Source organism: Saccostrea echinata, unplaced genomic scaffold, assembly GCF_033153115.1.
Source record: "Saccostrea echinata isolate AGI-Se365-2 ecotype Australia unplaced genomic scaffold, CSIRO_AGI_Sech_v1 ptg000047l, whole genome shotgun sequence".
NCBI classification, from domain to species: domain Eukaryota; kingdom Metazoa; phylum Mollusca; class Bivalvia; order Ostreida; family Ostreidae; genus Saccostrea; species Saccostrea echinata.
Window position 1 is genome coordinate 13,703,198 of NW_026889796.1, and position 258,242 is coordinate 13,961,439.

The 258,242-nt window shown below is 32.9% G+C and overlaps 10 protein-coding genes and 2 long non-coding RNA genes across 13 annotated transcripts; 8 read left to right on the top strand and 4 right to left on the bottom strand.

Annotated features, from left to right (window-relative positions):
• Positions 1–311: 311 nt before the first annotated feature.
• LOC133202341 (beta-arrestin-1-like) lies at positions 312–31,874 on the top strand. The gene is made up of 13 exons (XM_061338145.1): positions 312–533; positions 8,267–8,297; positions 8,448–8,508; positions 17,344–17,588; positions 18,640–18,699; positions 22,319–22,386; positions 22,865–22,985; positions 23,652–23,736; positions 27,684–27,762; positions 27,950–28,096; positions 29,703–29,789; positions 30,238–30,345; positions 30,666–31,874. The coding sequence occupies exons 1-13, from the start codon at positions 493–495 to the stop codon at positions 30,772–30,774; spliced, it is 1,242 nt and encodes a 413-aa protein (XP_061194129.1). The 5' UTR covers positions 312–492; the 3' UTR covers positions 30,775–31,874.
• A 2,632-nt stretch (positions 31,875–34,506) lies between these two features.
• On the top strand, positions 34,507–37,429 carry LOC133202761 (LITAF domain-containing protein-like). Its single transcript, XM_061338639.1, has 3 exons — positions 34,507–34,649; positions 36,653–36,818; positions 37,008–37,429. Exons 1-3 carry the CDS (start codon positions 34,589–34,591, stop codon positions 37,114–37,116), a joined length of 336 nt encoding a protein of 111 aa, XP_061194623.1. The 5' UTR covers positions 34,507–34,588; the 3' UTR covers positions 37,117–37,429.
• Positions 37,430–39,339: 1,910 nt separating this feature from the next.
• LOC133202762 (LITAF domain-containing protein-like) lies at positions 39,340–40,981 on the top strand. Its single transcript, XM_061338640.1, has 3 exons — positions 39,340–39,450; positions 40,026–40,191; positions 40,571–40,981. Exons 1-3 carry the CDS (start codon positions 39,435–39,437, stop codon positions 40,677–40,679), a joined length of 291 nt encoding a protein of 96 aa, XP_061194624.1. The 5' UTR covers positions 39,340–39,434; the 3' UTR covers positions 40,680–40,981.
• Positions 40,982–43,605: 2,624 nt separating this feature from the next.
• LOC133202763 (lipopolysaccharide-induced tumor necrosis factor-alpha factor homolog) lies at positions 43,606–48,450 on the top strand. Its single transcript, XM_061338641.1, has 3 exons — positions 43,606–43,678; positions 47,321–47,483; positions 48,070–48,450. Exons 1-3 carry the CDS (start codon positions 43,663–43,665, stop codon positions 48,176–48,178), a joined length of 288 nt encoding a protein of 95 aa, XP_061194625.1. The 5' UTR covers positions 43,606–43,662; the 3' UTR covers positions 48,179–48,450.
• Positions 48,451–55,079: 6,629 nt separating this feature from the next.
• Positions 55,080–60,743, top strand: LOC133202759 (retinol dehydrogenase 11-like). Its single transcript, XM_061338636.1, has 6 exons — positions 55,080–55,257; positions 58,702–58,935; positions 59,026–59,115; positions 59,943–60,122; positions 60,231–60,340; positions 60,446–60,743. The coding sequence occupies exons 1-6, from the start codon at positions 55,107–55,109 to the stop codon at positions 60,668–60,670; spliced, it is 990 nt and encodes a 329-aa protein (XP_061194620.1). The 5' UTR covers positions 55,080–55,106; the 3' UTR covers positions 60,671–60,743.
• Positions 60,726–120,441, bottom strand: LOC133202760 (lipopolysaccharide-induced tumor necrosis factor-alpha factor homolog). 2 transcript variants are annotated; one of them, XM_061338637.1, is made up of 4 exons: positions 120,339–120,441; positions 62,932–63,072; positions 62,380–62,548; positions 60,726–61,819 (listed from the first exon to the last, which is right to left on the bottom strand). In XM_061338637.1, the coding sequence occupies exons 2-4, from the start codon at positions 63,050–63,052 to the stop codon at positions 61,714–61,716; spliced, it is 396 nt and encodes a 131-aa protein (XP_061194621.1). In that variant the 5' UTR covers positions 63,053–63,072; positions 120,339–120,441; the 3' UTR covers positions 60,726–61,713. The 2 variants fall into 2 exon arrangements, with proteins under 2 accessions (XP_061194621.1, XP_061194622.1); XM_061338638.1 differs by having other exon boundaries at positions 62,932–63,086; positions 120,339–120,421.
• On the bottom strand, positions 68,661–90,795 carry LOC133202410 (uncharacterized). Its single transcript, XR_009723246.1, has 5 exons — positions 90,781–90,795; positions 83,286–83,441; positions 70,700–70,827; positions 70,492–70,595; positions 68,661–69,815 (listed from the first exon to the last, which is right to left on the bottom strand). It is a non-coding gene; the product is annotated as an uncharacterized LOC133202410 (long non-coding RNA).
• LOC133202422 (uncharacterized) lies at positions 99,184–112,697 on the top strand. Its single transcript, XR_009723248.1, has 4 exons — positions 99,184–99,363; positions 110,824–110,951; positions 111,058–111,161; positions 111,836–112,697. It is a non-coding gene; the product is annotated as an uncharacterized LOC133202422 (long non-coding RNA).
• Positions 120,442–172,562: 52,121 nt separating the features above from the next.
• Positions 172,563–191,207, top strand: LOC133202758 (5-hydroxytryptamine receptor 1D-like). The gene is made up of 2 exons (XM_061338635.1): positions 172,563–172,758; positions 189,405–191,207. Exon 2 carries the CDS (start codon positions 189,767–189,769, stop codon positions 191,087–191,089), a length of 1,323 nt encoding a protein of 440 aa, XP_061194619.1. The 5' UTR covers positions 172,563–172,758; positions 189,405–189,766; the 3' UTR covers positions 191,090–191,207.
• Positions 191,208–218,949: 27,742 nt separating this feature from the next.
• LOC133202382 (UDP-GalNAc:beta-1,3-N-acetylgalactosaminyltransferase 2-like) lies at positions 218,950–225,846 on the bottom strand. Its single transcript, XM_061338197.1, has 2 exons — positions 225,773–225,846; positions 218,950–220,480 (listed from the first exon to the last, which is right to left on the bottom strand). The coding sequence occupies exon 2, from the start codon at positions 220,399–220,401 to the stop codon at positions 218,974–218,976; it is 1,428 nt and encodes a 475-aa protein (XP_061194181.1). The 5' UTR covers positions 220,402–220,480; positions 225,773–225,846; the 3' UTR covers positions 218,950–218,973.
• A 334-nt stretch (positions 225,847–226,180) lies between these two features.
• LOC133202757 (DNA cross-link repair 1A protein-like) lies at positions 226,181–234,644 on the top strand. The gene is made up of 12 exons (XM_061338633.1): positions 226,181–226,275; positions 227,139–227,332; positions 227,920–228,133; positions 228,338–228,463; positions 229,297–230,994; positions 231,215–231,348; positions 231,805–231,923; positions 232,186–232,329; positions 232,570–232,715; positions 233,486–233,640; positions 233,789–233,930; positions 234,126–234,644. Exons 2-12 carry the CDS (start codon positions 227,192–227,194, stop codon positions 234,329–234,331), a joined length of 3,225 nt encoding a protein of 1,074 aa, XP_061194617.1. The 5' UTR covers positions 226,181–226,275; positions 227,139–227,191; the 3' UTR covers positions 234,332–234,644.
• A 4,502-nt stretch (positions 234,645–239,146) lies between these two features.
• Positions 239,147–247,291, bottom strand: LOC133202723 (uncharacterized). Its single transcript, XM_061338596.1, has 5 exons — positions 246,686–247,291; positions 242,492–242,638; positions 241,597–241,720; positions 240,149–240,316; positions 239,147–239,912 (listed from the first exon to the last, which is right to left on the bottom strand). The coding sequence occupies exons 1-5, from the start codon at positions 247,132–247,134 to the stop codon at positions 239,727–239,729; spliced, it is 1,074 nt and encodes a 357-aa protein (XP_061194580.1). The 5' UTR covers positions 247,135–247,291; the 3' UTR covers positions 239,147–239,726.
• Between the last annotated feature and the right edge of the window lie 10,951 nt (positions 247,292–258,242).

Consider the following 258,242-nt stretch of genomic DNA (forward strand, 5'->3'; position numbering starts at 1 on the left):
ATCATTAGTTAGAAATTATGAATATTGCTAAATCTTTTCTTACGGATACTGGCTGAGTTATTTGGTTTACTATTTTAAAAAAAAGATCATGCCCGAAGCTAGTAATTATACATATAAAATGAATTGGTAATTAATTTTCTAATTATCTAAAATATTATACTTTATAGGTAGAAAAATCTGAGCCTTCATTGATCAGTCGCTGATCTGAGGCTATTTCTTAATTGGCATTCGATCGTTCCAACTCGTATAAAGAGAAAATCCCGATATTTTTACCATCAGATGCGTGACATCGCTATATTCCAGCACACTGTCTTAAGTAATGGCATCTGAGAAATTGTGTTAATAATTAGCTCAGATGGCATTATCTTGACTTACTTGATAATCAACAACTTTTGATTTGATTGAATCTAGAATCCACTATTTATTGTGCATTTTTTGGCTTGGGCTGCTTTTTGATTCCCAGTTGGCTATTTTTTGTGAAACTATTAAGACATGCCCAAAGAAGAAAACAAGGATTCTTTAGACGTCTGTAGGTAAGTGGGTGATGATTTTTTTCTTCACTTAAAAAAAATCTTTTTATCCCTCCCTAAATCACACTTTTCATATTAAGTTAGAAATTTAAAGGAAAAAAAAGCTTTTGCGAGTGTACACTTTATACAGCTTCATTTTTGTCGCAGTTTTATTTTTCCTGCTTGAACTTTTCACCTAAACTCCGTAAAGTACTTAAAAAAATGGAGAATTAGATGCTGACAGACAATAGTTTATTCAAATGAGAGACAACAAATTTCAGAGTATACGAAAATGACCAAAATGACTATGAGCAAAATCAAGACATGCGCAGGCGCAATACAACCAGGTACGTAAGTTCTATGTAAGTTTTCACTATGTATTAAAATAACAGCAGATTATTGCTACCTTTGTTGGCAATGACTGTGGTTAATATAAGTTGCACTTTTGAAATCATTCATAAGCTGTATATTTGTTAAGCTGTCACTTGCTACAAATACCATGGCTTAATTTCCTACATGCTTGGATACATATAGTTTCCAACCTTTTATACAATTTTTTTATGCCTGAATCTTGACATTTCTCTTTATGGTGTCAGAAAGAAATGTAACTGATAATTTAGACGGTTTGTGACCTGCAGAAGAAGAGCTCTTTTTATTTCCAATTTTTCTCTTTATTATTTTTTTTTATCGGGATGAAGTGTTCACTTATATATCTTTCCTATCATTGTTGCCTCAAAAAATTGATATGAAAAATTATAACAAAAGAAGGATTTGAAAAGTTAATTTCCTAAACTTTCAAATAGTCATTAAGCACTCGATCTTCATTCAATCGTTTATTTCAAAATACACTAATGCATCCTCATTTCATCTTTTATTGCATATAATTTTCATTCCGTTTCTTAGAAGTTGTGAACGTTGTCAAATAAATATATATGCCAAGATTTATAAACAATAGTGGAAGTCAGTGACAGATGAAAGGAAATGGGTTAGGGTTTAAATGACCCAGAATTGTCAACCTGTCTTTACCATTAAATCTCTAGTGTGACTATTGCGTTAGTGTCATTGACAATATCGTATTCAAATCTAAACATGTTTGCCTTGCAAAGATTATGAAGAGTTGATGCCGCAAATCACCCAAAAAAGATGTCACTTAAAATGGACTCTTAATGTTGATCTGCATACTATAATTTTTGTCAAATAATCACTTGGAGACACAGAAGAAACATCAAACTGTAAAAGCAATACATATTAAAAAATACAATTGAACTTTTCTTGATATAATGAGGAAAAAGAAAGATTGGTGCTTTAAACAGTAAAATAAAAGCTGTATAATTCACGGTTTTGGAGTGCGACAACTCATTAAACGTTATACATGACGAAAATGAAAAGTGTTTCCATTAAGCGTGTTAAGATCAATTTGCGAAAACATTATCACTTCAAGTGAGTCTTGACCTAATACATATATTATTATTTGGAGGGAAACGAAACATTTTATTCAATGCATAGCAATTACAAAGAAGAGCTGCTTGAGGACAAATTAATTTAGTTTACTTAAAATTTGTGCAGGGTTTTCTTTGGTGTGACTTTGGCCATTATAGACAGGACTGAACTAGAAATGGCTTTGTTTTGATCGATAGTGTCTTCTTAAATTAGTATATTTTTGGTGATATGTGATGCATTATTTTTTGAAACTTTATCAAATAACAGCCATGTTGATGTTGGAGATCGTAAATGGCTAATCCAATTATCTGACATTAAATATGAATTTTTAGAGACAATATTGATTTTGCGCTTTCCAGTCGTGTTAACTTTACAATGACAATACATAATTTATCATACAGAGAAATAAATTTCATGACCCATTTATGGATTTTGGAAGCGTTCAAGATTAATCAGTATGTAAATTCCTTTTTGATATGCTCCACTGAGCACATTTCACTCGCTATATGTTTTCTTTTAAATGAAATTGTTGTGGAAGATGCTGAAACACAAAAACCGATTAATTAGAATAAAATCTGCATGTCCGTACCCATTTAAGATAATATACATGTATAGAAAAATTATTTTAATGGTGGATTTCTGTTCCTACATTACTCTCTGTTTACATTGGAAACAGTTGTATTAAAGACATTCATTTAATATATTCCATGTTGACCGATAGAGAGATGTCTAAGCATCTTGACGTTGCAGCTCCGCACATTTTGATCTGTGTGTTGACCAGTTTCACAGTCTCATGACTATTTTAAAATATTCTTGATATTTGTCAACAATGATCGGCTTCAAAATATCTTGTATGTTCTAATTCTCCGTTTTTATCTAAGAAGACTTGCTTGAAATCTCTTGCCTTGAAAAGTCTTGCAAACCCATGAATCATAGATCTTTATTTCTCACACAGTACTTTGCTGTTTGTCTCTCTCCTTTTTAAAATATTCAACTTCATACATTTCTTAAATAAGTACGTACACTTGAGTTTAGAAACATTGCTATGTGCAATACAAAGACGTGTTTTCTGAGGTGAGAGTGAAGCCGGGTTTCCATTCCTAGTTTCCCGAGAGTGACATTAACTGGAAACATTTCGGGATGTTAATTTGGTCATTACTGTGGTTGTTTCATTCTGTCTTTCTTTAAAACTAATTTGTCCATGAGTGGTTTGGCTGTTACGCAACTTCCAGACTATCTACATCTCAAAGACCGAGGAAGGGTAAACATAAAATATAATTTAATTTTCTCTCGCTATATATTAAAATATGCTTATGCTAGTATTTTCGAGCAATCGCAAGTTATTTTAATCTGGTCTTTCTGCTTGTCAATAACAACCAATATGAACAGGTATCTTGATTCCTTTTGATGATATTTTCTGTTTTGTGCAGTTGAGCGGTGTAGAGACATATTTGAGGGGAAAAAATATTCCCTTAAGGATAAAAAACACAAACACAGGTTTTTTTTTTCAGAAATCAGCAATAAGTCTGATAGATTTATGTTCATATAGATAATTTGAATAATTTTTACCAGAGCAAATTTAGAAATTTTGTAAGATTTTGTAATAATGTCATAAAATGTATGCAAGAATTTGTTTAGATTTATACAGAAAATGGCATATAGTCTCAAATATGAACACCAAAGCTAAAGAATACTTACAATTTCTTAAAATATACATGCATCGATTTTTGTTTGTGTTATTTATCCTTAACTGTTACATGTACTTATTGACTACATCATTATAGCTTTATTTTCAAAGCCTATGCTTTACGTGTCAAGCTGACCAATTTATTTGTCCAGTTTATAGTGCTCTTCGTTAGGTCATTTAAGTTTCTATAGATGTTTGTATCGATCAGTGTAAATGTGTGTGCTTCTTACAATGAGCGCTTAATAAATGTATCACATATATAACGTCGAGAATTACTAAGAAACGATATTATCGTAGGTCATCAACATTTTCATCAAAACAAAGTCTGTCACATTTTTAAACAGTAAATTCCATTTCAGTGATAACTTCTTGATACAAAATATTTTTTTCTTGAAGTTTTTAAAAAAAAAAATTTTAAAACGAATACTTTAACTGCTGTATATTAGTATGAACTTCGAATCGGGTGTTAATTAATATTTTTAGGTTTTAAGTATGGATAGAATCTAGTTTTTCTCAAAGATTTGCATATCTGAAAGATCATCGGATATTTTTTCGAAAACTTATATCTTCTAAAACTCGTAATAATGCCATTATTTATCTAAACCATTTTACCAGGTTTTATCAGTAAAGTTCACAAAGTAAATACGGAATTGTTTCTCTATTCTATTTTAACAGTTTCTAGTGTTAATTATTCTAATTAACCGACAAAAAATCGTTATAATTCTTCTTCGACTATAGTAAATAGTAGCGTAATATTTTTTTCTGTGAATTTTCAAGAAAAAAATATTACACATAGGAATTCATGCATATTAGCTGGTCTCAATCATGTCTCATCTTAAGAAAGAGAAGGCGCATTTATTGAAGAGCCTCGTTCAACATTTAGGGAGGTTTACAAAATTTATGCTTTTTAAGTATATATTGCATATAGTTTTATTTTTGTGGCAGGTTTCTGTTACTTTCGTGTACATAATTAGATAATGATTACACTATACAACGAAATTAATTTCACCAGTGAATAATGAAGATGACAAAAAAAGCAAATGACACACGAAGAGAAAATAGACGCGCATGTAATGTATTCGTAGAAAATGTGAAAGTAACCAAGACCAATATATGAAGTAAACTACTGCATATACACTATGGATAGAGTAAAAAAATACTCATGCTTAAATGCTGTATGTCATGAAACATCTTTGCTTCAAAGTTGCACGTCATACAACCTCCATGCTTCAGAATTGCGCAACATCCATTCTTCAGAACTGAATGTGAAAACGTTTGAGCTTTAAGGTCATATTCAACGTACATGTATTTTACAAGTATCTTTCCCCACTAATACTTTTCCAAAATATTCTTTCAGATTTAAAATTATAGTATCATTGGAGGTTCTTATTAAAAATAAAAATCAGCATACATTAGCAGGCGTTTTGAAAAGATATTAGAAAAATTAACAAAGATATGGTTTTTGCTGACATTTCCTCAAAATCTGATTCAAAGGAGGTATACAGCATTGTCAGACATCATAATTTCGCACAAAGGTCCACCAATTTTAGAATTGTTATTTCAGGGAATTAGAAAATAAAGTTCAAAACTGCGCTGCGTATATCTTTAAAGGATAAAAATGATAAATAAAATAAAATAAATATAAATAAATAAATCAATAAAGTTAAAAAATAAAATGTATAAAAAATTTAAAATTAGATTAAAATTTAAAGAAATCCTCAGTAATGGTGTATGATGGTATCATATTGATGGTATATAAGAATCAAGAAAGAATCATAAACCCTGAGGCAAAGAGCAATAATGAAGTTTTTTTTTGTTTAGTTTTGTTTTGTTTTGTTTTTAATTTATATTGTATTTTTTAATCCAGTATTCTTTGCTGTTCAATTCAATACACATTATGTGATTTGCAAAAAAATTGACAAGTCAAGGCAGGAATAAGAAGGTTTAGCAAACTTAAGACATTCCTATATGTATTATAGGCGTCCTTTAGCTATAATCTGAAGTTATGAAAAAGATAACGAACACTGACCGATCTTAAAAAAAAACCCAAACTACAAACAATACAAATATGTGAACAAGGCAATAAAAACACGGACCCCTGGAAATTCAGAAGGTGGATTCAGGTGCCTAGGAGGAGTAAGCATCCCCTGTTGACCTGTCACATCCGTCGAGACCTATGTGTTTATCAGGTAGACGGAATATTTCGTAGTCAAATTTAGTATAAAAGCAAAGGTCTAACAAATGGTACCTATACCTAAAAGAAGATAAAAATAATGTTTTTTTTTTATGAAAAAGAAATGATTTGCTTTCAGCATTTTTTTCTAGTATGTTAATATATAAGAAATAATCAACGTTTAACACTTTCTAGGATGCATGTTTTCTTAAGAATGAACCTTTAATTTTGAAGTATTGTTGGATGCCCCATTAGAAGAAGTATTTCATCCTACTGACGAACTTTGGGCTAGTTTCAGTAATTGAAAAAGATTTGTCTCTTCCTCACAATACTGTAGTATTGGAAATGATTTAAATCTAGCTTCTGAGAAATCATCACCAATAAATTAATAAGAAAACTGACAGATAAATAATGTTGTATGACAACTGTAATTTACATTCGAAACTTGAAATGGCAGTAGGCAAAACAATTTTTATTTCATAAATATAATATGTCCAAAATAAATAAATAAATAACTAAAACAAACAAACAAACAAACAATCAAAAAAAAAAAAAAAAAAAAAAAAAAAAAGTAAAAACAAAGGGGAAAAACCCCATACGAAACCATAGATGATAGTGAGCAGTATATTATTTTGTAAAAGAAAATATCAGCACTATAATTTAAAAATTTAAAAATTGGTGGCTACGGATAAAAGTTGAAAATATGATTTAAAACGACATAGTTAAATACACGAACACGTCGTCTTTAAACAATCATACAATACATTATAAGAATTGAGACATTATGAGCCCATTCTACGAAAATTTAAAAGGGAAGAGAAAATACTAGTAAAGAGTACTTGTAACACGTTTTCAAGTGTAAAAATTATGAAAGTAACAAGAACTTATTTGTTAACATAAAGTGTTTCTTAAACTTATTTTCATATTAAGCTTAACTGATTACGTGTTGATCAAATAAGAGAGGCATTAGATGTGTTTTCACAATCCAGGTAATTACACAATTAAATAGGCATGTTTTTGCATATCAATTAATCATTCAACTTATCCGTTAAACTGAAAATGGCTCATATCATTTTTTTTGTGAAATACATCGCAATATGTTTTTATCTTCTGTAGGTTCAGCTTTTCTGTCTTTGAGAAATTGTCTCATTTGGAGCTATAGAAAAATATTTTGTACTTTCCATGCAGTAGTCAACACCAAGAAATGATAAATATAGAAAAATACAACTTGCTTAAGTTTCAAAGTACAGCATGCGCGTCCAAAGTAGCCGAATTAATCAAGCTTTCATTTGCAGACAACTAATGTTGATTAACACGGAGAGGGAGAAAGATTGCTGCGTGAATTTATTTAATGTCTTAATATACATCAAACACTTAAAGAAATCTAGCTTTCATTTGGTTATTAGATGCTAGCATATAAAAATTTTGATGTAATTACATTTCCAGCTCATTCTGTGATGGAATGGTATTGTATCTATAGAATGATAATTTTGGGTTACACAATTTTTCAATTAAGGATTATAATCAAGTCGTGAATAATTCATGACAACTCTTGCTATCACTTTGGCCATAACCACGTATGTTTGCAAATAATTACCAAATTTTACTAAATGAAATATTTTTTCTAGATTGATATATACATTACATTTATGAGAATTCGTCTTCATAAAAACGTACTGCATGGTAGATTTGGCGCCATGATTTGGAAAATTTATTGATGTTTGTAATAAGAATGTTTAATTTCATTTTTAACGATTATTTTGTCTGTATGATATGTTTTCCTTTCACTTTATCACCCAGAATTATAGCATCCTAGCATTCAAAAGCACGATTCTCTTAATCACGAAAAGCGAGCAAGAATCAAAAGCAAATATCAAATCGCAACTCGAGTTTTTCTCGTTTGAAAATATATTTATTTTATCGTCAATAAAGGTTATATGACATGCCCTTCAAACATCATTTTTGTTGAATGGCAAAAATAAAAGCTTGTATAGTTAAATTAAAATGGAAGATCTCTTGATGATTACGAAAATAACATACCAAATTGAGAATTTATGGTTTAAATTTACATGAGATTTTAGAATTAAAATTAAAAACACTATCCCACAATACAATTTGAATCTTTTTCCATCTCCAGAACAGCACCTCATTTACCTAGATATGAAAAGACATCGGCACATTCTCAGAATTAATTTAAAAAAGGAGACTATTCTTTTTTTTTTTTTTTTTTTTTAAATATATGCACTGTATGATGTTTCTATCTATTGAGAGAATTTACTTCCGGGTTATTTTATACTGATGTTTAAATCTTATAATCAAGTCTATGTTTTAAATTTGGAATAAAGAGTTTTCTGTGTTTAATTTCGATTCTGATCCTAAATATACAAAGCGTTAAACAGTATCGTTTTTAATTCTTCAATATTTCGATTAATCAATGTCTTTTCATTTCTCTTCCAGAATTTTCAAGAAGAGTAGCTTGAATGGAAAAGTAAGTAATTTTTGCCTTACACTTGTCTTTATTATTTCTTTACACGTTAATTAAATTAAGAACTGCTGTCAATGCAATTAAAATCGGGCATCTTATATCTGCATTGTAAACTCTGTGGAAAAATGGTTCTTAATAAGATTTTCCCGACAGGTTACAGTTTTTCTTGGAAAGAGGGATTTTCTGGACTACTTGACCCACGTCGATCCCATTGGTGAGTCCATACACGTTTTATTTTAAACCAGCTTTGTTGTCGTGCAGTATCTTAATATTCATTTTCCTCGTGTGCTGAGTTCACGGTTTTCTCACCCTATCGTAATCTATTTAACAAATTCACAAGGATGTATCCTAGGATTTGTGAAAAAAATGATTGTGTGTTGTTTAACTCATATAGAGATGTCAACGTATGCTGATGAAGGGCTTCAAGTTTAGACATTTACTCGGCACTCAGGACCATTGATAAGTGAGGGTTCTTTGCCAAAGCCTACCGTGGCAGGGGTCCTCGATCTTTAGTTCTCATCCGGAAAAAACCTCACGATTTTCACTTTTAATGCCGGGCACTTGGCGAAGGAATATTCACTACCTATGTTCACGTCTTAGATTTGACGCAGCGCGGCGAACGAAAATCGATCCCTGACCTCCCCATCACGAAGCGAAAGCCCTACGACAAGACTACCGTGGTCGACTAAAACCGACTAAAACCTTCTAAGAAGAAACTGTATCTAAAATACATGTGTTTGCAGCTAATACTGATATATACATGTATTATATTTCAAAGTTACATGTACAGACTGAAATGAAATCGGGGTGAAAAGGCATCTGTTCTCCTAAAACGAATTTTCCTACTTTTTGAAGGATCGAAATGAATTAAATAAGTTCAATGGAAACCTCTGCTGGAAATCTTTATTTTTTGCAACCGACGGCATAGTTATGAACTCAGAAACCAGACTCTTCTAGAAGCAATGTATTTGTTTGTTTAGTTATAATTTTTAACAGTATTTTTAGGTCACAATAAGAAAAAAACTTATGCACTTTGATTTGAAGGAAGTCAATGGTCTCTCTATTCCTAATGGTGTTTCCATTAACTGACTAATAAGAGATTTGTTGTACATGTATGTTTTGGAAATGTAAAATCCATTTAATAATTGGTTAAAGCCCATTTATTTTCTTTGTTAGGGATAACTATAATTATTTTTATAGAAAAATTGGATTGTCTTAACATATTTGAAAGCGTGCGATAAGAAACTCAATGTGTTATTAATATTAATGGTTCCTTGTCTTTCTCATGATAAACAATTTATACGAATCTGTAAAAAGTATTTAGAAAATGAGATGGAGAGAGGAAAATCCTATTAGGAACAAAGATGTGATTGTTAAACACAAATGTCCACGCAAATCGCAGCACTGTTATGGCGTACTTCAAAGAAATCAACAGAATATAAACGTGCATAAATACATACCTTTTTAAACTGAATTTATATTTGTAAAGGTACTATATTATCTTATGACTTTAACATTCTTTGAAATAACATTGTATACCCCGCTCTGTACTGAATTTGGTTTGGTCACGTTATTTGATAGTCACGTGATAAATGCATGTAATATGTACTGTATGTAGGTCACAAACAAATTTCAATATCGCAAGGGCATACCCTAGTTAAAATTAAAGTAATAGATTGTTTCTACATAACTTGTAGTTTATGGAAAGTGCTGCTGCTTTAAATAGAATTCGCATTTTATTAGTTTAAATTTCAAGTAATCTGACTAATGTCGAAATATGTGTGACCTTTACCAAGTATTTTATGTACATGTGTATTTATTAAATTATGCTATCGATTTTAGGAAAGCAGCAGCACTTTTCAAGTTAAGGAATAAGTCCGTTATGTGTATTCAAAAAATGGTCAAGATCTATTAAGTGTCTGCCCTTGCGAAAAGGCGATTCAATGAGGCACCTCGGCGTGAACATGCACACCCTGTAGACAAAAACACGATAGAATTAATTCAATACATTCTCTCGATATTTTTTAAATAATGACACTAAACAAACGTTTCAGATTTGTATTAATGGTCTACCTAAGATTTGCAAATAATATTCTGTTTGATAATAAAAAACATTTTTCACTGTGAAAAATTACTTGATCCGCCTCTCACTGCACATAAAATGCGTCAAACTTTACCATGATGACGTCATGTCGACAAGTGCATTGCGATCAGTGACTTCTTTATATCTTGCTGTGTGGGATTTAACTAGCGACAAAAATGAATGCAGTGGTAAGTTTTGATGTAGTTCATTACTCTTATGCAGTTTAGATTCGCAAATTATTTCATTTTCTGTTATTGTGAGGAATTGCTATATTTGTGTGATGTCACAGTAAACTTTTCCCGTATAAATTAGGCCCCGCCCCCTTTATGCAGCCTTAACAGAGCTGCGATGAACAATTTGGGATATGAACAATATTTCCTAAACATTCTACTAGTATTTGCATTGTACTAGTATGTGATTATACGAGATTTTGGTTGAGAGATATGTTGTTTTTCGTTAAGATTTAAATTTACCGCTTATTGTTATAAGTCAAAGCCACCATCTTGTGACCTACATATTACATTTCTTTTTAGTTCACTAACTTTAATGACAAAATTGTAATCTAATTTTCACAATAATGACTGATGGATATTTTATTAGAAATGGTAATGGTAATTTAACAACAACGCTTTATGATAAACGTGATGACTTTAACTTTTCAATCGTCAACTTCCCTTACTTATGCAGCAATATACCCTTATCTCCTGCATACGGGGTTTATATCTCTCAGTTGATTCGATACACCAAAGCATGCTCTACGTATGAACAATTTCTAAAACCAGGTAAGTTATTGACAAACAAGTTTATAAAACAAGAATATCAGCAATCTCGTTTAAAGTCATCATTTTCTAAGTTCTATGGTCGATACAATAACCTTGTCTGCAAATACAATCTATCATTAAGTCAAATACTGACTGACTTTTTTCATACTAATTGATAGGCCATTATTTACACACTGAATTTTTCGACGGATTTTTCCATTATTTCCCGATCATGACAAGGATCACACGGCGGGTATGACCGGTCGACAGGGGATGCTCACTCCTCCATGGCACCTGATCCCACCTCTGATGTCTTAGAGGTCCGTGTTTGCTTTGCTCCTATTTTGTAATGTTTAATGGACGTTTGAGCTCAGTACTGTTCGTTATCTCCACATATTTCATAGATTAAACTTAAAATTCAATGGCAATACACTGGGATTATAGAAGTCTCGCGTGGGGTAATTATTGTTCCGTTTATGATCTATCCTGTATCGACAGTTTAGATTTTAACAAACATGATAAAAAAAATGGCTCAAGTAAGGCGGGGAAACTCGCATAAGAATGAGTGATAGTGATGGTTATATGTAGCATGTCTGTAGAAAATCTTGGAGACTTATTCATGACCTCCTTTCTACTTTCGTTTCGCGTGCACGACGTGCAATTCGAATTACTTCCCTTTGTGTCGCTAGTTTACAACGACCATAGCGACAGAAGATTTTGGTTCAATATTCATTACATGTATGACATTTGAAATAACTTATACAGTGTCTAAATATTCAAACATATTAATTTTAAAAGAAAGAAATTAATTAGGAATCTGTCCCTAACAAAATAATATTTACAGCTACGATTAGGTTTTGGAGTTGTTTAAAACATTAAACGATTTTCAAATTTGATAAATGATCAAGAGATATTATATTTCGATACTGAATAAAAAACTTAAACAGAAATGAAAATTCTGAAGAACAAATAGAGTTCAAAACAAACGGAAATAGACGATTTTTCTCAAATGACACCAATGATCAAGTATTTATTTACCATGCACTCTTTGTTTATATCTATGTAATTTTTAACTTGCTATAACGGTTCAATTTTCTCCAATCCGGATGTTGCCTAATCCGGCCAAAAATTTTGGAACCACTGGTCGCCGGATTAGACAAGTTTTACTGTATAAGCTGCATGAGAAGTGCTAACTATTGATGGTGAATTTTGACACAGTTGTTTGTTGTTGAACCATGGCTGCATTTTCCCAGATTTTACCGATTGTCTAATGCAAAATAGGTCCATATGTATTACACGGATGCTCATTTAGGAGCTATCAAAAATATTTATAAATCTATATAGCGTATTGTCGAATTCGTTTAAACGAATTCGATTTGTTAAAACAAATTTTTGAATTTATCGTTCCTTGCAGTTTTTAACTATCCACATTTGATTAACATCACTTCTTGAATATGTTATTGTGCACTAATATTACTAATGAAGTTTCTCCTTCACTGTACATGTTGTTAATATTTTCGTGAGGAAGAAAGAAGGGCTTGGAAACATTTACTAAAACCCACTACGTATCTTTGTAAGGATTTTTACGACGTTTTAGAATCCAGTATAGGTATTGTAAATAGAATTCAATTTGGTTGCTGGAAATATTTAAAATGTTTTGAACTTGTTTTTTTAAGAATTTCATCCTTAGAAAGGGAAATATGAGTTAGGTTGGATTGCAACTTGTAGAATTAAATCTGAGTTCTTCTAAAATAAAACTGTAATAATGAGCCTTATGAACAAAGGAGACTATGTTGTTACATACTTTGTCAGCTGGGATCAGTGCGCACTGAACATGCATGTCATCTATGTAATTCTTTAGTCAGTGCTGAATTACTGAAAACAGAAGGGTTGATGGTTTTCATATTGCCTCTCAGCCGTTCACCTCGAGGTTTCAAAATACACCCTTTAGTTTTAATCCATTCTGAGGTCTTCGCTTTCATATTTGATACATTTGACCCCATCGCCTGGCATCTTAGACAGACATTATAATATTTGTGAAATCTTGTCGCCAGTTGAATGATCGGGGTTCCCTAAACTTTGGCACTTTTAAAATAAGCGATTTAAGGTCCTCATTGTTATCTATATTAACGTCATCAGTATTGACGTGGCCAGCAGGACAATAAAGTTGGGAGAAGAACATGAATAGATAATCGGACCACTTTTCCTAGTACAAAGGATATAAAGTTCAAGAAGTATATTTCTTTGCTTGATTGATTGATTCTATGTTGTTTTAAGTATGTTGTTTTACTCAAATAGAGACGTTACCATATACCGGTGAAGGGCTTCACATTTAGACCTTTACTCAGCACTCAGGGCCATTGAGTAGTGAGGGTTCTTTATCGTGCCAACGCCTACCGTGATTCGGGGCTTCTGTTTTTAAGGTCTCATCCGAAGGACCCCGCAACTTTCACTTCAAAGGGCCGAGCGCTTGGCGAAGGAACAGTTGCTATCTATTTTTTATCGACTTAGGCCAGTTGCATACGACCTTCCGATCACGGAGTGAGCGCTCTATCTTTGCTATAGAAAAGGTTATTTGTGCGTAAACAATGTAAATGTTTGTAATCGTATGTAGATAAGAAGATAATCATTAAAATATCTTATGCATTGAAAGAAAATAAATCTTAATTAAATAAAGCACTATCCTATCTTTTTATTTTTACTAAAGTTTTATACAGACTTGCATTTCATATTATCAATCACTAATGAATGTTAATAAAGTTAAATTGTAATGAACTGCAACTTCTTTTTTCATATGAATACTATCGATTTGAAAATCTCTAGCACTAAAGAGGGTTTATTTAGTGCTTATGGACAACGCTAAGTGTTTTCCTAATATATATCTGTATTGACATGTTTTAATGAGTAGCAATAAACGCTAACATTAGGGCATTATCTAGGCAGTTTTATGTGTGGTATGCATTTAATATCTCTGCGAGTATCAGAATTTGTAGCCCCTTTAAGACTGATAATTCCAAGATCAGCTTGAAATTATTCCAATACAACGCTTTGCAATTACTAGCAATAGAACAGATCATAATAGCTAAAAGTATAACATTGTTTACATTAATGCTTATAGGTTTTGCCTTTATTTTATGTATGAGCAATCTTAATCAGGAATTTCCCGGTGATCGTGAGATATTCCCTTCCAGAAAAGAACTTATTTCAAAAGAGCATTTTGTTCTGAGATAAAACACATCTTAAAAATAATTTTCAAAATGATTATATGTTAAAACTGCAATTGGGTATATTATAGCGAGTAATATTAATACGAATTTTATGCTAATATCATTCATTTTAATTCGATATTTTCTGCTTTTATTGACGAAAAATGTTTAACTTGTAATATATAGAAAGTAGTACTTTATGACGGGGTTGTATCGGTTTTGCCAGGAGGTAAATGTCGTGACTCGAAAATACACATTTTGAAGCTGCTTTAAAAACATATATTTGTAACAAAAATCGTTCGCAAAATGCAATTTTTTTTTCTTCTTCTATGTAATGGGACTTGATTAAAAACGCTCCAGCGAAACATTTCTTTAAATATTATTAAACATTTCTTGATATCCTCTGAAAACTTTGTTTTAAATTGTTTCATTGTTCTGTAACACAGTCTAAGATAAGACGTGACTCCACAACGTGACAAAGGGATAAAAGAGGAAAAGCAGGACTATGCTGCGTGTTTTAACGGAATTTTGACAACATATTCCTTGTCAATACGGATTAGGCTCTTTGAGGCTCTGATAAAGTGGAGAGCCAATTATTCTTTAAAACAGAGATTGAGGGTTTTTCAATCAAATGACATTGATTTTTTTCATAAAAAAAGTTTATCACAATGGAAATAAAGATAAGTATAAGAAATTCTGAATTGACGGAAATTAAATAAATATGAAGATCAATATCTAACGTCAATGTGTATTAGGGAATACATAAATACATGCTGAAGGAATAGAATAGATTATGGAAAAGAAATATGTTTTTATACATGGAAATAAATGTCTATTTTTTTTTAATTTTAATTATAAAAACAATATAAGTAAATTGAGGTGCATTTTGAACATAGGATTAATATGAAAAAACTTTATTAACTGTACTAAATACGAAAGCAACATTTGGGACTACGCCTGAAAGTAATTAAACTGAAAACAATTATTAGTTCTTATATTAAATTTTTTTAAGGGCACTTCACTTTTAATTGATTTGGTCACCTTAAATCACATATTTTTATTCTGGTAGTTTTTGTAGGATTTATGACGGTTAGTTGGTGGTTACATTCATAAAGAGTTGATAATGGCAACGTACATGTCGGGTAGTTAATGGCAACGTTTATGACAAGCAGTTAATGGCAACGTTTATGATGGGTAGTTCATGGCAAGGTTAATTACAGGATAGTTAACAGCAAGGTTCATGATGGGTAGTTGAGGGATAGTTCAAAAGTTTAATGACAGGATAGTTAACAGCAAGGTTCATTATGGATAGTTCATGGGTAAGTAATGGCAGGGTCCATGACGGGCAGTTAATGACAAGGTTCATGACGGGCAGGTAATGAAGGTTCATGTATGTTCATTATAGGTTTCAAACGTATGTGTACTGTAAAAAAAACAACCAACCCACGTGTTGTATATTTGCCAGTAGATTTGAATAGTGTAGCTGATGTTTAATATGAAAATTTGTTCAACATATGTTTCAAAGATGTGACGGTGATATACTTGAAATATTTGATAAGCTTACGTTTTTAAAACATTTTAATATAGTTTGCCTGTTTTATATGCCATTGGTTAACACACGTTTCATTTTTATTTTTTATATAAACTAAATTCCCTTTTTAGGAAAATAAGCACGGAGAATTCCTTTTCAAACATAAACGAACACTTTTCGTACATTTAGGGTAGTCCGATCCTCAGGTTCTGAAAATCAGCTTCTAGTATTGGAAAATGCTCACAAAAAGTCTCTGATATCAAAGAGTAACGTGAATTAACTTATGGTATTTCTTCAAAGTTCATCATTATAGTTAATCATATTACATAGGGAAAAATTATCAAATTTCAAATACATTTTCAACGAGCTATGCATTTTCTAATTAAAAATTGATCAACAAATATATTTTAGGATAACAAAATATAGGTATCCAGGCATTTGGAGAGAATTGCATCTTTTTATGCTTATAGAGTATTTTAGTTCTTCTATTTATTTCAATTTTTATATGGTACATAGTGTAAAAAGTTTATGCTATCATTGCTATACATCACAGATCACGTCTAATTTCATATCACGCTAATTAGCATTGGTATCTAATGCTAGATTAAAGGAAATTCGATTTCTCTAAAAATGAATTAATTAATTTCTTTTATGGGGTACAAATGTCAACTTTTTACAAGACTGTTTCTAAGACTTCAAAGAACCTTGAATCATATTGGGATGGATAAAATGAAAATTGTTGCACGAAAAGATCTCAATTACAAGCTTCGTTTTGAGACTTTTTAAATAAAATAATAAATTTAAGAGTTATCCTTCCTGGCTGAGGATCGGATATCCTTAAACGTATATAAATAAATATAGCTTGATCTTCGTATGTACATTTCTCTACATTGAACATTATACAATTATGGACTCTTTCGGTGGTGAATATGGTTTGTTATTCACCAGAAAAATATCAATATTGACCGAGGCGAAGCCGAGGTCAATATTGATATTTTTCTGGTGAATAACAAACCATATTCACCACCGAAAGAGTCCATAATTGTTTTATTATATAGTCCGGATTTGAATAAATAAGACATTGAAGGCTGCATGATGATACCACTTCAATTTACGAACTTCTGTCGTAGAAAAATTAAAAAAATGTTCAGATTACAAATTATAACTTCCGTGTTTTCCTTTTGCTGTTTGTAAGACGTCGTAATGTTTAGAAAATAATCCTGCGATAGGCTTGGCTAATGTTTTTCCTGCTCAGATAAACAGCTGGCCCCGGCCGTTGCAACCATTGTTTACAACGTTGTTTGAGGTTTTGATTGTGACGTCACAATGCCACTGCACGTGCACCGACCCTCCGGTGAATACGGCTTCAAAACCAGTGAATATGTAGTGTTATGAACTGTTTGCATTTGTATAGATCATATAGAGACTATAAATAGACTATACAATAATATATTATAATTACATGTAGATGGCGTAGTTTTAGTGGACCCAGAATGTGTTAAAGACCAGAAGAAGGTATTTGTTCAAGTTCTCGGGGCGTTTCGATACGGCAGAGAAGACCTGGATATCATTGGTCTATCCTTTCGGAAGGATTTATTTATCGCCACCATACAGGTGTATCCGCCAGTTGTGGAACAGCAGAAGCCACTGACGCCATTGCAAGAGCGGTTACTATCCATACTAGGACCCAATGCATATCCTTTCTTCTTCGAGGTAATTAAAATAATGAAGACGTAATGCTGATATCGCATGAAACTGCTTTCTATCATTTTAATCACAATATTTTTTCATGAAATAATTTGCAAAAGACACAGCTGTTCCATACCTTAACATGCAATAAAATTAGGTCCCAATAGTTTAATTAGCCAGACAGTGAAAAGCATCACGTGTTATCTCTTATGGTGATTTGCGTGTTTGATTTATAAAGTCGAGAAATTTATAATAGTTTGTTGTTACATTTATAAGACTGGTTCAAATCATTATTTATGTAAGCTTACAAATTAATGGTGAGTTCTTGGACAAATATTTGTGTGTGCGTATTTTCTTCAGTTATTCTTGGTTCTGCCTGGCCTCAGCTTAAACCTTGCTCATAACCTTTGAAGTAAATACTAGTAGCACTACCATGGATATTGCAAACATAGTTCAAATGTTAACTTTGAGTAAGGGAATGTGTTCTCTGACTCATGGTCTTAGAAAGGTCAAGACAACATGAAATTCTTGTCCGCTCCATAATTTATCTTGTTATAGCGACACATTACCATCTTAGGAACAATGATAGAGATTGCAGTCATAGGATCTGTCATTATCCTAAACTGGAATATTTTGACAGGGCCGAAGTCAAATTTGTCCGGACCACGCTTGGGGTCATTTGAATTTCACAAACAGGTTGTTTTAACTACAACTGAATTCAAATGATATATTGACAAATACACGAAACAAGAGTTTAGTTCGTTACTCCATCTTGACAAATAATTCACCATTTAAGAATTTTTGAATTATATAAAACCAATTACTGAACATCAAAGAAATCATGATGGTTGCTGAAAGTGATTTTTATTTTATGTCCACTTCGAATTAATAGCTGAAGTGATTTTATGTCGTATAGCAATTACCCCAGTAGAACATCAAAACCAGGTAATTTTTCTCAACATGGTTTTCACTTCTAGAAATTATAACTAGGGAGTTGTGTGGTTCCAAGCATTAAAATACCAGATAATAAATTGTATCTTAATAATTGTTTTTACTGATTGTCTTCATTATATAGATTCCCCCAAACACTCCAAGTTCCGTCACGTTACAGCAAACACCTGGAGAGGATGGTAAGGTGAGAGACGTAATATATTTATCACGTGATGCATGTATATCACATGACCTGATATAGGTCTTAAAATATTCGTTTCCCACACTCCGTATTTCGATACTGAGCGTTATCTTATAAGCAAATACCTGTGAGGGCATTTTTGAGCATCTATAAACATGAAAGATCGAGGTAGATTTTCAAAAAAGTTTAAATAATAACATCATGGAAACAACAATCTTCAAATTAGATCTTTTTTAACGGTGCAACGTTGTTGACTAGCATCACTAAAGTTGATGAAAACTGAGGCTTAGGTATTATTGTATTATTCCTCACTTTATGACATAAACCTTATGATGTATATTAGTGTAAAACTATCAAGACATATTAAATTAAACATTCATACCACAAAATACTAATACACTGATAATGTGTACTACAAAATTTTTGTCTTATTCCATTTCTCTTTATTCAAATCCTTGGAGAACAAGTTTTAAAATAGGCATTTTAAATAGGAAAACATTTCATTTAGTACTGAAATTCAAAAACAGTCTTGGTGGAGTGGTTTATTTTTAAATGCATCTGAATAGAGACTCTTTATTTAAATCACACAAAGATAAACGGGAGCGAATTCAAAGTACGGAACATCATAATGAGGTGAAATGTTGCCTGCGAAATCTGGCGTGATAAACAACAATTTTCTTACTTTGATGTATACTACTAGTAATTCGGCGGTCTTTTTCTTGTTTTTCTCTAGACGTAAAATTACTCTCAAATACAGCTACAAGATATAGTTTTCTTAATGCTTGTAGACAAACGACTTGCTACTTTTTTCTGAGAATCATTGTGTAGAATTAAGGAAAAATATATTTATGTATCATCACTCTTCTTTATCTGTCTGGCAGAAATAGTTATGTGAAGGAAGAAGGTCTCTTTGCTCAGTGAATGATATTTTTCTTTTATCATGACAATTTGCTAACACAAAATGGGGTAAAATGAAGCAGTAGTCATTGTAATATATCATTCGTGGCAAATTTTCAGAAGAATAATTGAAGCTGATAATTTCACAAAGAAAAACGCAGTGATTTATTAATTATAGATTATCTCTCGTATTTATGGAGTATTTCCCCATTATACATCGTCGGAGGCCCTAAATTCGTCATTACCCTGAAGTCTTGCCCATTTTATTTTTCCCGAGTATCTGGCAAGATTGTGCCCGCTGTTGCACCAAACATCGTTAAAAAGTAGCTTCTGTTCAACGTATATAGTTTATGATTACAGTAAGAATATTTTCTAGAAAAAAAAATCTAAGATCAAAATTTATTTGGATAAGAATGCTCAAATTTGTACGTGGAGATATGGAGATTTCTTTTAGTATCAGAAAAACATTATTACTCTGAACTCATATTGATTGCTATGAGATATTCAATTCGCAAACAAAGCCATTTCTATCCTTATGATGTTGGAGATGATATCCGTTTACATGTTCAGACGTTGAAATACATTCAAAAAAATTATTTGTGCAAACTGCCATGAGCTCAAAAACGTACAATGCCTCATTCACTTTCATATCATCAAAAAAAAGTTCATTATGGTTCTCAAAACATTCTTATTCTCAAATCGTCGCAATAAATGCCGGATCCTACTTGATCAATCAATCAAATAAAAATGAAATAGCAATAAAAATAGTATAGACGTCTTCATACATGTATGAAATGAATATTGACAAAAGGTTTTATGATTTATAAGACCATTTCGTTTATGCTGTACTTTTAAAAGTCCATATGTATGCAACCTCCCCGTTCAGTCGCTAAATATTTGACTTAAACCTCAATGATATTTTTAATATTTAGATTTTTCCAACAGGTCAAAAAAAAAATCATAAAATATTTTTTTAAAAAAGCAACCACAATGTGAATAGAAAAAATGAAGAAAAAAAACTTTCATATTTTTTTTAAAATGATGGTTAAAAAAAAATTCTTTATTTAAGATGAATACAGAGTAAAACTTCTCTAATGTATGTCTCAGTTATGTATTAATGAACAAGGACTGAGCAAACCACCAGTTTCCAAGACGTTTAAAATCAGGTCGTTTTCTGACCTATTTCAGCAGATGTATATTGTTAGTAATAGAATCTTAAAGTGCTTCTCTCTCTCACTATTGTAGAGTAAACACATCATTACTTTCGCTCTTGCACTATCGATTATTGCAAATTACACTCTGAAAGTTTACAAAAAAAGAAACATCTTTGACAGAAAATTCAGCAAAACCCATTGAGTCTAGTAAATGCAAGTTTCAGATGTTTCCTCCAATAAATCTTTTCTGGTATGAAAATAACTAAAGATCTCTACAGGGATTTTTTTTAAATTAAATTTTTTAATGTTGTTTGACTTCCAATATCTCCATGGAAAATGACAAACCTGTTTCTTTGCGAGCACGAAACTATCCAAAAACAGTGAATCTGATTGCTGATTGAAGAACTTAAAGCAAGAACTCCCATGGTATCTGTTAAGCTAATTTTCAGTCACGATCCTAAACTTACAATGAACTTGACATTGTTTCAGAAAGAAGTTAACATAAAATAAAAACACGAAGCTATGTGTAACAGAGGTATAACAGATTCCAAAAAAAATATCTACTCTGACAATTTCATTTTCTATTTAGGTTCACTTGAGCCACTCAGGCGACCTATTGCTATCTGATTTTTGTCCGTCATCGTTCGTCGACAATAAACCTTTTAGAAATTTCAGCTTTTTCTCTGGATAGGCTGAACCAATTTCAACAACTTTTGGTGTATAGCATCTATAGGTGAGGGGAATTATATTTAAATTCCATGGTCTCTCTGCCTCCCTGGGGCCTGCAGGGTGGGACCAAAACAATAAAAGCTATTGTAAACTACAAACTTATCTTGCTTTACTCTTAACCAAGCCGTCAAATAGTTGACAGGATTATAAGAAGCAATAAGTCCTTAAACTTTGAAATTTATTTGCCCTGGGTTCAGAATCATGAGTAGGGCTAAGTTAGCTCAAGTTTCTTTTTTTGTTTGTTTGTTGATTTACGTCTCTCTCGAGAATTTTTCACTCATATGGAGACGCCACCACTTGCCGGTGGAGGGCTGCAAATTTTGACCTATTGTTAGTAATAGAAACTTTATTTTACCGTATTTTAATTCCTAGATATCGAGCTAAAAACTTTTTCTGTACTTCTGGACATCTAGTAGGCATACTGTTCTGGACATCTAGCTGGCATTTAGTCTGTTTGCATAATCCCTCCACCAAAAATGTAAAAGAGATAGGTCCATGGTTCAGACTTTTGGGTGTGGAGAAATTGGTTAAATATGAAATAAAACTTTTAAATATTTTTCACTCATTAACATCTAACAGGCAAACTAGACGCAAAATATTTCTATTTACATAAATACATTGAATACTTACCCTTTTACAAATATAGTAAAATCAATTGCCCCCTGAGTCCAGGGTCCAGGCCTCAGGTTGGGTTACATAAAAGACATGATCTATCCTTTCATTGTCAAATTAAAAGCATTTGAAACTATTGCACCTATATATCACATAATTTAATATAAGTAAAGATGAGGAAGGTGTTGATTTTGCTTTAAAATGCTTCATTAATGTCTCTTCTAATCTAGCCGTGTGGTGTTGACTACCAATTGAAAACACACCTTGCAGAAAGCCTGGATGACAAACCAGAAAGACTGTGAGTAATGAAATAAGATATTGTAAATTATGGTGTCTTTAGTGGAGGTACTGTAAACCAACTTTAATTCGGGAGCGAAAAAATCTGCGACTTTTTATCATGTGTATCTCTGCCAAATATTTTTTTCATTATGTATTCATGTGGAATATTTCATGAAAAGCGATCCTTGGGTGTGAATAAATTGAAAATTAATCGTCGCAGATAGATTTCAAACTGCTAAATGCGAATGAAAATTGTCGTTGATAATAGATGGTTTAAGGTATCGTAAAAACAAATTCATTAACATGATGAGTTTTCATCTTGTATTTTTGTATATACCTCCTACCAGTTAATTCACAACTCCAAAGTTAAAAATATTTCCTCTTTTCTCCCGTTAAATATTTTATAACATATTTGTCACTTGTTTTCTTATTTCAAGAGTGACCATGTACAAAATATTCCAGATTCATATGTTAATATATTGTAAAACAATTTTAAGAACGACAGTAAGGATGGCCATACGTAAACTGACCTACGCTCCTAGCGATGTAAGAGCCCCTCCACCGAAGGCTGAACTTAACAAAAATGGGATCAAGCTGGAGGCCTCGTTGTTGAAGGAAGTAAGTACTTTTTTAAATTACAAATCATATAAATTCTCTCTTTATAATGACTGAAGCAATTCTAGATATTTACAAGCACGGAATTGTGTTGGTAAACTATTTTTAGGAATTCTTATGGCTGTATACCACTAATAGTACTGAAACATATATATTTTGTTTTTGTTAAAAGCATCGAAAATGACCATTTTTTTTACAAAAAATGTACAATATTTCAGTGTAGTCAGACAAAATTTCAAAAGCACGAGAACAGTAATAGTTACTTTAAGCTAATATGAAAGATAATTAAGCTTGATACACAAGAAATATTTAACCATTTTTGCATGGTAAACAGAGTTAAGAACGACTTGAAGCCTGTCAAGGGCCCTCCAACCACTGTAATATGAAAAGAACTAGTAGTTCTGGTCCCAGGATCACGAAACAGACTTAGACTTAAGTCAATTTTTCAATCGCTTGCAAAATGTTTATTAATAACTAATTTAATCTCTAAATTTGCAGATAACAACAATTTTGTAAAGCAATATTGAAAAACATTTTGACTTTATACTACTTGACCCCTACAAAAATTTAGTGTAACATAAAGATTTTGACTTAAGCTTAAGATGTTTCATGATCCTGGGCCCTGAAGTCGTATAACTGAGGTGTATTTTTTTGGTTTATCTTTTTCAGAAATACTACCACGGAGAAAGTGTTGACGTACATATCACGATAGACAATACTTCAAATAAAACCATCAAAAAGATCAAACTGTCTGGTAATGTCTTTTTCTCCTGGAAATATGGCCCTCTGCAAAGAGCTATAAACCCTATATCTGATACATCAATAGGTTTGGTAAATTTTCCTCTTCAGAAAGATTTGTAGAAAATTTTGCCCCGAATGGTATTTTAATGTGTTGAACGTGTTTGAATTTAATTTTCATGTTTATTTTCTATCAGAAAATTTTATTCATTACCAAAAAAACAAAACAAAAACAAAAACAACAACAACAACAACAACAACAACAAAACAATATAATGAATAAAATTAAAAACAAACAAACAAAAAACCTAAATAACCCAAATAAAAAACAAAAAGCAGCAACAAGAGAGAGAGAGAGAGAGAGAGAGAGAGAGGAACAAAATAGGAAACAACAAAAAACATATGTATCCGGCTACCTTGGATATCCCTTCTTATTAGCTCACCTGAGCTGAAAGCTCAAGTGAGCTTTTCTGATCACCCGTTGTCCGTCGTCCGTCCGTCCGTCTGTCCGTCTGTCCGTCCGTCCGTCTGTAAACTTTTCACATTTTCAACTTCTTCTCAAGAACCACTGGGCCAATTTTAACCAAACTTGGTACAAAGTATCCTTGGGGGAAGGGGAGTTTAAATTGTTAAAATAAAGGGCCAAGTCCCCTTACAAGGGGAGATAATCAAGAAAAGACAAAAATAGGGTGGGGTCATTAAAAAATCTTCTTCTCAAGAACCACTGGGCCAGAAAAGCTGAAACTTATGTGGAAGCATCCTGGGATAGTGTAGATTCTAAATTGTAAAAATCATGACCCCCGGGGGTAGGGCGGGGCCACAATAGGGAATCCAAGTTTTACATTGAAATATATAGGAAAAATCTTTAAAAATCTTCTTCTCAAGAACCACTGAGCCAGAAAGGCTGAAACTTATGTGGAAGCATCCTGGGGTAGTGTAGATTCTAAATTGTAAAAATCATGACCCCCGGGGGTAGGGCGGGGCCACAAAAGGGAATCCAAGTTTTACATTGAAATATATAGGAAAAATCTTTAAAAATCTTCTTCTCAAGAACCACTGAGCCAGAAAAGCTGAAACTTATGTGGAAGCATCCTGGGGTAGTGTAGATTCTAAATTGTAAAAATCATGACCCCCGGGGGTAGGGCGGGGCCACAATAGGGAATTCAAGTTTTACATTGAAATATATAGGAAAAATCTTTAAAAATCTTCTTCTCAAGAACCACTGAGCCAAAAAACCTGAAACTTATGTGGAAGCATCCTGGGGTAGTGTAGATTCTAAATTGTTCAAATCATGACCCCCGGGGGTAGGGCGGGGCCACAATAGGAAATACAAGTTTTACATTGAAATATATAGGAAAAATCTTTAAAAAATCTTCTTCTCAAGAACCACTGAGCCAGAAAAGCTGAAACTTATGTGGAAGCATCCTGGGGTAGTGTAGATTCTAAATTGTTCAAATCATGACCCCTGGGGGTAGGGCGGGGCCACAATAGGGAATTCAAGTTTTACATTGAAATATATAGGAAAAATCTTTAAAAATCTTCTTCTCAAGAACCACTGAGCCAGAAAAGCTGAAACTTATGTGGAAGCATCCTGGGGTAGTGTAGATTCTAAATTGTAAAAATCATGACCCCCGGGGGTAGGGCGGGGCCACAATAGGAAATACAAGTTTTACATTGAAATATATAGGAAAAATCTTTAAAAATCTTCTTCTCAAGAACCACTGAGCCAGAAAAGCTGAAACTTATGTGGAAGCATCCTGGGGTAGTGTAGATTCTAAATTGTTCAAATCATGACCCCCGGGGGTAGGGCGGGGCCACAATAGGAAATACAAGTTTTACATTGAAATATATAGGGAAAATCTTTAAAAATCTTCTCAAGAACCACTGAGCCAGAAAAGCTGAAACTTATGTGGAAGCATCCTGGGGTAGTGTAGATTCTAAATTGTTCAAATCATGACCCCCGGGGGTAGGGCAGGGCCACAATAGGGAATCCAAGTTTAACATTGAAATATATATAGGAAAAATCTTCTTCTCAAGAACCACTGAGCCAGAAAAGCTGAAACTTATGTGGAAGCATCCTCAAGTAGTGTACACTCTAAATTGTTCAAATCATGACCCAGGGGATAGGGCGGGGCCACAATAGGGGGAATCCCAAGTTTTACATTGAAATATATAGGAAAAATCTTTAAAAATCTTCTCAAGAACCACTGGACCAGAAAAACTGAAACTTATGTGGAAGCATCCAGGGGTAGTGTAGATTCTAAATTGTTCAAATCATGGCCCCTGGGGGGAGGGTGGGGCCACAATAGGTATTACAAGGGGGGAAGTCTGGTAATGAACAGCATGGCCAAAGTTACTCAGGTGAGCGATGTGGCCCATGGGCCTCTTGTTTCCTATCTAAGCCTTTTGTTACTCCACTCGTCATAGTTGATTGACTACATGTTAACATGCATGATAACAAAGCAAAATACAAAGAAAGCAATGCAAGATAGCGGGAAAAAACCCCCAAAATGAATGTGGTGTTTGCATGTCTTATATTTTCTGTATCAATTGTCTTTATTTTGATCCCCATTCAATGTATGCTTTAAGAATTAAAGAATTGTTCGATAAAGCAAGTTACTTGTGCGTGCAGCTTTATTTCTCTCGCCACGAACAATTTTTTTTGTCAAACAGATAACATAAGAGCATTGATTAATGAAAGTGCCAAAAATGTTTCAAATCCTTAAAGTACAGAGATATAATAAATGTTATTTATGGCTCTGCTAGTAGTCCAAAGGTCTGAGTCACCTTCAACGTTTTGGAGAAAAATATAGTTTTATTTGAAAAGTAAAAATATACAAAAAATCCTTTCGTTCTTGGATAAAAACATGAACTAACACAAAACAAAACTACTTGAGTATTTTGAAAATGTATTCATACGATACATTATGTAGGATTGTTGTTTAAATTTTAGATAATTTGATTCAATTCCTCGCATAAGGGAAACTTTTAAAGCAAGAATTCCTTATGTGCTCAGCATTAGCATACACAAAGGATAGAGAAAATACAAGAAAGCATAGTGAATATAAAAATACGAGCAGGAATCTATCCCAAAACAGTGAATCTGATTGCTGTATGAGGAACTTAAAGCAAGAACTCCCATGGAACTAATTTCAGTCATGATTCTGATCTTGCTTGAACTTGAAATTTTTTCAGAAAGAGGTCAACATAAAACGAACGAAGCTAATATATGAAACAGAGGTGAAACAGCTAAAAATTATCAATTCTGAAATTTCCATATTGAAGGTTCACCTGAGTCACCCAGGGGCTCTATTGTTATCTGTTTTCATCGTGCGTCGGTGATAACCTTCTGAACATTTTCTAAGCTTTTTCTCTGGAATCGCTGAAGCCTTTTCTGATATTAAGCATTTATTGTGAGTGGAGTCCTTTACCAATGATGTAAAATTCATAACCTTAGTTGCTTGGTTCAGGCTCTAGGGTGGGGCTAAGTGGGCTTAGTTGTTCTTATACTAAAAATGTATTGCATCTTTAAAAATTATCTTTACACTCGTGGACATCGTAGGGGCAATATGCATGATCACAATGAACAATAAGTCTTTTACCAAAACTGTAAAATTTATGACCTCTTGGTTATAGTCTTAGGGTGGAGTAAACTTTATCATGTTTCGAAAAATGCACTATATATTTTTTAAAACACTGACTCCTAGATATGAAGCCCCCCCCCCCCCCCAAAAAAAAAACAAAAAAAACAACTGTTAGCATGAATATGGGCCCTCAGTCAAGATCAACTTTCATTTATATAACAGATGCCTTCATTTCAATCAAGTCAAGATGCATACAAACTTACTCTATATTTTTTCACGATTTATATACTGCTGCATCTTCTCTAGTGCTTCACTTTTTTCTTATTTGGTCTAAAGTTTTTTGAATTTACTTTAATAACGTCATTTATTATTCTTTCAGTTGTGCAAAAGACCATGGTAACCCTACATGTATTGTGTGAAGAAGAACAAGAACTAAAAATCCCGGACCAAAACTTTCAGTAAGTGCAGGAATTTCATCAAAACACCTCAAATCATAATTTCATTATTAAACACTTCAATTCTATGGATTATTTTTCCTTATGTTCGTCCTTTGAAATATTTGAAAAAAATCTTGTGTAGATCAAATTATTTGCAGAGCCGTTTACAAATTTTGTTGCACTTATGGTTTGTACTTTCGGTTTCCAGAGAAGGATTCCCTATCAGGGCTGGTCAGACGGGATTTTGTAGGATGTACCATCTCACACCATTAATAGAGAACAATAGAGACAAGAGAGGCCTAGCCCTGGACGGCAAACTGAAGCACGAAGATACAAACCTAGCGTGCTCAACTAAGTTAGTTTAACCACTAAATAGTGTTTTTGTCCTGTTCACAACTCGTTTTGTTTACCGGATTTATGAGGTTGATCAATGTTTGTTATCTTCACATTTACATTTTAACCACTATATACATGTAGTCTAAACGCCTAGCTCATGGACTGATTGGTTTACAATGTTTACATTGTTGGGAGCACTGAAAATTTACTTTTTAACCGATAGACATGTTTCATGCCATTTTGTAAAAAAGAGTAGAACTTAAGCAAAAAATTCTACATGTCTTCTTTTTAATAAAGGGCTTACTATGCCACAAAACTATTTAAAGGCAGAGATTTTGAGCACCGCCTTCAAAAGAAACCTGGTCTGTGAACCTCCGTCAATCAAGTGCATTAAAGTCCATCATTGGTGCTAGAATTTGATTGACATTTACTTACTAGTCCCTGTGTATACCCTGTACACCTTGTTGGCACTCGTGGTGACCTTCACATTAACTTTTGGTCCTTTGATATTTACAGCACATGGTATAAAGAAGCTGTATTACTATTAGAAATTTTTAGCTTGATATTAACCTTTAGTATTTGAAATAATTATAGTTTTCTTCATGAAAATATATCAAACTTTGGTATAATAGTTATTTTTTAAAACTAAATTTTGATTTACAGTATAATCGATTCGGTATTCAAACTTGAATTGAGAGAACATATTAATTTGGATATGCTAAACATAAAGTGGAAATGTCATGCAATTAAATCTAAAATTATTCAAAAATGTTTATAATCATGATTACATAGTTATTTTGCTTCATAATTCAGATAAGACTTTATATGCACAATTCTCTTTGAGCATGTTTAGACATGGTGACAAAAGTTAGGATATACCTATATTTAAAAAAATGCAGGTAATACAGCTCTATTTTCATATTTTATAGATGGGATCCCAGATATGAATGTATAAAGTCTGATTCAGTACCTATTTCTCCTGTACACATTTCTGAGGGATTTTTTCTTCTATGTACATACACAACAATTCACGAAATTCTCTCAACATGGGGCTTGTTACTGGAATATTGTTTTTTATTTTTTTTGAATTAACACAAATACTACATGTAGCATCTAAAACTCTTTCTTGTTTTATTATGTCTCAACTCAGGTAAAGTTTGACTTCTTGGGTATTTTATTGTGTATTAAATCACTTCCTGTGTATAGGTATTAGGAGACTAATGACCATAGGTAGACTGCTAGCTCTCATGATATTCATTCCTGTACAAAATAAGCCCCTCCCTCACCTGGAATTTACCACCCGGTAAAAATCTCTGCCTATATGAAAAAAAAAAAACAAACATCATATCCGCAAGCACTAAAATATATACGTTTAATCAACCACTAATCTTTTTACTTTTATTCTTAAATTCAATTTGTGATTTTTTTATTGTATGTGTATATTCCGAGAAATAATTTGTTAAAATATTCTGTGTCATTTACAATGAATGACTACGTGTCATTCTGTCATAGTGGTGTGGACTAATGTTTTTATTTCCAATCGTTAAAGTACAATTAAAGCGTTCGTAGAGGGGAAATTAGCCCCCCCCCTCCCCCCGTAATACCAGAATCTTGTATACTTACAGGATGTCAGAGAATCTGCAGAAGGAGAATTCTGGGATTATTGTGGCCTACAAGGTTGTCATCAAGCTTGTTCTGGGATTTGGCTCTTCGTAAGTTTTAATGGATATTACTTTGATGAGATCCATATTAGTGGAAAATTCTCAACAGGGACGTTAAACAACAACTTTGCGACAATTCGGAATTCTTAGACTATATTAACCTTCCGAAGAGAGATAACTCTGATATATCACTCTTTTCCCTGATTTTGTTTTTGATATTTTGACATTTGATTTCTTTCAGGCATTAACATCTTACAATTGATCCAGAATGCAATTTTCTTAAATTGATTTGTTTCAAATTTTCTCGTATGGTAAACTACATTTGATTGAACTTTAATTTTTATCTTGAACTTCAGTCAGAAAATTGTCAAACATTATCTTTTAAAAATATTAGAAGAGAGTAGCTGTGCTTTGAAACTAGACAAAAAAATGACATTATAGTAGTTTAGTTACATTGAAATAATCATAAAGGAAAATAACTTGTTTGTAATTGTTTCAGTGACGTAGTTTTAGAGCTGCCTTTCACATTGACCCACCCAATTCCAGATCATCCCTCTAGAACAAGTAGCTTCCGAAGTTCTGTGGCAGACGATACACTTATTCCTAGGTAGAACTGTCTATAGAATAAAGAATTTCTTATTTTTCACATTTTGGTCAAGAAATACATACATGCATTTGAATAAAATCATTTCTTTTGTCAGGATTCTGCTTCAAGATTTTATCTTACGAAAATGTCCATTTCGTAGTTTTATCGATATTTTTTCTTTAAGCTTTGTCCTTTATTATAAATTTTTACATCAATTGAAAGGTGATCCAAAGTTCAAGTTGAAATTATCAAAGATAAAGGCAATGATGTATCTTTTCTGCAATGTAGCTCACATTCAGAGAGTGATATGCTTGATGTTTTTAAATTATTTTTTATTATAGTGAAGACATGATGGAGGACGATTTAGTGTTTCAGGAGTTTAACAGGGCACCAATCGCCGAGCCTGAGAATTTTAAGGATACAGTTCCCCAAGAGAATAGCGATGAATAAAGATACAATTATCGACGACATTCACCAAGAAAAGAATGATGAATAAATATATGATTATCGACAACATTCACTGACATTCGGAATTCTCCTTGTCTGTCTGCTATATTTGTTGTATTTAACAGTAAAATTATGAACCATTGTCAAAATATTTTGCAGAATGTAGTTGTGCTCTGTTTTTTGATTTTCTGCAATCATCAATTAGAAAAATACTGTGAATAATGAGACAACATATCAACATGTTTTTCTATTTTCCTCTCCTCAGTTATTTCCAAAAACAACAGCTTCTAGCTAGGGTTTCTCCATCCTCATGGGAAAACATAGGGTTTTTAATTTTTTTTGTGTGCAAAATCTTTCATTTATATAACTTCATCCCGATAGAAATACATGAAATATGGAGATAACGAACAGTATTCAAAGTCAAAGTCTATTACAACAATACAAATCGGGAGCAGAGCAAATACGGACCTCTAAAAACATCAGAGGTGAGATCAGGTACCATCAGGAGTGAGCATCCGCCGTGTGCTCCTTGTCATGATCGGGAAATAACGGAAAAATCCGTCGACAATTCAGTGTGTAAATAATGGCCTAACAATTGATATGAAAAACGTCAGTCAGCATATGACTTAATGATAGATTGTTTTTGCTGACAAGGTCATTGTATCGACCATAGAACTTACGAAATGATGACTTTGATATTCTTGTTTCGTCAACTTGTTTGTCAATAACTTACCTCGTTTTAGAAATTGTTCATACGTAGAGCATGCTCTCTCGTATCGAATCAACCGAGAGATATACATGTCATATGCAGGTGATAAGGGTAAAAGTTAAAGTCATCACGTTTATCATAAAGTTTTGTTGTTAAATTACCATTAACGTCTTTTTTCTAGTAAAATATCCAAATATGAAACAGATGTGTCAGACTCTGTGGTATCTTTTATTTAAATCTCACTGGGATATATCGTGTCGACATATAAATGGAAATAACTATTGTTAATTGATAATGCATCTTTTGGAGGAATGTTTTTCAATTAGTGAAAAAAAAATGGTTTTGTAAAAGAAATAGATTTTTAAAAAATTCTGTACTTAATCAATTATTTTATTTTTTAAAAGTGCTGCAAAAGGTAATAACTCACTCTTTTTATTTCTTAATTAAAAAAAATTAAACCAGAGTTTCCTGATATCAATAACTTATAGATATTTTTGAAGTAAAGATTACTTGAAACTTTAAATGTTAAGATTATGCCATTTGAACAATTTTTTTTAAATTCTTCTTTTTACCAAAATTGTTTTTTTTTTATGTTTCATGTACTTCTGTTAATTTATTTCAGACATCTTTAAAAAGGTGGCAACCTTAACATTTTCTCTAATCATTATTACAATGAACTATATTAAGAGAAATTGGTACAGTTTTTCTACTTTGGATCATTAAAAATGTGAGGATGGAGGCATCGTAGTGGTTTGATTTTAGTTCTTGATGTAAAGATTGTAATTTTGCTACAATGGAGTCATATATATGTACTTACTTCATCATTGTTCTTCAAGGGTTTCCAGACTAATTTTCCAAACTTAAGCCGTCTTTTGTTCTCTAAAATCTTTGTTACTTATATACAACTATAGTAATTCATATATTTTTGACCATTAGTAATAAAAATAAAATGAACAAATAGGTCCTAAATTGTTTTGTTTATTATTTCAAACAAAGAACTGATTTTAACCAACAAAGATTAACAATTAATGTTAACAGGTGAATTGTTCCTTTGTTAGCAAACTTATGATGCAGAATTTATTCAAAAACTTCTATTTGTGTTTGGTAGAAAATGCATGATGATTTTTTTTAAATTTATTGAAAAGCTGTTCAAGGCAATGGAGATAATTTCATGGTGATCTAATTTTCGTATGACTTCACAATTTGTCAAGATTTTTCAACCTTTTAAAAAAAATGATACGACCAAAAAAACTGCAATTAATGAAACTGACACTTTGATTTCTTACAGTAACCATTAAAAAGTGTTTTTATATATTCATGATACACATAAATATTCTTTTTTGTTTGCAAGCATTAATTTGTGTTTATTAATTCTTTTTTCCTTGTTTTGTACTGTTTTTAATATGGTAGGGCTAATGTCTGTTAAAAATTATCGAAGAAATACAAATTAAACCAAGTAATGGTTATAAGACCTGATAGGTCTTTGTAAGTTAACTGTTTAGGTTGTTGTTAAAGACGACAATGCTTTTTGGGAAAAAAGGTACAGTTGTATAATCTATCGTTAGGTCGATTGTTGACGGAAGTCTTTCATTCAAATTGTTAGGCCATTATTTTCACATTGAATTGTCTACGGATTTTTTCCGTTTACCCGATCATGAAATACGGCACATGGCGTTTTGACAGGACGACAGGGAATGCTCACTCCTCCATGACACCTTATCCCACATTTATGCTCTAAATTCACCAGTTCAACCGAACATAAATTATTTATAAAATAAAACTCAAAACTCTTTTATATAGGATGAGCTCGCATGCGCGAGTGCAACAGACTTTAATGAAGTGCATACAGTATACAAGGCAGTCTTTAGTTTGACCTTTTATCCATATCATTCTACAAAAGAAAAAGACTCAAATAAAGCAACAACATCAAAACGAACAAAACATGTACGAAATATCGGTACTGGAAGGGGTGGGGTGGGGGATTAGTCTGTTGCAACGTAGCAGCGAACTTCGAATGACTTGAAACACCCGAAAATCTACCTTATACGTGACTGAATCATGCGTAGCAAGGATTCAACCTATTCACCCTTAAACAAAATGAACAACCAATCGATCTCCTTTACCGATAGACCATCTCTGCATACATAGCAAACACACGTGTTTTCCCGTAACTTTTATCAATATATCTGTTTTCAGAGGACCTTGTTTGCTATGCTTACAATCTGTATTGTTTCATAGGACTTTTGAGCCTGATTACTGTTTGGTATCTCCATATTTCATGATAACACGTTGCCAATGCTACAAGTATCCACGTGCTTATAAATCAATACTGTTCGTTAGACACCAAGGTATTTCTTTAAACACCTGAACATCAAGAAATATCTTTACAGAACTGGTAGTGCATAAGACTGGAAATAAATTTTAAACCACCTTGCTCCATTAACTTCCCGATTCATTGTCTACTGCAATTTAAACTCTCCCATTTCAAATGTTAAAATGTTATATAAAACTACCATAACGATATCTTTATTTGAATGTGATACAAGCGTTTTAGACCTGAATACACAAATACCTGTTAATATTTCCACACGTGACTATGACGTATGAAGTCCCATGATATGATATTTCCCAATGTGTATACGATATGGAGAATCTTTTGTGACATAAAATCGTATGTTAATCAATGACATGTAAGAAAAATTAACTAAATGAGAAACTAGTTAACTTAACAATATCCTCAACCACCATATAAAAGCTCCTGAATGGTGTTTAGATATCAATCAACTGTCTCAAGTTGACAGGAAATCCGTACATGTACGAGTATATTTACAATGTACGCATTATGTAACGTGTATTTGATAAATGTACACATTATAAACCTTAAAAATAGAATCTTATCTTACACATGTTTATCATGACAAGTTTATCGACGAAAACGGAACTCCGTATATAGCGCTATGTAACTAAAATCCTTTATTGCAAACTCAGCCAGCCATATGACGTGATAGTTTATTTTTGTCATTCGCTATTGCCTAACCTACCTGGGTACCAGATAGATAAAACCGTCTGAAGAACAAGCTTTTTAGTGAACATATTTGAGATAAAACGATGGAAAAAGGTGGATATTCAAATCCCAACCCACCACCTCCTCCGTATTCCTCAGTTGGGCGTAAGTTAATTTTCATTAAATATTACTGAATATAATAAGTATAATCTGATGTAGGTCACCTTGTTTTAAAGCAAATGTAAACGCTGATAATTTAAAATGTCGTTTTGCGTTCCAAAAATTCTAGATATTTTAGAGCTTCCTTCTGTCGTTATAAATAGAATACTGGTATTGTATGTTGTGTTCACCTGTGGTTGAATTACAATAAAACAGAACCGAAAATATTTTTCCTTGTTATTGTAAATTAAACACAATTTTTAAATTTAGTAAGTAACTCTAAAAAAGTTATTTTAGATATTAGATAGCCTTGCTTGACCGATTTTGCATTTATATGAAATACCCAATATCACAAAAGTAAATAATTAAATAAATTGATAGATAATAAATGCATCAGAGTTTCTTTGTGGTTGAATGCAGTTAGAGTATGCGAAGAATTACAAAAACAAACGAGGAAACAAGATATAGATCGTGATTTATGAATATGGAAGTAGAATGTAATATTCAAAAGAAAAAAAAAACCCACAAAAGTGCCGCGTATTGTTGTAACACAATGCTGTCGCAGGTGTCATGTATATTACTGTTATCTTTGCTATGAAAATCAATACAAGGTCAATATCGAGTCTCGTTGAACTCTACTAAAAATAATCTATATTAACCTACAAAATTTCAGTATGTGTTATCTTTGAGGTTAGTGTTTAACTCTTTGGCCATATGCATGTATACTTAGAGAATTTCTTATTAATATGTCTTACTTTAAAGGATGTGGTACTTTGGTTTTAGCATAGTTTATCAGTCTAGCTTTCTGTCAAAAAGTTCTGTCCAAGCCGACTGGAATTAATTAAATCCAGGTACATGTATTAGGATGACCATAGCATAGAACTGTATGATCACCTTGACTCTCAAGATGGTATCCAAAAGTCAGCATTAATTAGGGATTTAGGGAATGTACCATTTTTTAACTTAATAAAAACCGAATTACATTCAAAAAATAATTAAATTTTGTAGATTTTAGTGCATTTAAGAAGTCTGGACGCCTGTGATATACTAGTAATTAATTAGTCTGATGAAGAATTGAAAAATATCAAATTAAATTGAATATGCGAAGGATAATTTCAATCGATGAAGGAAACATAATAAATTCAATACTTTTAATACCTTTACTTTTGAATGAACATTCTAATAAATGAAATATGAAGAAAACGAACAGTAATCAAGCTCAAAAGTCCAATGAAACAATACAAATCTGGAGCAGAGCAAAAACATCAGAGGTGGGATCAGGTGCAATGGAGGAGTAAGGATCTTCTTTCAACCGGTCACAAACGCCTTGGACTCCTTGTCGTGATCGGGTATAAAACGGAAAAATCCGTAAACAATTCTGTGTGAAAATAATGGCCGAACAATATGTATAAAATCCTCAGTCAACTTTTTGAACAGGGTCATTGTATTGACCATAGAATTTGCGAAACTTTGACTTTAAATGAGACTGTTGATATCATTGTATCATCAACTTATATGACATTTGCTTGCTGCGTATCAAATCAACTGCGAGACGTAAGCTCAATATGCAAGTAATAATGGTATATTGGTACATAGATAAGGGAAGTTGACGATAGAAAAGTCGAAGTCGTAACAATTATCATAAAGTTTAATTGTTAGTTTGCCTAATGTCTTTCTCTGTAAAATATCCAAATATGAAAAATATGTGTCAGACTCTGTGGTGTCTTTTATGTTGAGTTCAAAGGGATACATCCAATCAACGTAGGAATGAAAATGAATATTGTTAATTGATAAAACGTCGCCGATATATCTGAATGTCGTGTGGAAGGCCACAGCAAGAAACTTCTTTTTCAATTTCAATGTTACCTAATAAATTTCAATGATATCTGAGAAATTTCAATAAAACCTCATAAATTTCGCTGATATCTTATAAATTTTACTAATAATTTTCAATGATACCTAATAAATTTTAATTATACCTTATGAATTTTAATGATATTTTATTACAGAAACAACAGTAGTTGTTGCACAACAACCTCTAGTGGCCGTGCAGTTGTTCCGGGAAGCTCCAGTGCGCACGCGCTGTCAATACTGTAGTAGTGAAATCCTCACAAGCACTGCATATGAAACAGGAACTGTCACTTGGTTGGCATGCGCAATTACAGCTTTTGTTGGGTAGGTTTAAAGATTAAGATTTACATTCCATGTGAATGGTTCATTTTCTATAAATTCATATAATCTATTTGTAACTTAAAATGGTAAAAACTTAATAGTTAAAACATATATTTCATGTATTCATACTAATTAATTGCAAGCATATGAAATTTTTTAGACATGTATAATAAGATATTTTTTTTCTTTAAGATGCTGGCTCGGTTGTTGCCTGATTCCATTTTGTATTGATGGATGCAAAGATGTGGTACATTCCTGTCCTAACTGTCACCAAGTGATTGCACGATACAACCGGATGTAGGCGTGATTGTGCGATACAACCATCCGTAGACATGAACGACTGGAGTTGAGAAACATAAAATCGGAAGCTAACCGTGCTATCGGAATCAAATCAAAACATTTGTACATAAATTTTGATATTGTGAACAATGTAATTGATTAATATTATCTCATTGTGATCTAAAAAACGCAGGATTTTTAATTGCACTCTGATAACGAAATACATAAGCCTGTCAATATGTTGTATAAATCATTGTACATACGTGATATATTTTTTAATTGTGGCATCATGTTTTACTGTTGTTTTTAATTAAACTGTTCTTTCTTGTTTTAATGATCATTGTTTGTTATTCTTTTTTATATAAGTAAAAAGTTGAAGTATGTAAGAATCGAGTAGGCACACGAAATCCAAAATATTCATTCGAACATTCATGCCAGAAAATCTATATATTATAAGACATGCACACTTCAGTGAGAGTTATGTTATTTGCCAAAATAATTTAATTGTGTACAGATTATTGCTATGAAATATTTATATGCAATTAAATTCTTAGAGGAGAACTTTGTTAAAAAAAAAAGATATACTTTTTCTTTTAAGACCCCAGTTAGCTACGTGTATGTCAACGGGCTTCTGATGATTATTGCCAGAAATCTGCTGGGTCAAAATAAATTGTACAACGTTCTTGATTAATTTTGTATTTACATACAATACTATTTATAAGCGAAATAGTGAAATTTACCATACTGCATGCGATTTGCATAGCAGGAGGATAAAACGTACTCCCAACTAGGACCTAACATAAAGCATATAAAATCTTTCAAATTTAAGTCGACAAAACTATCTTATGAATTGAGAAAGGACTTGCATGACAACCTGGAACTGGAATAATTTCTTGACAAACTAGAAATGAGGAGATATAATAACTTAATAAGATTTCCGTCTTAATCAATACTTCAGTCAATCTTTGGTATCCATACCATGAATTTAGGATAATGTTTGTATCATTAATTAGTTTCGTTTTAAAAAAAAATTGTCAGGAAAGCTTTATATGGGCGTGGGGGTGTCTCGGAATAAAGAAGCGCTTCATCCTAAAAATAAAGTTTGATCTCCGAAACAATAGCTTTTGAGGTTAAAGTAATATGACAAATATTTTGCTGATAATATTCATAAACACAAAATGTGATCTGCACACACACACACACACACACACACACACACACACACACACATTCTTGCATTATATGGTTTCTATTGCGAAATCAATTCCTATTTTAAAGAACTTTTTTTCCTTCAAACGTCTTCCATGGATGGGTTCTAAAAAGGGGCTAGAGAGAGAGAGAGAGAGAGAGAGAGAGAGAGCTTTTGTGGTCAATAGGTTTATTTTTCTGTTCTTAAAAGAAGATATTGTTTGTATGTGAATTCTTTGAACGGGGAAGTTTGGTGTGGTTGCATTGGGATAAAGTCGACTAAGATTCTTTTTTAGAGTTAAAGGTCAAGGGCCATGGGTTTTTTTTTGTTGCCAAAAATGAATATTTTGGCTTCCTCTCAGTAATATAAGATATTTTTGTATTGATATGGAACAGGGAGATAAGCTGTCTATCGTGTTGTTAATTTTGAATTTACTAGATGGAGGTAAAAGCAATTACAACATGATAACTAGCTAAATTAACACGTATTAATTAAAGACCTTATACCTATAAGCATGAAAGAATGTTAATCTATACTCAATTGCAAACAGGTTTGATATACCCATGGACATATCATGTTGTAGATTTTGAATTTACTAAGCTGAAGTAAATGCAAAATTTACAACATGATATGTCCATGTATCTACATGTACATTGTTTCCAACTGAGTAAAGATTAACATTCTTTCATGCTTAAGTATTAAATCTTTAATTTTCACGGATAATTCTATGATGTTTTAAATTACGCCAAATGTTCGAAATGAAGCACTTTTTTTCTTTTCTTTTTACAAATGTTGTCCTCCTGACACTAAGTGCTCTTGTTATTCAGGGTTTTTTTTTATCCTCCAAACAATAGAATTACTATTCAATTTGTTATCGAAGACATCGAGTTTAAAATTCTTACACAGCAAGATAAGCATGATATATATTCATGGGGTACCTTGAATTACGATCGATATCCGGTAAACACATACTCCTCGACAAAAGCTTAAAATATCGCGCAGCAATTATATAGTCTACCTTTAACGACTACCTGTAACATTTCAGATTTATGTCAGTGTAGCTTATTTAAACGCATATATCGGGTTAAGTGTATCTCCAAGTTTGAATTTGATACCATTTGACTGCAATGTTGGAATTGATATAAAAGATAATGAGTAATAATCAAGGTATGTGTTTTTCACTGCTTTTAAGACAATGTTTTTCAATAATGCTCCTCGGTTCATTTTGTTTAATTTGAATACATTAATTAGTTCTTTTAAGTTTTCCAAAACACAACATTTTCCACACTATTTTTTTTTTTTTTTTAAAAAAAAAAAAAAGATAATTCATACAAATATTCCAAAGTTTTTTTTCTTTTAAATTGTATTTACTTCCTTGTTCAATGGATTTGGTGAAATCTATTGACCTGTAAAAAATCGATCATTCTGTTTAAAGCACCAGCACATAATTCAATGCCAAGTGTTTATATATATAGACGTGTGTCATTTAATTTAATCTTTTGAAGCAACCGGTGTACCTCTAGAGCGAATGTATTCCAACATAAACAGGACTAATGTTTTCAGTGAAACATAATTACATTTTCATGTATAATATTTCATAATAGTAAATGCAATGTATGATTGTAGGAAAAGTTTTCTTTAATTATTTAAAAAATTTTCTCTAAGTTACAATGTCTACCCCATTAATACTAAAGAATTTATATAATTAAGTATGCCAAGGGGGTCATAATTTACATTTCAAGACAAGACCGCAATTATAATCCAACCAGAAGAAAAGGGTGACCCAATTTTCCAGGAATGGCCGGTTCACACGGAATGTCCACATTGTGGTAGCAGTATCCTGACCTCCCTGGAGTACGAGGCCGGAACGCTCACATGGATCATGTGTTTCTTCTTAATGTTTATTGGGTACGCAGACATCTTTGTTATACTTGTTTCTTGAAATGTATGGCTCCGTTTTAACGAAAGGAAATTTGACTGAGTTCATCATATTTCTATGATATTCATATAGTTGAAATATTTTATAACTAGATTGATGAAAATATTATGAAACCCTTTCATTTTTGTAAAGGAAACATTTGCTGATCTATCTTTGCTCTCGTTTGTATGACTGTATTTAAAAATTACTAAAAAAAAATCTCACATTTTTTTAAATCAATAAGCCTCTTTCTCCAAGATAATGCTTGGTTTTTCTATATTAATCAGATTTAGGGTAATTCAATAGTCTATTCTATGTATCCTCAGGAATAAAATATTTAAATGAGGAACGTTACATTTCTTTCTTTAGGCTTTTCCTCGGATGCTGTTTCATTCCATTTTGTTTGGATGGATGTAAAGACATTGCTCACATTTGTCCCAATTGTAAAAAGGAAGTTGGAAGATATTACCGGATGTGACATAGAAGATGGAAGTCATACTGTATATCAAATTCGAAACTGTGCCAAACGATCAAAGTATAATGTCGTTATGCTAAAATATTAATTCATGTGGTTGACAATCTTCATGTCTCTCCTTGCCATACTGTCTTTCCACAATTTTTTTTAAAAAATAAATTTTGTTGTTATGACTACTTTATTTGTGGAAAGACAATACAACTTGTATATTTTGACACACAAGGAAAGTGATTTCATATAATCCGTCCATACATGCAATGATACTTGGATAAACCAAGGTGCAATATATATTATGTAGAAAAATATTCTTGTTTTTTTTTCAATATAGACATGAATAATAACAAAATATGACAGGATTTCTCAGTACATGTAATTATAGTCTTAAGTCTATAATTTTTTATCATTGAATAGGGTAAAAAATCGACAATTTGCAAGATTTGGGTTAATATTTTTTCAAAGTATTTCCTTTATCAAAATTCATCTTGGATACTACAAAATGTAAAATATGGCATACAAATTTATCTACCTTTTTGCATTGTATAGCTCCCGTATATAAAAGCATTTACAAAACGATTTTCCCTGAACAGGACTACACGAGATGATATTGCAAGTATTTGCCACCCATATAATTCTGTTTTCCAAATAAATTTTATCCTTAATATGAGACTAATTTTGAAAAGACTTGTACATAGGGTGCCTAAGGTCTTTTCCATTAAGGATTTAAAAGCCTATGATATAGAGAGGGAAACTTTTTCATGTAGAATAACGAAGTTTCAAAGCATGTTCCTTCAAGTCCATATTCAATGAAATATTGTATCTCCTGTCCTTATCTTATTCTATCATACGTTAAGAAATATTTACATTTGAATTATCTGCATTTCTCTTTCCTTCTATGACAATACTCACAAAATTGGCATTCAATTTTCGATGACATGAAGTTTGTCACATGACCAGACTTTCTTGTGTATGGAAAGCAAACTGCAAGAGACACAAGTCTAGACTTTGAAAAAAATAAAATTTCTAAAAATATGGACCATATTAACGCACTTTGAAGAAAATTAAATGGGTATGGTTTGGTCTATTTTCTTGCAAAATTTAAGGTATGATAAATAATTGAATCTGGTTGGATAACTTTTCGGTGATGAAGTCACTTCAGGATCTGAGATATAGACGTTATAAATATTTTAGGATCTCGTAAATGTTATAAAAGGGAAATGGGTCTTTTAGAAATAATGGAGAAATGATCATGATTGTTTAATAGCATAATTTCGTTTCTTTTAATTTTTTTTTTCTTGTATGTAATAAGTTCGGTAGATGTGGGGGAGGGGGGGGGGGGGAGGCTATAAGTGATCGACTGAAAGCATCGCATTTTTTTTAAGAAAAAGGGCAATTTTGATTTTTCTATACTATGAAAATTCTTTCTCATACGTTTTACTGTACTTAGAATTTTCTAGTTTTCATCTGTTTTATAGCATAGGCATCGAAACCGGGGGGGGGGGGGGGGGGGGGGCTAGGGGGCTTAGCCTCCACTTTTATTGCAAAGATATACATAATACATATACATAATACAGGCATTGAAAATTGGGGCTTACCTTTTTATTTGGTTTAGCCCCCTTTCAATTACCTCCCCCCCACCACTTTCAATTTGCTATACACATATACCGACGCCTACAAGTATGTATAAGATAAAGAGTTAGGCTGAGAGACCTTCTACCCGTCTTCTGCTCGTTCTCGATGAGGGTAAATCAATACATAAGTTTTTCGAAAAGTATATATAACAAATTAATGCTATCTATTACTAAAATCTAAGTCCAGAATTTTCGTTTTATACGTATTTTTTTCAAAGTGCGTTAAGTGTCTCCATTGTAAAAAATGTTGATGTACATTCTTAACGCACTTTGAAAAAAAATTTCAAAGTGCGTTGATTTTGTCCCAATTTTAACGCACTTTGAAAAATTTTTCAATGTGCGTAATTTTTTCAAAGTGCGTTGCCACAGTGCATCTTTTATTGTAACACAATTGAGAATATAAGTATAAGAAATAAAATATATATTTTTTTAGAGTTTCATTGGGATAAGACATAAGATTTGTCAGTGATCAAATCCTCTAACACCACTCGTTATAGGATTTGATCACGTGACCAGAGTTGCAGCGTGTGCAGAGTTTAACAAATTGAAAACATCCGGTGAAACGTAAGCATTAACAATAACAGAGCTCGTGCCCTGTTTATAAAACACTTTAAGTTCCACCGAGTGTGTTCAGTTTGTTAAACTCTGCACACATCACTGAGCACGGACTGACAGTTTTGCTTTCTCAGTTTTTTTTTCATTAGTACACAGCAAAATTTCTACTTTTCTTACATGTAAGTATTGATGATTTCAGTCATTGCTATAAAAATCTTTATATCATACAAATATACGCGAAAATCTTTAAGATACGAGAACAAAATTTAGACGAGTTGACGGTCTAACGTCGTTACGCGAAAATAAAGTTCTCGCGAATTAAAAGTGATTTAAAGTTTGAGAGTAATGGCCAAAAGATCAAACTTTGAACAACATAGAAAATAGAAAGTCCATCATTTCTTAATATTTGAGGGTTTTGATATATGCCAAAACAGAGACCAAAAATATACCACTCATGCAGTGTTTTGTTTTTATCACGTATCCTTAATTTGGTTACAAAGAGTGAAAAATTATCAAATCAACTGATTTATATGTATTTGCTAAAGGAAACACTAGAGCTATTTAATCCTTCAAGAACTACTATCAGTCAACTTCAACAAATACTTTTTAATATCAAATCGTCTGCAAACATATCACCACGAAACACTTTTCTTTTTGAGGTCAGAGACCTATTTGCGGAAGCAGTCACGTGACCCATTATTTGGTGTTTTGCAATACAATTTTTACCCCGACATCCTTTGCCTTGTGTTGGTTTGTTTTATATTTCACTTGACGGTTTTTCACAGCTTCGCAGACTTGTTACAATGGCAACATATCCAAGTACGTAATTTTAATATTTTAATTATCTCTTGAACTTTGGGGACAAAAGCAAATCAATTCTGTTTGTGTAAGATTTAAGGTTTTATTTTGTTTAGTAAAAAAATGCTCTAAAAGGCAGATGGGTTAAAAAAATTAAGTTGGTACTCAACATACGAAAAATGATAGCAAAACAAAGGACATGAAATGGAGCAGGGTGATACTTTGAAGCATTTATTTGGTTATTCAATATGAAATTTAATTTATTGAAATCACTGCCTTAAAAACCCTTAAAATATTGTGGATATTTAAAAAAGCAAGAATTTTCAGGTAATATATTTTTGTCGATTTCATGTTTAAGGATACATGTCCATGTATGTGGAAAGAGTTTAGGGAAACACGCTAATCTGAGCCCGGGCTCGAGCAAATTTCAATCAAAAGCACTTAAGATTGAACTTATTAGAAAGGAAGTTTAAAATACCCTTATACAACTGGAGAAGTTTAAAAAAAATCGATTTCATATTAGTAAGGAACACGTAAAGTATTGTTAAACAGTTTTTTTAAACCAGTAAGAGAGAAATTCTCTTGAAATGCATGCATAACTATCGAATTTTATTAGTTCTACGAAGATTGAAAAAAAATTATATTCTATTAATTTATCACATATCTGTCTGTCTTTGTCTATGCCAGAAATGCCTCCGGAAGTTGTGAACTAATCGAGGTTTCAATTAAAGGAACAAAGTATGGTAAAATTGGGCTCCTCGTCTGATATGAAAATGAATGTACAGTAATTATGCTCAGAAGTCCAAATAAGTTATACTAATTATGAGAGGTGCAAACATGGACCTCTTAAACATCATAGGAGGAATCAGGTACCATGAAGGAGTAAGCATCCCCTGTCGATAGGTCACAAGTGCAGTATGAAAGACGTCAGTCAACATTTGACCTAGTAGTAGATTTTACATGTGCATTTGCAACAAAGTAATTGCATCGATCGACACATGAATTTGCAAAATGTTGGCTTTAACCATTAGATTGCTAATACCCTCACCAATTCAGTAGCCTGCCTTCTTTTAGAAATTATTTGGACATGCTCTTGCTGAACAAATCAATTCGGAGACATTAACTCCATATACAGGTGATAATGGTTTGTTTGTTTGTTTATTGTTTTAACGTCCCTCTCGAGAATTTTTCACTCATATGGAGACGCCACCTTTTGACAGCGGAGAGCTGCAAATTTTAACCTATATTCGGCACTGAGGGCCATTGAGCAGTGAGGGATCTTTTTCGTGCCAGCACCTACTGCGACACGGCACCTCGGTTTATACGGTCTCATCCGAAGAACCGGTCTCCACGTCCCACAGTGGGATTCGAACAAGCGACGTAAGGATCAACTCCTTACTCCGCGACTCTAGAGCGAACACTCTAACCACTGCGCGACGCGGGCGACTAATGATAAAGGTATTTTTCTACAAAAATTTTGGAAGTTGGTGATAGAAAAGTTATTTCATCATGTTGATCAATCAAAATCAAATACAGAGTGAAAAAGTTTAACAGTTTGAGGTGAACTCCTAAGGAAAAACAGTTTAGACCAATTAGAGAGAATCAAAATTCCTGATCATTTGATAAAACCTCTTATAACAACCTTTATCTTATGTCCACCTCTGATAAAGGATATTCCAATCTCTGTAGAGAATATCAAAGATAACATGTCCATATTTCATTTACTGATGACTTAGAAGTTTCAATCAACGAATAAGGCCTAATCGATAAATCGTTTGAAATATTACATGTAGAATTACAAGACTGTATATTTATGCCCCTGTAATCGAAGATTCGGGGGCATATAGTTTTTGCCTGTCTGTCTGTCTGTCCGCAAAAACTTTAGCCTTGCCCATAACTTTTGATTGGTTGGAGCTATGGCTTTCATATTTCACAAGTGCATTTCCTGAGAAGACCTTGCTTTGGAAACCAACATCTTTGACCCTTTGACCTTGACCTTGGAGTTTGGCCTACTTTTGAAAAAACTTCAACCTTGGCTATTACTTTTGAACAATTTGAGCTAGGTCTTTCGTACTTCGCATGTGTATTCCCTTTGACAAGACCTTTCTTTGCGTATCAACATCTTTGACCTTTTGACCTTGACCTTGGAGTTTGACCTACTTCAATTTTGAGAAATTTAACCTTGGCCATAACTTTTGAACAGTTAGTGATAGGGTTTTCATACTTCACATATGCTATCCTTGCGAGAAGACCTTCCTTTAGATACCAACAACTTTGACCCTTTGACCTTGACCTTTGAGTTTGATCTACATTTGAAAAAACTTCAACCTTGGCCATAACTTTTGAACAGTTGGAGTTAGGGCTTTCATACTTCACATATGCATTCCTTGTGACAAGACCTTCCTTTAAATACCAACAATTTTGGCAATGACCTTGACCTTGGAGTTTGACCTACCTTTAAAAAATTTTAACATTGGCCATAACACTTGAACGTTTGGTTCTAGGGCTTTCACATTTCACGATCATGTGTATCACTTGTGACAAGAACTTCCCTTGGGCACCATTAGACCTTGACCTTGCCATTTTATTTACTTTAAAAAAAAACTTAACCTTCGCCATAACGTTTCAACGGTTTGTACTAGGGTTTTCATATTTCACAAGTATATTCCTTGAGACAAGACCTTTCTTTGGGTACCAACATTTCTGACTTCTTGACCTGGAGTTTGACTTGCATTTAACAAACTTTAACCTTTGCCATAAGCTGCCATACGGGGACATCAGTGTTTCACAAACACATCTTGTTTATACATGGACTGGATAAACTTAGAAGCACAAGTGATATATCTTAATACCTAAAAGCTAGCAGTATAATTATCAATTTAAATCCTACGAGATGTAGAGCTACATTGTTAAAAATCAAAGATGGACAGTAAGCCCCCAGGCACTCTCAGGTTTTAGATAATTTTTAAGTCGGTGTTGGTATATTTATGCATAATAAGAACAATAACTTTAAAAAAAAAAAAGATTATTCATCTTTACTTAAGTTTGGATCAGTAAAGGAGGGTGAGGGTTGGTCCGGGCCCCTCTCAGTCCGCCAGTGCAATTAGTGTAAACAATATTCTTCCTTGAGGCCCTCTTTGTAAATCACAACTTAAAAAAACATACTGTGAAATCACTTATAGTCGTGGGTTATTTTTTGTTGTTTTCTAGGTATGAAGAAACCCATGGATTCATGTCCACAACGAAATGTAAAATTTCATGTAAATGTCTAGTCAACGCTACTCCAAACACGAAATCAAAATCCCTCAAACCAATATTTTTTTCTCAAACCTCGAAAAATTGATCCCACGAAAATATGTGATTTTACAGTTATATAAAATATAACAATTATTTTATAGTAGTGATAGAAATACATGATAAATACAGTATACATTAACAATATATCTAATAGCAGTCATAATCTCCACACACAGGTTTGCAGTATTTTAAAAAGGTTTAGTTGATCGTTGATTACTTTTGAGTTACCTCATATATCGTCTTGAATTTAAAATTTTTGGTGTGTCTTTTTAATCCGTCTTGGTGTGGACACGCTAGAAAGAATGAAAAAATCCTCATGGATTTAAGGTACAAAAATCATTGCATTAACATTTGTTCATCTTACAGCTACAACCGTTGTTATGCACCATCACCAGCCTAACGTACACATCTTCAGGGAGCTTCCTGTACGCATGCGCTGCCAGTACTGCAATGCAGAAATAACCACCAGCACTACGTACGAAACGGGAACGCTCACCTGGGTCATTGCTGGTATTCTGTTGCTTTTTGGGTAAGTACTTCACACTTTATTATTGCTTTAATGTTACATAGAATAACTCTCATGTATAACGTGCATTTTTCTTAGTGCATTTCCACCATTTCAAATTTCTTTGATTACGAAATAAAAGATACGTTGCAGAATTAAAGAAGGGCAAAGTCAGACTTTCCTATCACAGTTACATATAGTATTACCAAAAGTCTTATCTAATACATTTTTATTTAGGTTAAACGACATCTAAATTAATTAGACAAATTCTTGGATTTGTCCTTCATTTATTGAAAAATCAAAAGAACATACAGAGTATCATACACTGACATATCAGGCTTTCGAACATAAAGAGGATCCATATATTACGCCAAATCGGGGAGGGGGGGGGGGTAATTTGATAAATTTTGCAATCAGAAAACTTTGGAAGATTTGCGTCATGGAATTTTTGAAATTATAATTATACCGAATGTGATTTTATGCAGGTAAAGAATAGGTGTATAATTTACAATTGATTTCGGAAAAATAATTCCCATCTGGAAGGCAAACAAAAATCGCAGAAAAGGTATATGGTAGGTTGTTGTAATTATTAGGTCTGTTTTAATTCTAGGCTTTGGCTTGGATGCTGTTTGATTCCGTTCTGTGTTGACGGATGTAAAGACGTCGTCCACAGGTGTCCCAGTTGTCAACAGGTCGTTGGTAAATTCAACAGGATGTAGTGGATATCTACAGAGAGTCAAAAGTGCCATAGATTCTTCTGAAAGAACATTTTGATTTTTATTAGAAGACAAAAAAGTGTGCCATACTTAATATACCATATAGTGCAGTGTATATACTATTGATGTTTTACTTGAGGGTAGAAACTATGTGCCATACTTTCTTCTTTCCGCCTTAGGGTTAGCTGTGATAATTTTTACTGTGATATTTTTACTATTGTTCAATTAATTTATATATACAGTATTATTCTTCTTTATTAAATGGTTGTTTCTTATTTAATACTTATTACTTTATTCATATCTTCTTAATGTAAACCACACGAAAAGAAGTTGTACCATTATTAAAAAAAAAGAACGTATCAGCAGCCTTAAACATATTGTATGGTAACTTTCGTCTCTTTCTTTGTTTTTATTAAAAAAAAAGAAGAAGAGATGTATGAGCTTTTGAAACAAAAAAAACTTTTTCGTTATGTAAACATTTATTTTGCTGCCTTTTATCAAATGGCCGTTAAGAAGTGGACTAAGAGTAACATAGGATTGACTATATGAATTTATTTTGTTCATCGAGAAATGAATGTAAAAAACGAACCGTACACTTTATAAAAGCCGAAGGCTTTCATAAAAAGTGTGCGATTCATTTTTTAGAATCATTTCTCGATGAACGAAATAATTTATATAGTCAATGCTTATAATTCTATTTCAGTGAAAGTCCTGTTATTTTCATGTACAAATTCATTTTTGGGCGAACTCAAAAAATTGTGCACGAAATTTACATGCCGACAGCTGCGTAGAAATATATCGATTGGAAAATTGCACGATCTAAAAGGCTGTAGTACATAAGGCGGGTATATTTTTTTATGCCCCCATAATCGAAGATTCGGGGGCATATAGTTTTTGCCCTGTCCGTCCGTCTAGAGGTCTGTCTGTCTGTTTGTCCGCAAAAACTTTAACCTTGCCCATAACTTTTGATTGGTTGGAGCTATGGCTTTCATATTTCACATGTCTATTCTTTGTGACAAGACTTTCTTTGGGTACCATAAAATTTGACCTTTTGACCTTGACCTTGGAGTTTGACCCATTTTCGCAATATTTTTTGAGACTTTAACCTTGGCCATAACTTTTGAATAGTTGGTGCTAGGGCTTTCAAACTTCACAGGTGTATACCTTGTGACAAGAAGACCTTCCTTCAGATACCAGCAATTTTGACCCTTTGACCTTGACCTTGGATTTTGACCTACTTTTGGAAAAACATTAACCTTGGCCATACCTTTTAAACCGTTGATGCCAGGACTTTCATATTTCACATGTGTATACCTTGTGACAAGACCTTTCTTTGGATACCAAAAACTTTGACACTTTGACCTTGACCTTGGAGTTTGACCTACTTTTGCAAAACTTTAACCTTGGCCATAACTTTTGAACGGTTGGTGCTAGGGCTTTCATACTTCACATATGCAATTGTTGTGTCAAGTCCTTCCTTTGGATACAAACAACTTTGACCCTTTCACCTTGGAGTTTGACCTACTTTCGAAAGAGTTTAACTTTGGTCATAACTTTTGAACGGTTGGTTCCAGGGCTTTCATATTTCACATGTGTATTTCTTGTTAGAATGCCTTTCCTTGGGCACCATTAATTTTGACCATTTGACCTTGATGTTCGACATACTTTTGAAAAACTTTAACCTTTTCCATATCCATTCAATGGTTGCTGATAGGGTTTTCATATTTCAAAGGTATATTCCTTGAGACAAGACCTTACTTTGGGAATCAACATATTTGATTTGTATTTGAGAGAGTTTAGCCTTTGATATGAGTTGCCGTACGGGGGCATCAGTGTTTCATAAACACATCTTGTTTAAAGTTATAAAAATCAAGTTTTCCCCGTTATGTTATATATTGTCTTTATAATAATTTACTAAGTTATCGATTACGTAAGTTATGAAAATTTAAAACGATTACAACATAAAGCAGGCAGAAACTTGCTTTGTTGTCGGTAAGCAAACGGTCAACGGTGATTCGTCGAGTGGAGTTCAATGGAATATTAAAAAAGAGATATCTTCAGATTAAAAAAAATATAAAAATAAATTTGCTTGTCGATACACCTTAATACACGAACAACTTGACCGACAGTAAACACCCTGTATAAAGTTGATGTGCAGACGAAATACGTGAGAATGTGAGAAAAACACCACCATCAGGTAAACTTAGTCTAAGGTCCTTCTCATTATTTAATTTTTATAACCTACATGTACATAAATTTTTTTTTTCTGGTTTGGATTTCAATTTGTACTAAATTCAGTGTAAATGTGCTTCTTATCCCTTGCCATTCCCGGCATTACCCATTGAAAACAATTACCTCGCTTACTAATTCATTTGAATTTTTTTTTCTTTTCTTTACTCAACAAGAACTTTTATTGTATAATTTAAAATAGAAACACATGATTAAAATATTTCATTTAAAGCACACATAGAAAAACAAAAGGTTTACAGAAGCTGAATTTAAATCATGAAACGTTTGAGAGAGTATTAGTTTATAACACAGTCGTGTTCCTATAATTATTGGAAAGACTTAAACACTGATAAAAATTGTATCAAAAACGTACAGTGAAAAGTCGTTCGGTTTCTGAATTCGAAGTTGACATTACATTCATCGGAAAATGAACAGAAAAATTTCTCCGCAGAAATACATTAATTCAAAGTGATGAAAGTAAGGAAAATTGAATTATAACGTGATAAATACATGTATATAGTTTCGCGCCAAACGTGTTTCATGTTTTATTTCTCGCTTTTCACAGATTTTCGTCCATAGTTGCATCATTGCTTATTCATAGAACCACAGCAGATGTAAACAAAGCGTATAAAAAATAACCAAATTTTAGAGCACAAATATTACGTCAATTTAATGAGGGGGAGAAAAAGCTAAAATTTCAGAAATAATGATCAATCAACTATACTGTAACATCGAAGCTTTTAAAATAATTTGTAACTCCACAAAGTAAAGAAAATAACCTATGTACGAAGCGGACGACTGAAAAAAGAGTCCTCAGATTTTATATTATTAGCTCACCTGAGCCAAAGGCTCAAGTGAGCTTTTCTGATCAAAATTTGTCCGTTGTCTGTCGTCGTTGTCGTCGTTGTTGTCGTTGTCGTTGTAAACTTTTCACATTTTCATCTTCTTCTCAAGAACCACTGGGCCAATTTCAACCAAACTTGCCACAAAGTATCCTTGGGTAAAGGGGATTCAAGTTTGTTCAAATGAAGGGTCACGCCTTCTTCCAAGGGGAGATAATTAAGAATTTGTGAAAAATTAATGGCATCATTAAAAAATCTTCCTCTCAAGAACCACTGTGCTTGAAAATATGAAACTTATGTGGAAGCATCCTCAGGTAGTGTAGATTCAAGTTTGTTCAAATCATGACCCCTGGGGGTCGGGTGGGGCCACAATGGGCGATCAAAGTTTTACATAGGAATATATAGGAAAAATCTTTAAAAATCTTCTTCTCAAGAACAGCAAAGCCATGATTGGTCATATTTACATGGAAGCATCCTCAGATAGTGAACATTTGAATTTGTTCAACTCATGACCCCCTGGGGTCGGGTGGGGCCACAATGGGCGATCAAAGTTTTACATAGGAATATATAGGAAAAATCTTTAAAAATCTTCTTCTTCTCAAGAACAGCAAAGCCATGATTGGTCATATTTACAAGGAAGCATCCTCAGATAGTGTAGATTCAAATTTGTTCAAATCATGACCCCCGGGGATAGGGTGGGGCAACAATGGGCGATCAAAGTTTTACATAGGAATATATAGGAAAAATCTTTAAAAATCTTCTTCTCAAGAACAGCAAAGCCATGATTGGTCATATTTACAAGGAAGCATCTTCAGATAGTGTACATTTGAATTTGTTCAATTAATGATCCCCTGGGGTCGGGTGGGGCCACAATGGGCGATCAAAGTTTTTACATAGGAATATATAGGAAAAATCTTTAAAAATCTTCTTCTCAAGAACAGCAAAGCCATGATTGGTCATATTTACAAGGAAGCATCCTCAGATAGTGTAGATTCAATTCTATTCAAATCATGATCCCCGGGGGTCGGGTGGGGCCACAATGGGCGATCAAAGTTTTACATAGGAATATATAGGAAAAATCTTTAAAAATCTTCTTCTCAAGAACAGCAAAGCCATGATTGGTCATATTTATATGGTAGCATCCTCAGATAGTGTAGATTCAATTCTATTCAAATCATGACCCCCGGGGGTCGGGTGGGGCCACAATGGGCGATCAAAGTTTTACATAGGAATATATAGGAAAAATCTTTAAAAATCTTCTTCTCAAGAACAGCAAACCATGATTGGTCATATTTACAAGGAAGCATCCTCAGATAGTGTAGATTCAAATTTGTTCAAATCATGACCCCCGGGGATAGGGTGGGGCCACAATGGGCGATCAAAGTTTTACATAGGAACACGTAGTAAAAATCTTTAAAAAAACTATTTCTTAAGAACAGCAAAGCCATGATATGCATATTCATATTCATATGGAAGCATTCTTAGATAGTTTACATTCAATTTTGTTCAAACATGACCCCTGGGGGTCGGGTGGGGCCACAATGGATGATCAAAGTTTTACATAGGAATACATAGGTTAGATCTTTAAAAATCTTCTACTCAAGAACAGCAAAGCCATGATTGGTCATATCTAAATGGAAGCATCCTCAGATAATGTAGATTCAAATTTGTTCAATTCATGAACCCCCCCCCCCCCCACTTTTATATTTAAACTTTTCAACCTTTCAAGACTGAACTGATTACTGCTTTTTTCTAGCCATAGTGCTCAGGTGAGCGATGTGGCCCCTGGGCCTCTTGTTAGTTTATCGAGATTGCAGACAGAATTAAGGAGATCTCACAAAAAATTATAAATTCTGTGCCTTGTTCAGTTTTTAAACGAAATGTTCTGAGAAAGTTACATTTGATGAACAAAGATATAAAGTAGACGATTCAGCTGTGAACAGGGTAAAGATTAACAGTTAATTGACCGTGGAAATACTTTGATATTTTTAAGAAATACATGTTGTCCTTGAGTCTACTTAATGAGCGTACGTTTGGAGGAAAGTAGGCAGATTTTGGAAGGCCGAGTACATTCAATACATACATGTAATGACAGCACCCCATCTTGGTTTCATTTAGGGTATGCATTAAAATTTTTCCTCTTCTGGCGTAGGTAGCCTTACTCCTATTGATAATAATTTCAATATAAAGAAGTTGCTCTGTTCAACAATCTTTTGTGGAAATTTACCGCAAAACATTTTTCAATTGGTAATTCACTTTGGCTTTTTTATAGGACAAATTAATTGTCCGTTCATGTCTAGTCCGGCTAAAATTGGAAAAAGCCATCACAGGCACAAAATGTAAATGTTATAAAATGTATGGAAAATCAGAACAGCACCAGATTAATTCTAAACAAAAACATGCCGATGCTGTGTTCCGGATCTGGAGGCCCTTGACTATACACAGTACCTTTACCATACCCCACCAAGACAAATCTAATCTGACCGGAAAGCCAAAGGTCATGCTACGTAATACTGAACGTTTTAGGGCACTGACTTTACAGGTTTGACATGTTATCATACGAACCTTTACAATGTTATATTCGGCTATGCACGGGGGGGGGGGGGGGGGTCGATTTTTACAGAGATTATCCGTATTCTAGGTCATTGTGATATAGACAGCAGGTAACAAAAAATGATGGATCCCTTTCTGAAGTGGCAGCCATTTTCGAGGGATACCTTGAAAGGGAAAAATTGGAAAAAATGAACTTGTGATCGAACTAGTTAAAGGCCAAGGTATTTTGAGACTTTTATTTGTTTGTTTGTTGTTTGACGTCCCTCTCAAGAATTTTATACTCATATGGAGACGCCACCATTTGCAGGTGGAGGGCTGCAAATTTATACCTATATTCGGCACTTAGGGCCACTGAGCAGTGAGGGATCTTTTTCGTGCCAACACCTTCTGCGACATGGGTCCTCGATCGGTTTATACGGTCTAATCCGAAGCCCAGTCTCCACGTCCTGCAGTGGGATTCGAACCCACGACGTAGGGACTAGCTCCTTACTCCGCAACTCTAGAGCAGACACTCTAACAGTAACTACTGCGTCACGCGGGCGATTTTGAGATTTAATTAAAAAAGTGATGACATTTAATTTAGTACCGTGGGAAGATGTAAACATGTATTAATCGCTGGGGTTTATTTTCAAATCATTTCAAATGAATCTTCTAAAAATATACGCAAAGACCGTGTTACTCTAGCGTTTAGTACTGATCAGGGTATCCTCTATGACGTCAAAAAATATATGATTACGTCATTATTATAACTTCAAAGGTGAGTATTTTAAAATATATTTAGGGGGCCATTTATTTTTTTCAAGATCAATTGAAGATCTATCCATTCTTGTTATTAGAGTTGTGTTATTAGTAATTCATTGTCTAGATACCTGATATGATTATTTTCTGGATATCATACAAATGCAGAGATATTTTTCTGATAAACTTTATGCTATTTTCCCCCCGAAACACATGTAGAGATTTTTTCTAGATATCCTGCAGTGATTTTTCTTAGATACCCTATAGAAATTTTTTTTTGTATATCTGTATTGATTTTTTCTAAATAATACAATTTAACAGTATCGAAATGATTTTTTTAATTTCTTTCTGGGTATCCTTTATGATTTTCCCCTTGATTCCCTAACATAGCGATTTTTTCTCTCTTGTAGTTTTTATTATCTTAATACTTTTGTGATTTTTTTTTTCTTCATACCTTTAAGTGATTTTTTTTTCTGGATACCATTTATTTTATACTTTTTTAATGTTATAGACGAAAACAACAGAAAGTTGCAAAAGAAATGCTGTAGCAGAGAGGTTCTAAGTACATTATGGAATTGTACATCGGTTTGTTATTTCTTGCTTTGATGCTTCTATTGGTCGTTACATATGTTTACACTAAAGGCCGTGATCAACTTTACGTCAGACATAAGAACTTGGAAGGAAAAACAGTCATTGTAACTGGTGCAGAGAAAGGCAAGTGTCAAATTACATCAAAACACTATATATATATATTGTAAATCGGTATACTTTTTGACGAATTACATATGTGTGTGTGTGTTTTGGGGACTGATATTGGGCGTGTGCCTAATACTAGACGAACCCCATTTACATGCAGTCATGTCATATAGCAAAAAGCATAAAAAAAGCGTAAACTGCCCCAACCCACTTTATACCGTATAAATTGGGTAGCTATTAATTTCATCCCTTATAATTTAATTTTCATTCATTTATATATATTTACACTAATTTTCATTTTGTGTAAGAAAAAAAGATGATTGCCCTTAAAAATTGACTTCAAATTGCACAGAATTTAACGTAGGTCGCGGGTTTGCAGGCCATTTAAAGGTGTCCGAAAACATACCATGAAAATTAGTTATATGAATCCTCTACCTTCGTTTTATATTCTCTGAAAATTTTATAAAATTCGTCTGCATCGTTTTTGTGTAATTAAATCCTAAACATGCCATTGTTGTCGTGACATTTTCGACGTTATTCTATTGAATTATATAAGAAAAACGTCGTTTTCGGCTCGTTTTGAGGCAAGATTTTGTTTCAAAAAATATCAATAACTTTTAAATGGTCCAGACGAAATTGTTTCCCCTTTGGTATTTTAACAAGGAATTGATTTGAAATAAAACAATGTGAAAAAATTAATATGTCTTCGAGTTAGTTTTCGTGTAATTTAAATGTGGATAGTTGCTTTTATATCGCAAAATGTAACATTTTTAAGAACGACGTCATAAAATATCGCGACGTCATGCTTGACGTCGTGAATATAGATATCCGGTATTCAGTGCAAAAAAATAAGATAAAATAATTTTTATAAAAAAGTAATTCACGTCTATCTGCTTTCAAGAGGCCCGTTAATCGTATCATAATAATTCAATATCAATGAAATGATTATTAGAAATGTTTCTCTTCAGATTAGGCCTTTTGTACGTCTTATATTAGTGGAAATTCTCGCAAGGGACGTAAAACCACAATCAAATGAATCAATCCTTTAGTTTCTTCCAATTTACTTTCTTAATGTGCTGTTTTCTTACCATTTTTTTCTGTTTGTTTTGTTTTGCTTTTTTCGTAGATTAGACGTATCCTTACATTTGGCTGTGTATTTTTCTTTTCCAGCGTGCTGGCGGAAAACGGCATCCTCTAATTCAAGTAATTCAAGTATATAAAATGTTTTTATTTAGACCATTCAACAAGGCGCTCAAATCAACGAATTTCTGCCAAATATCGTCCCGGCTAAATACAATATATTTTCAGTATATATTTAAACAAAATATTTATTTTTACATACCACATTTTCAGAGGGGTAAATGGGACGAGAATTGAAAAATTAATTTTATCTGACGTAATCAACAGCCAGTTTTTTTAGAACATTAATTCTACTTGTTGGACATGGAAAGCAAAGTAGCGAATAAAATCCGTAGGTAACACTAGGAGTGGGACGATCCACCGGTGCACCGATGCATCACAGTATTCACTTTGACGATCTACAGATCGATTCATCTAATTTAGTATCACGATACCTGACCGCACTTTTTTTTAATTTCCAAAAATGTCCGGGCTTTAGAATTCGAAATTTTTAGTCCTTTAGTCTGTATCATCAAGACCTTTAAACAAACACAAATAAAGTACAAACGTCTTTCTGATACAGAATTCAAGATATAAGCGTCAAAATGGCGTCAGACACGCCGGATTATATTAAATTGACTAAAGATTTCTGATTAATTTTAATATAATTGACTGTAATTTGAGTCAAGAAACTTGAATTCACAGTTCATTTGTTGAATTAGTTTGTTTTCATACACTGTTATGTTCCAAATTAAATGTTCTAAAAAAAAATCATAGTTTTATTTGGTTTTAAATGTATCGTTATATGTATCGTATCGCACCTAAGGTATCGTGATATGTATCGGATCGGCTAAGTTCAGTATCGTCCCAGCCCTAGGTAACACCATTGCAAGCTGTTGCTTAGGGGACGATCATTTCATTCGGGGGGGGGGGGGCTTACAGATTTTGGAAATAAATTTATACTGTCTTCAACTGGGCAAGAAAATAAATAATCTGTCCTCGACTGGGCAAGAAAATAAATAATTAATCTGTCCATGACCAGTTCTAGCACCCCCCCCCCACCCCCGGGAGTTTTCAATTTTGATGTTTTCCTTTTTCTTTTTGCTTGTCAGACTTTTTTCAGTGAAGAAGAAATAAATAATCTGTCCTTGTTTTCTTCTTGGAAATAAATAATCTGTCCTTCACCGACATGAAAATAAACAATCTGTCTCGGTAAAATTTGCCACCCCTCTCCCTCAGAATCAAATAGTTGTCCCCTAACAGGAGGTCAGTGTCGCTAAAAATTTGTCTTTATGTTTCATCGTACCTTAGCAGTATTTAATTTATGATAAACTTGTAGATCTATATATTTTTAAAATATCCTTTTTAAAAATAAAGTTTAATCTTTTGATATAACAGGTGTATTTGCGATTTTTTTTAAATAATGGCTTCTTTATTAATAAATCAAACTGTTAATTCAAATACGATCAAAGGAAAAAAGGTCAGTTGAACTTTGTACAACTTCCATATCGTTTCGCGATACCAAGTGAAAACAAATCCATCGCTATTTCTCGGGCCTTTCCGACAAGCCGAAAAACAACCACGTGCACTTGTTTTTCCAAGCTTGCAGGAAAGGCCCGAGAAGATGCGATTGATAACAAATATAATTAAACGTTTTTTAATACTTCCAGTGTCGATCATTCGAATCATAATAAGCTCACTAAATTACCAACTCCAACAAAAGTAATGTCTAAGTATTGTATCGACTATACAAATCGTAAAAAGCCTTCATTATTTGTGATAAGTCGCTGCTTAAATAATACAACACTAAACTACCAGTTCCAAGAAAAGTTAAAACTAAATAATGATATACTGAAGAATTTAATAAAATCATCGCAGATCTCTTTTTCATTGTGACGTCATAATCAAATGTGCACAAGAAAGTCGCCCAAATCATATAAATTGTGTACACAGTTTTAACGACGTCAGCAAACCCGCGACCTACGTTAAATGTAACGTCAGGCGGATCGATACGTTTTTGACGCAAGTCATTGTGACGCAGGCAACCCAATTTATATGATATAAAGTAATTTTTTTATCCAATCAAATGGCGCGTTACAAACAGAATTCAATTATAATAGTTTAAAAAGGACATTCCTTCGGCACATTCAAACTACCCAATATAAAAGGAGTGCCCCTCCCATTTCAATGTTCACTGTAAAAAACAAATGTAGAGTTGTGAAACTTAGCATTCAGTAAAACAATGAAGTATTTAACGTTATTTGTAGCTTCAAGTTGGACGTAAAATAAAATAAAAATAGGTTACGTGAAATGAAATAAAATTCGAATTTTCTTCATTTGCAGGAAAAGGGTTCAATACAGTACTTGAATTAGCTAAAAGAAGAGGGCGTATAATCATGACGTGTGCAGACAAGACAGCCGGAGAATCTGCCAGGCAGCGAATTGTAAAGTTGACAGGAAACACAAATGTTGTCTACAGAGAACTTGACGTCAGTCAGATGTCATCTGTGCGAGCGTTCGTAACGTCATTTAAAATATCGGAGAAAAAGTTGGATATTCTTATCAACAACGCAGAAATGTGCAGTGAGTGATTACTTCTGACTTTTAATCATAGAACTGAAACGATAATTAGAATCCATACCTGATATTAATATTTTAAACTCATGTTTACAGCTAGGAAGAGAACAGTGACAAAAGAAGGCCTCGAATTAATCTTTGCCACCAATTTTTTTGGACCTTATTTGCTGACAACTCTATTACTAGGTATGTTTAAACTGAAAATACAGAAAAGGGGCACAACTAAAACCTCTTATAATCAATAAAACGTTCTTTAAACTAGAAATATTTCTCTTTATTTGAAATTTTGATGCTTACTTAATTAATGTTTAAGTTACATTCTATTATTTTTTATTTCGGATAAATCTTTTTCAATTGAGGAAAGATGTAGGATGCCAATGAATAAACTATGTTAGTAAGAATAATCTAACTGTGTCTCGGGACAGGACCTCAAGTCAGAATGCCCCCCATATACCGGCAATGTAGCACAAAATTGCAGAATTGCTCCGAAACGATTTTGGAGAAAAATAAATGAAGTTGCATTGAAAATAACCATCAAATTTAATCTTAACAAACCTTTTTTAGATTGTAGATATCTTTTATCGAAAAATTTGATCCATATGATGGAAGAATTCAACACTTTTTCATAACGTTTTTAATTGCTTCAAATTTACATGCCATGTTGAAATTCGGAACTCTGAATTTTTCAAAGTAAATGTACCGAGTTAGAGTTATCGCCCGTGTTTGCCTTGCTGCATTACCACAGAACGCATTTCTATCGTTAAACCGGGTCCATTGGACATTACTAATTCTAACGATGGACCATTCTATCTAAAACTATGCCTACATGTATTTCGGTTTTGGTATTCGGTATCTCTTTTACCTAATTCAATATTTTTTTTATAAGAAATCAAAATGTTCATGCTAAGAATCATTCACCCAATATAGATAAGCTTTATACATTTACATACTCTATCTTGTGATTCGCGACAAAGAAATGTCAGTGATTTACAAGTATTTCAATCTAATTCTAGATTTATTAAAGAAGTCACACGGTCGCGTTGTAAATGTAGGCTCTGTTCTTCCTGCATCCATCGAGTTGGATTGTGAAAATCTAAGAGCTGAGAAAGGTTTCCACAGTCAAAGGTTCTATCAATCTAAACTGGCGTTATTAATGTTTACCAAAGAGCTGGCAAGACGCACGGTAGATTCAGGTTTGAACAGACAAAAGAACATGTGGAATATATTTTTGAAAGAAAGTCTACAAGAACACTTTGTAATGTATGCAATACTAAATTGAACATTATTTTTTTCACTGACAGGCGTCGCTGTAACATTTGTCCACTCAGGGCTGGTACAAGCAGAACTATACACAGACATATCCTGGGTATATCTTTTTCTGCAGTCCATCATAGCAGGACAATGTGTAAAGGTACCACATATTTCTAAAAACTTTACTTGACCATTTTTCTCTTAATCCTTAATTATTTTTTTTACGTTTTATTTGGTTTACATGTCTTATCTACATTTTCAAAAGACGCCGTTAGAGGGCGCCACGTCTATCTTGTTCTGCGCTTTGGATGACTCAGTGCAGACTGGAGGTTATTACATGGACTGTCGTCTATATGACCAAAATGTGTGGGTCCCCAAGTGTGCTTATGACGAGGGACTGGCCAGGAAACTCTGGGAGATCAGCGAAAGACTCACAGCCAGTAGTGACGTCATCGGTCAGCTCAGGGAGAGGCTCTCAAAGGGGACTTAGTCCAAATCCGCTTTTCTTCAGTTATAAACTAATGAATATTTCTACAACAATAAAATTAAGTTTTCAAACTTTATATTTATATTACAATTATTATTATATATAATTATATTACACAACACATAAAATATTTCATATGGAGACAAGTAGATGTACAAGTAAAAATATTTGTCATTATTTGGACAATAAGTAATTTAAAACTTTTGACGGATAAAACATATCTGGATATTTCTGTCTTTAAAAGTGAAATGAGGAAAATGATAACAATATCCATGTTACTAAAGGAATTACATGTAACAATGCTTCCTTTAAGGCTATGAAGTATCAAATATTTTTGTCTCTAATTAAAATACAATTTATTTATTTTCAAGCCGGCTAGAACTCGCATGAATAAAAATAAATGACATATCTTTAAAGCATTTTGTTGAGAAGCTGAGATTTTTAAATGATATTTTGGGCATTAAAACGAAAAGAAGGGTCAACACAATAAATGACAGTACAGTATTATTTTGAAAAAAAGTCCAAGTGAATACACATTTGAGAACAATGTTTTTCTTGCTGCCTAAAGATTTACAAGGGACATACATGTCATTTAAATAACAAATTAAATCGGTCATGTTTACCCTAATAAGAAAATAATGAGCATATATATATTTTTCATTTGATGAATTAAAATTTCAAAATTATATTTCAGATCAGCAGTAACAAATAAGCGCACAAATTATTAACATCTATTCTGTATTTTGTTTAAATTGATATGACATTTAAACGTCAAAGAATACATTAATCATTTAAAAATAAAAGCATAAAATACATGTATATAATCGTAACAACTGTCATTAAAAATCTATAGTTGATAGATAACAAAGCACCTTACTGGTAGTATGACATACAATTATAAATCAGAAGCAATTATATAACCTGTATACCTGTAATAATAATATTATTATAAGTACATGAACTAGATTTGACAACAAGATTTACAGAAATAAATGCGTCAGGTTTACTAGCGTCAGGATCTTTTCAAAGCTTTGGATGCGCCAGGATTACATGCGTCGGTAGACGCCCACTTGGGCCTTGCAGTTAGGACAAGTATGAATGACATCTTTACACCCGTCAACGCAGAAAGGAATCAGACAGCAAGGCCAGCATCTGTAAACATATAACACTGTACGCCAGCGTCTCATTGCAAGTAATTAGCTTCAAATTTAGAACTTTTTTCTTTAGAAATGGGAGTTGGAGTATGTTGACAACAAAGTACTGTGTTGTGTGTATAAAGCTCATTATATTTTCTACTTGAGGACTGACCTCATTTCAATATATTAACTGAAAATTATCTCCTTTATTTCGTAAGAAAACCGTTGCCGTTTATCAGTCAGTAAACATCGCTATGCATATCACCTCTACAGATTTCCTGAGCATTGACTGTTCCATCAATGAAACGAACAATGACGTACACATCAACAATACACTATTTTATCTACTAAATCATACTTTAAATGATTATTTATACAGATATAAATATAAAAAATAAAATGTCTTTCTTTGTTTGTTAGTACGGAAATTAACGTTAATTGCAGCTATTGCAGAAAAAATTTACATAATATGGATTTTTTCTGCAACAGCTGCAACATTAATTCTCGTACCAACAACCAAAGAAAGCATTTTATTGTTTAAATAACACTCCAGAATAAAAGTGAACAATATTTTACCCAAGTACGCAGAGGATTCCAGCGATGAGCCACGTCATCATTCCGACCTCAAACGTTGTACCTGTCACAACGTCAGCACGACAGGAAGCACACGTGACCCTGACTGGACACTCACGCATCACCTGAACACCACATGCGACCACAGGCTGGGCCACAACAACTGTTTGGGCTATAAGGCCAAACAAATGCCGTAATGATTTTTTTTTTTATGAAATGAGGGCATTTTTAAAAGAATTATTTGATAAACAATTATGGGATATTCAAACTGAAATCTAATAAATATAGAAGATAGCTTACATTTTCAATATATTTAACGTCATTTACAGGTCAATATGCTCAAAATATACCACTAGAAAATTAAATCAATGTTAAAATATCTATTTGATAAGCGGTACGAGCTCAAAACTTTTATTTAAAACATATTTAATTTTAGCGTACATATACACATGTAATTACACCGTGGGTGAATATGATGCTAGAAAACATCTACAAACATCTATAATGTCCGAGTAAAATATACACTTGAAACTGCAGTTACCATAGTAAACATACCAGGGGGTGGTCCGTATCCCATCTGTTGGGGTGGTGGTCCAGGTGGTGGGTAACCCTGTTGGGGTGGGTACCCCTGTTGAGGGGGCGGACCCGCGGGTGGCTGGTATGACGGTTGTGACATTACAATGGCCTTATGCTAATCTGGATGTAAAAAACTGGAATTAAATAAATTTAGAAAACTAAGTTTACAAAACTTTAATGAAGTTGGATACACTTTATCATGAGTACAGCAATGGCTAGTCTTTAATCTGTGCAATAATTATCTGTGGCAAAGAGTGAATTTTCAACATATCAGCTTAGCCTCCATTCTAGGTGACATAAATTTCACAGTGCAACATTTACACAAGGGTAGAAATATTGAAATTGTCTAGAAAATATTACATCACATCATCGGATACGTCTTTTACTTATCACCCAAGGGCAAACTCGCTGAAATATCGTCTTTTTTTTTAGTGCAAATTCGTCGATTATAGACAACCAATTATAAAGTTGGAACTCTTCAATTTTGAAAATACGTTTATTAGTTTGCCTTTTATGCTATCATCGTGACGCCATTAAAACATAAACGATAAACAAGTTTGGCTTTCCAGAAAGCCTGAAATGTCATCTCTTTGGCTTCATTAATGTCACAGAATAAAGAGTGGAATGTAACATTTTTTCCTCAGCTATTACAGACAGAAGAACTTTTATTCAAAAAGGGGGTGGGGCACAGAATAAACAGTGGAATGTAACATTTTTTCCCCAGCGGCGGTTTACAAGCAGAACTTTTTTCAAAAAAAAGGGGGGGGGGGTAGTCAGAAAAAAAAAAATTACAACTTACCTGAATAATCTTTCACTAGGAAAAAAAAGGGGGTGTTCAAACTCGAAATTCTTATTTCGTGGATTGGAGGGAAGATTTAAATTTTTTGACTCTCTCGAAAACACATTGCGGGGGGGGGGAGGGGGGGTATGAATATGCCGCAACAAAAAAATGTGGGGAAGTTAGAGGCAAGCTGCCTTTCAGTAAACATTTGCAACAGTAATTTCAAATATTTTTTGTATATGTGTTTAAAAAATGTAACCACTAAGCAGTATTCGTAAAATTTGTAAACAGTTGTTATACAAGAGGATGGGTAAAACCTTAGCGTTCGTATTGAATTTACATCACAGCGGCTTGCTCGGACAACAGCCAAGAAGTTTAAAGCGCTAACTTGAATTAGTCCTGTGTCATATAGTGAGACTCCCACCCCCATAGTGAGACTTCCCCCCAGAAATATGGCTATATAAAGCGGTAAGACTCCCCGGTGGGGGGGGGGGGGGAGAATTACTATATAGTGAGTCTTCCCCCCTAAACGACCATAGTGAGGCTTCCCCCTTCCATGTTCAGTAGTATTTTATTTACATCGACGATGTATATATATTTGCGTTTTGATAATGATCTTATAAAATAGATACATGTATGAATAAATATAGAAGTGCGCATTAAAAATTTATCGTGCACAGTAAATAATTGAATTGTTCCAAAATGATTCTTATCAGAAGAAATACATTTAACATTTAATAGATCATTACTCGTGGACTCTTGGAATTTGCTTATGTTAACCTTCATGGGGAATGCAATAAATACAATATAGTGAAGAAAGATGTATACTTGTTACAATAACGTACATTTTTCATTCAGTTTTCTCACATCAATATACATGTACATGTCATCCCATAATCATTTTTGGCTAACAAACTGTTAAAAGGCTATTAAGATGTTTAATTATTAATTAACGGAGAACTTTTATTCATATACTGAAAAAATATTGTTTTACAATGAAATAAAATATTCCGGAAACTACATTTGAGGGGAAATCTCACTATGAAAGGGGGTAGAGACTGGCTATATAGTGAGACCTCCCCGGGAGAAGTCTCACTCTATTGCCAGTCGATCTTCCGGGGAGAAGTCTCACTATATAGCCAGTCTTCCCGGGGTATATCTCACTATATAGCCAGTCTTCCGAGGAAATCTCACTATGGGGAAGTCTCACTATACGACACTGACCCTCAATTGATTTCGAAAGATTTTCCACTTTTTATTTAAGTTAAACAATATTTTATTATGATTAAACATAACTGGATTGAACAGCAGGCACTGCCTATATAAGTCCTCTCCACAATACAGGTCAAGTCATACATGTTACAAGTAAATATTAATTACATAACATTGAAAAAATATATACATGTATATATTCTAAAGATATATATATATATATATATATAATCCTGATTTCTGGGTTAGGGGACCAATGCCATGAAATCTGGCTTAAGTAGACAAAATTTATCTTTTTCCCCTATGCTTTGAAATAAAAACCAAATGCATTTTTGTTGGTACTTGGGCTTATTAATTACCATTTTAACGCTAAATTTTACAGAAAACTTGTAGGTAAAAATATACAAAAAAATTGGTCTCCCTAATATTTTGTAACCCTTTCACGTGAGTTAAGGTGACCAGTGTATATTTTCGTAAGTACTAAATCTGGCTTAGGTGGACATTTTTTTTTCTTACAGTTGTAAGGTTATAGTGAACTAAAATTTAACAGAGAATAGTTAAATGATTCAATTTAAGAATAATATACCGTGGCAGCACAAAATACTTGAAATCTTTCAAGGCACGATAAACAGGAACGCCAGTTACAATATGTACAGCTTCTTGCTGAAGTTTATCAGGCCTTTCAGAGCAGCTGCGGAGATGCTGTTCCATGCGTCTAATGCATATTCCAAAAGTGGTATCGGTCTTACATGTATAAACGTAATACTAGAATACATTTAAGCTAAGAAATCACGATACGTAACCCTTTTAATTTACGAAAAACTGCAATTTCTTTGGAAGCCTTTTGTATAATACTGTCAGTGTGGTTTTTCCACTCCCCAGGGTTTGAGAATGTAAGTCTAAGATGATAGTGACCAAGAGAAGGATCGATTTGCTGATTATTCAACACTAAGTGCAATTATATATTTTATCTTCATTGCTGAAAAATATTAATAATTTCAGCTTGGTAATTGGGATTAAATTTCACAAGTCGTTTTTAGCCATTCTTCATTTATAAGTCGTGATTGCTCAGCCTTTCTAAGTTCTGCACGTTTTGAAAGGTGTTTGACACGAACATGCATCATATGACAATATCCTAGAGGTACCCAATAGACCACCTGGTAGGTCTTGTATATCAAGTAAGAAAAGTTGAAGTCCAAGAATAGAGCCCTGGGGAACTCCAGCTTCCGTCCTTCTCACTAAATATACTGAAAATTTATTTTCGATCTGTTGCGATTGATTGAAAAGATAATTAGTCAACAAGGTACCAGGGTAAGAACTTCACCCGTAAATTTATGCTGTCTCTTGTTCTTTTAAACAAACCGTATTGAATGTCTTGCTGTTATCACAAAATGCAAAACAAGTTAATTCGAATTCTTTATTGTTTAACACAAACCATTTATTATGATAAATTTCTTTTAACTGGGTGACTGTTTAATGATAGGCGCGTAGCTGCCTATACGCAAATATGCAAGTGCATACACATAATTGTAAAAAAATAAACAAATAAATATAATAGATGAATAAATAAATAAAATCTATGGGAGAGAGAGAGAGTTATTCGAAGAAAAAATCTCAGTACCATCCAACAAATATTCGGATTTCGAATTATTTTGTGTCATACTGCTGAAGAGCGCTTTGAATTTTATATAATCATGACTATATAATAAAATTTGAAGTCCTTTATTAAATCATTGCCAAATTTAAATAAAGCATTCATGAACTTGTATTCGTTCTTTGATACATTGATAATTTTTGATATTTTTTAAAGATCTTTGAGAAATAAAATTTCAGACACATCCTTGAATGTCATGATCTACTACATGTAGTATATGATTTAAAATACGATATTTTTTGTTAATAATTAACATTAAGTATACAAGTTGTTGAACGATAGAAAAGAGTATGATACCAAATATCGATTAGATATTTAGCCTAAACTACATGTACACTAAGTTTCCGTAGAAGTATTAACTTTGCGTTAAAACAATAAATATTATGTCTTCTATTTCTAAACAAAAGATAAATGACATAATTTTTATTTTGCAAGAAAATGAATGATATACATGTATTTGGTAAAACTCAGAAACTTCTGGGCCCTCACCAGCAGGCATGTAGTATGGGGGGGGGGGGGGAGGGTTCCCTGCCTATTCTTTTCAAAACCTAACTTTTGACTATTGAAAATGTTCACTGAAAGGGTGGTTGCCCCCATCCACTTTTTGTTGTAGCATAGTTAAACCATGCTAATTTGATAATATTTTTAATATAGTTTTTTGTGAAAACTGGAAATTAACCCCCACCCTACCCCCGTCGTCCTCTTCGTATACTTCACTTTTATTTGGCTACGCACCTGCCATAATGTAGTTTGTATAACAATTTACAAAGTATTTGAACATTATATTCTTTCAAAGATTTTTCCTATGCAGCATAATAAGGATACCGGTATGTAATTAACTTGATGAATTTGTTTTAAAGACAGAAATTACATGAGTATGTTTCCAAACACCAGGGAATTGTCCGATACGCAAAAATGTTTCAAATAAAATTTTTAGCAAAACTGCAATTTTATTTCTAGTTTTTAAAAACAAAATATGACTGAATATGTCGAGAAAAGGCTTTTAAGGATCTAAAATTTTAATGTCAATAGTTTGATACACACAAATTACTTTTTAAAATCGTGGAGCGATGACCTGGAGATAGCAAATGTATAGAAAAACGTGTGTAAATAAAATTTTGTAACAAATTCAAGGTAAATTTCAGTAAAACAACACACAATATCTGGAAATAAAAATTCCCTTTCCTATATCCAAAGAACCCAATTCAACAGTACGTGCTGAATCTAATTCAAAAGCGCTATTGGTCTTTATAATTTTGAAATGTATAATATATAATAATGGGTATTTTTAGAGGTACACAATTATTTAACAGTTGCAAATAGTAGTTTCACATGCGCTAGTTTACTTATGGGCCCCCATAAGTAAACTAAGTTAAAAATGGCCTAGCGGTTCCTGAGAAGTCGAATGTGAAAAGTTTACAGACAAGTGGATAGTCAGATGGGCAGACACTGGACAACAGGTGATCATAAAAGCTCACTTGAGCTTTCAGCTCATGTGAGATAAAAATCATTAAAGCTCACTTAAACTCATAAATTTTTTTTAAAAAAGAAAAATGCCACTGTCATCACAAAATTTGGGGCACAAATTTTGATTTTACTCTACAACTTTGCAATTTTTAATGTCAACTTCAGACCATATGGTCAGCTGTATAATGTACATGTATATAATTACAAAATTCTCTTGGTCCTTTCCAACATACATCTATCTATATTAGCTGATAAACCATTTGAAATTTGCATTCACATGTTGATTAAAATAGACTACTAGATGTCTCTAGCAGGCCCGTAGAATGCGGGGGGTGGGGGGTGGGGGTTATAGTATTTTGCTATAGTAAGTTTCCCTTTAGATGCTGGATGCCCCCCCCCCCCCACTTTTTGATGTTGTAAGGTCCAGCACTGGCAAATTCCAGGATTTGGACAGTAAATCACCTTTTCTTTTTTGCTTGTCAGATAATTTTGGGAAGTCCCCCCCCCCCCCTTTTGGTCAGTTTGGTTTTTTTTTTCTTTTGAAACTGTTGCTACGAGCCTGCTCTAGATAACTCACGAAAACAAAGAGTCAAATAATAGTTTTTAACCTTTATTCATTTGATCTAAAATTGACAGGTTAACGAAATAATAATATAGTACATGTACCAAAACTGAAAAAAAAAAAAATTCTTGTCTTTTGCCACCACAGTATTTTTCAGGTCATATGCAATGTACATGCACTTTACAGTGAACCTTCCAACTGATAATTTTCAGAGAAAATATAATTGAAAATCATGATACCATTAGGTGTTCTTTGACAAAAAAATCAGCATACATTACATGTATCAGGAGTTTTGAAAAAATATCAAATGATGAAAACCCTTGCATTTTTTAAAAGAAAAATCCCCCCCCCCAAAAAAATGTTTTATGTGGTATTTTCTTCAAAATTTGATTCAGATAAGGTGTGCAAGCATTACCAGGTATCATAAAATTGCACAAAGATCTTTCAATTACTGGATTTCTTAAATTATAGAGAGAATAAGAAAATAAAGTTCAAACTATACTGCGCATATCCTTAAGCCATATCATGTTAAAGACATGAAAGTCAAACACAAACTTCAGCAAACAGGAAGTCTGTGAGCCAATGCTCACTAGTAATACCCCCGCTCTGATGTGAATATACACTCTCATGAATCCCACAATATGGCATGCCTAGTCAAAGAGAGTGTCAAAATTTCAAGCATCTTTGATGAGTAGTTGCTGAGAAAACTGCGACAACAAATTGTTACAGACAGACACACAAGGGTAAATGAGTATACCCCCCTACTTCAGAGTGGGGGTATAATTATAACAACTGTCGCTTACTACTGCAAATGATCAATAAAAGATCTCTCATTACAAATTTTACCTGTTATTAATCTACAAAAATTTTCTTGATTAATATCTTTTAAAAAATAATTTTTATATAATTTCACATCTACATCCCTACTGATAAAAAAGCTTCCAGACATTGAAAGTTGCTATTCAAATTCATAATAAAGTTGTTGAATAAAATCCACATATTCCTGGTACTTGACAACAGATAGCTTGAAATGGACAAAGTCTTTTTCACATCCTCTGTTTCTCAAATGCTTTTCCAAATTAAATAAATAACTTTTACTTTATAATATTTACAGAGTACTGTGACTGAATGTCTTGAATTTAAACACTCTTTTTGAAGTGTATCTCTCAAAGGTTGGCAGCCTTGATCTGTAAAAAAAAAAAAAGAAAAGAAAAATCTCTATTAATCTCTAAAACTTAGAACAATCATAATTGAAAAATTTACTTTGCTACAAAATAATTACAAAATAACTTACGCACATGTATAAAAAACAAATCTCCCTAAATGACACATTTCTTAACCAACATAAAATCTTAAATGAATGGAATCTTTGATAATGATGTTCAACACACTCAGTTGTCAAAGCTGAATTAAGCATCTAAGTTAAAAAAAAAAAATCAAGGCTTAAATAGTACATGCAGGATCATATGATCCTGTCCACAAGTTTCGATGAACTAAAGTAGATGTTAACATTCAGTTGAAGTTACCCCAACATATGTACGTATTTTTTTAAATCAAGAACACCGTCAATGTCAGCTATTTAACATAGAGAAATAAAATTGTTTATCTAGATGCACCCCCTTTCTTCTCTTATGTAGATTTTCCTTATATACATGTATATGCATACAAGTTATTAATCCTAAATCACTTTTTTACCCGAGAACAGCTGCAAGATAATTTTCAATAGGTTGCTTCCCCTTATGTGCATGTGCTCCTTTTCATGAAGTTTTCTTTAGTTAAATTTCTCGAGATTTTTCATATTAATTTTTTGGTTAACAAATAGTACTGTGTCATACAAAACTCACAACTCCTCTCATATTTTACCTTATCTTCCTTTTGTTAACAAAATCCACTTTTCCAACATCTCTCTCTGCAGTGAGTCTATCATTAAGTCATTAACTTGTCTTGTCTCCAATACAAAAGTTTTCCTACACAACAGGTATATAAAAAATAACAACCTTCATACATGTAAGTTGATATGAAAATATTAAATGTACATACATTGTAATTTATTGAAAAAAATAATTCTAACCTGGACAACTTTTAGCTTGGTTGGCATTGTTATCATCTCTGTTGGCATAATGTAATCTGAACTTTCTAATTTACCCTTCTATCAGGTAGCTATAGTTGCTCGACACATACCAATTTTTTATCCATTTCCTGAAAAAAATGAAATTCTAATTTACTATGTGTATTAAAATGTTATTCCTTTTAAAAAGAAACTTACACTAGTGATTCAGGGGACCTAGGTTCAAATCCTGGTTTGGTCCATCCCATATTTATTTGGTGCCATTGATCACCCCTCGACTTGCAGGTAAAAGGCTTGCCAGGGGTAAAAAGAACTTGAGTTGTGTCTTCAAGGGCAAATACAATTTAAGGAGGGAGAAATTTGGCGATCAGACAGGCTTGATCCCCATCGCCAGATCACTCAGTTAATAAACATGCTAAAGCACCTGATTAGTGATACAGAGGGCTGGGTTCAAATCCTGTTCTTGCTTATGCAGCATTTTCCTGTTACACACCTAATGTCAATGGCAGAGAAATTCAACTTTCCTGTCATCAATAGACAAATATTTTGGTGACTAATTGTCTGAGTTCAGCTATATGGTACATGTTAAATTAAACTTTTTACCTCAAAGGCTAAGAACATACAAATTACAGTTTTCTTAGAGACAGTATAATAGGCAATCTGGATACATTTCCTTTGTCTGACATGGAAAAAAACTCCCATATTCATGACAGGTTTTCTTAATTTTTCACTGAAAATAACAGCTTAAAATATGATTTTTTTAAATCTTGTTTACCTAAAAGTTATGCCCAATACACCTTATTTGACCAAGTTATAGTCATTAAAGGAATCTATTTCTCAAATTAAAGAAATTGTAGGCTCCTTTCATTTACTAATTCTTGACCTTAAGAAAAAACTGCAACAAATATGTTTCAAAAATTGACAGAAGAAGTGATGTCGGCCATCCGTATGGAACAGCGTCCAATCATAAAATTATGTATTATCTAAAATATGGTTGAAACGATGTCAGAGACAAACTAATTATTCATTGACAAACATCTAAAAATTATTAGAATATATTTAGGTCATTGATTTGAAATTGGTACATATGATTTTTCAAAGGAGAGTACATTTTGAAAGACAGTACAAAAAGTGGAAAACTACTGTTACTGTTATTTGATGAAAATAAAATTATGACATGATTATATAATAGTGTTGTAATTTGCATGCACTATGCCTAAATAGTAGTCAGGGTTTGACACATGGTGCACGAGCCGGAGGCGAGTGCACTATGTGTCAAACCCTGACTACTATTTAGGCATAGTGCATGCAAAGTACAACACTATTGTTATTATTATGCTGACTGCTGTATAAAAACGACAACATCTTCTCCATTTCCAATGTTTCATCACTTCTTACATTCATGTTAGTACACCCCTATCATGACGTCACATTGTGCTACATGTACATTATCTTTTTTTCTTTAATTTTGAATGATCCATGTACAGATCCATGTAGTTTCAGAGAATTTTAGTTGAGTGAAGGGGAAAAAATTGCAAGAAACTATTTTAGAAAATTAATTTGTTTATTTTTTTTTCTTTAAGTGTAAAATATTTGAAACTAAGTTTATATATATTATAATACAGTGCTTTAGACAATGTCGTCTGTGGCGTAATCGGTAGCGAGTCAGACTGATGATGTCGGGGTCGTGAGTTCGATCCATGGCATGGGAGCTGTTTGATTTTTTTCAGAAAAAGAAGCCACGCACTAGCTATTTCGGCATAGTATGTTTACGATATATAATTCCTTAGAACACTATGCGAAAATAGTTGGGTATTGATTATATAGAGATAAACTGACAGGAAGCATAATAATGTGTAATAAATAAAACGCAACATCGGATTGGGCTCTGCAGCTATATACAGGAAGTGTGCATACTGATGATACTCTTAAATTATCGTTTATTGAATTTTAAAAATTTACTCCATTATGGTCTATATGTAAATATCACACACACACTAGCAGTGCATGTGGCTAAATCAAGAAAAAATTGTATGTGCACCACAAATACTTGATAATCATAGGTAATAAGAGATAACAGAGCTCACCTCAACGAATGTTGTCTTTAAGTAAGGCAAAGTCCCACACTAAACTAATAATCTAGTAGTCTGCATCCCTACATGTAACATTTATGCAATTTTAGTCTAATAGGGCTTGCAGTTACTTGGGAATGGACTTACCTAAAAAATTTAAACTAGTCACTCATCCAGAAAATGTAAGTCAAATCCACCATCTGAAGCAAGTTTGAGAGTGTTTATCCCATGATGCATCATCATGCAAGTTTGGTCCAGATTGCCCTTATAATTTCTTGGTAATGGACCTGTTAAAAATCTTTAAACCTGGTCACTTATCTGGAAAATGTAGGTCAGATCCAACATCTGAAGCAAGTCCAGTAATGTGCATCCTTAGATGTATCATCCATGCAAGTTTGGTTAACACCAGGCTTATAGTTACTATGAAATGAAATCTGCTCCAAAAACTTTATCCTGGTCACTCATCCGGAAGGAAAATGTAGGTCATATTCAGCATCTGAAGGAAGTCAGGTATAGTGTGCATCCTAAGATGTATCATTTGTACAAGTTTGTTCAACCTAGGGCTTATAGTTACTTGGAAATGAAACCTGCTTAATAAAAAACTTTAATCTGGTCACTCATTTGGAAAATGTAGGTCAGATCCAGCAATTGAAGCAAGTCCGGTAGTGTGCATCCTTATATGTATTATCCATGCAAGTCTGGTCAATATAGGGCTTATAGTTACTTGGAAATGCTCCTTTTAGCTGAATTTGCAGCATCTGAAATCTTGACTGGTATAATGAAACATACTTGAAGCATCCTTCATGCATCTCTGATTAATATAGGGCATAGAAGTACAGCTGACCTTCTGTTTTTTGAACACGGATATATCTCAAATACCATGGATATGTCGAAGTTATATTTTGAAGTCCCATCTGCTTATTCCTTAAGTATTTTACCCTGAATATCTTAAATCCTTGGTTATCTCAAAGTATTTTCTTTGTCCCTTTGAGTTCGAGATAACGAGGTTTGACTGTACTTGAAAAGAAATCTGCTCCAAAAACTTAAACCTGGGATGCGGACGCCTGCACCGACGGTATTACATAAGCTCCCCAACTTCGTTGAGGTGAGCTAAAAATTCAAAATCCATATTCTTGACGTTATCATGAAACTAACTTAATGTCATACTGGGCTGTGCAGCTTGTATATACAATCTATTCACACCTATAATTTTTGTGAAATAGTGTATATTGTTTAATTTTTATATATTTACTAAATCATGGTCTATATTAAAATTATGTTGTAAACATTTGGCAGAGTGGTCAATATCAAGAAAATTATGGCATTTGTCTGAGAACTTTCTGGACAACTCTCATACAAGTACTCCTTTAACTCAAAAATCTTTATTAAGGTCATGAAATACCCAATTTTCATCTAGAATGTCACAATGATCTGCAAAACTCAAAAGGAAAAAAATTGGTGGTACAATTTGGTGAATGAAAATGTATCAAACAAAAATCTAGCATAAAACCCATTATTAAGGTGACCAGAGATATATATATGATCCTTGAAATTTAAAATCTTTATTAAGGTGACCAGGTATTCAGGGTTGTCCATAAGAACTGAAATAGAAAGAGGACATTTTAAAAGTGGAAGGCTGTCTTGGATTCCTCTGCTAGTGAGGGTTGAGGGGGCAATGCAAGAATAACTGGGGGATTATGTCATTACAGGCGGCGAATTTACCTGGCCCCTGAATCTTGAGAACAACCTTGGGTATTCTACATTTAAGCAACATGATTCCTCACTATTCCTTAACATTGAAGAATAAAACATCCTTAAAAATCAAAAATCTAGCTTACATGCATTAACCCATCATTAAGGGGACCAGAGATATATGCATGATTCTTGAACTTTAAAATCTTTATTAAGGTGACCAGGTATTCAGGTTTGTCCATAAGAACTGAAATAGAAAGGGGACATTTCAAAAATGGAAGGGTGTCTTGGATTCCTCCTCTAGTGGGGTTTGAGGAAGCAATGCCAGAATGACAGGGGGATTAAGTAATTACAGATGGGGAATTTCCCTGGCCCCCACATCTTGAGCACAACCTTGGATATTCTATATTTAAGCATGTAAAACATTAATCAATTACATTTAAGCAATGATTCCTCACTTTTTCTTAAAACTGATGAATAAACTAATCCTATAAATCAAAAATCTAGCTTACATGCATGAAACTATCATTAAAGCTGACATGAATTCTTAAAAGCGCAACATTTGCATCAATGTATGACTTGTTTCATACCAACTAGCCGTATTCTGCCATATTTCTTTCAGATACCTTGTCTTATTGTAACAATATATACCCCAATGCCCTCGTTACACTTGAGTGAGTTTTTGGTTTGGCTATCTACGCGTGCACATCTCCGACAGTAAAGTATCTGGGAACACATGAATTGATGAAAACATTTCAAAACCACAGCAGATATAAAAACAGTCATAAAGATTTTTATAAGTATCGTTTTGAATAATATAAATGCAAGTTTGGAAGAAAAAAACATAGTTGTGCATGTTTTTTAAAAGCATGCCAATTTACAGATATATAGCATAATTAATTGGAATAATTCACAGTAAAAATTGTACAAACAATTTGCAATTATCTATTGTAAGAATGGAACAAACAACCAGCATATCTGATATGCATGTCCATATGCAAATATAATGGTGCATACCGAGAGAACGCGTCGAACGCTGTAAACTTATTCATACCTGGAAAATAGACCACTGTACCCGTTCGAAGATGTGCACATGCCGAGTGATTTACATCTTGTATTTCATTGAAATATGCATCGCAGAAAAGTAATAAACTCTATAAATACTCAACAGTAAAGACGTTGTCATGTCATCATACAGCCTAGCACTCAAATACACTTAGTCCGTGCTGATCAGATTTTGGTCAGCTAGGGAAAATATCAAAAGTGAGAAGGGGAATTAGTATTTACGCGACTGGATAAAAAATAAGAAATCATTAAAAAAAAGTCTGATTGCTGTTCATGAAGTGAAACTGAAAATTGTCTAGATCTAATAAACATACAAACATTCTTTGTGTGTTATATATTGCATTACAGGCTTCATATATAATTTTTTAATTATGAAACAAGTCCTACATTGATGCAAATGTTGCGCTTTTAAGAATTCATGTCAGCTTTAATGATAGCTTCATGCATGTAAGCCAGATTTTTGCAATTATCTAAAAACTAAACTGAGTAGTTTGGTGTGAGAAAATTATTTAGAATACAACATCAAAGCAGTGATTTTTTGGGGGTCAAAATGCCACCGATATTCGGCTGTTTCCCCTCACAAAAAATTACCTATTTTTTCCCAACTATTAGTGTATTTTTCCCAATTTCAAACTTACAGAAATTACGTTTTGATTTTTAACAAAAGTCGCTAAATTTGCTGACAGAGTAAATACGTTTTTATTCTTCAATTTCATTCTCCAAATCCATGCATATGCAGTCGATTTTTTAATGAATGTGTAAAACAATGCACTGCCAGATATAAGAAGATAAGTAGCTTCTAATATCCTAAATGAATATTGGTAAATAGTTCCCAGATACAAGTCTTGTTGCATGTTGGCATAATGATTTTGGTTTGACCGCCATTATTACCTAGAGGGTCAGGCTAATATCAGGAAATGGTCAACACTACAGGGTTTCACTAAAATCAGGAACAAACAAACAGTAAAGACTGTAAACTTGATTACCAATATAAGACAGTTTACTAAATTATGAGCCTAAATGCTGGTTATTTTTTTATGAAATTAGACAAAGCAATTCCAAGAAAATAGATACAAGGTGTGACTAATATTTAAGCCATGATCATTCAATAAAATATTCATGTTAATTTTTTTTTAAATGATTATTTTATGAATTTAAATAAAATTTAAAGTTAAAATCAAACAAAAACTGTTGTTGTTACTTATGTTTGATTATTTTATGTAATTTTTGGCATTCAAATTTACTATAAATGATTTTTCCCAATTTGAGGAAAATGTCGCTAATTTTTCCCAATTCAAAAGGAGGGGGTGGTGGTTAAAAAAATCACTGCAAAGCATCTAACCAAAACACAAATTAACAAATATACACACAAGTGGAGGGGGGGGGGGGGAGATACTCCCTTTTTTGAGAGTGTTTTTCAGACACGTAGCATTGTTTTTGAAAGGGGACAGCCGGAAGAAATAATTGACACTTTACTGAAAAATCTTTGACAAGCTAAAAAAATGCTCTGGAAAAATGGGAGGGGGCATCCCCAATCCCCGCGTTCTACAGGCCTGTCTTTAATGGTTAATTTTGTAAGGATTTTTTTTTTAAAGAATGGCTGGTTCTCCCCACTCTCATCCAACGATACTGTATTGAATACTCAAATATTTTTCTTCTGAAAATGATAGTATGAATGGAATCTGTCCTCCCCCTTACTACGGATTTTTTTCAATCCCTTTTTTCCTTTTTCATTTTTCCCCCAAGTATTTCGGCATTTTTCTGAACCCCTCCAAATTTTTAAGTGCCGAAAGTTTTGTTTTTGTTTTTGTTTTTTTGGCTTATCAATCATTTTACTGCCCCCTGCTCCCCATCGCATATACACATTTTGAGAAACAGTGCTACGTGCCTGTTTTAAATGTATGTATAGGAAGCCCATCCAGTTTGAAAATTTTCCCTAGGTAGTATAAAATTTGATACCTATACAATTTCTTGTATTTTAAGAGAATCTGTAAGGATTACTTGAAACCCTACCCGCAAGATTGTGGATAAATACTTTTTTGCATTTTCATACAAGTATACACACACACATTCTCTCTCTCTCCCTCTCGTGTAAGCATACATGAGTGGTTTCAAGAATCTCCTCACTTTACATTTGGGTACACGGTTAGAACTATTTCAATTACCAATGTTACTTTCATATATACTAGGGATGTCAATTTTATTCGAACAGCTTAGTCGATTAGTTGGAGGCTTTAGTCGAATGATAGTCGAATATTCGTTGAAATTTAAATTAATTTTTCATGTCATTTTCACTATTTGTCTTTTATAGACTAGTTGTACAATATTTAACCTACGCTATCACCATTATACAACGAATTTCTGATTTGTAAACATTTACATAGTACAATATATACTATACATCTACATTTATCCAATGCATTTGATTTCAAAATTAATATAATTTTTACTGCACATTTTATCTAAATGCAGGATATCAAATGCTTGCATTTGTCCTTTCTTGTCATAACGAGACTACATGTACCCGTTAATTGAAGCCATTTCTACGTGTCGTGTCAGTGACCTTTGACTGGTAAACAATTAAAGCGTGCCTCTTATAAAAACAGAGAGAACTTTTAATTATGAGATTTTGTGCAAATTATTAATACAATCTTAACAAGAGGCCCAGGGGCCACATCGCTCACCTGAGCACTATGGCTAGGAAAAAGCAGAAATCAATTCAGTCTTGAAAGGTTGAAAAGTTTAAATATAAAAGTGGTTTGGGGGGGGGGGGGGGGGAGAATTGAACAAATTTGAATGTTCATTACCTGAGGATGCTTCCAATTAAATGTGACCAATCATGGCTTTGCTGTTCTTGAGTAGAAGATTTTTACAGATTTTTCCTATGTATTCCTATGTAAAACTTTGATAACCCATTGTGGCCCCACCCTACCCCCAGGGGTCATGATTTGAACAAAATTGAACCAATATCACCTGAGGATGCTTCCAAATAAATATGACCAATCAAAAGTTTGCTGTTCTCGAGAAGAAGATTTTTGAAGATTTTTCCTATATACTCCTATGTAAAACTTTGATCGTCCATTGTGGCCCAACCCTATCCCCGGGGGTCATGATTTGAACACTACCTGATGATGCTCCATTGTAAATATGACCAATCATAGCTTTGCTGTTCTTGAGAAGAAGATTTCTGAAGATTTTCCTATATATTCCTACGTAAAACTTTGATCGTCCATTGTGGCCCCACCCTACCCCCAGGGGTCATGATTTGAACAAACTTGAATTTACACCACCTGATTATGCTTCCAAATAAATATGACCAATCAAAAGTTGGCTGTTCTCGAGAAGAAGATTTTTGAATATTTTTCCTATATACTCCTATTTAAAACTTTGATCATCCATTGTGGCCCCACCCAACCCCCGGGGGTCATGATTTGAACAAATTTGAATCTACACCACCTACAGATGCTTCCATATAAATATTACTAATCATAGCTTTGCTGTTTTTGAGAAGAAGATTTTTGAAGATTTTCCCTATATACTTTTATGTTAATTAAAACTTTAATCTTCCATTGTGGCCCCACTCTACCCCGGGGTCATGATTTGAACAAACTTGAACCAATATCACCTGAGGATGCTTCCATATAAATATGACCAATCATAGCTTTGCTGTTCTTGAGAAGAAGATTTTTGAAGATTTTTCCTATATACACCTAATAGATGTTAAACTTTGATCGTCCATTGTGACCCCACCCTACCCCTGGGGGTCATGATTTGAACAAACTTGAATCTACACCCCCTGAGGATGCTTCCATATAAATATTACCAATCACTGCTTTGCTGTTCTTGAGAAGAAGATTTTTGAAGATTTTTCCTATATACTTTTATGTTAATTAAAACTTTAATCTTCCATTGTGGCCCCACCCTACCCCGTGGTCATGATTTGAACAAACTTGAACCAATATCACCTGAGGATGCTTCCATATAAATATGACCAATCATAGCTTTGCTGTTCTTGAGAAGAAGATTTTTGAAGATTTTTCCTATATACACCTAATAGATGTTAAACTTTGATCGTCCATTGTGACCCCACCCTACCCCTGGGGGTCATGATTTGAACAAACTTGAATCTACACCCCCTGAGGATGCTTCCATATAAATATGACCAATCATAGCTTTGCTGTTCTTGAGAAGAAGATTTTTGAAGATTTTTCCTCTATATCCCTATGTAAAACTTTGATCGTCCATTGTGTCCCCACCCTACCCCCGGGGGTCATGATTTGAACAAATTTGAGTCTACACTACCTGACAATAATTCCACATGAGTTTCATCTTTCCTGGCCCATTGGTTCTTGAGAAGATTTTTCAATAATGCCATTAATTTTTTGCTATTTCGTAATTATCTCCCCTTGGAGGGGGGCGTGGCCCTTCATTTGAACAAACTTGAATCCCCTTCACCCAATGATACTTTGTGCTAAGTTTGATTGAAATTGGCCCAGTAGATCTAGAGAAGAAGATGAAAATGTGAAAAGTTTACGACAACGCCAACGACGACGACAACGACGACAGACAACGGACAAATTTCGATCAGAAAAGCTCACTTGAGCCTTCGGCTCAGGTGAGCTAAAAAGACTGCATGATATTAATATCCATTTAATTACACTCATAACTGTCCCCCAGTTTACATGTATTTACAATTTTGTAACAGCTGTTTAATATTCTTTATGAATAGTTGCATCACGTCAGATCTTATGGAATTGCAGGTTGAAGCTTTATAATTTGAGTCTACAAAACCAAACAATTCTTGAACGTCCTCTCCATTTACAACAATCAGTGGTAAACAATCCTTGATAATCATGTTTGTGATAGAAACATTTTTATTTCCGGCTCTGACATCCCTAATATATACTAATAGTGTAATACATGTTCTTACTCAACTTCAATTTAAACCAAAACATGTACTGTAGATTATTTTATATACACATAATTATGTCTGTTCTTGTCGGTAATTGTATCAATCATGCTTGTAATTTGTGATGCCTGAAAGGGCCTCGATTTGAAAATAATCTATGTACAGAAACAAATTGTTCAGTGTTGCTTAAATTTACGATATATTAGTTTTAGTTTTATATCTAAAACAGTTGAAGCCAGTTCATTGTACGTATTTAAATACATTTGATCAAGGAAAATCCGACTTTTTTCCGACGTTTGTTTAAAATATATTGAAGAATGTATTATACATATTCCAACCCCACCCCCTCCTTTTATTTTCTTTAAAAGATGTAAGATCCATAACAAGAATGTATGTTTATGTATTAAATTTGATGTAATGAAGCCACATTCATGAACTATTAATACATATATCGAAACAGTTATTTTGATTTCTGAAACGTTTTATTTGCGTGACTATTTTGTGTAATCAGGCAAAATACCAGTGTCACTTTCACCTTTGATATTTTCCCTGACCAAAAATACTGATCAACAGGGACCACATGAGTTTAAGTGCTAGTGACTATGTGTTTACCGTTGAGTTACAAATGGATTTATTTCTTCCGTGATGCATATTTCATTAAAAAGGAAGTTATTCTCTCGACATGTGCACATCCCTGTACCAATAGCAGTATTTCAGGTAGATTTTAAAGCATTCGATGCGTTTTCACGGCATGCATGCATGTACATCTGAATTTGTTATACTTGAATGCATAAGTTGCATAGTATGTGCATATACCGTGTAGCAGGCATAATGCTCAATAGTACAGTGTTATTTGAAAAATGAGGTAGCATGTGGTAGCCTTTTCTTGTTTATTGTTCAAATATATGTGTGAATCAAACATGCACGTGCTATTTTGATTTTAATGCATTGCATCTAAATTATTCAAAATTTAAATACTTCTTTATGGTTTTCAGTAAAATTCCTAGTTTTTCAGATTTATGGTATGTTCCAAAACTGCTTTATCAGAGATGTGTACAGGTCTACATGTTTTTATGTCAGTTCATGGCGTGTTCCAAGACTTTGCTATCAGAGATGTGTACATGTCGACAGCCAGGCTAGAAAATCACTCAAGTGTAACAAAGGCATCAGGGTCATCAGGGTTTATATAGCCGGTAAAATAAGAGAGCGAATCTGAAAGAAATATGGCGGAAAAAGGGAGTACGAGAATGAAATAAGTTTTACCAGGATGAAAATATCGCATATTTAAGAGTTCATGTCAGCTTTAAGGGGACCAGAGATATATGTATGATCCTTGAAATTTAAAATAATTATTGAGGTGACCAGGTATTCAGGGTTATCCATAAGAAATGAAATAGAAATGGGACATTTTAAAAGTAGAAGGGTGTCTTTGATTCCTCTAGCTATGCTAAAGGGGGCTGAGGGGGGAATGCCAGAATAACAGGGGGATTATGTCATTACAGGTATGAAAATTCTCAGATATTATAAAGTTAAGCAACACATTTCCTTACTACAGGCAACTCCAAATGGCTCAAACTTCGATCTTTCGACGTTCTTGATTGCTTGAAATATTAGCCTTGGGTCTAGTAGCCCTTTTCACAAAAAAACTTAAGTTTTTGCGTAAGATTTTAACTTAAGAATTTCTTAGGACAAGAACACATTCGTAGCAGATTGAAGTTAAGATTTTATTTACGACAGACTTCATCCCTAGCAACGACTTCAATATGCTTTATAATCCTTAAATAAGTGGGTGAAAATAAAAATAAAACTTAGTTTTTAACATTTGTCAGCATAACAAACATTATTGACAACAAATATCGAATGCAATCGTTTGTGAAGCAAGGAAGTTTAAAATCTATGTCACAATCAAAAGTCTGACGTAAAAGAAGGTCATAAGTGAAACTTACATCGTAAATATTTTGTAGTGTAATTCACTTAAATTTTTGACAATGATTGTGAAAAAAATATAAAATATTATTGCAAGTTGCTTTACAAAGTTCAATTTAACATGTATTTTGGTTTTTGCGGTTATATTTTTACAATAAAATCATTTTTAAAATACTTAAGAGAGGGTTGGGGCTCTCGTAAAGTTATGACAGATTTTGCACTTACGATTTTCTTAAGAATTTTTGTAAAAACGATTTTTATCATAAGTTTTCACTTAAGATAAAAATATGTTGTAAGATTTTTTGTGAAAAGATCCACAGATATTTTCACTATATAACTTAGCAAATTTTCTCTTGATCTCTTAACTCTCAATCTCTCAAAACCCTCAAAGTCAAAATGCAGACCCGCTGTGCATAATCTATTGTATTTTACCATTGATACCTCAAAGTGGATATGTGTACAGCGTTACATAATTAACAACTTTACCTTCACCTTTAGAATATATTTCTTTACAGTGTAACTAAAAAATCTTTAAGGTGACCAGATTCTGAAATTATATATCATTCTTTCTACATGCAGTAAAACACGCTTATAGCTAACACACTTATAATGAATTGACTCTTAGAGAAAAGTGATTTTTATTCCCTGTGACTTTAAAATATATTGTAAACTTAATGGATATATAAACGAATTACACTTATAATGAAGCAAAATTTTCCATCCCTGGCACTTTGTTATAAGCATGTTTTACTGTAATTCTTACAAAATTTTGTGATAAAATATCAGGAAAAAGATGACTTTTGGTCAAAAACTCACCTGAATGGAATTGCATGCATAATTTTATTTTAAATTTCTTCAAAACTAAATATTCTAATGGTTAAATTTCATCAAACAAACAGCCCTAGGAATCAACACTTTAAATTACCTCAATTAAACACCAAATCCTCCTTCCATTCTCATAGTTGTACAACACTTCTTCATGTAAGTCCTTTCTTGTTAGCATGTATATGAAACTGTTTTCTTTTACCAAAACTTTTAATTCGATCCACTGATTGGTTTGTTTCATTTTCATTGTTGACATCTGTAGGGAAATAAAAGCTTCATAATTACAGGTATTTTAATCAAACTCAAAAGTACTTCTCTTAACAGATTATTAATCACTCTAAAATCTAAATGTTTTCCTTAACATGTGAATAAGTCATAACAAACACATTTTTAAAATATAAATATACATTTTTTTTTAATCTGTAACCTACTGTAGTAGAAAAGGAATGTATAAAGAAAATAAAAGGTTGGAATCGAACTAAGGACACCTGTTTCACTAGTCAAATGTTCTAACCACTGAACTATCAAGGCTGATTCATATAGTCTAAACTACTATTTTGTTCACTCCCTCAACAGTCTTTCATCTCAAGGACACGTAACAAGTTCACCTATCTGGAATTAATCACAAGCCCCCACCCCCACCCCCCCCATCACACCTTTGTTTGAATTAAAGGAAGCTTTAAACACTGCTCACTGAAGAGTTCTACATTTAGTATAGGTATCTCTCAATACCTCAAAGTATGCAGGACTGCAATCATGTGTTGTGGGTTTGTGTTCAGTAAAGTGTGCAGAGTTATGCCTAGGTCACATTTAAGCTGATGGTCAGGCAAATCAAATTTTTGTCGTATCGTCAGCTTAAAAACATGATCAGCCAACAGTAGTATCGAGCGACGTGGAGCAGTCACATTAATTCCTAAGAACACTGGTAATTTTCAAAATTTAGATAATTCTAAGTTGGCCAATAGTCGCCCAATCATCGTTCACTAAGCCACAGTTTGATTTTTACCATCAGCCAACATTTACAAAACCAAATTCCAATAATGTTGACCCATCGACGACTTTAAGAACTGTCTACCAATGTTCAGATGATGATTGAAGGTTGGTCGACAGACTATTGTACGACTGCTTCAATTGAAGGAATCGACCACCGATGCAGAGAAAATTATAACATGGCCCAACAGACACAAAATTGGTAGGCTGACAAAAAAAGAGGTCAAATTCGGGCAAGACAATGGCAGATGAACAGCTGACTGTTGCCTGAAGAAGGTATTTTTGCCTCAAAAACTGTCACCCGTTGGTCTTTCTTGGAAATGTGACTGGGGTTTTTGAAAACATGTAAACATTAAAACATAGACACTTCGAGGTATTGAGAGTAAATAACAACAGATTATGCATATCAAGACTGCATTTTGACTTGGAGGGATCATGGATTTCTGAATCAAGAGACTGAGAGTTCAAGAGATCAAACGTAAATTTGCTTAGTTATATAAGTAAAAATATCTTTGTAGTCACCTTTTCATCACCTGAAAGATTGGAATTTCCCTGTTAATTAACTACCATTTTGCTTTCTTCTTTGTTTTGTTCAAAATTCATTTAATTTTCCCTTTTTTCTCACCATTTTTGCAATGAGGTCAGTCATATTTGTTAAAGGATTTTGTGTCTAATACAAGGAGTAACATAACCACAATTCAGATCATAATAGAATTTGGCATACATATTACATTTAAGGAGGCTGGGGGGTCAACAAATTCAGGGTTAGAAACTCCTTAAAACTACAACTCGCAAATAATTGCGAGTACCAAGAAAGTGAACTCGCAATTTTATAAGACTACTCGCAATTTTCATATAAAGTTAAATTCATATAAATTAAATACATGTAACTTAAGGAAAAAGTAACTACTGTACAATACACAAAACACAACTACAGTGTGACTTTTATTTAAATTACTGATTTAAATCAAAGGCATTGTGTTCTGTCATATTATATAATTTTGCTACAATTTCAATGCAAAAAAAATCAACTCGCAAGTTTTTGCGAGTTACTTAATTTTTAACTCGCAATTGGGGAATTCTAACTCGCGTTTTGCGAGTTGTATATAGTGAATTTCGAACCCTGAAATTAACCACAAATTAACCACCAGATTTAACTTAATTTTTTAGATATGGTATCTTAAGCTGTGAACTATCATTTGGCAAAGAAAAATTTCAAAAATTTTAGTTTTAAAATTTGATCATTTTCTATATCTTCATATGGAGCTCTTCTTCTAATGGAGATCAATATAGTCTAAAAATGGCCACAACCCCCCAGCCTCTTTAAATCTTCACATTTTGCTGCATGTTTATGACATCATGGTATGAAAATGAAGTCAATATGTTGATGACTTGTGTCAAAACCAGAAGTCTCTGATGAGACTGTAGCTCTGCTGGTTTGTACTTTAACAATTTTTTTTTTAAATAAATAATTTTTAATTAGACAATTTCAATATTATTGTGTGTGTTAATTAATTTCACATGTTATAATGAATATTGGACCATAATCTGTCGTTGTAAGCTGGCAACAAAGAGAAAAGTATAAATTCGAAATGCAAGTCATGTACACAAAACGAAAGTAGGGTCCTGAATAAGTCCCGTGCATCTCGTTATATCCAGAGTCCACTGTACTGGGTTTCTGGTCTTTGTTATGAACTAAATTTTTGTTTTGTAATACAGAGGAATATGAATAGCAAGTTTAGTTATTACAGATCCAACCATATTTTCATTAATTTTGGGGATAAACATGATAAATGACTATTTGGAAAATTAACACATTCAATTGGGAAGAAAGGTACCTCTTTTGAATTAGGAATGGGGCCCTTGAATGGCCCTAATTATAGACAATCGAGAGCCCTAAGGCATCCAGGTGTGGTTCCCCGACAGCTTGGCGAAACGAATTGAATAACTATCCTACTTCCCCCCCCCCCCCCCTTGGGATCCCTAATTGTAAATGTTATATGCAAAGCCAGCTGTTATAATACTGCTAATTTCTTTTCCAAAACTGGTTGTTTTACCATTACTTTCATCACCATGCCTCAAAGAAAAATCCCAAAAATTTCAGGAGTGAGAAAAATAAAAATTCTTTCCGATGGTCATGAACATACACCTGCCTACCAATACATAGCTATAAACATGTGGTAAGCACTTTTTATGGCTGTAATGTATTACCGAACATTTTCTAATGTAGTAGGTTATCATTACAGAAAAAGTTAAAACCTGCAGTTTTTAACACACTGAAATTGGATTCCACGTAAAAATACTAATTACAGTTTGTGTACACAATGTGGCATGATTATCTTGCGCAGAAAGACGATGGGATTAGTTAGTTACACTTCATTGCAAATGATACCTGTGAAATTGATTTCAAATTAATGACATTGTTACATAACTTAGCTAATAAAAAAGAAATATCACCTCTTTACTTGACTACTGACAACATATTTATTAACTATTTGGCACATTATCAGGTCTGGACAATTTCCAAAAATGGAAGTCAAGAACGATAACTGAAAGTTGCCATAAGTATACATCATATACACGTAAATATTTTTCTGCCCAATCAAAACACAGCATTTTTACACATCCCAAAACATATTTCAAAGGGGTTAAAGTTAAAACTGAATATGTATCCAATATTCCACCATCTGCGCTCACCCAACGGTGATACATGTACTGTTAACATACAGGGGTTTTTCTAGGTCTTTAAATCAAGAGCCTGGGCTTTTCTATTTGGAAAAAATAGCAAAATTTGGTTGTAATTAGCAGCAGGGACCTATATATTGTTAGTATATAGGTCCCTGTTAGCAGATTAGAGAAAATATCATATTTAACACTTTTTTTCCTAAATGAATTCGAGTTTTTCTTCATTTGCAAGGTATTAATTGATTTATTTTACATTCAGTTAATCAGTTTATGGAGCATGCCTTTTAAATTTTTTTTAGCATCATTCCTGTTACATGTATACATGTTACTGAGTTCGACGGACATTATTCTAACCATACTTGTTTGTTTCGATTGTCTTGTGTGCAGGGGTGTGCAATTACCATCGCCCGACGCCCGGGGCTACCAATTTTAGAGATCGGGCTATCATAAATCTTTACCCAACCTCTGTTGATTTTTCGATGAAATCCTGGCTTACGATTGGTTGAAGTCTGTCACGTGAAGGGGGTGTATTACTTATACCTAGTCGCTTGAAAATCAATACATGGTCGATACGGAGTTATTGATCTTTTGTAACGTTCGAACAACTCGAGTTGACGCAATTTGCCGAGTGTCTGTTGACAATGTTACAGTTAACTAATGTAAGTAACAAAGATGGAACCTTTTTCTCGGTTTACTGAAAGTCTTCAAAACTGTCAGTACGTTTTTACAGCACGAAACACTCACAAAACAACATTACGTCACACAACGTGACATCATAATAGGCATTGTATGAGTGATGAAACATATATATAGTGAGAAAAACAATTTTACAAACCACAGACAATGCATAGATATTTTATCGGTGGGGTAAATTCGTTACATAGTTTTGTAGTGACAGGGTACAGGATGATACCTGGTTAGTAAATTTCATACCTAACTCGGCTTCGCCTCGCCAGGTATAAAATTTACTAACCAGGTATTATCCCGTACCCTGTCACTAAAAAACTATGTAACTAATAATACTGCGTTAGCCCGTTGGGCTAGTAAACACTGGTAAATCTAAAACGAAAGTATACATATATTTAAGGCGACTGAATTGATGTACGAATTAACCTTGTTGTAAAATCATAATCTTTAATTCGTTTTAACCTATATGTTTTGTGTGTTGCTATCGCCAGTCGTTTCAGTGACATAATAATTATAGCAGGGACCTAGTATATAGGTCCCTGATTATCATAGTCGATAAAAATAGGGAGAAAAAAGCGCAAACCATTATTTGTTTTATTTATTTCAACTTAAATGTTTTTTTTTTTCACCTTTTTGTTATACTTATACATGTATTGTTTTCGGTAGTTAATGGGCTAGTGACTGGCAACCTCGGGCTAGTAACTTTGTTACTGCCACTAGCCCGACGGGCTAGTAACTAATTTTTGTTATTCCACACCCCTGCTGTGTGAGTTCGTACGTCCACTGTTCTTGGCAACTTAGCCCATCTTCCAGTTTCTGACCACTCCATATTGACTTCGGGACAAATTATGAGAGCAATGAATTCCTAATAACTTACCTTTTTTTTTTTTTTGGTTCTCTCCAAATCTTTGCATTTACTTAGGCGCCATATTGAGAACATTAAGAATTTCGAACCCGATCTAAATTCAACGGATTTCTCTAAAATCCATATCTTCTAAGTAATTTTTAATAAAATTTTAAGCTCCTTCAAATTTTCATTAATCATATAAATCACATTTTTCCCATTATTTTGAGTACAACTGGAAGTACATGTTTCTCATTTATTCTCATTTATTCCTTGTAAATAAAATTTCACATCAAATATTTATCTTTGTTTTACTTTGTGATGCTGGAATTCAGTTCAACCTGACTATCCCAAGAGCAGACTATTATCCCCTCTTAGGGTAGCAGTACAGTAGAATAGAGGGCCGTAGGAACAGAGAAGTGGTAATGGTGGGGAATGTTGGACGCAAGCCCCCCCCCCCCTCCCCTGAAGAAACACTCAAAAATATCATTTTTGAAACAGAGTAGATCATAATTCATTTGTTTAAAGTAACACTGCTAGACTTTCTTTATTTTATATGTGAAAAATGACTTCAAGGATGCACCAGAACCCACCAAAATGTATATTCATTTATTAATGATTTTAATTTAAGGATTGCACAGGATTGAGTCCTGGAAAAATCTTGTGGGTGGCATATGCCCCCCCCCCCCCCCAAAAGGTATAAGTAACACAGGCACTTGATTCGATAAAAAAAAAATTAACCCATAGTATAATAATATTGCGTTATTACTATATTATGTGTTAAAAAAATTATTACTGAAACAAGTGCCTGTGATAAGTAAGTAGTAATTAAAAATACTAATAAAAGTACCTCATAACACACTAATTGGTACAGTGTGCCCCAAAGAGGCATATAAGTAAGAAAAAGTACAAGTAAACCCAATTTTATTAATACACCAATTAGCAGAGTTATCATACATGTAAGTACATGTATCATACAACAAAAATATGTATGTATACTTATCTTGAAGCTTTTTTGACATTTAAATCTTCTATTTAAAATTTTATTGATTTTTCTTTTTTTAAATTGGGTAGTTGTGGTACACTACCCCCGTTTTATATCCTTTTTCTTTTGCTAATAAATACATTTTATCATTTCATATAAAGACTTCAAAATTATCTTTGGTAGACCCAGGATTTTTTAAAGGGGGGTTCAACAGGCTAATAATGGGGTCTGAGCCAGTGAGGGCCACCTTGTGGCCCCAGTGGGTAAAGGACAAAAGCCCCTTTAAGCTCCCAGGATTTGGGTCCTTTTTAAATCAGTTTTGTGAGTTGTGTTATGTATATTTTATGTATAATAAAAGCAATATCTAACCAAAAAAAATGATTATTTCACCTTTACTAAATTTTGGCACACATGAGGGGGAAGGGGTATATAGAAACTGTTTTAAGAATAGTTTTTTACGGTAATAGAAATTTCATATTCATCCAGGATTTTAAATTTAAAATATGAATAATAGATTTACCTCCTAAAATTATGTTTCTGGGGAACATAACAAATTTTATTTTAATGCTTTATAGGCAGTGAAAAGGAATTATACACTTAAAGACCTTGAAGACTCAGATTCATATTTGAATTGTTATTAATATAGTTATGATATATGCTGATAAAACAGATTATGACATAATATTAAAAAATAATATTTATACCTAAAAATTATCAAATGTAGTACCTTAGAAAATTACATGAATTAATAGCCATTGCAAATTATTGTTACTACAAAGTAACATATCTTTACTTATAATATCTAAAATTATAGACAGAAACTGTTTACATCATTGAAAACTGCAGAATAGAGTAAAAACCTCTGCAATACCTTAAATTCTTGAACATGTAATTGTAGAAGTAGTCTTTGACAATATATGACATTGTAAGTCTTGTTCAAATCTTAAACCAAATTTTACTCATTGTTCAAAACTAAAGAGTGTCATAAAAGGAAGGAAGTGGTTTTTGTTGCATTAATTTTTGTAGAATCGTTTGTTATTGTATCTCAAAACACAAATCTCAGATTCTCGTACACAAGAACACCCCCCCCCCCCCCCCGCGCGCTTACTATCAGCTTCTTTAAATAACGCGTCAATCATATCCATGTTTCGAACGTCAAACCATGAGCATCCACAAACTTAATAATTAATTAAAATAAATATTTGATGATTTTTAAAAAGATGTATCATTATGAATGAAAAGAAATTAAAAATGTGTATTCAGAATTTCCTCGACGTTCGCTGTTAGTCAATATTGACGCTATGCAAGCGCGTCGTATAAAAAAGGGGAAAATAATATACAAAAGACGTATAAAACATAAAAAAAACAGCTGCAAATGATAGTAAGTAACAGATTTATACTTACGAAAAAGGATCCAAAGCACTTCGAGGCGTCTGCCATCGTCTTCTTTTCTGGTTCTCCAGGTCGACCGGAAACCAGGCAACTTATTGCCAGACAAACATGAGTCATTTGTAGACCATGAATTTTCGAAATTTTAAATACTGAACTCACGAATGAATGAAGGGTAAGAAAATATAGGAAATGATTAAACTAAATGGGATATTAATTAAAACTATTCATATATAGCGGATTTTGATTAATATTACACATTTTCTCTGGGCGACTTAATAGATATATATATTCCTATGAAAATATATGCCGGGTTATAAATAATTTAATTATTTCTCGCTATGCGAATAAAAAATGCAGAAATTATAATTGCATTGAAAAAAATAATTACGAAAGAGTCTTATTTCAGGACATCAGTCATCTTACCACAAAGTACACTGCCTTAATGATCAGTTAAAATATTAGGGAGACCGGAAAAAGTCTGCTTAATCCATCGGGGTCCCAGACCGATATATAAATGCTTAACTGGGTTCCCTAACCAAGAAGTCCGGATTATATATATATATATATATATATATATATATATATATATAATCCGGACTTCTTGGTTAGGGAACCCAGTTAAGCATTTATATATCGGTCTGGGACCCCGATGGATTAAGCAGACTTTTTCCGGTCTCCCTAATATTTTAACTGATCATTAAGGCAGTGTACTTTGTGGTAAGATGACTGATGTCCTGAAATAAGACTCTTTCGTAATTATTTTTTTCAATGCAATTATAATTTCTTCATTTTTTATTCGCATAGCGAGAAATAATTAAATTATTTATAACCCGGCATATATTTTCATAGGAATATATATATCTATTAAGTCGCCCAGAGAAAATGTGTAATATTAATCAAAATCCGCTATATATGAATAGTTTTAATTAATATCCCATTTAGTTTAATCATTTCCTATATTTTCTTACCCTTCATTCATTCGTGAGTTCAGTATTTAAAATTTCGAAAATTCATGGTCTACAAATGACTCATGTTTGTCTGGCAATAAGTTGCCTGGTTTCCGGTCGACCTGGAGAACCAGAAAAGAAGACGATGGCAGACGCCTCGAAGTGCTTTGGATCCTTTTCGTAAGTATAAATCTGTTACTTACTATCATTTGCAGCTGTTTTTTTTATGTTTTATACGTCTTTTGTATATTATTTTCCCCTTTTTTATACGACGCGCTTGCATAGCGTCAATATTGACTAACAGCGAACGTCGAGGAAATTCTGAATACACATTTTTAATTTCTTTCCATTCATAATGATACATCTTTTTAAAAATCATCAAATATTTATTTTAATTAATTATTAAGTTTGTGGATGCTCATGGTATGACGTTCGAAACATGGATATGATTGACGCATTATTTAAAGAAGCTGATAGTAAGCGCGGGGGGGGGGGTTTCTTGTGTACGAGAATCTGAGATTTGTGTTTTGAGATACAATAACAAACGATTCTACAAAAATTAATGCAACACAAACCACTTCCTTCCTTTTATGACACTCTTTAGTTTTTGAACAATGAGTAAAATTTGGTTTAAGATTTGAACAAGACTTACAATGTCATATATTGTCAAAGACTACTTCTACAATTACATGTTCAAGAATTTAAGGTATTGCAGAGGTTTTTACTCTATTCTGAAGTTTTCAATGATGTAAACAGTTTCTGTCTATAATTTTAGATATTATAAATAAAGATATGTTATTTTGTAGTAACAATAATTTGGCTATTAATTCATGTAATTTTCTAAGGTACTACATTTGATAATTTTTAGGTATAAATATTATTTTTTAATATTATGTCATAATCTGTTTTATCAGCATATATCATAATTATATAAATAACAACTCAAATATGAATCTGAGTCTTCAAGGTCTTTAAGTGTATAATTCCTTTTCACTGCCTATAAAGCATTAAAATAAAATTTGTTATGTTCCCCAGAAACATAATTTTAGGAGGTAAATCTATTACTTAGTATTCGTATTTTAAATTTAAAATCCTGGATGAATATGAAATTTCTATTACCGTAAAAAACTGTTCTTAAAACAGTTTCTATATACCCCTTCCCCCTCATGTGTGCCAAAATTTAGTAAAGGTGAAATAATCATTTTTTTTTTGGTTAGATATTGCTTTTATTATACATAAAATATACATAACACAACTCACAAAACTGATTTAAAAAGGACCCAAATCCTGGGAGCTTAAAGGGGCTTTTGTCCTTTACCCACTGGGGCCACAAGGTGGCCCTCACTGGCTCAGACCCCATTATTAGCCTGTTGAACCCCCCTTTAAAAAATCCTGGGTCTACCAAAGATAATTTTGAAGTCTTTATATGAAATGATAAAATGTATTTATTAGCAAAAGAAAAAGGATATAAAACGGGGGTAGTGTACCACAACTACCCAATTTAAAAAAAAAAAATCAATAAAATTCTAAATAGAAGATTTAAATGTCCAAAAAGCTTCAAGATAAGTATACATACATATTTTTGTTGTATGATACATGTACTTACATGTATGATAACTCTGCTAATTGGTGTATTAATAAAATTGGGTTTACTTGTACTTACTTCTTACTTATATGCCTCTTTGGGGCACACTGTACCAATTAGTGTGTTATGAAGTACTTTTATTAGTATTTTTCATTACTACTTACTTATCACAGGCACTTGTTTCAGTAATAAATTTTTTAACCCATAGTATAGTAATAACGCAATATTATTATACTATGGGTTAATTTTTTTTTATCGAATCAAGTGCCTGTGTTACTTATACCTTTTTGGGGGGGGGGGCATATGCCACCCACAAGATTTTTCCAGGACTCAATCCTGTGCAATCCTTAAATTAAAATCATTAATAAATGAATATACATTTTGGTGGGTTCTGGTGCATCCTTGAAGCCATTTTTCACATATAAAATAAAGAAAGTCTAGCAGTGTTACTTTAAACAAATGAATTATGATCTACTCTGTTTCAAAAATGATATTTTTGAGTGTTTCTTCAGGGGGGGGGGGGGGGGGGGGGCTTGTGTCCAACATTCCCCACCATTACCACTTCTCTGTTCCTACGGCCCTCTATTCTACTGTACTGCTACCCTAAGAGGGGATAATAGTCTGCTCTTGGGATAGTCAGGTTGAACTGAATTCCAGCAACACAAAGTAAAACAAAGATAAATATTTGATGTGAAATTTTATTTACAAGGAATAAATGAGAAACATGTACTTCCAGTTGTACTCAAAATAATGGGAAAAATGTGATTTATATGATTAATGAAAATTTGAAGGAGCTTAAAATTTTATTAAAAATTACTTAGAAGATATGGATTTTAGAGAAATCCGTTGAATTTAGATCGGGTTCGAAATTCTTAATGTTCTCAATATGGCGCTTAAGTAAATGCAAAGATTTGGAGAGAACCAAAAAAAAATGGTAAGTTATTAGGAATTCATTGCTCTCATAATTTGTACCGAAGTCAATATGGAGTGGTCAGAAACGGGAAGATGGGCTAAGTTGCCAAGAACAGTGGACGTAAGAACTCACACAGCAGGGGTGTGCAATTACAAAAATTAGTTACTAGCCCGTCGGGCTAGTGGCAGTAACAAAGTTACTAGCCCGAGGTTGCCAGTCACTAGCCCATTAACTACCGAAAACAATACATGTATAAGTATAACAAAAAGGTTAAAAAAAACATTTAAGTTGAAATAAATAAAACAAATAATGGTTTGCGCTTTTTTCTCCCTATTTTTATCGACTATGATAATCAGGGACCTATATACTAGGTCCCTGCTATAATTATTATGTCACTGAAACGACTGGCGATAGCAACACACAAAACATATAGGTTAAAACGAATTAAAGATTATGATTTTACAACAAGGTTAATTCGTACATCAATTCAGTCGCCGTAAATATATGTATACTTTCGTTTTAGATTTACCAGTGTTTACTAGCCCGACGGGCTAACGCAGTATAGATTTATGATAGCCCGATCTCTAAAATTGGTAGCCCCGGGCGTCGGGCGATGGTAATTGCACACCCCTGCACACAAGACAATCGAAACAAACAAGTATGGTTAGAATAATGTCCGTCGAACTCAGTAACATGTATACATGTAACAGGAATGATGCTAAAAAAAATTTAAAAGGCATGCTCCATAAACTGATTAACTGAATGTAAAATAAATCAATTAATGCCTTGCAAATGAAGAAAAACTCGAATTCATTTAGAAAAAAAGTGTTAAATATGATATTTTCTCTAATCTGGTAACAGGGACCTATATACTAACAATATATAGGTCCCTGCTGCTAATTACAACCAAATTTTGCTATTTTTTCCAAATAGAAAAGCCCAGGCTCTTGATTTAAAGACCTAGAAAAACCCCTGTATATTAACAGTACATGTATCACCGTTGGGTGAGCGCAGATGGTGGAATATTGGATACATATTCAGTTTTAACTTTAACCCCTTTGAAATATGTTTTGGGATGTGTAAAAATGCTGTGTTCTGATTGGGCAGGAAAATATTTACGTGTATATGATGTATACTTATGGCAACTTTCAGTTATCGTTCTTGACTTCCATTTTTGGAAATCGTCCAGACCTGATAATGTGCCAAATAAATAATAAATATGTTGTCAGTAGTCAAGTAAAGAGGTGATATTTCTTTTTTATAAGCTAAATTATGTAACAATGTCATTAATTTGAAATCAATTTCACAGGTATCATATGCAATGAAGCGTAACTAACTAATCCCATCGTCTTTCTGCACGAGATAATCATGCCACATTGTGTACACAAACTGTAATTAGTATTTTTACGTGGAATCCAATTTCAGTGTGTTAAAAACTGCAGGTTTTAACTTTTTCTGTAATGATAACCTACTACATTAGAAAATGTTCGGTAATACATTACAGCCATAAAAAGTGCTTACCACATGTTTATAGCTATGTATTGGTAGGCAGGTGTATGTTCATGACCATCGGAAAGAATTTTTATTTTTCTCACTCTTGAAATTTTTTGGATTTTTCTTTGAGGCATGGTGATGAAAGTAATGGTAAAACAACCAGTTTTGGAAAAGAAATTAGCAGTATTATAACAGCTGGCTTTGCATATAACATTTAGAATTAGGGATCCCAAGGGGGGGGGGGAGTAGGATAGTTATTCAATTCGTTTCGCCAAGCTGTCGGGGAACCACACCTGGATGCCTTAGGGCTCTCGATTGTCTATAATTAGGGCCATTCAAGGGCCCCATTCCTAATTCAAAAGAGGTACCTTTCTTCCCAATTGAATGTGTTAATTTTCCCAATAGTCATTTATCCCCCAAATTAATGAAAATATGGTTGGATCTGTAATAACTACAGGGCTCGACATTAACGCTTGTCCGCTTGCCCGGTACCAGTGAAAAAAAATTACGGACAAGTTAATATTGCTGGGCACTTGTCCGATTGGACAAGTGCATTTTAATGTAAAGGAGTCTCTAAATAATAATAAGAATGACTGTGAAAGTTAATCGGTAGTTTCAAGACGGAAGCTGTACATAAAAACCGGACTTCGATCCTGATAGGGATCGCTATTAATTGAATTCACATTGTATCGGGATCGAAGTTCACTAATTGCATACTACTGAAAAGGTATGGAACTTACGAACTTAACGAAGTTTGGTTCACTTGTGGACATTTATGTTGTTATCAGGACAGAAAGCCTAGATAAAATTTCGTTTTATCTGTTTGTTGTAAATATCAATAACATGATGAATCAATAAAGCACATGTCATGTGTAATGGACTTTATTTTAGTTTTCAAGTTCACAGTATTAGATCTTTATTGAAAAATTTTCGGACAAGTGAAGTTGAAGTTCGGACAAGTAAATGTCTTGGTCACTTGTCCGAACGGACAAGTAGGAAAAAAAGTTAATGTCGAGCCCTGAACTAAACTTGCTATTCATATTCCTCTGTATTACAGAACAAAAATTTAGTTCATAACAAAGACCAGAAACCCAGTACAGTGGACTCCGGATATAACGAGATGCACGGGACTTATTCAGGACCCTACTTTCGTTTTGTGTACATGACTTGCATTTCGAATTTATACTTTTCTCTTTGTTGCCAGCTTACAACGACAGATTATGGTCCAATATTCATTATAACATGTGAAATTAATTAACACACACAATAATATTGAAATTGTCTAATTAAAAATTATTTATTTAAAAAAAAAATTGTTAAAGTACAAACCAGCAGAGCTACAGTCTCATCAGAGACTTCTGGTTTTGACACAAGTCATCAACATATTGACTTCATTTTCATACCATGATGTCATAAACATGCAGCAAAATGTGAAGATTTAAAGAGGCTGGGGGGTTGTGGCCATTTTTAGACTATATTGATCACCATTAGAAGAAGAGCTCCATATAAAGATATAGAAAATGATCAAATTTTAAAACTAAAATTTTTGAAATTTTTCTTTGCCAAATGATAGTTCACAGCTTAAGATACCATATCTAAAAAATTAAGTTAAATCTGGTGGTTATAATTTGTGGTTAATTTCAGGTTCGAAATTCACTATATACAACTCGCAAAACGTGAGTTAGAATTCCCCAATTGCGAGTTAAAAATTAAGTAACTCGCAAAAACTTGCGAGTTGATTTTTTTTGCATTGACATTGTAGCAAAATTATATAATATGACAGAACACAATGCCTTTGATTTAAATCAGTAATTTAAATAAAAGTCACACTGTAGTTGTGTTTTGTGTATTGTACAGTAGTTACTTTTTCCTTAAGTTACATGTATTTAATTTATATGAATTTAACTTTATATGAAAATTGCGAGTAGTCTTATAAAATTACGAGTTCACTTTCTTGGTACTCGCAATTATTTGCGAGTTGTAGTTTTAAGGAGTTTCTAACCCTGAATTTGTTGACCCCCAGCCTCCTTAAATGTAATATGTATGCCAAATTCTATTATGATCTGAATTGTGGTTATGTTACTCCTTGTATTAGACACAAAATCCTTTAACAAATATAACTGACCTCATTGCAAAAATGGTGAGAAAAAAGGGAAAATTAAATGAATTTTGAACGAAACAAAGAAGAAAGCAAAATGGTAGTTAATTAACAGGGAAATTCCAATCTTTCAGGTGATGAAAAGGTGACTACAAAGATATTTTTACTTATATAACTAAGCAAATATACGTTTGATCTCTTGAACTCTCAGTCTCTTGATTCAGAAATCCATGATCCCTCCAAGTCAAAATGCAGTCTTGATATGCATAATCTGTTGTTATTTACTCTCAATACCTCGAAGTGTCTATGTTTTAATGTTTACATGTTTTCAAAAACCCCAGTCACATTTCCAAGAAAGACCAATGGGTGACAGTTTTTGAGGCAAAAAAAACTTCTTCAGGCAACAGTTAGCTGTTCATCTGCCATTGTCTTGCCCGAATTTGACCTCTTTTTTTGTCAGCCTACCAATTTTGTGTCTGTTGGGCCATGTTATAATTTTCTCTGCATCGGTGGTCGATTCCTTCAATTGAAGCAGTCGTACAATAGTCTGTCGACCAACCTTCAATCATCATCCAAACGTTGGTAGACAGTTCTTAAAGTCGGTCGTCGATGGGTCAACATTATTGGAATTGGGTTTTTGTAAATGTTGGCTGATGGTGAAAATCAAACTGTGGCTTAGTGAACGATGATTGGGCGACTATTGGCCAACTTAGAATTATCTAAATTTTGAAAATTCCCAGTGTTCTTAGGAATTAATGTGACTGCTCCACGTCGCTCGATACTACTGTCGGCTGATCATGTTTTTAAGCTGATGATACGACAAAAATTTGATTTGCCTGACCATCAGCTTAAATGTGACCTAGGCATAACTCTGCACACTTACTGAACACAAACCCACAACACATGATTGCAGTCCTGCATACTTTGAGGTATTGAGAGATACCTATACTAAATGTAGAACTCTTCAGTGAGCAGTGTTTAAAGCTTCCTTTAATTCAAACAAAGGTGTGATGGGGGGGATGGGGGCTTGTGATTAATTCCAGATAGGTGAACTTGTTACGTGTCTTTGAGATCAAAGACTGTTGAAGGAGTGAACAAAATAGTAGTTTAGACTATATGAATCAGCCTTGATAGTTCAATGGTTAGAACATTTGACTAGTGAAACAGGTGTCCTTAGTTCGATTCCAACCTTTTATTTTCTTTATACATTCCTTTTCTACTACAGTAGGTTACAGATTAAAAAGAAATGTGTATTTATATTTTAAAAATGTGTTTGTTATGACTTATTTACATGTTAAGGAAAACATTTAGATTTTAGAGTGATTAATAATCTGTTAAAAGAGGTACTTTTGAGTTTGATTAAAATACCTGTAATTATGAAGCTTTTATTTCCCTACAGATGTCAACAATGAAAATGAAACAAACCAATCAGTGGATTGAATTAAAAGTTTTGGTAAAAGAAAACAGTTGCATATACATGCTAACAAGAAAGGACTTACATGAAGAAGACGTGTTGTACAACTATGAGAATGGAAGGAGGATTTGGTGTTTAATTGAGGTAATTTAAAGTGTTGATTCCTAGGGCTGTTTGTTTGATGAAATTTAACCATTAGAATATTTAGTTTTGAAGAAATTTAAAATAAAATTATGCATGCAATTCCATTCAGGTGAGTTTTGTGACCAAAAGTCATCTTTTTCCTGATATTTTATCACAAAATTTTGTAAGAATTACAGTAAAACATGCTTATAACAAAGAGCCAGGGATGGAAAATTTTGCTTCATTATAAGTGTAATTCGTTTATATATCCATTAAGTTTACAATATATTTTAAAGTCACAGGGAATAAAAATCACTTTGCTCTAAGAGTCAATTCATTATAAGTGTGTTAGCTATAAGCATGTTTTACTGCATGTAGAAAGAATGATATATAATTTCAGAATCTGGTCACCTAAAAGATTTTTTAGTTACACTGTAAAGAAATATATTCTAAAGGTGAAGGTAAAGTTGTTAATTATGTAACGCTGTACACATATCCACTTTGAGGTATCAATGGTGAAATACAATAGATTATGCACAGCGGGTCTGCATTTTAACTTTGAGGGTTTTGAGAGATTGAGAGTTAAGAGATCAAGAGAAAATTTGCTAAGTTATATAGGGAAAAAATCTGTGGATCTTTTCACAAAAAATCTTACAACATATTTTTATCTTAAGTGAAAACTTATGATAAAAATCGTTTTTACAAAAATTCTTAAGAAAGTCGTAAGTGCAAAATCTGTCATAACTTTACGAGAGCCCCAACCCTCTCTTAAGTATTTTAAAAATGATTTTATTGTAAAAATATAACCGCAAAAACCAAAATACACGTTAAATTGAACTTTGTAAAGCAACTTACAATAATATTTTATATTTTTTTCACAATCATTGTCAAAAATTTAAGTGAATTACACTACAAAATATTTACGATGTAAGTTTCGCTTATGACCTTCTTTTACGTCAGACTTTTGATTGTGACATAGATTTTAAACTTCCTTGCTTCACAAACGATTGCATTCAATATTTGTTGTCAATAATGTTTGTTATGCTGACAAATGTTAAAAACTAAGTTTTATTTTTATTTTCACCCACTTATTTAAGGATTATAAAGCATATTGAAGTTGTTGCTAGGGATGAAGTCTGTCGTAAATAAAATCTTAACTTCAATCTGCTACGAATCTGTTCTTGTCGTAAGAAATTCTTAAGTTAAAATCTTACGCAAAAACTTAAGTTTTTTTGTGAAAAGGGCTACTAGACCCAAGGCTAATATTTCAAGCAATCAAGAATGTCGAAAGATCGAAGTTTGAGCCATTTGGAGTTGCCTGTAGTAAGGAAATGTGTTGCTTAACTTTATAATATCTGAGAATTTTCATACCTGTAATGACATAATCCCCGTTATTCTGGCATTCCCCCCTCAGCCCCCTTTAGCATAGCTAGAGGAATCCAAGACACCCTTCTACTTTTAAAATGTCCCATTTCTATTTCATTTCTTATGGATAACCCTGAATACCTGGTCACCTCAATAATTATTTTAAATTTCAAGGATCATACATATATCTCTGGTCCCCTTAAAGCTGACATGAACTCTTAAATATGCGATATTTTCATCCTGGTACAACTTATTTCATTCTCGTACTCCCTTTTTCCGCCATATTTCTTTCAGATTCGCTCTCTTATTTTACCGGCTATATAAACCCTGATGACCCTGATGCCTTTGTTACACTTGAGTGATTTTCTAGCCTGGCTGTCGACATGTACACATCTCTGATAGCAAAGTCTTGGAACACGCCATGAACTGACATAAAAACATGTAGACCTGTACACATTTCTGATAAAGCAGTTTTGGAACATACCATAAATCTGAAAAACTAGGAATTTTACTGAAAACTGTAAAGAAGTATTTAAATTTTGAATAGTTTAGATGCAATGCATTAAAATCAAAATAGCACGTGCATGTTTGATTCACACATATATTTGAACAATAAACAAGAAAAGGCTACCACATGCTACCTCATTTTTCAAATAACACTGTACTATTGAGCATTATGCCTGCTACACGGTACATGTATATGCACATACTATGCAACTTATGCATTCAAGTGTAACAAATTCAGATGTACATGCATGCATGCCGAGAAAAGGCATCGAATGCTTTAAAATCTACCTGAAATACTGCTATCGGTACAGGGATGTGCACATGTCGAGAGAATAACTTCCTTTTTAATGAAATATGCATCACGGAAGAAATAAATCCATTTGTAACTCAACGGTAAACACATAGTCACTAGCACTTAAATACATGTGGTCCCTGTTGATCAGTATTTTTGGTCAGGGAAAATATCAAAGGTGAAAGTGACACTGGTATTTTGCCTGATTACACAAAATAGTCACGCAAATAAAACGTTTCAGAAATCAAAATAACTGTTTCGATATATGTATTAATAGTTCATGAATGTGGCTTCATTACATCAAATTTAATACATAAACATACATTCTTGTTACAGATCTTACATCTTTTAAAGAAAATAAAAGGAGGGGGTGGGGGTGGAATATGTATAATACATTCTTCAATATATTTTAAACAAACGTTGGAAAAAAGTCGGATTTTCCTTGATCAAATATATTTAAATACGTACAATGAACTGGCTTCAACTGTTTTAGATATAAAACTAAAACTAATATATCGTAAATTTAAGCAACACTGAACAATTTGTTTCTGTACATAGATTATTTTCAAATCGGGGCCCTTTCAGGCATCACAAATTACAAGCATGATTGATACAATTACCGACAAGAACAGACATAATTATGTGTATGTAAAATAATCTACAGTACATGTTTTGGTTTAAATTGAAGTTGAGTAAGTACATGTATTACACTATTAGTATATATTAGGGATGTCAGAGCCGGAAATAAAAATGTTGCTATCACAAACATGATTATCAAGGATTGTTTACCACTGATTGTTGTAAATGGAGAGGACGTTCAAGAATTGTTTGGTTTTGTAGATTCAAATTATAAAGCTTCAACCTGCAATTCCATAAGATCTGACGTGATGCAACTATTCATAAAGAATATTAAACAGCTGTTACAAAATTGTAAATACATGTAAACTGGGGGACAGTTATGAGTGTAATTAAATGGATATTAATATCATGCAGTCTTTTTAGCTCACCTGAGCCGAAGGCTCAAGTGAGCTTTTTCCGTTGTCTGTCGTTGTCGTAAACTTTTCACATTTTCATCTTCTTCTCTAGATCTACTGGGCCAATTTCAATCAAACTTAGCACAAAGTATCATTGGGTGAAGGGGATTCAAGTTTGTTCAAATGAAGGGCCATGCCCCCCTCCAAGGGGAGATAATTACGAAATAGCAAAAAATTAATGGCATTATTGAAAAATCTTCTTCTCAAGAACCAATGGGCCAGGAAAGATGAAACTCATGTGGAATTATTGTCAGGTAGTGTAGACTCAAATTTGTTCAAATCATGACCCCCGGGGGTAGGGTGGGGCCACAATGGACGATCAAAGTTTTACATAGGGATATAGAGGAAAAATCTTCAAAAATCTTCTTCTCAAGAACAGCAAAGCTATGATTGGTCATATTTATATGGAAGCATCCTCAGGTGGTGTAGATTCAAGTTTGTACAAATCATGACCCCCGGGGCTAGGGTGGGGCCACAATGGACGATCAAAGTTTAACGTAGGAATATATAGGAAAAATCTTCAAAAATCTTCTTCTCAAGAACAGCAAAGCAGTGATTGGTAATATTTATATGGAAGCATCCTCAGGGGGTGTAGATTCAAGTTTGTTCAAATCATGACCCCCAGGGGTAGGGTGGGGTCACAATGGACGATCAAAGTTTAACATCTATTAGGTGTATATAGGAAAAATCTTCAAAAATCTTCTTCTCAAGAACAGCAAAGCTATGATTGGTCATATTTATATGGAAGCATCCTCAGGTGATATTGGTTCAAGTTTGTTCAAATCATGACCCGGGGTAGGGTGGGGCCACAATGGAAGATTAAAGTTTTAATTAACATAAAAGTATATAGGAAAAATCTTCAAAAATCTTCTTCTCAAAAACAGCAAAGCTATGATTAGTAATATTTATTTGGAAGCATCTGTAGGTGGTGTAGATTCAAATTTGTTCAAATCATGACCCCCGGGGGTTGGGTGGGGCCACAATGGATGATCAAAGTTTTAAATAGGAGTATATAGGAAAAATATTCAAAAATCTTCTCGAGAACAGCCAACTTTTGATTGGTCATATTTATTTGGAAGCATAATCAGGTGGTGTAGATTCAAGTTTGTTCAAATCATGACCCCTGGGGGTAGGGTGGGGCCACAATGGACGATCAAAGTTTTACGTAGGAATATATAGGAAAAATCTTCAAAAATCTTCTTCTCAAGAACAGCAAAGCTATGATTGGTCATATTTACAATGGAGCATCCTCAGGTAGTGTTCAAATCATGACCCCCGGGGATAGGGTTGGGCCACAATGGACGATCAAAGTTTTACATAGGAGTATATAGGAAAAATCTTCAAAAATCTTCTTCTCGAGAACAGCAAACTTTTGATGGGTCATATTTATTTGGAAGCATCCTCAGGTGATATTGGTTCAAGTTTGTTCAAATCATGACCCCTGGGGGTAGGGTGGGGCCACAATGGGTTATCAAAGTTTTACATAGGAATACATAGGAAAAATCTGTAAAAATCTTCTACTCAAGAACAGCAAAGCCATGATTGGTCATATTTAATTGGAAGCATCCTCAGGTAATGTACATTCAAATTTGTTCAATTCATCCCCCCCCCCCCCCCAACCACTTTTATATTTAAACTTTTCAACCTTTCAAGACTGAACTGATTTCTGCTTTTTCCTAGCCATAATGCTCAGGTGAGCGATGTGGCCCCTGGGCCTCTTGTTAAGATTGTATTGATAATTTGCACAAAATCTCATAATTAAAAGTTCTCTCTGTTTTTATAAGAGGCACGCTTTAATTGTTTACCAGTCAAAGGTCACTGACACGACAGGTAGAAATGGCTTCAATTAACGGGTACAGGTAGTCTCGTTATGACAAGAAAGGACAAATGCAAGCTTTTGATATCCTGCATTTAGATAAAATGTGCAGTAAATATTATATTAATTTTGAAATCAAATGCATTGGATAAATGTAGATGTATAGTATTTATTGTACTACGTAAATGTTTACAAATCAGAAATTCGTTGTATAATGGTGATAGCGTAGGTTAAATATTGTACAACTAGTCTATAAAAGACAAATAGTGAAAATGACATGAAAAATTAATTTAAATTTCAACGAATATTCGACTATCATTCGACTAAAGCCTCCCACTATTCGACTAAGCTGTTTCGAATAAAATTGACATCCCTAGTATATATGAAAGTAACATTGGTAATTGAAATAGTTCTAACCGTGTACCCAAATGTAAAGTGAGGAGATTCTTGAAACCACTCATGTATGCTTACACGAGAGGGAGAGAGAGAGAGAGAATGTGTGTGTGTATACTTGTATGAAAATGCAAAAAAGTATTTATCCACAATCTTGCGGGTAGGGTTTCAAGTAATCCTTACAGATTCTCTTAAAATACAAGAAATTGTATAGGTATCAAATTTTATACTACCTAGGGAAAATTTTCAAACTGGATGGGCTTCCTTTACATACATATAAAACAGGCACGTAGCACTGTTTCTCAAAATGTGTATATGCGATGGGGAGCAGGGGGCAGTAAAATGATTGATAAGCCAAAAAAACAAAAACAAAACTTTCGGCACTTAAAAATTTGGAGGGGTTCAGAAAAATGCCGAAATACTTGGGGGGAAAATGAAAAAGGAAAAAAGGGATTGAAAAAAATCCGTAGTCAGGGGGAGGACAGATTCCATTCATACTATCATTTTCAGAAGAAAAATATTTGAGTATTCAATACAGTATCATTGGATGAGAGTGGGGAGAACCAGCCATTCTTTAAAAAAAAAATCCTTACAAAATTAACCATTAAAGACAGGCCTGTAGAACGCGGGGATTGGGGATGCCCCCTCCCATTTTTCCAGAGCATTTTTTTAGCTTGTCAAAGATTTTTCAGTAAAGTGTCAAATATTTCTTCCGGCTGTCCCCTTTCAAAAACAATGCTACGTGTCTGAAAGACACTCTCAAAAAAGGGAGTATCTCCCCCCCCCTCTCCCCCCCCCCCCTACTCCCCACGTGTGTGTATATTTGTTAATTGTGTTTTAGTTAGATGCTTTGATGTTGTATTCTAAATAATTTTCTCACACCAAACTACTCAGTTTAGTTTTTAGATAATTACGAAAATCTGGCTTACATGCATGAAGCTATCATTAAAGCTGACATGAATTCTTAAAAGCGCAACATTTGCATCAATGTAGGACTTGTTTCATAATAAAAAAATTATATATGAAGCCTGTAATGCAATATATAACACACAAAGAATGTTTGTATGTTTATTAGATCTAGACAATTTTCAGTTTCACTTCATGAACTGCAATCAGACTTTTTTTTAATGATTTCTTATTTTTTATCCAGTTGCGTAAATACTAATTCCCCTTCTCACTTTTGATATTTTCCCTAGCTGACCAAAATCTGATCAGCACAGACTAAGTGTATTTGAGTGCTAGGCTGTATGATGACATGACAACGTCTTTACTGTTGAGTATTTATAGAGTTTATTACTTTTCTGCGATGCATATTTCAATGAAATACAAGGTGTAAATCACTCGGCATGTGCACATCTTCGAACGGGTACATTGGTCTATTTTCCAGGTATGAATAAGTTTACAGCGTTCGACGCGTTCTCTCGGTATGCACCATTATATTTGCATATGGACATGCATATCAAATATGCTGGTTGTTTGTTCCATTCTTACAATAGATAATTGCAAATTGTTTGTACAATTTTTACTGTGAATTATTCCAAGTTAATTATGCTATATATCTGTATATTGGCATGCTTTTAAAAAACACGCACAACTATGTTTTTTTCTTCCAAACTTGCATTTATATTATTCAAAACGATACTTATAAATATCTTTATGACTGTTTTTATCTGCTGTGGTTTTGAAATGTTTTCATCAATTCATGTGTTCCCAGATACTTTACTGTCGGAGATGTGCACGCGTCGATAGCCAAACCAAAAACTCACTCAAGTGTAACGAGGGCATTGGGGTATATATTGTTACAATAAGACAAGGTATCTGAAAGAAATATGGCAGAATACGGCTAGTTGGTATGAAACAAGTCATACATTGATGCAGATGTTGCGCTTTTAAGAATTCATGTCAGCTTTAATGATAGTTTCATGCATGTAAGCTAGATTTTTGATTTACAGGATTAGTTTATTTATCAGTTTTAAGAAAAAGTGAGGAATCATTGCTTAAATGTAATTGATTAATGTTTTACATGCTTAAATATAGAATATCCAAGGTTGTACTCAAGATGTGGGGGCCAGGGAAATTCCCCATCTGTAATTACTTAATCCCCCTGTCATTCTGGCATTGCTTCCTCAAACCCCACTAGAGGAGGAATCCAAGACACCCTTCCACTTTTGAAATGTCCCCTTTCTATTTCAGTTCTTATGGACAAACCTGAATACCTGGTCACCTTAATAAAGATTTTAAAGTTCAAGAATCATGCATATATCTCTGGTCCCCTTAATGATGGGTTAATGCATGTAAGCTAGATTTTTGATTTTTAAGGATGTTTTATTCTTCAATGTTAAGGAATAGTGAGGAATCATGTTGCTTAAATGCAGAATACCCAAGGTTGTTCTCAAGATTCAGGGGCCAGGTAAATTCGCTGCCCGTAATGACATAATCCCCCAGTTATTCTTGCATTGCCTCCTCAACCCTCACTAGCAGAGGAATCCAAGACAGCCTTCCACTTTTAAAATGTCCTCTTTCTATTTCAGTTCTTATGGACAACCCTGAATACCTGGTCACCTTAATAAAGATTTTAAATTTCAAGGATCATATATATATCTCTGGTCACCTTAATAATGGGTTTTATGCTAGATTTTTGTTTGATACATTTTCATTCACCAAATTGTACCACCAATTTTTTTCCTTTTGAGTTTTGCAGATCATTGTGACATTCTAGATGAAAATTGGGTATTTCATGACCTTAATAAAGATTTTTGAGTTAAACGAGTACTTGTATGAGGGTTGTCCAGAAAGTTCTTAGACAAATGCCATAATTTTCTTGATATTGACCACTCTGCCAAATGTTTACAACATAATTTTAATATAGACCATGATTTAGTAAATATATAAAAATTAAACAATATACACTATTTCACAAAAATTATAGGTGTGAATAGATTGTATATACAAGCTGCACAGCCCAGTATGACATTAAGTTAGTTTCATGATAACGTCAAGAATATGGATTTTGAATTTTTAGCTCACCTCAACGAAGTTGGGGAGCTTATGTAATACCGTCAGTGCAGGCGTCCGCATCCCAGGTTAAAGTTTTTGGAGCAGATTTGTTTTCAAGTACAGTCAAACCTCGTTATCTCGAACTCAAAGGGACAAAGAAAATACTTTGAGATAACCAAGGATTTAAGATATTCAGGGTAAAATACTTAAGGAATAAGCAGATGGGACTTCAAAATATAACTTCGACATATCCATGGTATTTGAGATATATCCGTGTTCAAAAAACAGAAGGTCAGCTGTACTTCTATGCCCTATATTAATCAGAGATGCATGAAGGATGCTTCTAGTATGTTTCATTATACCAGTCAAGATTTCAGATGCTGCAAATTCAGCTAAAAGGAGCATTTCCAAGTAACTATAAGCCCTATATTGACCAGACTTGCATGGATAATACATATAAGGATGCACACTACCGGACTTGCTTCAATTGCTGGATCTGACCTACATTTTCCAGATGAGTGACCAGATTAAAGTTTTTTAAGCAGGTTTCATTTCCAAGTAACTATAAGCCCTAGGTTGAACAAACTTGTACAAATGATACATCTTAGGATGCACACTATACTTGACTTCCTTCAGATGCTGAATATGACCTACATTTTCCTTCCGGATGAGTGACCAGGATAAAGTTTTTGGAGCAGATTTCATTTCATAGTAACTATAAGCCTGGTGTTAACTAAACTTGCATGGATGATACATCTAAGGATGCACATTACTGGACTTGCTTCAGATGTTGGATCTGACCTACATTTTCCAGATAAGTGACCAGGTTTAAAGATTTTTAACAGGTCCATTACCAAGAAATTATAAGGGCAATCTGGACCAAACTTGCATGATGATGCATCATGGGATAAACACTCTCAAACTTGCTTCAGATGGTGGATTTGACTTACATTTTCTGGATGAGTGACTAGTTTAAATTTTTTAGGTAAGTCCATTCCCAAGTAACTGCAAGCCGTATTAGACTAAAATTGCATAAATGTTACATGTAGGGATGCAGACTACTAGATTATTAGTTTAGTGTGGGACTTTGCCTTACTTAAAGACAACATTCGTTGAGGTGAGCTCTGTTATCTCTTATTACCTATGATTATCAAGTATTTGTGGTGCACATACAATTTTTTCTTGATTTAGCCACATGCACTGCTAGTGTGTGTGTGATATTTACATATAGACCATAATGGAGTAAATTTTTAAAATTCAATAAACGATAATTTAAGAGTATCATCAGTATGCACACTTCCTGTATATAGCTGCAGAGCCCAGTCTGATGTTGCGTTTTATTTATTACACATTATTATGCTTCCTGTCAGTTTGTCTCTATATAATCAATACCCAACTATTTTCGCATAGTGTTCTAAGGAATTATATATCGTAAACATACTATGCCGAAATAGCTAGTGCGTGGCTTCTTTTTCTGAAAAAAATACAACAGCTCCCACGCCATGGATCGAACTCACGACCCCGACATCATCAGTCTGACTCGCCACCGATTACGCCACAGATGACATTGTCTAAAGCACTGTATTATAATATATATAAACTTAGTTTCAAATATTTTACACTTAAAGAAAAAAAAATAAACAAATTAATTTTCTAAAATAGTTTCGTGCAATTTTTTCCCCTTCACTCAACTAAAATTCTCTGAAACTACAAGTATCTGTACATGGATCATTCAAAATTAAAGAAAAAAGATAATGTACATGTAGCACAATGTGACGTCATGATAGGGGTGTACTAACATGAATGTAAGAGGTGATGAAACATTGGAAAGGGAGAAAATATTGTCGTTTTTATACAGCAGTCAGCATAATAATAACAATAGTGTTGTACTTTGCATGCACTATGCCTAAATAGTAGTCAGGGTTTGACACATAGTGCACTCGCCTCCGGCTCGTGCACCATGTGTCAAACCCTGACTACTATTTAGGCATAGTGCATGCAAATTACAACACTATTATATAATCATGTCATAATTTTATTTTTATCAAATAACAGTAACAGTAGTTTTCCACTTTTTGTACTGTCTTTCAAATTGTACTCTCCTTTGAAAAATCATATATACCAATTTCAAATCAATGACCTAAATATATTCTAATAATTTTTAGATGTTTGTCAATGAATAATTAGTTTGTCTCTGACATCGTTTCAACCATATTTTAGATAATACATAATTTTATGATTGGACGCTGTTCCATACGGATGGCCGACATCGCTTTTTCTGTCAATTTTTGAAACTTATTTGTTGCAGTTTTTTCTTAAGGTCAAGAATTAGTAAATGAAAGGAGCCTACAATTTCTTTAATTTGAGAAATAGATTCCTTTAATGACTATAACTTGGTCAAATAAGGTGTATTGGGGCATAACTTTTAGGTAAACAAGATTAAAAAAAAATCATATTTTAAGCTGTTATTTTCAGTGAAAAATTAAGAAAACCTGTCATGAATATGGGAGTTTTTTTCCATGTCAGACAAAGGAAATGTATCCAGATTGCCTAGTATACTGTCTCTAAGAAAACTGTAATTTGTATGTTCTTAGCCTTTGAGGTAAAAAGTTTAATTTAACATGTACCATATAGCTGAACTCAGACAATTAGTCACCAAAATATTTGTCTATTGATGACAGGAAAGTTCTTGAATTTCTCTGCCATTGACATTAGGTGTGTAACAGGAAAATGCTGCATAAGCAAGGACAGGATTTGAACCCAACCCTCTGTATCACTAATCAGGTGCTTTAGCATGTTTATTAACTGAGTGATCTGGCGATGGGGATCAAGCCTGTCTGATCGCCAAATTCCTCCCTCCTTAAATTGTATTTGCCCTTGAAGACACAACTCAAGTTCTTTTTACCCCTGGCAAGCCTTTTACCTGCAAGTCGAGGGGTGATCAATGGCACCAAATAAATATGGGATGGACCAAACCAGGATTTGAACCTAGGTCCCCTGAATCACTAGTGTAAGTTTCTTTTTAAAAGGAATAACATTTTAATACACATAGTAAATTAGAATTTCATTTTTTTCAGGAAATGGATAAAAAATTGGTATGTGTCGAGCAACTATAGCCACCTGATAGAAGGGTAAATTAGAAAGTTCAGATTACATTATGCCAACAGAGATGATAACAATGCCAACCAAGCTAAAAGTTGTCCAGGTTAGAATTATTTTTTTTCAATAAATTACAATGTATGTACATTTAATATTTTCATATCAACTTACATGTATGAAGGTTGTTATTTTTTTATATACCTGTTGTGTAGGAAAACTTTTGTATTGGAGACAAGACAAGTTAATGACTTAATGATAGACTCACTGAAGAGAGAGATGTTGGAAAAGTGGATTTTGTTAACAAAAGGAAGATAAGGTAAAATATGAGAGGAGTTGTGAGTTTTGTATGACACAGTACTATTTGTTAACCAAAAATTAATCTGAAAAATCTTGAGAAATTTAACTAAAGAAAACTTCATGAAAAGGAGCACATGCACATAAGGGGAAGCAACCTATTGAAAATTATCTTGCAGCTGTTCTCGGGTCAAAAAGTGATTTAGGATTAATAACTTGTATGCATATACATGTATATAAGGAAAATCTACATAAGAGAAGAAAGGGGGTGCATCTAGATAAACAATTTTATTTCTCTATGTTAAATAGCTGACATTGACTGTGTTCTTGATTTAAAAAAATACGTACATATGTTGGGGTAACTTCAACTGAATGTTAACATCTACTTTAGTTCATCGAAACTTGTGGACAGGATCATATGATCCTGCATGTACTATTTAAGCCTTGATTTTTTTTTTTTTAACTTAGATGCTTAATTCAGCTTTGACAACTGAGTGTGTTGAACATCATTATCAAAGATTCCATTCATTTAAGATTTTATGTTGGTTAAGAAATGTGTCATTTAGGGAGATTTGTTTTTTATACATGTGCGTAAGTTATTTTGTAATTATTTTATAGCAAAGTAAATTTTTCAATTATGATTGTTCTAAGTTTTAGAGATTAATAGAGATTTTTCTTTTCTTTTTTTTTTAACAGATCAAGGCTGCCAACCTTTGAGAGATACACTTCAAAAAGAGTGTTTAAATTCAAGACATTCAGTCACAGTACTCTGTAAATATTATAAAGTAAAAGTTATTTATTTAATTTGGAAAAGCATTTGAGAAACAGAGGATGTGAAAAAGACTTTGTCCATTTCAAGCTGTCTGTTGTCAAGTACCAGGAATATGTAGATTTTATTCAACAACTTTATTATGAATTTGAATAGCAACTTTCAATGTCTGGAAGCTTTTTTATCAGTAGGAATGTAGATGTGAAATTATATAAAAATTATTTTTTAAAAGATATTAATCAAGAAAATTTTTGTAGATTAATAACAGGTAAAATTTGTAATGAGAGATCTTTTATTGATCATTTGCAGTAGTAAGCGACAGTTGTTATAATTATACCCCCACTCTGAAGTAGGGGGGTATACTCATTTACCCTTGTGTGTCTGTCTGTAACAATTTTTTGTCGCAGTTTTCTCAGCAACTACTCATCAAAGATGCTTGAAATTTTGACACTCTCTTTGACTAGGCATGCCATATTGTGGGATTCATGAGAGTGTATATTCACATCAGAGCGGGGGTATTACTAGTGAGCATTGGCTCACATACTTCCTGTTTGCTGAAGTTTGTGTTTGACTTTCATGTCTTTAACATGATATGGCTTAAGGATATGCGCAGTATAGTTTGAACTATATTTTCTTATTCTCTCTATAATTTAAGAAATCCAGTAATTGAAAGATCTTTGTGCAATTTTATGATACCTGGTAATGCTTGCACACCTTATCTGAATCAAATTTTGAAGAAAATACCACATAAAACTTTTTTTTGGGGGGGGGGGGGATTTTTCTTTTAAAAAATGCAAGGGTTTTCATCGTTTGATATTTTTTCAAAACTCCTGATACATGTAATGTATGCTGATTTTTTTTGTCAAAGAACACCTAATGGTATCATGATTTTCAATTATATTTTCTCTGAAAATTATCAGTTGGAAGGTTCACTGTAAAGTGCATGTACATTGCATATGACCTTAAAAATACTGTGGTGGCAAAAGACAAGAATTTTTTTTTTTCAGTTTTGGTACATGTACTATATAATTATTTCGTTAACCTGTCAATTTTAGATCAAATGAATAAAGGTTAAAAACTATTATTTGACTCTTTGTTTTCGTGAGTTATCTAGAGCAGGCTCGTAGCAACAGTTTCAAGAAAAAAAAACCAAACTGACCAAAAGTGGGGGGGGGGGGACTTCCCGAAATTATCTGACAAGCAAAAAAGAAAAGGTGATTTACTGTCCAAATCCTGGAATTTGCCAGTGCTGGACCTTACAACATCAAAAAGTGGGGGGGGGGGGGGCATCCAGCATCTAAAGGGAAACTTACTATAGCAAAATACCATAACCCCCACCTCCGCATTCTACGGGCCTGCTAGAGACATCTAATAGTCTATTTTAATCAACATGTGAATGCAAATTTCAAATGGTTTGTCAACTAATATAGATAGATGTATGTTGGAAATGACCAAGAGAATTTTGTAATTATGTACATGTACATTATACAGCTGACCATATGGTCTGAAGTTGACATTAAAAATTGCAAAGTTGTAGAGTAAAATCAAAATTTGTGCCCCAAATTTTGTGATGACAGTGGCATTTTTCTTTTTAAAAAAAAATTATGAGTTTAAGTGAGCTTTAATGATTTTTATCTCACATGAGCTGAAAGCTCAAGTGAGCTTTTATGATCACCTGTTGTCCAGTGTCTGCCCATCTGACTATCCACTTGTCTGTAAACTTTTCACATTCGACTTCTCAGGAACCGCTAGGCCATTTTTAACTTAGTTTACTTATGGGGGGCCCATAAGTAAACTAGCGCATGTGAAACTACTATTTGCAACTGTTAAATAATTGTGTACCTCTAAAAATACCCATTATTATATATTATACATTTCAAAATTATAAAGACCAATAGCGCTTTTGAATTAGATTCAGCACGTACTGTTGAATTGGGTTCTTTGGATATAGGAAAGGGAATTTTTTTTTCCAGATATTGTGTGTTGTTTTACTAAAATTTACCTTGAATTTGTTACAAAATTTTATTTACACACGTTTTTCTATACATTTGCTATCTCCAGGTCATCGCTCCACGATTTTAAAAAGTTATTTGTGTGTATCAAACTATTGACATTAAAATTTTAGATCCCTAAAAGCCTTTTCTCGACATATTCAGCCATATTTTGTTTTTAAAAACTAGAAATAAAATTGCAGTTTTGCTAAAAATTTTATTTGAAACATTTTTGCGTATCGGACAATTCCCTGGTGTTTGGAAACATACTCATGTGATTTCTGTCTTTAAAACAAATTCATCAAGTTAATTACATACCGGTATCCTTATTATGCTGCATAGGAAAAATCTTTGAAAGAATATAATGTTCAAATACTTTGTAAATTGTTATACAAACTACATTATGGCAGGTGCGTAGCCATATAAAAGTGAAGTATACGAAGAGGACGACGGGGGTGGGGTGGGGGTTAATTTCCAGTTTTCACAAAAAACTATATTAAAAATATTAGCATGGTTTAACTATGCTACATGTACAACAAAAAGTGGATGGGGGCAACCACCCTTTCAGTGAACATTTTCAATAGTCAAAAGTTAGGTTTGGAAAAGAATAGGCAGGGAACCCCCCCCCCCCCCCCCCATACTACATGCCTGCTGGTGAGGGCCCAGAAGTTTCTGAGTTTTACCAAATACATGTATATCATTCATTTTCTTGCAAAATAAAAATTATGTCATTTATCTTTTGTTTAGAAATAGAAGACATAATATTTATTGTTTTAACGCAAAGTTAATACTTCTACGGAAACTTAGTGTACATGTAGTTCAGGCTAAATATCTAATCGATATTTGGTATCATACTCTTTTCTATCGTTCAACAACTTGTATACTTAATGTTAATTATTAACAAAAAATATCGTATTTTAAATCATATACTACATGTAGTAGATCATGACATTCAAGAATGTGTCTGAAATTTAATTTCTCAAAGATCTTTAAAAAATATCAAAAATTATCAATGTATCAAAGAACGAATACAAGTTCATGAATGCTTTATTTAAATTTGGCAATGATTTAATAAAGGACTTCAAATTTTATTATATAGTCATGATTATATAAAATTCAAAGCGCTCTTCAGCAGTATGACACAAAATAATTCGAAATCCGAATATTTGTTGGATGGTACTGAGATTTTTTCTTCGAATAACTCTCTCTCTCTCCCATAGATTTTATTTATTTATTCATCTATTATATTTATTTGTTTATTTTTTACAATTATGTGTATGCACTTGCATATTTGCGTATAGGCAGCTACGCGCCTATGTGGGTTTTTAAGAAATCATTAAACAGTCACCCAGTTAAAAGAAATTTATCATAATAAATGGTTTGTGTTAAACAATAAAGAATTCGAATTAACTTGTTTTGCATTTTGTGATAACAGCAAGACATTCAATACGGTTTGTTTAAAAGAACAAGAGACAGCATAGATTTGCGGGTGAAGTTCTTACCCTGGTACCTTGTTGACTAATTATCTTTTCAATCAATCGCAACAGATCGAAAATAAATTTTCAGTATATTTAGTGAGAAGGACGGAAGCTGGAGTTCCCCAGGGCTCTATTCTTGGACTTCAACTTTTCTTACTTGATATACAAGACCTACCAGGTGGTCTATTGGGTACCTCTAGGATATTGTCATATGATGCATGTTCGTGTCAAACACCTTTCAAAACGTGCAGAACTTAGAAAGGCTGAGCAATCACGACTTATAAATGAAGAATGGCTAAAAACGACTTGTGAAATTTAATCCCAATTACCAAGCTAAAATTATTAATATTTTTCAGCAATGAAGATAAAATAAATAATTGTACTTAGTGTTGAATAATCAGCAAATCGATCCTTCTCTTGGTCACTATCATCTTGGACTTACATTCTCAAACCCTGGGGAGTGGAAAAACCACACTGACAGTATTATACAAAAGGCTTCCAAAGAAATTGCAGTTTTTCGTAAATTAAAAGGGTTACGTATCGTGACTTCTTAGCTTAAATGTATTCTAGTATTACGTTTATACATGTAAGAGCGATACCACTTTTGGAATATGCTTTGGAAGCATGGAACAGCATCTCCGCAGCTGCTCTGAAAGGCCTGATAAACTTCAGCAAGAAGCTGTACATATTGTAACTGGCGTTCCTGTTTATCGTGCCTTGCAAGATTTCAAGTATTTTGTGCTGCCAAGGTATATTATTTTTAAATTGAATCATCTAACTATTCTCTGTTAAATTTTAGTTCACTATAACCTTACAACTGTAAGAAAAAAAAATGTCCACCTAAGCCAGATTTAGTACTTACGAAAATATACACTGGTCACCTTAACTCACGTGAAAGGGTTACAAAATATTAGGGAGACCAATTTTTTTGTATATTTTTACCTACAAGTTTTCTGTAAAATTTAGCGTTAAAATGGTAATTAATAAGCCCAAGTACCAACAAAAATGCATTTGGTTTTTATTTCAAAGCATAGGGGAAAAAGATAAATTTTGTCTACTTAAGCCAGATTTCATGGCATTGGTCCCCTAACCCAGAAATCAGGATTATATATATATATATATATATATATATATATATATATATATATATATATATATATATATATATATATATATATATATATATATATATAAGAAGACAAAATAAGTAGGAAAAAAAAAATATAAATGAGCTGATGATACTATATAAGTTTGCATTTAACATATATGACTGATAATTATAATAATACAAGTATAAATGTGAAAGTTAATAAGAACACATAAATAGATGTTGGTTCTGTGGTTTGACAAAATTAAAAAAAAAAAAAAAAAAAAAAGAAGAAACAATATCATGCAAATCTCTTTGTAGATGCAATAAATTCTTGAACAATTTTAAATACGGCAATATTTTGGTTGTAAGTAAGATTATTGTCTCCATTCAAAATAAGTTGTAAGGATATAGGCATTGGTAATTGCAAAGTATCAAAGTTTTGCATAAAGTTTTGTCTTTGTACACAATATTTTGGACATTTCATAAAAAAGTGAAATGATGTTTCAGAGCTATATCCGCACATGTCACAATTTTGATCTTCCCTTAAAAAATGATTAAATAAATCAGCATTTAAATTACTAGCATTATTTCGCAATTGACAATGTAATATATTCATTTTACGACTTCCATAGTTGTAATATTTCTTAGGTTTTAAGCAGTATATATTCTTTATGGCAGTCTTGAATGATGAAAGTGTAGAAAGGTTTCGAATATTAAAGGGTAAATCATTCCAAAGTCTTATTGTTGAAGGAAGGAAACTTTTCATAAATGAAGTCTTTTTGGCTTGAGGAATATGAAATGTAAGATTGTCCTGATTCCTTTAAGGATAAGAATTATTTGGTAAAATGCATTGTTGTAATAAATCTTGCAAATACTGGGGAGCTAATCCATACACTATTTTATAAAATAACACTAGTTTATGTATTTTTTCTTCTTATTTCAAGTGTATCCCAGCCAAGATCTTCATAAAGTTTTGATCTTGATGAATTAGTCCTTAAGCCTGTTATTATTCGTGCAGCTGCAACTTGAACATCTTCTAGTAATTTTGCATCTCTATCAGTACAATTATCCCATACAATGTCTGAGTATTCAAGTACAGGACGAATAAAAGCAAAATATATTTTTATCAAAGCATCCCGCTTAAGGGTGTGCTTCAACATTCTTAAGATATTTAATCGAATACAGGCTTTGGAATGAATATCAAGTATGTGGAATCTCCAATTACCATCCTGCTGAAATCTTATCCCTAAGTGAGTATGTGTTTCAACATTTTGAATAGTAGGCCCACTTTTAAATATATGGTTTATCCAAAGAAATAACCCTCACATGCATTTAAATATAGGTCAGTACTAAAATTTACACGGTATAAGCTAAAATTAGGCATTTACAAATTATCTGAAAGAGTACCAATTTACCAACCCTGATATTTAGGCTGTTCAAGGAAACAATCATGTTATATAATAATATTTCAAGAATAAGAGAAGTGATTTGATAGCTTTTTTGCCACTAACCAATAATGCAATTTAAAATTACACAAAGAAAATGATTGCAGGTGCTTTAATTATAAATTCTCAAAATACGAGTCGGGTAAAGAAATTGCGTCTTTTATACAAAGGTAACAATATTGTATTTCTGATATTTATTTTTTATAGAACAAAAAACAGAGAATAGTGCAGACATGCGTAAAAATTCACAATGATTATATAATCTTTCTTCCAATGCCTGTAGTTTTAACATTAACTAATTGTTTAAAAAAAAAAATTAAAAATGGCATCAGGTTATTGAATGACTAAGATACACATAAAGGTGAAATTTTCGACATCAATTCACATCAGTCGTATTTAAAATTTTAATGCGAGTATTTACTTTGATTTTGTTTTTCTGTAAATTCTTAGATCCACGTCTTGGCTGATCTAATCGATGCCATGTAAAGTGTACTTTGATACACACGCACTGGCCATCATTTACGTAACAGTCTAGATAGAAGACCTGCCACTTTGTTTTTCTGTAAATACTTTGATCCACGCCTTGGCCGTTCTAATCGATGCCATGTTTAGTGCATTCTGATACACACGCGCTGACCATGATTAGATAACTGCATGTATTTTGAAGACCCACCACTACCCAAGCGATATTGTCTCTGTGACTCTCTATGATTTATGTGTAGTTTTTTCTTTTTTAAGATGGCCTGTTTGACAGATCGCCCATTCTTTGTCATTGAGCAGTTTTGTTTACATATCTATATTAAGATATCGTGTCATTTGCCAGACCACCAGCTTATCAATGGCAGCTTACACTGGGGCTTCATATCCGGGGTTACAAATTTAATGTGTCATCTCTTTCAAAGACAATTAAGTTGTACATGTCACTGGCATCAAAAATCAGTCAGCAATAATTTACGAGTACCTTTCTCAAACCGCTAAACAGCTGCTAAATGCACCGGTAAGTGGATGTTTTGACTATCGGTGTGTTAACTACGGAAAAACGTTTGTCATCGCCGCGAGCATACATACGTAACGTAAACTGTGATTCGTTGTTTTGCCACGCGATTCTGTGCAGCAGCCATTCACATGACCCGCGCATATCAATTAACATACGACGATATTACGGTGACTTTGCCCAAAACATCAATGATTTCATTTAAAAATGCATCTTTTTTATATTAAATTGATTGATTGTACGTTGTTTTACGTCCCATTCGAGAATTTTTCACTCATATAGAGACGTCACCATATACCGGTGAAGGGCTCCAAATTCAGACCTTTACTCGGGACTCAGGGCCATTGAGCAGTGATGAATTTTTATCGTGCCAACGCCTGCCGTGACACGAGGCCTCGGTTTTTAAGGTCTCATCCGAAGGACCCGCTACTTTCACTTCAAAGTGGAGAGCGCTTGGCGAAGGAACGGTTGCTACCTATTTTTTTTTTTATCGACTTCGGTCAGTCGCGGCCGAATTTCGAACTCACGGCCTTCCGATCACGGAGCGAGCTTTTATATTAGAAACTTTAAGAATAGTAATCATCTTTTTGTATTTTTACTATTTACTATTTTTTATTATTTAAATCCAATAATTATTTGAAATCGCATTTAAACCAGAAATGGCAATATTCTATTTTGAGCACGGGAGGAATACTGAAGTGATGAACAATAGAAAGCGAAAACAAGTATTCACAAAATACTTTGAAATTGCAAACTTCATGCTGATTTACAAACAGTTTGAGAGTGCATGTGAATGCATCACAAAAACCAAGAGTGAAAAAATTGCATACACGTTGCATGTACACGTAAAATTTACACCTGTGAGCGCATGAGTGAGGCTTAAGTGTACGTTGTACATAAAATGTACTTGTTTGTACGAAGAAATTTTTATAGAGAATGTGTGTGACATTTCGATGTGACTTCCAGGTTTATTTACAAATATTGTACATGTACATTATACCCCTTCTTGAACCCCGCAGCCGACGGGCAGTGGGTCAACAGTTCATACAAAATACCGTCTGCTTAGGTAAGTTCCGATCACGTTAATTCATTGACCTCTCTGTAATGGACAGGCATATTAAACAGCTGTTAGAAAAAATTATTTAAAAAATATTTATTTGCTATCATCTGTTGTTTATCAATGACGATTCTCAGCGTATTTTCTGTACGGTGGAAATATTTTGTTGCATTAAGATGGCTTTGCTGCACTTGATTCCTAACACTCCGTAAGGTCAGACAGGGGGTGTGGCGACAGAAACACTTGGCATAAATTAATAATTACACAACTCGTCCCATGACAAAAAACTTTCACAATCTGTTGATATTTAAAATGAAAAACATAACGCATGCACAAGAAACTGGGAGTGATGAGAGGAAACGGTTTTTGTCTTACCTAGAGCTTCTCTTTGTTGCAGATGATAAACCGTCGAAGCATCGATTGTGAGTTATGGATTCCCATTCCAGCAATCGCTCGCCCAGATTCAAGTAGCGAAAATATTAATAAATTGGCCCATCACTGCCGCTAAAGAGATGACATAATTTGTCAAGTGTTGACATATCTAGGAGGACTATAGTATGCGTAACCAGAGATAAACATAAGGAAATGAGCTACTGCTATGAACAAAAAATAATTTGCTTTAATAAATTTCAGCTAGGAACATATCCCCTCCCCTTCCCCTTAAGTCTTTGTTTTCAATTGATACCATCTGCCAAAAATTATACATGTTTAGTAAGAATATATAGGAAAAATTCTACTAAAATGCAACCTGTAAAAGTATACAGTGGAGATAGATAAAAGATATTGGAAACTTACATTAATCCGTCTCCTCATTATTTGTTGTTGTTGTAAATAACAGATATTTATTGCGTAGAAAAGAATAAACACGTCTGAAACGATTTATGTTACAACAAAATAGAATTTGAAATTTTACATTCATGTTGCATTTAGAAAACATATCTATAATTGTAATGTTATTTTACTAAATTTACGGATGAAATCTAAATATTTGAATGTCAGAAAGAAAATAAAAGATCCAAAGAAAATTAGTTGACTTAACAAAAAGTATTAATGATATTGAAATTAAAAAAAAACATGCTTGTTACATTCAATTTTAAAAATATACATACAACACATGGAGGAAGGGGATAGTGTATAAATGTTAAGGGGAAAACTGGTTATGCAAATATGTGTAACTTGGAAGCTATAATATCTATTTCTGCACTGATTCAAAATCGCAATATTTTCTGCTGTAGAAGAAGGTTTAGATCACTGAATGATAATAATTATTTAGTGTCAATATAATGAAGAAAAGTGAAAACAAATCAATCTTTGGCTCTCAAATTAAGCACAATAATGCAGAAGACTGAGGTTTTAACCTCGCCACATTTAAGGCTATTTACAATATTTCGGGAAAATACATGATTGTTAGAGCACCATAGCTGAGTCGTAATATTGTGTGGAATATCTGTTCACTACATTTTCCAGCATTAAAAAAAATAAAGGGGGGGGGGTGGTTGATTTGCATTTTTAACAAACAAATAACGTTTTAGATTTGTTAGTGATGGATTTTGTTTGATAACGTCAGGTAATTTGTTCCAAAGTTTGATAGGTGATGAGATGAAGGAGTTACGGTAATGTTCTGTATATGACTTGTTCAATGTGGCACCTTTGTCTAGAGAAATGACTTATAGGTCTTGGATTTGTGGTGGTGCCTGATTCGAAAACGATTTTTGAGTTTGTAAACTATTGTGTGATTTTGTATTATTTTAGGTTTATTTCTCCGTTCCTCTAAAGTCTCCCAACCTGTTTCTAGATAGAGACTCTGTAGACATGTTCGTAGAACCAGATACTATACGAGCAGCTTCGATATACATGTATATTTCATTGACAAGATCGCTGGATACATGTACATGTATATTATCCCATATAACGTCACCGTATACATAATAAAAATAGGTTTTCAAGGGATTTCCTATCGATGAAAAAAAAAACCCTGAGGTTTCTTAATATATGAAGACGTTAAGATGACTTCAGAAGAACTGATGGCATATGAAAATCCCAGTGGCAATTTTTTGAAAAAAATTATTCTAAAATGATTATGAATTTCCACGTTAACGATACGTATTGTGTGAGTGACTGAGATGGGTTTATTACTGAAGAGCTACACGTGTAGTAAACATTCGGTTTTTGAAAGGTTGAAATCTACCGACCACTGATTTGCACACACTTTTTTTTTTATTAAGAACATCTTTTAAATATCTGACTGCTTGTGAAAGCATTTTCAATAACTATATAAAGGGTTGTGTTGTCTACAAACAGTAAAATAGTATAGCTGATTCCAAAAACAATATCGATTATATAAATGAGAATAGCAAGGGACCAAGAATGAATCCCTGGGGTACACCGGCTTTCATAATACGTTATATTGATGACGTTGAGCATTACTCTTTGCCCTCTTTTTATAAGATAGCTCTTAAACCAATAAATAAATAAATAAATAAATAAATGAATAGGTAAATTTCCATCTTATACTAACTGCATTTCTGAGACACATACAATACCATGGTCCTTTTCATAACTAAAATTCTTCCTTCAGACTTAGAATTGAATGCTTATATTTCAAGTGTTTACGATTCACAAACTTTATATCTCTATAATGTTAGATAGCTTATGGAGGGCGCCTATGCGCGATAGGGGCAACCTTGTAACAATTTTTAAGCCCACAATTTGCATGGCTCTCTTTTTTGATTGAATGGCTCTATTGCTTAAGGATGCGATTGCAAGGCGTCACGTGATCGACCCATGTGATGTTTAAAAAAAGAAAGTTTACGGTAACCATTTTTGGAATAAGGAGAGTCATATGATTGCGCCCATGGCAAAAGGTCCTCGTGGCAATATTTCTAGAACAGAGAAAGAAAAAGATAAAGATTTGACATTGCAGAGACATTTTACATTTTGACACGTCTAGCTTCTGTCATAGTTCTGAAAATTGAAATTTATTTCATTAATAAATTTAATTTACATCTGATTCTTTATGTCCTCTAGTTTTAATTAAAATATTAGAATTTTATTCGAGATCGGTTTCTTAACTATAGGATCTACATCTATGTATAGACATTCATTTCTTAGAAGCTTCAGACCGGCGGCGTGAATATGGATGAACAGAGATGAACGAATGCGATTTTGATACATACGTGTATAGACCTGTTTGAGGTTGCATGCTGGACATGAATATATATTTTTTTAAAAATATTGCATAGGAAATTGTTTTCCTCTGTAAGATCTTCTCTAGCATTTTCAACACTTAATCGACCATGTAAACATTGAATCTTCGGTGCATATATTGTTATAAAATGTTTTATGTGTCGTATTTGGTAAAAAATTGAAACTTAACACACTTCTGACAGAAAAGAAAAGTTTCTTTTTGCAAGTTTTCACAGATCTTACAAAAAATACACGTGTTACAAAAAATACACGTGTGAGATCTATATATTAATTTTCTCTAAAGAGAGGTAACTCTGTCAATCGAGGTACTATGTACAGAGGTATCGCTATACCAGAGAGGGAAAATCATTTTGAGCATATGCATTTCAACTTATCATGCTCACGGGAATATATTTGAAAAATGAATTTTAAGGAAGAGATTGCAAGGGTCCGTGAAAAAATTAATTTTGCCAGAAGCATTGTTAGAGCCTGTAATAAGGTGAACATTCACTCAAATTACACTGATGACCCAACGCTTAGTCATTTAACACTATCCATTCAAAAATTCATGGTTAGTAGAGTAGAACCATGCAACAAAAAAAAAGTTACATGTAGGTTTATTAACAGTACGCATTTAAATAAAACGGAAATCTCAAACGAACATTTATATCCAGTGTGAAAATATGACATACCGGTGGGGCCACTGTGGCAATCAACATTTTACATAGGACTACATAAAAAATCTCAAAAAATATCAAAAATTCTTCTTCTCAAGAACAACAAGGTCATGATTAGTCATATTTAGAAGGAAGCATCCTCAAGGAGTATAGATTCAAGTTTGTCCAAAGTTTGTCCAAATCATGACCCCGAATTAGGGTCCACTATGTACGATCAAAGTTCTTCATAGTAAGACATGTACAAAGAGAAATACTTTAAAATTCTTCTCAAGAACAGCGGAGCAATCGTTAGTTATATTTATATTGAAGCATTTTCAGGTAGTGTAGATTCTAATTTGTTCAAATCATGACCCCAAGGGGTAGGATTGGGTCTCAATGGCCAATCTAAGTTTTACAGAAGAATATATAGGAAATACCTTTTAAAGTCTTCTTTTTTCAGAACAGCAAAGCCATGATTAATCATATATTTATAAAAGTATCTTCAGATTCAAGTTTGTTCAAATAAAGACGCCTGGAGGTAGGGCGGGGTCACAATATATTATCTATATTTTACATAGGAATATATTAGGAAAAAATCCGCTGATAAAATAACAGAAGGACCATAGTTACTTATATGAGCGTTGTAGCCGATGGACCTCTTATTATTTTGAATATTACACTGCAATCCGAATAAGCTAATCAGGCATAAAATAGAATCGCTAATCATGAAGTGGTTTTTAGTCAGTTTCCAATATCTATCGGCAATCTGAAAACCTTATGTAGCTCTAGGCTGTTGCAAGTCGTTACATTCAATTTATCTAGCAGTTTTGAGTGTCAGGTTCTTTGAAAAGGAGTGTCAAAAATTTTCAACATTCTTCATATGAGAGTAAAATCAAGTTTCCGGTGTTAGTAAGCCTAATTGACGCATACATTTTACAATCTTATTGTCCAGCGTGTCACCGTAAAAATTCAAGATATTCTAACATTTTCTCAGGTATGTTCATCTGGAATATTTGCGAGTGACCTAAATTGGATGCTATGTAATCTAAATCTTCACATCACAAATTTTGCACATATTTTGAACAAGTAACGATCGAAAGAAATAGAATATAAAAACAAACATTTTTCTGTGGAACACCAATGTCCAGGTCAGCGCAGTTCGTAAAGGGAGCAAAATTTTAGACGACCTTATCAACATCAGTTAAAGAGGTTCGTTCCTGAGCTTCTGAGAATAATGTTTCAGATAATAAATTTGGATTCTACAATGGCAATTAAACTATATTCAATTAAAAACCATGATTAAATTCCATACCGAAAGCACTGAGTGAGGAAGTATATTTTGTGGCAGAAGGTTTTTTTTTAAAGAAGAAAATGATTTATTTGTCTTTTTCGAAATATTTACAGTATTGTTAAGTTTGGATTCCTATTTTTACATACAGTCTGCACACAGAGTTATTTTGTGCAGTGAAATGTTTTATACTGGTCCTAAATTATTTATTAAATTAACTGTCATGAATTCTATCATCATATTTGACAAATACATGTAGCAAATATATTGTTAAAGTCCTGGGGGAAAATAGCCAACTTTAAGCTTAAAATTAACACTGTTTTAGTAATATCTAAAATTTAACATCGCAGACCCAACCTTTTAATTTTCTTAATTCTCTTTTCTGAATATATAAAATATATCAACCATTTTGCTTAAATTCAGAAACATGTCATTACTTTCAAATGATTTCATTGCTTGTTAAATTTTTAATGCCAGAAAAATGACATTTTTTGAGTGCAGGAAAGTCAAATAATTGACTTTGCGAGGTAATTTGACACTTTTTAAAACGTCATAAATTTTAATGTGACTATTCAAGATGGAAATGACTATGTTTGTTCCCATAATTTATTTGGATAAAAATATTAGAGGAAAAACTTTGAAAAATTGCTTTATGTCCTAGACGTAATTACAGTGCAAAAAGCGTATTAAATGTTACGTAGAACCAAAAGAAGCGCATTGACCCCAATTTTTGTTTTGACTTTTAATTAAGGTATGTCTGTAGATTCTTAAAAAATATATTTGTTGAAAGATTCTCACTACTTTTGATATCAAGATCCAACCTCCTTCAAGTCAAATAATATATTTCGTGATCAGATACTATTAAAACGAAGCACAGTAAAACAAACCTTGTATGTTTATTTGCGATGTATTGAATTTTCAACAGTGAATACTATAATTTATTCATTGAATAAGTTATTTTTCCTGTTATATGAGATAGCGAGAGGATTTTTTCCATCCTGAGACAGATTAAAACTGTTAAAGTGACAGTACGGCGCATCTCATCAAAAAACTGACTAGATAAAATTTTCCGACAAGATTTGGAATTTTTTTACTACTCATAAATGTATAAACTTTCAGAAAATTACAACTTTTACAATTAAATAATTTGGATTATTTCATTAAAATTAATAGTTATTTATGGGACGTAAATATATACATCGCAACGTGTTCGGGGTTCCACATTCCATGCTATGCACGCATGCGTAGTTTTCATAAACAAAACAGCATGGTTAGAGAGGAAATCCCGGTAGGCCTGCTACATTGACCAAGTCGACCAAAAAGAAAAAGAAACTGAAAATAGAACTTGAAAAAGCAACTTTCATGACTAAAATTTAGTTTGGGGATTAATAAAATCGCTGGATAAGGAAGAAACGGGAACTCGGCGACACTCACGCAGGGCTCTCGAAGGTTCTATTCGACAGGTTTGATGATACTTGTTATCATTTCTCATTTTTCCGTCGCTTTCAAAGAAAAAAAATAGTGTAAATTCAACATTAAAAATACATCTTTGACTTATAAACATTGTTGCAATTTGAAATGCTAATTTTTTTTAACTGAGCAGAAAAATATTTTGTTTGACGTTTGCCGCGATAACGTATGATTAGTTGGTTTTCCCTTTCTCGGACCCCAATACACAAAACGTAAACATTTGTTCTTTTAATTCTGTTAAATTCGCCTGAATGCAGACTAAAATCTTTACGATTATTATTTTAGATTATTTTATCAGAAAGTTATGATAATTTGTGTTTTTGAAAATTGCTTTCACCTAATATTCATTATAACTGTAAACTCTACAGTGTAGGCACGTGCCGTTTTAGAATTCACGTGGTACAAATAAACAGATCTAAGATTGCTCCAGTTCGTACGACCCTTGATTTTCCGGCAGATTCTAATTACGTTAATTTTGTTTGAGTAGAGAATATTTCTGTTTCTCAAACTGCTTACATCAACTTTATACCTTATTTCTTAATGACATATTGGGTAAATTTCGATGAAATAGCACTTATTTTGCAGCCGTACTGTCGCTTTAAAGTTTCTACAATTATAGTCAAGCATACACATGAAGAGTTAGCAAGATTTATCCATCTTGATCCAGAGAATAAACTCTTTGTTGGGAATTTTATAAACCGCACACTTTATAACATGAACTTATTAGTTTCGATATGCAACCAGTTATTCCTATTTTTGTGTTATTTGTAGGGAGAACAATCAATAAACCCAAGATTTCACAAAATAAATTATTCCCGATGTGCTAATAGATATTCTCATTTTTGTGCCAAGCAACCATGAAAAAAATTAAAGATGTCCAAAATATTGTTAGATTTCTCAAACGGATATTGTGATTGGCCATCAACAATTATTACTTTGTTAAAAATTACTCTGATTCCACACAAAAGTGCTCTGAAGTTGATATTAAAAGGGTACTGGAGTTCCTCATTGACAACATTTATGTCATCTTCGGAGACCAGGTCTTCCAACAACTGTTGAAATACTGATGGGCACTAACGGATCTCTTTCATTTACCTACTTGTTTTTATATTTTTATAAAATTATTCAAAAACTTCCTCATGAGAAGAAGAAAACATTTGCTGTCGCCTTCAACTCGACATTAAGATATATCGACGACGATTAACAATTAACAGTAGTTAATTAAGTTCCATTCATTTCATATTTGGATGTTCTACTGACTATAAGCAATAAGGGCCAGTGTATGACAAACGAGATGACTTCAACTTTTCAATTGTAAACTTGTTTATATAGTAATTTCTGCTATCTCCTGCATATCGTTTTTAGATCTCCAAAGGTATTCGATACGCAAGAGTAGACTGTGAGTTCAATCCAACCGAGGCAGGCTAATGATAGAAAAGTTGCAGGGATTTAAACAACCTCGTTGAAAGTAAGCATATTCTAAATTCTATGGTCATTATAATGACCTTGTTAACAATTATAACCTACAACTGGGCCGCATTTTTGTTTTATACCAATTGTTAAGCTTTTGTTTTAATTCTAAATTTGACTACGGACTGTTCCTTCTACCTGATGATGAATACATAGGGTTCATAGTGAGTGTGACCCGTAAATAGGGGAAACTTACTCCACCTAGGCACCTGATCCCACCTCTAAAATATCCGGGGCCCGTATTTTATGTCCTGTTAAAAGGTGTGTATCATTTGTAGTTTTTTAAAGACCAATCACTGTTCGCTATCTTCACCTTTTTCATGTAGAGGATAATTAAGAAAATATTTCCTTTTCCCTATTTTTTTTCTCAAGATGTCAGCACTAAGAAGAACTTCAATTTTTTTTTGTAATTTACTTGTAAAATAGATGCAAATCCGTTTCATTTTGGAGAAATTTTTTGGTATTATTTTCTTTTTTATGTGGATACAGCAACACATTTATAATGTCCAAACTTTGAAATAATCTCCCCCAAAACCATGTGTAGCATGCTAAAGTTACTTGCTTTTTCTGGATATATTCAAGTTGCAGTAGCAATCATGGCATGTATTCAAATTTGATGCCATTTTTCAACTGCCTATATACTTCGTGCGCACTTTGTGAGATGAGGTATGTGTATAAACAGAACAATGTGCCTAACTTCGAAAAGTTATGTGATTTTTAAAAAAAAAAAAAAAAAAAAAAAAAAAAGCATATATATGATTTCTATTGAAATAATAAATTTTTATGTAACTACAAATCATTACTTTTTAAAATTCTGTATCTTACTCTGCAATCTTTTTCGTAAAAGCTAAACATGTCTAACAACATCACTTATCGTTAAGAGTTATAGCCAATTTGTCATAAGTATCTGTAATCGGAAAACCGTGTGTAGCTCTGCTGTAAATGTTCCAATTACCTAGCAGTTCTGAGTATCAGACCTGTTTACAGAGAGAGTCAAAAGTCAAAAGTTTTCAACATACTTTATTTCATAAACGAACACCAAGTTTCAGACGTAAATCAACTCATTTGATGCTTAGGATTTCAACATCTTATTCTGCAAATTTTCGCGGTGAAACGAAGGTATTCTAAAAATGTAACATTTTCTCAGGGATTTCGTACTGGAGTAGTTGCGAATGACCTATATTGGATTCGATGTATTTCTTTACATCACAGAATTTTGCATATATTTAGAGCATTAAAAAATTTGAGCATGCGATATAAACAAAGATTTGTTTTTAGAACAAAATTGTCTTTGAGGTTAACACAAGGAATTTGACCTTACCTTACTAACATTGGTATAAATCAATCTTAAGCTATCAAACTTAAAAAAAATTATTGTTTGTCTAGTGCGGACAAGTGCCAATTAAATATTTAATTTTATATTCTGGGAAACACATTTGAACATTTTAATTCACTCAACGCTAAATTGTAGGGAGATAAAAAAAATTATTAAAGGTATTTTGAAATACTTATACTACAATGTGATAATTTATTTTTTGCAGATGATGCTCTGGGACGCGTTTTACGAAAGAACTTACGACTAAGACCAAAAGTTAGGTTGATTGTAATATATTGAAAACTGAACGATTCTGTGAAGAACTGCTTGCTTAAAAATATCTCTAGACTCTTAATTCTTTATTTAAAAGATTAAAGCCATGCATTTCCAAATAGATTTAAATTAGAAAGTTATTCACAAAATAACAATTTGTTTTAGTCGTGAGTTGTGTTGTTAAACGGAGCCCAGGATGCTCAGAATTCATGATCTCACGTCTTTAAAACAAAAGGGGGATGCTGCTCCAACTCCATCCCCCCGTAAACCTTGGCAAGGATCCAACCTTTGACACTCATTATGCCCCATCATTGCAAAACTCGATAACCATCCATAAATACACCCTGTAGTCTCTAATTTCAAGGGCACATTAATTCAAAAAGTTATGGTTCCTGCGATTCTGATCAAACATTGATTTTTTTTTATGCCTTTGCGATTATCAGTTTGTATCATTGTGACATCTCATAACATGCACCTTAACTCGGCATGTAAAATGTGCTTTATTGGTGAAATGAAAGATCAGAGTTTGCTGTGTACTTGACTGGAAAAAAAATCAACAAATCTAGAATATGCAATTTCTTTTATGTAGTGGCATCTGTTAAAGTTTATAGATAAAAGTTCATAAATATTATTTGTAATGAAAACAGCACTAGAAATCTGAGGTTGTTAAATTTGTAACAAATTTGAAGAAAAAAAAAATATAATTCAAACATCCTTATCATTTACTACAAAAATCGAATGGATAATTTTCCCGTAACATTTAGCACAAGAATTGCTATGAACAGATGTATAGGAATTCGAACTCCAGCAAATGTTGTTTTATTATAATTACTATATATCCAATGTTAGGCTATTGTTGAGCAAGTTCAAACACACAATGCAAACTGTTATTTGAACGCAATGTCCAAAAAAATGTGGATATTCTCGATACAGATTAGTTGATGCGGGTAAATATCAAACAATTTTCAATATATAAAAAATGTTCCATTTATTCGAAAGGTGAATTAACCATTCTAGGGGATACATCGGAGGAATGTTAACTGTCAGTAAGGAAAAGTCATAGTGAAGTGGTTATAAGGTGTGAAATTAGAGCTAATATCACTGCCTCTACTGCTGGATAAGGAATTGGCGCATTGTAGGATTCACGTTGACAATACTGTGGTAATTTACAAAAGGAAATAATTTGTTACTAGTTAATTAGTTCCAAGCTCTCGAATTTCATTATCAATACATCAAAGTTAAGGTGGGAAAATTACTAGCTAGGAATTCATATCAACTCTAACGATTTCATTCTTTTGACTTTTCCAGGTTGATTATCACTGAAAATGTGGTTAGAATGAAAGATGAGACAGCAATACCAAACTTTGGAAAAAAAATTGCTACAGAACGTTGGTAAAACAAACACAAATAACATTGCTTAATATCGTACCAAAAGGCTTCCCAAAATTTTATAAGGTAACTGGGAAATTAATTAGTTTTGGACTGACGAAATATTGAACAGAAAAAGGTAGGTCATTATCCTATCATATTTTGTCTTTGAATCTTTGAAGCATTCAACTTAACAAAATCGCCTAGACTTTGTTTTCAAAGAGAACAAATTAGGGTACATGTGATATATGTTTACAACATATTGTCAGTAAATGCTATACTATTGATAACATTATTATTATTTTTTGAAAGCACAATCACTGAAACTATTATGGGCGTGAAATTGCTTTATCACTGCATATATATAATTGCATTAAGGAACCGTGAATCGATCAAGGCAGAGTTTGCTTAGAAAATGCAAAACCACTAGCTGTGTAAGGCTAGTAAATCGTAAAAACAAATAGGAAATATACTTTGCATAATTGTAAAAGGAAAATAACCAGCATCATTTTGCCAATACGGATTATATACATCCAATTATAGTACATAAATTTTGCTACAACTATCTTTTGTTAAAATGTCAATTGATTTGTTGAGACATCAATTGATTTAATTGCGTATTGTTTAGATATAAATTGATATAATTTGTGTATTGTCGAGAAAGCACCTGATTTAATGTTTATTGTTAAAGTAAAAATTGATTTATATTGTATTATGCCTTTTGTGTAGATACATGTACACAGGTATGAAATGAACTATGAACAGATAAAGGTAAAAGGAGTATTTCGTAGTCAAAGTTGTTTTTAAACAATGGCATATCAAACGGTGGGAAACATGTCAATCAAAATACGACCCAGTGGTAAGTTGTATATGCATACAAGGTCATTATAACGACCATAGAATTTGAGAAAGGCTGTCTTCAATTGAGATGGTTTAAAAAACCTGTAACATCAACTCGGTAGCCTGCCTTTTTCAAAGCATGGCCCTGGTGGATGGGCTGGGGGCACAAAAGGATCAAAGTTTACCTGGAAATATATAGGATGAAATATTTTAAAATCTTCTCAATAATTTCAGGGCCTTGATTGGTCATATTAATTTAGAAGCATCCTCAGGTAATGCAGATACACGTTTGTACAAATTATGACCTCCAGGCTTAAGTTGGGCAACAATGTGATCAAGGTATAGAAGAAAAATCTTGAAAAAAAGCTACGTCACAAGACAATAAATAACAATTCATAAATATTTCAATTCCTCCGACCATTCTATTCTTTCCATGAGGATCAGAATTTTGGAAAAAATATACCACCACAAATAGCCCTAATTCATATACTAGTACTCATTTCCGTAGACAACTAGAAGAATACATGATTAGGAAACTAGGCCCTGATTTTCTATAAGGCTGCAATGACCTCATCAATAATGTAGGAAATCTTTCAAGCCAACAGTGTGTCATTGTGAATGTGATTAGACTTTTAACAGTACACCAAGACGTAATCGTAGTGATGGACATCGTTCATACAATAAGGCAAATATACAGGAAATTTCATTTGATTTGCAATTACCTTTCTTAAATATACAATTAAATCTACATCACATTCACACTAAACTTTACGCTATGCCCATGAACCTTTTATATGGTCTATTTGAAGAAGCTTAGGAAAGTCCATACTTGTATTCTTCAACACTGAATACAGTGAATGTAGTGTTTGTGATTTATGACTTATCTATCCCAAAACAGACTCTTTAAACCGCCACGTGTTACGGAAGATAATAAATCCGAAACCGTCAATTCCTTTACCAAGGGTATAGATGCTGAAAACATTCGCAAATTCATAATCATGAAAAAAGTTCAGTCTTGTATTCTCCCATATTTGAAGTTGACGTCTACACCGTTACATACAAAATTTTCATTGATAGACAAACTCTACAGTATATAGAAATTGACCATTTATATAAAATCAATCCTCCTATTTTTTTCCTTTTCTTTCAACTATAGTCCTTCTGGACACATCATTATTGTTTATATAAGCATATTTTGAAATGACAACCTAAAAATATCATTTTAAAAGGGAGCCCAGATCATTCAAATGATGACAGAACTTCATTTCGTCGAGGAGCACCTACATGATGTGCTAAATATGAAGGGGAAGACTTAGCACTCAGAATAGATAAACAGTTTTAGATATATATGAAAGAAACGCATAGAAAATTAGAGCGCAAAATGCTACATATCCCTCTGTTTCAGGAGATCGGAAGTAATAAAAGAATTAGAAAAATTGCATGAAAAATATATTTTGGTTCCAGCTGACAAAGCTTGTAACAATAGAGCCTTTGTTTGTAAGACCCAATATTACAACTGTATTTTAGAAGAACATCTTGAAATCTACAATCAGATTTTCCATTCAAAAGTTGAAATTCTTCATAATCAAGTTTTAATTTTAAATACTTCTAACATTCCAGTCAATGGATTTGTTTGTTTGTTTGATGCTTTACGTCCCTCTCGAGAATTTTTCACTCATATGGAGACGCAACCACTTGCCGGTGGAGAGCTACAAAATTTGACCTTGCTCGGCACTCGATCAGGGCCATTGAGCAGTGAGGGATCTTTTTCGTGCCAGAATCTTCTGCGACACGGTACTTCGGTTTATACGGTCTCATCCGAAGGACCGTTCTCCACGTCCCACAGTGGGATTCGAACCCGCGACGTAAGGATTAGCTCCCTAATCCGAGTCTCTAGAGCAGACGCTCTACCACTGCGCCACGCGGGCGACCCAGTCAATGGAAATGAGAATAATTTACAGTACCTATACTGGATTCCAATACTTCATAAAATTCTTACAAAGATAGATTGCAGGGTTCAGTAGATATTCATCTAAGCCCCTACCCTTACCAAAATTTTCAATTCAATTTCAAATCAATAGCATCAATCAGAATGACCAAACTTTCCATCGTATACTTCCCTTATTCATGTGCCAATATTCAGACATCACTTGCATGTGGTGTTTATGTATCCCAACCGATTCGATATGCAAGTGCATGCTCTAAATACGATCAATTTCTTAACCGAAGCAAGGTACTGACAAATAAATTAATGTTACAAGAATTTGAACAACCCTGTTTTAAGTCAGCTTTTCGCAAATTCTACGGTCGTTGTAATGACCTTGTTGTAAATACAACAATTTTGTCTTTCATGTCCATTCCATTTGTTAGTTCTTTACATTAAATTGCTTACTTCTAAATCTGACCACGGAGTACTCCATCTATCTGATCAATACAAAGGGCTCACGCAGGTCTGTCCGATCGAGAGGTGATGCTTACCCTTCCTGGGCACCTGATCCCATCTCTGGTGTTTCCGGGGGTCCGTGCTATTGCACTGTTTACGATTCTTATTTCTTTTTTTGACTTATGAGATTTGATTGCTGTTTGCTATCTTCGCTTTTTACAATATAAATCCTTCAGAAAGTCTTTTAAAGCCGAATAGTTTAATTTTTCAAGTTATAAACCTCTCTAACAGCAAGTTGAAATTTTTATTATAGTGTGCAAAAGAAAAGAATAATTTTAAAAAATCAAAAAGCTTATAATTTTTTATATAATTGAGAACCTAAGTAGAAAGTAAGGAACCAATTTTTTATGTGAGGAAAGAGCACTCGCGATGTAGTAAAAAAAATGATGTTAATGAATACACAAGACTCATTAAACATGGTAGCTTTGTATTAGCGAGACCCCTAGAACATCGGTCTGATGCAATAAAGGGCGTATCAGAACAAATGTGAATTTATACTCATCATGGTTTTTTTTCGTATGTTTAATTTTGAAAACAAGAAAATCTTTATTTCATATAGAATTGTTTCTTTGTTTAAAATTAAAGTTAATTGATAACACCAAAGTTGATTGAATTACAATGAAAGGTTTCTTCGATTAAAGAAAAAGGCGTATGAAATTAATCAAAGTGATGAATTCTTTTTAATACAGTAATTATGAAACTAGATAAACTTTGAACAATATGGTATAGATAGAAAAGAAGGCCACAGGTGCATCGTTTCAAACTTCAAACAAACTTTTGATCACTAGAATTTTTCAAACTGACATTCTTTGAATATCGGTGAAATTGTTATATTATTTCTACATATTTCATTCTACTTTCAAGAGGGATGGAATATATAGAGTTTCTACATGGTCTTACTAGTTCATATTTTAAATCCATTCCCACTTCAATTACATACTAGTAGTCATATTCTTCCAATGGTACATTACTTAGAATGTAAATGAAGTACAGAATTATCCAAAACATAGTAAAATTTTCGTATTCATATTATGTTCTTATTTTTGAAACAGAAAAACGATATTACCATTTATATTAACACCATTATTACGATTCTGTTCAAATAATTAGAGATCGGGATTTTGTATGCTTCCCAGCCAGAGGCTTAAGTTAACACAAAATACCAAGAGAGACTCATTAAAGCCTTTACACTAGGGTCTAGAATTTTTACGACTTCCATTATTCAAAGAAGGAGCTATAATGACAGGAATTAATGCTGCATGAACAAAAGACTTTCTCCATGCTGTACTTGAACATAATTTAAATAATACGTCTGATTTATCTGGTCCATGACAATGAAAATAATTTGACTAGAGGAGACAGCATCAGCAATATTTTTTAAAGTAATTAAAGCACGAGTCTGAAATTCAATGATAATTGTCTAGAATCCCTTTAAATTTGAATATGAATATGAACCGTATTGATAAACAAAATATCCATGTGCAGTCACCCGCGTGGCGCAGTGGTTAGAGCGTCTGCTCTACAGTCGCGGAGTAAGAAGTTGATCCTTACGTCGCGGGTTCGAATCCCACTGTGGGACGTGGAGACCGGTCCTTCGGATGAGACCGTATAAACCGAGGTCCCGTGTCGCAGTAGGTGCTGGCACGAAAAAGATCCCTCACTGCTCAATGGCCGTAAGTGCCGAGTATAGGTCAGAATTTGCAGCTCTCCACCGGCAAATGGTGGCGTCTCCATATGAGTGAAAAATTCTCGAGAGGGACGTTAAACAACAAACAAACAATCAATCAATCCATGTGCCTTAACCGTCATTAGAGTATCGTACATGTACTTCATTTTTTAAAGGAATTCCATCAACATCCAATTAAATCCCCAATCTTACAAGCTTCTAATCCTTCTTTGTATCAAACGTATCAAATATCTCTCCCTTCTTTACATGTACTCAACATAATCAAAATATCCTTGATTCAAACATATGACTACACTTTGGGGCAGGTAATTGTATAATTGCTAAAACAGAACTTCTAACGCTTTGCTCTTAATAAAGTATGACGACCCATTGGCAAGTAGAACTGCATGCTTTTTGAGGCATGTTATATTTTTATAGAAATGGTAACCATGCCATTCATCCCAAAGAATCCAAAAGTAATTTCAGCGTTGCCTCAATATCAGGTATAATATCTGGATTAACCCTCACCCTTAGGAAATTACTCATTACCCTCAGATAAAAGAGTCATTTGAGGGGACGAACCTCAGTCTATAAGGGAAGTTGTTTGTCTTGCAAATATAAAGGTAAAGAAGATATTTTTTCCGATATTATATCCATTTAATTTTGATCAATTTAGCCTCATTAAAAGTCTTAAACCAATGATCAAGGGAGGAGGGGGGCACAGTTTTGGTAAAGGGTTTGTTGATCCTCAGATAGCAATAATAATAGCTGGAGTGAATTTTTCGTGTAAAGATTTGTGGCGTCACATTTCTTACAGGGGATAATTTATTTACATACGTTTATATCCGTTTTTCCCCCAACCGACGACACTTAATAGTTACATGTAATATATCTAACAACAGATAGTAAGCATTGTCATTTGCTTCAAAGAGGAATACTGAATAAATATTTCTAAAATAACAGGTACATTGTAATAAATTTACATTTAGTGGAATATTTTTGTCATGATTAAATGTACATTGTAAAATTCAAAAGACGTTCATCCGTGTTTTTTTTCCTCTACCATTTTCACCTAAAATGGATTTAAGCTCACGAAACAATATAAATGTTACACATATCTGTCATTTAAGAACTGTAATATTCGAAAAATTGATATATTTTTCAGTTGGAGTATCTTTTTCTATCAAAACTGTCATTAACATTCGTTGTACTAAGCTCAATGTTTCTTTCATGTTTTATTGGAACTTCATTGATTTTTTTCTTTAAGATTTGCAATAAGTTTAAAGGCAATCCCTCTTATATTGTTTTTCTTTTCATTAGAAGTTCAAAGCTTTACTCTCCAGTTGAATGAATTTTTGTTTTTCATGATTATCAATAAAATCTTCAATTAAAAGCCTCTCTAATTAATAACTATCCATTTTAATTTGTCTTATGATTATTTGAAATGACGATAGTCATTTATCATTCTTTTTATAGGAAATTCTATGATTGTGTATCCTTAGATATTTTATTCCATTATGTTATCTTATATGATATCAGTATCTTTCGAACCTGAATCCGGTTGCGGTATTATAGAATCTTGAGAGCACGCTTTGTGTTTGTGAGGTACCGGGTTTGCATGGTTCTTGTTCCCGGCACAGCGTCAAACCTAAGATGTTTAACAAAGATAGTGACCGTTCCGTCGCCAACCATCCAGCATAGGAAGTGAAAGTCACAGGTCTTTTGTAAAAACCGAGGTCCCATGTCAGAATAGGTATTGGCACGATAAAGAAAAATCACTGCACAATCATATTCTAAAAAATGAATTGGCTGCTTAAAATATACCGGACGTTTGAGAAAGAATTTAGTGGGACAGACAGACTGATTGATTGATTGCATATTGTTCGAGAATTTTTCCCTCGATCATATAAAGACGGCACCATTTACCGATGAAGGACTTCAAATTTAGACCTTTACTCGGCACTCAGGGCCATTGAGCAGTGAGGGTTCCTTATCGTGCCAACGCCTACCGTGACACGGGGCCTCGGTCCTCATAGTCTCATTCGAAAGACCCGCAACTTTCACTTTAAAGTGATGAGCGCTTGGCGAAGGAACAGTTGCTACCTATTTTTTATCGACTTTGGTCAGTCGCGACAGTGATTCGAACACACGACCTTCCGATCACGGACATATGTACTGAGATAACAACAGCATATATACGAATTTTCTACAGAAAGTGTGAGTATTATTATAGACTAGACATGCGTATCCAATTATCCATGAGATCTACTAATAAAACACTTTATATCTACATCGTTAGGATATAAAGTAGATAACTTGAGAACATATTAATTCACACATGTGCAGTCACTTCGTACTGGCTTTGAAACGTAACTGAGCAGAATAGTTTCGTTTTTATACAACCTGCCACAGATTTATTTTGATAAGCAGTCAAGTTATATCTGCTTTGAAGTTGGAATATGACGGATTGCCAGTCAAACCCCCAATAACATAGAAAAACATTCTGTTGGATAATCCCATTGATTGATTAATAGCAACAGTTACAGCCTTCTGCTACAAACTACAACTAGCATTTTTTGTTCGAGGAAAAACTATAGGAATTCCTTTCATAAACAAACATCCCACATGCATAATTTATTTTTATTAAGGAGTCCTTGCGCATTATAAACGTTACAGTTTGATTTTTGTTGTTGTTGAAAATAATAGTTGCATGGTCACAATGGCTGTTAAATAAGATTTAAAATGAAATCGAATTTAAAATGAACAATCCATCAATCAAAGATAAAAATTTAAAATTTATAAATGAAACGAACAATATGCTTTTATTCAAGTGAAGGGGAAATTCCCAGTCCACCACCCATGCGACGGTTAAATCGATATTACAAAACTAACATTATATTATCTATAACATAGATACATTGATACATTTGCAACTATGTGAATCTGAAACAGCATACATATTCCAATGTTACTAACAGGTAAGTGAATGTTACAAATTTTAAGACTTTTAAAAGTCGTTGTTTTTATGAGAAACCGATAATTTACATCATTCAAGGGAACGTAAAGTGTGGTGTAGCTCATAAAAATACAACTGGAACAAGTAATTCAGATAGCCCACATCCTAGTTTACAGGTATACAGATATCTAGATACGTTTTTGATTGAAACAATTGTGACTGATGATATCGTTTAGAAACTAAGTGAACAGAGGTGAATCGCAGTGGAATATTTGATTTCAATAGAAATTGGAGTCTGTCTTGAATTGGTTTTCAATGGTCTATAAAATGACCTTGTTTACAAATACCACCTGTCGTTAGGTTGAATGTTGACTGGTATTTTTTTTTTAAAAAGAAAGAAACTGTTAGATTGTAATTTTCATACTAAATTGTCCAAGGAATATTCCGTTTACTCGATCAAGACAAAGGGCTCATGGCGTGTGTGACTAATGTCGCATATTATATCGTGTACGTTTAAATAATATAGGGTGTAAATAGGCCAAATTTTCGATGGTTTCAATTTTAGGCCCGGGAGGACTATTAACAGTGGTGTTTAATTAGAAATGTTTTGTTTTGTTTTGAAAATATAGTAAAAGAATTTGTTGTAGAACACACGGTAAAGTAAAATTCTGATATGGCAGCTTAAATAAACGGAAATATAAATCAAGAAACGTGCGCACTTTTTGTGCGCAATAAATTAAAGATACACTTTTTAAAATGGGTCTATCTGTAGCTCTCCGGTCGTCCATCCATTTTTTTTTCAGACCAGCGAACTGCAGACCTGCAGCTATGTAGACAGGTAATGCTTATTCCATCATGTCACCTGATCCCATCTAGGTTGTTCTCAAAAGGTCCGTGTTTGTCCAGATCTCAAATTGTATTGTTTAATTTGTCTTCTGAGCATGATAACTGTTCGTTAACTTCTCATTTCAAGTCATGTTTTTTTTTTCTTTTCATTTTGAGAAAATATTAAGTTACGTATCATATTTTTTCAAGTTTATAAAAAATATACGGCCTAATCAAAATTAATGAAAAAGGCCATGAAACAAGAATATAATGAATTATTACTCTATAAAAGTTAACGTGTGTTGAAAAAATAGTTATATTATTACGTAAGATATTCGCTCTTTATTATTATGCATTATTTGGTGCAGCAGATGTTGCAGTTGCAATAAAAGATGAAGCCTATCTGTCTCTAATTCTAAATTTCTTTTTTCCTCTTGTATAAAATTGACATCTTATTCTAAGATTACAATAACTTTGAACTTCAATCGGTGTAATTTGGTTGTTTTATATTATTGTTAAACTGATAAAATGATACATCAATTGATAAGTTATTTACATACATATAATTTCATTCATTTTCAGCTGTTTCCATTCGTGCACATTGAACACCGCGAAATAAAAAAAAAAATTGATAGTCAACATATGTTTCCATATCACGAAGTCAGTACATGTTTAAAATTACAGTACTTAAATAAGTGATGTATAATTCTAAATATACTAATTACTATGGGTAAAAATGATGAAAGAGGAAAGTGTTTTAATAAATCATGAAAAATATTTGTTTATCATTAAACGATCACTTATCAAAAGAAGACATTGTACATGTAAGTGTATCATAGAGCAATGTGCAAATTTGCATTTGTTTCCAATCGATTATCTTTTTGAGAGCTTTTAATGATAACCATTCGTGTACTTTATGTCATATAAAGAGACGTTTTAAAAAGTATTATTTATTTTAATGTGTTTTACACTTTCTGTGAACAAAAAAGTGCTCAGGACTTAAAATTACAAAATAAATGTATCTAAATAAATGTAGAACATATTTCTTAACCAAACATAAAGTTCCATCAAATGTCAATAAACCATAACTTAATGCATGGTTTAACTTCTCATTTCCATATCTCTTGTAATGCTTAAAATGCTATTCAAATAAAATAATATTTTAATTTTTATTTCAAGATAGCATCCTTGCCTGATGGTAAAGATAAAACAGAAAACACATTACAGTGTCTTTTCGCCAACTCTTCTGAGAAAACCCCTTTTAATCCCCATATTGCGCCATTTCATTCATACCGTTTAAATTTCAATAAAATATTTCCATTCAGTTTTCTCAAAGTTTTCTACAAATTGAACTATTAAAAATTCTATCATTTCAATGCATATTGAGCAAAGCAGGTTTGCTAGCCCCCAAAGAACAACACGTCTATACAGAAAGAGCTCTGTAGATTGTTGGCTTTGTAGATTACATCGTTACTCAACAAAAAAGTTCCAACAAAGGACACTTCATTCATTTATTCCTTGTCTTTGCGCTGATGGATTGGAAATCTGCCTCTAACAAGACCGCCAGCTTCCATGGCGGATTAGAGTTAATGTGAGTTTATTCATCGGGTTCGGAAATCAATAGAAACTCTCAGAGAGCCGTTTGTCCACCGACACTTCCTACAAAATTATCCAACTGTCAGCAAGCGTCAATTTAGTTTGTTCTGATAGTTGTCCTAATTTTATTTTTACTGATTATAAAAAACGCTTTCTGCTGTGATATATCTGATCATACCTAATTATTGAGTTCAGGAATTAGCAAAATATCCTTAGATACTGATGTTAATATTAATTATATACAGTGTAATTTTTTTTAACGATGTGGAAATAAAACTTAACTAGGTTTAATCAGTTGAATAATAGAGGTTAGCCTATCTTAATGTAAAGGAAATAAATTAAGTATCTCTCGGTATGAAATTTAATGCTTAATTACAGTAAATTAGGCCATCCCAAGTTTTACTCTGCTTAACGTCCACCTATCATTCAAGAATCTACCTACCTTTTGGCAAAAGACCCTAGAGAATCAAAAAAATAAAACACATTTTATAGTCAGAAAAACAACATCTTCTAGGTAATCGATTTCATTATTCCGTTTTTATGGTAGAAAGATTTTTTTTTTTTTACATAAGAGAAGGCCCCCTTCACACTGAACGAAGACTTCAATACGCTCTTCACGACCTCCAAAATCCATTCGAACGTGGTGGAATAGTGGAAAAAATAAGAAAACTACTTTCTGTGTGAAGGCAATTACATGTACGATGCTGTTACGATTCTTATAATTTTGCATTTCTCATTGTAAATGGAATTACATGTACGATGCTGTTACGATTCTCATACGTCTAAAATGGTGGAATTCCTCCACGTTTTCCGCGTCCCAAACACGTTTCCAACACCTGAGCCAGGTCCCTTACATTAATGGCACGTTTCCACAAGTTCCTAGGCTACCTTTACCACACCACGTTCTGAGCCTGCTAGTGCGCGACTTCGTACAGCAGCGTCAGTAACAGCCAGAAAATTTACAAAACACCTACTCTAAACGAGGTTGTTGAAATCTCTGAAACATCAACTTACTTCTCAGTAACCTGCCTTGGTTTTAAAAATTGATCGTACTCAGAGCACACTCTGGCGTATAGAATTATTTGGGAGCTATAAACACCATATACTGGTGATGCTGGAATATTACTATGTACATGTGAGTAAAGAAATTTGACGTTGGAAAAGATGGAGTCATCTCGTTTGTCATACAGTTAAGTTATTAGATGGCCATTATCTTCTATTGTCAGTAAAACATCTAAATATGAAACAGATATAGCAGAATCTGTGGTATCTTTTATTTTTAGTTCACTGGGATATATCGAGTCGACATATGAATGAAGGTGGCTATTGTTAAGTGATAAAACGTATCAAAATGTTGAGTTGAAGGCCACAGCAAGAAATTTCTACTTCTCCTTTAGCAGTTTTTGAATAAATTTTGCTTCATATGAACACGCAGGTCGACTATTAAACGAGCACAATTAGTGCCCATCGGAATTGCAAAAGATTGTCGGAAGACCTGGTCTCTAAAGACTTCATAGATGTTGTCAACAAGGAACCAAAGCATCTTTTACAACTTCGGAGTACTGTTGGTCGTAGCCACGTCGTGAGATCGCTTCGTGGTCCTCATTGTGTAATGAGAGCGGCCATGATACGATATACACAGCATGGACGTATTAATAGCTTAGTAGGCGCAAGTTGTCACTGTATAAGCCGATTCAGTTTGTTCTAGAACTGGTGATTTCATAGTTTAAAGATTTTTACCATTTGCCTTGCAATACAATGCCTGTCTAATCCTATCTGATAAGTCAATCAGGATAACAAAACATGCTCGATGTAGACTTTTTAAGTGGAGATAAATAAGAAAATTTTGATGAACAGTAATGTCTGAAAAGTTTCATATTTGTGCTCAATGAAAAACAAATCATCAAAGAGAAGTAATTAAAGAACTTATTAAAAATCAATTTTGAGAGATTTACTTTTTTCTGCAATTACTTAAGCTGGATAGGCTCATTTTTGAGAACTCAAGGTTAAAAAAAAAAATTCGTTAAAACGAAATAATCAGCTCTTCCTTTTGAGTTAACATCTTGATATAATTAATAAGTATTTCGTTATATTGAGTAATTATAAAGAATTAGAATGTCGTTTTAACGAATTATTATCATATTATTTTAAACGAGACATTACATCGTTATAAAGAATAAGCAATCACGTAAAAGCGAGTTAATCCTCTCGTTATAACAAGATGATTAATTCGTTAAAACAAGTTAGCATGTCGTTATACATTGCCGTAGGAACCGGGGGGGGGGGGTCGTGCCCCCTCCAAATAATTTTGCCGATATATAGATTACTATAGAAAACAGAGCTACTATATGCTTGTGCCCCCTCAATGAAAACGTCTGATTACCTTTTTTTTTTGCTCGTCAAGGAATTTTTGGGCGTTAATAGTGCCCCCTCAACTGAAAATGTATAGCTGTGCCCCCCCCCCCCCCACTGAAATTGCTTCCTACGGGCCTGGTTATAACGATTTAATATCTCGTAACTACGAGTCAATAATTTCTATAACTATCGAAATAAAAGATGAACAAAAAAATGTTCGAATGGGACCTTAAACAACATACACTCAATCAATTTCTTTCAAGGAAAGTAAAAATACTCAAGCTTAGGTCAATAAACGTATCATCATTGTTATGTATGTCTTCACCCAGAGAGGGTAGAAACAACAGTTTTATAACAGAAAAAATATTAATGTATGTGTGGTTCTAAGTGGGATATTTTAAAAATGAATTACCAATTTATATAGAGACTATTTCAATGATTCAAACATTTACAGCCCTTTTTGTGCTTAGAGATTCAGATAGATCCTATGAATATCAAGTATATTAAATGATAATGAATTAAATATAAAAATAAAGAATCTAAAATGTCTAAAGCTTAAGAAGTAAAGCAACATAATTATTACGTTTAATGATCTTTTACCGGGAGTGGTGAGGAGTGGGGAATAAGATTGGTTCTTTCTTTTACTTTGATCAAGCACAAACTCAATCACTATGTTTTAAATGTATAGTCTTACCTTTATGAAAGATGAAAGAAGGACTTGGTTATATTGGTTTTTCTTATACACCCTAAGGACTCTTTTAAAGTTTTCTTTATATTTAATTAAAATGTTTATTGATCTAGTTTCTTCGAAGAAATCTTTGATATCTTTCAAGTATACTGCTTGCAAGGCGAAGTTATTTCATGGTTTTAATTATATTGAATCTTTATTTCATAAATCATGAAAGATGATACATCTGTTTTTTCTCTCGTTAAAAACCTTTGTACGTCAATGGGAGGGATCTCTAATGCCAGCATAGTTCCTTTCACCATTTCCACCTCTGCTTTTTTTGGTCTTGTGACAAACTATTGCGCTCCTTAATTTCCGCCGTGTCTGTATAGGTTTCTAGTTGCCTGTAATATGCTTTTATCATTTGCAAAAATGAAAGCAAAGTGAAATGGCTGTCTGGCAGAAATCCTCCAGACAAATCAAAATGATTTGTAATATTTGTAACAAGCTGCATAAAAGCATGTTGATGTATTCCTTGTCTCGAATGATCGGCCATCATTTCTCTGATAATATTTGATTTATCATACGCACAAATGATTTTCAGTCAAAACATAATCATAAAAACATTCCATTTAATTGCTGAGGAGAACATGCTTAAGCTTTATTATTGACAATAATAAATCTGTTTTACCGGTTTTAAATCTAGGAATGATGAGGACGATGATTGCTATCATGTTTAGATTTTGGGATTGGGTGCGAGTACCATTTCATTGGACAGAGAATAGAGATCGTCGATTGCAATTTAATTACCTTAAAAATATTTATTCTTTCGTATAAGAACTACGATCAGTTTTGTATGTTGCAAAGCATATATCTATATTTAAAAATACAAAAAAGTATTAAAAAGATTTAAGCAATTTTTTTCTTTCTGAGAAAGTACATTTCACACGTGCTTTAGAGCTATTCTTGAATACATGAGGAAAATATGAAAATAATTGATAATTGTCCTTTTTAAAAGACTTGGTGCTATGTTATGGACATATTGAAAAAAAATTGTCTTAGTTGTATATAGTCAACAAAGCATAAGAGCAACCATGCTCTTTCAAATACATAAAACTACCATGAACAAACCCAATGTAGACCATAGAAATGACTGCACGAATTAAAATTTTTTAAATATATATTGAAAAGTTTTTAACTGTTAAGTCAGTAAAATCTATAGAGCTAAACTAAGAATTAGAGTGGCTCATAATTAAGGTATTCACTATATGTAGTTCTTGAGCTCGAAGCAATTAACCTGATGTTTAATCAGGGAAAAATATTATATTCTAAGTTTATTCATGTCTAGTGAAAAAACTGACAATCCCTAATATATTGGATTCTCATTTCGAAAACTCTATCAATTATTAGATGCAAATTATCTTTAATAAATGCCCTCCATAAATCAGTATTCTCGTCCTATTTAATGCTTTTAAGACATTTATCAGAACATCGATTAAAGAGACCTCGATCTTGGCAAAACAAAAGTCTGATATTGCTGCTATCAGTGTGTCACTCAGTCTCGAAATGTTCATAATTTGGAGTGATTACAGTTTAATAACAAGTCCAACTGAAGATAAATGAATAATTACTTCGCATTGAAACAATATATCTTAGCGTAAACGGCTTTATCAAGACCAAAAACCCCGATATCTCATCCATTATGCACTTTTAATAGTGTTGAAAGTGTTCTTCCATCTTAAAGGAAATAATAGGTCAAGGACTATCAATATTCTCAATTCCTGACCGCTTGACTTAATTCTGTCAACTGTTAAAATTACACAGTTATTTTCTAAGACAGAAAACCAAACTAATTTCAATTGTGAACGAAAGAAATTTTGTACTTTTTCTGTTTTGTTTCAGCCATAATCAATTGTTGTATTCTTATAAATCTAGTCTGTAACTAACAGATAGACCATTTTTTAATCAAGTAATAAAAAAACTGACATAGAGATTTTTACGTTGGCTCGTAATGGGAGTTGGTTTTTTAAAGCAGGGAAGTGTTAAAAAAGACACAACGAGTCATAATCATACTTTTGTTTATAATATCTGTAAAACAAATTGATAAATTCATTCTTCAAAAAATATGAATTTTGGTAATTTTTAACAAACTCAAAAAACATAAATCAAACATAAGTAAATTCCAGCAAAAAAAATGTATAAAATCTCATCATTGTTATCGTCTTCATTGTACTGTAACACTATTGTATACAGACACAGAACTAGAAAATATAAAAGTAAACAATTTTGTTGATCAGATTCTGTCAAAATCCTCCGTCTATCGACATTCCGCTTCTTGGAATTTGAGGCTATGGTGACTTGTTTGTGTTTCTTCGCACGCATACAATCAGAAGCAGTATTAATGTTATGGGCCAAGCAATTTTTTCGCCGTTAAAGTAGATTTTTAGGTTCTAAAACTTGCCGATTTTATTAAACCTTTTTCTTTCAAGAATTGAACAAAATATGCATGGACCATGAAAAAAGTTTTATTTCAAGTTTCCTTTTTTGCGTATTACTGTGTCTCAAAGAATTTTGAATGAATTTGATACTATTAGATTTGTTCTTGCCTGTCTGTTATTTTCCACCATATAGCAATCTTTGATTCTTATTGGTTTGTTAATACATGTGTGAAAAATATTTCCAGTGACTTTTGATGTGAAGATATAACCAAGGTCACTCACACTAAGATCGGCAAGATTTGCAAAGTTGTCATAAAAAACAATTGTACTCTTATTATTTCTTTATAAATGAATTATTTCACCGCCTTAATGATAGAAGTCTCTAACAAGCATTCCGAAAAGTGTTAATTGCTGTTGATGACAAGAAATGATGAGACTGCAAAATCTATATTCTTAGGAATATTATATTCTGCTACAGAAAATTCTAGAAGGAAAAAAAATATTTGAAATATGTACATAATCATATAATAAGGAACTATATTTCTTAAAACACATCCATATGAAACATACCAATGTTAAAATAAGTTTTCCTCAGTTGTATTTTCTTCAAAATCAATAAAAGAGCAAGGAGAAATAATGTTAATACTCTTAGCTTGAATTCTTCCTTTTAGCTCTCTGAAAATACAAACAAGTGACAAAACGGTACGGTCTGGATGCAAAACATTAAAAAAAAGTTTCATGCTTTCAGCAATTCAAATAAACAGTTTTATTATTATTATTTTTTTAAATTTAATATTGAAGAGTCAGCCATTATCTTCCCCCGGACGACATAGACAAATATGATTACTATTCAGGCGGAAAATGACACAAATTAGCTATATTAAATACAAAAATATAAAGAAAAAAGAAAACAGTGGAAATAAGTTCGTGACAGTAAATCTGAAATCCAACATGCAATATGCAACGTCTAAGACATTGCTTAATTGGCCTTGAAAACTTTTTCTTTATGTACAAGTTTTTTTTTAGTCTGGTAATTTAAGTAATGCCCCATGGAATGTATTCTCAATCTGCTGTTTCCTTTCGGAATCAAACAGAACTCGCTTGGTTTATTTTCAGTAGTTTTGTCGGATTTTTTCTTTCAAATTGTCTATCATTACGGTCACTCATGTAAGCTTTATCATTTTTCAAAACCATTAAGCAATACCAGAAATAGACATAGTGGATTGCCGTGGTGAAGATCACGACTTTTTGTCATGTCAGGATTAAAACTAGAGGTGGCATATTAAATAGAAGTAACCTACCTTTGAAATTGAACTACTTTAAAGTCACATTGAAATTTTATTGTGAATACATGAGGGTTGTATTAAAGAAGACAAATACAGGTGTAACCTTTGCGGTAGCCATACATATAAACCATGCATCACAGGGCAGCAATCCAACCTTATTGATGCCGAATATCTAGCTAAAAAGAAATACTACCGGTATTTCAATATAATGTTATGAACAACTCTAAAAACAATTTTACTACTGCTTCCATTCCATTTACCACTCTGTGTTGAGTTGTGTGCCTAATGAGGAGATAGTTCTTTAATATACTGTATGAAAAAGGTGAAGATAACGAACAGTAAGCAATCTCAAAAAATCTATAAACAATAATATTCTGTGAAGAGGGCATAGAACACGGACCCCTGGAAATTCCAAAACTGGGATAAGATACTTAGGAGGAGTAATCATCCCCTGTTGACCGATCACACCCGCCGTGAGCCTTATGTATTGATCAGGTAGACAGAATATTCCCTAGTCAAATTCAGTATAAAAACAAAGATCTAAAAATTAGTATGAAACACGTCAGCCAAAATACGACTCAATAGCTTATATTTGTTAATAAGGTAATTATAACGACCATAAGATTCACGAAATGCTATCTCTAAACGAGGTTGTTGATATCCCTGTAACGTTAACTTATTTATAAGTAACCTGTGTCAGTTAAAAAATTTATCGCACTGGGAGCATGCTCTTGAGTATCGATTGAGTTGAGAGATGTAAACACCATATGAAGGTGATAGCGGGATATTGCTAGATAAATAAGGAAAGTTGACGATGGAAAAGTTGAAGTCATTTTGTTTGTCATACAATTTAGTTTTTAGTTGACTCTTATCGTCTATAGTCAGTAAAACATCCAAATATGAAACAGATGTGGCAGACTCTGTGGTGTCTTTTATTTCAAGTTAACTGGGATGTATCGAATCGACATATGAATGAAAGTAACTATTGTTAATTAGAAATACATCGTCGATATATCTAAAAGTCGAGTTGAAGGCCACAGCAAATGTTTTGTTCTTCTCATGTAGAAGTTTATGAATAAATTCTTCTTCATAGGAATAAAAACATGTTGGCTAATAAAGGAGCACAATCAGTGCCCATTGTATATTCTACGATTCAAATTAATTATTTTGAAAGAGAATATCATCACGGTAGCTCATTCGGTAGAGCACTCGCTCCGTGATCGGAAGGTCATGGGTTCGAGCCCCGGCTGCGACTGACCTAAGTCGATAAAAATAATAGGTAGCAACTGTTCCTTCGCCAAGCCCTCGACACTTTGCAGTGAAAGTTGCGGAGTCCTTCGGATAAGACCTTAAAAACCGAGGCACCGTGTCACAGCAGGCGTTGACACGATAAAAATCCCTTACTGCTGAATGGCCCTGAGTGCCGAGTAAAGGTCTAAATTTGAAGCCCTTCACCGGTATATGGTGACGTCTCTGTATTAGTGTAAAAATTCTCGAATGAGACGTAAAACAACATACAATCAACCAATCATTTTGAAAGAGATAAACTAAGGAATTTAAGAAACAAATATAATTTAAATCAATGGTGATATTTTTTTAGAAGAAAATTAAAAGAGAAATAACCCCCAAAAAAAAAAAAAAAAAAAAAAAAAAAAAATCATGGACTCAGCTCACGCGCACCAACTGCAAAGAAAGGCATAAAACAGATTCTAAATAATACATGTTTTCCAAAAAATATTTATACAGTGTATAAATACTGAATATGCCAAACAACTTGAATTAAAAAAACAACAACACTTTTTGAACGACTTTTCTTTCGCCAGACAATATCATTACATTTCAAATATAAAATTTTGCTTATAATCTGCAGGATATTTCCTGTTATTCTCAAGGAAATGTATACGATATAAAGTTTCCTAAATGATTCGTGAATTTCAGTGCAATTATTGATAACATATCCAATACCGTTTCATATCTGCTTTGCCAAAGCGCAAAAAAAAATGAAAATCCAAATAGGAATCACAAAACAGTAATATCCTGTCGATATTTTATTTCATCGGCGAGGACAATCAGATCTTAATATAATTGGCATTAGTTCTTCACAATAATAAAAGACTCATTATTTTGAAAACATTTTACATTTAATCATTGAATGGCCATGTGAATATTCTTACTCCCACGCATACAACTCTGGTAAAGCAACATCAGTGCAATCTAGAAATAGTAGAGCAAGCATGCAAGTTTTTTTTTATCCTCCCATATGTTTTTTTTAAAGTAAAGATTAAATCTATCAGATGCCTGATTTTAAATTAATAAAATTAATAATGACTAAGAATCATTAAATGAAATGTTTTTTATTTTGAACAAAATGGAAATAAATTTAAAAAATGCGTGGTGATTTCAATTATATAATTTTGGATGCAGTGTGTGCATATCATAATATTCAGTCAATCACAATACATTTAATTGCAAAGGTGAATTGAAAACATTGAATGATAAACCAAGTTAATCATTGTAAAAATAATGAATAACAATCCTAATTCCTTTGTTGTCAATAACCTTTAGAATTTTGAAATTAAAGACCTATAGTTTAAAAATCATCAACTTCAAAAATTACAAAATATTACGGAATCCCCCAATTTGATCTCTCTCTCTCTCTGAATTCCTTTTCTCAATTTTTCCTCTTGACAGATAATTGAAACTTCAGCGAACTCTTCCTTTCCTCAGAAGACATAAAAATTACAAATTCGTTTTGACATTTGATGAACCCAAAATTATTTCTCTTTTATTTTCAACATAATTGAGTATGATGGAAATATAATTGTTCATTCTCTCAGTTCCTGCAGACTATTTTTTGTTCTTTTGCTGCTCTAGTTAAGAGGTAAGATGTCTGAAGATAATGCCGTTTTTAACTCACATTAAATTCAAATCCATAGTTTTTTTTTCAAGGAATATTGTGTTTAGCATTACATTTTTTTTTCAAAACATAAAATAGTCAAAGTGGATTTGGATTCGTTACATGTACCTTTAGGTATAGCATTACCTTCTTGATTTTCTCATGATCTAATTCTAAATATTAAGGACAAGCAACACATTTTATATTAAAATGTTTCTGTATGAAAGTATAAATAGATATTTTTTTTGATTTACAACGTTCTTTTCAAAACAAAGATAAGACAGTGATAATGGTTTTAAATTCTTTACATGTATCTTTAGGTGTGTCATAACCTTCCTGATCTTCTCTTGATCTTAATATAAATATTAAGGATAAATAACATTTTTTGTATTAAAATATTTCTATAAGAAAGCATAAATAAATATTTTATGCTTGACAATGTTTTTAAACAAATCTAGCGATATGAGAAAATTTTTTTCAAATACGGATGATCAACACATTTTCAATTGTTGGCAAGTGTTCTTTTTTATATCTAGCAACCAATTTGTATACGAAAATCTATAATATTTACATTTTAAACTTTTTAATATCATTTTTTTTAAAAATCTTTTTAAAAATATTGTGACGTTATTCAAAAAATAATACTCTCTCACATAGTTTCTTTTGGTATAAGTTTCATTTCTGTGATTAGTATTTTTTTTGTAACCCAAGGAATAAAGCTAAATCAATGATATTAAGGTTTTTATATATGCATTTATATTTTGACCATGTATTTTACCGTTAGTATTATGTGTGTAATTGTATTGGGTATACTAGAGTAATAAACTAAGATCCATTGTAAGTTAAGAATAAGAGAAATTGTGTAAATAAAATTAATCATTAGTTTAATATATATATATATATATATATATATATATATATATATATATATATATATATATATATATATATATATATATATATATATATATATATGTATGTATGTATGTATATGTATATATAAGGAATGTATTTTATTTTGTGTATATTATTGGTATGTAAGTCACAGAGACTTGCACGTAGGTTTATTTTCCTACGTGATAAGTCTGTGATTTACACTCCAATAACACTCACAAAACTAAAAAAAAAAAACTTTCCTCAAATGAATCATTTATCAAAAACTTTAATCCCTCCTTCCAATTCCAGTTTGTGCCACCAGCATTAGGAAAAAAGTCATGATACTCCGAGAATGCAGAAAAAAATGTTTCTCGAAAATGCCTTTGAATCTTTAAGTGCCGAAGTATATCACCGATAATCTAATTCTACTGACTCCCATTTTTAAAATGTGTTTCATCACTTCCGCACTGGTTTTTTTGTATTCATAGCATGTTGTAAAACACCTAAGACGATTCTGATTGGCTGCTTTATTCCGCGAGTTTTATCTACAAGTCCATATTTGAATAAGGGGAGGAATAAGTTCCATAACCAGTACTCGTTAGTAACTGGTTTTTCTCTCATTTCTTATTCTTTTAGTTTTCAAAAGACATCCGGCCAGCCTCGTGTCTCCTGGAATTTAATTTTTTTTAAGAACTCCAGTTTGAGAAAAACCGTTACTAACTCGAACTGGTTAGTTCAGGAAAAGTAGCATTTTGAATAATTGTTTGCAGAAGTACCACGAATAAACAGATAAAGCATTCATCTTCGTATTTACAAATTAACTGTAACAAACGCGATAGCTTCAGCTTTTCCAATGTCAACTTCCCCTATTTATGTATACATATGAATATTCCTTTTTTGAGTATGAAAAATTATCCAAACCGAGGCAGGCTTCCGACAAATATGTTGATTCTACTGGACTTTTAGCAATCTCGTTTGAAATCAGCATTTTGCCAATTCTATGGTCGATATAATGACCTTTATTCCAAATATAACATAAAGCTGATTCGCATTTTGACTGAAATATTTCAAATCAATCTTATTTTAACTACAGGATATTCCAATTACCTGATCAATTTAGAGAGCTATAGGATCTCTAGCTTATATCTCTTTTTTGTATCTTTTACAGATATTTGTTACCGTCACCTAACCTTTTTTCTTGTTTGAGAAAAAAATCTCTCTCAAATTTAGCAATATAAAAATATTCTTTGAAGTACACTTAGTTTTAACGTATTATCGCATGATCAATAATTGGTTAAAAATGACTTTGCAAAAACCCTTTTCTCATTGGATTTAGAAGCAGTACTGATGTCAAGCGTATTTTACTTTTTACTTATTTTATTTACTTTTTTATAATGATAAAGGAGGCATTTCCTCTCTTGCATTTAAACATATTCTTGCTTTTGGCTGGAATTTCATCAGAATTTCCCTGCGAAAAAGAAATTGCAATGATGTTGCTTTTATTTTATTATTGGAAATCTGCAGATAATTAAATCAATAAAAACAATCACCCTGGATTGAAGGTTCCGTCATTTTCTTCTTATACGTAATACTGATCCCATTAATGTCTGCAGAATCAGTATTACACAAAATTCCCCCATATCAAGACGTTATTTCTGTCAAATCGGCCATCTATATGAAATATACATCCTTCCAAAATTGGTCTTTACATCAAGAAAATAAGATAATTTCTTTTTATTATCTATACAATAATTCACAGTCAAAAATGATATTAGGTACTTAATTGGTCAATTATGAATTAAGAGATTTATTCTATGTTCTTTGATTTGTTAATTTGTATTTCAAGAGACATTTATTTTAACCAACTATGCTGTCAATACGTTTTGCAACAAGAACAATTATAAAACCAATAAATCTTATTTTATTACTTTAACCAGCGTGTCGCATTTTATTATCTGACTAAAGATTACCTCAAGCTTTAGATACATTTTTCGGTACAAAAAGTAAAACATTTAATTTACACATGTATACGTGTATGCTAAATCATTTTAACAGGCATTCGCAGCTAAATTTAAAAAAAAAAACGGGAAAATTTGTGTTATTTTTGTACCTCAATTCCCCACAAATATGCATCAAATTCAAGAAAATTTTGTATACTTCTACCATATACAATCGAAATATTTTCCGTTCCTTCATGCATTCGTAACCACTATTCCTTAATTTAAAATACCTTCAAATATTTGCTTTTTTAATTAGTCTACGTCAAATAATTGTTCATACTAGATTGTCTGATATTATCAGAATAAAAAGAGAAATGAATTGCAAGCGAAAATAATTTTCTCTAAAAATGTGAAGGAAGAAAAAAGAACACAATATCGTCAGACTTCTATAAATCAATCTATATGCAAGAACTACCCAAATTGTGTCTCTATTTTTGCGTAGTTCATTACTTTATTCTCTCTGGCGTTGGAGAAATTCCATTGAAAAAATTATTATTCATAGATGTCGTTAAATTGATGATTTTTCATTGTTGTAAACAAAATAATTAAGCTTGTTGCTTGTTAAATGATCAGTAATTTTGAAGTTGTTTTTCGGTTGAAAGTTTGAATTGGGAATGTTTTATCTGAACAAGACAAAGTATGATAGATTTCATTAATAACAGAGTTCATCCCAACCTAATTTTTTCCCTCTTTGAATGTCGCTATAAATGTTTTCTTAATCACTGTTATCGTGTCCTAGATAAAAACTCGTGTTCAACGTTTTCATTATTGAATTATTGTAAAAGTGCAATCTACCAAATAATTCAATAAAAATGTTAATAATTCATAATGAGTTCCAAATGTGTAAGTTCAAACGTTTGGTAAATAACATTCATTTGTTGACTGGTTCGATAGCAGTGTTCTTTGTAGGCCTTGAGATTCAAATTAGCTGACAGTAAATTCCTGTTAACGCTAACTGCAATGATTTATTAAACATGACTCAAAGTGCTCTTATATTTAAGTTTTTGTGATTGTTATGTGACTTTTATAACATAAAGCAATAAAAAAAGAAAAAGAAAACTTTACAGATATTGATGACCATATCATGCCTTAGTAAGCAAAATTTCTAATAGGAGATGACTTTAAAGTCAATATTTACTCATACTGAATCAGATTTAATTTTTGATATTTGAATTCCACATATTTATAGGCTTTGATAAATACAAAATAGATATAAATGCTAAATAAGCATTAATACATTTCAAATCACTAAAATATGCTGTTCAAGTTTGCCTGTGAAAGAAAAAGAGTCACTTTTGCGAGAAGCGCTGACTTCGAAGTGGAGTGGATTTCCACATTCGACGGAGGACAATTTATGGAAGCTCTTTTGTGATGTAAATATTAAGCTTAACAGTTAATTAAGCGAAAATAATGGACCATTTAAAGCACATATTATTACGTTGTCTAAATAGGGAACGGCAACCACCCTACCCTCAACTCCTCTCTTTCCACATTGACCAACTCTTGCTTAGTTTTCCTTGCGGAATGTTTTTTCTCCCTTATTTGAATTCTTCAGAAAATGAAATTGAAAGAAGATAGTAATAATAATATGGTACATGTAATTTAGGTAATTTTGCCCCCCCCCCCCCATCATTTCTTGTGTTGGTTGCATACCGGTAAATCATTTTAGTGCCTCTACATCATACCTATAACCACTGTTAAGGTTTTCTTGTCTATTATCAATTCCGTATCTCCGTACATTAGGCAGGTTTAAATGTCAAAGTAAGCCGACAACTGTAAAAGTCAGTGATTCTCGCAAAAGTCCAATTTGAAACTATTCTTATTTAAATATTGAATACAATATAGCTATACAGAGTTATGAATAGAACTATTATAACTGTGATCCTTGAAAATCCTACAAAGCCTTCGATAACGGCCAGAAAAAAAATATAATTTTGGCCTAATTGGCCCTTTATACAAATCCATCTCAAATGTGATTATTTTAGATAGATTTACCAACAGCAGTTTCTAGGAAAAAAAAAACAGTTAGATGGGGAAACACCATATTGCCAGATTGGTTAGTATAAATAAAAATTATTTTTTGCAATACTAGTAATCCTTTGCGCTCATTTTTCTTTTGATGCCAAAATAATAGATTAGAATAAAAATAAGGATTGTGAACCATATAGATTACAAATCCTCAGGATGAAAAAATAGGACAAGGCATATTAGAAATAACAGTATTTTTGAATAACTATTCACGCAAATATTGATACATGGAGAAAACGAATATACTGTCTACTGAGCTTTCAAATTGTTTTGTTTCCCTTTTTCCTTTAGGGAAGGTGATTTCAATTCTGTAATTTGTACATTATTGTTGATGACAACCACAATGTTATTAATGTTTCCTAGAATTGTGCTGATGGAAAATGGCTGCTTACACTAAGTTCGTCAAACAATTAAAACCAAAGAACTGATTTCTTTATTAAGACTGACGTTCCCCCAAAGACTAATCTAACAAAATACATGATTTAATATCAGATTCTTATGGCTTTGAGATTTTTTTTTCTAAATGCTGCCATGAGACTTCTGAAACCATTAGAACCTTTGAAAAAATACTAATTTTATCAATAATTACTATTCATTTCACAAACTTGCATGAATCAAAAGTAAATCATCTTCGAGAAAAAGTAATTTTAATCATATGTTATATAGTCAAAAAGGGTATTTATGTTCCTGAATGTTGAAATGTCTCATCATTTATATAAAATTGATGAATATCCTCGGGGAGAGGACAGAAAGATGAAACAGGACTAGCGTCATGACAGTGAGCAGTATTTAAATAAAACATTCTCTTGAGCATTAATTTGCCCAAGGTTTGGCGTGAGAAATAAAATCAAGTTTTGATTAATTACAATTGGTATCCACCGTTTTGGTAGATGAAGGCTCATTTCATATCCATTATTCGTAGAGGTGGAGGATCAAACACATATATATATAAATAAAGTCGTGGATTGGTCATCACGTGATAAGCCGATCACATAAAGTACTTGATGAAAAATAAATAATTATCGATAACCAATCACACTCTGATGCTTTGCAATTAAAATAATAACTCTCTAGAGACATTATCTGTCTTCTTGTGCCTTAATTGTCTTGTTAGGGAGTGCATTACTGCTGCACTCTGAAACTGATAGGGTTCGTGCATAGTGAGGTAAGATATTTGAAGTACTCAACGGTAGTGGGTTTTTTTTTTCTTAGTACAAAGGCATGCAAGATTGATACATGCATAGTTTACTTTGGATGATATCAGTGGGTCAGTAATTCTTTTGTGAGTTTGATTTCGTAAAAGTTTGAATGGTGAGTAATCCTGTTAAAAATAGGAATAACAAGATGTGTTTGTGAAACACTGATGCCCCCGTATGGCAACTTATAGCAAAGGTTAAACTTTCTAAAATTCAAATCAAACATGTTGGTACCCAGAGTTAGGTCTTGTCTCGAAGAATAAACCTGTGAAATATGAAAGCCCTAGCAGCAACCATTGAATATATATGGAAAAGGTTATTTTTTTTTTCAAAAGTATATCAAACATCAAGGTCAAAGTCAAATGGTCAAAATTAATGGTGCCCAAGGAAAGATCTTTTCCCAAGAAATACACAGGTGAAATATGAAAGCTGAAGCACCAATTCTTCAAAAGTTATGACCAAGGTTAAACTTTTCCAAAAGTAGTTAAAACGCCAAGGTCAAAGTCAAAGGGTCAAAGTTGTTGGTATCCAAAGGAAGGTCTTGTCACAAGAATTACATATGTGAAGTATGAAAGCCCTAGCACCAACCATTCAAAAGTTATGGCCATGGTTAAAGTTTTTCAAAAGTAGGTCAAACTCCAAGGTCAAGGTCAAAAGGTCAGAGTTGTTGGTATCCAAAGGAAGGTCTTGTCACCAGGATTACATATGTGAAGTATGAAAGCCCTAGCTCCAACGGTTCATAAGTTATGGCCAAGGTTAAAGTTTTCAAAAGTAGGTCAAACTCCAAGGTCAAGGTCAAAAGGTCAGAGTTGTTGGTATCCAAAGGAAGGACTTGACACAAGGATTACATATGTGAAGTATGAAAGCCCTAGCACCAATTGTTCAAAAGTTATGGCCAAGGTTAAAGTCTCATAAAATTTTGCAAAACTGGGTCAAACTCCAAGGTCAAGGTCAAAAGGTCAAATATGGTGGTACCCAAAGAAAGGTCTTATCACAAGGAATACACAAGTGAAATATAAAAGCCATAGCTCCAACCAATCAAAAGTTATGGGCAAGGTTAAAGTTTTTGCGGACAAACAGACAGACAGACGGACGGACAGGGCAAAAACTATATACCCCCGAATCTTCGATACGGGGGCGTAATAAAATTAAATAAAAAAATCAATTCAGAAAAAAGTCTTAGAATATTATCACAGGAAGCAGTTTCAATGTATGTAGATACATAGTTCTAGATGATACAGTTGATATACAAATAGCTCTTACAGATCTATCATTTACATTGTCAGGAAAGCATAAACTATCTCATTCATTCAAAATGCAGGACTGTCAAGATCTTCTAAAAGTCATGTGCTCAAATGATATTATTTTCTATATTTCGTCTGTAAGTAAGCATGCTATTATTTCTTGGTCGTTTATGAGCATGCATACGAATAAAACATCAGCAATAAAGAATGAATCGCAATCCTGCAGAAAATGACAGGATTCTTACATTTTTTATTTGGTTGAAAGGCAATGAAATATGCATGTAAAGATATGAAACGACTTTGGCAATAAAAAGTCCTTTAGATTTGAATTGAGATCCTAAAGCTCAACATTAAATCAATGTAATTGACTGAATTTATTAGTATACTGTGTCATAAATATCACGAACATATTCAAAAACTTTCCTGGAGGTTGGACAGAGGGACTTTTGTATCCAGATAACGAAGGAAAGATGTAATCTACAAGGCTTATTTTATAAAGCATAAGGGTTAAATAAGAGGGTCTCTCTAACTGTATATTTTTGAAGATGATTGTTATAAAGCGTATTTATTGGTTACTCTAACTTTTATTTAGTGTTGGAATTTAGGGAAGAAAAAAGTAAACCTCAAACTGTGCGCATAATCACTACCGACAAGATGTAAAAACCATAAATTCTGTCATAATTGTAGCTAATAATAAGAAGCGAAATGATGATGGGCACTTTTTTATAGTCTCCATTTGAATTAACAGCTATCTTGATTAAGTCGATGTCTTGAAACTGATTGAATAATATGTGTTTTGTCTTAGTCTTCAACACAACGTTCTAATTTGGTGTTTTAAGCTTCATATCTAATGCAGATGTTTTGATGTTTTCTTATATATGAACATGTAGATTATGTTAAAGGTGCTAACATAACAAAGATTATGTTAAAGGTGCTAACATAACAAAGGTTATTGGCTATGAAAGTAAATAAATAATTCGTATTGGATAAACTGACTATATATGGAAAAGCATCTCTGATTTCGAAGCATTTCGAATCAAATGAACAGACACTTGCACACATTGGTCATGTATAAGCAAAGATTTCATAAAAACTTGTCGAAAGACCTCCTATAACCATACTTGATATCGTTTTAACGTGCTAGGCGCTGGAAATCACTTTTCTGTGTTGCGTTAAACCGATTTCAAACCCTTTCATACCTGTTTTTCTTCCTGAATATTGTGTTTGCGAACTATACTGTGTTCCAACATGACTTGGGTTTTCGAGACACAGAACTCCATTTTTTAAGTTAACTTTATTTCTCCTTTCCCATAAGATTTAGATTTTTTTTATTTTGCATTTTTCAGAATCATTAGAACCTTAGCTTTGAAGGAAGAATATACTTCATGTATATGCCAATTTTTATTTTTCTCTATTATGGACCACATCACTTTAAGTTTATAATTAAAAATAGATATGTAACATCAAATCTATATAGCTTGGATCATCAAATGCTACAATAAATTAAAAAAAATTCAACTATATTTTTTCTTTTCCTAATTTTGAAAATAGGAATAATTGAGTTTCAATTTCTTCCTCTGATTTTTCATTTACCAATTCTACAACCTAAATTTCTTATCCAAATTAGAATCAACTTTATTTTTTTCTTCAAAGTTTCAATGCTTATACTTTGCATCGAACCGAAAAATTCTTTAGCGTCTTTAGGTATTCATATCTGATTAAAACCACTTCTCGAATATGTTGTACAAAACTCCTTAAGTCTGTTGATATTTTCACGAGGGAAAAAAGGAAGAAGCTTGGTTAAACTAGAATTAAATCCAAATTCTTCTAGCATTCAATTTTAATATCTAGCGTTACGAAAATACTATGTTGTTACGTCTTTTACTCTATATGATAACAGTGGGTCATTGTTTTGTTTTGTTTGTTTTTTTTTTGTTTTGTTTTTTTTATTTGAGAAAGTTTGGTTTCAAAAACTTTGAATGTTGATGATTTTGTTTAATAAATAGGAAGAAAAATTCAAAATAGATGAAAAACTTTGAAATCTCAATGAAACCAATTTCTAGGTAGGTACACAGTTCTAGATTATACAGATGACATAGACAAAGCTCATAATAGGTGTTCTATCATTAACATTTTCAGGAAAACATAAACTACCTCATTCATTTAATTTGCAGGCCTGTCAAGAACTTTTCTAAACCACGTGATCAACTGCGAATAATTTATTTTTATTTCTTACAATGTATATGCCTATAAGTAAGTATGTAATTAGTTTTTGTACATTCTTTTCAGAAGTTTCCGAGCGTGTATAAAAAAAAAAAACAAAAAAAAAACAAAAAAAAAAAAAAAACAAAAAAAAAACATAAGCAATAAAGAATGAATAGCAGTTGTAAAAGAAAATTATAAGACTCATTACATTTTTTATTCGATTAGGGCAATGAAACATGCATGTAAAAATATGAAACGATTTCTGCAGTAAATAATCCTTTAGATATGAATATAGATCCTTAAGCTCTCTATTAGATCAATGTTACTAACTGTTTTTACCAGTTTACTTTGTCATAAATATCAAGAACAAATTCAAAAGGCACGCCACGATAATTATCCTGGAGGATGGATAGAGTGACTTTGGTATCCCGATAAAAAAAGGAGTGATGTAATCGAGAAGGTTAATTTTAACAAGAGGCCCAAGGGCCTTAACGGTCACCTGAGTATAATACAACAATTTAGAGGATCCATAGAGTATAAAATGAACTGAAGGTGAAGCTTTGTTGCCCAAAAGCAAGAAAAATAGGGTGATCAGGATTAACAAAATAATTAGTCTAGTATTCATTAACAGTTCATAAATTAGGTTCTAATCTGTTCCCCATTTATCACTCTCACCAGACAGTATATTAAGAAACTATCAGTACTTCTGTACTCTTTTAATTCCTTGTGTAAGACTCTTGGTCTTTGATGAGCATTTAAGGTACTGGTATTCCATCCCTAATAGCCTCAGATTCAATGAATTTGAATACATAACAGATGTGTACGGGTGGAATACTCAGTATATTTAGACATAATCTACATTTATTACTATTAGCATGTAAGAATGGAAGTGTCCTAATTTATGACTTGACCTTTGTTTAAGAGTTATCTCCCTCTTTTTTTAAGTAATAAAAATCAAATTTAAAAAAATATACGATAAAAAATTGTTTTCAATTGTCATTCTATTTCTAATGATTTAATGGATCTTTCCACCACAGTAGTTATTGATATTCTTATTATCTGAATTTTTATTTTAAAAATATCGCTTGTCTCCATAGACTTCAATGCAATTTCTATTAATTAAATACTGCTTAGTTAATTACGTTTTTGAAACTTTCACTTGGTAAATCCTTTTCTACTGTAAAGTTCTTTTAATTAATATCAGAGTATTATATACGTGATTGATATTTAAGGATAGAGAATTAGTTCCTATTAGGGATGGAAAACCTTAATAAGACAAGTCTACCTGATCATTAAAACTATGAAAGTACTTTTTGTATTATACAATAAAAATTCTTGCATAATTCTATAATTCTATTAACCTTTCAAGTACATTATTTACAGTGATTAATTATCAAAAGTAAATGGCAAAGGGGAATAACTCCTCTCAGTAGAATACAAATTAATAGAGCCCTGGCCTGGACTAGAACACTTGACCAAATGGTCTTGATGTTCAAAAATCTGGTAAAAATACCCTTCCTTATTAAAACTTTTTACTCTTTTTGCCTCTGATATGCCCAGGTGCAGAGAAGATTTTTAAAGCATTAATGCATTTTCACTATATAATAAATAGAGTCCCGCCCTAACATCAGAACCTCTGATCCAGGGGTCATGAAATTCACAAATTTGGAAAAGGCATCCTTGCTTATCATAACCATGTATTTGTTTAAATAATACCCAGGAGAAGAGAAGAAGCTTTTCAAAGAAATAATGCACTTTCACTATATGATCTATATAGCCCCACCCTAGCACCAGAACCCCTGACCCAGGGGCCATGAATTTCACAATTTTGGTAGAGTCACTCTTGCTCATCATAACTATGTATTTGATTTGTTTCAATAATACCAAGGAGTAGAGAAGAAGATTTTCAAAGAAATAATGCACTTTCACTATATGATCTATATAGCCCCACCCTAGCACCAGAACCCCTGACCCTGGGGCTATGAATTTCATAATTTTGGTAGAGTTACTCTTGCTTATCATAACTATGTATTCAATTTGTTTCAATAATACCCAGGAGTAGAGAAGAAGATTTTCAAAGAAATAATGCACTTTCACTATATGATCTATATAGCCCCGCCCTAACACCAGAACCCCTGACCCTGGGGCTATGAATTTCACAATTTTGGTAGAGTCACTCTTGCTTATCATAACTATGTATTCAATTTGTTTCAATAATACCCAGGAGTAGAGAAGAAGATTTTCAAAGAAATAATGCACTTTCACTATATGATCTATATAGCCCCGCCCTAACACCAGAACCCCTGACCCTGGGGCTATGAATTTCACAATTTTGGTAGAGTCACTCTTGCTTATCATAACTATGTATTCAATTTGTTTCAATAATACCCAGGAGTAGAGAAGAAGATTTTCAAATAAATAATGCACTTTCACTATATGATCTATATAGCCCCGCCCTAGCACCAGAACCCCTGACCCTGGGGCTATGAATTTCACAATTTTGGTAGAGTCACTCTTGCTTATCATAACTATGTATTCAATTTGTTTCAATAATACCAAGGAGTAGAGAAGAAGATTTTCAAAGAAATAATGCACTTTCACTATATGATCTATATAGCCCCGCCCTAGCACCAGAACCCCTGACTCTGGGGCCATGAATTTCACAATTTTGGTAGAGGGCTCAATGCTTATTACAATCATGCCAACAGTTTGACTGCTTGATGTCCAGGAGTAAAGAAGAAGATTTTTAAAGATTGCATTAATTTTGATGGTTTTGGCCCCACCCCTCAGGCCCCAGGGGGGCAGGGGCCACGAATTTCACAATTTTTGTTCCTCTTCACCCATAGATGCTATATGCCAAAATTGGTTGAAATTGGTTCACTGGTTCCAGAGAAGAAGCTGAAAATGTCCAAAAGTTTACGACCGACGAACGACGCACGACGCACGACGACGGACAAAAAGAGATAGCAATAGGTCACCTGACAGGTGACCTAAAAAGCAACAGGGTTTCAAAAGAGGATCGATTTCATTGCATATCTTTGAAGTTGATTCTCACAAATTTTTTATATTGGTAACTGGAACTTTTATTTAGTGTTGAAGCCATCGGTAAAAATTATGAGTCTTTGTATCATTGCTGATAACCACATTAAGATTTGAAAGAATCAGAAATATCAGTTATATATGTACATGTAACTTATTATTCAATGCAAACATCTTTATGGATTGTGAAATCAAAAAATCCGTAAATAAAGAACATCATGTTACTTTGGAAATGAAGTTAAAAATATAATTATACTTTCGCTTTTTCGCGTCTATTGATTTTTCACTTTTTATTTATTTATTTATTTTTTATTTATAATATTTTTAGGTTTTTTTGTCGCCTGCAGAGCAAAGTAATTTTATTATTTGGCGCCCGTATCTATGTCTGTCTGAATCAAACTTTAAACCCCCCCCCCCCCCCCCAAAAAAAAAAACTCTTATTTCAAAACTCGTGAAACTTCATACAAATGTGCATCAAAGTGTGATAATTGAAAACATTAGAAAACTATCATTTGATATTCTAAAGGTAAGTTCAGGCAAAGTAAAATCGTACTTGACAAAAAGATATCGCATCGTTATTTTATATGTTGGGCTCGATCTGTTTACATACCAATGACAATGAATTAACCGTCTTTGCAATTAGGCGAGTCCCTAATATGTGTACAAGATACTGTAATGAATAGATAGAAAATAATTAACTATTATGAATACGATATGAAAAGTACGAAAAAATGACTATTGTATAGTGAAAATACTTTTGTATAGCAAAATGATTATTGTGTGGCAGAAGTCTATTGTATAGTAAAAATTGCAGATTGACAAAATACAGAGGTAGTGGTTTTTTTTAATATTCCAATTGTTACCACTGATGAATTATTCAATTATTTTTGTATTGTTTCTATACATCTGTGAACTATTAGCAGGATAAATAAGGCTCAATTAAACCTTTTTTTTTTTTTTTTTTTTTACAAAGCATGATGTAATTATACCAATGACAAAGCACCCAATAGTGTTTTTATGCTTAAAACCAGAAGGAATTCCAAAAACACAAGGAAACATTGTCAGCCATTTCATTACTATATATTTTATAAATAGGGAAAGTTCATTTCTACTGATTATGAAGATAGCTTTGTCAGCCGTAACACGTTCATCACTACAAATCTATTTCATCATAGAAAGCTCATTTCTTCTGATAATTATATAGGTTCAAATATCCTTTGCCTGCTACCACAAACCATTCAGTTTTTTTGATATATATATATATATATATATATATATATATATATATATATATATATATATATATATATATATATATATATATATATATATATATATAATACAAAAAATATGTTCTATGAATTTATATTTTTTCTGACAAGTAATAAAGAAATCAACAGAATATCTTTTTAAATATATTTTGTCATACAATTTTTTTTAAATGCAATACGATTAACATCAGGCTGTTTCTACAAAAGTATGTATCTTGGGGACCTGCAGGAGACCCATGTAAGTGTGCCTCAATAACTTTTTTTAAAAGATTTTAATTCTTCATTCTTTATGAGGACGCAATAAATATATATATATTTTTAAGAGAATCAGTACGGAAGCGTATTGCTGCCAATTATATTTTTTTTTCCTAAGTCGTACGTACGAGATAATATGTTGTACGTACGAGATAATGTGTTGCACGTACGAGATACTAAGTTGTACGTACGACATAGTATCTCGTACATACAACATAATATCTCGTACGTACAACTTAGAAAAAAATATTTTCAATTGGCAGCAATACGCTTCCGAAATTTAGTGAAAAGAAACGAAAACTAAAAATACAATGTAATATGTCGGTGTATGAATGGCTGAAGCCTAGTCAGTATCCACGCTCTGACAATGATCATGATGATCACATTTTTGTGTGTCTTCCTGACCTCCAGAATATAATTTAGTACATACCCATTTTATAGCTTTCCAATACATACATCTTTTATCAAAGCCGCGCTTTCTTGAAAGATTTATAGTATAAGATGAAGAAATCTACTGAATTTATTGATAATGGGTCAAGTAATCATGGCAAATATGACACTTGATACATCGTAAGGTTGTGTAAAAAATTGTCTCTATTTGTAAAGCTGAAGAAAATATACCAGCCTCTCGGATAAAATATACTGGAAGGCATAATGGCCGTTCTGTGCCAAAATAAATCAATAGTAACTTTTCAGTGGCCATTGCGCTCCTAAGTTTTTCCTGCAAATTTTTTTTATTAGAATGGAGCAAAGCTTTCAACATATGGAACTACACATGTAAATAAAAAAAGTATTACCCTTCTGCACAAACAATATATTTCCCATTTTGGTCTCACTTCTCAAAGATCTCGTTATAACGTTACAATATCTTGTAATGATAGTAACGAAAAATCATGTCGTAATTACAAAATAGTTTTCGTATTTACGAGAAAAGATTCAGTTATTACAAAATATCTTGTTTAAAAGAGAAGAAGATGTTATACCTTGTTAAAAGGAGGGGAAAATCTTAAATAACGATAAAAGATTTTATTTTCATTATGAATTTATTGTTTTAGAGAAATTATCTCGTTATTACGAGAAAAAAATCTCATTACAAAAAATTATCTCAAAATTAAGCTTATCACGAATTTTTTTCAGTTATAAGAAAATCTCCTCTAGTACAGCAGGATCCTTCATCGTTATAACGTGACTCTTTTTCGAAATTACAAGATCTTTCTGGTAACAACGATGTCTTTACTAATGATGAGGAGATTATTTCTATGCAATTAAGAAATCGTTTTCGCTTCCTCTTTCTTTTTTCGCTACGCCGAATCTTTTGTCTTTATAAAGAAATATTTTTTTATTATTGTGAGATTTTTTCTCAAAATAATGACATAATTTTCTCGTTGTTGTGAGATCTTGTCTCACAGCAGACAAATTTTTATCGCTTAAAGAGATCTGTATTATAGTGCTCTGAAGTTGATATTAAAAGGAGTATAGAGTTCCTAAATGACAACATCTATGTAGTCTTTTGAGACCAGGTCTTCCAACAAACTGTTGGAATTCCATGGACGCTAATTGTGCTCCTTTATTGGCGACCTCTTTTTATATTCCTTGGAACTTAATAAAAATCTTCTAGATAAGAAGAAAACACTAGCTTGCAGTGATTTTAACTCGACATTCAGATATATCGAAGACGTTTATCAATTAACAATAATTACTTCCATTAATATGTCGACTCGATATATCTCAATGAACTCGAAATTAAAGACACATCTATTTCATATTTGGATATTTAACTGACTACAGACGATAAGAGCAACCTAATAATAAACTGTATGACAAACAAGAGTACATCACATTTTCTATTGTCAATTTATGTAGTAATATTTCGCTATCACCTAAATATGTTGTTGTGTCTTCAAACTTATTGGATACTCAAGGGGAAGCTCGAACAATTCTTAAACCGAGGTGTGCTACTGTTGATTGATCGTATGTTGTTTAACGTCCCGTTGAGAAATCTCACTCATATAGAGACGTCACCATATACCGGTGAAGGGCTTCATTTAGACCTTTACATGGCACTCGGGGCCACCGAGCAGTGAGGGTTCTTTATCGTTTGAAAGCCTACATTGACACTGGGCTTCGGTTTTTAAGGTCTCATTAGAACGACCCGCAACTTTCACTCCAAAGTGCTTAGCGCTTGGGGAACGAACAGTTGCTACCTATTTTTTGTCGAATTAGGTCAGTCGTGGCCGTGATTCGAACACACGACCTTCCGATCATGTAGCGAGCGCTCTACCGACTGAGGTGTGCTACTGGAAGACAGATTGGTGTTACAAAGATTTCAACAACATTTAAATTCAGCATTTCGCAAATTCTATGGTCATTATAATGACATTGTTAACAAATATAACCTATCATTGGTTGGTATCTTGACTGATGTATTTCACACCAATCGTTAGTCTTTGGTTTTCTTACATAATGAGGAATATTCCGTCTATTTGATCAGTACATAGAGCTCACGGCGGGTGTGACTAGTCGGGAGAGATGATTCTCCGCATTGGCACCAGATTCAACCTCTAGAATTTCCGGGGGTCCTGTTTTATGCCCTGTTCAGTGATCTGTATTGTATGTGGTTTTTTTTTTATCTTCACCTTTTTTCAATTTTCTTCTTTTCCTTTCTTTTCAATTGAAAATCCACAGCTTTCCTACTCATTTTCTTTAAACTAAGCATCCAAGCATCATTTACGAATATGTCACTTTCAATCCAAATGTGTAGGTGTTTCATGCATTGACAAGCTTCTTAAGATGTTAAAAATTCCATGTAAAGCATAGGAGATGCGTAAATTTGTGTGATATATGATTGACCTTCAAGTAAAGTATTTTTAACGAAAGATGTATTATACGAGTTTACTTAAGTAAATCAGATTGTTATGACCATGTTTTCTGCTCCTTAAAATTGACTTTTTTAGTAATGACGACGAGAGCTTTTTTCAAATTCTTTTGTGTTCTGCGATAATGATATTTTTATGGCAACAAATGGGTTTTCCATTAAACAGAATCCTTAGAACAAGGTAATTAACTTTAGGAGCATTTAAAGTGTTTTCAAAATATGTGTCACATAGTCCCGATGGACTTACATTTTTCAGAGTACTTTGAAATAGAAAAAGTATTTGTCAATATTGAGTTTACCGCAATCCACATTTTGCTGCACACATTAAGCCCAAGACACATAAAACAAAGAAGTCATTCCCGCTTGGACTCCAAGGTGTTATATTTTAGGTGTGCATAGGTCACTTGTCAGAAGATATTCGACACTTTTTGACTCAAATCAATTTTCAATGAATTTTACGATAGAAATAAGGCGCATATAAACTCAATTACGAGTAAGTTATTGTCACTGGAGGAAAATGCAGTGTTATTAGGCAAAATAAGAGCTAACAGATTAAATTCTGAAATTAAATGTCTGTCATTGTTGACATGAAAATATAGAATGTGATGCAGGAGAAGGATCAGTTTCTTTTTTCTTAAACCATTTCCAGTACTTTGGTCTTTGCATGGATCTTTTTTAATTAAGAAATTGAGGTACCCCTAGTGCAAATATTGTTTTTATTTACATTGATACATAAAGTAAAGGAAGCGAAAATCAAGCCACCGTAAGCATGCGCCATCAATATGTTAATAAAACTCTTATCCTTGTGACTTATGTCTACTAAATCATTGGACATAGTAATTTTACAGTCCAAATTTTTCTTTGCTTTTATTTAATGATCAATATCAAGAAATAATAGTCATTGATAGCGCATTCAACGCTAGAAGTGTATCCCATTAAGAAGACTTGTAAGAAGTTTTCCCCTTAGAAATACCTGCACCCGGGTTCAGATATATATGAGTTTTACTTTTCTACTAAATCATTTTTTTCCTTCCACATTCACAATACAACAACTTTTACTTATGGTGTTAAGATGCACAAAATCTGGGAAACGTGTTTTTTTTTTTAATCATTTAACTTCTTGTATTTTGCTGATTTTAGATCCAATTTAAATTTTTCATGATTGAAATAAGAATAAATTCATTAATTTCAGAGTGATTTTGTTTTCTTTTTTTTATGTTTTTGCATTGAATTAAAGTATAGATAAAAGATGCAAAATAAAAAAAAATGCTTACATGTATTTGAGAGGGACATTTCGTGATAATGATGTATTTAGCATTTACAAAGCTACAAAAATTACAAAACTGTGTTACAGATTTATATAACATTCTTTAGTTTCCCGTATCCTTAAAGCTGTTTTTATTCTTCTTTTTTCAAACCTATTATCCGCAAATACTAGTATAGTAATGTAATACGTGTTATGCATATTTTCACTAAAGGGCATTCAATAGATTGGTGCTTTGTCATATTCCTTTCGCAATGAATTTCAATTATTGACCTCCTTTTTTCACTATAACTGTAATACACATAATTATATTACTTTCTAGCAGGCAATTATATAAAATAATTTAGAGCTTAGAACGGTCTTTCAATGCTAAACCATTTTAAAGTGATTTGAATTTTATTCATATTGAATAAAATTGTGGTGTAGTAACCCACCTTAGGAAGAAAAAAAGAATCCAGTTTTTCCTTGAATAGTAGTCATTTCCGTCAGTTTTCATAAGAAAATTGTATTGTCAGTACTGTGTAAAGTTGAATAAACATGTACTTATGATGGTAATGTAACTTTTAATCTACGTGTACTTACATGTATATCTGTTTAAACCATGTACGTTTTTGTGAAAAGAAACAAAGAACTAATCAATCAAATAAATAAATTTCAGCTTTGAAATGTTAATAACGATTCAGTTTCCATAACATAGGCGTCGGAAGCAAATTGAAAGTGGGGTGGCTAATTGAAAGTTGGGGGGGGGGGGCTAAACCAACGAAAAAAGGTAAGCCCCAATATTCAATGCCTATATTATGTCTATCTTTGCAAAAAAGTGGGGGGGGGGGGGCTAAGCCCCCCCCCCCCCCGATTCCGACGCCTAAGCATAGTGATGTGGAAAAATGTAACAGACAAACCAACACAGCACGTTCAAAAATTACACAAAACATAATGATCTTTTACTAACTCAAAATAAACACACTATGAATAAAACAAAGAATTCAGTTTTACTAACACCGCGACCTTTTTATTGTTTCTAAGAAAAAAAGTATATTAGATAAAGATTGTAATGAATGTCCTAAAATCATGTATTCGTTTTTCACAGCATTGATTGATTATATCTTGCACCCTATGGTTCTTCAATTGCCAGGAGATGTGCACTCAAAATTGAAAAAGCATGTTTGATTTTTTTCCCTTAATTTTTTCACCGTTCATTACATTATTTTCTTCTTTTAATTAAGACCATATATGTTGCAGATTAATTACAGGCAATAAAACAATGTCAAATATGAAGTACAGGGTGTCCGAAAAGAAAGGTAACACTTTCATACTTTTGGAATGGAGATTTAATGTTGAAAAATTTATATCATAATATGTACACCTATAAAACAAAGACGTAGGTTTGTTCTGGTAGCATATAATTTAGTTAATATGTCAAATAATGAACAGCGTTTAAAGTACAGAGTACCTATTTGTCATTTCAATAATTAATGACGTTCTCTAAATGACGTCCTATCATCAGCTTCCCTTCCCTAACTCGCACTTTGAAATTATTAATTATAACATTTTTACACATTTCTTCACTGATCTTCTTAACTTCCCGTTTGATGTTTGACAAAAGCATATTTGTGTCCATCGGTTTTTGCCTGTAAACAGAAGACTTAAGGTACCCCATAGAAAGTAATCGCACGGGTTCAAATCAGGACTGTGCGCAGGCCAAGATTGTCCACAATCCTTCACTTAGGGGTATCGTCGGGAAATCACCTTGTCACTGACTATTTCGTTGAGATAATCTAATACAATATTAGATGAATGTGCTGTTGCACCATCTTGCATGAAAAAGTTTGAGATCCTTCCTAAATATGTCATGAACACAAGTTTTAGGGATTCCAGTCTCTGAGGAGGAACGTCTAACTGATTTCTCTGGACTGTTAGCATTTCTCGAAGCGTACTCACATTTTCGTAGCTCCGACTTGACCTCGGCCGACCTGCTTTTGGAGCATCTGCTACTGATCCTTGTCGCTCGAATTTACATATAATCTTGTAGACATGTTTTCTGCTTACATTACAATTCTAAACTTTCGCTTAACGTCTGTTACACATTTTGTTTCATAAAATTGTTTGACGATAGAAATATGCTGTTCTGACGTGAGTCACACCATATTGATATGCAATATAGAAACACAGTATAATTTCTTAAACAGAACTGCAATCGGGCGAATTTAAATCGGGGCAAAGTTATTTGCAAGTGTGAAAGGGCGAAAATTACACGGGGCGAAAATATCCCTGTATATAGTATTAAAGTGTTACCTTTCTTTTCGGACACCCTGTACTTAAGCATTTGCTTCTTGCCCAAACTTTTTATTCCTCGTTTCTTGTTTTTTCACATGCCATTGCCAATTATCATGAATTAAGCATCCACAAAAATCTAATTTTAAAGAGACACAGTGACGCAAAAACGGAAAAACTGATTAAAATGGATTTTTTTGTATGGCCCATACAAATTCTGTTCAAACATTTAAAGGATGAGGTTTTGTAAAATTACACGATTCAGAACCAATTCTACTTTGATAGAGAAAATTAATTTTTGTCTGGTCTAAGACGAAATTATTACTTCACGCCTTCTTCCTTACTGTTGGTGTGCGCAGAAAAGCTGAACAAGTTATCATGGTCTCAAGTACATGTACCAAGAAGCGTGGAATGTCAGTTGTAGACCGAAGATCAATTCAAAATTTAATTCAAAATCTTCAGTCATTAGAAAGAAAAATGCAACTTTCATTTATCGAATTTATTTAAAGTGGTTCAACCACAAATTCATATTCAATCTGTAACTAATCTTTACACAACCTCGCAAATCAAAATTCAGCCAAATCTCTGCAGACAGAGCAAAAAATGTCTTCTGCATACAAATATTTAATGAAGGTACTGTAACATAAATTTCCTAAGGCATAAGCCATTTGGCAGGAAACGTAAAAGTGCATTTGTTTTCTCCAACATCAACTCTCTCAATATTTGCATGAATAACAAAACAGTGAGTATAAGTAAAATTTTCATAATGAGGCACAAGGAACGAGACTTACACTCAATAGCCAATAATATTTTTTTTGGAATTGAAGATAATTATTACTTCTATACTATTGTGAAAAATTGATTACTTGCTATGTAGTAGGCATAAGGGGGCAGGGTTTCTTCAAATTCCATTCGAATAAAGCACGTGTAAAGCGAAAACAACCTGCTGATAATGAAGTCACATTTCGTCACCAAGTTTTACAAAATGATAAATATGGACTCGATACTTGGCATACAGACTTAACCACGTGTTTCTGATTGGTTGTTAAGTTTTGTATAACCGAATACAATAGCGTCCATGTATACTTTCAGATACCTTGACTCTTTATGATTTTACTTCACTGGCGATGATCCGTGTTTGAAGTTCTCCCAGCCATGGGCTGTTGTGCACTGACTCCATCATTCGATGATCAGAGATAATGACAAGAAACGCAAACTATCGGCTGTATTGGAGAGAGCGCCATTGAAGCTTAGTCAACTAGTATATTAGAAAGAAGGTAAGTAAAAGTATTTTCTACTACTGTTCTTATAAGGTAATTAAATCAAGAAAATCATATGAAAGATAGGGACAAAAGCAAATATTTAAATACTGAATTAATTAATTTTATAATAAAATGAAAACAATAATTTTTTTTTAATAATCAATCATTTTAACAGCAATCCTTCGGGAGATATTTCGCATTTATTTTGAAGCTTGAGTACCATTTTTTCACGGATTTAGCAGTTTAAATATTTATCAACTGGGTAAAGCAATATTTTTTGTTAGAAATTACATTGAGAATGAGTCTGATTCCCTGAGAGCATGTGAGTTTTGAAAAACTTTTTCCGATATTAGATATTGTTGATTTCTCCGCCGGAAATCATTGAAAAAGTAATTTTAAATAAAATGCCGTTAGCTATCACCTGGTTCTGCTGATGAAAAATATGTTGGCTGGATTTTCAATTGTGATATCGTAAATGCAATCGACTCGGATATAATCTCAGTTGTTTTTGCATGAGAGATGTAAGGCCTATTGCATGTAAGTAATTTGTATAATTTATCAAATGTAAAAATAAAGCTATAAAGGCAATTATTTTATTTGTATAAAAAGCTGATCCTATGTAATAAACTTATCCTTGATAAAGTATTTTAAGGGACACTAAAAATGTCTAAGCAAAAATTTCAATTTAAGGTAATTTTGAGAAAAATAATTCTCTGTCTGAAACAAAGAATATGCACTTTGCGGGATAAAAAATTTAGAATAATCGCTATCAAACTAATACACCCGATCCTCAAATTCTCATATTTCTCTATCAAAAACAGACAAATAAAGCAATTTAGATGTTCTAGATTGTGATGTATTCATCAGAATTTTACATCTTTTTTTCTGGAGACAAAATACAATAATGTAACTTGTGAGTACATTAAGGAAATTGTTTAGGGTGATTTTAAATTGTTACTACTAATAGGAAGAATTCTTCAATGAATATGTTTAGGTACATAAATTTGAAATCCTCTGTCAAGAAAAAATGGATCCCTCATATCGGGAAAAAAAATTCAACTTCTTTTTTCTTTCCAGTTAATTTCGATCAATAATCAGTTTAGTCTGAACTCGTTAAGGACATATCTATGCTATGCCAGGCTCGCTGAGTGCTGCTATAGTTATCGTGAATGACGTGTAAATTATTACACACGCATGAAATAAAGATGAAACCACTTCTAGAATTCTGAGGTAATGTGTTGTGAAAAATATGACAACAATTCTGATGTTGGAATTAGTAAGCTGTCCTCAAGCGTATAATAGAACTTCAAAAGGGGTTAGTGGAAAAATGCCTTGTAAATTTATGTCTAAAGTGAGACTATCAATGTATATACGTTGTGGAGGTTTACAAACTTAAGCAATTTCAAGAGCTCGTTCAATGAGCATACTTGTGTTTAACAGCAAAATAGTAATAGCCCTCGGCAGGCGTGACCGGTCGACAGGGGATGCTTACTCCTCCATGGCACCTGATCCCACCTCTGATGTTTTTAGAGGTCCGTGTTTGCTCTGCTCCCGATTTGTATTGTTTCATTGGACTTTTGAGATTGATTATTGTTCGTTATCTCCATATAACATGTTAAAGAGAATTCAGATTATCTTCATGAATTACTCGACCTCTTCTGAAGTTCCGACGATTTAAAGAAAAGTAATGAAATCAGCTATGGTACACATATTAATAGGAAATCTTAAAAGGAATGGTGAATCTTGTCTCTCAAAATATGATAAATCATAGTATAGGTGCGTTTTGTTCTGATTTTTTTAGATAAACAATTGATCGTCTTTAAGAAATCTTAGAAATTAATTGATGATTGATAATGATGTCATACACATGCTGCAATTCATCAGTTCAATTCATCAAAAACACTTGATTCAGAACCGTTTCTAAATACTTAAAAATTGAACAAAAATGACAATTATTTGAATCGAAGATTTTTTTTAAGCTTAGCATGAACTCATCATTATCTGACCTCTAAAACTACAACACATGAACGATTGTCTATGGCACAATTCAGATGTGAAATGCATAGAGGCCATTTGTTTTTGCAATGAATTAATCCCCGAGCTTTTATTGTAAAGTTCTAGAGTAAAGGTGAAAAGCACTCTTTTACTGTAAAGATCTTTCACGTAAAAATGAAGCATGTTTGACTTTAATTGCTGTGAACAATAATCAAATTTACATTGAAATACAGTTTCCATGTGAAAACTGCCTACTGGAAAAGGGGGTTAACTCATACGTTAATGTTTAATATTTACATTCTTTGTATTTTCCATTGAATTCCATTCGAAATCTAAAATGAACACACTCTAAATCTTGTCACTGCGCTTTCAAATCATCAGGATAAATTTCATGTGTAATTTTTTTTGGTTCAATTTCATTAAAAAAAACTATTAGTATGTTATATTGTTGTAAATATATAACGCCTTTAATTACATTTAGAATTTGTTATTCTTTCCAATATTTTTCTTCACAATATATTCTTTGCAATGAACTTTTCACTGTCAAAACTGTTTCTTCGTCTAAAACCCACACCAGTTCTAAGAGGCGCTCAATTCGTATTAAGGCGTATGAAAATTAACATTTATACCATCATCTATTTTAACTTCAAATACCCTTTCTTCATTTTTCTACCAGAATATACTCTGCTCTGTGTTTTGCCAAAAGATAATAGCAACATACTTTGAATTGAAAAAGAGCATTTATTACAAATGCCAATGCAAGTAAAAACAACATAAATATACAGCAGTATTGTCTGGTATTAAATATATGTAACACCTGTCACAAGGAAAAACTAAAAACAACCGAAAAGGTACATACAATACAAAATGAAGTGCAGATCTTAAAATTGCCCTTATTAATATAGATCACGCATATAAAACTGTATAGGTATACACAATAAAAAAACCACATGACTAAAAAAAAGCAAAAAAGAAGGGACTTGATTAAAAAACATGCCACAAACTTATCGAAATCCAGCAGGTTAGGGACAAGTGCCCCATCTAAGGCGTATGAAATTAACATTTATAGAGGGATAGAGAGAGAAATTAGAATTTATAAAGAAAAAATAACGTAAATATGAGCATTGAATGTTGTCAGTCGTTTTCCCCTTATCTATTTTTTACGAAAATACTGGACAATTTTTTGTATTGCAATCTTGATTGAAAAAATGGTGTTGAATACTTTTTATAAAACAAATTATTGAAAATTCCTGAATAAAATTCTAGCACAATTGTAAACCTTTTCAGTATTTTTTTCTTTCATCTCTTAGAAAGAGCTTTTTATGATGATACAACATTAGATATTACTGATAAATAGGAATCCTTTTCACTGGTGACATCTTTTGAACTCAAGATTAGAAAATCACACCCTGACTAGTTTTTAGGCTACTTAAAATGAGAAATTACATCGTTATGTTTCGACAATACAAAATAATAACTAGAATATGTCGTGGAATCGTTCAGACGATTCTCTGTGGATTATTGCAAGTAGGTCAAAGTAATGTATATTTATCACAGTCTGGAAATACTGTATTTCAACACGAAACTTTCGCATATTTCAAAATTCTTGAATCATGAAAGGCGGTCCTTTTACTTTCTTTATCATCTCTGCCAAAGTCTTTGATTTAACATTCTCTGTTGAGTTTTGCAGAGTTATTTAGAAAATAATAAACACATGCAGATGTCTTTCGATTGAAATGAAATCAACTTAAGATTGTCTTGAAATACTTGTATAAAAGCAGATACAACAATATTTACTTTTAAAGTAGTCATGGCTGTTTCGGTTACACGATGCAGTTAGTTAAGGCCAAAGTTTAACAATATTGACAGATTACATTTATTCTGTTAATCATCACACATTTCTTTAAACCTTTAAAAGTTAAGAACAATCAATAGTTAGAAAGTTTATTGGAAAGGAACATTAACTATGGGCCTTAGCCAAGTCGGTTTCTATTTCATTCCAATCTGTTTCTTCGCTAAGATCAACTTTTAATTTTGAAAATACAGACAAGGAGCTGTTATCTCTATTTCCTTTCCTTCACACGATAAAAAAGATTTTCAAAAGAGAATCACAATCCTTTAGCTTCATCAACAAATCTCTCTCTCTCTCTCTCTCTCTCTCTCTCTCAAAGTAAGTCACGCTGAATATAGTTGTTTTCATTTTAGTCTCAATTTTCATCCTTTAGTTAATTCTTTGCAGCTTTATCAGTGCAAGTAGTTTGCAAGATTCGTATTCAATTACCCTCTATTATACATGGCTTTGTTAAACAAATTGAATTAAGTTAACATAATTCAGTCAAAACATTCAACAAAATTGCCATCTATTAAGATATGCGTCGTTTCGAAGACTGTAGAAACATCATTTATGGCATGCACATATCCGGAACCAGCATTCCGTTCTGTTCAGTTCCATATTGTCGTTGTAATCTTGTCAGAAGCATTAGGATACGTTGGTGATAAAGTGGGATTGGTTTCCGAAAAGACAAACTGGATTATACAGCACAGTCTCCTGTAAAGGGGCTTTCTTATTTCTTTTCCAGTGTTAATAATAATTGATTTCTCTCACTTTACGTTGCCCTCGACATTATCGAATTTTTATTTGTGAAAGTAGTTTATTGAGGATGTCATAATGAATTTTGTTCCTTTAATGATGATTGTGATAACATCAAATCATTTTCAATCTTATGGGGAAAAATAAATGGAAATTTAATTGACTCGCTTAATCCCTGAACTTTTGCTGACCAATGTAATAATGTCTGAATATTATGTGGAAAATATGGCATGGTAGAAAAGAGCACAGTATATAATTTATATTAAATACATGTATTAAATTGATATTTTCTTGTTAAATGTTCGTTTGCAAAATGTTGGTATAAGCAGTATGCCTCTACACGATAACCCTCGAATGTGTCAACAGTTTCAGTTTATCAATTAATTTCGAGGCAGGTTACAATTATTACTACTACTACTAATAATAAAAGTTTATTAAGAGAAGGTAGCCCGATTAGTGTGACACACTATTCTTCCTCAGGACCTTCTAATTAAAACAAATATTTCATCAAAGTAGCAGACATTAACAACATTACTAGCAATTGAATTATAATACATGTACAAAATAAAATCGCTAAATTTGCGTTTCGCTAAAAATTCCACTTATACGGTATATCGAAATGATACTTTCTTTGTTGTTGTTTTTTCACGGATGGTGACATCTATATTACCATAAATCGTTTTTACAAACTTATTATGAAAACAACTTGATCAACATGTCATGAAATACCACACCATAAAATACATATTCTCGTTAATTTATAACATGTTTGGTAAATTTGAAGTAAATCGTTTTATATTATCAATATGTTGATAATATATATTACTGAATAGTCGATTTATGCGATAACTGTAAACTCCCCAAGGTATTAAACATTTACATCTGGTCAATGCCTACATTTTATTTGGTGTTTAATGACATAGAAACAAGATATATGCCATTTATACGTATTTGCTTTTGTATGGGTAAGACACCACCACTGGATATAAAGAGAACGTTAATTATTCACCAAAATATAATATGTTTTGAGCGAATGAGGTTTCAATTTCTAATTGTCCTCTTATTTTGCAAAATGTTAACTTGAACTGGACATTGTTTTAAGTGCTGAAATTACAAAACCAACTATATCATATTATAACCTGCTTTATGTCCTATCAAGTATTGCTTATAATAATGTGTGAAGCAAACATAAATATACTACGTAAAGTGGTAAACTTTTTTTTTTTAATGAAATGAACTATTTTTTTCTAATCCCATCTACCATCTTTACCAACATTAAAAGGAAACAAGTGAAAAGTGATTGATCTCACAAATGTTTATGCAATAGACTTTATAAACTGGGCATAAACACAGCCCCCTCCTGGAAACACCAGGCGTTGGATCAGGTGCATAAGAGGAGTATGCCCCCCCCCCCCGTCGACTGGTTACACCTGCCTTGAGCCCTATATATTGTTCAAGTAAATGAAATAATCCTTAGTCAGTTTTAGCAAAAAAAAAAATGGACTTACAAATAATATGAAACAACGAGAGGATGCATTTGCAAATAGTGACCATAGAATTTTTGAAGTACTCAATAAAAACGAGGTTGTTGAAATCCTTGTAACATAAACTTTGTCGTTGCCTGTCTCAGTTTAAGAATTTAGCATGCATTTGCATATTAAATAACTGGGATATATAATTACCAAATACAGGTAAGAGAGTTGATAGGAAAGCTGAAGTCATCCTGTTTATCATATAACTTAGTTATTAATTGGCCATTATCGTCAATAGTCAGTAATAAATCCAAATATGAAAAAGACATTGTAGTCTCTGGGGTGTCTTTAATTTCAAGTTCTCTGTGATATATTGAGTCGACATATAAATGAAAGTAATCATTCCACATGTGTTTTGCTTAGAAAGTGACGGCATTCAAAACACATCATACCACGGACAGGGGTCAAAAGGTTACAGTATACGTTTTATTTTGACGTCACAAACGTTGAACGCCGTGGAAGTGCAACGTCATAAGCGAAAATCAAAATTCACGCTCACTTTGAATTTAAGCTGTTGCAATGGCTCTTCCATTAATTGTAATTAACCCGAAGGATAATACAGGGATTTTGAAATAAAAATCACATCTGCAGGCAAGGCAAGGAGTTAAAATGCAAATACAAGCATTAAATAATTATTTTTGAAAGATATAGTCCCATAACTGCAGCGGTGTGTGCAAACAAATTTTCATTACGCGCATTCTTCAATTGTTTGCACACACCGTTGCAGTAATGAGACAATATCTTTCAAAAAATAATGATTCAATACTTATTAAAACATCGTCGATAATTGAAAATATCGAGTGGAAGGCCACAGCAAGAGTTTCTTCTTCTCTTTGACTAAATTCTGCTTGGTAAAATATAAAAACATTTTGGCTAATAAAGGAACACAATTAGTGTTCATCAACGGATTGTTGAAAGATATGCATACAAAGACTATAAACTGGTAAATACAGATATTGCCAATGAGGAACTCAGGCATTTTTAATATCAACATTTTACTTTGAGTAGAATCGCACTGATTTTCAACAAAGTTATTTTTGTAGTTGATCAATCACAAAATATAAAGATTTCCGATTGCCTTTTTTTAATGAAGTACATGTAGCAGTTGTCATTGATATCCTTAATTAAGTCAAGTCTCTAATTTTTCGTGATGGTTTACATACATAGGGCTCACTGCGGGTGTGACCAGTCAACAGGGGATGCCTACTCCTTCGAGGCGCCTGATCCCACCTTTGGAATTCCCAGGGGTCCGTGTTTATGCCCTCTTCACATATTTGTATTGTTTTTGTGGATTTTTGAGATCAAACAATGTTTGTTATCTTTACCTTTTACATGTATAAAGTGTTGAAAAGTCATTTCTGTAAGATTACAACACTGTAAGATTAAAAAAGGAAGACGCCACCTTTGCATAACAAAGTCGTAACATTTTCTGTCAGTAAAGACTTGTACAAGTAAATAGGGAAAGATCTGCTTTTTAAAAAATGAACAGTGAGGATTGTGTAATACATAAAAATCAAGTGATAAAACGAAATAACAAGATTTGTATTTTCAATTTGAAGGCCATTGTTTATCTTACTGATCATGCAACAATGTGTTAACTTGTGCATTTGTGTCTTGTGCAATTAATGCACCAATTGTCCGTGGCATAAGGCGTCTGTCGTTTTTTCCCCCTGATTTATCAGACTTTCTTCACGAAAGCAACAAACGCAACTGCTGTACACGAATAGAACAGTTATCAAAAGTATTAGAGAGGAGATGTTGTCTATTTAAAGCTATCTCTTGAAAGCCTGCAGAATGATTTTACTTATACCAAGTTGTCCAATATTCCCAATCAAAAAATGACAATGTTATATCGTTTTTCTTTTTGAAGATGAATATTTAATTTTGTTGATGTTGAAGTCTTATTGTGATTTATGGCTATGTACTTTTGGTGGGTGTTAATGATTCAATGATTGAATTATATATATATTGAAACTGTTAATGGTAGTTAGATTGTAAAGTAACTATTGGGGGGATTAATACTAACTAGTAAGTTTATATTTCTGCTGGCAACTTATTGCTTGATACGACTGTTGATTGCTGCTTGTGATAGGTATTTTTTTTCGTTCTTTCCATATCTTAAAGTTTGAATATAATCTAATTTTTTTTTTTAAAGATTTTTTTTTTTGGTCAAAGTTAACCGTAGATTTTCGCATCGATTTTGGAAAAGGTATATGGTAAGATATATTTTTGTAATAATAAGGATAACCATTTACATAATTATATTTATATTTCCAAATATTTTTCCTTAAGATTCTTTACAAATGATAAAAAGTTCATGTTCTCATGAACTACCGTGGGATATGAGGAACAATATTTCCATTGTGATGTAATTGAAGTCAAAAAATAGTGCTTTTTTCAAAAATGATCATTGAATGACAAAAATATGTGGCAAGTCATCAGATAAATAATGTAAATATAAAATAATTATGAATTAAATTTTTGAGAATTCATGAGGTACATGAACTACAACGCTTCACGCCTGCATATTTATCATGAAGCGCTAGCGCGCTTCGTGAAATATGCAGGCGTGAAGCGTCGTAGTTCATGTCCTCACGAATTCTCAAAAATCAAATTCATCTCTTAAATTTATCTTAATACTCATTTATTATAAATAGTATAAATCAGAATTATGTTTCAACAAATTAAATCTAATTTTTATGCAGTCATGAACATAGGATTACGTATTAATCAACTAGCCTACTTATTTTCAAAGCTTATCGTATACCGCAGATAGAAGTAACAGCGTTCCTTCCTTGTCAAAATTGTAGATTCCGATCTCAATTTGCCATCTATTACTTAAAAAAAAAAGAAATACACGTGCATACATTAATTACTGATTTCTTCATTTATTCCATTAAACTGAAGAAACATCTCTCATCAGCTCATGAGAAGTCTTGGGAAACTTTGGCAATCTGCAAAAATAATTCTTATGCATCACACTTTATGTTTTATTTAGAAGGAATAGATCGGTATATATTTAGGTGCAATGTTTCTAGGCAGGAAAAATTATTCCAATGGTCTTTATCAACATTTGTGGCTTTGTTGTTTAAGTTTCTAATATGTTTTTGTAAATTTGAGGCATTAAATATGTCTGATTATCTTCTGTGATTGTTATGAATAGAGGAGAAACACCTTTGGAATTGAAACAGTGTTACATCATTGTACTTGAATACCAGGGTTGGCCGCAGAGAAATACCAGTGGTGGGAATTACCACGTCATTTTAACTCTGTTGACAGTAGAAATTAAAGACAACAAAGGTTTAATGTGTAAATTATAACCTCAAATATTCATTTTCATTTAAAATATTTTATATTGTGAATAATGCTACAACATAATCAATATGTCTCGCGAAGAAATGTTTACTGTTCTCAACTGCAGGAACGATACGATGTTGCAGACGGAACTTTGACTACCAGTACATGTATGATAAATTTTAATTGAAAATTTAACACAAAGTGTGATTTGCATGAACAGTTACACACATTATATAAGGTCCTCTAAAGTTTATGTTCTCTTTTTACAAAGTGGCAATGCAACACTTTATGTACGCATTCGTCAACCATCTCCCATGGAAATAAATTTACATTTTGACCTTAAAACTCAGATGCTTCCATATTGTAATCAAATTTACGATATACAACTTTAATGAGTATAAATAGCAGAATTAGATAACTTCATATCCCATGACGTATATATAACATAATATGATCATTGTTATCAGTTAGCCAGATCACTATAACATTCAACATGCATGTATACTTGTGATCCTCATGTACACTGTTAAGTTTGTATAAAATGAAATGATGTAGCATTGTTTTTATTTATTACATTTTCAACAGTGAAATACAGTGATTTATTCATTGAATGAAAGTGATATTCTCTCACAGTGTGAAAGGATACCAAAATGATATTCTGTCACAGTTCGAAGGATACCAAAGTAAGTAAAATATAATTTCTGGCCTGTAATAAGATTCAGATAGTAACTAAACCAACTTCCCAAATGTTGCTATTATCCATGTAACAATGTTTTCAATCTCACAACTGCTAAGCTATGACGTCTTAACTGCTAAACTATAATGTCACAGCCTACGACACTGTGTTAAGAAAAAACAGAGGCGAACAGAAAATCAAAGAAAATGTAATAAACAGAAAATTCAATATTTTGTAGTTGCCCTGACAAAAAAGTACTATAGTTAACTATAGCTAACTATAGTTTACTATAGTATCAAAGTTTTTTCACTACAGTAAATCAAAGTATTTTTACTATGGATTTCAGAGCGTAATATTTTTTGTTCTTCAATTTATACCTGCATATTTTTTGTATTAAATTGAAATATTATTTTTATATTCACACATTATTTCCAAATTTTACATTACTGTTATCGAAGTTTAGAGATTTTAAGCTTTGAAATCTCAAAAAAAAGTTCCAGAGTAAAGTTTTTCATAGTAAATCAAAGTATCAAAGTTTTCACTATAGTTAACCATAGTAATTTGTTGGTAGGGTGGCTATGAAACTCGAAAGACAGGATTTTTTTTTTTATTTCCAATCGTGCTTCGCACTCTTGAAAATATCAAAAAATCCTGTCCCACTCGTGAAATAAATCCATATCTAAATTCAAAACATTGGATATCCTCTGTTTATTAAATGATCGTATTTTTTCGGTTGTTTTGATTTTGTAGAGCAGAATATACGCGTTTACATAAGTAGAAAGACAATCATTTACATGAAATTCACTACTGAATATTCGTTACATAATACATTATTAACTAATGGCAATGATCCTGATATCAATGATTTAAAAGGGTTGCAATGTTGTCTAATGAGCATCTGGAATCACGAGGAGAGCAATCTTCTATAAATTGATTTTTGTTCTTCTTACTTGGTGAATTTGATATGTGCCATACTTCCGTTCCATTTATCCAAGTGATTTAATTTGTTGAGATGATTTGTTCAGACGTGTCCAAAAAAGATATAAGCATGAGGAATATTTCTGTTGGCATGCAACATATGTATGGTAACTTTATGTGATATGTATGAATGTCAATTTAATTTTGACAGACAGGGTGAAATTTGTCAAAATTCAACTCACTAGTATAGATAAGCAGCTAGCACGTTGACTTTCATTTATTTAGTATCAAAATGATAAGTCAATTTTTAACATTCTCATTTTGAAAACATCTTGTATTTATTTCATCTACGTGTGTGTAAAAAAATTTATTAAAATTTCTCTGTCAAGAAATAAATGGCAAAGTTTTTCAAATGAACATACAAGCATTCTTTATTGTAGGTCTGTAATTATTTCAAAAGTTTTATCCTGGGCTCGCGTTATGACAAGTTCTCACATACAAAAAGTGAGCATTACATATATGTCGCTCCTGGGACAATTCACATTCCTATAAGTAACTATCAATTTAAAGACAAGGCCAATGATCTGACATAAAACTTTTATAATGTAAAACTTGCTGCAATTAGTATTTAGGCTATTAGCTTTCTGAAAACCTTCTGACTACATAATCTTATTTTGAGACACAATAAAGGGAAATGAGTCACAGGATGAAAGTTTCAATAAAATAACCCAATGTATATTGACTATATTGATTTTTATGCCCCCGTATCGAAGATTCGGGGGTATATAGTTTTTGCCTTGTCCGTCCGTCTGTCTGTTTGTCTATTTGTCCGCAAAAACTTTAACATTGCCCATAACTTTTGATTGGTTAGAGCTATGGCTTTCATATTTCACATGTGTATTCTTTGTGACAAGACCTTTCTTTGGGTACCACCATATTTGACCTTTTGACCTTGACCTTGGAGTTTGACCCAGTTTTGCAAAATTTTACCTTGGCCATAACTTTTGAACAGTTGGAGCTAGGGCTTTCATACTTCACATATGTAATCCTTGTTACAACACCTTCCTTTGGATACCAACAACTTTGACCCTTTGGCCTTGACCTTGGAGTTTGACCTACTTTTGAAAAATTTTAACCTTGGCCATAACTATTGAATCGTTGGTGCTAGGGCTTTCATACTTCACATATGTAATTCTTGTGACAAGACCTTCCTTTGGATACAAACAATTGTAATCTATTGACCTTGACCTTGGAGTTTGACCTAATTTTGAAATACTTAAACCATGGTCTTAACTTTTGAAAGATTGGTGCTTCAGCTTTCATATTTCACAAGTATATTTCTTGTGAGAAGACCTTTCCTTAGACACCATTAATTTTGATCATTTGACCTTGACCTTGATGTTTGACTTACTTTTGCAAAACTTTAACCTTTTCCATATCTATTCAATGGTTGCTGCTAGGGCTTTCATATTTCACAGGTACATTCCTCGAGACAAGACCTTACTTTGGGTACCAACATATTTGATTTGCATTTGAGAAAGTTTAACCTTTCCTATAAGCTCCCATACGGGGGAATCAGTGTTTCACAAACACATCTTGTTTTTTCTTATTTTCCCCCTGTTTTGAGTCCAGTTGAATTTTAAAAATCTGATTGCTAGCAAGTGCAGAAAGTAAAATGCAAAACTTTTCGAGCCGCAGAAATAAATATTATATTATTAGGGGTCCTTCCGAATCCTTTGGGTTTCTCATATAAAATCAGATGCCCCAAAAGAGCTGGAAACGATCCATTCAATTGGACTTCAGATAAAACACAATAAAAAGCTGGATTCTTTACGTCTATTTCAATATGTTACAATGTCTAACGCTAGACTTAATTTTTGAAATCCTACAATGCGTGGGACAGTCAACCAAATATCACCAGAAAGGGTACTGCATATTTCACTCCTACACGATTTCAGTTCTAGTTTTCAGCACACCATGGAATCATTTTCTTATTTTTGTTGAAGAATCATCCATCGAATTTTTTATTTTCTATTTTTCATTTAAAATGTACGTATAGCACTCTCGCTCTCTCTCATATATATATATATATATATATATATATATATATATATATATATATATATATATATATATATATATATATATATATATATATATATATATATATATATACTGGTGTGCGGTAAATTAATGAGCGTACAACTAGTCTATAAAAGACAAATAGTGGAAATGACATTCTTAATTAATTTAAATTTCAACGAATATTCGCCTATCGTTCGACTAAAGCCTCCGACTATTCGACTAAGCTGTCCGAATAAAATTGACATCCCTAATATATATATATATATATATATATATATATATATATATATATATATATATATATATATATATATATATATATATATATATAAAACTCTGTGTGACCCCACGGTCAAGAGTGAGGTGGCAGGCCTTAAGTGCTTTCTAGTTTTATGAAGGAATTCCCAGGAAAATTTCCTTCTGCACAGTTAAATTCAAACGATCAATTTGTCTGAATTTGATGGCAAAGTGGTCTTTGGTTAAGACATAACGCAACATACATGTAGCGACAAAGCAAAACAGTTGATTTCAGTTTATGTTCTCAAAATACTTGTACATTGTATATATGTATGTCTTCAAAAATTGGCAAGGAGCTCTAATATCAATAATCCCTTTGCATTGTTCAAATGGAAAAAAAAACCAAAACGGAAGCCTTAGCATGAGTTTTAAAGATATGTAATTATACCTTGGCTTATTATTAATCATGCTTCCGATTGCGGTTCACAAAAGAGAGATTTATTAGAATACTGTCTAAGAATATTGTGAACTCGGGTGATTAATGTGACCCATAGGCCTCTTGTGTAAGCTTCTATATAGTGTTTCATCGAAAATTGACTCTGCAAAGCCAAGCTTAATTTCTTGTTGAAGCGCTGCATGTCTAGTTCACTTCGATTTTAAAACATAATAATGATAATTCAGTGAATATTGAATATTTGAACCAAAATCCAACAGAAATGATTTGTTACCTTCATTTTAAAGAATATAGATATGAAAATTTGTTTCACAGCAGAATAAGTTAAGAATTTCATAGAAGATAAACACAATCTGAAATGACAAGAAATGTCATTATTCTAGAAATGAATACATTATTTTTTTTTCTTATCTCAGAGTCTTTATACTCTGCAGTCAGTTTTTTTTTTTATTTCACTTCCTTTGCATTATTCAGGTAGTTTCATGTATAAATCTCGTTTAACTGACAAGCGGGTAGCTGCAAGGATTCTCAATTATTTATAATTGAATAAACTTCATGGTCTCCTTTTCCCCCGAAATATGTTAACTCTTTTTAATCACTAATGAATAATTAAGACGTCCTTTACGTAATAGGTGAAAATCTGTTGACAATATGTGATTTCATTTTTAGCGGAACGTATGTCAGATATTTCACATGCGGATATATGAGAGCATCAGACATTAATGATTTTAATTCCAACCATTTCATCTACAGCTCCCAAAGTCTTAGTAGAAATTACAGTCTTCTCGAATTTAAGTTTTACATATAAAACATGTGCATACAGAAACAAATAAACATCCTACTAATTATAAATTGATGTGTAACTTTTCAGTCGGCGACAATTTGTACCGATGGACGACAATATGTGAAGTGAGGGTAGGTACATATTGTCGCCGACGACAATATGTACAAAACGACAATATGTACCGTCACAAGGTGGCAGTGCTTAAGTGCTTTCTAGTTTTATGAAGGAATTCCCAGGAAAATTTCCTTCTGCACAGTTAAATTCAAACGATCAATTTGTCTGAATTCGATGTCAAAGTGGTCTTTGGTTAAGACATAACGCAACATACATGTAGACATATAGCAAAACAGTTGGTTTCAGTTTGTGTTCTCAGAATACTTGTACATGGTATATATGTACGTCTTCAAAAGTTGGCAAGGAGCTCTAATATCAATAATCCCTTTGCATTGTTCAAATAAAAAACAAACAAACAAACAAACAAAAAAAACAAACAAACAAAAACAAAAACAAAACCGAAGCCCCAGCATGAGTTTTAAAGATATGTAATTATACCTTGGCTTATTATTAATCACGTTTCCGATTGTGGCCCACAAAAGAGAGATTTATTAGAATACTGTCTAAGAATATTGTGAACTCGGGTGATTAATGTGACCCATAGGCCTCTTGTGTAAGCTTCTATATAGTGTTTCATCGAAAATTGACTCTGCAAAGCCAAGCTTAATTCCTTGTTGAAAGTGTACAAAGCGCTGCATGTCTAGTTCACTTCGATTTTACAACATAATAATGATAATTCAGTGAATAAATTGAACCAAAACCCAACAGAAATGATTTGTCACCTTCATTTTAAAGAATATAGATATGAAAATTTGTTTCACAGCAGAATAAGTTAAGAATTTCATAGAAGATAAACACAATCTGAAATGACAAGAAATGTCATTATTCTAGAAATGAATACATTATTTTTTTTTCTTATCTCAGAGTCTTTATACTCTGCAGTCAGTTTTTTTTTTATTTCACTTCCTTTGCATTATTCAGGTAGTTTCATGCATAAATCTCGTTTAACTGACAAGCGGGTAGCTGCAAGGATTCTCAATTATTTATAATGGGATAAACCTTCATGGTCTCCTTTTCCCCCGAAATATGTTAACTCTTTTTAATCACTAATGAATAATTAAGAGGTCCTTTACGTAATATGTGAAAATCTGTTAACGATATGTGATTGCTTTTTAGCGGGACGTACGTCAGATATTTCACATACGGATATATGAGAGCATTAGCCCTTAATGATTTTAATTCCAACCATTTCAACCACAACTCCAAAAGTCTATATAGTAGACATTACAGTCTTCTCGAATTAAAGTTTTTGTAAATATAATGCCTTTTATATCTGTTTTTCATGACGATTTTCTAAGAATTGAAATGAGGAAATATAACGCGAAAATAGTACTGCTACAATATTTTATCTTTTTTCTCTCTAAATTTGAAAGAAAACATGATTTGGGGAAATTGATATATGGGATACACTTCAGAATTTGATTTGAATATAAATGTATAAAACATATTCATACAGAAACAAACGTCCTACTAATTATGAATTGATGAATATTTCACAATTAAGGCTTCAGTGTGTAGTTTTCAATCTCTATTACCCTAGAGTGAATTTCTAGGGATTCAATCATCAATCAGTATAACTTATTAGAGCAGATAGTTTATATATCGTGTTTCCTTTATCAAACTTCTAGGTTGCATTTTTTTGGGCTATCTCAAATGTCTCAGATATTAATTAATAATCAACAGTATCGTATTTCAAATTCAATAACCGTACGAGGTTTTGTATGTTAAATGTCATTGGAAGCCGAACATATTAATTAACGTCCATTATTGCATGTTTTTATATCGATTTTAAACTTTTTAAAATATTTACCTGCTTTACTGGCTCTTAATCAAACTGACCATTAAGATTTAGCATTGTTTAACGGTTCAATATATGTAAATGATCTATAATGACAGGTAATAAATGGCTCTAGGCGCCGTTAAATTTTCTAAGATCAATATATTGACTGGCTGTGCTAATCTGACTATTCTTTTTGCAGGTGATACGAGGCTTTGATGGCCACGCAGACTGTTCCGCTCTCCTCGTCTGCTGCGGTGAATCCTGGTAAATCGGTTCCCCTCAATGAGTCCAGCTACAAGTAGGATATCGGCGATGTTGAATAAGAATGAGGTTCCGTTTCCCTATTTTTCGCTCATTACGTCCGTTTCATCGTTGGAGTATGAAATGGAACCCTGGGGATTTTTCCTTTAATTGTGATGTTCGGACTACTTGATTTTTGCTCGTGAAGCATGTTTCATAGGCTTGTTAGCTGAATAACCATTATCCTAAAATTTAAAAAAAAAATAAAACACGTCTTTGATTCAGATTTAATGGAGAAGAATTCAGTATAAAAATTGAAAGATGTCTTCGTCACCGAGTAATTCTTCGAACACTACTTCCGATTCTATTTCCGGAATAGAACTTCCGCCTGGATATAGTACAGTTCATCTGATAGTGACAGTCGTCATTGTGACGGCGATAATTTTACTTATTGTGGTTGGAAATTTACTTGTAGTGATTGCGATTTACACAGATAAAAATTTAAAATCAAAACAAAATTGGTTTATTGCATCCTTGGCTGTGGCAGATTTTCTACTTGGTTTGATAATTATGCCGTTCAGTCTTTCGAATGAAGTGATGGGATACTGGTATTTTGGTTCTGTGTGGTGTGATTTATGGAAAGCTATAGACGTCCTCCTCTGTACCGCTTCCATTCTAAGCATCTGCCTTATTAGTCTGGATAGATATTGGTGCATCACTAAGGCCTTGACTTATCCCAGACAACGAACAGCGACGCGCGCAGCTCTTATGATTGCCGCCGTGTGGATATTGTCCTTAATCATTTGTGTACCTCCATTGATAGGGTGGAAAAATCCACTTCCGGTTACAGATTATCCATTGTGTTTACTCAGCAGTGAAGTGGGATATATCATTAGTTCTTGCATGGGGTCGTTTTATATACCGGGGGTTATCATGGTGATTGTTTATTACAAGATTTACCAAGCTGCAAAAGAACGTGCTAGAAAACAAACCCAAAACGGGAAAAAGGCAAAGAAAAAAGTAAAGAAGTCCGAAAAAGAACTAAATGGTCTCTTGTCTGAAAATAACCAAGGGGAGGGAGAAGAAACATTGAATATGCCTGTCAAAGTCAATAGCATGACTCTAACCGATGATGAAAGTACTTGGCCTATTTATCAAAAGCAAACTTCTAACCAAGATGAATCAGGCCAACAGGCAGAAACCGAGAATGGAGATGATGATGATGATGAGAATGATGATAATATAGACGAAGGAAATGACGAAGAAGAATCATCAAGATCGAACACCACTGCCACAACCCGCGTGACGTCAGATCCTGGAGAAATAAAAAGAGATCAGTCTGACATTAACGAAACTATTAAAGATATTGAAAGACAAAAACGCAAAATTGCAAAAGCGCGGGAAAGACGAGCTACCATTGTTCTTGGAATTGTCATGGCGGCTTTTATCGTCTGTTGGGCTCCTTTTTTTACTCTGTATGTCATAAAAGCATTGTGTCACTGTATTCCCGATATTGTGTTTAACGTTTTCTTTTGGGCTGGTTATTGTAATTCTGCCCTGAATCCAATAATCTATACGGTGTTTAATCGGGATTTTAGACATGCTTTCAAAAGAATTCTTTGTCGTGAGTCAAAATATCGGTAGAGTAATGGACGTGACATTGTTGCAGGTTGTTTAATTATAAAATTAATGCTTTTTGTACTCATTGGAAGAACTAATATTTTTGTTCCTCTTAAAAATGTTCATTAAATCATAAAAAGTATCAGTGTTATTTATATAAGGGATCAATATTTTGTTTCCAAATTCCCTGGTCGATTGAGAATTAAATTAAAGAAACTCTGTGGAAAAACAATGATCTTGAAATGAAATTAAGAAAATGCTTCACATTTTAATTAAGAAGAAAAATGTGGCTTAAGGTCAAGATCTAGTAAATGACTTTAGACTGTCTTTTTGGTGCTAGATCCATTATACGTCATAATTGTTTTAAGCTTAATTTTTCCCGTACTTTACGGCTGTAAAAGAATTGTGTAGCAAATGAAGGATTTTCAATGTATGCAATTTGAAATCATGTCGAAAGTAACCCCGATATCTATATTCAATTTAATATCATTTTAAAATAGAGGTTAAGAAGAAATGAAAAACCGTTTTCTGAGAAACTGTAGGCAATATTGATACATTTCTTTTATCTGAGATGGAAAAAACTCCTAAATTTATACCTGACTTTCTTCGTTTTTCATTAAAAATTACAGTTTAAAATATGTTTTTTCGTCATCCGAAACACCCTATTTTTGCAAGCCATATTTCTAAAGGATCATTAAAAGAACTCGTTTCTCAAATTTCAAAAATTTGTAGGCATCTTTCATTTACTAGATCCTGACCTTAAACATTATTTTTTAACATTATGAATTGAATTTATCAGTATTTAAATAAAAAATATGTCCCGTTAACTGAATTTAAACCACAACCATTTCAGTGCTCTGGATATTTGAAATTTGTGGTATACCTCGTGAAAAAATAAGTGTTCTAATCTGGATACGGTTTCAGTTGGAAAATGGCAGAATTCATTAATTCTTACAGTGCACCGGTTTCTGTCTAGCCTTCTATTGCTTATTTCAACAGTAATGCCGACGAATGTGACACCGAGAAGAGATTCGTTGAGATTTTTATTATGCAATAAAACCATTTTTTTTTTCAAATAACATTGAAGAAAAAAAAGCAACAAATGCATTTTCTAAGAACAATGTACATAAATGCAGAATCATTCCATTAATTCCAATTTTGTCAATAAATGGTGATATTTCTCATTTTTAGGTTAATGACGAAAAAAAACCCATTATAGTTGAACATGATATATTACTTTATGGCGAAGTAAGAAATGGAAAAGTGAAATTTACATTGAAACATATAGAAGTTTTGTTCATGAATAAAATATAAATGCATTTGCCTCTCTATGACTGTCAATGCTTAATCTTAATTGTCATTGTGTATTTTTAAAAAATGGAATATTTTTCCAGCTGCTTTCACGAGGTAAGTTGGGAGATTGCTCTGAATTTTTACCGATATTTGGTGATTCTAAATTACCACTTTATCAACGGAAATGCCAGATTTCACTTGGTCGTGAAGTCTGCATAAGATAAGGGGTTGGTGAGTTTTACTGAGGACCCCTCTATAAAAATATTGAAAATTGATTGTCATTAAATGAACCATACCTGTGCATTACTAGTCATTATTTTTTTATAGTTTTTCAGAACGTATAGTTATTTGTATCCGTGTGTAATATACACTAAATGCTTTTTTTCTTTCTTTTTTTTTTTGAGGTCAATACAATTATTTAGCCACCTGGGGATCGTAACATAAAGCTTGCTAAGTTTTTGACTTAAGTAGGGTCATAAGTATGTTTTAGGTGCAATCTTAAGACCTGCCTAAGTACTACTTAAGTATGTCTTAAACCGTAACATAAAACGGACTTAGGTAGGTCTTAGCTAAGTCAAACTTATGTTCAAAATATTTATGAATCATCCTAGTTTTTCAATATATATATATATATATATATATATATATATATATATATATATATATATATATATATATATATATATATATATATATATATATATATATATATATTTGTAAAAATGATTTAGTTACGTTTTTTATCACATATATATTAAAGTTGACGTCCTTACCTATCGGTTTTAGCTAGGTTAGATTAGATTTCGTATTTAATTAAAGTTAATTCTGTTTAAATGATTCGAAATATTTGAAAACAAATATTGCACAGTCACAAAGTTGCACGAGTGGTTCATTGTAAATGAGTGAATATTGTTTATCACTCGAGACTGCGATGTTTTCACTTTACCGTTTGTTGTTATTCTTTCGTATGACAAATGTTCACTTGCTTTCAAATTGTCATTCTCGCAGACATGGTACGATAACCGAACGTCTATGTACTTGAAATTGAAACTCTAATAAAAAGCGAAAAACAATAGGGACATTTTGAATTTTTTTCCTCCCATATAAACCAGCAGAGACTGCAGACGTTTTATGATATACTTATTTATAATTTAATGAAGGATGGAAAAGAATTGTTTTCAGAAAATAACTTTTTCGTATATCTCCAACTTATCAACAATCTCTCTCTCACTCACTCTCTCTCTCTCTCTCTCTCTCTCTCTCTCTCTCTCTCTCTCTGGAACGTTAGAGAACGGTAGTGAACCCTGTCTGAATCCTCGCTTGTTGCGTTCTACATTCAATCTAATTTACAGAAAATCTTTATTTGTTTTCTAGTCAACATCCTTCAATTCACCGACAATTTTTAAAATCATTTCATCTCATTTTTTCACAGTGAACAAACAAATCCATGATTACTGTATACAATTTACTTATTATGATTAGTGTTTATAACCTAGGTCCCACTAATATTTCAAACGTATCCCAAAAATAATATTTTGCATTTACATGTATATGTCATTTAGAGAGTGATATTGGAATCAGTGATGAATAACCCCCCCCCCCCCCCCCCCCCCGACGAAAAACTAAAATTCTTATACCAGTATCTTAAATATAGAAAATTATTTTTTAATGCATAATATAAATAGAGAAATGTTTTAACATAGAGAGTCAACCTTAAATAGTTCTAAATATATATTTAAGAAAGGTAAGATATACTTAAGTCACCTCTACCGGCCGCCTAAGTTTTGCTAAGTTTGTCAAATCTTAGCAAGTTTCTAGTTACGGTCTTAAGTTTAAGACTGTACTTAAGTCCTACTTAAGCATGGTCTCAGACTTAAGTACCCTTTATGTTACGACCCCCTGATCATAAGGAGTACAATATTCACCGAGCCCGAAGGGCGAGGTGAATATTGTACTTCAGAGGCGGCTTAATCATCGTATTGACTAAAAAAACAGCAATAATTTTAAGTTAAAAGTAAAAATTGACGTTAAAATGGTGTTGGGTGGAGGTCCCCTGACCATTCCCTTCACAACCACCCCATCCCAAATTATATTTTCCCCATTGTTATGTTCACCCGAATGGAAGTCGGTAGCAAGTGAAATTGCTTTCCAAAACTATTTGCTTCAATTTGGAATTTCCCGCTCTATTCTTAGACCAATGTAGAGAAAAATAAATTCCTGTAGGTTACGTGCAAGTGAATATAACGTAGTATTTTTCTAAACGGTGTTGGATCTCAGCCAATCAGAGTGATATGAATTATTCAATCATATCATAAAAGAAATTATAATTAATATTTTGCGGAATACTATTATTTAGAATCGTTCATCATGAGAGTTATTGTACAAGGCATGAATAACCTATTTAGTTAACCTTTAAGCTTGACTCTGTGGAAAGAATTTCTTCTTCTTCACAGAATCCTCGTGGTTATCCATCTTATATTATTGAAAAGAATGAAAACAAACAAGGTTTCCTACAAACGTGTGCAAGAAAACATGAATAAGAGATCTGAAATCGTTGGTTTTTAAGGAAACATGCATTATTTCAAAAAAAAAAAAAAAAAAAAAAAAAAAAAAAATGTGATTTACTGATTGTTATAGATCAGTTTAACTTGATAAAGTCTAAATTCTTAATGTAACATTAATACGTACTAATAGAAATATAATAAATTTCTTAAGCATAGTACTTTTTTTTTAACTTGCAAGACAGTCTAGAAGAAATCATGTATGTTTTTGTGTCATAGTGCAGTGTAATACCAATATTATAGCATTATACCTCTAATTTTGTGGTATATTTACGGTTGTGCTGTTAGACTCTGACAGAAAGATCAGTCGGGTCGTAAATTGACAGTCGGGGCACGATCACCATCAGTTTTTTGACAATTTATAGAACGTTCATCCTATTCCGGCTGCTCTCAAAACAGAACTTATCTCAAACCTGGAAAACTCATTGACATCCATCTCCCTGTGGTATTTTAGGTTTGCATGGAAATATTGTCTGGTACAAAGATCGTACATTGATAACATGGAGGGAAATGATGTCAGTTCACAAGAGAGCAATTTGCAAAATAAAGGATGCAAGATGTAATTTTTTTTTTTTTTTAAAGTTTTTGATGTAATTTTGAGTGAATTTCCCCGGAGTTCCAGTGCGCTGTCTGGAGAACTTTTGATTAGGTCAAATTTACGATGTAAAGACGTTGTAGTTTGTTTCTCCTCTGTGTGCACATGACATATTAACTGATTATTTATGAAAGTCTGTCAAGATCATTATGCTGTCGCGGTTAGTTTTATGGAATTTCAAATTAAGACACAGAACGTAATTGCTATTTAGAAAAAGCAATAAACTTATCTTTGAAAAGGTTTTCCCAAAGAAATACACACATGACTTAATTTTCTCGGACACACTTCAACACACCAAAAATCTCATTGATGTGGTACTACATTTCCTTTTTTAAGCCAAATAAGATGATTGCAGTTAGTTACATTCCTCTGATATCATTTTTTTATTTATGTTATTAAAAATTTAATACAGATACTCAAAACTATATTATATGACAAAATGGTACAAGACATTATGATATAATTATATAATAACAAATTTGAAATTGGAACAAAATGGAACAAAAAACTTTTTTTTTAAAGTTAACTCACCTGAGTTTAAAGTTTAACTGAGCAATCCTGATCACATATTGTCCGGAGTTCTCCTGTCATAACGTTTGTAAACTTTTTTACATTTTTGACTAGCTTCTTTTCTAGAACCACTTTGCCTAATTCAACGAAACTTCCCACAAAGCATCCTTGGGTGAAGAGAATTCAAGTTTCAAATGTAGAACCATTTCCCCTGTTCAAGGGGAGATATAAGTGAAAATTTTGTGGCATTTTTGGATAAATTTCTACTCAAGAATCACTCGGCCAGAAAAGATAAAACTTACAGAAAAGCTTCCTGACACAGTGTAGACTCAAGTTAGTTAAAATCATGGCCCCGGAGAGGGTGGGCCATAATAAAAAGAGGCGCCATTTCAATATTTTTAAGGTATTTTCTGATATCAAAAATTCGATTTTTGATATCAAAAACTGTATTTCTTATATCAGAAAATGGATTTTTCGATATCAAAAAATTAACGATTTATATCAAAATTCGAATTTCTGGTATTTAAAAATCAATTTTTTAAATATCAATTAAATTAGAATTTCTGATATAAAAAATTAATATTTAAAAATCAATTTTTAAATATAAAAAATAGAATTTCTGATGTAAAAAAAAAATCATTTTGTGATAACAGAAATTTGGCTGGATTTAATTCAAAAAACATTAGTATTAAGGATCATACTAATAATGAATTCTCCTCAAAATTATTTTCACAGAAGCAGTTATCCTCTGTGTTTTGTACTATTCTCTATAGAGAAAAGGAGAGGCGAACTATATGTTGCAGTAATGAAAATGACAGGATCATTTGTCGTTTATGACTTTACTGAATGCATACAGTGTTAATTATTTTATTAATTTCTACAATTAGGCTACTTAAGAGTCCCTTCCCATTGATTTGTTAATACAGCTCAAGGAGGCATCAAAACTTATTTGGAAACCGGACATTTTAGTTACTTGTCAGCTGTGTTAAGGTCAAGATCTAGTAAATAAAAGGAGCCTACAGATTTCTCAAATTTGAGAAATAAATTCCTTTAATGAAGCTTTATAAATATAGCTTGGTCAAATAAGGTGTTTCGGGGCATAATTTTTAGGTAAACAAGACGAAAAATCATATATTAAACTGTCATTTTTATTGAAAAATTAGGAAAATCAGTCATGAATATGGGAGTTTTTTCCATATCAGACAAATTAAATGTATCCAGATTGCCTACAGTTTCTCAGAAAACGGTAATTTGTATGTTCTTGGCCTCTTCTTTCAAATAATATTAAACTGAATATAGGTTTCGGGATTACTTTTCACATGATTTCAAATTGAATTCCAGGAAAATACTTTATTTTCTACATAATTCTATTACAGCCGTAAAGTACGGGAAAAAGAAAGTTTAATTTGATTATGACGTCATAATGGATCTAGCATCAAAAATGCAGTCTAAAATCATTTACTAAATCTTGACCTTATTGCACGTATCAATCTGTGCATATTTTATTTACAGCTCTGCATTAATTTATACAAAAATAAAAAAACAAACAAACAAGGTTTGAGGTGATCGTTGTGAAAGAAAGCCAACTATTAAGTGATGACACTAATCACAGTAAACAGTACCTACAGTGCTGCATCGGGATCGGTATCCAGAATGACATCAATAGAAGTAAACAAACCAGTGATACGGAATAAGGGAGCGTTCATTAATGATTGATTGATTATATGTTGTTTTACGTCCCGTTCGAGAATTTTTCACTCATATAGAGACGTCACCATATATGAAGGGCTTCAAATTTAGACCTTTACTTGGCACTCAGGGACATTGAGCAGTAAGGGTTCTTTATTGTGCCAACGCCTACCGGGGCCTCGGTTTTTAAGATCTCATCCGAAGGACCTGCAACTTTCACTTCAAAGGGCCGACAGTTTGGCGGAGCGTTCATCAATGTTAATTCTATTCATTTCAATTATATTTTCTGAAATCTTTTTTAGATCGATCACTATTCGTTTTCTTCACCTTTTTCATCAAGACATTATATGATATCAGAATTAATTTTCGACATCAGAAAATGATTTTTTTATATTACGAATTGGAATTTTTGATATCAGAAAATCTACATTAATTTCTAATATCAAAAAATAATTTTATGATATAAAAAATTCGAATTTTTGATATCAGAAAATGTTTTTCTGATTAAAAAAAAAAAAAATCTTGATTTCAAGAATTATTTTTTGATATAAGGAATTCGAATTATTAATATTAAGAATTCTCTTTTGATATCAGAAAATATATGCAAGCATCCTCTGATAGACAGATTCATGTTTATTCAAGTCCTAGCCCCCAGGGATGGGAACCACATTAGATGATTAAAGGTTTAAATTGAAATATGTAGGAAAAATCGTTTAAAAGCTTTTGAAGAACAACAGGACCATGATTGGTCATATTAATATGCAAGCATCCTGAGTCATTGTTAGATTCAAGTTTGATCAAATTTTACCCCCCCCCCCCCTTGGTTAAGGAGGGGTGGTTTTTATTGATATGCAGACATTCTTAATTTGTTCGGGGCTTTTTGAATTAATTGTCCCTAAGGTTATTGTGGGGCTTAACTGAATTTCATATTTTACATTATACATGAGTACGGGAAAAAAATTAAAATTTCGTTCAGGGCCAAGTTTAAGTCATATTGATATTGAAGCCTGTACATGTGGATGTGAGGATCAAAGAATTTGTAAAGTCATAATCCCTTAAAGTTGGTTTGGGATGGGGAAAAAATCTTTTTAAAATCTAAGGACAGCAGGCCCAAGGTAACTCAGGTAAGCGCTGTAGCCGCCCATTGTTTTTTTGTGTATCTATAGTGATTGGCTTTCTTAATGCACACGCATACACTTATTATATAACTACGTTAATATGTAGGTCATCTTATTTAATGAACATATTACAGAAAATATTAAATATTAGGTTAAAGTTTTGATTGATTTGTAAATATTATTTGGTTTCTTTTGTTCAATGAACATATTTTAACATATGTAAGGTTTAAACTATTACATGTATTAGAAAAAAAAGATGTAATTGATTTGTTAAATAAATATGTAAAATGTGAAGATAACGAACAGTGATCAATCTAATAAATCTGGTAAACAAAAAAAAGGTAAACGTGCACAGGGCAAAAACACAGACCCCTGGAAACACCAGAGAAGTAAATATTCCCTGTTGACCGGTCATACCCGCCGTAGGCCCTATATAGTGATCAGATATACGGAGAACTCCGTAATCAAATTCAGTATAAAAGTAATGAGATAACAAATGGTATGAAACATCAGACAAAATACGATCCAACGATATTTTGTATTTACAAACAAGTTAATTTTAGCGACTGTAGAATTTGCAAAAAGCTGACTTTAAACGGGGTTGTTTAAATCATTGTAACATCAACTTATTTGTCAGTAGCTTGCCTCGTTTTAAAAATTGATCGTACTCAGACCATTTTCTTGAGTATCAAATCAGTTGGGAGACATAAACACCATATGCAGGTAATATTGGAATATAACTGAATATATAAAGGAAGTTGACGATGGAAACCTGAAGACATTAGATTTGTCATACAGTTAAGTTAGTAGTTGCCTATTATCTCTTATCCTAATATAAAACAGAGGCGACACACTCTGTAGTGTTTTTAATTTCGATTTCATTGGGATATATCGAGTATGAATAAAAGTCACTATTGTTAATTGATACATCGTCGTCGAAATATCTAGATGTAGACTTGAAGACCACAGCAAGAATTTTCGTCAAATTCTCGTGTAGAAGTTTTTGAATAAATTATGTTTCACAAGAATATAAAAACAGGTAGCTAATTAAGGGGCACATAAAGTTGCTATTGGAATTGCAACAAATTGGAGACCTAGTCTCCAAGACTACTTTCAAAGGTTACATTGTTAATATATTATTAGATTCGATGCTCTGATTGATAAAGACCACTATTCCCAATTTAATTTAAATTAGCTGGTTAGATCTAATTTTAAGGATTATGTGTATCTCTGTCATGGAAAATCCCAGAAGCGTTTACTATGGGCTTTATGGCGCAGTTTACTTAGATGAAATAGAGGATGGGAGGGGGCAGAGTCCATATATGGCTATCTGGGGAAATATAAGTAGGGTTACATTTCTATCGTTTGCTTTGATAATATTTGTGCTAGGCTTAGTTTTTATGTCATCTTGGGGAAATCTGTACAAGTTTAACAGGCCACTTTTAAGATATGACTATGATAAGAGAATACCAAATCAATGTCAGTGATACATTACACGGCAAAATCGAACATTTTTTTCCTAAAGTGTCTTAAAGTGATGATGTTAGGGGAATAGAAGGACCATTCATCTTTCCATATTAAAAAACCATTAATGGTCTCCGTCAACTTAAAACCAAGACTAGATATAGGGAGCACGATTAATGTCTGTTGCCTCCATGTTCTAGTCCCATGAATTAATATTGATCAAAGACATTGCACTGGGGTATTAAAATTCAGGGGAGGTCAAGATATGATCACAGAATGTTAATAATTTCCATTGATTGCATTTTTCATGCAATCTATATAATATCATATGTTATACTAACCTGGTATTTAATATTCCCCCATCTGATTTGGCCATTGCTGTATTTCGCTTTCGCCACACTTTATACCCATAATGAGACATTGGTACATATGTACGTCTGACATGCAAATTAATAAATGAGTGAGGGCATGATAATTACAGTTGATACTGTTCTGTAAACTATATGGTTTACAAAGCGTTAGGTTCCAAGTTTGTTGACAATAGAATTTTATCTGTGAAAGTATATTAGATTTAGATTTAATTTGAATTATTAAATGTGCAAATTTTGTTTAAAACTAAACCAAGTTTATACATGTAATTTTGCAAATAATTTTAAAGATGTCTTTTTGTTAGTCCTACTTGCATTGTAAACTATATTTAACGATTTTTTTGCAATACTTTAGAGGTTTATTTATGAAGTCGAATAATTTGAAGACAAATTATACATTTGTATCGTAAATAAATAGTTATGTTGATGACAAAATTCATTTTTTGTCTTTTAATTATCTCATAAACAGGTCGTATAGCAAATTTTTCAGAAAGAAAATTTATGATTTTATCAGGTATTCCCGTCTTGTTTTTGGCTAAGTATATGCCGATTGTTGAACAAGAACTTTAATCCCTGATTGTTAAATACCCGTGGTCCTCGGTGCAGATGCTGGCATTTTCCCTGCCAGAGATTTGCTGGATCCAAATGACCTGTGTAGAATTTCATACATTGGACAAAATCAATTAAATACTTACAGAATTCATGTCATATTTGTTTCAGCATGTGGATTGGGTCGTTGTTTTCTCAAAATAAACATACTATTCGGTTGTTTGGTTTTACATTTGTCCTTCATTTTAAATGTTTACATATACTTGTTAGGACTAGCTTTGTAGATCCACAACAAAATGTGACAAAATACAGATATGGAATGCTTAGAATACATTTAGTTTTCGAAAGCCCATTGAGCGAATAAATGATTGTGTGTGTGTCTGTGTATGTGTGTTATAACACAAAAGTTTTGCAAATAAACGTGTACTTTTCGGATTAGAACGCTAAAGTTTAGCTATATACGTACAACGCGAAACGGGAAATTTTTGCTAATAAAGGCGAAACTTTCGCGTTATAAAACATAAACATTTCTATTCCTAATTATTATAGTAATAATAATCATGGTAATGCAAGCAGAGATATTTCTTCATTTTCGGGTCACCTGAGTAACTCAGGTGACCTATTGCTATCTGTTTTTTCGTAGTTTGTCATTCACTCTGGCTGTTTAGGGAGGCACTCATCTTCGCTAGCCAATGGTTTCTGATCCGCTATTTTCCTCATAAACCCTTGTCATATGGTGAGCACTGTCAAAAGTCGAGAGAAAAATGTCGGGATTGTTTTCATCACGTGATCTCGAATCTTATCACATACATGTACGCACAGATTGCGTCATCGACAGAAAGAATCAAAGTACTGAAAGTTCTGGGAAGCGCTAAGCAATGTTTGATATTCATCAGAATTATTTTGAATTTAAATTGCCTGTTGTATTGGAAGAAGTATTATGTTGACAGTGCAACCGCGCTGGGGCGAGCACAGTTCTTCGATACATATTCACTTAATTTAAAATAAAACTTATATCCGCCTTTTCAAACCAGACGGGGAAACATTTGAAGGTTCGAGATTCTCCGTTTCTTTTAAAAAAAAAATACATAAAAATTAAATAACAGATATTTAGTCCAAACAGTAATGTATTTCTCAAAGCTAATAAAAAAAAAAGAAAGAAGCGAAAAAAAGAACATATAAAAATATTTTCGTTCTCCATCGCCTTATAGGAGTCTATAAGAGGTAGGTTTGCGTATAAATCGCAATTCATTGGAGGTGGGGGTGGGTGGGGGGGGGGGGGCTGGTCGACGAGTTTTCCAACCAAATTTAGACTATAAATGTAGCTATACATTTGCTGGAAAATGTATATTTTTAAATAATTTTGAACACTTGAAAATGTCGCTGATATTCCTCTCATTAATGTGCAACACTGATAGCTTAAATGTTCTGGTGATAATTTTTAATAATTCATTCCGTGTTCACGAGTGTTTCAAATTGAAGATGGCTGTTTGTGATTGTGAATTAATTTTAGAAAGTGCCCCCCAAAAATAAAAATGTTATTTTTTATTGCGTTGATAAAATATTTCCTTATTGATAACATATTTTATTAAAGTTATGAATTAAAGATCTAAAAACTATGATCGAATACTAGTATTCTCACTTAATTGTTTTTTAGTATATCTCTTTTTTTTCATATTCATGAGCGATTTTTAAATTTACGAATCTATAGAAAGGATTTTACAAGAAATACATTGATAGAGTGTGTAAGATATTTACACAATCGCTACGAGCGTCCGGTATTTATTAATGATAAATAAAACTTAGACTATATATTTCATTTTGTTTTGAATATGCTACAGCTGTGCATTGTACATTTTTTACACTTCACATTCATCGCGCTGTGCAGCATATCCGCATCATCATGTGAAAAAAATCTATTAAATGAGCACCCGTAGATTTTACGTCATTTTGTCAGAGATAATTGGTAAATATACATTTTGATTATAATTAAGGATATTATATTTGTCTTCTTCGTTTGATGATAACACATTCAAAGCTATCCTTTACATCTGATTTTCATATACATGTACATGATTTATAATGTATTTGCATAAAAAAATTAGTCTTTTCTGTTGATCTACAATATAAGTATCTGATTTGTAAATTTTACTTTTTTAAAATAAAATTTTTATACTTTTCTTCTTCGGAATAAAAATATGTCATTAAAACCCCAAAAGTAATTTTTGGACTCTTGTTGAAATACTTAAAATGCTTCAGTATTTTTTTTTTTACGGATATTTGATACTTTACACCAATCTTTACTTGTTTATGTATGAAATTAACTACCGGTACCACGCAAAACATGTTGAGAGGGAAAAAATATCTACAGTACTGGTGTGTTAAAAAGGAATACTAGTACTGAAAATAATTGACCCGTAATTTTTCTGCTAATTCCATGATAAATAATTCAACAGCCCAAGAAAGAAAAGACATTATATTAATCTCAAGTATGAATAAATCTTTATGAAGGTATGCAACATTGTTTTATTCTGTTTTTACTTAGTCCTAATTAAGTCGCTTAGCACACAAATCAGCAACACACGCACACCTTTACCTAAACTATTTCTTCCTAAGTTCCTAACACAAGTATGCTTAACATTTCATCAGCGCTATTCCTGTCCATTGCTAAGAACGTTTAATTAAGGTTTTAGCATTTTCCGCCAGATCTTGCGCACTGCACACACAATTTTAAAGCACAATGTTTGTCATCAATATTTCCGAGAAATTAGTTTTCCTATCTAAGTGCATTCGTTGAAAACACAGCCTCCACGTTCCCTACGTGTACGTACAGCCGCAAACTGCCTTTCTTTGCGAATTATTTACATCATATTTTTTTTTACCCATATTACAAGTATAGAATATAACACAAGTAAAGACAGTTCATGAATGCATTCCAGTCTGTTACTAATATTGACACTGAGATGCGAAAATCAACTTCATTGATAGCTCTCTACATGGTGCAAGGGTGATAATAGGAAGATTCTTTTTAGTTTCATTGTTTGAAATAAGGGTCTAGAAGAAGAAATATTAGTTAATATTGATATAAATTATATAGAACGTACATATGTAGGCACATTGTAAATCAATTTTATGCGAAATTTTCTACTAAATAACTTAATTCCAGTTTGAGTTTTAAATACTTATTAAAATCCCATCTCAGTTTTAAAAATATGTACTTATTCAATCACTACATTATATGTACATAACATATAATTAACCGTTTTTAATGTATCTGCGCCATAGATGCAGCAATTGTTAGCTACGTGGTACACAAATGGTATGCGCCGACACGATTTTAAATGAACTACAATGTATAGAGATAAGAACCGCCCTTATCTACTAACAGTGGATTTTCTTACAATGTACATGCATACTCTTTACCTTACTAATTGACTCTTAGAAAACCCAGTGGAGTTATCTAACTGGCTTAGTGGCGCTGGATCGCGAACGGAAGTAGAATTAAGATGACAGAAAGCGCTTTGCGCTGCGCTTAGCGCTTAAAAAGTGTACATGTATTTACAAGCAGGTATCGAACGATCTTACAGAACGTTGTTTACTTGTGCACTTTTCATTCCTGAGACTAAAGAGTCAAGATATATTCCGGATGGATACATCGTCATTTACAAAAGCATGCTCTGATTGGTTATCAATTATATCATTAGACTCCAATCACAACCTGAGAAAAAAATCCCGACTTTCGAAAGCACCATATGTCAAATGGTTTCAAAAAATTCATTTTTTACTGCACTGTTCTTTGTACACACTACTCTAAATATCGGTCAAAACTTTTTGAAAACACTGTTTTAACCAAATGTTAGCATGGTCAGACATTGATGTAATATGTATATGCTTATTTCAAATTATTCTCGACAGGTTGCAAAATATTTGCATTCCTCGATCGTTCATGCTAAGACAATCCGTTATTTTTAGAAAATAAGAATGCTATTTGCACTGATACAGAAGCTGTATCTTAGCACACTGGAGTATACTTATAAAATGTATATATTTCAATATCATGTATATATTCATGTACTTTTTTTGTTTATCTCTTAACGTAGCACTCTTTTCTTTATGTATTTAAGTTTTGTGTTCAAAGTCTTATAGGCCTGATGACTGTTTGCTGTATTTTTAAACTGTATGTAAACATATAACATGTTCACATGTCACAATAAATATGTAAACATATAACATGTTCACATGTCACAATAAATATGTAAACATATAACATGTACACATGTCACAATAAATAAATAAAGTACTTGCTTACTTACTTATTACTAATCAGTAATAAATATTGGTTCTAAAAAGCCTTCTCCCGAAAATTACTTATATGATGCCCATTTCGTTATCATTTAGAAAACAAGGTATGGTACATGTATTTATTTTTTTCCTTTAGAAAGAATCTAATATGTTAAAAAAAAGTGTATGCAGTGCACTGAATGTCCTTTTTCCACACGTTGTTTGAGTTCAGTATGTGATAGAGCAACGGTCGTATCCGAGACTTGCGTTTCTTTGCTCAAGTTAGGCATAGTGGCGGTGGTTGTATTCACTAAAATAATCATGAATTTAAACTAAACATTTTGTGTTATCAAAACCAGCCCATAATCATGCGTAGTTTACATCAATACCTTTTTTTTTTTTTTTTTTTTTTTTTACAAATATATTCTTTTTATTAATTTCCTTTTAAAGAAGAAGCCAAAGCTCTCGTCTCTAAGAGACTGGACTTCTCAACGCTAGGGGTCGAGGGAATGAGAAGAAAAACGTGACTATTCGGAGATTGATGAAGAGTTGGTGATCTGATCTTGTGTTTTTATTTTTATTTTTTTGCCTTTTTTCTTTTTTTTTCGTTTCTTTTAGGTCGCATTTGTAAAGTTTAAAAAAATCCTTTTTTTCTTATAGTTCAATGAACTTTCTACTAAAAGTAAAAGATAACTGTTTTTGTATAAAATATTTTGTAAAAAAAAAAGAATGCTCTAATTTAAATGCATTATTATTATTATTTTTTTGTTGTTGTAAAATCCAGAAAAATATGGAATACCTTAAATTGAACATGGGTAGTACTTTCCCACAACGTCATTCAGTCTTCTTTCTAATAATGCCGCGTTTGAAAATTTGAATCACTGAGGAAGGATTCCAAAAGAAGCCATCTATATTACCTAGTTGTGGATAAACGAAATGTTAGACGTTTATGCATAAAAATTTGGATATTTTCAGATTAACATCACAAATGCAATTGTGATAATACTTAGTCTTTGGCGATGAGAAAGAATTACCCCTCTGAATCCGCGGTTAAGGAACGAAGGCACATTATAAGGAGGCCGATTATACTATTATAGTAACTTCAAACTTAAAAAGAAGAATGAGACTTTCCTTATTACCCCCCTTCCCCCTTTTAAAAATTCTCTCGTTTAATTTTCGTTATTTTTTTTTCATTGGATAATAATACCCCCCCCCCCCCACCCAACATTCTCTGTGAGCATGCATATAACATCAATGCACATAACTTCAAACTGCTTCATCAAAATACAAATTTACATTGAAAGGAAGTTCATTTGATTATTTTAGGAATTACACTAATTCTTGGCCAAATTATTCGAGTATAACCTGGTTTGGATCAGTTTACGCTATTTTATAATCCACGATAATTTGGCCAAGAATTAGAGTCATTCCTTATAATTTCATTTTAAAATCATTAAACAACCATGGGTGTAAAATTTCGTCGCCTTTTATTATTTCAAATTTGCCGCTCAATAATACAACCGTAGTAACGGAAGTGAAGTGCTAGTCACTGCGCCCCAAAACCAGAACGCCACATGCACGAGCGCCCCAAAATTTTTCACCGGCGCCCAAGTAGAAATATGAGCTCCCCAAATCTAAATCACGAGCGCCCCGATCTTATTTCACGAGCGCCCCAAATTAGCACTTCGAGCGCCCCAAGGCTTATTAACTAGAATTCTTTCCGTGTCCATACGTACATGTACATATACCCGGACCATAATTTGTTATTTTGACTTTTTTTAATTTTAATTTAAAAGTGCTTATAAGCAGGTTCATCACAAAGAGCTACTATGCTTTACGAATAGAATAGAATAGACTTGAACAAGTATTTGTTTTTCTGTAGTAATTAGGATTTATAACCCGAAGAAAAATTTTAAAAATGTCATTTATTTAAATGTTCAGAAATATTTATTTTAGAAAGATGTGAACTTACAGCTTATCTCCTGTAAATCGGTGTACCAATTGTCTAAAAAAAAAAATAAAAATCATGCACTGTGACGTGTATTCAACCCATCCATCCATATAAAAAAGTTATTTATTAAGTATATTTGTTAACTGGAATGAGAGGATTGCATTGAAACAGATGATTCAGCTGGTTGTCAAGGGGTGTGTCACCATACCAAACCAGGTTATACAGAAATAATTTGTGTTCCTTTTTGGATATTAACCAATCAGAGGCTAGAATACAAACAAAATTAAATTATTTAGTTTTTAAGGAGTTTTATCAGGAATTTAAATAATGTTAACAGTTTATATATGTTTAATTAATTTTATATTGATACATTTTTTTTTATAAAGACTGGCATTTCGACTTTTACTTTGAAATATGTATAATTGCATGTACCCATCGTTAATTATCAGTTACGTAATTATTATTTACGAAATTTCATTTATTTCGGTATCACGTCTTATATGGATATACCATGTATAAGTGAAAATAATCTACACACTAAAGAGAGATAACTTGCGTTCGCCTCCTATGGATATGTTACTATGACGTCACAATTAATCCGCTATGTAGCGCTGTATTACTGTCACGTTACCTTACATTGTGACGTCATTCTATCGTTTTCTTGCCCACCATTAACATGATTGTAACAACAGTTCTTTTATTCCACGCTTCAAAGTGGTTGTGGAAGAACTATATGGGTATGTAAGTCTGAAAAGTTTTATGGCGATTTTACTTTAAAAAAAAATAGATGGAGAAAAAAACTGTGTTTTAAATTCTGCGTAACAACATTCAGTTCTTTCTCTTAATGTTTTTTTTACTTCAGTATCAGCACCACGACCAAGGGCGCCCGTAATAATAAACCCTGAGGACCCAGGAAGTCCTGTGGATCCCCAAGAATATATCAACAGGCGGGTTCACAGAGGCCCAGGTGGTGACCATAATTAAGGCATATGGGTATGTACATGTAAATCTGAAAAGGTGTTTGTGGTGATTTTACTCATAAAATAGAGTAAACAAAATTTGATTCAAATTCTTTATAACAATATTTAGTGTTTTTCTGCATTTAGTACGTACCAGCACCACGACCAGCACCAGGTAATATAATTCCCTGACGACCTAGGGGCCCTGTTGATTCACCTCCTACCCCTAATCGGGTTCACAGAGGCGCGGAGGCGACCATTAAGGTAATTTTTTTTAAACAGGTGAATTCGAGCTTACATGAGCCAAATTGTCTTTTGACAGCGATTTTCAACCCTGTCAATTTTTTCAGTGCAATTCCATATGAAATATATACGTTTTATACACGTATTTTTATATAGATAAAAAGTTGAAAGATCTCTTTTTTTTTCTTTTAGCTGGATTCTCGACTATTGAGACGTGCCCCCTCCCAAAGTTGGTAAGTAAGAAATTACACGAAAAATGAAGTCTAATATTAATTTCAGTGCAAAAAAATTGAACATTGATTCAATGCCGCTAAACATGTCCTTGTTACATGATGCATCTGTTTTTACAACTTATACCACAATACTATTAAAGCTAACCAAACCGAAGTATCTACACGTTCAATGGCTGTTGTAAATTACTTTTTATTCGCAAAAACTTTAATTTAACTTTATTTCCCGAGACCGTCTTCTTGCAAAAATTTATTCTCGCATATTTTTGAATTATTTCATACTATATCAAATAATAACAAACGTTCGTGATATTTTGTCTCGCTTACCCCCCCCCCCCCCCCCCAAAAAAAAAAAAAATACCGGTATTTTGCCCAAGCAGTGTCGTGAAATTTCGGTGATTTACATTACATGTATGCAATAATGTATGAAAATAATTATATCCTAATTCAAAATACCTTAACTTGTAAATTTGCTGAAAACTTTGATATTCAAGTAAAGTATACAAGGTTGAGCGTGTTATAGATTTTTCTATTTGTTGTACGATTTTACTGCAGTTAATGACATTTGTCAACTATCTTATTGTTCTAAAACTGCTACAGTAACTTCTAATACAATTTTAGTCTTAATGAAAACTGATTCATAAAGATTTAAAACATAAGTAAACCATGATTAATTCTACATGAAACGATATCCATTTTGAATATTGAAAATAAGTGTTTTCGCTGTGAATAAAAATTAATTATTATTTTTGATCCCAGAAATAAACACAACATACTGATGGAGGTTTTGGATGATGAAGGAAATATTTCATCCAACGAATGGGATGTCCTTGAAAGATGGAGAGTCGATTTTGAAAATCTTGTAATGGAAGTGGGAGTAGCGAATTTGACAACGACCACTATAATAACTCAAAGTGAAATAAACATATCAAAGAATTCGTTTTATCAGTGTAACGAAGAAATAAATTATGATATATCTATTCAGGAGATATTTGATATAGTGATGCGTGCGAAATCCAGTCCGCTTGTGTCTGAATGGTTATAAGAAGCCAGGATGCCTCTTCCAAAATTTTGAAATCCATAACGCTTGGGGCAAGGTTTTGGTGTTAAGGAGGGACTCTATTGATTATACTAGTCAATATATAGTGAAAATAAACCAATTCTCTGAAATTCTTCTTTTCTTCTCCTGAGTATCTAGGAGGCAAACAGGGTACAAAATTGTAATGAAATTCACAAGTTTAAATTTGGAAGAGGCACATGATTAATAACTGATTACTAGACTAATTATTTTGTTAATCCCTGATCATCCTATTTCTCTTGCTGTGTTGGGGCAACACAGCATCATTTATTTGTTTTAATTTAGTTCATTCTTCATTGGATCCCTTACAGTGTTGTACAATTATACTTAGGTGACCGGTAAGGCCCTTCGGCCTCTGGCATACATTTTTAAACGTTTACTTCATGAAAGCTTATAATATACCTTGCCTTTCATTGGTCATAGGGCGTTGGAGGTATACTGGACAAATTTCTTATCGATTTGGAGATTATTTGGTTGAAAGATATGTTTTAAGAAATTCTGGAAAGGCCTGTGGCCCCATAACTGACATAATCTTTAAAAATAAATTGTTCTCAATGTGTGCAATCGTAAAACTAGTTCAAATTTGCATTCAATAGTTAAAACAATCGAAAACTTTTACGTAAATTATGAAGACCAAGGTTCTAGTTATTCCGAGGGCAAAGTACATGTATACTTGTGAATAAAATATTCAGAAACTTTCGTCAAATTTCAACCTGTACTTCAAGCACTTTTATGACAAACTAACAGTTATTTCAGTGATTAAAGGAACACAAATGTGAAATCCATGACCATTTTTTCTTAAGATGATCAGGCTCAAGGATGGTACTTTTAATAAAAACCAATTTCATCTGCCGTGTTGCAGTAAATACTAGTTAAAAAATACTTGATTAAAAAGTTATTAAAAAAATTCAAGCTGTCAAAAACACCGTTCCTACTTTCAGAAACAATGAATCAATACAATCTTACATAGCATTTGAATGGAGAAAGACAGGTTTTTTTTTCTCACGGAAACACGAAGTAAACCAATAACCCCTTGTTTAAGGGGTTTGAGACGAGGTACCGGCTAAAATTTTATAATAATATAATAATCAAATAAAGATGTACATACTAAATTTATATAGCTCATCTTCAATGTAGGTACCAGACATCAATCATTATGTTATGTACATTTCGCGAATAAATGCGTAATTTTTGCTGTTTAACTCAAAGCTTTACAGGATACGCGTTTATTCGCGAATATTTGGCGTTTATTCTTAAGTTTCGCGTTATATGACGAAAGTTACGCGTAATCACGCAAAAACTACGCGTCATTATGCAAAAGTTACGCGTTTATTCGTAAACGTTTCGCGTTATAACGCGATATTTAAGATTAGCTTAATGGGATTTCGGTCATTTAAACGCCACTTGATAAAAAACATTTTCCCCCAAACTATCACGAAAATAAACCTCGTTTCTTTTGTCAATTAAAAAAATTAAGGAGCTTAATTTGAAAAAAAAACGGATAATATGTCGCAACAAGTTATGGATTCTAATCTGTTCCCCGGGGATCGGCTTTTATTCAGAAGGAAGAACTTATAAAGATCTTCTTGTTCTGCCTGTCGTTAGCGATTACTGTTTACTGGCTACGTAAACTAGACACAATTCACAGCTGAAAATTGCAAACGGATCTCTTTTCCATTTTTGTCGAATTAGTATGTATCCCGTCTATATCAATCGAAATTCAGAAATGTTTTCTTGACTATTAGAAAGAAACAATTTTCAATGAATTGGTAATGTTGCCTTAGAATGCACTTGATGGCAGTAAAACAAGAGGCCCAAGGGCTTTATCTGTCACCTAAATAAAATAAAACAATATTAACTGAAAGATGAAGATGTCTTGCCCTAAACAAGAGAAATAAGATAATCGGGGATCAACCAAATAGTCTAGTATTCAGTAATAAATCATAAAGTAAATCTATTGGCTTACCAGTACTAATACACTCCCATTTGTCAATATCATTATGCAGACTGTATAATTCAGTAGTACATAAGAACATGGAGTAAACCATACACATCCCCCGTAAAAGTTGGCATTAACATCTTGGTATTTGAAGAATATATAATGTAGAAAGATGAGGATTTTTCTCTCATTTTTATTTTCCATTGATTACAAGTCTACGTGATCATTAAAACATATAAAAGTAATTTTTGTATTATGTATCATTTTTTTATTCTAACCCTGGGGCCATACATTTCACAATCTCGGAAAAGGCATCCTTGCTAGTCATAACCATGCACTTGATTGTTTGCTAAATACCCATGGACAAAGAAGATTTTTTTTAAAATGCATTTTTACAATATTATCAATAGAGCCCTACCCTAACACCAGAGCTTCTGACCCAGGGACCATACATTTTACAATTGACACCCTTGCTCATCATAATTATGCACTTAGTTTGTTTGGTTAATACCCAGGGAAAGAGAAGAAGATTTTCAAAAAATCATTCATTTTCTCTACATAATCAATAGATCCCTGCTCTAACAGCAGAACCCTTGAACCACGGGCGATGAATTTCACAATTTTGGAAGAGACATCCTAGCTTATCATAACCATGCACTTTGTTTAACTACTACATACCCAAGAAGAGAGAAGAAGATTTTCAAAGAAAAAAAGGAATTTCACAATATATCAATGGTGTTAGGGTCGGATTCTATTAATTATATAGTGAAAATGCATTAATTTTTTGAAAGTATATTTCTCTCTCTCTCTCTCTGTGTTCCTTGTTATTTAGCATATAAACTACATGTAATTCCATTGTTGTGATGTGCAAGGATGTTTCTTCCAATATTTTGAAATTTGTAGGGCAGGGTAGCTCTTTTAATTATGTAATGAAATGTATTAATTCTTTGATTTTTTTTCTCTCCTCGGTCCTGGGTTTAAAGCAGGTAAACTAAATACATGGTTATGATAAAGAAGTGTGACTCTTTAAAAATGATTTTCATGACCCCTGGGTCAGGGGTTCTAGTGTTAGGGTGAGGCTGTGGTGAAACTATAGTAAAAATGCACTATTTCTTTGAAAATCTTCTTGTTTGCTCCTGGGCATTTAGGGAGCAAACAGAGTATTTGTTACAATAAGCAAGGGTACTTTTACCTGAAATTTGAATTCTGGACCACTTGGTCAAGCGTTCTGGTGCTAGGCAGGGCTTTATTTTCTATTCTACTAAGAGAACATGTTCCTCTTTGCAATCCACCTATGATAATCAATTAAAAATGTAATTGAAATGTCAAATGAATAAGAAAATTGTACAAGAATTTTTATAATATATAATGCAAAAAAAAAAAAAAAAAAAAAAAAAAAAAAAAAAAATGAGACAAATATATCTTATCTTTATAAATTAAAATTTTTAATGTTTCTCAAAGACCCAGAGAGGCCAGTATGAAAGGGAATGAGATGGGCTCACTAAAAGTGCTCAAGTACTATTGCTTTGTTTAGTCTGCATGGTGACATTGACAAATGTGTGCAAATCAGGCAAGTAAATGGATCTACTTTAAGATTTGTTACTGAGTACTAGACTAATTATTTTGTTGATCCCTGATCACCTTATTTCTCTTTCTTTTTTGGTAACATAGTTTCATATTAACAGTTTATTTTGTTTGATTTCATAATTTTATACATCCTTTACAGCGTTGCATCAGGTAACTTTAAGGTTTTTTGGGCTCTTGTTAAAGATTGCATTTTGTCCCATCCCTCAAACGGGAATCATGAAATTCACAGTTTTTGCTTCCCTTCACCCATAGACTGTCTCAGGTGACCAAGAAATGTCCTAGATATAAACAAAATAAATGTGATATTTTAAATGCAAAATTTATGTATGACAATTCATTGACATAGACAACTTTTGCATAAAAATATCAAAATTTATGTATAGGACAAAAATAAGGTTATGTTAAGGTCAAGATCTAGTAAATGAGTTTAGGCTGTCTTTTTAGTCATAGATCCATTACGACGTCATAATTGATTTAAACTTTCTTTTTTCTGTACTTTACGGCTATAATACGGCTATATTTTCATGGAATTCAATTCTAAAACGTGTCAAAAGTAATACATTTTGATACATATATTCAATTTAATATCATTTTAAAGAAGAGGTCAAGAAAATATTTTTAAAAACGTTATTGAGAGACTGTAGGCAATATTAATACGTTTCATTTGTCTGAGATGGAGAACACTCCCATGTTTATACCCGATTTTATTCATTTCTTTAATTGAAAATGGCAGTTCAAAATATGAGTATAGCTAAAAATTATGCCCCGATACACTTTAATTTATTAAGCTATAATTATAATGGATTATTATAGGAATTCGTTTCTCAAATTTGAGGACTTCGTAGCACTTTTCATTTACTAAATCTTGACCTTAAAAAATGCAGACATTGTACAAATTTAAAGAACGTCTCATGCCTCAGCAAAAATTTTTTCCACGCTAAAGTTTTGGTCAACTTGTCATTAGAACAAATTGAATTGATAGACTCGTGTTTAATTTTTCTAAAATCATATCAGATCCATGAATAACTGGGTGTCTATTTCGATAACAAAAAATAATTAACCTTTTCTTCCCTTCTTATCCAAACGGAAAATTGCAAAATTTAAAACTTCAGGTATCAGGAAAAATGGTAAATGTAAATGCAGTTAGACACTCGTAAATTCTCTCAATCACATATTTTCTAAGCGTGAGGCGACACATCGATTCGGATAATGACAGATTTCATGCAATGTAAAAGATGAATTTATCAGATCGTCCAGCAAGTGATTTCTATGTTAACTGAAGACTTTCCATGTTAACGAAATCATTGTCTTCTTACATGCACGAAATCTCTATGTACGTGACAAATGGATGAGAATTTTCTAGAAAAAAGTTCTGTTTTTTATCTTGAGTTAGAAGAAAGAATGCACCATTCGTTGGTGCACACCATCTATCCTGGTAACCCATTGGTTTAGATTGTTATTTTGAACAATCTGATTAAAATCAGATCCTTTGATCCGCTCACATAGATCGCTACAGAAGGATCTGAAGAAACCCCATTTAGGGTCATCTCCTGGTGACCTTTAAATCATCCATTCAAACGTTTACTTCCAAGAATTTAGAAGCATCTCGGAATTCAGTTACAGAAGTGAAAGCCTATCTATGTGAGCAGATCAAAGGATCTGATTTTAATCAGATTGTTATTTTGAACAACCACAGGTTCATTCTCATTCATTTGTGTTGGTTTTGTTCATGAGATTAGTCTAGATCTTTTTGAGAGTTTTTTTAAAAATTTATTTTTTTAAACAGAGGCCCCAAATGCCTTAACGGTCACCTGAGTATAATAAAATACTGTAAAGGATTTCACTGAAGTATAAAATAGAACAGAACCTTATACATGTAGATAGATGAAGATATATTGCCCAAAAGCAATAAAAATACAACGATCAGGGATCAATAAAATAGTTAGTCTAGTACCCAGTAACAAACCGTATTAAGCACATCTTGCCTGTATATGCCAGTGCTAATTATTGTACTCCTATTTGTCAGTATCATCAAATAAAAAAATCACATATTTTCGTGGTTTGAGGAAAAACCTATGGGTTCGTCTGGATTTGATTTCGTGGATGAAGAATTGTTGAGAAGTTATATGACATTTTACATTTTGTGGTAGCCATGAATTCGTGGGTCTCTTACCTCGAAAACAACAAAAATTAAACCCCCACGAAAATGAGCGATATCACAGTAGACTTAAACAAATCAATATAGCCTCTTTTGGCCTTTGAAGAACATTTCATGTGCAAACATGTAGATGCACTGTAAAGTATTTTGGTTCCATTTTTATTCATTTATTATTCATAAATATACCTGACCAATGAAAAGTACGAAAGTAGTTTTTTCATTATACATACATATTCTTTTATTCAATTCATCTATCAATTACATTAATTACAGTGGTTAATTATCGTATGTGAATAGCAAATGGAATAACTTTTCTCAATAGAGTAAAAATTTCATTACAAGATCAATAAAGTCCTTTCCAGCAAAGAACATTTGAAAAATTGGTCCAGAATTTTCCAAATCTAGTAAAATTACGCTTGCTTTGTACTCTCTTTGTCTCTTAGATGCCCAGGAGTGGAGAAGATGTTCAAATTGTTAACGCATTTTGATTTCAAAGAAATGATGTTTTTGCACTATATAATCAATAGAGCCACCCAACATCCAGAGCCTCTAGCCCAGTGGCCATGAATTTCACAATTTGTAAGAGGCACCCTTGTTCACCATAACCATACATTTTGTTTATATACTAAAAACCCAGGAGCAGAGAAGAAGATTTTTAAAGAATGAATTTATACATTTTTACTATGTGAGTAATAAAGTACTACCATTACACAAGAACCCCTGACCCAGGGGGACATTTCACAATTTTGGAAGAGGTACCCTTGCTCATCTTAATCATACACTTTGTTTTGCTTGACACCCAGGATCAGAGAAGATGACTTTCAAGAAAAAAATGCATTTGCACTATGTAATCCATAGAGCCCTGTTCCAACACCCAAACCCCTAATTAAGGGCCATGAATTTCACAACTTTTGAAGAGACACTCTTGTGCATTACAACAATGCACTTAATTTATTTGCTTAATACCCAGGATCAGAGAAATTTTCAAAGACATAATGCATCCTAACACCAAAACCCTTGACCCTGGGGCCATGAAATTCACAATTTTGGAAGAGGCATCTTTGCTCATCATAACCATGCAATCATTTTGTCTGCTTAAGGTGCAAAAGAAGATCTTTTAAAGAATGTAAGTGTTAACTATATGATCGATAGAGCCCCACCCTAAAACGCAGTGGCCATGAAATTCACAATTTTGTAAGAGGCTACCCTTGCTCATTATAACCATGCACTTAGTTTATCTGCTAAATACAAAGGAGCAGAGAAGATTTTCAGAGAATTATTTTCAAAGAAATAATCCATAAAATAACAAGCATTCTGAGAGTATTGCATTAGCAATACTAGTCCCCTACCGGCAAGTGTAATCTGGTTCCCGTTAAAAATTTAAAATGCCATAATTCCGTTAAAAATCATTGAAACGGAACGAAATGCAAACTTGATCTATAACTCATCAAGGTAAAGTTACATACCAAAAATCAGCTCAATATGTGCAAGCGTTTAGAAAAAAAATGCGGAAAACCCCTAAAAATTGAAAAGGTCATAATTCCGTCAAAAATCAATGAAGCGGAACGAAATGCAAACTTGATCTGTAACTCATCAAGATACACTCACAATTCAAAAAAATCAGCTCAATATCTACAAGCGTTAAGGAAAAAAGTGCGGAAAACCAAGTGGGACAGACGGACAGACAGACAGAGGGACAGCATCTAAAGGAAAATTTACTATAGCAAAATACTATACTCACGAAAAAGGGAGGACCTCCCCCCTCCCCCCCCCCCCCCCCCCCCGCGCGTTCTACGGGCCTGAAAGAAAAAATAGACAAACAAGACACATTATAAGTACAAATAAGTACAAGTAAAATTGAAAATCAGAAATATGATTATGCTGAAGACAACTGAGGGAAAATCAATGATTTGTGAATATAAAGTGAAGACTAATAATCACTCAAATGCATAAAAATCAGAAACTAATTATTTCTGTTTCTTTGTTTTTCTGCACATTTTTAGTTCGCGATTAGTTAGCCAGAACTGCGGCCTCTCTGGGAAAGATAATTCGGAACAAACATAATTATATTTTTTATGTCTGTCTGAATTTCTGTCTCATAGAGCAACAGTTCTGTAGCTAAAGAGCACATTGCTCATACTGTGTTCTTCATTTCCTATATGTGTTGTCTCCAAAGATTTGATTCTATATAGGCCTAATTAAAATGTATCATTAATTAGGTAATTAAGTCGACCCTCTTCCAATGGGTACATATGGGTGATTTTTATCTTTGATATTCTTCTTTTATCAAACAATGAAGTCCCATGAGTTGTAGCATCATCTATATAGGTAAGTAATAAGTAGGTGACGTGCCACTGCAATGAGAAAACTTGTATTCTTTGCTTTATCAAGTATAACAATGAGTAGACCCAGAGATACGTGAAGTATCTGTAATTTGATAGTAAATGGTTACTCGCTTGTATTTCTTTTAAATTATATGGAACATTCTGCCCGATTAATCCAACTTTTGATGTCGGACTTTCACGATGTATAGTGATATTTCCTAAATTACAGACTATAGTTAATTAATTGATTAAATAATTATTCAGATGCTATGAAAGAGATCCTGATTCTTGTAGCACATTGAAATACCAACTTACCATTCTGTAATATATAATATTGCAGGGTCGAGGGTGGTCACAGGATCCAGGGAGATACTTCGAGATTTTTAAAAAAAAATCATTTAATAAATCTCTGAAAAAATTACGAATACATATAATTTAGGACGCAACAGATTTAAAGGGATGGCAAGCGGATTCTCAGCTGCATACAGCAAAATATTATTGTTAATTCAATAATTTATGTCTTTTTTGTATGATGCACAGACAAGACAGTAAACACACACAACATATACAATATGCGATAAATAATTGCTGGGATGCAGTTATTTATGGCATAGGCCTATTGTAACTGTCTTGTTTGCGTTTCCTGTCTTGTCTGTGCATGATACAAAAAAAGACCTAAATTATTGAATTAATAAAAGTCATGGCAAAGATTAATTAATTAAATCCTCTTAAAACTGGGAACTAATCAATGCCTCCTATGTCTTTTTATCAAAAAATGGTAAAGTGGATGTCTCATAATATAAAAACAGTCCCTTGCAAAGTCGGTAGCTAATTGTTGGGTGGATCCAGAATTTCTGAATGGGAGTTGTGGAGGGGAAAAAGACTTTACTGGGGGGGGGGGGGCAATCCATTTGTCGCAGCATAACTTTTGAGAGAGATCTTGAAATCAAATGACCAAATTATTAAAACTAAAAACAGGAGAAAAACTTTTGTTCAATTTTTACTTTCAAATTAAATATTGCAGTTACATAGATTATTGCAAAGCTGAACATTTTTCCAATGTTCTTTAATCTCTGAAGGTTGAAGTTCTGGAATACTCAGGGAATCCTGAGTACAACTATTCGAACACTGCCAGCGCTTATCCTCTAAATGAACAGGGGATATTGCTGCCATCCATATCCCCATAGACACATCCTCTCCTTGATATGTATGTAAATGGTCTGCATTTTTAGCTATCCATTTGTGTACATTTGCATTTACAATGTTTCCAGAACCACAAGCAAATTCTGGATATACATCAGCAGTATATGAAAATTCTGCCCACTTTCCAAACTTTTGCACTAACCACTGTTTCCTAAAGTTTCCCCACCATACAAAGTTGTCATTATGTTCACTTAGCTCTGAAATATACTGAAGAACTGAATCTAAAACAATTAAACAATCATCATCAGTTTTTAGAACAAAACTCGGCAAAGAATTATTAAACAGCCATTGGTGAAATAACAGCAATTTCAATGGTAAATTTCTATAAATGTCAATAGTGTCGACATATAAAATGTCTTGAAAAGTATCTGCTTCCAACTTAAGTCTATAACGAACATCACTGATGTGTTGTTTCCATTCTTTATCTAGTAATTTTGCATTTTTGAAATTATTTATATCATCAGAAACATCTTGAACTTCAAGCCACATATTTGGTAGAATAATATCACTAGTTTTAATTTTTGTTTGATAATATATTGCACCATCAAAATCATTTAATGCTGTGTTCATTTCTGAACCTAACATTTTTCCATGATTACTAAAATTTTCAATTTCTACGACATATTCATAGTTTTTGTGCAAAATCACACTTGAAACAGGTTGAAATGTACAGTGACCCACTTCAATTCCTCTATCTATGGTTGAAAATGATGCAACTGCAACTACATTGCCAGACCATGCTTCTAAGATTTGAACAGTAATATTTGACTCAAAGTTTAGCACCAAAGAAACTACTCCAATTCTCTTCACAAGGACATTAGACATCACTTTAAAGTTAAGTCTATCAACAACATTTCCTCCATGTTTCCTTAACTCTGTATCTCTTGGCACTGTAACATTAGTGAGGAAGTTGTTTCTGACATGATGTGGATCTTGAAACTTAAAATTACTTTTTTCACATCTGTAGTTATCGATTCTGTTTTCTGGGTGGATTTGGCAATCCTTATTTCCAATAATGAACCATGCCTGCATGTTTTTGCTTGCTTTTGGTTTCCAGGTATTTCTTATTGCTTCTCTGTGTTCAAAGTTCTCAGTTGCTGACAGTATTCCAATTGCTAGTTTTAATTGCTGTTTGTGAATTGGACTGGGGGCATATTTTGTAGTCAGGAAACAGTGAAAAAAATATGATGTTAAACAGCCACATACAAAGAACAACACTGCATGCCAAGGTGTCATCTAGTAAAGGAACTTTACGAAATGTCTACTGCTTCAACAATGAATACATTTGCTCTCCTTTGACCTCACTCTTGATATCCTGAAATGTAAAAAAAAATTACATTAAAAAGTTCTGCAAAACAAAGTATGCAGCCTTTAGACAAAAAAGGAATTTTACAAAATTATAGTCAGAGGAAAGACCAAAAATAATTGTTGTCATTAATATACAGCATATCAAAATCAAAAAGCTACAAATTATAATGATGTTATACAAAATAGGCAATCAGTTAATATTTTATTGCAGTGTATTCCCCTTTATCAATAGACATCATGAGGGGTATTCTAAATGTAGCCTTATTTCTGTGCAATTATAAATGAGCTAATGGAATAACAGAATAATGTACATATGTGTATTTAATGTCCTGTCTGTGTGTGCCTTACATTTCACATGATGCTTGTTCAGCACATAGTTGACTGCAGTAACATATTTTAAACAGCTAAGGCAAAATTTTAGTCACAAATGCAAATGGGTGATAATTTGAATTTAACATTTCTTAGAACTTTTAAAACTATATTATATTTACTAATTAAACTCTGTGATTCCCAGTGCATACAAGTACATGCACATGTATTTGTGCATGACAAATAATAGTGGTCAAATCCTGTCATATCTCATATTCATCTGAATCAAATACACCTCAATTCATTTGTTGATAAAAATATATATGTATATATTTCTTTCCATTAATTATTAAATTTCTCTTTTTTATTGCTAAAGAAAATAGATTTTGAAATGAGAGTCAGCAACAGAGATCAAAATATATAAATATTGCTATCCTGATTTCCATGTACGATATATTCTACAATTTACATATACCTTTCCTTCATAATGTGATAATTACATTATCTTCTCTTTTTGGTCATATAAACAAATGAACAAAAATATTTATCTTTAACAAAATTCATACAGTAAATAAGTAAACAAATTAAAATTTTGAAGGTTCCAAGCACAGGTTCCTGGGGTTTAATTATGAATATGTATGATACCTTATATAAATTTGAGTATGTATTTAAGGTATCATACATATTCATATAGATTAAGGAATACAACACAGTGTGGGGAGAAAATTCTTGTGATTTCAATTAAATGTTTAACCTGACGTCAAATTTGATGTTAATCGTTAAGCGTCAAAATGATGAGCAATACGTTCCCGATGTATTTAAAAGAAAAATGGGATTCGGGGCTTTGATTGTGGTTTCTTAATGAATACCAAATCCTATCCTTGATTATTTGTGCATTTGCATTAAATCCCCTTCCTTCCATAAAAAGAAAAAAGAGAGGTTATCCCTTAAATTTCTTTAATTTCATTGGTAAATTGTATTTGTGATCATACGTACACAGCACTTTTTTTATCTGAAAAATTTTATGTCACATTGTTTTCTTCCATTACAATTGGCTACATAAAATTCAGAATTTACCGGTCTCTCTTATTATAATTATATAAATTAATATATGGTTTTGTTTTTTCTTTTACAAAAAAAAATTAAATATCTATACGGTTTTTAGAAGTTTATTATCAAAGAAGAACAACTCTAAAAATGTTGGAGATGCATGTTTTCCCTTTAGTTGAGTTATTCCTCCTGATTTCCTAACAATGTATTTTTTCATGAATACACAGATACATTTGTTGTGAGTTCTGCTGAACATAAGAACTGAAACCTATTATATATACAAAGTATTAAGAATAAAAAAAAGAATTGTTTACTGAAATTAACTGAATACAATATCTCATTGCAGCAAACTGGTCTGACCTTTTACTGTAAACGATTTCAGTTCACATTCCCCCCCCCCCCCCCAAAAAAAAACAAAACAAAACAAAACAAAACATTTGATACCACTGTGCATGATTATTCAGGCAAATGAATAATTTTAAAATGGTTAAAGAATTAACAGTTTGGTACATTGAAGGTTATATGGAGGAAAACAGAATTTCCATTTTATTCACAGAAGCAACAGAAGGTTGCATACGGTATATAATATATAACATATCTGTTGGGGGGGGGGGGGGGGGGGGAGGTACCGCCATCCCCCTCTTGTTTATAATAATTAAGAAACTGTATTTATATGCCATTAACATCACAGGAGAGATATAAACCATTGTGCATTCCTTTTAAAAAAAAATAAATAAATTTAAAATTCAATACAAGTCAAATTCCTAATCAGGTATGAGACTGAATGCATGTGTATGAACTACAAATTGGACATATAAATAAAAATCCTTGGTAAGTGAGCTTTTATTACTAAATAGAAGTAGTTAATATTTAATCTTGAATATATGAACATGGCATGAATAAGCAAATAAGTACCTCAGGGACTCAATAGACTAAACATATCTGCATATTTAACCGATGTTTCCTCAAGCTCGAATAGCCTGCGTTGCAAAGAAAAAGAAACACACATTTTTTTAAGGGTAAGGAATGATAGTTTTTAAGTTGTTTTTTGTTGATGTTGTATCTCTACAAAATTACTCTACTTGTGTATTTAATGGTTAAAAGAACAAGTCACTGAAATTTGACAGCTATGCTAACCTGAATATTTTGAAAATCAATTTAGGATTATATAGTTCATTGGTTAAAAATTTCCTTTCCTTGTGAACCAGTCAAAGGGCAGGGATCGACACTAACTTTTAAACCATGGTCACCCGCAGGGCTAGCAATTTCTAATTTCTACTAGCCCTGATCATGAATTAGTTGTCCAGCAGCCAATGGCTGCTGACCGAGTCGCAAAGCAACGAGGGGGGTAGGTGCGGGAGGGGGTAAGGGGGGCTTCCCCCGGAAAATTTTAAAAATAGAGATGCTAAATCCTGCATTCTGGCTACATTTTTGGGTAAAATTATATGTCACTTCATGACTTTACAAAAGACGTTTTTCTTATTTAAAAATTCCACATTTACAGTCATTTAGGGTATTCCGAATCACCTTTGACATTTTGACTGCGAACAATCTGATTAAAAAGTTTGTAACTGGTTATTTAGTATTAAAGAAAAGTCAGGTATATGAAAAACCAGATCTATATTACTAGGCAAGTCCATCTTCGAAACAGTCAAAAATGTATGAAAATGAAAATTGATATCAGAAACAAAGTATTATTATTTAAGGAATGAATTTAATAGCTACCCTTTTTGATATGGTATAAACTGGGTTAGGGCAGCTTACGCTTTAAAGCATAAACTTATGCTTTAAAGCATAATCTGTTCCAACCCAGTTTATACCGTATAAATTGGGTAGCTATTAAATTCATTCCTTATAATTTAATTTTCATTCATTTGGTATAAGAAAAAAAGATGATTACCCTTAAAAAATGACTTTAATTTGTACAAAATTTGAATGTAACGTCAGGCGGATCGATGCAAGTCAATGTGATGTAGGCAACCCAATTTATACTATATAAAGTAAATTTTTTATCCAATCAAATACAGCGTTACAACAGGGCTCTCGATTCTCTATATTTGGGGTCGTTCAAAGGCCCCATTCCCAATTCAAAAAAGGCACCTTTTCTCCCAATTAAAGGTGATAATTTTCCCAATCTTTCACTTCCTAAAATATTAAAGAACATTTAGTAAGATATATAGTTACTAAACTTGTAATTCATATTTCACTGAAATTTAGTTGATAACAACCACCAGAAACTCAATATATCATGAATTTAATGTATAATGCAGGGCTCGACATTAACTTTTTTTGCTACTTGTCCATTCGGACAAGTGACCAAGACATTTACTTGTCCGAACTTCAACTTCATTTGTCCGAAAAATTTGCAGTAAAGATAAATACTTAACCGAAAAACTAAAAATAAAGTCCATTACATGTGCATGATGTTATTTATAAATACAACAAACACATAAAACAAAATTTTATCTAGACTTTCTGTCCTGACAACATAAATGCTGTCAACATAAAACAGAATCCAAACTTCGTCAGTTCCATGCCTTTGCAGTTGCATGCAATTAGTGAACTTCGATCCCGATCGAGTGTACTCAATTACATAGCGATCTATATCGGGATCGAAGTTCGGTTTTTATGTACTGTTTCCGTCTTAAAGTACCGTTAAACTTTCAACAGTCATTCTTTTAAATATTAAGCGACTTCTTTACATAAAAATGCACTTGTCCAATTGGACAAGTGCCCAGCAAATTCACTTGTCCGTATTTTTTATTCACTGGTACCGGACAAGCGTTAATGTCGAACCCTGTAATGTCTAGTTATGATTTTCCAAAAATTACCCAAAAGGTCGCTAATTTTTCCCAATTTTCATGGCCCTGGCCCCAGTCCCAGAAAGTGGTGTGAGAGCCCTGGTTACAACCAGAATTGAATTATTTCTGTATAACATGAACGAACCGGCATGTTTGTATAGATCTGTGTGAAATGTATTTCAGTGTATGATAAAAAGATCAACACTGACCAATATATACCCTGGCTAATCTTTAATAGCTGTTGCTTTTTCATACTTTAACTTTTATATTCCTTGCCTTTAATGAAAGCTACATGTTACAAAAATATCTGACACATTCAGCAAGTGTGCAGCGTGTGCAATTTGTTCGGTTGAGGTCATGTACACACGTGATTCAAAATAACCCAAACTGTAGGGGACTACAAATGCAGTAATTATTTTTTTTTTTTAATTTTGATGTGTTGTCAAAAACAATAAATGCTTATGGAAGCTTTTAAAATTGTCGTTCTATCAATTTGTCAATTCCTAATGCATCGTGTTTCACCCACCAACAATGCTACGACATGGATGAGGAAAACCATGCAGCGTTTTCAACACGAATATTTCTTCAGTAAGGATAATTTAATCAATTAAATTGCTAATTTTTTTAATTAACACATGATGTTTTTCTCTTTAATTTTTTTTTGTATCTGATAAGAGATTTGATGTCTGGTTGGTTGTCGCACATGTGGATGTGTCGTGCAATGTAAAGCAATAAGGTAAGTTACCGAGAATTGCGAAACACGGGGTTAATCGGAAAGTAACAAAATCGGGACTAGTGCGTTTTTTAATTAATTTTTAAATGCTCCGAGTTAGTGTTTGATAATAAATTGCTGCAGCCCTGCAGGACAAGCTTGAAGACATGTTTAGTAGCCCGACCTCAATTTTCAGGTGTCCCGGGCTAGCGGGCTATGGTTAGTGTCGAACCCTGAAGGGGGTAATTTTTTAAACTTCCCGTCCAAATATGACTCAAAGTTAATGTTTTGGGTTCAAGTTAACGTAGTTACGAGCCAGTCAGGTAGCAGATCTGACTAGGAACATAATCCAGTAGGTCTACAGAAACATTATGTCTGAGTATCAGAAGCTGAAAATAAAAAGTAAAAAAATATTCGAAAATTGCACCTGGTAGACGACACACAGATGGATACACAGCAATAGGTCATCCTAGTGGCCAACAAATTTATGCACCGAACATTTACCTTCTATTGTAAATAATCAGCACGTTTAGGAAATAAACCTAGAACACTAAAATAGAAACCACTTTTGAAGCATTTCGGATATCCTTTGTTATCTTGTGCAATAACTGTTTCGATTATCAAATTCATGTACACAGATATATTTTTTCTTGTCATTTATTACCTATTTTCATATATAATGAAGTTGGAATAAAATAGAAGATTATAACACAATTTATTTTGATAAATGCCTTTCATCTGTTTTTTAGGAATTTGGAACTCTTCTTTGTCCATGAGGTAGAAAGTTGAAAATATGGCGCAATGAATCGAAAAAAGTAAACTTTTGACTAAAGTGTTTGAGAAGATTGGCATATTTATCTAACGAGGTATAAGTCAAGGTGGCATATCTACTACAAGTTATGAATGGGCTGAACTCGGCATTTACGGCAGGTAAGAAATTGATCATGTTACATAAGATTGCACATAATGACACCTCAGCACTATTTTCCCAAGTCGATGTGGGTTGTATGTTCGGTCGCCCTAAAACTTGTTCGCCCTTGACGCCGTTCGCCCTAATTCCCGTTCGCCCAGAGTTTGATCGCCCTAAAACTTGTTCGCACAGGGTCCGTTCGCCTTATTTAAATTGCAGAAAGTTGAATAATGAACCAATGGATTTTTTAAATAAATTGTATGTACATCGGTACATAAATTGCACACAGGAGACAACAGACGTATGCATGTGGTCACACTATAAATACCCGTACTTTCAAAGACCCGGCAGACCAACAGAAATTAACGTCTCAGTCCTTTAATTGTTTCCAAAACATAATGCAGACTGTATGATCCCCTAAATTACAGTGACATTATTAAGTATAATTAAATCAATTAAGCATGTAAAGAGCATAAATATTAAATTTGAATTATTTAATTAAGATTACGGTAAATAAAAAAAATACTGTAACAACATTTGAAAAAAAACCACCAAGTCGTAAAATATTGAATAAAATTAATAATAAATGTTGATATTTACTATATACTGTATATATAATAGGGCGAACGAGATATAGGGCGAACAAGAATAATGGCGAACGGACCCTGCGCGAACGTACTCATGCGAACAGGTAGATAGGGCGAACGAACCTGATACCGTCGATGTGTCAACATGTGAAATTCTTTTAGTTTGTGTGTGTGCGTTTTGATTCTCGATAGGTACTTTATTTACCATTAATATAAAATTAATATAATAATTATGTACATGATGTATCACTATGTCATGTTGTAAATGAAATAAAAATGGTGAATTGTTTGTGCAGCATGCAGTGGAATAAAGACAAGTGAAGAATCACTCTTCTAAGACACTGGTGACATGGAAGAAGATGAAGATGACATTTGGGATTATAAATCTATCAAGAAAGTCAAACGGAGTGAGGGTAAACCTAAGAGAGGAGCGAAATATCATCAGAAGAATCTAGCAATTAAACAACCATCAAATAGTTCCCAAGATAAGGTATATAATATTTTCCATTTTGCCAAATTTGACAGGCCATTAGACAGATAATTAAGACTGTATTTTTTTTTTTTTAATTATTACTGTGGAATCATCAAAATTCGTGGGGGCCAGTTTTCATGGATTGCTTAAATTTTACCATGTTTACTGGTTCATTGGGACGTAAGTTCATGTATTTAATCATATACACAAAGGGAAATATGACTTTGAACCCCTTGTTTATTAATTCTTGGAGGATGTAAATTTGTTGATGAAGGGTACCCATGAATTCCACGAAATTGAGCCACCATGAAATCTAAAGATTCCACAGTATGTGTTACCTACTTGATAAATCTATCACTGTAATAAACTGAGATTCAAATAGACAAATATACTTCATAACTTGCATTCCTGTGTTTTCACTCTTTACAGGTGCAAATAAAATAAATTATTGCATACAACTAAATTGCAGAAATTCCAAAAATAAGAGATTGTAATACAGTAATAAAAGTACATACAATATTTTGTTGAATCATCATAAAAAAAAATATGGGTAATACTAGAGATATAAGTGGTGATTTTAAAGTTCATCATCTGTTTATTTATAGGGGAAAAGAAAAACACCAACAAAAGTCAGAAAGAGACAGAAAACTCCCCAGAAGAAAAACAAGGAATCATCCAGCCTTACTAAGACCAACCAGACCCCTACACGTCCTCAGGGTGTGTGTCCGAATTGTCAGGTGCCCCTTGCATGTTTAGGGATTTTATCACCAACCTGGCATGTTACAGAGTGTATAGAGGCCTGGTTACAACCCACTGTAGGTATGAAATTTAACCCAAATGGTAAACTATTTTGTGTCATGCCTTGCACAGGTGATAATATTTCAGGTTTTCTGGGTAACTGTAAGTGTTTGTGATAGAAACAGACTGGTATTTAAATTAAAAACTGAATACAGCTAAGTATTGCACAAATTTTTAAATGACCATGTTTGAATTAAAAGTGATATTCTTTCTTGAAATTTTCAGACTGTCCAGAGGGTTTGTCATGTGACAGTACAATAGAGAATCACTATAGAGAGTTCTCACATCACAGACTGGCACTAGCTCGATGTACTAACTTAACTAAGAGTGAAGAGTGTACAGAAAACCAAGGTAATGTATCTTAGAAAGTGCCATCTTGGATACTTGAAACAATTTTCCTTAAGGCCGGTTTACACTATGCATCTTGACACATGCATCTTGGATGCATGCATCTAAATTCAGAGTGTAAATAGCCCCTTGTGTTATATTTAATTGGTGTTGCATCTTGACAGATGGAATAGATCTTGTTCTATTCCTTGTGTCAAGATGCATAGAATTGACCAATTAAAAGATAGGTCAGAGTTGAGAGTGGATCACAAACCTTATTTTCCTCCAAAAATTGCATCCCAAAAGAACCAAAAACAAAGAAAGTGCTGATTAAAACTACAATTAGAAAAACTAATTTGATTATTATCATAAAGTGGAATTTTTTTGGAATATATATAAATTATATCTTCCCAGAATTATCATAAAAAGGAAATTAGGAATGATTTGCTCAGCTAAAACAAATCTAGAAAGGGAATTAAAGGGCTTTGTTATTTTTTTTTAAATGGATAAAACTTCATATTTATAAAGTTTTCAGAAAATACATGTGTCGAGACACATAGTCTAAATAACAAGACTCATAGTCTAAATAACAAGATGCATTAAGCAAAATAGAAGCATGAGTTTAGATGCATGTGTCAAGATTCATAATGTAAACCGGCCTTAAACACACATGATATGCATACTCTAATGCAGATCTTGTACAGTGAGTTGTACTCTGTACAAAATATAATATACATGTAAATCAAATTTGCTACCCAGTATTTCAAATTTAGCTGTTTGAAAAAATTTAAAATTGCTACATTTTGATTAATGAAATCAGTTGTTATAAACATCAATGAGATTTGTTTACATTTTAGAGGAAAACAAAATAGCAAGAAAGGAATTAAAATTTCCTGAAGAGTTTGTTCCAAATCTGAAAAAGATCTCAACAGCAGAAGAAGTTGGGAGCGAAGTCAAGGATGATAATAGGTCTGATGCTGAAAGTGAAGATTTGCTAAGTCAGAGAAGTTTGTCAGACATTTTGGATGCTGTTCAGAGTGACAGTGACATAGATAAAGTCTCATCGGATGAGGGATCTGATGAAAATGAAGATGAAGGATTGGTAAGCAGTTTATTGCCAGATGAGGATGGCGACAGTTTACAGGCAGAAAGCACTCTGTGTTTCTCTACCGAAGAAGATGAATTAAAAGATTTACAAAAACTGGAATCACAGGATATTTTTGGGAATTATGACAACACGCTTTGTTTTTCCTCGCAAGATGAGACTTTTGGAAAAAATGAAACTTGTAAACAAAATGAAAAGACACAGAACAGTAAGAGGAAGTCTTCATCACCGGTGAAGATAAGTCCGAGGAAGAAGAATAAAACTCATGAGAAAAAGAGCGATGATGTACTATTCTCATCAGACAAGGATGGTAAACAACTTGATAATCTTGTCATGGAGAACACAAGTTGTTTAAAAACTCAAAAATCAGGAGGTACAAAAAATTCTTTGAGTAAAGAGGAAGTGTGTTTATATATATCTGATTCAGATTCAGATTTCAAAGATTGTGAAAGTTCCGCTTCTCTGTCTCAGAAAATGCAATGGGCCAGAATACTCACACCACAAAAATGTTCACAAAACTCGGGTAGCTCTCAGAAACACTCAGGGAGAAAAAGCTTGTCACAGAAGTCTACCTCCTCAAAAAAGTCCTCTGCCAAGAAGCGTAAAAGTTTGCCTGCAAATTCAATGACCTCACAGAAATCTGAAGAAAAGAAGAATGGTTTACCTCCAAAGCCCAACTCAGGTAAGAAGAGGAAGGAACAGTCTGATATAAAGATCACCTCAGATTGTAATTCAGCATTAAAAATTCATTCTAAAACCCAAGGAAAACGATCACAGTCTGTGACAACAACACAAGATATCAGTGTCATGAATGGACACAAAAGCAACAAACAAACTTCTCTAACATCGTTTTTCTATGGAAAGAATGTAAGATCCTCAGCCTCAGGGACCAGTGTACAGCAGCAAGTCACCTTTACGTCTATCGTGTCTGATTCAGATATGGAAACATGTACTCTGATCACTGAAAGTAGTGAATTTGTGACTTCTAGAGTCAGTAGAAGTGCACTAGATGAAGTTACAAACAAAGTAAATAGTTCAACATGTCAAGAGGCTGTTCCATCACAGGAAGGCATTGGTGGTTTACGAAGGAGTCAACGAAAGCTAGGAGATAGTAAGACAATAATTGATAAGAAGAACTCGTCAAATACTGTTGTGACAAATATTTCCTCAGGTATGGGCAGTGGGTTTGGTTCCTTGAAAACTAGACCTACAAAGTTAGGTAATATGGACTCTCAAATAACTAATAAGAACTTGGCTGTTGAGAGTAGTAAGCCCAATGCAATGGAATTTCTGATGTCAAAGCAAGACAGGAAAAGCAAACCAAAGGCAGTGGAGAAGTCTGTTAAGGAGGTGAAAGTTTCAGAACTTACGATTCCATCGGCAGAAGGTCAACAGAGTAAGCCAAGCAGTTACAGCAAGAAGAATTGTCCATTCTACAAAAAAATCCCAGGTACAAGCTATCAACATTGATCAAGAACTTCATATCCAAAATGCTTTTAAAATGTTCTAAAATGTTTTCACGTTAATTGATTGAGGACAAACAATTCTGGTATCAAAGATTTGAATGTAATTTAATGTATGCAGCCTTGTTCTGAAATCCTTTCAGAAGAAGATACATGTACTTGAATATATTTTAATTATAAGCACCATTGATGTAAATTCTGTTTCAGACACTGGTTTTACTGTGGATGCCTTTAGTTACGGAGTCATTCCAGGTTGTAGAGGGTACATTCTATCCCATTTTCATTATGACCATTATATTGGTATGACAAAGTCCTTCTCACAACCAATCTACTGTAGCAAGGTAAGACACCTACCCACAGAGTCTACTGATAAGACTAGAGGAAGTATTTAATTGATCATAGTCATTTGGTGTTTGGATTAATCTTGTGTTGATGTTCAGTGTATGCATAACAGATACAGTAAAACTCGTTTAGTACGAACACGGATATTGTGAATTCATGGATATAGGGAAGTTTTCTTGGATCCCCAGCTATATAAATTTTACGAATTCCTTATATGGATACATGTATAACGAATTAGGATATAGCGAAGTAATTTCACAGGTCCCAGTGACTTCGTTATAACCGTTATAACTGTACATGTTTAATTTTATAAGTTGATGAATCTTAGTACCTTAATTTGTAACATATTTATTGATTTTAACGGGAAAAAAACACTAAAAGAGAGATAAAATAGAAAAAAAATTTGCATTTAAAAAAAAATTACTCTATTTTTGAAATGTTATCTCTTCTTAAAGATCACCGCTAATTTGGTTATCTCCAAAATCAAAGTAAATGAGTCCAATGTTCATGCTTTACCAATGAACAAGCCCTGTGTTGTGGATGGGGTGGAGCTGACATTCCTAGAGGCCAATCAGTGAGTATCATTCACAGAAAAATCTACGGTTCTAAAGCTGTGCAACAAAATGTGGATGTCCTGTAGTAATCAACATTGCCACCTGTCCATCAGTCAGCTTGTCTCTGACTTTTACCTGATGCATTGATATTTTGATGCCCCTGTAATCGAAGATTCAGGGGCGTATAGTTTTTGGGTACCAACATTTTTTACCATAAAACCGGTTTTTTGTTTATAAAATAAATCTATTCACTTTATTAGTTCCATTTTTTGCACATTTTAGTTGTCCTGGGTCTGTGCTGATCCTATTCAAGTTAAAGGATGGTAGAGTGTTTCTACATACTGGGGATTTCCGAGCTGACCCCAGTATGGAGAAGTATCCCCCCTTGGTCGGAGTTCGAATATCACAGCTTTACCTAGATACTACGTAAGCTTTAAACAAACATTTACAAATCAGGAAGTTTTAAATAGAACATGGATCTTGAAGTATAAAAACAAATTAAAATTCTAAAAATGAACATACACTTTTAAACTAATGGCTATTGAGCACTGTTTTTCTAAAATCTTAAATTAAAAAAATTCAATGATCAAAATGAATGGAGTAATAATGAATAGATTATTGGTTTTTTTCCCAGAATAATGATGATAATTTCTCGTCTATTTTTAGCTACTGTAATCCTACCTATGCCTTTCCATCCCAGAGAGAAGTGATAGAGTTTACAGTTAACTTGGTACAGAATGAACTTCAGAGAAACCCAAAGACTCTCATTGTGTGTGGATCATACACCATAGGCAAGGAGAGGGTCTTCATAGGTACAATGTGTATTACAATAAATGTTTATTCTGATGGCTTAAAGCAGCATCACAATAACAATGTACACTATACAAGTGTACCTACATATACTGTACGTACAAGCAGTTCAGCCAGGTTATGATAATATTGTATTATAAAGGCATATTTGTATGATTTGTCTATCTTTTCATTTGGGATGAATGTCCTTAAGATAAGCCTGAGCATTACAAAGATGTAAATTTGTCAAATTAACAAGTCAGCATGATAATGAGATGAATAAAATGATGAGATAAAGCCATTATTAAACAGTCAGGCACACTATTAAGTCTACAAAGAATTAAACAGTAATGCACATTATTAAATCTACAAAGAACTTGTATAAGCTAGATCACAATAAATCTGGTACAGGAAATTATTTCTGTTTTTGAAAAAAAAAATTGACACTTTACATGTAAATTTTAGTTTTGCAAGTTATTTCCATGTCAATCTGTTTTGTTGGATACAACTTACATGTAAGTTAAGAAGTGTAACCATTGCCATGTCAATATTTATGTACAAATGTACTGTATTTTGAATTCATTTAATATTCATAAACCCTCTGTTCAGTCATATAAAATGTTGCTTGAATGCTTATGATTTTCTAAAAGAAATGTATTTTATAAGTAAAATACAAACAATTTTAGCATAGCTTGTGGGGCAAACTTGGACAAAAAAGATATTTCACCTTTACAAACTGAGAAAGGAATAATAGACATTTAAGTCATTAAGAGTTATCTCTCTTTTATCACAGCTGTTGCTGAGGCCCTTAAGTGCAAGATTTGTGTTTTGCGGGATAAGAAGAACATCTTGGACTGTTTGGAAGATGACAGCCTTAGAAAGAAACTCAGTCTGAATTTCAATGATTCTTGTCTCCATGTTTTACCCATGGGAAAATTAAAGCCAAAGGTATCCAATGAAACAATCTTAACAAGTGTTGAGTTCTAAATACCAAAAAAAAAAAAAATTAAAGAAATAAACAAATTCAAAATCACATTTTAAATACACCTAGCAAGTCATCAATTCTTTATTGATAGCATTTTTTCCTTATTTGCAGGCTCTTATGGAACACTCTGAGAAGTTGACTGTCCAGTACCAAAATATTCTGGCACTAGAACCTACTGGTTGGACCTTCAGCAAAATCAATTCTCTGCAGGAGATAAGACCCAAATACAACAGGGATGGCATCAAGATTTATGGTATGTGAGGAAATCGCTAAAGTACATTGTAAAACTTCTCTTTATCCTAATGAAACTATAGAGTAAAACACAGAACAGAAACTTCATCTTGTATAAAGGTTCATGGTTTTTAATGAATTTCAACTAAAAGTTGCTACATTTTATATTGCATTTACATCTTACATGTATTAGGTATTTTATCTGTTTTATTTTAAGGTATCCCATACTCTGAGCACAGCAGTTACTTGGAGTTGGAGAGATTTGTACAGTTTATAAAGCCTAGTAAAATAATTCCTACTGTTAATGTGGGAAATCCTGCCAGCAGAGCTAAAATGAACAAGATCTTTCAACAGTGGCAGCAACAGACTCCAAAAGCTGTTAAGAAAAACACACAGACTTCGATAAGCTCATGGGCAATGTAACTAGTTATATAATTCTCAAAGCAAACATGTACCAGTACATGTATTTTACACACAGTGTTCACAAAATTAGAACATCTTAGAGAATCAAAAATTAAGTGGCATTTTCCGTTGATTCTGTTATATTTTTGATAGAGTGAATTGCACATTTTTACACTGTACCTCAAGGATTTAAAATGTTTAGGGACATTTTTCTCATGATCCCAAGGGTAATTCTCATGTAATTTTTTCTTGTGCATGAAATTTGTGAAGAACCTTGTTTTTGTATATATAATATTTTATTTATTTTTTGATAGTATAAAACCCTTTTGAATAAAAAAAAAAATCAAATTTTGTTTGTTTTCATTCATCAAAACTCAGATAGAAATTATAACTTTAGGGGAATTCTGTCTTTTTATGCAGCCAAAAATACAGTAAAATATGCTTACACTTAGGATAAATACATGTCTAACAATTAAATACCTGCATGTACATATATGTACATGTTATCTTATTTGCCCTTGAAAAGTAACAGCAAATTTACATGTAAGTCCAGTTGAAGTACAGTATCTCAAACACTGATATCTCAAATAACATGGATATGTCGAAGTGATTTGGAAGTCTGACCACTTATTCTTTATTTTACCCTCGATATTTCGAATCCTTGGTCACTAGCAATCTGATTAAAATTAGATCCTCGATGCTCCCTTTTTAACGATATGTTGCTTACAAGGCTCGTAAGCGACCTATCGTTAAAAAAGGAGCATCAAGGATCTGATTTTAATCAGATTGGGTTACTAGTATCTCAAAAGTTTTTTCTTGGACCCATCGAGCTCAAGATAATGAGGTTTGATTGTATTTGATAAAATAATTATGGAAATAATTTTGTACTGGGGTCTAAATGAAATTTTTTTGTTTGCCCAAATCTTGAAAGTTGAATGAGGAACATAATTTTTTGTAGCCAGTTCAAATACTCGTAATGATTAACAAAAGCAAGTGATTTGAACAGGAAACATCTGATGCATGTATCAGAAAGAACCTTCTCTTGCAAGATGAAAACTCCTTCATTCTGTGGGCACTGTATTACAATTATTTTTTTCAATTCGCTGTCTGCATATCCAATATCAATCTCAAAGTTTAATGTATTTATCCAAAAGAGGGACTTTAAGCAAGGCTTAAAGAGTGACCTTGACTTAAAATTTCTTCAGGAAAGGTCAAGGGCAAATCAAAACCTACTGGTCTTCTTAGTTCAGGGGAGTTGTGCTTTGGATCAGTAATTCCAGCATGTAAAAAAAAAATCTAACCCCCTAGAAAAACGAGGAATGCTGCCTTATATCCTTTCCATAACCAAATATTTTGAAGAATGTACCCCTGAAGGAGGACGTATAAGAAAACTAGAAATACATCCATAGGACATGAATGCCCTGCCGAGGGTATTTCAGTAATGCAACATGAAAATTTGTATTAGTGTTTGAAATTTGATGAGAATATCTTGAATGGTTGACATCAGTATGTATCAGCATATGAAGTTAGACATTAATTAAAGAAAAGTGAGGTCAAGGGCAAAGAAAAGATCAAAGTCAAAAATTGTTGATGCAATTTAATAGCTCTCATCAGTATGTATCAGCATATGAAGTTTGATAAAAATATCATGAATGGTTTCATTAAAACTGAGCTAAACACTAATTTAAGAAAAGTGAGGTCAAGGTCAAAAGAAAGGTCAAGGTCAAAAAATGTTGATGCAGTTGAATAGCTTACATCAGTATGTATCAACATATGAAGTTTGATTACACTATCTTGAATGGTATCTTTAAAACTGAGCTAAACATTAAGAGTGAGATCAAGGTCAAAAGAAAGGTCAAGGTCAAAAAATGTTGATGCAGTTGAATAGCTTATATCAGCATGTATCAACATATGAAGTTTGATTACACTATCTTGAATGGTATCTTTAAAACTGAACTAAACACTAATTTAGGAAAAGTGAGGTCAAGGTCAAAAAATGTTGATGCAGTTGCACAGCTCTCATCAATATCTATAAGCATATGAAGTTTGATAAAAATATCTTGGATAGTTTCTTTGAAACTGAGCTTTGAACAGAGCTAAACGCAAAGTGTGACGGAAGGACAGACGGAAGATGGACATGACAAACACTATATGCCCCAGCCATATTCATGGCGGGGCATAAAAAATAGGTTAAACAAGGGCAACGCAAAGGGGAGCATCCCTTCACAAAAGAGAACATCGATCCTGATATAAATTATTACTTGCAAAACTTCTGTTATGGACACACTCACCCACAAACACAGAAGAACTACATCCCCTCCAACTTTATTGGAAGGGGGAAAAACAGGAATCACTGTATCAATACAATTTCCGCATCAAGGAAAAGTATGTTTGATATGCTACAGAATTATCATCAGGCTTAATCCTCTAATGCCTATAGGTCATGGTGCAGGGGTGGCAAGTATGTGTGTGGGACTTCTATTATGCATTAAGCCTAGGTGGCAATTTTTTTCTTCTTTCTTCCTTTTTTGAACCTATAACTTGGCCAAAGTTTGAAGGGCATGGAAATCAGGTAGAATGCATATGCTTTCATGAAGAAAACCCAGTGCCTGTCATGCTTTTGAAGATTTTAAAACTAAAATAAATGCAGCGTTTTGTAACTTTAACAATCTATATAATACAACAAATGAATTCTTCCTCTTTCAATCCATTCCAAATACGTTACACTCTTCCCTTCTGCCCAGTGTAAGGGATCTGAATCTCTATTGTTGGCCATTACACTACAGCTGTGGAAAGGATACGCAGCAATGCAGTGGCGGATTCAGGGGGGTTAGGGGGGGTTCGGGAAAAACCCCCCACCCAATCAAAATTTTTTTTTTTACAAGTGTCATTTTAACAATATATTGCATAAATGAGACTCTATCCAAGCCCATTGTTTTACACAAAGAGGTGAAATATACAGACCCATGCGAAATCCCTTTCCGCTTGAGCGCACACAATACACAGGTATATAACAACAGTACCATGAATACAGAGATCATGATAGTCCATGCAGCTACATCAGAGACATATATGGTTTTTATATGTCTCTGGCTACATGTAGTCAGGTAGTGATGACACAACGTCATACACTAACAAACCAAAACTGCACATAGTTATTACAGGTATTTGGTATTGCCAAAGTAATATTCTTCGAAAATTGAATCTTACTTTATTGAACTATGTCAATAAACTGTGATTATTATTATTATTCAGAAAAAAAGCACACTTGTAGATAGAAGTTACAATGCAATTTTAAAAAGCAAATGGTCTGCATTTTTTTTAAAATTACAGTTGAATGATGTTTAATAAAACTCAACTAACGGTTACAACTTTGTATAATGAATTGTGGTAAAACTTATATGTATATAATAGAGATCCTGTCAAAACAAGAATTGGCCACTTTTTTATTGTTTTTCCAAGACTTTTTTTTCAAAACATTGGGCTGGTAAGTGCATGGATAAGATAAAAATAGAAGTATGGTGCATTTATGTTAGAAATTATAAATCAACCCCCCCCCCCCCCCCCCCATGAAAAAGCAATAATTCCAACAATTTCCCAAAATAATAAATTTATATTTATTCTTCAATATGATATATCATTATTTGCTTATATTTCAAAATATATTTACAGTAGAGTCAAGTAGTTGAAAAGAGTAATAAGGGTTTCTACACAGAATCCAAATTTTCTAAGTGTTGGGAAATTGCACATCAGTTGTATTTTGGTAGTCAGAGCTTCACATGTGACACATTGGATGTGCATTTTAAAATGAAGAATTGGATATTATATTTCAAATGGCGATATTTCTAATTTTATCAGATTTTACATTTAATTTTTTTTTTAAAGAAAAGTCTCATTTTTCAAGTTTACATGGAAGTTAAAAATAATCCAAAAATTTATTATTTTTTTTGTTCTAATTCTTGAAAATTAGGGTAGGTCAGTCTTGAAAATCACCTAGAAAAAAAGTGGCCAAAAACGAATTAATTCAATCTAAAATGCTGGAAAATGCACCATTTGGAGCCATTTTTTAAGAAAATTTCTCGGGGGAGGCCCCCCGAACCCCCACCTATGGGAGGGGGGCACCCCCTCCCATGCCCTCCCCCTTCGGCCCAACGGGCCTCAACCCCCCCCCCCCCCACATGAACTTCTGGATCCGCCACTGCAATGCATGAAGAGGATTAAGAATTTCTCAATAGAGAGACTTGTTCTGAACTGGACATATTCACAGGAGAAATGAACAAATACAATTGCATCTTCTCGGGCCTTTCCGGCAAGCTTGGAAAAACCTCGAATGCATACATCACCAGATGTTAAAATTTTATACAAAAAGGAGTTGCTTCCTAATTTATTAAAGTATTGGATAAACAGAGTTGAGTGTCCCTTCTGAAGTATATTTTATAGTCAATAAAGTTAAGCTCCAGAATACACAGATAAGAGGTCCTCCTACATATATATTTCAATATCTATGAAAAGGAGGGTTATCAAGAACACTTTTACAACACATTCAAGTTTTTCCACTTGTCGGAAAGGCCCGAGAAGTTGCCATTTGAACATATACATTGAAAGAGTCACCAAAACTGGGATGAGTGGTTTAAGGCTACATGTACTTTGTTCTTTGAAAGCAGATATATTTTCAAGTTCAATATACTCCGAGTAGATGAACTTAATATATGATTTCTTTGTTATACACCATTTTACAAGTTTCATTCACTCAAAATGACCCAACAACAAACTGTGATATATTCCCCAATTGTCTCACATACATGTAAGACTTCAATAGAACTTCTGAACCGGAAAAAAAATCATTTCCAATTGTTTATTACTACAATTAAATTAACATAAAACAGTATTTAGACAGAATATAAAGTTAAATGAGTGGAACTTAATAATGCAAGCAGAAACCTTATATAATCCTGTGAAAAAGCATGTCTAGCAGACTGGCACTAACTAGGCTTTTACATTTACTATATGATACAGGATGATATGAACAGTGTGCATCCAACATACATGTTTTATATAAGCATTCAACACCTTAGAACTGTCCTCGTTAAGACAAAAGTATTATATACCGGTAACACAAACCACACCAATACTCCCTCAACATATTGCACAGTTTCTGAACAAATCATATTCATATTGACAATAGCCAACAACAGAACAATATTTATACACCATGGTTTAACTGCTGAAGTTCTACAGTGTAGCATGAAGTTACACCAATATGGGCCATTGTTTCTGTAGAAAACTTCACTGCATTACCTTTATCTGTTGCACATATATACACATACATCACAATAGTCTATATAAACCAATGGTCTTCTTACTGCAAATTTTTTTGAAAGACTTCGCAGAGGCACTTGACAAATCTATCACCCTGCTATTTTTCTGATGACTGCAGATGGCCAAGCCAAAACAGAGTACTGTAAATTTCGTCTCTGTCTTTTGGGTCCCAGTAATCATAAGGTTTTGTGTAACATATGGATGCTACCTTTTCCCTACAATCAAGTCCCTTCTTTACACATCTGTAGTGGTCCTCACTGATTTCCAAAAAAGTGAAGATTATCTAACAATAAAAAATATTCAGGATTAAAACATAAATTTAATCTTTATACCTCCTCTGGCACAGAGGGTAGAAATCATCTTGAAGTATGGAAATGAGGATTGCATTTAGTGCTTTGAAAATTTACAAGGATCTTCAAATTGTAAGTTGTAAAGAAATCCTGCTGTAGGACCATTGTATGCTTAATATTGTGGAGAAGGAGGGGGAGGGGGCATAAATAAAAATACAAGATAACAAACCGTTGACTTTAAACAAATCATTCCAAGGACACCAGGTGTGAAGAAGGAGCTGTGTCTCTCAGCCAGGAGTTCCCCTCCATGCTGTCCTAAGATACTGGGGGATAACTCATGAATATCAAAATCTGCTGCTGATTCTGTCTTTTCCTTCTTGTGGGAAAAATAGCTGACCTTAAAAAGACCAAAAACAATCTTATTTCATAATGTTTTCATTCTCTAATATGAGAATAATATATGAGGATTTTGCAAATGGATTATCATTATTATTTGGTGCAATAAACCACTATTTAAGTACATGTGTGTCAAGGTAATACTCAGAAAGTAAAAAAACTGAACAAATAGTGATTGATTGCTTTCATTGTGAAAACTTAATGAGCACACACAGATATATCAGTATAAATGTGGCAGAAAAACTTTCTTCTAATCTTTTAAATTGTAAAGAATTCAACACTAAAGCTAAGGTTTACAGCTTTATCTATTATGAGATTGAGTTAAAGTTTACAACCTCAACTGTACAGAGACCAGAAGTCCCTGTCAAGACTGTAGCTCTACTGAGTTGTACTTACAACAAAGGAAGAGAAAATTAGCACATGGACTTCAAATTTGCAACAGCAATAAATAGAATAATGATCCTTAATTTAGTTTCTTTTTGTTGCAAGATTGCAATCAGACTATAGGAGGAGTAACCTTTTAAAAGAATTTTACAGAAATTTTGATTTTAGTGACCATGGCAACATCATTCAACAAAATCAAAAAACAAAAAAGACAATTATGAATCTCAATATAGTCTACTTATGTGCCAAGCTACATGTATATTGAAATCAGACCAAAACTGTAGGAGGATTTCAATGCATTTTGAAAGTATTTCAAGGAAATTTCTATTTTTAGTAACCATGGCAACATCGTTCAACGTAATCAAAAACGGATATATAGAATTATGTATCTTAGTGTAGTCTACTTGTATGCCAAGTTATATTGAAATCAGACCAAAACTGTAGGAGGAGTAGCGTTTTGAAAAATTGTTTACAGACAGACGGACGGATGACAGACACCTTACTATTGTGTAAGCTCTTCTGGTCTCTGATTAGTTGAGCTAATAAAGCAAAAGTTTACAACCTTAACCGTTCAGAGATTAAGCAGAGGTTTACAACTTCAATCACTCACAGATTAAGCAGAGGTTCACAACCTCAACTGTACAGAGATTAAACACAGGTTTACAACCCTAATTGTACAGAGATTACCAGTAAACACAGGTTTTCAACCTTAACCATACAGAGATTAAAAAGAGGTTTATAAAGTTAATTGAACTGTAGAGATAAAGAGAGCATTCATGTACAGATACATGCTTAGCTGAGGTTTGTGTAGCTGTTCTGAAAGCAGATGATTTCAGTCTTATAGTCTTTAGAAATGATAAAGCAAGTTTGCAGTTTTCCAGAGTATTCTTTTTTTACCTCTGAGTGTGCTATTAGAACTGTTGCAGGTGCAAACCTGGGGTAGCTAACAAATCGCACATCAGGAGAAGACACAGTCTTTTGCTGGCCAATGGCAATGCTTGCTTCACGATTACCACCAAGCCTAAAAGAGAAATTTACATTTTTTTAAAAAAAAATTCCCCTAAGTGAGAGACATGTATATGAGTAATTAAATTTTAATTTATGAAATTACATTAAACCTAGCATATCAAAAATATTACACATGTTTTAAAAGTCAATATATTGTATTTTTGGCCACTCAAAATCAATTACATTTGTCATCCTCTATCAAAGCACCACAGCTACGGTACTCAAAAATTTAAAACACTGTGTTTTTAATTTGGAAATTGCAAATATGCTTGCAACTAGTGTGTCATAATAATATTTGTAAAGGAATTTATAAGAATACAGAAAATAGTTATTTTGGTGGCAATATTTTAGAATCACAATACTTCAGCCACTATTGGTATGTGCAGTCACCCTCAAGAAATGAGTGATTATGCAGCTATAAATGTCAATGTTTTATAGTATGATAGTACGTACAGTACCTGTACTCAACATTTTCATGCTCCTTTTAAATAAGACTTACATTGTATTTGAATAAGTAGACACAATAGCAATAAGAGAATAGTTAGAATTTCAAATTAAAATTTTTTTATTTCATGATTTCTGCATGGTTATTGGTGCATATACTATTTATACTAATGAAAATATACAAGAGAATAAAAATCTGGCAAGCAGACTGTCTTGTGTCATTAAATAAGTTATCAAAATAAATTTCTCGTGAATAAAAAGTGTTTTACGGTTTTCCTTTGTTACCGGGTAGTTCAAAATAATTAATAATCACTTATTATAAATATGTATTAATACATACTCAGGTTGAAGAGAAAATATTTCTGTAAATTTCATGAACAAATTGGTGTACTGGCTTTTCCTCAATGGACAAGATGATCTACTTTCTTGAAATATTCCTAAATACTTGAGGAAATCATATGTCCTGGCTTGCCATAAGAGATATTCTCTGCAATATAGAAAAGAAAAAATAATTATTCAACAATTTAAAGCACTATCAAATCAAGTTAGTATAAATTGTACCAACGTCCAGCGTCTACATTTGTACATGTACTTGAATGAGTGCAAGGGCTAACTTAGCGTTATAAAGAATTAGCAATTTTTTTTTCCAGAAATTCAGGAGTTTTACCTTTTTAAACTTTAATGAAGATGTAAATAATTTCAACAGAAATTTTTATTGCATGATTGGAAGTCCCTTTCAGTGCATTGAACTGTGGCTCGGAGCACTATTATTGGCTACCTAGGCTCCTGAACTCTAAACATGTGCTCTACTGAGAAATCTGGCCACTGGTGATTAAACCTGCCAGGCCAATAACATTCCTCCCTCCTTTTATGTCTTTACCTAAAGACACGAAATTCACTGTATACAACTCGCAAAACACGAGTATGAATTCCCAAATTGCAAGTTAAAAATTAGGTAACTCGCAAAAACTTGCGAGTAGATTTTTTTTTGCATTGAAACTGTAGCGAAATTATGTAATATGACAGAACACAATGCTTTTGATTTAAATCAGTAATTTAACTAAAAGTCACACTGTAGTTGTATTTTGTGTATTGTACAGTAGTTACCTTTTCCTTAAGTTACATGTATTTAATTTATATAAATTTAACTTTATATGAAAATTGCGTGTAGTCTTATAAAATTGCGAGTTCACTTTCTTGGTACTCGCAATTATTTGCGAGTTGTAATTTTAGGGAGTTTCTAACCCTGGACACCGACCCAGCCAATTCCCTGGTAAATCTTCCAGGGCACACGGTCACAGCACAGTTTTGAAAAGAAGGGAGAAAATGTGACTGACCAGGCCAGGATTTGAACCTGGGCACTCTGATTTCTAGAAAACTGGTCTACCAGCTGAGCTCTCCAGCAGTGAATAAATCTGCCATGTCCACCATTGGTACAATTAACATGTGAATTATGATATCTTCATGTAGAGACTAGGAAAAAATAGCAATCATTTTGAAAATGTCAAGATTAAAAGATGTGCAGGTGTCCCAGTTCAATCAGGCCTAACATGTATTCAAGGTGCTATCAGTCAGGGGTGAGACTGAAATTCATCATTTTTGAAAATGATGACTATTAATTAACTCATAAAATTAATTTTTTAGTAATGACTGAAAATTCATCATTTTTTAAAATGATGTTGAAAAACAGTCATAAAAATTTGGAGTATATATATTTTAAAATATTATTATAGAGTTACCTCTGAAGATAAATATGATCATGTTTCATCTTTTTGTATTAAATTGGTAGGTCTGGGCGCACTTAATTATCTCACTTGTTTTATAGGGCGCACTACTTTATTTTGGTTTCAATTATTTGTCAAGACATTTCTCTATACACACGTGTCCATTGCAAGATAGTGTACTTTATCTTATTATTGTAGTAAACAGGTTCAAAGAATTAACTTGGGAATGAAAATATGATTATATTAAGTCATATATAAAGCAGAAATAATGAAAATATGTTTATTAATATGTTCTAGTAGAAATGACAATTATCAATAATTTTTCAATATGATGGATTTCAGTCTCACCCCTAACTGGTTATTTGTAGGAAATTTCAGTGGAATAAATAATGCCTATTAAAACCTGTAATTTTCCTCAGATGGAATTTCCAGGGATTTTCCACTCCATTTCGGGAATGGGGCCCAAGCCCTTAGAATTGGGAGTTTGACAACATTTTATCACTTATTGGGAAATTTTATTGCATGATTTTTTTTTTTTTTTTTTTTTTTAAATAAACACTTAATTATGATAGATAATATGATCTTCTACTTAATTATTTAGAACTGTAAATAAGAATAGATCAATTATAATAAAGTTTTAGCCAAGTTTCTTAAAAGTTTATTCATTTTTCATTCATTCAGATTTCCAAACCTGGCCATCTTTTTTTTTTTTTTTACCAGAACTTTGATCAAGTTAACTTTGTGGGTTCATTTTGGGGAAAAAGGGAGGGATTTTGCAATTGGGAATGGGGCCTATATATTTGGCCCTACTTGAGGCAGTTGAAAATTCCTGACCTCTGAATGTGATGTGATGTCTTGGAAGGTTTGATCAACCTAATGTAACAGAGTTAAAGAAGTGGTTATATGTTGTAAATAGTGAGGCCACGCTCCTACTAGTGATAGCTATAGTGAGTTAACCCTTTACCCTTTAGCTCAGTTGGTAAAGTGTTGGATTTTAAATCCAAGGTTGTTGGTTCAAGCCACATTGTGGACACCAACTAGCTATTTGGTCAAATTGGCACCCAACTAAAAAACCCATATGGTGAGTGGTGTTTTGTGTGTGAGATTTCTCAGAGGTAAGGCATCTCAAGAAAAAGTCCGTCTATCACTACCCTTTAGCTCAGTCGATAGAGTGTTGGATCTGCATGATCTGAGGGTTGTAGGTTCAAGCCAGCCATCATTGTGGACACCTCCTAGCTAATCCGTCATTATGGTTACACCAACAAATTCAACAAAGTGAAAAAAAAAACAATTCAGGGCTCGACATTAACTTTTTTTCCTACTTGTCCATTCGGACAAGTGAACAAGACATTTACTTGTCCGAACTTCAACTTCACTTGTCCGAAAAATTTTCAATAAATATCTAATACTGTCAACTGGAAAACTAAAATAAAGTCCATTACACATGACATGTGCTTGATTGATTCGTGATGTTATTGATAAATACAACAAACACATATATAAAACAAAATTTTATCTAGTCTTTCTGGTCTGACAACAACATAAATGTCCACAAGTGAACCAAACTTTGTTAAGTTTGTAAGTTCCATGCCTTTTCAGCAGGTCTAGGCGGCCTCTGTTTTTGGAGGATAGATTTTATCCTCTGAAAACAGAGGATAGAGGTCTTGCCACCTACCGGAATTTTCAAAACTAAGGGCAGTTAACTCTTAACCAAACAAATAACAGCAACTCTTGCATTTATGAACCGTACGCTGATTTCGAAATCAGAACAAATAAAAGGTACAATTTCCTATGATGATGGATAATTCCAGATATTAAATCAATATATCTATATTTTTGTAATTGCCGTCAATCAGTTATTCAGTAAACAGCTTGGAAAACAAATATTCCTTTTACCTGCCTGCGACGGGGGTTAATTAAAACCACGCTGATTTTCCAGTACCTTAATTATGTGATAAGCAGTTTAGAAATTTTGATGAACAATTTTTTTTGAAAAATTAAGTTTAATCATGTATTATTTCTTTCATTTAATAATTCTTTAGCACATCACTTTTAATATTTTATTTGTTTATGTATACACATGGCTGTATATGTTAATTTCTTAGTAAACATGTCAAATTATTTATTTTATTTACTTATGCTTTTCAAATTATTTATTTATTTTGATAATTATTCATTCGATCCATTTATACTTTTATTTGCTTAAATTATAAGGCAGAGTATATTTTGCGTTTTAAATACAATAACGCAAAAAGTGCTAATTTTGAAAATAAATTGCAAAATATCTAGACATAGATTCTCAAATCGCCACATACAATCGATAGTTCAATGTTTGAACTTTTATTTGCATGTACTCTGGTGCTTGCACTTTTTGATTAAAGGTAGGCACGAGGTGTTTGAAAATTACCTGTGTTATCCTCTGAAATCGGAGGATAAACTATCCCACAATGCAACGGGGTTTCCATATATGGTAAAAATTTTGGCCACCATATTGAATTTAGCTATCCTCCAAAAACGGAGGCCGCCCAGACCTGTTCAGTAGTATGCAATTAGTGAACTTCGATCACGATCGAATGTGAACTCAATTAATAGCGATCCCTATCGGGATCGAAGTCCGGTTTTTATGTACAGCTTCCGTCTTGAAACTACCGATTATCTTTCACAGTCGTTCTTATTATTATTTAGAGACTCCTTTACATTAAAATGCACTTGTCCAATCGGACAAGTGCCCAGCAATATTCACTTGTCCGTAATTTTTTTTTCACTGGTACTGGACAAGCGTTAATGTCGAGCCCTGCAATTTAACTTACCTTTTTGTTTCCTTTGTTAGTGAATCCAACAATGCTTTGGCTTGTAGCGTGTGATTGTAAAACTTTTCTCTCGTTTCTTCTATTTCTGCTATGAGTGATACAGCTTCTACAAAGGTTACTGGTCTTGGACCATTCTCAAATGGTAGACACAAAGTAAGAAACTCTTTCATTAAATTTGCAAAAACAGATAAGTGTTCTGGTGACAATGTTGATTTGTACACATGTCCTCTCCAAGCCACTTGTTTTACACGGTCAATCAATTTATAAAGAGGAATGTCATTTTGATCATAAATTATGCCCAATGCCTCTAAATCTGCTTGTTGCCACCTGGATGTATTTTCCTTAAATGCATACAATGGTTCATCAGATGAAATTAAGTCAGATTTCCGTCTTTTGAATTTCGAAGCATTTCTTTCCTCTGAGTCTGATACAGAACTAGACGGCATCATGAACAGTTACATGTTTTTCTTTCCGTTCTACTTTCATTTTCGCGCCATCGCACTCGGCTCACCTCGGACGATTACCCCTTGGTGTGTCCAATTGCTCATGGTACTTTTAGCACCGGGGTGTTTCAGCATTGTTTGGTGAAAACTAAAAAGGCGCTTGGATGATAAGGTTGAGGCTATCTGGTACCGCTTGCAGGTTGGCAGACAGGAGTTATCTCTCCTTAAGTGCGCACGAGTTATCTCGCGTTACAACGGTGACGTACATGAATTTCTACCCTCATTGAAAAGTTCAACCTAATTCGTTCTATTGAATTGTTTGTGTTTATCAATAAGAAAAATATGTAAAACGTAATAATTAAGTGAGAGAAAAATATTGTTATCTAATTGGTGATCTTGGGAGCATATACTCATGTTGAGTAGCTTTCGCAGAAACTAAAGGGGGGGGGGGGGTAGTTATTGAATTTAAAAAGGTTTTTTACGGAGCTGTGCCGTTTATTTATTTAATTATATTTAATCACTAATTGTTATTATTATTATTTATTTATTTTTATTTTATTTATTTATTTATTTATTTATTTATTTATTTATTTATTTATTTATTTATTTATTTATTTATTTATTTATTTTATTTTATTTTTTGCTTCTAAAGGAATTTCTGTATTGTTGTGCCCAAGAAGTTTTTAATTTACATTCCTAGAGAACACAGACCTGGCTGGGTCAATGGGGAGTTACAATTCCCAGACCAATAGACCAGATATCTATTCCCCCTCCCTACACATACAAACACACACAAAGACGTCCGGCCCAGTGACGTAGCATTGCTTTTGAGAGGGGGCAACCAGAAAAAAAATCAACTTATACGCGTAGACCTGAAAAAAAAAAACTTGACAAGCAAAAATAAAAGGAAATTGATTTATTTCATCTCTTTCTATATAATAATGGCGAAGAGTGCTTGTAAATGCACAGAATAATGTAATGATAAGTTTGTTTGTTGTTTAACGTCCCTCTCGAGAATTTTTCACTCATAAGGAGACGCCATCATATGCCGGTGGAGAGCTGCAATTTTTGACCTTGGCACTGAGGGCCATTGAGCAGTGATGAATCTTTTTCGTGCCAGCACCTACTGCGACACGGGACCTCGGTTTATTCGTTCTCATCCAAAGGACAGGTCTCCACGTCCAACAGTGGTATTCGAATCCGCGACATAAGGATCAAGGGATAGCTATTTATTTTATTTCCTCATCAATTCGAACTTTTATGCGCAGTTACTGTAGCTGGATTACCATCGCCTCGAGTCATTACGGCCCGAAGTCTATACATTTTTGCCGTGGTTTTGCGACGATGCTGGATTTTTCTAATAATTCAAATGCATTTTGAATTATTAAAGTTAATCAAAATTTTGCACTTTAAAAAATGAGAAGATTGTTTTAAGGAATGACAGCAATCAACTCCTCTTGCATTCAACTGTAAATAAAAAAAATATGAAAACATCAAGAATTCAAAGAAAAACTGAATTTGAATTAAATATGATTTTAAACTTACAGAAAACAAACAAAGTGAGAGACAGTTGTGTCGTACAAAATGGTAGCTACCTACCTCTAACAGGTACCAGGTTATAAAGCTACCTAAATGTAACGGGTACCAGATATTAAAGCTACCTACCTCTAACACGTACCAGATTTTAAAGCTACCTACCTCTAACAGGTACCAGATTATAAAGCTACCTACCTCTAACAGGTACCAGATAATAAAGCTACCTACCTCTAACAGGCACCAGATTATAAAGCTACCTACCTCTAACAGGTACAAGATTTTAAAGCTACCTACCTATAGCAGGTACCAGATTATATAGCTACCTACCTGTAACAGGTACCAGATTATAAAGCTACCTATACCTCTAACAGGTACCAGATTATAAAGCTACCTACCTTTAACAGGTACCAGATTTTAAAGCTACCTACCTCTAACAGGTACCAGATTATAAAGCTACCTACCTCTAACAGGTACCAGATAATAAAGCTACCTACCTCTAACAGGCACCAGCTTATAAAGCTACCTACCTCTAACAGGTACCGGATTATAAAGCTACCTATCTCTAACAGGTACCAGATAATAAAGCTACCTACCTCTAACAGGTACCAGATAATAAAGCTTCCTATACCTCTAACAGGTACCAGATTATAAAGCTACCTACCTGTAACAGGTACAAGATTTTAAAGCTACCTACCTGTAGCAGGTACCAGATTATAAAGCTACCTATCTGTAACAGGTACCGGATTATAAAGCTACCTATCTCTAACAGGTACCAGATAATAAAGCTACCTTCCTCTAACAGGTACCAGATTATAAAGCTACCTACCTGTACCAGGCATCAGATTTTAAAGCTACCTACCTGTAGCAGGTACCAGATTATATAGCTACCTACCCGTAACAGGTACCAGATTATAAAGCTACCTACCTATAACAGGTACCGGATTTTAAAGCTACCTACCTGTAACAGGTACCAGATTTTAAAGCTACCTACAGGTAGCAGGTACCAGATTATAAAGCTACCTACCTCTAACAGGTACCGGAATATAAAGCTACCTATTTCTAACAGGTACCAGATAATAAAGCTACCTACCTGTAACAGGTACCAGATAATAAAGCTACCTATACCTCTAACAGGCACCAGATTATAAAGCTACCTACCTGTAGCAGGTACCAGATTATAAAGCTACCTACCTCTAACAGGTACCGGATTATAAAGCTACCTATCTCTAACAGGTACCAGATAATAAAGCTACCTACCTCTAACAGGTACCAGATTATAAAGCTACCTACCTGTACCAGGCATCAGATTTTAAAGCTACCTACCTGTAGCAGGTACCAGATTATATAGCTACCTACCTGTAACAGTTACCAGATTATAAAGCTACCTACCTGTAACAGGTACCAGATTTTAAAGCTACCTACCTGTAACAGGTACCAGATTTTAAAGCTACCTACCTGTAGCAGGTACCAGATTTTTAAGTATTCACCTGTAACAGGCACTAGATCATGTTGCTTACGAATTATGTTGGAAACAGATAATGAAATCGTTTAATTCTCGGGCAGTAGCTAAAGGATGAACTGCACTTAACGCTGTGATTTGGGTCTCTTTCGGTCGCTTCTATTGCATGTAAATCTTAACGTAATTTCACTTTTATACATTTACACATACACTGCAAGTCTGTCAATTTTTCACCAGATTTAAATGTTAAAAATAATTTTAGACTGTAATACAATAAACTAATTCCATGTTTATTGTCCTAACTGTTTTCCAAATAAAGAGAATTTACACTTACCTGCCCTTGATTTTAACATTATGTATGCATGAGAGGTAGAGTTAACATCGTAAGAATGGGTTTAAAATTAGACTAGATGAATAACAATGACATGTATTAAAATAATAAGAGATCACTATTTTTCACCTCTCTATTTATTCTGTTTGACACAATGACATTATACAAAGGATTAAAACGTAATTAACAATATAAGCACATCCATGTAGGAAACGTATTTTAAATTGAAGACTGACAAATTAACGTGTTCGAGCACAGTGTCCTAGTTAGCTCAAAACATGCTACCTATATGTCACGTGACGGAATTTAGTATTCACAGTTACCTGAAAAAAGATATCACGTGATGAATTATAATATTCAACGTGTCACAGCCCTTGGTTACAACAGAGAGAGCGGGTGTAAGAAGAAGCAGTTTTTTCCTCTTTTAAACCATGAGCGCATGTTTGTCTATAAATCTCATTTTAACACAACATTACTAATGCAAATATACAACTACTGTAAAAAGGAGAACAATAGACAAACATGCGCTGACTATGTATAAAGTCAGTAAAAAAGTGGGCGTCCTCATTATCGTACGGAGATTGAAGAAATGATGATCCCTGCTTTAGAAAACAGATTCTTAATTCGTTAATACATATTCTTTTATTTATCGTAATTACGTAAAGTTGAAGGTTAGATGTTGATCATTCCTGCAATTAAAAGAAAAATGTCTGTTTTGAAAATTTATTTTGACACAAATTTTATATGTCCTTAAGTGCAGTCATCCTTTTTGTTTTTCAAGACATATAACTTTCACAACTTCTTCTACTTGTTACACTTGATTTAACTTTTAAATTAGTAATCTAACACAGTTCTGAGAATTCATTTTGAGAAAGAATCAAATATATAATGAATCAATGTACAAATTACAATTATGAGTTCTTTTGAGCCGAAGGCTCGCATTGCTAATGCAATGGACATTTGTGCGGTATGCGTCAACTTTTTGGAATATGGGCCATAACTTAAAAACCGCTCGTCCAATTTTTATCAATTTTGTCAAAGAGTATGTTTGGCTCAAGGGCTCTCATTTATACTAAAAACAGGGATGTGTCCCTTAAACAAATAAGGGGAGATAATTAGGAAAATAAAAACAAAAGGACTGGTTGATAAAAAATCTTCTTCTCAAGAACCACTGGCCAGATTATCACTAAACTTACATACATGATAAGGATATGTTGTGGATTAAAACTTGTTGAAGGTATCACCCTGGGACAAAGGGTGTGGTCTCAATAGAACTTCAAAGTTGACCAAAAATTATGTTTATTGAAACTTAGATAATATTTTGCTTACTATAAGTACGATTTTGTTGCTGTATACTCAATTGTTACTGTAACTCAATGTGTTTTTTTTGGTCACTTGAACATTTGATTTTTTCCTTCTTATTTCCTGCTCTTGTTTCACATCTTTTTACATGCTATATATACATGCCAACGATTACACCTACTTACTTAACACACGGGGATCAGTCCATTGACATAATTATTATACCAATACTAAAGAATTTTAATCTAGAGGATATTGGATAACCGGAAATTAGTGTTCGAAGCAGAAATTAGCTCACTTGGCTAACGCTCAATCCATTCACAGCGATTTCTAAGGAAATATTCACATCTAACAATCTAATTTTATATAGGGAAAATTCAGTTGAGGTATAATAATATTGTTTAAGAATCTTTTTCGTAATACAGTAATACACGCTCATACCTAACACGTTTACAATGAATCGACGCTTACAGTGGAGTTCTTTTTATTTCCTCTGGCTTAACTATAGGCCTATACCATCAGGCTTGCATTATGGACTTAAAAAATATAACGAATTATATTTATAAAGAAATAAAGTCATCGGTCACTAACACTACGTTATTAGCGGGTTTTACTGTATTGTGAATGTAGTTGATGTGTATATCGCACAATCTCACAGACGTGTCTGTCTCGTAGATTATTTCTTGCAGGGCAATTGTGTTGGAAAATATTGTCGTCCTGTACATATTGCCACTGCAGATAATGTGTACCTTAGCCCAGTGACCATATTGTCGTCCATCTAGCTGTATATATTGTCGCAGACTGCAAAATAATACATATGCTACAGCTTACTGAAAATTTGTCGCTCCAATTTATTTGGTGGTTTTTCAAATGAAATCATACAAACGTGTCTCGTAAACGATTTCAGACAGCGTGATTGAGATGGTACATTTTGTTTTCCTATACATATTTGTAGCCGGCGACAATATTTACCTACCCTCACTGCACATACATGTATTGCCGTCCATCGATACATATTGGCGTAAGATGCAAATCATAAAATGCATGTAAATATTGACGGGTCGACAAATGTGCCTACCCCACTGCATATATTGTCAACCAACTGTTAGAGTTCATGAATAATTCTTCGATTTGTTTGACTTACATGTAACAGTTACATTATTTTCAGTAATTTTTCAGGGAAATAACTTTTTACAAAATAATATAATAAGTTACGTATACCTACATTATCAATAGAGCCCTGTCCAGCAATAGATCCAGTGGCCAAAAAGTTTACAAATCTGGTAAAAACACCCTTACTCATTACAACTTTGTACCGGCTTTGTTTGGTCCCAAGATGAACAGGAGCAGAGAAACAGAATTTCAAGAAATTCATGCGTTTTTACTGTACATACATGTATAATCAATAGAGCCCGACTATCTTAGTAACAGAAACCCTGATCCATAAATTTAACAATATTTGATGAGGCACCCTTGCTCTTCATAACTATGCACTTAGTTTTTTTATGCTAAATACCCAGGAGTAAAGAAGAGTCTCAAAGAATCAAACATTCATTATAATATAACAGACAGACATAAAACAATTTATGAGTGACTCAGGTGACCTTGAATCAACGATGAAATATTGGCTTTATATAAATAAGATATAAATTCGCCTTGCTGTATTTTCTAAGTTTTTTTCTATTATTTTCCCATGAAAATTTTACTCCCCTCTCATTCCCAACCCTACAAAAAGGAGTAATGGTGAATGCGCAGTGCTGTCAGTTATATTACTGCTACTGATCTTGATATTATGAAATATTTTCCTGTTTTATTCTCATTTTAAATTTTTCATCTTATTGTGGACTCAACTTACCCTGTGGGCCATGTTATCATGTTATGAACGAATTGAATATGCACTACCTGAGGATTTTTTTTTATATTTATATGACTAATCCTGGCCCTGCTTCTCTTTAAAGCAAGATTTTTTAATTATAAATTTGATCCAATATAGCTTCCGAACCTATCCCTGATGACCAAAATTTGAACAACCTTGAAACAATACTAACCTTACACATAAATTTTAACTTTTTGGCACAATGGCTTTTAAAAAGACTCAACCATATTTTCACTATTTTTGAATTGTTCCCCTTGAAAGAGTGTAGCCATTCTTTGAGAAAAAAAATAATTCCAATCACTAAAGAATGGTTTATTTGAATTCGGCCAGGTGGCCTGGAGAACATTGAAAATGTAAATGGTTAACAGACAACATACAGCATACAGACAGACAGGTAGACAAACACCGCACACTCTTGTATAAGCTCACTTGCGTTTTATGCTGATTTGAGAAAAAACTACATGTATATCATTATATCAACCTGAACGAAATCGGGCGACATATTGTTGTTGCTAGACCTATAATTTTGTCCGTGAATATTCTTACAGATGACTATGAGAATTTTGATGAAACTTCACAGATAATCACCGACTCTAAATGTGCTATTTAGGTTCACGACAGCAAAAAGGCACTAGCTTTTTTGTTTCCCGCTTTCGCAAAAGCGAGGGGACATTAGATCTCAGTCATCAGTCATTCTGTCACAAAAACTTTAACCTTGGTTATAACTTTTGGTTGAGAAAAGATAAGGCTTTCATATTACACATGTTCATTACCTGTCATAATAGCTTTGCAAATATTACTATGGTTTTTGACCCGTGATCTTAAAGTTTGACCTAATTTTCATCATTTTTTTTCTTTGCTTATAATTTTGATTGAGAAGAGATAGGGCTTTCATATTTTTAAACTTACCTACTTTTCTAAATTTGACCATTACTTTAAATTGATCATAAAATTTGAATGAGAAAAGATAGGGGTTCGATATTATGCATGTACATTATCAGTGACAAGACCTTACCAAATGAACTATCGTTTTTGACCCGTAACCTTGACCCGGAAGTTAAACCTACTTTTCCAAAAGTTTAATTTTTGCTTAAAATTTTTAATCGACAAAAGAATTTTATACCGGTATTTTACATATGCATTACCGGTGACAAGAAGTTTCCGAGCATGCTATGATTTTTCACCCTTTCACTTTGACCTTCATGTTTGACTTAATTTTGAAATATTTTAACTTTGATGAATACGTTTGAATGAGATGTGATAGGTAGTTCATTTTTGACAAGTGCAATACCTGAAACAAATTGTTTCCTAATGAGCCATGTATTTGACCCCGTGACATTGACCTTAGTTTGATCTTATTTCAAACGTTTAAACAGTGCTGCTTACTTTTGAAAGAGCAAATGTCATAAATGTCATTTATATTTGACATGTGCATGACTTGTTTCAAGCCCTTTCGGATTGTATTATGATATTTGACTTCAAGATGGTCTGATGTAATTTCATTATCAAGTACCTGTTAGAGAAAGGTAGCTCTATAATCTAGTACCTGTTACAGGAAGGTTGCTTTAATATCTGGTGCCTTTTAGAGGTAGGTAGCTATATAATCTGATACCTGTTAGAGGTAGGTAGCTTTATAATCTGGTACCTGTTACAGGTAGGTAGCTTTAAAATCCGGTACCTGTTACAGGTAGGTAGCTTTAAAATCTGATACCTGTTACAGGTAGGTAGCTTTAAAATCTGGTACCTGTTACAGGTAGGTTGCTTTAATATCTGGTACCTGTTACAGGTAGGTAGCTTTAATATCTGGTACCTGTTAGAGGTAGGTAGCTTTAATATCTGGTACCTGTTAGAGGTAAGTAGATAAATAATCTGGTACCTGCTACAGGCAGGTAGCTCTATAATCTAATACCTGTTACAGGTAGGTTGCTTTAATATCTGGTGCCTTTTAGAGGAAGGTAGCTATATAATCTGGTACCTGTTAGAGGTAGATATCTTTATTATCTGGTGCCTGCTACACGTAGGTACTTTATAATCTGGTACCTGTTAGAGGTAGGTAGCTTTAAAATCTGGTACCTGTTCGAGGTAGGTAGCTTTAAAATCTGGTACCTGTTAGAGGTAGATATCTTTATAATCTGGTGCCTGCTACACGTAGGCACTTTATAATCTGGTACCTGTTCGAGGTGGGTAGCTTTAAAATCTGGTACCTGTTACAGGTAGGTAGCTTTAAAATCTGGTACCTGTTACAGGTAGGTTGCTTTAATATCTGGTACCTGTTACAGGTAGGTAGATTTAATATCTGGTGCCTGTTAGAGGTAGGTAGCTTTAATATCTGGTACCTGTTAGAGGTAGGTAGATAAATAACCTGGTACCTGCTACATGCAGGTAGCTCTATAATCTAATACCTGTTACAGGTAGGTTGCTTTAATATCTGGTGCCTTTTAGAGGAAGGTAGCTATATAATCTGGTACCTGTTAGAGGTAGATATCTTTATTATCTGGTGCCTGCTACACGTAGGTACTTTATAATCTGGTACCTGTTAGAGGTAGGTAGCTTTAAAATCTGGTACCTGTTAGAGGTAGGTAGCTAAATAATCTGGTACCTGCTACAGGTAGGTAGTTATAATCTAGTACCTGCTACACGTAGGCACTTTATAATCTGGTACCTGTTCGAGGTGGGTAGCTTTAAAATCTGGTACCTGTTACAGGTAGGTAGCTTTAAGATCTGGTACCTGTTACAGGTAGGTTGCTTTAATATCAGGTACCTGTTAGAGGTAGGTTGCTTTAATATATGGTACCTGTTAGAGGTAGTTAACTTTAAAATCTGGTACCTGTTAGAGGTTGGAAGCGTTAAAATACGGTAACTGTTACAGGTAGGTAGCTTTAAAATCTGGTACCTGTTACAGGTAGGTTGCTTTAAAATCTGGTACCTGTTACAGGTAGGTTGCGTTAATATCTGGTACCTGTTAGAGGTAGGTAGCTTTAATATCTGGTACCTGTTAGAGGTAGGTAGCTTTAAAATCTGATACCTGTTACAGGTAGGATGCTTAAATATCTGTTACCTGTTAGAGGTAGGTATCTTTAATATCTGGTACCTGTTACAGGTAGGTTGCTTTAAAATCTGGTACCTGCTACAGGTAGGTAGTTATAATCTAGTACCTGTTAGAGGTAGGTAGCTTTAAAATCTGGTACCTTTTTAGAGGTAGGTAGCTTTAAAATCTGGTACCTGTTAGAGGAAGGTCGCTTTAATGTCTGGTACCTGTTACAGGTAGATTGCTTTAATATCTGGTACCTATTACAGGTAGGTTAGGTTGCTTTAATATCTGGTACCTGTTACAGGTAGGTTGCTTTAATATATGGTACCTATTACAGGTAGGTTAGGTTGCTTTAATATCTGGTACCTGTTACAGGTAGGTTAGGTTGCTTTAATATCTGGTACCTGTTACAGGTAGGTTGCTTTAATATATGGTACCTGTTACAGGTAGGTTGCTTTAAAATCTGGTACCTGTTACAGGTCTGTTGCTTTAAAATCTGGTACCTGTTAAAGGTAGGTAGCTTTATTATCTGGTACCTGTTACAGGTAGGTAGCTTTGAAATCTGGTACCTGTTAGAGGTAGGTAGTTTTATTATCTGGTACCTGTTACAGGTAGGTAGCTTTGAAATCTGGTACCTGTTAGAGGTAGGTAGCTTTATTATCTGGTACCTGTTACAGGTAGGTAGCATTAATATCTGGTACCTGTAACAGGTAGGTAGTTTGAATATGTGGTACTTGTAAGAGGTAAGTATCTTTAATACCTGGTACCTGTTACGGGTAGGTAGCTTTAATATCAGGTGCCTGTTACAGGTAGGTAGCTTCATTACTTTGTATCTGTTAGAGGTAGGAAGCACCTGTTTGAGGTAGGTAGCTTGTTTATTTCTAATATTGTATGACATAACTGTCTCTCTCTTTGTTTTCTGTAAGTTTAAAATTATATCTTATTCAAATTCAGTTGTTCATTGGATTCTTGATGTTTTCATATTTCTTTTAATTTACAGTTGAATGCAAGAGGAGTTGATTGCTGTTATGCCCTTAAACAATCTTCTCATTTGTTAAAGTGCAAAATTTTGATTAACTTTAATAATTCAGAAAGCATCTGAATTATTTGATTCGGCAAAAATTTACAGACTTCGGACCTTGATGGCTCGAGGCGATGATAATCCAGCTATAAAAGTTTGAATTGAGGCGGGAATAAAATAAATAGTTATCGCTTGATCCTTATGTCGCGGGTTCGAATCCCACTTGGGGACGTGGAGACCTGTCCTTTGGATGACACCGAATAAACAGAGGTCCCGTGCCGCAGTAGGTGCTGGCACGAAAAAAATTCATCACCGCTCAATGGCCCTCAATGCCAAGGTCAAAAATTGCAGCGGCAAATGATGACGTCTCCGTATGAGTGAAAATTTTCGAGGTTAAACAACAGACAAACAAACTTATCATTATTCTGTGCATCTACAAACACTCTTCACCATTAATGTATAGAGAGATACGAAATAAATCAGTTTCTTTTTATTTTTGCTTGTCAAATTTTTTTTTCAGGTATACGCGTATAAGTTGATTTTTTTTCCTTTGGCTGC

Coding starts and splice junctions, on each gene's coding strand:
- LOC133202382 (XM_061338197.1), bottom strand. CDS start 220,401: ATGACACCTTGGCATGCAGTGTTGTTCTTTGTATGTGGCTGTTTAACA.
- LOC133202759 (XM_061338636.1), top strand. CDS start 55,107: ATGGAATTGTACATCGGTTTGTTATTTCTTGCTTTGATGCTTCTATTG. Junction 60,123..60,230: donor AAGACGCACGGTAGATTCAG/GTTTGAACAGAC, acceptor TTTCACTGACAG/GCGTCGCTGTAACATTTGTC. Junction 60,341..60,445: donor TAGCAGGACAATGTGTAAAG/GTACCACATATT, acceptor CATTTTCAAAAG/ACGCCGTTAGAGGGCGCCAC.
- LOC133202723 (XM_061338596.1), bottom strand. CDS start 247,134: ATGATGCCGTCTAGTTCTGTATCAGACTCAGAGGAAAGAAATGCTTCG. Junction 242,639..246,685: donor CTAACAAAGGAAACAAAAAG/GTAAGTTAAATT, acceptor TCTATATTGCAG/AGAATATCTCTTATGGCAAG. Junction 240,317..241,596: donor TTCTAATAGCACACTCAGAG/GTAAAAAAAGAA, acceptor GGTCTTTTTAAG/GTCAGCTATTTTTCCCACAA.
- LOC133202341 (XM_061338145.1), top strand. CDS start 493: ATGCCCAAAGAAGAAAACAAGGATTCTTTAGACGTCTGTAG. Junction 8,509..17,343: donor GACCCACGTCGATCCCATTG/GTGAGTCCATAC, acceptor AATTACATGTAG/ATGGCGTAGTTTTAGTGGAC. Junction 28,097..29,702: donor AACCTAGCGTGCTCAACTAA/GTTAGTTTAACC, acceptor GTATACTTACAG/GATGTCAGAGAATCTGCAGA.
- LOC133202762 (XM_061338640.1), top strand. Junction 40,192..40,570: donor TTCTTCTTAATGTTTATTGG/GTACGCAGACAT, acceptor TTCTTTCTTTAG/GCTTTTCCTCGGATGCTGTT.
- LOC133202757 (XM_061338633.1), top strand. CDS start 227,192: ATGGAAGAAGATGAAGATGACATTTGGGATTATAAATCTATCAAGAAA. Junction 227,333..227,919: donor CAAATAGTTCCCAAGATAAG/GTATATAATATT, acceptor GTTTATTTATAG/GGGAAAAGAAAAACACCAAC. Junction 228,464..229,296: donor AGAGTGTACAGAAAACCAAG/GTAATGTATCTT, acceptor TTTACATTTTAG/AGGAAAACAAAATAGCAAGA.
- LOC133202760 (XM_061338637.1), bottom strand. CDS start 63,052: ATGTCACAACCGTCATACCAGCCACCCGCGGGTCCGCCCCCTCAACAG. Junction 62,549..62,931: donor GGGATACGGACCACCCCCTG/GTATGTTTACTA, acceptor TTGGCCTTATAG/CCCAAACAGTTGTTGTGGCC. Junction 61,820..62,379: donor GGAATCCTCTGCGTACTTGG/GTAAAATATTGT, acceptor ATATGTTTACAG/ATGCTGGCCTTGCTGTCTGA.
- LOC133202758 (XM_061338635.1), top strand. CDS start 189,767: ATGTCTTCGTCACCGAGTAATTCTTCGAACACTACTTCCGATTCTATT.
- LOC133202763 (XM_061338641.1), top strand. Junction 47,484..48,069: donor GGTATTCTGTTGCTTTTTGG/GTAAGTACTTCA, acceptor TTTTAATTCTAG/GCTTTGGCTTGGATGCTGTT.
- LOC133202761 (XM_061338639.1), top strand. CDS start 34,589: ATGGAAAAAGGTGGATATTCAAATCCCAACCCACCACCTCCTCCGTAT. Junction 34,650..36,652: donor TCCGTATTCCTCAGTTGGGC/GTAAGTTAATTT, acceptor ATTTTATTACAG/AAACAACAGTAGTTGTTGCA. Junction 36,819..37,007: donor GCAATTACAGCTTTTGTTGG/GTAGGTTTAAAG, acceptor TTTTTCTTTAAG/ATGCTGGCTCGGTTGTTGCC.